The sequence below is a fragment of the Felis catus genome, chromosome A3 (assembly GCF_018350175.1).
Source record: "Felis catus isolate Fca126 chromosome A3, F.catus_Fca126_mat1.0, whole genome shotgun sequence".
Taxonomy (NCBI): domain Eukaryota; kingdom Metazoa; phylum Chordata; class Mammalia; order Carnivora; family Felidae; genus Felis; species Felis catus.
Genome location: NC_058370.1, coordinates 138,430,161 through 138,686,790, shown reverse-complemented (window position 1 = coordinate 138,686,790; position 256,630 = coordinate 138,430,161). Strand labels below are relative to the sequence as shown.

Here is a 256,630-nt window from a genome sequence, read left to right as displayed (position 1 = left end):
CCTCTGCATTGTGGGAGAGCGGACGGCAGGTTCCCAGGACGGCGTCTCTGGGCATGAGACTCACCCCCTGCGGCTTCCTTCCTCCCGACTGCACAGTCAATAACCGCGGTGACAGTGGCCTTCCAGTATCCTCCCATCTCCTTCCTATTTCTGAGTAGCTTGTGAGCACGACAGTCCGGAGCTGACATCAATGAGGGGCTGCCCCTGTGCCCCCCCCCCGGGCCACCCCCTCACCTGCCCGATGGCGCCAGAGAACCTCCAGGCCCCCACGGCCCCAGCAGCGTGGCTGGAACAGGAGACACACAAACGTCACCTGTACCCTAAGGTGGGGCACGGGGGCGATGACCATGATCGGCCAGGACCCTGGGGACCCGACACCCGGGCCCAGACAGCGACCAGGGCCTTCAATCTCTGCCCTGAGCTTCTCTGTCCTACCCCATGAAACCAGGTCGTTAGGGTCCCAGTGTGGCAGGGAAGAGGCCGTGCGTATTCCTCTCCTCTCCTCCTCAAAACCCCCCGCAGCCATAAAGCAACTGCTACAGAAGTATAAATCCACAAGAGAAGGGGAGGGAGGAGAGGGACGGGGGGATTTCCAGAAGATGCTCTCCTGCCTGACAGAGGGGGGAAGGGACACTGAGCCCCCAGACAGACCGGGGTGGGGGGGCCCTGGAGGCAGCAGCAGGGAGGCGTCGGGAGGCAGGGGCAGAGCCCTGCACCTGCTGTGCTCTGGGACTGAGCCGTCCCCGTGACCCTGCTGGGGAGCACGGACAGGTCCTGCCCTCGCCGAGGTCTTATCTATATAACCCAGAGCAAGGACAGCATCGAGGCGCTGATCTGAGTGGGGTTCGAAGAGACGACGAGGCAGGGACAGGGGGACAGGGGTTCAGGGCAGGGGGCCCGGCCCCCCCGGACAGCGTCTCTGTGTTTATTCCAGATGAGCGGTCAAGGAAACCCTGCCGGCGAAGGGGACATTTAGGCGGAGGTCGGCGGCAGGAAGAAGCCAGGGAGGAAGGAGAATTCCAGAACAGGAACAAGAAGCGACGACCCGAGGACACGCAGCAGGAACGTGTTGGGTGTGCTCCAGGGGCCTAAGATAAGGGGGTCTGCCGTCACCTTTGCTCGAGGAATAAATCGCTTCACAGAAGGCGAGTTTGTCTACGAGAGCCAAGGGTGAGGCCGGGCCGGACAGCTTTGTCAACCAGGGGCCGAATGTCACAGCAAAGGGAGAGGAGAAGGGGATCCGACGGCCCCGTGATGTCCTGAGAAGACCCCTCTGGCTGGCGCCCGAGGACGGGGCGCGGGCTCCGGGTTCCCACGGAGAACGGCCCGGAACATCTCCAGCCACCACTCGGGAAAAGTATTTATTGAAAGGTCAGGCTAAGTGACTGGGACAGCAGAAGGAGGTCAAGGAGCCAGCAGTTTGGAGGACGGTCGTCGGGGGTTACTGGACAGCGGCTTAGACTGGGTGGCGGGTGTTCTGGAAGGGGGGGAGGGGGCGGTGCCGGCAGGTGTCTCGGAAAACACGGCGTTCTGGCTCCGGAAGCGGATGGACGGGGTGCGGTTTGCGGAGACGGAGAACAGGCGGCTGGAGGGGGAGAAAAGTTCCGTCCTGGGCACGTGGCCTGTGGCACCCCTGCTGGAGCCCACGTGGACGCCAGGGAGCTGGCGGGCAGTCCGGCGGGGAGATCGGGCCGGAGCCACCGGAGGACAAGCTTCCCGGGAGAGGACGGGGCTCAGGGGCAGCAGTGTCCACGGCTGGGCAGAGGAGAAACCCACAGTGAGGGTTAGGGGTCCCGGCGGGGAGGCGGAAAAGGACCAGCCGGGGAGAAAGAAGGCCGCCGAGGAGCGTCCGCCCCGGGAAGGACACCGCGCCCAGGACACCAGCTTTCCAGAAGGGCATCGGATGGAAGCGACAAGGGCTCCTACCTTACGTGCCTCACAACCCAAGCCGGAAGAGGCCACGGTCCTCACTGTGACAGACACCCTCTGCGCCCGGCAGTGCCGCCCCCGGGGAGCCCGCCGGGGGAAGCGGGAGAGGGAGTGTGTTTCACGCTCCTGGGGTCCCTGTGGAGGGACGTGTCCCGAGCGCACGCTCCGCCTTCTCCCGGACTCCCGGGGGTGTTTGCCAGCAACGATGAGGCAGCCGAACTGGGCTCAGCTCTTCCCTTCCCCTCGTGGGCCCCAGCCGGGCTGCCCCGACTCCGTGAGGCCCACGCGCCCCCTCAGTGGGGCGGGGAAGCCGCCCGATCGGCGGTCTTCCCGGAAGCCCCCTTGACAAATACACCTAATGCCGAATCCTCCCATTTGGCTGCTACCAGTGATAACGGTGCCGTTTGCCTCCAAAATTATTTTCTTACTTGTTATTTCAGTGTGTTTAGAATCTAGTTGGGGGAGAAATGCACTATTTATTGGGAGCCCCCTCAAAATGCCAATAGAAATAAAAGGACCACCACGTAAGGACATATCCGACCATAAGTGTATATCGGATGAACTAACAATGTATAAAGCTTCTCATTAGAGTCGTCTTGACCAAGAATTGGAAGTGAAGTGAATCCACATCGATCTCAGAGAAGCTGGAAACAATGTGTCACATCCGTACCACCGACCGTAGGAACCCTTTAAAAATAATTAGCTGTGCGAAGTAATTTGACGGGATTTCCGCAAATTATTTTTCAACGAGAAAACAAGAGGCCAAAACTACGTACTAATGCTGCTTTGCATAAATAACTCAAGCAAATATGTTGTTTGTGAACATGCGTTACACGGGAGGAAAGCAGGGGAGACAAATCGGGTCCTCGGCCGCCGCTCACCGCCGGGGGAGCGCACACGGATCTCCCCACATGCTCTGTTCTGTGACGGATGGAGAGTCAGAAGTCATCATTCAGGGCGGGCGAATCTAGTAACGGGGACAGACGTATATTTAAAGACACGAAAGTAAACACCAAGAGAAACAAGCAAATAAAAACGCGGCGATGATAACGAGTAGAAGGGAGAGAGGGAAGATATTTTTAAAGTACGCCGTCATCATTCCCGCGCTGACAGCAGGAGCCAGCGCGCTCCCTCGAAGGAACAGAGGACAAGCGCTTTCTGCTGAGATGCATTGAAGACCGGCTCGGAGGAAAGGCCTCAAAAAATACCAGAAACGCAACTGGACGGTAAAACATCTGGTCACTCAGTAAACGGACAAAGGTCTCGAACAGACGGTCTTCCCGGGAGGAGCCACAAACGTCAAGCGAGCAGAAGAGACGCCCTCGGCGACGCCTCACCTGGCTCCTCGGGGCTCGAACCGGCAGTCGGGGGCCAGCACGTGCTGGCGGGAGATCGGAACACACAAGCCTGCGGCCGCTTTTGGAAAACCGCCCGGTGGCTCTTCGGACGGTGACACGTGGGCTTCCCAAACGCCCCAGCAAGTGCGCACGTGGTACGGTGAGCCCTCCTTTAGGATCAGGAGGAGTGGAGTGTGTTGCACGGGCCGTGAGTGCAGCGGGCCCCGCTGATGGAGCCTGGCAGGGCCCCAGACCCTCCCCCGCAGAGCCCTGCCCACCAGGGAGGCTCACCCAGGACACCTGCTGCTTAGCAAGCTGGTTTCAGCCGCGTGTTGAACGTAACTTTCTAAAACTAAAGTGGGGGGCACCTGGGTGGCTCGGTCGGTTAAGCCTCCGACTTCAGCTCAGGGCATGATCTCACGGTTCATGGGTTCGAGCCCCGCGTCGGGCTCTGTGCTGACAGCTCGGAGCCTGGAGCCCGCTTCGGATTCTGTGTCTCCCTCTCTCTCTCTGCCCCTCCCGCACTCACGCTCTGTCTCACTCTCTCAAAAAATAAACATTAAAAAAAAATTTAAAACTAAAGTGGTGCTGCCTCACAACTCACCTGCTGCCAGCCTCGCAGAAGCGACGCGTGCCTTCAGAAACAGTGCAGGGGGCCCTGGGTTCACTGGGAGGGACACAGGGGGCCCGTCCACCCCCGAGCCTCCGCGTCTGTAGACCACCGGGTCTCTGGGCCCCTTTCCCTCAGGAAACTTGTGTTTCATCCCTGGAGGCCACATCCTGCATGGGGGACACTCACGTGTCCTCCAGTGACAACTTTCTGGGTACCCTTAGATCCTGAGGCACGAGGACACTCCAGAAGGTGCCCGGATGTTGGGGCCGGCCAGGTCCGAGGGGCGAGCCGCACACGGCTGTCACCTGCCCTCAGACACGCTGGGGCGCGGAAGGAGACTCACAGGGCGGCCCGGAGACATCTTCCAATATCCGAGCCGCCATCGTAGAAAAGAGGGAAAATCACTTGTGTGTGGAGCCCCGAGGCGTGGAATTAGAAATCTGGGTGGGAAATGCATGAAAGCCTGCCTGGGAATCAGCAGAAGCAGCCCTTGCTGGCGTGAAAGCTGCTGGATCAGGGCGGCCCTCGGTGGGGGGGGGGGCAGGCCGGCTCCCCACAGTGGCTGGTCAGGGGGGGACGGCCAGTCCGGGGCACGCCGGCCGTGGGAGCCAGGGCTGAGGCCACCATCGCTGCCGCCCCGGGGCCCGTTTGCCCAGTCTTTCCTCTTTCAGCCCAACCCCCTCCCCGCAGCCTCGATTCACTACACTGGGAGCGTGTCTAGACGCCCTCTGCAAAGACCAGCGACGAGATGTCTCCGTGGCTCCTTAGAAGTCGTGCTGGAGGCCCCGGAGGAGCTGAGCCGAGCCGCGCCCTCAGGATTCCCGGGTTCCTAAAGGGTGTGTGGCCCCCACGTCTTCCTCAGCATGGGACTGATGCCCCGATCTGCCCTCAGCTTCAGTGAAGCCCCTTGGGGGAGCCAACCGGACTTCAAACCAGGGGTGCTGGACGAACACCTTGGGGTCCCCTGAGGCCCAGGTCCCCCCCCCCTCCCGGAGGCCCTCTGTTTCAGTCCCGAATCCCCGCCCGTCACTCGCTGTGCACCTGCGGGCAAGGTCCCGGGCCTCTCTGTGCCCGCGCCCCCCTGTGCGGGGCACCGGGGGACAGGCTGCGTGCGCTGCCCCGGTGGGCGCCTGTCAAGCGCGGGGCTGGAAGCGGGGCCGCCGATCTCGGGTTTTTCCTCCTAGCCGCGCTGCCTGCCGACGGCAACACCCACGCTCCGCGGAGACCGCCACATCCTGGCCCCCTCTCCCTCGTTGCCATGGCAAGACGAGAGCAGAGAGCCAGGCTGCACACACGGTGTGCCGCTCTCCCTCCCCCGGGGCTCCCTGCCAGCTCCAGGCAGGGGGGCTGTTAGCACGGGGGGCCACGGGCCCGGCCGCCCCCTCCCCCTCACCACAGCCTGGCCCCCGCGGAGCCCGTGGGAAGCCCGGCCTGCAGACCCCGGTGGGCTCACTGCCGAACGTCCCCTTTGTCTGTGTGAGTCTCTCCCGGAAAAGGTCCCGGCCGATCTAAGGTCGGCCCGAGCCTCGGCGACGCAACTCAGGTCACCTCTAAGGATGGCACCGGGGGCCGGGAACACCTGAGCGTCCAGCGTGGAGACGAGGGGCTGAGATCCGTCCGGGCACAGGGCACGTCGGGCGGGCACTCGGTGGAATCACTCACACGTGCGCTCACAAAACCCAGGTGACGAGCCGAGAATAAGAGAACGTATCGTTCCCACTGTGTGGATAAGTAAACTGAGGCGCTGACAAGCAAGAGACAAGCCTGTGGTCAGAGAGGCTTCCATCCGGACCAACGCCATCAGTCCAGGAACGCAACCCCAAAACTGCCTCCCACCTCAAGCTCAAGCTCTGGCTTACAGCTCTGCTTCCCAGGCCTCCAGGCCTCCGTTGATGGGCTGGGCTGAACACTGGTCCCCAAAGACAGCAGGTCCAAGGCCCAGAGCCCACGGAGGTGGCCTCGTAAGGAGAGAGGGCCTCTGCAGGTGTGAGTAAGGACCTCGGCCTGGGGAGGTCGTCCTGGCTCATCAGGGCGGGCCCCGAATCCAATCACAGTGCCCTTTGAAAAGAGAAGCAGAGGGATCCAGCACCAGAGGAAGCCACGTGAGGACGAGGCAGAGACGGGACGGACGGGGCCACGAGCCAAGGAAACCTGGGGCTCTGGGAGGAGCGTGGTGTTGCCGGCAGCTGGATTTGGGACTTCTGGCCTCTGGAGCTCTGAGAGAATAAATTTCTGGCGTTTTCAGCGCCCCCACCCCCGTTTGTGTTGTCACAGCCTCCCCCCCCCCCCACACACAGTGTAGGAATAAAGGTGCAGACTCTGCGGGGGAGGAGCTCTCCCCACGGGACTCTTCTCGCCCCCGTGTGCCCGGTGGACCCGAAGACAGGGATTCCCTTCTCCGGTGTAGACGTTCCTCTGGGCTCCAGACACACGTACCCCCAAACCCACTTAACATTCCCGGTTAGGTGTCCCCATCTCGAGTCCGACACGTCCGAACGGGGTCCTCGTTCCCCAACACGCCTTCCCCGGTTTTCTCATTCGCCGGCGGGGCGGGGGCACGTCTTCTGCTTTCCTCGCACCCGGCAGCCGTCCTAGGGACCAGTGATGGTGACCCCGCCTCCGTGGCCCACGCCTGCCTCCCCATCCCCGGCCTGGTCCAGCCGCAGCCACGCAGGGCATCCCGGCGGCTGCTGGAGAGCAGGCCCAGAGGCGGGCAAGGGTCGACAGACTCCTGCTCCGGCCCACGTTGTGGGGGCAGAGCGTGAGGCCCCAAAGGGACAGGACCACCACCCGCCGGCCGGCTGCTCCGGGAAGGCAGGGAACACGTCAGCCCGAGACCTCAGAGCGAGTGGCTCTCAGGGACCAGACCATCCGCCAGCTCGGCTCCCCGACGGCACCCGTACGACATCTGGCAAACGGTATCTTCCCAGTAAAATCCGCTGACTGTGGGAGTGGGGAGGCCCCAAGGTGGGCCGGGCTCCAGCTACGAGCCACCATTTTCGCCACCGATCCCGAGGCCCCGGAATCTGGACGACTCCGCCTGGGACCACCAGCACGGCCGGCCGCCAGGCTTCCCTGGGGGTCTTTACTTCCTCGCACCTGAACGGGGTGTTTCGGGGGTGACCGGGTGGGCCTGCTGACCAATGTCGACACGTGGTCCGCCCGGGGGAGCACCCGGCCCGGGTGTCACCTCCCTCTCTCAGAGTGGCCCAGACACCCGGGTGCAAGGCAAGAGGCCACAGGCCCCACCCCTGGAAGAGTGTCCAAGAACCGTCCCCTGGCCTCTCAACAGCTGTCGTCAGGAACCCAGGCAGAGGTGGGGTGGACACCTGCGTTCGTGCGGCCGTAGCAAAACAGCACACAGGCCGCTTCAACAGACATCTATTTTCTGGCGCTGGATGCTGGACGTCCAGGACCAGGGGGTCCACAAGCCTGGTTTCTCCTGCAGCTCCTCCCCTCGGCTTGCAGATGGCCGCCCTCACCTGGTCCTCCCCGGTGCATCTTCCCATGGGAGCACCGTCGCATCGATTGGGACCCACCCGGAAGACCTCACTTGACCCTAATTAGCTCTTTAAAGACCCCATCTCCACATCCGGAGGTACGTGGCTTCAGGACTCCGAAATAGGAGTTTTGTTGACGGGGACAGGATTCAGCCCTTCACGGTGCCTGACATGCGCCTCCGGGACTGAGACGAGGCCCTGGTCCTCTCCAGCTGCCCCTCTGTTTTCGGGAGGGTGGGCGCCGATCCCAGGGTGTCTGTCCTCTGACGCCGATGGAGAGGACAGTGCCTGGAACAGGCACAAACAGGCCAGGAGTCAGAGTCCCCGCCCGACTGCGGAGCCACCGTAAAAGGAAACCGTGCCCTCCTTCCAAGTATAAGCTGAGCCTGGTGCAGGCTCTCGCCAGCAGCTTGCCCTGTGGGGTCAGAAACCCTGCTCTGCCCGAGCTGTCAGGGTCCCGGTTCCTGTGCAGGTTCTGGGCAGGAACCTCACGTCCCTCACTCAGCTCTTTGCTCCCCGACGACATGCAGAGGGCAGGTGCAACAGCATCCGCTGTGCACGGACGACCTCAGGGCGGAGTACAGAAGCGGGCCCCGCGTCGCCGTAACCGTCAGAGAAGCGGCCGTGCCCAGGTCCTGTCTCCCAGAGCCAGCACCCTGCTTCCTTTGACTGCTTGTCAGTTACTTGTCCCGTTTCCATAAAAAGACAGACCACAAGTCAGCAGGACGCCCCAGAAAACCTTGGCCTGTGTGTGCGGGATTTTTTTAAATACGCATCGCCATAATCTTAAAATGCAGGCTCCTTCTAACAGACATAAAAGCAGCCTGATCTCCTCTTTTTTAGATCTGCGAGCACATGGCAGAGCCGCATGCCCACATCTGAGACCGGGAACTCTGGGCAGCTGGTCCCCGCAGTGTGCGGGCTGGCAGGGCTGGACGGGAGACAGATGTGTGCCAGGCCCAGCGTGGGACGCCTGTCAAACTGTCCTCGGAGCTCAGACTCACAGAGAGGCGAATGCTGCTCTGTGGCAGGGGAGCGACACACGGCGTCCCTCCTACGTCCTGCCCGAGGGAGTGCAGCTCCGGGCAAGGCCTCGGTGCTCAGCACCCTGCTGTCCTCCCGCTAAGGGTGGGACGTCCCCCCGCTTTGCCGACAGCAGCCCTGTTCCTTAAGATCACCACCATTTGATGGAGTCTGTTAAAGCTTGCCAAAATTAGAGGTCACTCTTAAAACTTTAGCTTCAAGCTCTAAAACTGTCTGCTAAATTTAGACATACTTCTGATGAGCACCTTAATTCTCTCGGAGAACAATATCGGCTTCAGCGGGAAGAAGGAGCAGAGAGCTGGTGCGCCCGCACAGGGAGCGTTCTGGGCGGAGCTCACAGCACCCAGAGCGAGCCTCACCTGCACCCCTCGCACTGGGGCACCTGCCTGGTGTTAGAGGAACTCGCCATCCAGTAACTTGGAGACGATATTTCAGACTTGCTGAAAGGAAATCTGGATAGTTCTGCTTGAGGTGGAGGGGGAGACATTTTCTCGGCTTGGGGGAGGGGGTTGCAGACCAGGGTGCCTGCCTAGTGGCAGGGATGGGTCCTGGGGGCAGGCTGGCCTGTGGAGTCAGCTCAGCACCACATCCCCCACCACCCACAGCATGCCTGGAAGGAGCCTTCACACCAGCCAGGCCCAGCAGAGGTGAGGAGGGGGGAGAGGCCCCGGCGGAGGTGAGGAGGGGGGAGAGGCCCCGGCGGTCTCCCCAACGGAGGTGAGGAGCAAGGAGAGGCTCGGGGACAGGGAGGGGAGGTGGTCTGGCCAGCACTCTGAGGCAGGGGGCTTCGGGGCAGCCTGGGGACTGGGTTCGGCCCAGAGGGGGTCAGTGGGAAGCAAGATCTCAGTAAGCGTGTGAAGGTCAACATGCAGAAAATCGCAGAAGACAGGAAATGCATCCAAGTACACAACAAGGTCGGTATCGGGAGCTCGCTGAGGAAGTAAACGCACATCCAGAAGAGCTGCTCAGCCGCACTCCTCCTCCGCTTCTCCGTCTTGAAATAAGGCAAACACTGAACGTTTCCTGTTCCTGCCACTGCTCAGCCAGCCTCACTCCTGCGGCAGCCCACCCCCATCCCCTCCAGCCGTGCTGCAGGGCCTGGGGCTGGGGTGCCTCCCCTGCACGCCCTCTGCAGGGGTCACCTCTCTCCTTCTGTGCTGGGTGACCCACAGCCTCCCTCAGCCCCTAGCTCCAATGCCCGGGCTCAGGGATGCGGCCGTGCCCTCCACAACCTGCAGAGTCCCCTCCCCGCGCAGCCGTGTGTGACGCGTGATGCTGTCTGCTTCCCACACGGGCTCTTTGTATCCACCATCACACCTGCTGCACCAAAGCGATCCCTGGCCTGAGCCTGAGGCTCAGAGCGTGCTGTTGGCAAAAGGAAGGAAGGAGGGAGAGAGGGAGGGAGAGGAAGGGGAAGGAAAAGGAGGGACAGAGGGAGATGCAGGGAGGACAAAGGAAGGAGGGGGAAGGGAGGAGGGGGAAGAGAGGAGGGGAAAGAGGGGAGGGGAAGAAAGAGAGGGAGGAAGAAAGAGGGCGGAAGGAGAGAGGGAGCAGGAGGAGAGGAAGGAGGGAGAGGAGGGAGGAGAAAGAAGGGAGGAAGGAAGGAGGGAAGGGAAGGAGGGAGGCAGAGGGGGAAGGAAGGAGGGAGGGGGAAGGGAAGGAGGAAGAGAGGGAGGAGGAAGGAGAGAGAGAAGGGAGGGAGGAGGGAAGAGGGAAGGACAGAGAGAAGGAGGAGGGGGGAAGGGAGGGAGGGGCAGGGAGGAGGAGGTGACACATCGTGGACAAGGGGGAAGGGGTCCCATCGCCGCCAGAGATGTTCCTTAAGGACCGACAATTCAGGGGCACCCTGGGACCGTCCAGCTCCCCGCCACCAAGCGTGCTTGTTGGAAATGCAGACCCCCAGGCCCCACCCAAGCCTGCATTTGCACAGGACGCCCAGGGATTCGAATGCACTTAAGTGGTGAGCTGCACAAAGCTAGGTCAAGGTCTGGGTCCGGGCGAGGCACCATGCCAGCTGAAGTGAGGAGAAACTCGAGTTGCTCAGGTGCCCAGCAGAGGGAGAACCCCAGGCTGCCGTCTCCCCGTTCGGTGGGAGAAACTCGGGGGACACACCTGGAGCCCCGTCAAACAGAAGACGAGTCAGACACTATGTGCCTCAAGGCAAGTGACAGGAGACCGTTCAGTCCCATCAGGCGGAAGCTCCAGCAGTCAGGGCCCGTCCCCGGGAGAGGAAGCGCCCGTAGGTGGCTTAGCCTGTCACAGGAGGCATGAGCCATGCGGCAGGACACAGAACAGGGTGGTCTTCTCTTCCAGTCACATGGCAGGGACTGGGGAGACCGGTCATTTCCCCCAATCACAAATCGGGGATCGGGGAGGAACCGGTCATTTCCTCCAATCACAAAGCAGGGACCAGGGAGGGACCGGTCATTTCCTCCAATCACAATGCGGGGGCCGGGGAGGGACCGGTCATTTCCTCCAATCACAACGCGGGGATCGGGGAGGGACCGGTCATTTCCTCCAATCACAAAGCAGGGACCGAGGAGGGACCGGTCACTTCCTCCAATCACAAAGCGGGGACTGGGTTGGGACTACATCGCAGAATAAGAAGGAAGTTCAGGGGAGGCAGTTTGGAGCATGGACTAACGCCGGTGTTAGAGGGACAGGGTAGGGCAAGAGCGGGGCACAGGCTTGAGGCAGAAACAGGGGGTTCGGAAGTGGTCAGGACTGGAGAGGATGTGAGCCCAGCGTGGGAGAAGGCGGGGCTCCCGCAGGACAGTGGGGTGCAGGGCTGGGCCAGCAAGTGGACAGAGGACTTCTGGATCCAGCTCAGTGGATGCTTCCCGGGACGGGATGCAGACGGGGGCGGGTTTGGGGTGAAGCCAAGACGAGCCTGGGTTGGCTGGTGGTTGCCGGCTGGTTCTGAGGCATCTGAGGCTTTTAGGCAGAGGGGCCCAGGGGGGGCTGGAAAGGCAGGTCAGGAGCCCCGCGGGGCAGTCGGATCTGCTCTGCAGGGAAGTCGGGTGCAGGCACCGAATGCGGCCTTTGTGACGCTGTGGCTGCAGCCAGGGGTGGAGCCGAGACCCCCCCCCCCCCCCCCGGACAGTGCCTGGGGCAAGCGGAGGCCAAGCCCGAAAGGGGGGGGGGGGAGCAGAGAGAGAAAGGAGGTCAGGCAGGGAGGGAGGGGTTAACTAGGTAAAAGTGGTAACCGGAAGCCAAAAGAGCTTTCCCCACAAAGACAGAGGGGACACTGGCACCTGACACCACAGAGGTCACTTAAGACGACCTGTCCAGCGACTTCTGAGGCTCCCTGCAGCCTGGCTGTCATCCCCGCACCGCTGGCACCCGTGCCCCTTCTTGCCCTCTGTCTGGCACCTCACAGCCCGGAGGTCGGACCCCAGGGCACACGCTCTCAGGAGTCGTTACTGAGCCAACAGGTGCGTCTAGGCATTGCGGCCCCCCGACGGCCAGGGACCCGCAGCGAGGCTCACGGCCCCAGACCCGGGCTGGCAGGCCCCTCAGCCCCAGCCGTGCACAGACCCGGCTGTGTGGGGAGTCTGAGGCCGGGGTGCGGCTCCCCCGGGGGCCTGGCAGGTGGAAACTCCCCAGAGCAGAGCAGTCGAGGCGGAGGCAGGTGCAGGCACCGCACAAGACCTGCAGGGCCTCCAAGGAGCCGGGGAGCATTTCAATGCCGCCTCATGCTCTTCCCGTGCCACGTCAGGAATGCACGCACACGTGTGTGCATGTGCATGTGTGCACACGAACACACATCTACATATGCACACACAAACGCACACGCATGTGCTTCGTGTACGCGTGCCCGCGTGGACGGGTGTGTGTATGGACGGGTGTGCCGTCACATGTGCACATGCATGTGTGTGTGCGTGCGTGGCTGCATATGTGTGTACACGCCTGTGTGCATGCATGCATGCACACACACACACACACACACACACACCATAGCTCTGTGTGCCCCCCGCCCCGGGGACAGGGGCATCCCACCCCCACACAGCTCCTCAACAGCCTGGGAGAACTTTCCGGTGGCCCTGCCTGCCTTCCCTTGGCACAGCGCCCGTGAGCGCTCACACGCCGGGACTTGCGGCCCTTTCCTGGCTGAGTGCTGCTCTCCTGTCATCTGGTCAAAGAAGCTGACAAGCACGGGCAGGTCGCCAACTTGGCCTCAACTCCACTCGGAGGCTGGACTGGCAGATAAATTGGTCCTGGCGGGGGGAGGAGGAGGGGGGGAGCGAGAGGGGGGCCCAGAGGGAAGAATTCAAATTCATTTTTCTGCTAAACCAAACTCCAGCTCTCCAAGGCTCACAGCTGTAGCTGGGAAGGCTGACGGCGCCAGGCGGGGAGCGGGCAGATGGTACAGGAGGGGAGTGTGTGCCCAACAGGAGGGGCGGGGACCCCAGCAGAATGGGGACGACGAAGCGGGAATCTGGAGGAATGCTCTGGCCCTCCGACCTCGGCGCGTCTCTGGAGGCATTCTGGTCCATTCTGGCTCATTCCAGTTCTGCGAGAGCCAGAGGCAGAGGCAGATCCCGCCCAGAATCCCCGGCCACCTCGTGAGAGAGGACTGGTCCAGGGCGGCAGGCGTCCCCGGGCTGCAGCCCTTGAGAGCTCGCTGGCTGGCGCTGGTGTGGCCCTTTCTAACCTGGGGAAGGAACTGGGACAGCCCGAAGGAACGGGACTTCAGAACTCCTTCTCTGCCGATCGTCTTACAGGCGAAACTGGGGCTTCAGGCTGGATGTCAACAGTGGCTCCCTCGGCACTGAGGCTCCGGGGTCGTAAAGTGCACCTGGCCCGCGTTCCACGAGGCGAGTGTGGCCGTTCCCTGCTCGTTCTGTGGCTATTCGTCTAAGTCCAATATGGCAGACAAAAGCCTTGCAGAAACTGCTGGATCCCGGTACGGTGGGGTGGGGGGGGGTGGGGGGGACATCATGTGACGGTCGCCGGCCGCGGTCCCAGGGCGCCCTGTGATGTTCCTGTTTGTGGCTGTGCCACAGGCGCGTGGACGCACGGGGCTGGCGGAGCACATTGTCCAAAGGCAGGTGTGGGGGTGCCCCGCAGAAGAGGTCCACTCGGGGCAGCGGCCGCTGTGCCCCAGGGTGGCGCGGCCCGGCACGCGGCGTCCTCGCCAGGCCCCAGCCGACACACTGCCGGCTTCCAGGCCTGCTCCCCACACCCTGCTCCTGTTTGCAGCCCCTTTCGTCTCAGCCCAGGAACCTTGTTGCCAGGGGGGCTCAGAGCAAGTTGACATCCAGTTGGGGCGTCAACACAGACACTCCACCAGCAAGAACAACATACAAAGGGATGTGAAACCCCACGTGTGTGTGTGCATGTGTGCGTGCGTACAGAAGAGGTAACATCCATGCGCGTGCACATGTTCGTGTTGGTGCAAAGGATATTGAGAAGCCGCTCCCGGCGTGAGAATATTCACTGATGACAGTTGTGTTTAGGGGCAGAGAATTCCAAGAGCTTCCAGAACCCGGCGATTCCTGGCTCTAACCCCAAACGGACACCGAGAATCCCCCAGGGGAAAGAGGGAGTCTGTACCCCTGTGTAGCTACCAACACAGGTAAAGTTACCTGCCTTGGTTTCAACCAACACTGTCTATTCTGCAATCCCAGTCCGATGTCTTCTGGGCAGGACATTCTGGGGGGAGGAGGCAGGCTTCTAGCCTGCTAGCGGCATTTTGGACACACTCAGTTCTCATAAACAGCAATGTCGTGAGTAAAACCTAGTGAATAAACACGCAGCACTGGACTCCCTGTAATCCCACCCCGTCACGCAGATTTAAGGGGGCCCAGGGTTCACCGGAAGGCATTTCCAGTTTGCTTGAGCAAAACCACTTGAAAACAAGCATGACAACGTGGCAAGCCAGAACCGCCTCACGGCACCTGCTTCCTCCAGCAGCACAGCCCCCACCCCCGGAGAAATGGCCACGTCCCCGAGGCACCAACAACCACAGGTCACGCCGCTGCTGGAAGCAGGGTGGGTGTGAGCGAGACGCTCCTGCTGACGAGCGCACGAAGATGTGTGCCTGCTGGGGAGGGTCGTCGAGGCGGCACCGGCCCCACCCCACCCCAGACCTCCCCAAAGTGGCCCCAGGCGCTCATCTTTGGCCTCCTCTTGACGTTAGAGGCGTCTAGGATATCTGGGCCCTGGGTCCTTTACTCCCAGCATCTCCTTCTAGAAATGAATGTCCCAGGTAGGAAAGGTGTTAGGAGCATAGGTAGTGTCGTGGGTAGAACTACATCCCCACAGCCATGCAGAAGTCCCACCCCCAGGACCATCCCCACAGGAGGGAGAATGCAGCGTGAAGACACAGACGCGTGGGGGAGACGGCCGTGGGAGGACACAGGCAGAGACGCAGTGACGCTGTCACCCGCCCGGGATGGCCCGGGCCACCAGCGGCTGGAAGAGGCAGGGAGGCGCTTTCCCCCAGGGCGAGGGACCCTGGCCAGCCACACCTGGAGGAAGCAGGACCCTGACCAGGTAGCACATGAAAACACAGCGTCTGCAGGTGGGGGCCTCCCCTGCAGACGGGGAAGGCAGGAGCGGCATTACGGGTCCCTTTGGGACACACGTGATCCCAGATACAGCCCACATGCTGAAAGGGGCCTTGGACACAACAGACCCAGCAGCTGACCTCTGTCTCGGGGGACGTCCCCTCCAGCAGAGATTCATCAACACCCACTACACACAGGAGGGGCCGCGGCCACGAGGGAGCCCGTCTCCACCCTCCGTGACGACGAGCGGGGCATCCGATGTCACGAGGCCGCAGACATCACGGGAGCTCCCTCCCCTCCGTGCCGGGAGCCGGCCTCCGAGCCCCTCTAGGGTTTTGGCCCCACACAACTCCTACAGGGTGAGGGTCCATCCAGGACGGGGAGGGGTATCCGAAGGCAGGACTGCCGTGTTGGGGTAGCCCCGACGGGCGCGGCCAGGGCTCAGCCGAAGTCCCAGGCCCCACACCCAGGCAGCGAGGCCTCGAGCACAGCAGGCCCCGCCTGGCCCCGGGCTCGTGCTGCCCCAGCAGCACCTTCCGACCCTCACGGGAAGGCTCTGAAGTATGTGAATTGCTTCTGACGTCATAGAACAGCCTGCACCACTGTTTATCGTCTTTACCTGCGTATCACGCCCATGGTCTTCCCCGAGGGCCCTGAGGTTCAGGGTCCAGCTCGGCAAGTGGGCAAATCACGTGGGCAGGGGAAGAGGCTGGCCAGCAGCTGTCTGGCCCCGTCAGTTGGGGTCAGGCCAGAAGTCACGGGCAGAGGAGGGCGGGTGGAAGGCCGTCCCCGCCCATGGGCTTGTGCCAAGCAGACAACCAGGTCTGGGAGACGTGGCCTCTGTCCTGGAACAACGGACCTTCTCTGCCCCTTTACCTCTCGTAGTCACATAAAATGCGACGCGATGCTCCAGTTTGGAGACGTCAGAAACCCAGGTAGGTGGCCAACCACTGCCCACGTGGGGAGTGAGCCTCCACGGAAACCGGCCCTTCAGGTGGCCCACACACAACGGGTGAGTCCCACACGCGGGTCACGGGAGGCTCACAGCGGCAAAGCAGATGCTTGTGTGGACAAGTCTGTCCCCGGGGACATCTGTCCCCCTGTCCATCAGAGCAACTTCCAGAGGCCCCGCCAGGTAGACCACTGGGGCTCTGCCCACGGACCGTGAGCCAGGGGTCCTGGGAAGTACCTGATCCTCAGGGCTGAGCACATTCCCCTCCTGGCTGAAAGCCCTCACCAGGGGCAGACTTGCATTCTACCCCAGGGCCCAGGCCCCAGTCCCGGCGGGGGGGACTCAGGTGCAGTAGGGGGCCCATCCCCCAGCACGGGAGCCGTGAGGGTGGGGGTGCTGAGGGCAGAGGGGTCTGGGCGGGGGGCGAAGTGGTGGGGCGTGATGGGGAAGAGGCAGCAGGTGCGGGGTGCGGGACTGACGCCACACCAAGCCTTGGACGACCCCAGACTGTGTCCCCAGATGGCAGAGAGGCACATCGGCAGACACTCTCCTGATGCTTCTGTCCGCACAGGTCACGCAGGGCATCGGGAGACAACACAGCCACACCCCAGCCAGAGGCAAGCTCAGTGGCCAGCCAGATCGGAACCGGTCCCTCGTCTGGACAAAAGCCCCTCCGAGCAGCCACAGCACAGCACGGCCAGGTTTCCCTGGAATGGTGGAGCAGACGTCAGATGTTTAGAGGGCGTGGTACAGACCTGTCCACCTGAGGACCACAGGGCGGGGGGCCACGAGCCCCTGTGGGAGGCACGAAAGGGATGACACCCATCAGTGTGACAGCACACCGCCTGTGTGTCCAAGCCACCTGTCGGCTCCCCGTGCAGACGTGCCCTGTGCCCTCAGCGAAGGTCAGATTCCCTCTCTCCCTTCCCCGTCTCTCCCTGTCTCTCTCCATCTTTCTGTCTCTGTGTCTATGTCTGTCACATGCATACACACATGCACACACACAGGTGCACACAAATACACACCACACGTGCACCCATGCACACACACATACATGCATGCACACACATACACAACCCGCATGTACGTGTGTACACACACAGACACACTGTCGTGGATCCCTGATTAATTTGCATTCCACATGACCGCAGGGCGCATGGTGAGAGGAACACTCCCCCAGGACCAGGAAAGCAGGCATCTTCCGGCAGAGCTAAGGAGGGGGACGCATACCTCTTTTCAAAGATTTGGTCCATTTTCCTTATTTTGAGTCAGTTTCAAACAAAACCCTCCAGACACACCCCCTTTTTAAATGTCATCGCCCCTGTCCCCTCTGGGTCCTGGCAGCAAGATGCCAAGGGAAGAAGGCCCAGGGGCAGGACAGGCCAGCACGGGGTCTCCGAACACCCGGCTGGGTCTGGGGGACACGCACGCATCCTTTAGAGGAACCAGCTCTTGAAGGTCTCCCTTGATTTCCATGCCCGGAACCTTCTCCAGAAGGGGACTGTGCGCTCGCTTACTGGGGCATGGCACGCGCCCAGTAAGCCCGGCGTCGCAGAGGCCTGCTCTGTCTCTTCTGTGGGCTCGCAAAGTATGAATCAGGACCTAGAGTCCGGCCTAACCTGTCTGATTCTGACGTGCCCGTCTGGGAATCCTTCGTGTGACACGGGCTGGTGGCCGGCTCCCGCGTAACCACCCCAACCGGTCAGGGAAGGTGAAACGGCACGCGGAGAAGGAGACTGTGTGCGGCTTCCTCGCGGCAGCGTCTGAAGCATCCGGACGGCAGTGTCCCTAGGTGCCTGGGAGTCTCAGCGCTGTCTCGGCCCCCTCGGGTGGGCGGTGTTACCCTGCCCACCCCTGCCCCTCACCGCTGCCACCCTGCCTGTGCACCCGGCCCTCCCGTGCCGCTCCCAGGGGGCTCGCGGGCTCCCGTGTGCCTGGGGCCCTGGAGGCTGCTGGGGAGGCCTCTTCAAGGAGCGCTCAGCCCCAGGGGTGCCGTCCAAGTCGGTGGCTTCACCGTGGAGCTGCTGGGACCGGAGGTGGCCCACACGGGCCTGCCGAGCCAAGATAAAGCTTCGGAGCTGCCGTCACACCCGAGCAGCTGTGTGCCGGGTTCCGACAGGTGACTGACAGGGTGGAGACGGCAGGCCAGGGGCTCCTGCCAGAGACGGTGACGGGCAGCGGGTCACTGGTGGCTGGCCACGGTGCGGTCTCACGCCCACCGGGGCCACCTGACATCATCCAGGACGTCCCCACGCCCTGGAAGGAAGATGTGCAGCCTTGAGGGAAGTGAGTCACTGCAGCAGAGGCCGGGGGTGGCGTCACCTGGCCAGTTATGCCCTCAGTAGGTTGGAGACAGAGCCATGCCCACGGCCCCGGGCCCGGTCTGGTTCTGCGCGCCTGAGCTCCCCAGTAGGGGGGCAGCAGTCTGACCCTCCTGCCCCTGTAAGCGGCAGGAAAGGTGGTCCCGGCACAGATCTGTGCTGTTCACGGCGGGGCCTTCCCTCCGCAAACTCACGGGGATGGCTGGTGTCTCAGTTCTGCACCCCTTCCCTCGGCAGCCTTGGTCCAGCCGGGCCCTCCGGCCTGCCCAGTGTCCATGGGACGAGTCGGGAGGGCCAGGGAGCACAGTGGGAGGTCACCGTGCCCATCAGCAGATCCCTCCCTGCGGCTCAGCCCCGCCCCATCCTTAGGCAAAAGGACGTAAGTCCTGGCAAGTGCCTGGACACAGGCCTGCCAGGGTCCCACACACCACCCTGGGGCGTGGGTGTGAGACCCGGCCCCGCAGCCCCCAGCGCTGGGCCCTCAGCGAGCTGTCCTGGAACACAGCCCATCGCTGCCCTCCGTGCCACCTCGTGTCCTCCTCTGCGTGCTTCTGGAACTCTGTCTGACACATATCTCGTCTCATCCCCTTTCCTCGGGACCGTTTGGACCCCAGGACCCAGATGGGTAAAAGGGTTTGCCCAACGTCACAAAGCAGGACAGTGACAGGGCTGCCCCAGGCTCACCGTGACTTTAGGGCCTTGCTTGTACAAGGGAAATCTGTGCCCACCCTGCACATTGCTGAGTGTCCTGTGTGTACATGTGCTCATGGGTCCCCTGTGTGTGCATGCATGTATGTATGTGAGTGCATACATTTGTGTGTGTGCTCATGCGTTTGTGTGTGCACCTGTGTGTGCATGAGTGTGCATGTGTTTGTGTGCTCACGTGTATGTGTATTGTGGGGCGGCATGTTTTTGTGTGTGCACCTGTGTTTGTGTATGCACTTCTGTGTGTATGTGTGTGTGCGTGGGCATATATTTGTGTGTGCACCTGTGTGTATGCACGTGTTTGTGCATGCACTTGTGTGTGTATGTTTGTGTGTGTGGGCCTGTGTTGTGTGTGCACCTGTGTGTGCATGGGCCTGTGTTGTGTGTGTACCTGTGTGTGCATGGGCCTGTGTTATGTGTGCACCTGTATGTGTATGGGTGTGTGCATGGGCCTGTGTTGTGTGTGCACCTGTGTGTGTGTGTGCGCGCGTGGGCCTGTGTTGTGTGTGCACCTGTGTGTGCATGTGTGCGTGTGTGGGCATTTGTGTGCTCATGTGGATGTGCGAACTGAAGGGGAGACAGGCTTGTCCAGGGTGGGGAATCCCCGGCCCAGAGCAAGGGGTGTGTCGGGGCCAGCACCCCAGGGGGTGAGAAGAGGGAACCAGCCCCCATCACCCCCGCCCCCGTAGGTGCCTTTGTAAGCAAGACAATCCTGTTGTTACCAGCTCACTGGATCCTCAGCAAAACCCATCAAGGGCAGAGAGGAGCCGTGTTCTCTCCATCATTTTAAATCTAATAAACAGGCCCGGAGAGTCTGTGCCTAACCTCACCCAGCCGGTGGAGTCGGGAACGGGGAACAGAACTGTGGCGCTTCCTGCCCGTGCCCTGGGCTGCCCCAGGAGCTGCTGACTTTCCAGGACACGCAGGCCCACGTGACGGGCTCCCTGGGGCCTCAGCTCCCTCGGGCACTCGGTGAGGAGCAGACCCAGTCTCTACCTTCTCTTCTGGGTCAAAGCCGATTGCAGAGCTGACCCGAAGCTATCCGGGGTGACGGGCTAGACACGGAACGGAGGTCCCCAGGGATCCCGCTGGACACGGTTCTCACCACGCACACACAGCAGGCGGTGCTGGGCTCGCACACTCTCCTCCTCCCCCCGCCCCGAGGCCCGGGCAGCGAGTGCAGCCATGTGGCTCACAGGACGGAGCCTCCCCTCAGTGTCACCTCCAACACGGATGTCTCTAAGCACGAGTTTCCCTGGGGTTTCCTCCCCTTCCCTCATGTGGTGAAGCCCGAGCCGCCACACGGAATCTAGCAGACATGAGGGCATTTGGGGAACACTCTCCTGCCTGCCCCCGCCCCGTGCAGGGTTCTGAGGGGGAGAAGGCAGCCAACACCCCAGGGCTGACCCGTCCATCCATAGCCACAGAACTCTGACCGCACCGGGCACACGTCTAACTCACCCCCGGGCTCCGCCCAGCGGCCTCTGGCAGAACCCAGGAGGGAAGAGAAAGAAGCGAAGGAGAGACCGAGGAGGGAAAGTCAAAGTGACTCCCCAAGATGATGCAGAACCACGAAGATAAACCAACAAAAAAACACAGAGTGAGTTAGATGAACATCTTAAATGCAAAGCCTTCTCCAAATGAAGCATCTTTTCTATCATAAGCTGATGTAACAAATTTCACTTCCCAATTTCAAACATTCAAGCGTCTCTTCCAGAAAGGTGTTTACAAGGCCAGGCTCAGAGCACAGGGCCTTGACACGACTGAATGGCCCCGGGGAAGCACCTGACCGCCAGGCCCTGCAGCTCTGCTCCTGAAGCCCCGGGCTGTGCAGCAGCAGGACCTGGGGGTTATGTGGACAGGAGACCTGATCGGGCTGTCATCGCTGGGAGCTCACCCAGGCACGGACCCAGGGACACTTCTGCCTCCGGGCGCAGCCAGCCAGGAGCCTCGCTGTGTAGACGGCCAGGTTCAGCTGGGGCCTCCCAACACGCCTTACCCGGTCCACACCAGGGTCACGGGAGCACACACCCACACCGCACATCCACACCTGCCCCCCACACATACACATACCCACTGCACACACGTGCACACACACACTCGCTCCCCCCACCCCACAGCAGGTGCACTTAGGCTACAGGAGGCTGGCCCTCTGGCGCCCACCTCCCCTGCTGCCCACAGCTGCCAGTCTTATCTTTCTCCTCCCGCCTGCGGCCGAGGCCCAGTGCCTGTGGGAGCCGAGGAGGCAGGGAAGGCAGAAGGAAGGCAGACAAAAGGGCCAGTTGGCCGAGACGACAGGAGCAGTCGCCCATGGACACAGAGCACCCGGAGCTGCTTCTGGCCAGAGCTGGGGTGCAGCCAGGGCCTGGAGGGAAGGAGGGGAAGGGAGAGCTGGGGAAGGGGAGCCAGCCAGGCAGGGCGTGGGGAGGGAGAGCCAACCTGGGAGGGGAATAACGGGGTGCCTGGAGGGGCTGGGGAGCCAGGAGGGGTCCTGGGAACACCACCAACGCACAGCCACGGGCTCATAGAGCCTTGGCCAGGTTGGGGGGCACCAGCCCTCCCCCACAAAGCTGTGTCTGAAGAGCACCAGGCTGGATGTGCTCGGAACAGGCCAGTACCTAGGTTGTCCACATCAGCCCACCAGACTGCCCGGCGGCCGTGGGCCCGGCCCCTCCCCAGGACACTGAGCCCGTGCCCGCTCACACAGGTGCACCCCTCCCCGGGACTCGATCCTGAGCCCGTGCCCGCTCACGGTGCACCCCTCCCGGGGACTCGATCCCGAGCCCGTGCCCGCTCACAGGTGCACGTGGGGTCTGCAGGGCCCTCAAGGTCCCCTCCTCTACCATGCCCTCCACGAGGTTCTTTCTAAAGGATCCCTTGCTTGGTTGCTTGTTTCCTGGTATTTATTTATTTGCCTGCTTTTGCTTTGTATTTTTAGAGCAGTTTTACACTCAAGGAAAATTTAGATTCAAGAAGGTACAGACACCCCACACGCCTGCCGCACAGCCACAGCCTCCCCGCCATCGGCACCCCCAGCAGAGGGACACTTGCTGCAGCCAGTGAACTCACAGCACGTTCTCATCGCCCAGAGCTCATGGTTCATTCTAGAATCACTCTCAGCACCGTCCTCTCCAGGGGTTTGAGCAGATGTGTAATGATGTGTCCACTATCACTCTGTCTCCGTCTCTCTTCTTTCTTTCCTTTTCTTTTAAAGCTGTTAGTCCCCAGCTTTAAACTCCAAGCCGCCCCCCTGCCAGCTCTCAGAGAAACCCCCGGCCCTTCAGGGTCATGCCCCTGGGACCTTCCCAGCCCGCTTTCTCTCCACTCACCCTAAAGAGGTTGACCATTCAATCTATGCCCCAAACTGGGATGCTTGAGAGTGAACAGGACAGGTGCTCTCAGGTGGTTCTGGAACAGCAGACGTAAGTCAGGACTGTCCCAGGAAAGCAGGCCCCGTGTCACCACACACTCACACGTGGCCCACGCCCCCCAGAGCATCAGGGCTCGGGCCTGAACACAGCGTCTGTACCCACCCCGCAGCCCTGCCCTCCCCCTGCCTGCAGAGTGGTGAGGGGCGCTCCCTGGTCACGGGGAGGGAACCCGTCCCAGGCACTAAGGTTCGACCCGGTGCCAGTGCCCCCCGCAGCTCCTCTCCTACCTGCGACCGCGGAGGCGAGTGCAGGGACCCCGTCCTGCAAGGTCCGCACAGGCCCGTGTGCACACCTGCTCCCATGCCTCCCGGCCTCCTGAGACCTCAGGTCCTCGTCAAGAATCCCTGACACGAGTGTTCCTCCTACTCCCCTGCTAGAGATGCTGTGCCAACACGTCTCAGTGTCCCACAGGGCACCTTAAGTAAAGTGCGACTGCGGTCTTGCCTATCAGAGCTGGAAGGCAAGGAGCCCCTTGGCCGGCCTCTCCTGTCACTGGAGGGGGCCCACATGCAGGTGACCTCGAGCCAGCAGCCTGAGACCTGCTAAGTTCCTCTGACACCTCCACACCCCTACCAGGGTCCCCCAGGCTCTCCCCAGCACCCCTGCGCTCTCCTGTAACACCTCCATACCCTTACCAGGGTCCCCAGACTCTCCCCAGCACCCCTGCGCTGTCCTGTAACACCTCCACACCCTTACCAGGGTCCCCAGACTCTCCCCAGCACCCCTGCGCTCTCCTGTAACACCTCACACCCCTACCAGGGTCCCCAGACTCTCCCCAGCACCCCTGTGCTCTCCTGTAACACCTTACATCCCTACCACAGCCCCTCAGACTCTCCCCAGCACCCCTGCACTCTCCTGTAACCTCCACCCCTACCAGGGTCCCCCAGGCTCTCCCCAGCACCCCTGCGCTCTCCTGTAGCACCTCCACACCCCTACCAGGGTCCCCCAGGCTCTCCCCAGCACCCCTGCGCTCTCCTGTAACACCTCACACCCCTACCAGGGTCCCCCAGGCTCTCCCCAGCACTCCTGTGCTCTCCTGTAACACTGCCACACCCCTACCAGAGGTCCCCAGACTCTCCCCAGCACCCCTGTGCTCTCCTGTAACACCTTTACACCCCTACCAGGGTACCCGAGGCTCTCCCCAGCACCCCTGTGCTCTCCTGTAATATCTCCACACCCCTACCAGGCTCTCCCCAGCACCCCTGCGCTCTCCTATAATACCTCCACACCCCTACCACGGTCCCCCAGGCTCTCCCCACCACCCCTGTGCTCTCCAGTAACACCTCCACACCCCTACTAGAGGTCCCCAGAATCTCCCCAGCACCCCTGTGCTCTCCTGTAATATCTCCACACCCCTACCAGGGTCCCCCAGGCTCTACTCAGCACTCCTGCACTCTCCCGGAACACCTCCACACCCCTACCACAGTCCCTCAGACTCTCCCCAGCACCTCTGCACTCTCCTATAACACCTCACACCCCTACTAGAGTCCTTCAGACTCTCCCCAGCACCCCTGTGCTCTCCTGTAACACTTCCACACCCCTATCAGAGTCCTCCAGACTCTCCCTGAAGTCTCTGTCATCGTGCAGGAGGCGACCCAGCCAGTGGGGTGTCTCCTTCTCAGAACAGGTGCTGACCGGCAAGTCCGAGATTCCCAAGACACCTGGTGTCTCCTCTGAGTCCAGTCTCTGGGGGGGAGTCCTCATAATCTTTGTCTACCGCACATGGGAGTGTCTGGGGCCTGACCTTGCCCAGTGCCAGTCGCTGCACCCCCCTTGCAAAGCTTGCTCCTGCCACAGAAAAGCCTCCCGAAGATTTTCTGACTGTATCTACATGTCAGGGCTCTGCACATTTTCCCAGGCCACTCCTGATGCCTGGGCCCTTCCCCCTTTCTAGTAAATTCTGTTCATTCCCCAGCGTTAGGCACAGGCCTGCCCTCTCCCCTTGGAGATTTTTCGGGACGCTGGCCCCCTCCCCACCGAGTGTGAAGAGGGCCCAGTGGCCCCAGCTGCCTGGATGCCTGTGTGCTGTGGGCCTTGCTGGTCTACCTGCGGGGGCCTCCCCGCTCTGCTCGCAGGCCAGGTCGGCACAAGGCTGAAGGCCAGCAGGTGCTCAGGGGCTCCTGGCTAAAGGAGTTCATTATTTCAGGATTTCTGCGACACAACAGCCAGCCTCCTGTTGTTTGGAGGGGGATCTGGAGACGCGGACTTTCTGCACAGAATTCTGAAATCCGTGTAGCTGTGGATGGGGACCGTGCCCCACTCCCCTCCCCCACCCTGCCTGCCCCCAGGGCGTCCTGTCACAGGGCAGCCTAAAAGGCTGCTAACCGCTGTGTGATGCCCGCAGGGGACCTGCATTTTAAAGAGCCAAGCCTTTACTAATCCTGACTTTATTTCTATGAGGGCAAGTTGCCATCATTATCTACGGTGGAAGAATGTTCTAAAGGGGCAGGTTTCTCCGCTAAAATCATACCCCATGAGCTGGCCCCTGTTCTACTAGGAGTGACATTAACTCACTGGGAATGCTTGACCCTCTTTCCTAATGACATTTTTTCATCTTAAACCTGTAATGACCTAACAGGTCTGCTATGGGGATGGGGTGCGTCAGGTCACCGAAGGGGTTCTCAGACCCCTTGACAATGGCCGGCTCACTTGGGGACCCCTCACTCTCAGGTCAATAGAGAGCAGCGTCCCGACTGTTCTCAGTTTTTGCTGACCCACTAAGTTACCAAGAGTCATTTTCAGATGCAGTCCTGTGTATGTCTTTCCTCCACCCCCTGCCTTCCCTGACCCCCCACAGTTGACGGAAAAGAGGTCCTGTCTCCCCCAGGCCGCAGGAGCCGAGCTCTCTGCCGTACCGCGTCCCTGCCTTGCAACAGAGATCCTGGGATGTACCCCAGGAGGACTGAGTGGGGATCCAGGCAGTCGAGGTAGAGAGTCATCCGGGGCAGGGGGGACAAGGGTGGATGGCCCAGGAGGTGGCCGGGGAAGGAGCAGACGAGGGACAGAGGGGAGCTGGGAGGAAGGGTGGCCCTCAGCCTGGGCCCTGAAAACCACAGGCTTCACAGAGAGGTCCCAGGTCCTGGTTCGGGCCCCCCTCCTGCCCGCCGCACGGCTGCCCCTCCCTAAGGCTGAACCGCTGCCCCTCTGTGGCCAGGCCACTCGCACAACCACGTGAGAATGAGGGGGAGTCAGGGACAGTCCGGCACCCAGGTCAGAAACCTCACCGGGAGGGAGAGGCAGGCAGTGCTGCAGGGCCCCGGTGGGGCAGGGGCCATGGTCTGGAACATTCACAGGACTTCCGTGAGGGGAGGATTGGGTAGGAGAAGGGCAGGGCAGGGGACGCTGGATGAACGTGGGGACAGAGGAGGATCTTCCAGTCTTGGCGAGGACACAGGGTAGAGGGACAGCACCGATCTGAGCGGGACGCCCCTGACACATGTGCATCAGCTGGCCACGGTCATAGTGACGCTGCCTAACGAGCATCCCCACCACTACAGCAGCTCACCGGGGCTCGGCCAGCAGGTCTGTGGTCAGCGGGTGGCTCGGCGAACCAGGAGAATAGCCGTTATGGGTTGAATCCTGCCCCTCCCCCCAGAGTAGGTGTCAAAGTCCCAACCCCCCAAGGCCTGGGAATGTCACCTTCCAGGGAAATAAGGTCTTTGCAGGGGCTCATATTCAGGAGAGGTCATCAAGGTGGCCCCCATCCGCCGTGACTGCGGTCCCCACAGGAGGGAGAATGCCGCGTGAAGACACAGACACGTCGGGGAGACGGCCGTGGGAGAACACAGGCAGAGACGCAGTGACGCTGCCACCAGCCCGGGACGGCCCCGGGGCCACCAGTGGCTGGAAGAGGCAGGGAGGCGCTTTCCCCCAGGGTGAGGGAGCACGGCCCTGCCGGCACCTTGACCTTGGACTTCTGGCCTCCAGAAGAGTGAGAGAATAAACGCCTGTTGTCCTAAGCCACCCGTCCTGGGACTTTGTGTGGCAGCCGCCCTGGAAGCAGAACCGCGGGACCCTGAAGGCTCGTGCTCGGGTCCGGAACAATGTTGCTTCATCCAGCAGCCACTGGGCACGGTCGAGGCCGGGCGTACCTCTGCTCACCGTCACGGTGTGTGGACCAATACAGGCCCAGCCACTTTCTCAAGCAAGTCTCCGTGGCTCCCCGTGGCCTGCCGTGTGGCCTGCATTCGAGGCTTTTCTCTTTCTGGCTTCTCTCCACACCCGGTCACATGCTCTGGTGACACAGAACAGGGCGGATGGACGTGGGTTTCGGGACCCCATGTCTCCTCTACGTAAAGGGCGATCTCCCCGCTGTCCGTGTTCCCCCGACCTCCGTGAGGCGTGGCCCTCCCCGCCGCTGAATGGCCCCAAAGGCCGCAACTGGGCTTCCTCACTGCGTTCCCAGCACCTCACACATAACAGGATGTAGCAATAAATGTGAACTGAAGCCACGTTGTAGACAACAGACAGAAGGAACCTTTAGAACATAAGGAATGTTAGGAAGCAGGTCATTTAAAATAAGTGCACGGGGCGCCTAGGTGGCTCAGTCAGTCAAGTCCCCGGCTTCGGCTCAGGTCACGATCTCACGGTTTGTGGGTTCGAGCCCCACGTCAGGCTCTGTGCTGACAGCTCAGAGCCTGGAGCTGCTTCGGATTCTGTGTCTTTTGCTCTCTCTGCCCCTCCCCCATTCACACTGTTGTCTCTTTCTCTCTTTCAAAACTAAATAAACATTAAAAATAAAATAAAATAAAATAAAATAAAATAAAATAAAATAAAATAAAATAGGTGCAGGAATGGGTATTTGCAAACGGGAGGTTTTGCCAAAAAAGGAGGTAACTGAGCTCCAAGAGGAAAATCTCACCCAACAGAAGGGTCTGAAGAGACGAGACCCGGCAGCCATGTGCTGCCTCCGAGGATGATGAGTCGTGGACAGGCCGTAGACGGAGGCCTGGGAGTGCGGCCAGGCCAGTGAGAAAAAGGAAGTGCCCAGGGTTGGTGGCTCGCTCACAGCTGGACGCGTGTGCAGCCCGAGCAAGCCAGCCCTCCCGGCCCTGGGTCACCGGCCCGGGCCACGGCACGTTCACACCCTCCAGAGTTAGGATAAATTCAGCAAAATAGCGACCGAAAGCATCGAGGCCGTGCCTGGCTCAGAGCGGACGCTCAGTGGGGGCTCGTTGCCTCCCGCCAGACCCTCTTCCTCCCCCCACACGCTAGTGTGTCCCCCAGAACCCAGGGGTGGTCTCAGCGGCACGCCCCCACGTCCCCACACCGGCCTAATGGGCAGCAATCACACCCCCACCCCACCCCCGTTCCCTCCTAGGACACGAGCCCCAGACACGGGACGCTGGACCAGAGGAAGCTCCACCCGGGCCTCCAGTCACAGGGCAGATTCCTCGAGATTGTCCTCTCGGAGGTTCCAAAGAGCTTGGTGACCATTTCAACCTGCAGCATCGGCATTTTAGGGCAGGCCGCCAGGTGACGACCGAGAACAGGGGTTGGCGGGCAGGGACTCTGAGGCTCAGACACTGGCTCTCGGTGCGTCTGTAGCACCCCGCCGCGGCCCCGGGGCACGGCCGCCACGACAGAAGGCCACGGGGCTTAGGAAGCCGCTGTGCTTCCTGTGCACGGACACCCTCAGCACTTCCCACCTGCACGTGAAAAAGCCAATCTCGATTATTTAACCTTCTAATCCGTGCTGTTGCTGAAACCGCTGTAACTACCTATTGGCACATTCCATTTCCGCCACGCGGGCATCAATAAAGCTCCGGACGCCTTCATCTTCCACACGGGGAACAATTTCTGTGTTTCCCTCACTGTTTAGGAGCAAACTGCAAAAAAATTCGGGAGGCCTGACACATGTGGTCCACTATAGACCCTGACTGTGGCCAGGAGACCATGGCTCAGTATAAGAAGAAAGAGAGGAACTCTCTCTCTCTCAAAAATAAATAAAAACCATTAAAAACACTTAAAAGGGGGCGCCTGGGTGGCTCAGTGGGTTAAGCGTCCGACTTCAGCTCAGGTCATAATCTCGAGGTCCATGAGTTCAAGCCCCGCATCGGGCTCTGTGCTGACAGCTCGGAGCCTGGAGCCGCTTTGGATTCCGTGTCTCCCTCTCTCTCTGCCCCTCCCCCATTTGCACTCTGTCTGTCCCTCTCAAAAATAAATTTTAAAAAATTTTTAAAAAAAAGAAAGGGGGGCAGAGGGTCCGGGTTTCAGCCCTGCTTCTGTCTGGCCTGACGTCCTCTGGCTCTCAGCTTCCTCACCTACAACTACAGATGAAGTCCTCCCACACGGACGGTGGACAGAGCAGGCCGTAAGCTCTGTGACTGTGCACGTGTGGGAGATGCTGGAGGGCACTCTGAGGTTTGGGCGAGCCGCGCAGTCACCGTGTGCTCAAGCTGGGGGACTCCCATGCATAGCACAGCCCAGCAGACTTGTCTCAGGTCCAGTAGATCCCAAGACGCTAGCCTTACCCAAAGGAAAGCCAAGGCTTCCCCCAAAACTAGAGGTATCTTCTGGAAACCCAGATCTTGCCTCCTCACATCTGTCCGCGTGGTCCCCTCCGCCCCGCGAAGCTTCCGCTCATCCCACAATCTCAGGTCAGACTCCACGCTTCTAGAGACCCTAGGTTACACAAGGCTCTTCTTTGTTCCAGGGCCCCTGTGCACACGTGTCTCCAAGCAGGTGAGTTTTGTTTTGTGCTCCCCGTTGCCTGCGGAGAATGGTTCCGCCTTCCAAGCTTCCCGACTCTTTGATGATCCCGATGTTGGGGAGTATGTATGGGAACAAATTTTACCCGAGTCTCTTTTAGAAAGTTCTGGAAGATCCATGATTTTTACAGCCTTCTGAAAAGCAACGCTGTTGGGCTCATCAAGAGATTTTAAAACATTCATGTCCTTTGATCAAAGGTGAGAACACAAAGTGCACACAGAGGTTTCAGCACAAAGCTGTCTGGCGGGACCATCTCACTGGAGCAGGCGGATTCTCCGACGCAAACAGAAAGCCACTTTATCTTCGACCCACTTTCTTCCAGACCTGCTCTCCTGACTGTCCCCTGCCCGGACTCTCAGGTCCTAAAAAGCCCTGCGGTCAATGGCAGATGATAGAAAATCCAGTCAAACGTCATCTCCAGTCCGGGCTCTTACCCTGTTTACAGCCCTCTCCTCTGGGAGAACGATTCTCAGGAAGGGAGTCGTGGAGGAGAAGTCGGGGTCCTGGGGGCTGAGAGGAGGAGCCGTTGTGTCCCCAAACTGCAAATAAGGACTCTTTCTCTGGAGGCAAAGATGATGTCCAAAATCAGGGGATTATCGCAGTCAATTACTGTTTGGCTATAACTTGATTGAATATTATACCACCATTAAAAATGTCACTCTGGGGGGCACCTGGGGGGTTCAGTTAGTTAAAGCTTCTGACTCTTGATTTTGGCTTAGGTCATGATCTCACGGTTCTTGAGCTGGAGTCCCGCGTCGGGCTCTGTGCTGACAGTGAGGAGCCTGCTTGGGATTTCGTCTCTCTCTCCCTCTCCTTCTGCCTCTCCCCCACTCTCTCTCTCTCTCTCTCTCAAAAAAAAAAAATGAATAAACATTTTTTAAAGTGTTTAATTTCTTGGGGAAAATGCTTATGATAAAATGTGATCAAAGAAAGTGGTACATGAAACTGTATCTGCCATTTCATGTAAAAAAAAAAAATGCCCGTAGGAGAAAAAAACCCGAGTAATCTACAGGAGCTAGTGCTTCTCTCTGTGTAGATGGTGAAGCATGATTATTTTCACATGCCTTTGTATATTTTTCTCCAACATTCAATATTTAAGTGCTCCGACGAGGGTGTGTGATTCGGGTAATCAGAAAGTTAAATTAAGTTTGGAGACCGAGGCTGTGGCACAGCGTGGTCTTCCTGGGCCCACGTGTCCCACAGCCTCGCTACCGGCTGGCTGGCTCTGACGTGTTCCCAAGACGATAAGGTAAGTCTTTCCCACTGAGAGAACGGGGAGCACAGCCAATGCGCAAACGTCTGCACCTGTCAGCAGCTGAGAAGGGGAGTCAGTGCCCCTCGGAGAGCCCCCATTGCCCACAGCGCCTGCTCACGGAAGCTCCTGGCCCCCATGCCGACCGGGGGGGGGGGGGACACGGGACCACAGGTCCAGCCGGAGGCCCCCTCTGGAGACCAGGGCCGGCCACAAGTCCGCAGAGTGGCAGCCGTGGAGCGTCCCACGTGGAGCCCAGCTCCCTGTGCTGCCTGCGGCCCTCCTGTCCTGGGTTCAAACATCCGGCCCCAGGTCCCCGTGTGACGGGCTCCAGTCCTGTGTCACCAGGAGCCCTGCTTCATCTCTGGTGAGCCTCGTCCCCAGCCAGGCCCCACACGCCTCACCCAGCCTCCCTCGCCGGCCGCGCTGTCCCCTCCGTGACGACACCACCCACGTGCTGACACACGCTCCGGCCGCCAGCCTCCACTGCTGAGATGTTCATGCCCCGGCCTCCACCTCTCCACTGAGATACTTCACGGGCATCGAAAAACGAACTTTTTTTTAAGTGAAAGGACTTCGTTTCGTGGGGGTTCACCCTCCGGCCACGCCGTGGCATCCCCATGAGGACCCCCATCTCCGGTCCCGCCACGCACGGGCCCCCAGTGACGATCAGAGGTCCCGCCAGCCTCCTCCTCACTCCCCGACCAGTCTCGTCTACGCAGAGTCACCAGGTCATTTGAATCATACCTCAGGTCATACCCTCCCTCCTGGAGCCCTGATACATTTTCTTATTGAGTTTACAATGAGATCTGAGTCTCCAGACACCTGAGGTCACCCAGTCCCAGCCTCCCTCTCTGACCGGCACCCTGGAGACGCTGGCCTCCTTCCCGTCTCCCAACGCCCCCACTCCTGGCGGGAAGCTGCCAGTCTGAGTGGCGAAGGACCTGGGGCCCCGCTACCAGCCCCACGCGGCTCTGCAGAGCGTCTCCAGGAGCGGCCGCCAGGAAGGACAGGACAGAAACTGAAGGCTCTGTGACGGGTCCACCGTGAGCCCAGAGAGGGCCTCGCCCAGCTCCTCCGGAGGCCGCAGTCCAGCAAGCAGGCCTGGGGCCCGGCAGTGGCCCGACAGGCCCCGGGGACACTTTCCTCCCCTCGTCTGGGGGGGTGGGCCTTTGGGATTCTGGGGCGAATTTCGGGGAAAGCTCTGGGACGGTGTTAGTGGCCTGTGCTGGAGGAAGGCAGCTTCCCTTGCGCTGCAGCGGAGATTCCGGTGAGGCTCAGTCAAGAGGTCAGAGCAGTACCCACCTCTGTCCCATCTGTCCACCGCGACCTTCCTGCTGCCCCACTCCTGTCCCTGGGAGGGGACCTCCTGGTGTTTCGTGTTCTCTCTGCAAATTTCAGCCTCAGGCCATTCGGGGATTTGGTGTCGCAGACCAGAATCCCTGGAAGAGGTAACCGTGTGTGTGTGTGTGTGTGTGTGTGTGTGTGTGTGTGTGTGTTATCTTCCGCATCCCGCCTTTCCTCCAGCCGAGTTATACCGGCCCCCGAGCGAAGATGCTTGGGACGAAGGCCACGCAGAAGTCACGATGGCTATGCCAACAGATCACTGTGTGTCTGGGAGGGACACGAGAGGCCGAGCCGAGCAAACACACGTGCGGCAAGGACACGGGTGTGGGCTGGAGAAGGGCTGCCTTGCGGCCCACTCCCTCCACTCGCTTCCGAGGTTCAGTTGCCACATCCTGAGACCATCAGCTCGGCTCCTCGCCGTGAGCGGGGGACCGACATCTGGAGTCACCCTCCAGCCCTGGCACACGCGGGCACAGGTGGCCAGGACTCAGGACCAGGCCACCCCCGGTCAGCGCAGTGGGAGATGCAGCCCTGGGCGGGACGGTGACGGGCCCCCCCCCCCGGGGGTCCAGGGAGAGCTGGCCCTGCCAGTGAGGTGCCACTGAGGAGAGCGATGTCATGTTTTAAAGAAGAGTGGAGAGATTCCAAACGGCCACTGTGGGAAACCACCGAGGGGTGGATAGGGCGGGTGAGAAGCAGAAGAGAAAGCAAGATTATTAAAACACATGTTTTCTGCACAATATCAGAGCCACACACGCTTCCTGTGGCCCCACACGGTACCGTGCAGAGCTCTGTTCCCGCGAGAGAGGCACAGAGCGGAGCGGGGGAGCCCTGTGCCATCGGGGACACACTCAGTGCACCGTGGACACCACCAGCCCCCAGGCTCCACATTGTCAGGCTCCTTCCTGCATTTTGCAGGTGAGGAAGCTGGGCACAGAGAAGTCCAGTAGCTTGCCCAGGCTCGCACAGGAAGAGGCGGTGTGGGCCAGGCCGCCAGCCTGGTCTGCATGCTTCCGGCCGGGCAGGGCGTGAAGGAAGGGACTTGAGCGTCACAGGGTGTCTGTCCATTCCCAGTGACAAGGAACACAACACCGACATGCTCAGCACGCTACATCAGAGTCAGATGGAAAGAGCGCGTGCCGCACGACCCACTGCCAGAACATTCTGGAAAAGGCACAACCATAGGGAGAGACAAGGGATCCGCAGCTGCCCAGGGGGTCGCCGGGGGGACTGATAGGAAGGTCCCGGGATGGGGATGTTCTCCATCCTGGCGGTGGTGGTGGGACACACCCGCGTGTGTTTCTTGGAATTCACGCTACAGCCCGTAGCTCACGTCTCCACGAGCCTGGCTTTAAAAAGCCCCCATCCAGCCCCGGACGCCGTGGACATCCGGGTTCGGGCCCAGGACACAGCGTGGGAAGAGCAGGAAAGCCGCACAGCGAGCGGCCGAGCTGCCTCAGGTTTGAGGCCCGGGTCCCTCCACGGGCCGCGCACGGGCCCCTGCCCAGACGTCCCTCACCTGTTAACACATCTCACAGGATCCTGGTTTGCGAAACTGCAAACAGGGACCCTCCAGCTCAAACTCAAACGCTGGGTCTGGCGGGTCTGGGCGTCAGTAGCCGATGAGCCCGCACCTCAGCTGGCCTTCCTGCGGCGGACCCAGACGGAAGGGCCTCGCCGGCCTCCCGCACCGTCCCCAGAGCATCCTTATCGGTTCCTCCTCGTGGACCAGTGGGGATCTGGTGGTCCCGGCAGTGGCGGGGGGAGAAACATACCCCCGGTACCCCCGCCGGCCCGCTCGTGTCTGGGGAGGAAGGGCCACCTGCCGTAAGCGGGCTCCGCTCTGCGCCTCCAGAACGCACGGCATCCAGGACCGTGGGTCTGCGGCCGGTTACGCGGCTCCCGCCCCAGTTCCAGCTGGGGTCCGCCCGCGGTGGGGAGGGGGGTGCACACCACGTGCCCCTCTGCGTGGCACGCCAGCCCGTCAACTCCCCGCCTTGGGATCTGGAAAGGGGCACACAGACTTGCTCGTCCTGGAGCAGAGGCTTCCGAGGGGGGCCCACGAGCCCCTGACCGCCAGAGGGGCCGGGGAGGCTCCCGCACTGGTGCCCCCTTTACCGGCAAGAGCGGGACCGTGGGCTGAGCACCTGCGTCGTCTTCTCCATACGTGTCCGCGTGTGAACCCTTAGGGTGAGCCCTGAGCCCAGGCGGCTGCGGGGGGGCTCTGGCACTGAACCCCAGGTCCACATAGCAGCGATGGGGGCGGGGGCAGAGCGTGCGGTTCCTCCCCCCGCCCCCCCATGGTGGCGACCTCGTGCCGCTCAGATGCATTCTGGCCTTTGAGCCTCCCGACGACCCAGTCATCTGCCTTCCAACAGCGAGCGCTCTACCCCGGACGACCGTCGGGGGTACTTCTAGGCCCCACTGTGCCCGCGACGGGTGTCTGGCTAATTCCTGCCAAGGAAGGCGAGGAGAGATGGCCTGAACCTCCAGGCCGGCCTCGGGTGCGGTCTTCTCCACCCCTTTCTCCTTCCCCACCCAGAGGCCCCAGGGACCCTGGGGAGGCACAGCCATCGGACAGGGGCCTTTGTCCTCAAATCACGTGTGACAGGAGGCCATCCCCCACCCAGGACACTCGCAATGGAGTCTGGGTCAGCCAAAAATAAACGTGAGGACTTCAAAGGCTTTTAAATTTTTTTTTTCAACGTTTATTTATTTTTGGGACAGAGAGAGACAGAGCATGAACGGGGGAGGGGCAGAGAGAGAGGGAGACACAGAATCGGAAACAGGCTCCAGGCTCTGAGCCATCAGCCCAGAGCCCGACGCGGGGCTCGAACTCACGGACCGCGAGATCGTGACCTGGCTGAAGTCGGACGCTTAAGCGACTGCACCACCCAGGCACCCCTTTAAAGGCTTTTAAAGCAGCCGTCTGCGCCTATGTCACTGCTTCCATTTGTCCCTTGGGAAAACTGAGGTCGGAAGGGAGTGAGCGGCCTGCCAGTCCCAGGGCTCCCCCGGCCCCTCTGAGACCCCCCCCTCCAGTCCCAGGGCTCCCCCGGCCCCTCCGAGACCCCCCTCCAGTCCCAGGGCTCCTCCGGCCCCTCCGAGACCCCCCTCCAGCCCTGGGTCACCCCCAGCCCTGCCAAGAACCCCTCCAGGCCTGGGCCTCCCCTGGCCTGGCCGAGACCCCCTTCCAGGCCCAGGGCTCCCCCGGCCTCACCGAGACGCCCCTCCAGCCCCGGTCGCCCCCAGCCCTGCCGACAGCACCCCCTCCAGGCCCAGGCACCATCGCCCTGTGCTCTGCCGTTGGGCAGAGGTCAGCTGTCTCCTAGTTCTCACCGGTGCAGAATTGCAGGGTGTGGGCAGTGCGGTAACGGGGTGTCCACAGAAGCACAGCCAGTAGGACACACACGTGAAGGATTTCCTTAGAGAATTGGCGCCCGCGATCATGGGGCTTTCAATCCGCTGGCTCTGTGTTGCCGGGAGGATGACAGCCATCTTTGGCTTTAAGCGAACTGGCTTCGTCAGCTTCTGAACTTGTGGAAGAGGAAGGCAGGATGGACAGAGGTGACCACCATTCTTCCGTCCTGCTGTGCACAGAGGACAGCGCAAACATCACATCAGGGTGTCTCGCTTCCTCGGGCCCGGGGACTGGAAGGGAGGCGCAGGGCGCTGACCTTCCGATCTCCGGGGGCTCAGGGCCCCGAAGCCTCCCCTCACCAGCCTGGGGCTGCCAGAGTCCCTCACGCACACACTGGGCCGCGGGGCCCGGCCAGGGCCTCCCTGGGTGACGCGTGAGCCCATGGCTTCGGAAGGGCGTGGGCCGGTCACTCCCGGCTCCCAGCGGGTGGAGAAGGGGTCAGGCGGGCTCTCGCTCTCTTGGCTCCTGCAGGAACACCCCTTCCCCTGCCCTCGCCGGATGGTCCCAAACACCACAGAGATTCGAACCGCCGGCAGCCTCCCCCACACCCCACAGAGTGACCCGTCATTGATTGTGCCCACGGCGACACCCCCTATTTCTGAGAAAGGACACTGGACGGGTACGCACTCGGAAGACCGTCCTCTGGGTCTGGGAAACCTGAGGAAGGGCAGGGGGAGGCGAGGGCCCAACTGCAGCGCAGGGGATCCCTGCCGGTGTCCCCCACCTCCAGCTCATCCAAGGAGCAGGGACAAGTCCCCACCCGTCCGCTTCAAGGGGCCTGCGGGACACAGGGCGAGGGGCCGGGAGCCACCGGCATCACCTGAAGCCCCTCTTCCTGGTGTCCCCGCGCAGCAGCCGCCCGCGCAGCCTGGGTGGTCCCGAGGCCTCCGCGCTGTACCTCCTGGACCAAGTGGCCCCCGCCTGCCCCACGACTCTCCCTCTGCCACTGCCCGGTCCGGCCACACCCCTCACCTCAGCCCTCCGAGATCAGCCCTGCACCCCCAGATCCCACCCTGCCCACCAGGTCCACGCTCACACCCCCACAACCACCCCCTCCAAAGGGCCCCGGTTTCTGGTTGTGCCCACCGGGCCCTCATGCTTGGAACACACACAAGGTTCCCACGGCTGCAGAGCGGGTGCCCAGCGACATTTCCCCACCGCATCGTCCGCGGCAGCGTGAGGGCTCAGCGTGCCGGGCGCCAGCTGCCTCCCGGGGCGAGCTGCAGGGCTCACCCCCTCACCGCCGCCCGGCTTCCTGGAACGTGGCGTCTACGGTCTCCGCCCGAATCATCTGTTCCATGTAGTTCCCCGGCTGAGTGACCTGTTATTATCAGGCCCTGGCTGGGGCCTCAGCCGTCCAAGGCCAGCATCCTCGGGGCGCCTCTGGGAGGCAGAGGCCATCGCGTCGCTCAGCCCGTCTCTGCTCCTTCCTGAGTGGCCGTGTCCTGGGAGCACCTATGTGCCCTCCCCTGCCCCCAGCAGGTGGAGGCCTCCAGGGCCTCTGGCGGGCGGGTGGAGCCCTGTGAGCCCTGGCCCCCTCCGCTGGGCAGCGGGCCCCAGGCCTGAGGGGGAGGCGTGGACACCAGTGGGAGGAGAGGACTGTCGTGGTGGTGGCAATCCTCCCATCCGAAGATGAGCCCACTCGAGGCTCTCTCTTCCCCGACTCCCACGGCCCGGCCAAGCCCACACCCTGCTCTGTGCTCGGCAGTGCGACTCCGGGAACAGCACTCACTTACAGTTACGTGTTCAGAGAAGACTTTTCCAACCCCCACGACAACGGCGGCCTCTGTCGGGCACCTGTTAGGCTCACTGCTGTCCACTCGACAGCGAGCATAGTGCCTGGCGCACAGTAGGTGCTCAACAAATGTTGGAGGGAGGAAAGGAAGCGATCTGGGTTCAAGCCCCAGGTGAGAGACGAGCCGTCCCTGCTGACCTCCGATTCCCTCGGGCAGTAAGCGGAGAACACGCCGCCATGCAGAGGAGGGTGAAGGAAGGACCCGAGAGCACGACGGAGGACCGAGAGCACAGCAGGCATTCCGTCAGGGCTCACCCCACGATCATGCACCAGCCATTTGGAGTGTAAATGAGATTGAGGAACTGCGTCCTCCCAAACTATCCAGATGCTTTAGATAAGGCAGACTTTACTCAGGACCACGGTGACGGGCACAGGACCACCGCAGCGGGGCTGAACCGCGGGGAAGAGACGTGGCTTAGCCCCAGATGCCATAAGGGAAGGTGGCGACTTACAGACAAGGAGCAGGGTGGGGCCAGGGATGCACAATTGAGTGGGGGGAGTCTTGCTGGCTCACCTGTGGAGGAGGGGTGGGGAATGTGGTCAGATATCTGGGGAGGGGGTTCTGGCTAAATGCACTTGACAGGACTCGTGCCCGAACTGGGCTCTTAAGAATGTGCCCAAGGATGGGGCCTCGTCAGGCTCAAGAGAACCTGTCTGGAGTCTGGTAAAAAAAAAAAAAAAAAAAGGAGGGTCTGCCAACAGTCAGTGGAAAATTTGCGCACAGCCAGGTGAGAGGCCGGAGTGTGAGCGAAAAGGAAAAGGGAGCTTTGCATCCAGCCTGGGCACGCGGGGAACTCTGGGGGAACGTTCTGGGTCGTCAGGTCGAATCGTGGCCAGGCGAGGAAGGGACAGGGGATCCTGGCAACAAGATGCACAGTCCAGGCCAGGAAGGTGTGAGACCCCGTCGTGTATCCGAGCCAGGCAGGCATTCCCGACCCAGCAGCGACTGTGGGTCCGGGCGGGCGGCAGGCACCTTTCAGAGACGTGAGCCAGAGCAGAGAGCCACAAGAGGGACCGGCAGGGCAGCCCAGGGCCAGACACCCACACCCGGCTCGGGGCTTGCTCCGCGGACAGCCAGCGAGTGAGTGAGGTCCCGGGGTCCACCTCCAATGTAGCTATGGATTCAGCAAGGTGACCGGTGTGAGCCCCAGCGGAGGCCTGGTGGGCGGGCCGCCAGTGAAGGGTTCCAGGACACCTCCGGGATCTTTATTGCCCTCCTTCTCCTGGGCGAGCACATGTGGGACCCAGGAACCCAGGCAGGCATCCTCCCGCTGGCACAGGGGCCTCTTCTGACCTTCCTTCCGACCTTGCACCCCTGCCCCTGCTCTATCACCGCGTGATAGGGGTGATATGGGGGCAGAAATGGGGGCGTCATGTCCTGCAAGGGAGCCTACCCCCAAAACTCGAGTCCTGAATAAATACCCTGCGGCAGCTGTCTGCATTCTGGTTATTAAAGATCTTAACAAATCACATAAAAAGTTGTGGCTCTCCTCAGAGAGGGACCACGCTGGGCCATCGCCGTGTCTGTGGGGCTCGGTCACCCGCAAACAGGAGAGGTGTGGCCCCGCGCAGCAGCCCCCCGCTCCCCGGCCCTCCCCCTCCCTCCCCAGGAAGAAATGAAAGCCATCCCTCCACTGGGTCTGGAATTGGCGTCTTTTTGTGTGTTTTTTTTCTTTTCCTACCAAAAGGAGTTCAAAAGTTGAGAGCTGATTAGTATTCCAGGCACCAGGACCACTGCAAACCAGCTCGGGGCCAGCGATTGAAGCTGTGCCCCCCCCCACCCCGGCCCCAGCGGAGCCCCCGCTCCGGAACTGGGAGAGCTTTCTGGCCGCCCTTCCCTCTCTGCCTTCATAATAATCATGTCCCCGCTGCGTGTGCCCCTCTTTGTGATAATCAGTGTCCCCGCGGGGGTGGGGCCCGGGGCTCTGGGAGGAATTTCATTCTGGGCCTTTGCAGACAGCAGCAGGCACGGCATTTGCATGCATTTGTATAAGTTATGCACGGTACACACTTCTCTTTAACATCGCAACCTAATGAAATCACTCAGACAGCGCATTAAAAACACGATTTACTCTGGGAAGTCTGACCCTTTTCACGTTAAGTCATTCGGATGATCGGATGATCGGTGGAACATATTTGCACAAGCAGCACACTAAAATGGCCCTTCCCAGGTTTTTGGAAGTGAGGAAACAACCTGGCTACCTTTGGGGACCGGGAGGGGGCTACGTCAACAGTTTGCATGAAGCCACGGCCAGGCAGGCCGCAGGGCCTCCCCAGGAGACCAGGCGTTTCCAGGCATCAGGAAGTGAGCCCAGAGACCCCACAACAAATCACTTTGCCAGCCGGCAGTGTAGAAACACAACTGTGCCTTTGTAAAGATATGCGGGTGTTGAACAGGAGCCAACCCCCCGAGCTGTAGGGGCTCCTGGCACAAGAGGGTCGCCAGGGCGCAGCACCAGAGCACCCGCCCCCCCCCCCCCAGCCCGCAGGCCCTCCCTCTGCAAGGGTTAAGGCCGGCAGGGGTGCCGGTGCTCGGTGCTCGATGTGCATGACGACTTCAAAGCAGCCTGCGAGCACAGAGCGCTCTCCCTGGATGATTTAGGTGCAGCCTTGCCCGGAGGCTGACAGCTTCTCAAGGTCGCGCGTCTCCGGCTCATCCAGTTCCCGTGGAGATGATGGGATTCAGGACGCTCTGCGAGGGCAGCAGTGCTGAGCCGCTCTTGGCAGGAGGGCCCAGGGCAGAGGCCCCTGAACCCACCTCACTGCTGCATATTTCACAGCGCGTCCTCCACATGCAAATCGGGTTTCACTGGCTCTTCACGAAAGCCTTCCAGCAACAGAGAGAGAAGCTAGTCCACGGCGCACGGGGCTGGCTCGGGGTTGCTCAGCTAATGGGGGCAGCACCCAGACGGGCTCCGTGGCTCTGCCCCAGCCCGCTCTCCCTTCCCGAAGACCCCGCCCTTGGGGACCCCGTCCTCTGCCGAGCATCCCCTCAGGAGCAACCCCTCAGCCGGAAGACCGTCTCCCACCGTATCCTGTCCACAGAGGAGCTGCGGGGTTAGGACCCGGTGAGAATTATTTCTTCCCTCCGAGCATGACCTGGGAGCCCCTAGAGAGACACCCCCGGGACCGCCCGGTCCCTCCATGCAGAGCCGACTTCAATCCCTTCATCTTGGGGCCCCGTGGCTGCCTGCAGCTGCCCAGCTCTTGGACCCCCACAGCCCCAGCGTGGATATCAGGGACCCACAAACCACCCCAGTGTCACCCCGAGTGAGAGTGCGTCTCCCAGGCCTCTGGCTTCCCCACCCTGGGCCCAGATGACCAGATCCCTGCCCTAGTGACTCCCCCAGAACAGACATCTGTCCTTGCCTACCCGCCGGCTTCTCCAGAAGCTTCTCTTCAAGAAGCTCTTGCCATCCAGACCCCAGCACCCGCGCCCCCACCCGCGCCTCTCAGTCCGGCCTGCCCCAACGTCTCTCAGTCCAGCAGAGATGGGTGACGCACGCATCTCGCGGGGCCCCGTCAGACCCCAGGGCAAGCCCCAGCCCGCGGACGAGGAGCAGCCTGTCCTGGGCCGAGGTGGGTGGGTGGGAGTCCTCCCTCCCTCTGCGGCCACCACGGCGGGTGCTCCCAGAAACCGCACCCGTGAGTGTTTCCTCCGGCAAGATTTTGCCGTGGCCACTCCAAAGGCCAGGCAAGGCTGGTGTCAAGGAGGAACATGAAATTGTCCCTTTCCTCTTTGGTTCACCTGCCAACCATCATTCCCTCTCACCTTTCTCTAACACCAAGTGGCAACATGTTTTGGGTTAAAACCACTCATTCTCCTTTAAAGCAGAAGATCTGGGGCGCCTGGGTGGCTCAGTCGGTTGAGCATCCGACTTCGGCTCAGGTCACGATCTCACGGTTCGTGAGTTCGAGCCCCGCATCAGGCTCTGGGCTGATGGCTCGGAGCCTGGAGCCTGCTTCCGATTCTGTGTCTCCCTCTCTCTTTGCCCCTCCCCCATTCACGCTCTGTCTCTCTCTGTCTCAAAACTAAATAAACATTAAAAAAAAAATTTTTTTTTTAAATAAAGCAGAAGATCTAAGTGTGGGGGAGACGAGGGCAGAGGCTGCCCGGAGCGCCTGTCCCTGAGTTTCCCACACAGTCACTGTCCCAGCAACGCATGTTCCAGGCCATTCGCTCGTGCACGTGCTGGACGGACCGAACCCGCGTTACCTGTTGCAGGAGCCGCGGCGGCCCCGGCTGCGGGCGCGCGCCCCTCCCCTGCAGGAACGCAGGCCTGAGGGAAGCAAGCCCCGGTTCCACATGCACTTAAGCGGTTTTATTTACCACGTGGAAACGCACCCGTTCTGCCCATTTTCACGGCTCCGCAGTCATTAACGAACTGTGGAATTGACAAGGCTTTTTGCGGGAGTGGGGTCTCTGAGGGCGGAATCCAAGAAATAGGGCTGGTTGCAAATAAAACCATCTATAACCAATTCTTACCATTGGGAGGGAAGCTGACTTGTTCCGTAGAAACCAAGCTGGGATTCCACACGAGTCCATTCTGTGGCTAAGGCCTTCACCAAACACAGGCTGCTTCTCGCTCCCTCTGAAAGCAGGTGTCCCTTGTGTGGGGTGACAGCCGATATCTCGTAGAACCGCCACCTGACGTGGTGGGGAAAGCTCCAGGTCGCAGCCAGGTGGCCCCGAGTCGTGGAACTCAGAGGTCGGCTCTCCACGTGCCCCACCAGTGGGACCTCCCCCCGCGCCCCCGCCTCCCAGGACCCACCGGGGCCTCACCCTGCCCCTCCCGGCGCGGCTCCACAGCTAACCGCAGGGTATGCGAGAGGATTTCGTTAAAAGTGCCAATTTTAACCTGTTTGGGAAAAACCCCTAAAACAGGTGAGATTTGCGTCTCAGCTCTGACACACGTTTCTCTCCCGTAGAGCACCCTGAATTCTCATTCGGACATTCAGCGTTGGGTTACAGAAACGGAACTTCCGATTACGGGAAGAAAGACGGGCTAAGGAAAGGCAGCCCTCCCCTCCTCCCTCAGACCCCGCCTGGCCATCAGTCCCAAACACGCGCTCCCCAGGCCGCTGCTCCCCTAAAACACAAGGGGTGGTCCCATGGCTTCATGCTCACCGCCGTCCTGGCCCCTGTGGCTGCCCCTTCCCCTGGGCGCCGTGCACTCACTCACGGCTGGGCAAAGTCCTGCCTGGGGCAGGCGTCACGCCGCCTCCTCCGAGCTGCCACCAGGACTCACACTTCCCTCCGCCACCAGGTCCCTTCGTGTGGCGTCTGCCTTATTCCCTGACGCACCTGGTTTAAGTGGGAAAACAACGCATTTTTTTGTCTGCCAGACCCGATTCACACCCCAGCATGCGGTCCAGGGCCAGCCTCTCCCGCTCGCATTCCACACCCGGAACGGCACGCTTACCTAATTTCACCATGTGCCACTCTCTCCCCCAGGGACTTCACGGAAATTCTCCCATTCCCGTGCGCGGCAGCGCTCACAAACCGGGCACAAACACCCTGCCTTTGGGTTTATTTTTTATTTTCCCAGCTCGGTCCCTAAGTCCACCACCGATCCTTTCCCCGCCTCCGCCCCCCTCCACCTTCCTGTCTTTAAATGTGCACGTGCGCACCAAGAATATACATAATGCTTTGCCTACTCAGGATTTTCGCTGACCATATAGCCTTGGGCTAGAGACCTCACTGTTCCTCACATGGCTCACAGAACCATGTTTTGTGTATTGACCACGTGGCTGCGGGCTGCTCTCAGTCGGTCCCTGTGGACTCTGGTGTTTCCTGCACTCACCCACCACTCTGCTGAGTCACGCACCCTTGGGGACCAGCATCGCTTAGGTACCGAGAACCCTGTCCGGTGCTGCACCGAACAGTGTCTTTCACCTCCCACATGCCGAGTGTGGGATTCCTGGCCATCGGATAGATAAATCATCTCCAGGCACCTCCAGGTCCGTCCCAGCCCTACACCTGTGCCTGTAGATTTCTGTTTCCATCCATCCTTTACCAGAAATTGGATTTATAGACGATTTGAATTTTGGAAGTCCACTGGGTATAGAATGCAGCTTCAGCATTTCGCCGGTGACACGTGTGTTCTCAGGTGACACGTGTGTTCTCAGGTGACACGTGTGTTCAGTGTCTTTTCACATTATTTGAGGCATCCAGGTCTCTCCTTTTCTGAGTTGCCTATTCATTTTCTTTGCACATTTTTTAGTTTCCTCTTGTTTTCTTTCTTAATTTGAAGAAGCACACTGCATATCCTGGATGGTGATCCCTTGTTGGCAAATGTTGGGAATGCCTCCCACATGATCAAGCACATCTGTTTGCCACACAGCATCTGATGATGAACAGAAGGGCAATGTTGTGAGGAGTCAAATCGACCCATTTTCATTACGATTTGTGCTTGTGACGTGCTGCTCAGGCGTCCTTCCCCACCCAAGATTATAAAGACACCACGTCCTCAAGGACCTCTGCAGTCCTGTGTGCCCCATGTGGGTCTTCCAGGAGGGCCTCCGTGTGGTCTGAGGCAGCAGCCCTTCTCTCCACACACCGAGCATGTTACCTGAAAGCTCTCTGTCCCCACTGACATGCGGTGCCACCATGGCCACACCACAGCGTCCAACAGGCAGCAACATGTTTCTGAAATCCATTTCCTGTCTCTCTGGCTGATAGGTCGGTTCTTCCACTAGATACAGTTTTCCTTACTACTTCTTTCTAGTGGGTCTCAGTATCTGACAGATTCACCCCCCCGCTTTGTTTCCCCAAGTGTCTTGTTTATTCTGGATATTTGTTATTCCATACGTTTAGAGATACTTTGATTTTTAGAATAGTCACGGTAGAATTTTTATTGAAAGAGCATTGCACTGGTGAATCTTCCAGGGGAAAACAGACTTCTTTGCAATGCCAAGCTGCCTCATTCATGAATATGGTATATATCTTGGCTTTTTCTTTTCGTATCTGATGTCATGCCTTCTGATATATTTTTTAAAATATTTTCGTAAAGGTTTTAAGTATTTGATGTTGTTTGATCATCGGTTGCTGTGGCTGCTGTTGTGAATAGAATTTCACCTTCTGCTTTAATTCCTAGTTGCTCATTACTGGTCGAAATTATTCTTATAGATTTTGCATGAGTTGAGAAGCTCTAATCTCCATAAGACATGACGTGATGGAAAATCCTTCTACTTGCCTGGGCCATGGGACTGAACTATGAACCCTGCAGACTGTGGATAGCAAGCCTGTTCTAGGAGCCCTGCCCTGCTGTGGTGACTCCACTCTACAGCTGACAGCATCACACTGAAGTCCCGTGCCCAGACTTTGTTCTCAGGCTGCCCAAGTGACCCCACGTGTGCCTGTGTCTCCTCGAGAAGGCTCCTCACACTCCAGAGCTCAGTCTCCTCCTTGGAGAACGGGAACACGAGTATAATGGCTCTGAAGGTCGATCTGACGATGGAAGAAAATGGCACATATAAACCACTGAAGAGTGCCTGGCATGTGGTCAGTTCTCAGTACATGTCAGCTGCATCATCGCTGGTCGTGGGTCCACAGAAAATATTCGGTCAGTTTGGGCTTCTCTTTTTTCATCAAAAAATAAAAATCAGGACATGGAGGTTTCTTTTCCCACCTACCTCTGAGTGTTGTCACCAAGATGAAACGGGAGGGCAGGGCAAACACTTTAGAAACTGTAGAGCGCTACAAGCATCAAGGCAGTCACCAGAGCCGTCGATGCCCATTTGCATTCCGTTTTCCTTTCTCTTCAGAACTGTTCTGTCTATTTTGCTTCTGTGCACACCTGTCTGTCAACTGGGTAGATAATAACTTAAAACCACTGAATGTCTGCCATGTGCCCAGCACTGTGATAACTGATTCCAAATTCATACATGTCCCCCTCCTGTTGGCCCCAACACTCTCCCCATGAAGCATTAAGGGCATGACTCACATGGTCTCTTAGGTGGTCCGTGGACCAAGACCCAGTCTGGATGCTTTTCTGAATGGTCACTAAGAAAATGACTCACTCAGAATCATAGAATTTTCTTCTGAAGCCAAACAAATAAAATGCCTTGATTAAGGAGTTATGATGCAGTGGCCCAAAGTTCCCAGGACTGATGTCATGCACCTGCTGGGGGCTGCACATGTTGGGAGAGACCGACGATTCAGGGGAAGGAAAGAGGACACTGGGAAGTGATCCAACATTTACTGGGTGTGAATGTGGGCTGTGTGTGAGTGTGACAGTAGTGCCTTTATTTACATGCTCTTCTTTAATAGTCACGGCAACCCTACACATGCACACACACACGCACGCACACGTGTGCACGTGCACACACACAGACGTGCACACATACACACATGAACACATGTACACATACAGACATGCACACACATTTACACACGTACACACATGCACACACATGCACATATACAGACGTGCACGCACGTATACATATGCACACGCATACGCACATGTACGCACGTGCACACACACACTGTATATATTTATAATGTCGTTTGACAGAGGAGAAAACTCAGGCTCAGACATAGTCATTTTCCTTGGGTCACAGAGCCAGAAATTGATGGCGCTATTTTGCCACAAAGCCCGCAGGATTCCCTAAATTATATGATGGTACTTGGGAATAGAATTTAATTAAATAGCTTGTCTCAGTTCAGAAGGCCTCAGAAGCCACTCTAGCTGTCTGACCCAGAGAGGGGTTTGACAGAGGGAGCTGTTTACAAATGTTTCGGAAGCACAGAAGGAATAAGGGCAGGGGTACCGAGGGATCGGGAGGCCCCCGCAGCCCCGGCACGGAGCCACGTGCCTGGAACCACAGGGCTGCCCGCTGCCACCCCCGGGGCCTGCAGCCCCCACGGCACGGCCACCCCGTCAGTGCTCCCCGGGGCGCAGCACAGACAGAGTGGCGTCTGGGCTCCCGGAACGTCACAGAGGACCGGTTCGGGCTGGGCTGCCACAGAACGTACGGGGCACACGCTCGGCCTTACTGGGAGCATGGCTGCAACTGAAAATTGTCTTCAAGAATTCACGAGACTTAGTTCAGGAACACCAGAAATAAACAAAACGGGGCTTTGCTTCAAATGCCGGTGCCTGCGCAAGTGTGCCTGAAACGTGTCTACCGCCTTGAACCCTCGCTTCAGGAAAAGACACCGAGCACCTCGTACGTTATTCTTCAGCCTCTGAAAAGCACTCGTCACAGCCCACGGGACCGCTTAGTGCCGACCGAACCTCTCTGTCCACGAAACGAGCTGGACAATAGCAGGAAGAAGTCAGATGGGCACTAATCCCCCAGTCGCTGATACCTTACAAGGTGGGGAGTCCTTCCTGCAGTCTCCCTAGGCCACCCTCTTGGCCAGTCTCTATGGCAGCCAGCCTCCTGCTGCCCTCGCTGGACCTCTGGCAGCTCCTCTGCACCCTCTTTTTCACAGCCACAGGCTCCCAATGGCATAAGCCCGTGCTACCGTGGTTTTAGCGTGTGGAAGGAGCACGAGAGGGAGTGGGGGAAAGACTCCATCCCTAAGCACCAGTTAGCTGCCCGATGGAGGTGCCTGGAAGCTGGCACATGAGCCAGGGGAACCGCTGGGCTCATCAACTCCCTTCTGTTCTTCAACTCAACGTGTCAGAGGAATTGATGGATAGTGTTTGGAGAAGGTACTTTTCTGGGATCGGAATGGGGGAATAAAACCAACTGACTTCATTTTCCGTTTTTCTTTACAGAGTTGCCAGAATATTCACCCCCTTTCCAACACACGCAACCCCAGATTCTAGGCACGTGAGAGGTCTTCAGGAAAAGGTCCACGTAGGAGAAGTGAAAGGCACCTATTCCGAAAGGGGCTTTTCAGGAATATTGATGTTTATTTCATGATTTAAACCAGTAATCACAGAAACAATTTTTGCAAATTAAGATTCAGGTAAAGTAGAAATCACGTGTAGTGCGTTCACGGTACACAAAAGTGAATGAGTCCAAAGATGCTGTGGGGTGTGTGCTATGTGTCTCTTACGATGGTGAGGACATGTTTTGACTTGTGTACTTGGACCATGGAACCACGTGCCTGAGAGGCATTGCTAGCCTTGGGAGTCCAGTGGGGAGGTGATAAGCGTACCTCTCTTTCATTTCATTGTATTCCAATAACCTACTCTATCATGGACAACAGATACCGAGCCACGTTTGCTTCATCGCATAGAATTTAAGAAAAAAGTAAGGGTTTGCATTGCAAAGGTTCCTTACCAAATGGTTTCATGTAGGAAAGAGAAAAGCCAGAGGTTACCATGTTGAGGTGTGTTTAGTTGCAAAGAACATTGTAGCGACAGGACCGAAAACAGCGTCCGGTGATCTACTGGTCACAATCCAGGGTTTCATCGACCCTCACAGCAAGCCTGGGAACTGGGGATCACAGTGAGGCCAGGATTCGAACCCAGGTCTCTCGTGCCCACTCATAAAGTCTCTCCCCTACTATTTAGTGCCCGATTCCTCCTTCTTTAATTGGGCATCTATCCACACCCTTCTCAGCATGTTTTGTCTTCACTCACAAAGCATCTGACCAGGATTCCTTTTCCAAAGCAAAACTAAAGCACAGTCTAAGTGACAGAATTCAGTTTTGTAAAGTATATGTACGTTGCCCGTGTGCAGCCAAACAGCCATTTCCCTTCTGAAGCCACGATTTACATGTCGCGTGAGGAGCCAGAGGGCTGCGGCTCAGGGAGAAGCCCTCGGAGCCCCTGAAAACAAACGAGGTCCGAGGCTTCGAGCAGAGTGCCAGCCTAGTGAATAACACGGTCCCCTCTCCTGCTGATTGCCATCAAAGCTAGATGCACAGGTTGGCGGAACATGCTTATCAAAGAGAATTTCCCCAATCTGATCATAATTGATGCGGTGTTCTGTGTGGGATAGCTTCCTGTTTCCTGATTGTGGGTAAGAAAAATGTGGTTTCATCAGAGGCTTTGCAACAGCTCAGAGCCCTCTCAGCCTAAAACAGGTGCGGCCTCCCCCTGCGGCTGTGGCTGAACTACCACGGCCGGTCCGGGCGCCAGCCTGGGGTGCAGGGCTCTCAACTCACCACCATGCACACTGGTTGCAGGGGAAATTAGGAAGGTCTCACAGCAGACACTCAGCTTCGTCCAAAGGCAGCTCATCGACTTACCAGTTTCTAAAAGACATCAGAATATATTCTTGTTGGAGAAGAGAGTCCATGTCGAACTCTAATTTCTACGAAGGGCCTTCTTCTCAACCACCACACAGACTACAATCACGTCCCATCCATGTCTCGATCTCTGTTCGCAAACACTGATTATCGGTCCACACACGTGGAGCTGAAACTGTCAGCTGAGCCAGGCACTCGCACACGGTTTCCTTCACCCCATTTCATACACGGTCGAAACAAGAACCAGAGAGAAGGGATTTGCAAAAAAGGCACACAGCTGCAAGTCTCGGGACTGGCCCAGCTGTCCCCAGGATCGGCCCCTCTCCAGCGCCATCTGACCCTTTTGCTCGAGTCATACAACGGCTTTGGGTCAAGGCAAACACCAGGAAAAGGTCCTCCAACCTACAAACCCTTTCTTCAAACTCCGGTACCCTCTGACCCTTCTGGAAGGCCTGCTGAGCCCCTGATATGTACCAGACTAAAGGTGCAGCGGTTTTTAAGGCGAGCAAGATCCCTGCCCTTAGGCAACTTACATTCCGATGATTAAAAATCGATCATGATAAAACAATAGCTAAGGTCGATAAGATGGGAGGGTGATAGCGGTTACACAGGGAAAGTGATAGAAAGCTCTGGGCGTGGAGAGACCACCGTCAGGACCAGGTGCCCAGCGAGCACCTCCCTGAGGAGAGAGACCCATGAAGGCGTCCAGAAGAGGGGCGTCTGGGCCAATGACCTGTGCGAGGGGCCCTGAGCCAGAGCAGGCACAGCCAGCCAGGGCCAGAGGGGCTGGGGCAGAGGGAGGGAGGGCAGCGCAGGCGACCTTGAAGGGCTTCGGTCTCTCACTGAAACAGGACGGGCACCGCTGAAGCTGCTGAGTGCCCGGGCGGCAGAGGGAACATCTGGGAAGCTACGACCATAACCCGGTGGGAGGTGCCGACGGCTGGACCAGCGTGGGGAGAGGCAGCTAGAATCTGGATGTCGTTGAGGGTAGAGCCTGTGGGGTCTGCCGACGGACTGGAGGTGGCTGTGAGGCAAACCGTCTAGGATGACCCCAGGACTCTGATCTAAGCAGCGGGAAGGATGCAGGGGCCACAAAATAAGACAAGGAAGGAGGTGCGGATGCCTCTTACTCTGCAGACCGTGGCTTTCACTTTCCCTCTATCAAGTCAATGCACATTTGCAGTACTTGAAGCAAACTGGTCAACGTGAGGTACAAAAGGTAACACCCTTTAAAGTCTAAGTTGTTGTTCTCCCCCAAAAAGTGTCCTTTGGCTGAAAATGATCCATAGTTACTATTTAATATTCATATGGTGACTGCTTCCCAATGGAACTCACCATGTAATAACATGAAAACAAAATCTGCATGTGGAAACATCTTGTTTATGAGCCATACAATCTTTGCTCAGTATAATTTAGAAGTAAAAATTACTGAGGCACCTGGGTTGCTCAGTAGGTTGAGCGTCCGAGTCTTGACTTTGGCTCGGGTCACGATCTCAGGGTCGTGGGATCAAGCACCCTGTCAGGCTCCACACTCAATATGGAGCCTGCTTAAGATTCTCTCTCTCCCTCTGCCCCTTCCCCCCTTCTCTAAAATTAAAAAAAAGGAAAAGAAATAAAAATTATTAGTTTTACCAGTAGTCATAAATTCTACTTCTTATTTCTGCTAAACAGGAGAAGGGTTGAAGCCGGCCGTGTAGGTAGAGACGCACGAGTCCATAGAAGCCTCTAGGTGGCCATGGGTGGTAGGTGAGAGAGAGCCCTCACCTTAGAAATGGATGCGATGCTCCCTGCTTCCTTCTCAGTCCCCTGGTCTCACCGGCCACGCACCCGTGGCTCCAACCCAACACTGCAACGGTCTTGGAAACTCCCGTGCTCAGGCTCACTCTCCCCATTTCAACCCAGCCTACGTGCCACCACCGCGTGTCTCTCTGGAATGCAGATTTGCTAACACCTCTTCCCTGATTAGGACGTTTCAGTCATTCTCCATTGCCCACGAAGTAAGGTCCACACTCCCTAAGTGGAATACCAGGCCTATTTTCTTCCCACCTGGCTTGACCTCCTCTCCTCCTGCAAACTCTACAGCTGAGCCTCAACATGCTGTGTTCTATTTCCTAAACACAACCCGTCAGTGCGCGCACGCCTTCACACCCGTCAGCGTAATTCCCCTTTGCCCGGGACACCCTTCCTCCACTCTGTTGTTCTTCCTCATCCCTCGAGACCCACCTCATAGACACAGTTCCTGAGTTTTCCAGGACTTCCCGCCATCAAGTGCGGGGTTCTCTCGCCGACACGCCTCCGCCTCCACACTTACCCTCATCACGGTTACCTGTGTGCTCGCTGCTGGCTCACGGAGAAGGCCCACCTGTCCCAGGCTCCAGCCAGGGGCACCAAGCAGCCATTCATGGCACAGGTCTACTGTAGGGACACTTGAGTGCCTGCAGTCTGTGGCCTCGGTAAAATTCAAAGAACGTGTCGCTCACAGACCTGGAGCCATGATCCGGAATAGGAATGAATATCTGAGACACAGAAAATGTCCATCTCGATTAAAGACTACGATGGAGGCCAAAGGGGCAGGCTGGAGTTTTCAGAAAACAAAACCAATGAATTAGAATCGTGAATAGGGACAAGACAGGGAGAACTAAAATCTAAGAGAAGGCAAGTCTGAGAGCTCTAGATTAGGAATTCCGGAAGCAAACAGAACATACAAACTCAAAGGCTGAACACATCCCAGGGCAAAGGAGAGACTCAAGTCTTAAGCTCAAGAAAGATCATTAAATGTCATGGAAAAAGTTATTAAAAATCTCAGATACGTTGATTTCATATATATATATATATATATATATATATATATATACACATTTATATTCTTATTCTTCTGTATGCTTAAAAACCATGCCAATGTACCAACAAGGTAATAGATTATCTACAAATGAAAAAAATCAGGTCACCATTAAATATGATATATGTGAATAATTTTTAAACTTTCAAAGAATATTACCTACAAAAGTTTATATTCAAATTCAAATGACAAAAGATCCTGCCAGAAAGGCAAAAAAAAAAACCAATACACATACATATATGTATCCTATACATATATATACATATATAGATATGTATACATATCCATGTATATATCCATATACATACATATGTATCCTATATACATATATATACACACATACACACACACACACACACACACACACACACATATATATATATATATGTAGAATTATATACCTGTGTTGAAAAAAATGTTTTTGAAAGCCATCAACTCAGAATAGAATTTAAAGCTGCAAGAACAGTGTGGACAAAGTATAAAAGAAAGGAGATTAAACAACAGAACAAGCACGAAGATTGGCCTCATTCTTAAAAGGTAATGGAAAGAGCATAACCATTAATTACTAACATATGGACCAAAAACACAGTTAATAGCCGGGACCTGAGAAGGTAGCTCACTGGCAAGGGTTTGTTGGAAAGTATGCCGAGTGTCTTATCCTTCTGAGAAAAGGACAGGAAGACATCCTTGGTGCTCACGCACTCCAAAAAAACAAATGACCTTTCTGAGATAATACAAAGGCGCTGTATATATCAAAATGCAAAGAGAAAACTCTAAAGCAATCACAAAAACACGAAAATCAGATGGCACAAGTATGACAAAGTCCTTTCAAGTAACGAGAAATGAGCGTGGAAGAGATACATCTCAACCAGGACGATGGGAGCAGGGCTCAAAGTTAAGAGATCAGCAAAGAAAGTCAAGGAAATACAAACAGCAATGCAAGAGAAGCACCAGCGACAGTAATGAATAGTAAAGAATACAAGATAATTACACTAAAAGGAACCAAGAGGATCCTGCTAATTTTATAAAAGCACAACTGAAGTATGTGTTATCACCTCTACCTACCATCTAGGCCTCAGTGGAACTAAACTAAAAGAGCTTTTGGATAAACCAAAAAGATAAAGGTGAATTTGTAACACAATGAAAACTAACCTTTATGTTGAAGAAATATAGGAAAACTATCACTGCAGACCACTTAGAAATTAACAATGAGAAGACCACACATGAAAATTTAGGGAATGCGATAAGATCTGTGGTCAGAAGAAATTTACAGCCTGAAATACCAGTGTTATTACTCAAAGTTGGAAGTAAAGAAACCCAATTCAAAACAACAACTGTACTATTTTTATTCTAACATGGGTTGAAATTGTTTTATTTTTTAAATTTTTTTAACGTTTATTCATTTTTGAGAGAGAGAGAGAAAGCATGAGCGGGGGAGGGCAGAGAGAGAGAGGGAGACACAGAATCTGAAGAAGGTTCCAGGCTCTAAGCTGTTAGCACAGAGCCCGACATGGGGCTCAAACTCATGAACCGTGAGATCATGACCTGAGACTAAGTCGGATGTTTAACCAGCTTAGCCATCCAGGCACCCTCAAATTATTTTAATAATAATTAAGTTGGGGAGAGTGCAAGGAAATGGCCAGTAGTATATCATGCTGGTGGAAATGAAAATGAGTAAAACTTTTCGGAAGAGAAATTTGTCATCAAGGTTTGAAAGCCTTTAAAATACAAGTTCCCTCTTTGACCCAGCAATTCCACTTTTAAGAATTTATTCTAACAAATAAATCATCACAAAAGTATAAAAAGATTTATCTCCAAGAATGTTCATCACATTGTTGTTTATAATAAAAACTTGCACTGCAAAGAAAACAATCAACAAAACTAAAAGGCAACTGACGGGATGGGAAAAGATATTTGCAAAGGACATATCAGATAAAGGGCTAGTATCCAAAATCTATAAAAAACTCACCAAACTCCATACCCATAAAACAAATAATCCAGTGAAGAAATGGGCAGAAGACATGAATAGACACTTATCCAAAGAAGACATCCAGATGGCCAACCGACACATGAAAAGATGCTCAACATCGCTCCTCATCAGGGAAATACAAATCAAAGCCACACTGAGATACCATCTCACGCCGGTCAGAGTGGCTAAAATGAACAAATCAGGAGACTGTAGGTGCTGGCGAGGATGTGAAGAAACGGGAACCCTCTTGCACTGTTGGTGGGAATGCAAACCGGTGCAGCCGCTCTGGAAAACAACGTAGAGGTTCCTCAAAAAATTAAAAACAGAAATACCCTATGACCCAACAATAGTACTGCTAGGAATTGACCCAAGGGATACAGGAGTGCTGATGCAGAGGGGCACTTGCACCCCAATGTTTACAGCGGCACTTTCAACAATAGCCAAAGTATGGAAAGAGCCTAAATGTCCATCAACTGACGAATGGATAAAGAAGATGTGGTTTATGTATACAATGGAATACTACTTGGCAATGAGAAAGAATGAAATCTGGCCATTTGCAGCAACATGGATGGAACTGGAGGGTCTTATGCTAAGTGAAATAGGTCAGGCAGAGAAAGACAGATATCATATGTTTTCACTCACATGTGGAACTTGAGAAACTTAACAGAAGACCATGGAGGGGAGGGGAAGGGGGAAAAATAGTTACAAACAGAGAGGGAGGGAGGCAAAACATAAGAGACCCTTAAATACAGAGAACAATCTGAGGGTTGATGGGGGGTGGGGGAGAGGGGAAAGTGGGTGATGGGCATGGAAGAGGGCACTTGGGATGAGCACTAGGTGTTGTATGGAAACCAATTTGAAAATAAATTATATTTTTTTTGAAAAAGGAAAAAAAAAGAAAAAAGAAATAAGAAAAACACTGGAAACCCAGTAAGACCCACAGGAGCGTGCAGTGCATTGGGGGAGGGCACATCATTTCACTGCAGAAAGATGCCACGGAAGACGCGTGACGTCCTTCGCACTGCGTCATGCCACATGCACGTAGCAGGTGAACCACAGTGCACATGGGTGTCTCAGTGTGGTGATAAGAAAACACACACACACACACACACCTGTGAAGTAAGTGCCTTCGTGTCCTCGAGCACCTGTTTCTACTGAGTGGAACTGGGGGATGTTTCAGTTTTATTTTGGGGCTTCCCCTCTTTCCTAGCCTTTCATCATAAATATTGGTAAGCGGCAGTCCTACAGGCAAATGTTACTAAACACAGAACACCGTGGGAGAACCCGGGGACTTGGCGAACCGGTCCTGCCGATCTGACACCCTCCTCCGTGTCCACCTTGACCCTGCCCCTTTTGGAGACACAAAGAGACACTTTACTGGCAAGAAAGGGGATCTAGAGAAGGCAGGCCACCTGAGTGGGCTCACATGGGCATCTCCACAGAACTAGCATCAGAGTCTCCACCAGCTGACCCAACCGGATGCTCAAGAGACCCCTGCTCAGGAGATGTACTCCTCCCTGTGAAAGTGGCACGAGGAGAAGACAATTCGGTTTTCGCAAAATGACAGCCCTTCCCGGTCCACTCGGCCATCAGTGATACAGGACATGACGGGGACTGTCCTCCCACCGCCTCTAACCCCCATGTGGGTTCTGAAGTCCTGAGACAAGTCCCTTTGCTGTCCCAGAAGGTGTGCGTGTTTGCATGTTGCCACTCTGTCCAGGGGAGCTGCTGGTTCCGCGCTGTCACCCCCAGGAGCAGACGATTGAAGCCATGACTTCAAATTGTGCTTCACTCCGAGTCGGTTGAAAAGGGCAGTTTATTCTCTGGGGAGGGGGCAGCAGTTAAAATGCCCGTCGAGTGGCAGCAGTGTGTCTGAGCTCCGGGACGCTGTAGAGGTGTCCCCAGCTGCAGCGGAACCATCTCCGCTGCTTGGGCTTGACATTTCCCACTTGTTGGGTTTCGAGAGTGGTTATGAATAAAGGGTCCTTGAAAGGGAAAAGGAAAGTGAAACCTCACGCAATAGCCTTTGTGGGCACAGCTCCGGCAGGATGCGCGTCTCCATGGTGACCAAGGTCGGCTCCCGAAAGCCACAGACACAGCCACCACGCACTCATTATTAGAGGAGGCCCACGCTGCCAGGTGTCACTGCAAAGGGCAACGACGGTGCAAACTTTCTGTGGGCGCCTCGTTCACTCCAGAGCCGTGGCCGAGGTCGGTGCGTGCCCGCCGGGAAAGAATGTGACTCAGCTCACGAAGCACAAGCAGTTCTCGGGGTGAGAAGCCTCAAGCCCCCTCCTCAGGTGGCCAGCGAGGCTCCCGGAAGATCAAGGTTGCAGGAGAGTCTCGCCAAGAGCGGTCAGGGATGGGAAGACCAGAGGCACGTATTCATTCGATATTCACGAAATACACAGGATCAGAAAGCCAGCGAGTTGGCAAAACAGGCCACCACGATCAAAAGGACAGTGCGAGCCAGGTGTCCGGACTCAAGGCGCCCACAGCCAGGAGAGAACAGGCTGGGAGGTGTGCTTGCCCGGGGCCAGGTTCTCCGCGGTGGCGAGGTGCGACGGACGAGGGGAAGGCTGGGCGAGGGCCCCCCTCCTGACAGGCACGCACCACCTCGTGTCCTCGCTCCAGGGAGACAAGCGGAAGTTCAGCCTGGCCCAGGAGACAAAGTGCCAAAGGGCACGGGGAGTGAAAGCTGCCCCCACGCCGGGGAGGGCCCGGATCGGCCCGAGGAGGACACGGAGGCAGAGATGTGTGAGGAGGAAGAGACTCGGGGCCCTGAGTCCCAGGCCAGGGCAGAAGATGCTTCTGGTCCACGGGGCGTGGGCCCTGCTTCCGCCTTGCTTGGCCCCGCTCGGGCTCCACACCTGGTCTTCTGCACCCGCCTGTACGTGAGCCTTAGCCTCAGCTCTGGGGACGGCCCTCTCTGGCCCAGACAGGCCTCCAAGAATTCCTTAGCGGCTGCCACCCCGTCTCTCCCCGCCCCTCCGTGCCTCCGCTTTGTTCAGCCCAACGTGCTGCCCAATCTCCAGCAGCACGCGGGCTCTGACCCGCCGCTCCCTTTGTTCTGAAGGTAATTCCCATCCCTCAACCTCACGCCACCTCCGAGGTCCCGACGAGCCACCCTCTCCTCTCTGAATCTGTCCCCGCTCCCGCCACGTCGGTTGGATGCCTCCGTTCTGTGATCGACGTGACGCTGCACACACATCTTCGAACGTGACCGGCTGGGACTCCTTCGAGGGAGGGGCCCTGCCTTCCCTCTCTGTCCCAAAACCCTACACGCGCCTGCATGCCGTACGTGCTCAGCGGGCCGTGGCCACGCTCTCACCGTGGCCCCCGCTGAGCCACGCCCCACACTCACCGCCCCGCACGAGGACCCTCACCGAAGTAACACAGACAGACCCCCAGCAAGCCTTCAGCCCCGGGCGCTGTGCTTGCTGTTGGTCAGCACGCTGCAGACAGACCTTGGCGAGCGAGACAGGCTTTCCCGGGCAGGCCGCCGCCGAGCGCCTCTGACTCGCTTCGGAGCGATTCGGCCACGAGGTCAGTGCTCGCTCCCTGCGGGTGCCCGGAGTCTGCTGAGTGAAGCGTGAGCCATACACGCGAGCGCACAGACCCCCAACTGGAAGCCGCAACAAACTTCCGCTGCTCGCTCTGTGCTGAGATCTACTCTGAGAACCCGGGGCAACTCGCAAGCGTCTCCAGGCCTCCGTTCCTCATCTAAAACTGGGAACGTTGACGCGAGACCGCCTGCGTGAAAGTCCTTGTAAGCGCTGGAGATCTTCGTTCATTCACTCAGTACGTGTTCGCTGGGGGCTCACAGCATGCCAGGCCCTGTTCTAGACCCCGCAGACACAGTCGCTTGGAAGAAGCGAAGCGTCCTTTCCCCACAAGCTTTCACATCCTGTTCCGCTCCCTATGCTAGTTCCACACTAAGCACATACAAGGGGTTCGTGAAGTATTTGCTGAGAAATCAACGTATGTCTGCGACAAATTCTTTTACAACGAATGCATCCTCTCAGCGAAAATCTGCTTCTCCTCTAAAGTCACAAAGAAGTCGCCTACTTTATTCACCTGTGTGTACAGAGTACCACAATTTGTCAAGAATCTGCTGGCCCGGAGGTAAAACGGAAAGCCCGGAGCTTTCCTGCTTCCCTAGGTCACAGGAACTCTTCAGGCAGACGGACAAGCAGGAAACAGTCCTGAAACGTAAAATTCTACAACTGTCACCAGAAGACCTGGGGTCAAGGGAGCCTTCCAAGAGGCGGTAGTCCTTGAGCCGTGACTCGGAGAACGAGTCTGCCTTTCTCAGAAATAGGGACAGGTAGCAGTCAGTGCAGCATGAGTAGAAGCCTGGGGAAAGGACCACAGTCTGTGTGGCTGAGGTCAGGTGAAGGTCAGGGCATCGGAAGAGACGAGGAGGGGGAAGCCGGGTCCCTGTATCCCACTCTGTCCGGGAGGCAGTGAGGGCACCGAGCAGAGAAGGAAGCACGTCAACTCTACAGATGAGGAACAGATCTCTGGCAGCAACAGAGGACGTCCCTTGGGCGGGCAGGGAGGCACGTCTAGCGGCAAAGAGATCGCAAAGAAAGACTTTGAAAAGAGCCAGATGCTTTCAGGTCCACAAATTCGGAGGAGCTAAACTGAGCTATTCACATTTCCCCACCTCTGTCTTCCAGAGGAGACCCCTACTCCGCCTGCCCGCGGCGTCTTCAACACTCAGCCCTTGTCAAGGGTTCAGAGTGTCTTCAGTTCGACATCAACTTCCATGGGAACGTCTGTGGGGTGCGGGGTCCCCAGCTCCGCTGTCGGTTCACGGGGTCCTCTGCGCCACCGTCGCGGAGAGCTGGCTGGGTTCCGGATCTCCTTCTGACGCTCGGCTCCCAGGCTATTTATCCTTTGCAGTTCGAATGACTCACCAGAGGCAAAGGCAAGTTCGGGAAGGTGTGAGAAGCAGGGACCAACCCAGTCGGCACCAGGGCCTCATCAGCTGGCCCCCGTGTCCTAGAAGACACGGAAGTCACCCCACGGAAATCGGGTCGTGGTCCTCGAACTCTGTGCCCCAGGGTTCTCCTGTGCTCCAGCCTGGGCGGGACCAAGGCAAGGCGGAAAGAGCAGCGGACTTCAGTCATGAAGGGCTGGGTTGCGATCCTGGCTCCACCTCTCCAGGGCAAACCATTCAACCTCTCCGGGCCCCAGATCTCCCATACAGGAAGAAAGAATGAAATGACCTCTCCGAGCTGTTGAGAGGATCAGTTATGAAGACGTAAAGCACTCAGCAAGGTTCCTGGAACATAGCAGATGCTCAAGAAAGTGGATTTAACATCATGTTACTTCTGAACGAAGGCATCGTCTTAAATTTCTCAATGATGCCTTCTATCTAATTAACACAGCATAATATAATAAATGGGAAGTTTCTAATTTTAGGGTTTTTATCCTGCGAATTTTCTTGAGATTTTTACAGCCCGCTGCCACTTTGCCACGTTGGAAGTTGGCACAAGGCAGTGTCTGATTTAACGTAAAGTTACCGATCCTACCAATTTCAGGTTTACCGTGTCCCCGTTTCATGGGGCGCTTCCTACCGGGGGCACCGTGACCTCAACACTCCACTTCCTGGACGAGTGTGAAGGCTCCTTTTAAGTGAGAACAACACAGATCAAGCGAGACTCAGGATGACGCCGCTGAACTCCACTCTGTGCAGCAAATGTGTCCCAGGAAACGGGATCACGTGCGTATCACTGTCAAAGGTGGTGGGAGCTAAGTACTTCCGGCCTCGGCTCCCGTGTCACACTCAACGTGGCTGGGGTCCCACCAGCCAAGGTGCCCCGGGCTGCTCCCTTCCATCCACCGCTAAGCTCAGTCCCCTGAGCTTACCTACGTCACCACAGCGAGTCCCCCAACGTGAGTGCTGTGTGGTTTTTGAGTTGGGCGTGTAGGTTTGCGCCATGTGAAGTCACTGGTAGCGCATGGTCAATACAATACTGGCGTCCATCTGGGTCCAAAACCACCACGTAGATGCCTGGGCCGCAGAGACCAGCTCCGTGGGGCCAATGCCTTGGGAGCCTCCTTGCAGGGACCTGAGAAAGCAAAGCAGGACTCTCAGGGTCCTTCCGAGGTCATCAAGCCCTTCCTGACCCTCCCCACCCTTCCACTGAGAGCTCCTGGCACACTGCCCCTGGCCCCCCGAGACCCCCGTCAGCACTACGGACAGACCAGCAACGCCTGAGCTGGATTCCTACTGGTGCCTCTCAGCGCCTCTGCAGGGACATCAGAGCCTCCGGGAATTTTGCTGGCCCGGCCCGGCCCGGCCCGGCTGGAAGACTGTTCCTGACACAGAACAGTGACCCTCGTGCAGACAGGAGCACACACTGGCCCACACGTTGTGAACCCCCCGAGTGAGCCTCAAGAGGCTTCGTTTACCGTATGCTCTAAAACCGCACACACCAGGAAAACGAGGCCCAGAAACATAAAATCCGTCCCCAAAGCCGGATTCGTATTCAACTGACTTCCACCGCGGGGAGCTCGGCCCGGTGGGGAGAATCGGCCACCGACCAGCCCAGAGACTTCTGGAAGCCACCCTCCCCTTGCAGTCTCCCCCTGCCCCCCAGAGGCATGAGGCTGTCAGCCCTGCCCCTCCCCCTTCCCGTCCTCCCAGGGCTGCAGCCACAGCATGTCTCAGTTCCGGCGTAACCCCCGCAGCAGCCAAGCCTCCTTTTGCTTAAAAGCCGGGGCCTCGCTCATCCGTGTGCCTTGTTTTCTCTCCCCACTGTGGCTGTCTTCCTTTTATGGTGGTCGGTGGGGGGACGGGCCCCACAGGGAGGACAGGTGTCAACGCCCACCCGAGTCTGCCTGACTGATCAGACGTAGGAGGAGGTAGGGGGGACCCCGTGTGCCCAGGTGGGGGAGGAGGCGGGGGAGGACCCCACGTGCCCAGGCAGGCTGCCTGCACAACACCCCCCCACAGCGCAAGTTCCGTGTGGGGCCCCGTCATCGTGTGCTTTACCTTCCGAGGAACAACACTCCCGAGGGCTCGGTCCACCGCCCCACTCTTCCCGTCAGCCATCGTGCCCGCCTGCGTCTAGTGCTTTCCCTGTCTTTTTGTTCCATTCCGTCTCAGAACTTGAGCCCACTGTACCCGAAGCCTCATTTAGGCCCGGCCGCCCAGCGTGACTGCCCCCTCCGATCCGAGGGCGGTGACAGACTCAGAGTTAAAAGTGGGTACATGCTCACAGGGTAGAGTTTTGTCCTTCTTCCACTCAGCACCGTCCCCCGGCCTCGCCTTCCCGGTGACGAGGCCGGCGGGGAGCCACGTGAGCACGTGGACATGCCGCAGGTTCCCAAGGGAGGACTCTGCTGCTCAAATAATCCCCGTGCGGGGACTTTTTAACCCGCAGGGAAAAGGGCCAAAGCCCCACAGAAGGCGGCGTCACCCTCCCCCCGGATGCGGCTCTGCTGGGCGGACGCTCGTCCCCGCGGCTCCAGCCCAGGTGACACGTACCGAGGCCACGCGGCAACAGTAACGTGTTGGGGAAGCCACAGCCTGCATTCTCCCCGTGCGTTTAACGAGCAGGCTCACCGGGGGCTCCGCACAGAGATCTGCACAAAACTCGGGGCGGCCCGTCACGGCAGGGCGGGCGCTCATCCCGGAGCTGGAGAGAGAGGTCCTACAGTCCACTTGATCTGTTTCACTACAATTCACAGGGTTTTCTCGAGCGCGTCTGTCTGAGGGGGAGGAGGGCTGGGGAGAAGGGAGCCACTACAAGCAGGTCTCTGCTCTCCGGATGCTCACGACCAGGGCAGGAGACGCTGGGGCAAAGCTAGCACCGACCACTAACGACACGGAGCACGGGAAGTACGGAGGAGGGTCCGGGCCACCCCTCACGGAGCACAGCCTTCTGGACATCGTCTTACAGAACGGGTAGGGTCTGAGAGGCATCACTCTGGACAAAAGCCCAGAAAGGCGCTGGAGGACATGGGGCCACGACGAGCCAAGAACAAAGGCAGACACGGGCCAGACGTAGACATGCTCGGCTTGTCTGAGCCCACGGACAGAGCAAGACTGCGCCGGGAGGTCCCTCTGCAAAGAGTGTGGCGTCCGGCTTATCACAAATGGCAGCGTTACCTTTATCCACGCAAGTTTCCTGCGGGAGCGTGAAATGACGGAGGCCATTTTCGGGAGTTTCTTCCTCAGATCGAGATCCAGCGTGGAATAGAGAACCATCAGGAGCGTCCCGGGGCTGAAATGCTTCATCCCGGGACCAGGGCGATGCCGCAGAGTGGGCGGAGGAAACCGGAGCAGGGACACCGGGGGCCACGCTGACAGTCGATGTGCCAGCCCCGAAGGAAGTGCTGCCAACCACCACGCGGGTCCCACGTCCCAGAAGCAACAAAGGAGGGAGCTCTCCGTGCAGCGCGCCCGGCGAGGAGGGGTCTGCACGATGTACTGCACGCACGGGGGTCAGAGGTGGGAGGCAAAGTTACTCCTCTGCTCTGCCTCCGCTGCAGTTTGCTCAAAACTAAACTAGAAGGAAAGGACTCGCCATGTGTAAAAACCACGACCATCGCGTATGTATTTGAAGCAGCGCAAAAATGGGGCACTGTGGTCCCGAAGATTCTTACCCGTGAATGTTTAAAGTTGACGTGAGAAAGCACTTTGAGGCTGGAGACGCTGCCTCGGCTGGTTTTGTGCTCCCGGCGCTCCGCACAGCCCTGCGGCACGAAAGGTCGGTGCGCGGAGGGAAGTCTCGTGGATTCCAAGTACGAGGTACTGCTAGCTGTCAGTCATGGAGCACCTACTGTGCGCCAAGGACATAACTTACTGCTAATCCTTACGACAACCTCACAGGCCAACCACCATCCCAGGCTTACAGATGGGGAATGTGCTAGCCCAGCGGTCCACGCGTCGCCCGCGATCACACAGCCAGGAAGTGACTGAGTTTGGGTAGAGGCCCCGTCCACGATTGTCCGCCAGGCAGGCTGGCTCGAACACGCGGAGTCCAGCAGGCCAACGGCGTGACCGTTAACGAACTTCGGGTGTTCAGGCCTGTGTGGTGGTGCGCTTGCCCTCATCCAGAGCAAATCTTTGGTGCCTATTAAGCAGAATGGTTCATCCACAGATAGCATGGCTCAGGGGCCCCGTCCCAACCCCTTCGGTCCCTAACGTCCTGGGGGAGCTCCATTCCGCCAGCAGCTCAGGAGCTGGGGACAAAGATTCTGCCTCCTCGTCAACCTACGACCCTTCAAGTAAAATGTCAAGTGAGAGCTTGGAGTTTAAATGGGCCTGTCTCCATCCATGTATCCTCATTAAATCCTTAAAATCCCCATTTAGGAGCAATCATGAGAGATTAACTGTGGCATTTGCAGGTGACGGGCCAGCCTCCAGCTGTCCTTGGTCCCGAGAGCCGCTCGCGGGTCCTGTAACTCACGGGGCTCCCGCAGGGGAGACCCCAAACACCAGCCTCCCAGAGACGCTCCCTCCAGGCTGGTCTGCGCCTGCCCAGTGCCACTGGCCTGGCCCCAGGGACGCTGGCTGTATTTCTTGCTTCCTGGGAAGAGGCAAGCGTCCACCTGCTCCCGGCCTGAGTGCGTGGGCTCATCGGCACACGGTGGCCAGAGGACACTGCTGGGCACAGATAGGTCCCCCTGGGAACACATGCACAACGGAGGCGGGGGGGGGAGGGGCGGTGACAACAACAGCCTCCTTTTCTTCAGGCACAGCGGCCTCGCGGGGTCTGCGGGCTCTTCTGGAAGCCTCGTGCCTCCCCTGCTCTGCTCCTCCGAGTTCACTTGGACGATTTGCCTTCTGGAGCTCTCCTGGCCCCAGCAGCACCTCCTCCCCGGCCCCGGAGGGAATGCGCAGCTCCACGGAACTTAAAGTAACTAGTGTGTGCAGGTAAATGCGCTTAAAACACACTCTATCACCCCAGCACTTGACGGCTCGAGAATCCAGAGGCTTCAAGAAGACAGCTTACGTTCCGTTACCATGGGCTGGAATGTCACACTGTGCAGTGGCAGCTGTTCCCACTCGGCGGCCACAGACCTGGGCTGCCGGATCCTGCGTCCGGGCCTCCCCAGCCTTGGCTCCAGGAGCCATCTCGAGCAGGGGCACTCCGCTCAGCAGCTACACACGGGGCAGGGCGGGCCACCATGCCGGGTCACAGAACTGCTGGGGGGGGGCGTGTCCTCCAGGGGGCGCTGTGCACCCACGGCCACCGTGGTCTGGCGTCTCCATCACGGTGGGCTCGGCCTCCACGGGTGCCCCTCGAGCCGTCCACGCCCCCGGGAGGAAGTACGCTTCTCTGCTGTTGGTCCAGAGGGGAGAAACCGTAGCCAACATGTGCAAATGCTGAACCGATGTTCTAAATGGCAAGTTTCACCTGTTGGCATGTCTCGTATGCCAGCAAGAGGATTCACCCGCAGTCATTGTGTCAGAGGCAGAGCCTGGCCGACACTCCGAGACGAGAGAGTAACTAGCAAATTATCTTCTAACAGCTAGTTATACAACCCAGTGATTTTCTTCAGGACTGCCCTCAGTAAATTAAACATACAAACATTCTGAATGTGTTGGGAGGCTGTGTGTTCTATACTTCTGTACGAGAAAGTTATTGAGATGATAAAAACGATGAAATGAGGCACAGGACCTTTATTTTCGTATGTTCATTTACTCAGAGAGAGAGGGAGAGCTCGCACTCAAGTGGGAGAGGAGCAGAGAGAGGGTCCCACGCTGTCAGCGCAGAGCCCGATGGAGGGCTCAAACTCACGAACTGTGAGATCATCACCTGGGCCGAAATCAAGCAGACGCTCAATGGACTGAGCCACCCAGGAGCCCCTAAACTTTCCGCACATCCACGCACAGGTCGCAGCGCTGGTCCCAGCCACCGCGTCCCCTCCCGCAGGCCTGTCCCGTGGCGCCCTCCAGGCAGGGTCAGCACCGCGGCCTCTCTCCCCCAGGGCAGCCGCACCCGGCCCCCCCAGATGACGACCTGTCCGCACCGCACTCTTAGCCAGCGTCCTGGCCGTGAGACCAGCTGGATGCCGCCTCTGCGGTGGCTGTTCCCCGTCGTCCTGCCCAGAGCCAGCGGCCTCATCCACTCATTCCTTCACTCAAGGATGCGTCCTGAGCCCCACTGGGTGTCTGACTCCGGGAAGCCAATCCTTGCATCCAATGCATCCAATCCTTATTGCTGCCTTGTCAGAGCCACTGGTGCGGCAGACGGGGGGAGCGTTCGAGGACATGCGCGGCGGAAATAGGGTGCAGCGCAAGCAGCCATGTGATCACAGGTCGACAATCAACTTAGTAACGGCCCACGGGGATCAACCCTGTGTTAGCTCTGGACAGGTCTCACTTTATCTCCCTCCTAAACCAGAGCTTCTGGAGGGCAGGAAGTGTCTCTCGAAGTGCATGTGATGGTTTCCAGGTCCTGGCCTGGTGATTTACACCTGGAGGCTTGGCAAGTGCCAGGATACACCTGCTGACTCACCCCGGCAGCTGGACCAGGGGACACGGCCGATCCAGAACAGACACGAGTAAGACGTGACTGATAGGAGTAAAGGGAGAAGATATTCACCTAACTGCTCACCCAGCGTGTGTCTGACCTGCACAACACAGGGCAGACAGAGCCCCGGCACCCAGGCACCCCCCCCCCGGAACAGTGCGCCCTGTCAGGAGCAGGGATGCCAGCCAGAGGACCGAGACGGGGGCGCGAGCCCAGCCGGAGAGGCAGGTGACCAGCAACACGGCCCGGGAGCGGTAGCACCTCGACAGAAACCGCTCCCCCGGCTCCCAGGGTCGAGCCTTCCTTGGCACAGATCTTAAACGCCCACGACTTCGGGCGCCCTGTCCCCTTTGTCCCTGCAGATGAGCACGCTGGCTGTTTCTGCCTCAATGACCTTGCTCGAGGGAGACACTGGCAGGAGAAAACCAAGACAGAAGCCCCGGCTTCATTCGTTCACTCCCTGTGAAGCTTCACACGGAAGCTTCTGGTTCGTCCTGCCTCCGGGACTGGACGGAGTGCAAGCGTGTGCCGGTGTTCCGACCTGGGCCCCTGAGGACCTGCGATCAGCCTGCCCATGCCTGCGCTGGGCACGGTCCTTGGTTCGCACCACGGGTCTCCTTCTGCCCCCAGGGTCTTTCCCACAGAGGTTTCCTGGTGTCCTCGCTCCAAGTCTGGTCCAGAAGAACGGGTTTTTTTCTTCTCATCTCCACTATTCCCTGTCATCCTACAGCACAACGCTGCAGGTCACAGCACACACACACCCGTCCGGGGGACAACCGGGGCACCCTGTGTGGGGCCGGGACCCGCGGCCCCCGCGGCTTGAGGACAGCAGGCACAGGTGGCCACGTGCACCGTGGCTCTCGGCACAGCATCATTTCCACCCACGCGTTCTTTCAGAGTAGGCTCACTGACATTCACAGACACATCCCAGGTTCCTTCACCGTAACGACCTCCGCGACTTATAAATAAAGGGAGATGCTTCCTTCCTCTCCTTCACAAAGAGAAGGCACGCTTTAAAATACTTTATTATCATTGTACCATTAGGATGAGGGATAGTCAGGGAATACTCTGCCGTGGACGCTGGGACCCCAGGCTCCAGGGAGCAGGTGCCCACGAAGACAGAGATGCTTACAGGAGGGAAAAGTCCCCCTTTGTCACCCGTTGGGTATACATTATTATAAAAGCATACTAAAGCACCTCGTGGAGGACAGGGACCTTACAGCGACCAGCAGGAGAGGGGCGCGACATGGGAAAAGTCTCAGAGGCACGACGGGACGAGCCTTACCTGGGAACAAGTGGGTTCTGTTGGTGAGAACAACGCACGTTTATTACGCCCTTACTGCACGCCAAGCCAGAACCAATAAGCCAGGAACCAGTAAATGAAAGAGACATACTTTTGCTTCATACTTCCATACTCTGATTTCATCGCCAGTGGAGGCGATGCACAGATAAACCAGGAGAGCTCCTCAGTGGAGAGGACACACACGGACTTTTGGAGCACTCTTCTTTTCTTGCAATAAACACAACTTACTACCAGGCGCTGGGTCGGGGGTGGGGACCCAGAGCTGAGCTGGGTATGCTGGGGCGGGGGGCGTCCTGGGAGACAAGGTCTGGTGTTTCCATCAGGGCCTCCAGGGGAGGTCTGTGAGGCCCAAGGCTCTGAGGGACAAGAGGAGGGAACAGAAGATTTCTGAGGCAGAGTATCACACAGGCCCCGTCGTCAGCCGCTGACCTGACAGTCCCAGTGGCGGGGGTGTGGTGCGGGGGGACACGGGCCATCGTTCCGAGGAGGAGAGGTGGGGGAGCGAAGGAGATCGTGGCGGGTGGACACCAGCATTTCCTCTGGGAGTAAAGGAGAGATTCTTGCTCGCAGGGCCCAGAGCGTCACCGGGGACGTGGCGACCGCTGCTGGGCTCGCAGAGGTCCCTGCCCGCCCTCTGGCTCTGTGGTGGCCTGGGGCGCTTGTAGGTGCTTCCTCAAATCTAACGGTTTCGGGGAAGCTGATGTTGTCCCAACATCCCTGGACGTCGCATTTTGATATTTGACATTAGATCTGGCAGTTCATTTTTTTCCCTTAAAGCACAATAAATCGTGATTTCAAGCGCTCCGAGAACACAACAAATGTGTAGAAGCCGGCCACGGTAAGCCAAGGGGGAAGGGACAAAGCGGGAAGAAGCAGTCTTTTTCTTCCTTTTGGTATCTGTCTGTTTCCAGATGGGAGCCCTGAGCAACCAACTTTTGAAAGTCTCAGCCCCTGCCTGAAATGCCGGCAGCGTGGCCCCGTCTCCTGGACCAGAATGCAGGCCACACACGGCCAAGTAGCATGTGCGTGTGCCGTGCTCACGCCTGTCAAAACAGGGCCGTCAGCCGCACGACACGGGGCCTGCATTAACGCGATGCCCTTAAAACTCTCAAGCCGAGGTGCTTCCTCGAAATGCTTACGTGGCAATTAGTACGTCGATGCCATTAATTTTCTCCCATTAAGGAAAAGGGAACCATCCATTTTAGGGGGGAAAACCTAAAAACTCTATGTTCCCCCCCTTTAAAAGGCATTGTCCTTTTCCCTTTCATAAATAACAAGCTTCATCAATTATCTTTCCCTTCTCTGCAAGCCAAGTGTCCCTTTCAGGGCGAATGTTGTCATATTTTTAAGTGTTTGCTTTTAAGTTGTCAGCTAGCTAGACATCTTTCATACGGATCCTCCAGCGGTAGATTTGTGGTCCCAAAAGTCCTCCTGCAGAAACCCAAAACTGGTAAGGTGAGGTGGGGGATGCGGGGCGGTGCCCGGATGTGGTGAACGGGGGCTGGTCGGGCCAACTTGCTCTCGACAGAGATGACAGCATAAGGACCTTCTGCACACCCGTCTGGTCCCGTGACTGAACAGGGAGCAGAAAACGATTCTCTGACAGGAACCAGAAAACAGTCTGAAATCAACAAATAAGGGGATAGAATGAGGAAACTGTACAGAGTTTTGGTGAGGTTTCTTAGAACGTTCCTCAGCCAAAGTGTATGAGATGGAATTCATTAAGCCGGTCAGGAAGCGAGCCATTACGTTGGTGACGCCACTGGGAGAGAATTACCATATTTCCTTGATTCTCAGACGCCATCAATTACAAGATGTACCGTCTATTTATTAACAGCTTTTCAAGAAAAAAAAAGACCCGTTAAAAGCAACCATCAATTACAAGCTACATTCAGATTTCAGAAACGCTCACAGGTGAAAAATATCCATCTTGGAATCAAGAAATATGGTATTTTAATTCAAAGGTCATCATCAATTAATCATTTTAAAGGACTTAAGCAAAATGGACCCACTGGAATAGAGGTCATCCTGCACGAACAATGACATCCTTGGAAAAGGAAACCATAAATATTGTCAGGGAAGTCCAGGAAAATGAACGATTCTGGAGAAGGAAGCTGGGGACATTTTTTATTCTGATTCTAAAAAACATTAAGATTTATCTCTAGCATATAACTTGCTGTTAACAACCACGATTATAAACCACGAGAGCACATAGCAGATACACCAAGATGAAAAGAACAATATCTATTCACCTGCAGTGACTCATAGAGCGGCGATGGGTTGAGTGCGCGTTGAATGAAGGTTTATTTGTCACGATGATGGCGGCACCAAGCGTTAGAGTAGGCACCAGCTGGTGACTTTACATCCTATGGGTTTAGAGTTACTTCCTTCCCACCCTAATAGGAGCCCGGGCAGCTTCCCAGCTCCGTGGTGGCCCCTGCCACCGCCGGCCGGGCCCCGCCCTGTCCCTCCTGTGCACCCACAAGTCATTGGGTGTTGGGTGGTTTCTGAACCTCCCGAAAATCTCCACAAAAAGGAGCTATTTGCACAGCCAAACGGGAAGCCTTCTGACTGCAGCTCCAACAAAGCAGCTTCAACAAAGCCGGGCACCAAGTGGCCTCCGTGAACCCCGACATGTGATCGATGGGGTGACGCAAAGCCATGGACGGCTGCCACCGCCAGGCACAGTGAGCAGGTGGCCAGGAGAAGACGCGGGGACGGCTGACAGCCAGGCGCTCACTCTGATGGGAAAGGTGACACAGGTGAGCCATCTGAGGACAGCGGCCCCCTCTGCGGACACAGTGCCCGAGGTCTGGGGTGTGGCAGGTGGTCTGGGCATCTGGGCCCGGCAGGGAAGGCTGGAAGCTGCACCCGCAAGACCGAGGAGGGAGACACTAGGAGAGGAAAAGTGTTTGGGTCCACGTGGAGGGGAAAAACCAAGGCAGAGATCTGAACCTCCTTTGCAACCTGCCCCAAAACCTACCAGTTGTTAAATGTGTGTGTGTGTGTGTGTGTGTGTGTGTGTCTGTGTGTGTGTGTGCATGTGTGTGTGCGGGCATGCGTGCGTGCACACATGCGTGCACATGTGTGTGTGCATGCGTGTGTGTGTCCAGAAATGGACAGATGGTACTATGAAGACATTATCGTCCATCAGTTCAGGCATGGTCATGATACTACGGTCTTGTTTTTTCTTGTTTAAAAGCCTCCTTCTCTGACAGTCTCACTAAAACAGTTAAGGATGAAACGATATGATAGCTGATCCGTGGGGAGAGGGGGTAGGACGCGGTGTAAATGCAGTGAGATTAGTCGTGCTGATCATTTTGAAGCTGATTGTTGGTTGTGCACTTGGGACTTCAATTCTCTATTCTTCCATGTATGCTTAGAATTTTCCAAACAAAAAGTTTCAAAAACTCAAATCACGATTTGAGCCCTATTATGCATCTACCAAAACCAGTTTGTTAACTGCCCGCGGTCTCCCAGTTACCTTGCATGCCACACGAAGCTTCGCCCTTCTCGTGTCCCCAGCCCCACCTCTGGCCATTGCTGCCATGCCCTTCACCCCCAGTGACACTCTCACTACACCAGACCAACGTCCGGTGTGATGCTGATGTCTGCGCCGCTGGGCGTGCCACCGGCGTGAGTCCTTCCTTCTACACCCGCTGGGACTACCCCGCCTTCCGGGAGCCCTCCCCGTGCCCTGGGCTGCCTGTCCCGCCGTGCCCGCCGCACACCCTGTCTCCCCGATGCCGCGGCCAGCACGCCCAGCGACCCAGGGACACGAGCCCCTCTACTCGTTTCCACATCTCGGCGCCGTGGAGAGTTGCCACTGCTCGATTCCTGTGCAGTGGGCGGAGACAGGCGTCCGCGGGAGTCTTTTCCAACAAGAACGTCAAACTGACTCCACCCTTTCGGATGCTGACACTTTTGAGAGGAGTGTGGATCGGTAAAAGCCGAAGGCAAAACGGCACCAAAAAGCCCCACAAGCGTGTTTCTCGCTTTTTCTGCGATAATTCCACATCTCAGAGTTTATTCAAAGAGAATTATTGGAAATTCCCAAAAAGACTTCTGCAAAGAGAATGTTGAGTAGCAGAAAGCAACCTCCACGTCCATCTGTGAGAACCGCTCCCATGACGGAATGTCAGACAGCCACGCGCAGCTCTGTCTTAATGGAATATTTAGTGACGTGGGCAAATCCTGAAGATGTATTATAAAGATTTATTATTAAGCAAAAAGATTAGGTTGTTCAATGCCAACACAACTGAGCTAAATACCCAGAAAAATGCTGGAAGAAAATATACCTAAACATTCAGTTTTATCCCAGAGGATTTTATAAATCAATAAACTATATTTATTTAGAGCAGTTTTAAGATTTACAGAAACATTGAGCTGAAATTACAGTGAATTCCCATGGACCCTCTGTCCCCTGCCCACGGTCCTTCACACACAACAGGTCCCAACGGATGACCCAATACAACGGATGACCCAATATCAATACGTTAATACTAACAAAAATCCATAGATGACGGTAGGGTCACTCTCTGCGTTGTACGTTCTGTGGACTTTGCCAAACACATCGCGTCATGCATCCACCATCACGGTGTCCTAAAACCAGGCTTGCTGCCCCACACATCCCCTGGGCTCCACCTGCTCCTTCTTTCCCCCAGCACTGAACCCCTTGACTTGATCACCACTGACCTGTCCACCATCTGCATAGTTCTATCTACTCCGCAAGGTCATACAGTTGGGATCTTACACTGCGTGACCCGTTCAGATTGGCTGCTCTCAGGAAGCAACGTGGGTTTAATGGTCCCCCGTGTATTTTTGCGGCTGGACAACTCACTTCTTTCTCCTGTTGAGTAATATGACATTGTATGGATTTTTATCACACTTGGTTTATTCATTCACCTATTGAAAGACATTTATTCCCTCAATTTCTGCCGCTAATTTTTGGCAGTTCCAAATAAAGCTGCTACAAACATCCACGTGTAGGTTTTTGTGTAGACATTAGCTTTCATCTCCGTTGGGTAAATGTTAAGGAGTGTGAAGGGATTGCTGGATCGTCCGGTGAGAGTGTGTTTAGCTTTGCACAAAATCATCTTCCAGAGCAGCTGTGCTGTTTTGCATTCCCACCAGCAATGATGAGAATGCCAGGTGCCCCACACACTCACCGGCGTTTGGTGCTGTCGGTGTTCTGGATTTGGGCCGTTCTGCTAGGTGTGTGAACCACGGGATCGGTGCTTTGATGTCTGCCATTATTTTTTTAGTTGTCAGCCATTATTGCTTCAAATATTTCTTCTGTTCCTTCCCCTCCTTTCCCTCCTTCTGTTCTCCCAATTATGGATATGTCATACCTTTTTTTTTTCATTTTTAGAGAGACAGGACACACCCACACACAAACAGGGGAATGGAGAGGGAGAGGGAGAGAGAGAATCTCAAGCGGGCTCCACGATGTCAGTGCACAGACCCACGCAGGGCTCAGCCCCACAAACCACGTGATCATGACCCGAGCCGAACCAGGAGTCAGATGCTCAACCCGACGGAGCCACCCAGGCACCCTGTCATACTTTTTGTAATTGTCCCATAGGACTCTCCTATCTTTTACCTTTTCTCTCTTTGCATTTCAGTCTGCGAAGTTCTATTGACATATATCTTCCACCTCACTCATTCTTTCCTCAGCTGTGTCCACTGCACCAACGAGCCCATCAAAGGCATTCTTACTTCTGTTACAGTGTTTCTTCATTTTTTTTTAATGTTTACCTATTTTGAGAGACTGAGAGCACAAGCAGGGGAGGAGCAGACAGAGAGAGGGAGAGGGAGAGGGAGAAACCCAAGCAGGTTACACGCTGTCAGTGCAGAGCCCAAAGTGGGGCTCAGTCCCACCTGTGAGATCATGACCTGAGCCAAAACCAAGAGTCGGACACTTAACTGACTGAGCCCCCCAAGCGCCCCCCAGCGTTTTCTATTTCTAATATTTCCTTCCGGTTCCTTCTTAGACCATCCACCCCTGTTCGCATTACCTACCGTGATGGCATGCTGTCGACTTCATCCGTAAGTGCCCTTAGCATGTTAATGAGAGTTATTTTAAATTTCTGGTCCAATAATTCCAAAATCTCCACCATATCTGAGTCTGGGTCTGATGGCTGACTTGCCTCTTCAAGCTGGGACTTTTCCCTTGTAGCACGCCTTGTAATTTTTCTTGAAAGTGGACATGATGCATTGGGTAAAAGGAACTGAGGTTAGATAGGCCTTTGGTGTGAGGTTCTTTGTTGATCTGGCCAGGAATTAGGCTGTGTTTACCACGTGCTGGAGCTGTGGCCTCAGAGGCTAAATGCTCCCCCAGTGTCCTAGCTCTTGTCTTCCCTGTGGTCATTTGGTTTCCCTAGAGATGCCCTCTTAAATAGGGCCTGAGACTTGGGGTTCCTTGAGACATCATCTTTTATTTTTATGTAGGAGTCCTACTGATGTGGTGGCAAGCTATTAGAAATGGGAAAGAATTCTGTAATCCTGAAATTAGGTCTCAGTCTTGTGTTGAGTTTATGCCCCTGGGCTGTGACCTTCTAAGTGCTTCTGAGTCTTTCCTTTGCCCCTTTGGTGAGACAGGAAGGCCAGCATGGCCTGGAGTTTTCAACCAACTCAGATAATTCTGTGAGTTCTGAAAACAACCTTGCCATCATTAAAATGTTTTCTTAGACTATTAAATCCAAAAAATTCTTCACAGAATTCTTCTCTCCTTCCTTCTTCTCAATACCCATCAGGCATTAAGGTCCAACAATGCCCCGTCTGGTGACGGCACATTTCCCTGGGTCTTCCCGTATGCCGAAGGAAGCCAAGAGTTTCCAGGAACAAGGAAAGCTCGTCCAGCAGAAACTCCAGACTGCCGTCTACTCATGTTCATGGAGAGCCCCACTCTCTCACCTAGGGGCTATGGTTCTTCTCGGTGCAGGGAGGACAGAAGGCAGCACACAGATTTGCCACGAATTCTCCCCAACTGATTCGAAGGAGGCACCATGAAGTGCACGCCAGGATAGAACATGCTTCCCCTTTCAATTAAATTCTTAACGCGTCTGCCATTTAATTGTAGTCGATCCATTTCAATGGTCTTTGTCTTCATCAGTTTGGGCTCTTATAACAAAGCCCCATAGACTGGGTGGCAGATAAACCGCAGAGCTCTCTTTCTCACAGTTCTGGAGTCTGGAAGTCTGAGATGAGAAGTCAGCAGGTCGGGTTCTGGTGAGACACCCCCCCCCCCCCCGCCGTCCCCCGCCGGGCTGCAGACTGATGGCGTCGTGTCCTCGCACTGCAGAGAGAGAGGGAGTTCTGGGTCTCTTCTGTAAGGGCACTAATCCATTCCTGGGGCTCCACCCGCATCACCCAGCCGCGCCTCCTAACAGCATCATGGTGGGGGTTAGGCTTCCACATACAAACCCGGGGGGACACAGACACCCCGTCCATTGCGTTCTCCATTCCCACGTTGCTGTGAACTGTCCTGGGAGAGCCAAAGGCCTAGAAGAGTTACCTATTAGATCTCTACCAAATTATCACATGATAATAAGATCCCAATATACTCCACTCTTGGCAAAGCGCTCGCTGGAGTCTTGTGTCTGGTGAGCTTCCCAGCTCTGCAGCCCTGAGTCAAGACGAGCGTCCACACCACAGACTCCTAAGACGCCGGGCCTGAGGGCGAGGGATCTGCCTAAGGTCACCGGGCAGTAATTGGTGGACTGACGTTGAGAACCCTTGATTCCAAATCCCCACTTTATAAACTATCACATGAACCACACTAACAATGCCTACAGTAAATTTGGTTCGCTTTGGGCTTCATCCAAGGAAATTTACTACTGAAAACACCAGGTGGGCCTCAGCCCCACACTTTTATCTCGCTAAAATGACCCAATTTTTTGGAACCCAATAGATAATCAGGGCAGTCTGTTTCTCCCACTGTGATACATTTTTTTTTTGGGTCAGGGAAGGAGAGAAGTCATTTAGTGTTGTTAAATATCCAGATGGCACCATATAACTAATCTCCAACCATTTCTATTTTAAACTTGGGGAAAATATCTTGGCAAAGAAACCATCAGTCCTGGTGGCAGACAAAGTGATTGATGCCTTAGTATGTCAAAACTCTTCTTTTGACATGACATTATTATTTTTATTCTGGGGAATGGACACATTATTTAAAGTCACTTGTCTGTTTCCTGTGCCCTCAGCCCGCACGTCTCCTGGGGACCCAACAGGAGGGCTTTATCACCACACACAGTAGGTACGAGACGTGCACCAACAACACTTCTTTGTTAACATTTTTATTTTATTTTTTATTTCATTTTTCATTTTTAAAATTAAAAAATGTTTTAAATATAATTTATTGCCAAGTTAGCTAACGTACAGTAATACTTTTAAAATCAGAAGATAAATGAACTTTCAGACTGAAGAACATGTCTTAGCATATACTATTAATATATTCATGGTTGTGCCAACGGCGTCACAAACACAACGTTGTTGGATTTTATTTCAGTCGAAGTCGCGCTCCATTCTGGAGGACAGCACCTCTCTGGTCTGCGACGTTTTCCTGGAACAAGCAGAGGGCTGCCCCCATCACACGCCCCTGTTCCCCCGCGAGCGACAGGGACGCACGCCCTTCTCAGCCCAGCTCCCGGGAAGCCGGGTTCTCCTGGCGGTGAACGTCCTGCCATTGCCCGGCACGTCTGCACGCGAACCCCGACGCGCAAGCGCTCCCCTCTGTGCCACACAGGCCCCCCGGAAGGCTCACTCTGCCATCCTGCCGTCGTGTTTCCGCAGGTTGAACAGGGCAGGAGCGGGAGGAGGGTGGGTGGCTATCTGGGAAGAGGAATCCTGACGCGACGAGACGATCAACTCCGAGTTGCTGTGGAGTTTGCTGTGGAGACCTTCCCTGCCGGGCACCCCGGAGATGCAAAAACCCAGACAACACCCAACTCAGAATCGGAAGGAAAATGACGATGACGTGTGGTCGGTGAACAGCGGCACCGAGATTCAGTCCTGGCTCCGGGGACAAGCGCCTGACTTCTGTGACTGTGGTCGCCCGTCTCCAACGCAGGGGCAAAACTTCCCCTCTGCTAGAGCCGCTTTGCGTGGCTTCTGGCACGGGGCCACTAAACTGTAAGTCTTGAAGCCACAAACGGCACCACGTTTGTCCAAGAATCCCTCAGATTTACCACAACACACAGAAAGTCGGGGGCACTGGTCAGCGTGCCAGTGCGGAAAGGTGGTTAGTGCTGCGGACAGTGGGCCGAGGAAGAAACGCAAAACGCCGTTCTTATTTTTGTCTCGGCAAAGCCACGGACAACCCTGCAGGGACGATCCCTCATTTGCTGTAGACAAACCCATCCCATTCTCAGGAGCCGGCCGCCCCCACCATTGCACAGGCTCCGGGTCACCCAAGCCCAGTTACAGACGGCTCCGCGCAAAATGGTATCGGAGAAGCATGATCCACACACATATGCACATAGGGAAGGATCGTGTGTGTGTGTGTGTGTGTGTGTGTGTGTGTGTGTGTTTGCACGCGCGTGCACACGCCTCCAAACTGTCAGTGTTGTCAAAAAGCGACGTCCGGCAGAGCCCCGGTCACAGCTGGGCCCGTCGCCAGCCACAGGGATCACATGCCAACCACGGGGCTGGTCACTGGCTCCGGCCCTGGGCCACATTCGCTTTGTCAGCCCCTCCTTCCACAAAAATAAGATGTAAATTTTGATTTCTAACTTGAGTGGTATAACGACAAATATATTAAACATTATCAGTGTAAACACTTCCTTCAATGTAAACGTTCATTTCTGAACTTTTGCCCATGGAAACAAGCGTGTTACAGAAAGCATATCATCAACTGAAAACACACAAAAACCTTACATACTAGAGCTTGAAACTGAACCAGCAATGCAACTGGAAAGAGTTAAACTTCCGGACACGGACGGGACGCCGCGTAGCCCCGAGCCTCCCAGCTCACAGCCGCGCTCAGCCCTGTCCACCTCTGCCGGGTTCCCCTCCGCTGCCACCACGCGAGCCCCACGTCCCCACGGTACTTTCTGCCCTGTGACGGCACCCCCAGGCGGATCCTCCGGGGGGGAGGCCGTCCCCTCCTGTCCCTCTGGCCGCCTTCCACTGGGCTGTGACTGACAGAACCAAGGAGACGTGCCCGAGTCTGCCCTCCGCAGCCTGGGGCCGCGACTCCAGTGTCCGTCCTCCGGCCTCAAGGAAGGGACCTGCGGCGGAGCATGTGGCCCCGAGGTCGCCATCCCTGGCCCGGGGCAGAGCAGGTCCTCACGCCAGCTGGCCCGGGCGGGCCCACTTCCCTTCTCCGTGGCTAAGGGCTCAGCCAGGCCGGAGCACCGGTTTGTACCGTTGACTGACTGCATCCTGAGCCTCGGACCCCCAGCCACACGGTGTTTCTGCGGCCTTGCGGGGGGCATGCGGCCGACGCCAGGGGTGAGGCTCTGATCGCCGGCTCCCCGCAACCCTCACACCTGGCTGCCAGATCACACGCCTGGCAGGCAGGGGATCCACTCCTGGCTTCTTCCGTTTGGCCCGCGCTCTGCAGCCAGGAGACTCCCAGTGGACGAGCGCTACTCAACGGCGGCTCCTCAGAGACCCAGGTCCCGGGACGCGGGGTCCCCCGGCCGACGGGAGGCACAGACTTCTGGTTCTATCCCGTCCAGGGGTGCTGCGCCATGTCCCTGTGCCGAGTCCCCACGTCGAGGCCCCGCATCGAGTCCCTGAGCCATGTCCTTGAGCCGTGTCCCCGCGCCGTGTCCCCGCATCGTGTTCCCGTACCATGTTCCCACACCCAGTCCCCGTGTCGTGTCCCTGTGTCAAGTCCCTGTGCTATGTCCCCACACTGAGTCCCTGAGCCGTGTCCCCACGTCGAGTCCCTGCGTAGTGTCCCTGCGTCATGTTGTTGTGTCCCTGCGCCGTGTCCCTGAGTCGAGTCCCCACGTTGAGTCCCTGCATTGTGTTCCTGCGCCGTGTCCCTGATTTGAGTCCCTGAGCCATGTCCCTGTGCCGTGTCCCGGTCCCCGTCAGATCCATTCCCACCTCCACCTGTGCCCCTCCCTCCTCTTTCCTGCTGCGACCCCGTGAGACCCTGTGCCCCTTCCCCAGGCCCCTCCGCTGTCGGGAACGCAGGGAGATCCCACCACTCCCCATCCCGAGCGACCCGGTGCTACCCCCGCGCTGCTCCCGCGGGCACCTCTCCGCTGTGCTCAGGGCAGGGGGAGCAGGCGCTCGTGCACCTTCCCCCCCCACCCCCCACTCCCAGCTCAGCCACCCGGGGCCCTCGCCCTGCCCACCCCCGGCTTTCTGAGTTTTATTCCTGGGCTCATGGGCAGTTTCCAGCCCGACCTGCACGGGATGCCCCTCCTTTCTCCTGCACCCACGAAATCGGCGCCCACCCCCACCCCAGCTGCCGGCACAGAACAGGTGCCAGCAGGAAGCTGTGGCTGAAGGAGCGTCATCCCTTGGGTTTCTCTGGGCCGTGTCACCGAACAAGTGTGTGCTGAGCAGACGGTGACGCCTGTCGCTGTCCAGGAGTTTGGGGGATGACTTCTACCTCTCACGCCGGCACCCCGGGACTCCGAGGTCGGCCCTGACTGGTGCTCTCACAGGCACAGCGGGTCCTCTGGACGGGGGCCCCAGACTGTCTGATGGCGTTCCTGCTGTCCTGCTCGTGCGGATCCCCCGGCCCCCTCCCCCGCTAAACTGAGAGCTGGAGACCGTCCCCGCCGGGCGGTGAGGGAGCAGAGGCCCTCGGTGAGTGGGCACCGGGGCTCCGGCGGGGTGCGTGGGGACCTGGCACCGGGACCGCATCCTCGAGGAGGGTCTCTGCGCCACCCGTCCCCCACAGAAGCTTCCACCAAAGGTTGTGGCTGGGAGGGCCACACCCCCGAGGACACGGGCCAAGGCAGGAGGTGGGGTCGTGGACAGGAGTGGTGCCCTGGGTGACGTGTGTCCTATTGACTCTGGCCAAGGTGATCGTCTTGTACAAGTTCACTTAGTCACTTTTCTCCTCCGTGAGGACGCTGCTGTGCATGAGGACCTTGGTCAGAAGTAAAACCCCTCGGGGCACCTGGAGGCTCAGTCGGTTAAGCAGCCAACTCTTGATGTCAGCTCAGGTCTTGATCTCACGGTCTGCGAGTTCAAGTCCCGTGTGGGGCCCTGTGCTGAGAGTAAGGAGAGTGCTTGGGATTCTCTCTCTCTCTCTGCCCCTCCCCTGCTCTCTCTCTCTCTCTCCCCCTCCCCCACGCGCTCTCTCTCTCTGCCTTCTCCTGCTCTCTCTCTCTGCCCCTCCCCTGCTCTCTCTCTGTCTTTCTACCCCTCCCCCCCCCTCTCTCTCTCTCTCTCTCTCTCTCCCTCTGCCTTCCCCTGCTCTGTCTCTCTGCCCCTCCCCCTGCTCTCTTTCTCTCTGTCTCAAATAAATAAATAAAATAAACTTAAAAAGAATAAAAACTTCTCAGGGTCGATGCCAGGCCTGGTCACACCCCTAATACATGTAAATCGTAAATCGACCCGAGCTGCCGGCCTCTGTTCATGCCCACGCCTACAGCCTGCTTCCTCGGGTGTGGGCAGGGGGCAGGCAGGGGGCAGGCAGGGGGGCAGGAAGGTCCGGGCTGGTGGCAGGGGCGGTGGATGTGAGTGTGTGAGGCTCCGGCAGGAGGTAGAACAAAATGCTTGTTCAGGAAAAAACAAGAAAGAAGGAAGTTCGTGGGCAGGGAGCTGATTCTCATCTCACGTTGAGTGTTTACTTCTATTTGCAAAAAGAAAAACCCCCAAATCCCTCCTTATCCACAGAAAACATAGCAGGGTTCTCAGCAGGAACGTGATAAGAAACCCCTTCTTTGCTCACCTGGAACAGGGCCACGTGCTCAGCTGTCACGGTCACAGGGGTACGTGCAATTGTGCTGGCCTGTCCCTCCACCGGGTGCCCTCTGAGCAGTAAGGAGGACTTCCTGGGGCTGCTTCCCATCCCCTCGCGCCCGGCCTGTGTGCTCCCACCCCATTGCCATGCAGACGGCTGGTCCTTGCCCCCCGCCCCCACAAGTGGACAATGTATCCCCACAAGCCGGTGTAGACCGTCCACACATCAGGAGCAGTGAACGTAGGCGTGGACCCCAGGCCAGGGCCCCAAGAGCCACCAACCTCCTAGAAGTCATTACAAATAATGAAACAAAACCAGCACCCAGATGGCGGGGCACCAACAGACATTCTGAACAGCTTCCCCTCGATGGGGGGTGGGGACAGGCGCAGGTGGCCCAGGGCCCCTCTGGGCCGCGGTCGCCGCAGGCGGAACGAGGGGCGGGGCCGGGGCCTGGTCAGCACAGCAGCAGCAGCAGCGGGAGCCGCTGACCCGCGGGCTCCATTCCCTCTCCACGTTACTTCACAGAAGCTCCTGGCCCCTAGTGACTTACTCCCGCGGTGCAGCGGCCCCCTCCCCGCTCTAGCGCAGGGGGCAGAGTCAGCGCCCTGTGTCGCCAGTCCCTCCCCAGTCCCTCCCCAGCCCATGGGTGCCGGACCCCACCTGCCGCCCCCCCCCCCGCCCCCGGCTGCTGCCTGGGGACTCAGGTCTGCCCTGCCCTCTGCAGGGTCTCCCTCTCTCAGGGTCACACGGCCCCCAGGTCCTCTCCACACTCGTTCTTGGGGAGCACCGGGTCCCACCGCCCCGGCTCCTGGGGCCGGGCACTGTGGCCTCTTGGATTCCTTTCATTAAAGCTTGGCGTGGGGCCGTGGGCTCTACCCAGCGGTGACACGGGGGAACACGGCAAACCGGAGCTCGGAGGAGGAAGGCCACTTCCCCCTGGAGGGGACGAGGGGAACAGGATGAAGGGACCCCTGATGAAGGGGACCCCTGATGAAGGGACCCCGACAGCCACGCTCCTACCGGCCTCCAGGGCGGGCCCTGCCTTCAGGGTCCTGCCTTCCGTCGGGAAAAGCAGACCCCTCCTCCCTCCGATCCTATGGTCTACACCTGTCATCGCTGTGCGTCACCCGGCACCCCCCCAACGTCTGCACCAGGAGCCCCTCGTGAAATCGTCCCTCCCTCTCCTCCTGCCCCCTTCTGGACCCCAACGCCCTGGCTGGGCCCCCAGAAACTGAAATGTAGGACTTGATGTCCTTTCCGCCTACTTGTGCTCCTGGCCTCTGTCCGACACAGCACCTCGGCCGCCCCCCCAGGACTGGAGGCGAGAGCCCTGTGCCCACCTTCAGGCGCGGGCTCTGTGCAAACACTTTCTCACTCCTCTACCCAAGGACTGGGTCCTGAGGGTGGGGTCCCCGGGAATGAGGGTCCTGCCCTCACACAGGGGACGCCCGAGCCCCTGCTCCCCACCCCTGCCCCCAGGAGGGGCCTCACGGATACCCCCCCAGCACCCCAATCCTGGCCCTCCAGCCTCAGAATGGGGACAAGTGCATGCGTGCAGTGCCTGGGCCTCCAGCGGGGGGCACTTCCCCGCAGCCACCCGGTGACCTGGGACCCCAGCCCCGTGTCCTGACTCGGAGACCCTCACCTGGGCTGCCGGCTGCTGCCCTGAATCTCAAGTTGTCCCGAGACCTCAGAAGAGGAAAGGGGCAGGGAGACACCGTCTTCAATTCCTGACATCATCCAGGAACTTGTGTTTTGCGTGTGACGTGGGTTGAGAGGAAGGAGGCACGGAGACCCCGCTCACCTGTGCAGCTGCCTCACATTGCTGCCTCCGTGGGACGAGTTCTCAGCCACCAGCTCCCGGCCCAAGAGTCCTGGGCCTCACTGCCCCTGCCCCACCCCCCCACCCGCCGGTGACCGCCGTCACTCTGTCCCCTGCAGGGGACTCTGCACAGGTGCACGATCATCTCAGGGCACACCGCCTGGGTATGTAGCATTGGCCGGGGCAGTGATATCCCCTGCCCTTGCTGACGGTGCCTGATGGTGCCATGGGCAGCCCGGTCTCATCACCCCCAACCCAGGTCCCGAGCACGTCCCTAAGTCGAAGTTTAAAGACGCTGAGGGGGGACGCCTGGGTGGCGCAGTCGGTTAAGCGTACGACTTCAGCCAGGTCACGATCTCGCGGTCCGTGAGTTCGAACCCCGCGTCGGGCTCTGGGCTGATGGCTCAGAGCCTGGAACCTGTTTCCGATTCTGTGTCTCCCTCTCTCTCTGCCCCTCCCCCGTTCATGCTCTGTCTCTCTCTGTCCCAAAAATAAATAAACATTGGAAAAAAAAAATTAAAAAAAAAAAAAAAGACGCTGAGGGTCACCCGTCTGCAGTGGGCTGGGGAGGTGGGCCACAGAAGGGAAAATGCCACGCTCGGCATCTTGAGAGCCCGCAGCCACCCGGGGTGCAGATGTTGGTGTCGGCCTCGGTTCGCAAATACTCCTGAGCCTGGGCGACACCCGCCAGGCGGCTCTGCTCCTGGGGGCACCCTCATGAGCCCCCAGCCTTCCTGAGTCGGCTGCATTGATCAGTTCTGCCTGGCTGGAGGCATCCACCAGGGATGAGCCACAAAGATGAATCGTGTGATTTCACGATTCTGCATGTGAGTTAAATTCCTTGGCGTTTGCGTTTAAAACTAGTATTGCACAATATAAAGACAAAAGGTAAAATTCACGCTGATAATTCAAAGTCGCAATTTTTCTTTATTTAAAACCGCATTATCAAATAAAAGCAACGTGGCAAGACAGCAACATGGAAGAAAAGAAAAAGATTTACATTTTACTGACTTTACCGGCACTCGGTCTGGCCTTTTGAACAAGGAGGGGGGGCCACAATCCCATCGTGCGCTGAGCCTGGCGAGTTCGGAAGCCAGCCCCGGTCCTCGGACCCCGAGAGGAACACCAGAACGAACCACCGAAATCTACGTGTTCCCCTCCCTAAGCTGAACAGCAGGTACCTGCCGGCTTCCCTCACTTGCCAAATGCACGGTTTTCTCGGAACCCGTGAATGCCGGCAGGACGTTCCTGCCTCTGAACTGCAGACTGTCTGCTTCACCCCTGCCGGGGCCCGAGGCGCCCCGAGCTCCCCAGGGGAGAGAGCAGCGCCCCAGAGCCACCTCCCGACCGCGAGGGCGCAGCGGCCCCCGGACAGATGGGGTGGGCCCAGCCTGATTAGATGGGCCCAAGCGCTTTCAACATCAAACGAACTGACCCTGACGCGAGACAGGCTGATTTATTATCCTGTGGGCTCGCCTTCTGCGAGCTGGGCTGCGTCTGGTCATTTTTCAAGCTCCCTGCACACGAGTGGCACCTATATCCTCGAACACATTACCGCAGACAGCCCTGCCGGAATACTAAGCGGCTCCTATCGAGATTTTTCTTAAGAGGCTCGAATGAGGAGTCTAATCGAGGGCAACCAAGAAGGCCTGCTGTGCGTGCCTGGAGACAAACACACGTCGCACTGTTGAAGAGCAGGCAGTGCTGGCACGGGGACCTCCGCGCGGAGCCCCCGGGCGGTCACGAGGCTCCACGACCCCCGGGGGGCGGCGGGGGCGCCTGCCGAGGTCACCCTGCCTGGCGGTGGGGGGGGGGGGCGCTGCCCTTCGCAGCCTGAAGGGTCACATCGAATACCACGCACAGCCTCCAACGTGCCGGCCGATTCCGCCTGACCTGTGCTGCCCGTAAGCCTACGCGTGTGACACTGCGAATTTAGAATTTAGGTCCACGCAGAGGAGAGTGAGAGCAAGGAGTTGGTAGCACAGAGGACCCCGCAGAAGACAAACGACGTGCTCGGGACCCAGGGGCGCCCCGCTCGCGGAGAGCCAGGGATTCCCGGGGAACTCAGCAACGTGCCGGTCGCGTCACCCGTGCGCATATGAAACCAGGGCCCCAAGGGCCTCTCGTGAATTCTACGTTAACCCGGTGCGAGTTTCCACAGGCCCCTGAACGGTGGGGAAACCGCGCTGCAACAGCTCAGGTGGGCCCTAACCAAGGACAGGGTGCCAAGGCCCCCAGGGCGTCGGGTCTCCACGTGTGTAGAAGTTCTCTTCCTTATGTCCCTCAGCCTCGTGGTGGGCCTCCAAGTGCCTGACGGTTACATGGGGGTCATAAAGTGCATTGTTCCCGGCTCACAAGACAAACAGATGATTCGCAAGATGGTGGAGGTCGAAGGGCTTGGCAAGACGCAGGTCCCGTGCGTCTGCAGAGGACGGTGACGGAGATGACGGAGCCCGGGCCACCACCTGTGCCTCCTCAGGGCCGGGCACCTGTCCCCTTGATGCCCTTGCTGCCACATGATGTGAGTACAGAAGAGCACCCACATCCTGTGCGTGGAAACCCCTGCGTCCGCAGGGCAGGCTGAATCCTGAGGGGGGGAGGGGGGCACCACGCCAGACACCGAAGCAACGGGAGATTCTCACTCGCCGCGCAGGAGACCAGAGCGCGGCTTCCGCCCATTGACCTCTTCGTGACTTTTATTCCTTAATCAGCGTGGAGCAGTTGCGAGCCGGCTCCCGGTCTCAGGGCTTAAAAGGAGCAGCGTACGAAAGGCTTTTGCCCTGAGAGTGGACGTCTTCCCACCGGGAAGTCGACGGGAAAGTCTGAACGAGGCCACACAGCACAGCTTCGCTAAACTTTTAAGTCTGCTTGGGCATGTCAAAGAAGTACCAACTTCCCAACTTTGGGAAGGAAGTAATAAAGAGAGAGAGAGCAATAGTATCCTAGAAACTCATTCATTAAAGCCTCCTTAGAATTTAAACAGAATTCTCCGGAACAGGACTACTCAGCAGCCTGGGCAGCCAGACCTGGTTTCTCCAAACAGAACACTCAAAGAGCCTCTTCTAGGGGATCAGAGTCACCAAACTGGGAAGAACCATCAGACTGACATCGGGGGTTCCGCCAAAGCCCCCCAGTCACTCCCCAGGGAAGCCGGCGCGTGACCGCCTCTGCCCGCGCTTTCGGAGCGGCCAAACAGCATCAGCCTGCCACTCTCGATCACGAGCGGCGGTCAGGGATACCAGACATCTGCGGAATGCCTCTAACGAGGAAGCCGGCGACCAGAACAATCAAGCAGGAACAAAGCAATTTGCAGGAAGCAGACGATGTAGGAAGCAGGAAACAAGAAGTGACTCCATCATTAATGTCCACAGAGGGACGGGAGATTACCGCGTCCATATCGCAAGACAGGAGGCTCGGAAAGGAGAATGATTAGAGAACCAAAAGCAATTAAATAGCAGTAGCAATTAAAAACATGACAGCAGACTTCTGGCTTCCACTTAAAACGTAGAAGCTGGCTAGAGCGTCGTTCTTACATCTACAACAAAAAACAAGACACATAATCCACAAAACACCTTTACTGGATTCAGTGCAGGGCTGAAGTCACAGTGAAACCAACTCACCCAGACGCCCAGAAAAACACAGCCTTCCAGGAGACATGACAGTCCAACCCTGGAGACCATGGGCACCGGTAAGAATTCAGCTGCCGTTCTGAACAAGCCGCTACAGGACAGGTGTGGGCAGCGTGCAAGTACGGAAACCAAGGGGTGTTTGTGCACACTCAGGGGCTCTTCTTCCGGTCCGCACCCGGTGGCCTGAGGGGAGCAGCCGCCACTGTGAGCAAGACCCGGAGTGCACCCAGAACAGAGCCGGGCTGCTGGGAGAGGGCAGGCAGCTGGCACTCGGGGCACGAGAGGACACCCATCGCCCTGGGAGAAGAGAGGAAGGTAACCGCACCCTCACCACTAGAGACACTGCTGTAGGCGAGGGACGGGGTGACTTTGAAGCACCTCCCCACCCCCGAGATTCAGGGGCTCGGCCTCTCAGAGGCCAGCAGCCCAGGATGGGAGAGCACACCTCCCCCACCCAGCACTGAGCTGGGCACACGGAGTCACCAAGTGGCACCTTAAGCTGGGAAAGATGCGGCAGTGGAGAAAGGTCCTCTGAGGTGCAGGCACCAAGAGGGACCTAAAGCAGACGATGCACACCCTGAGGAAACCCCAGGAAACAAGCCGCCCTCCTTAACAAAGGGGACGACCGAAGCCCGAGTTGCCCGGCGGGTGGCCATATAACAAAAGCCAAACAAGTGCCACTACTGTCCAGAGTAACCGAACCCTCCCACCCAACCGCACGCAAACTCGCAGTCAGGGGACAGAACATTCAAGAGAACCAGGCTCAGGCAGGGCCCGGTGCTGGAACCATCATACGGGGATTTAAAAGACCTACAATCATTGTAGGAAGCACCCTAGAGGGAAAAGTGGATGAGGAGCTTCAGTAGACAGATGAAAACTGTAAGACAGAAAGAATGGAAACCAACTGGGAAGCCACCCCACCGGTGGCTGTACCCTCCCGGTGTCCAGGTGGAGCCACGGCACCGAGTTCTGGCCAGTGAAGGGGGTGGAAGGGGTCTCTTCCACTTCTAGGCCGAGTCCAGGGAAACTGCCCGTGGAACTGGCCCCTCTTGGCCCCTCCTCTGCAGGTGTGTGCAGTTGCCCGGGGTGGCAGAGCCACATGCTGACGTTGGTGGGCCCTCTGTCCTCTGGGTTCTGGAGTGACCAGAAGCATACGGGCAGGACAGTGTCAGGCAGAGTCCTGCCCCTTCTCTACTTCCCACACCACAAACACAGCACTGCCTGTACTGCAAGCGAATCATCAACAACCTCTAGAGTGTCCAGCATTGAATTTCAGGGCTTCCCTGTTGGGTCAGATCGTGTTACCGTAATGAACACGCAAACCGGTAGCTTGAAATGGGGTGCTGTCATAACAATTTAAAATATGTGTCACTGGCTTCGTGGTGAATGTCTGGAGACGAGGGAACTGATGTCAGAGGCTGCAGAGCTGGAGGTTTATGTCATGTAGTAGCAAGCATTTGGTTAACCTGTCACACACGGTCTCGTGGAAGGCAGGCCAGGTGCCCATTGAACACTCAGGCATAACGTAAATTTAGGAGAGGATGCTGGGTGGTATGGTTGTGCTTGCAACATCGTTAGGAAACACTGATGAGCCCAGACGAATAATGGCTGGTTGGAACGCAACAATAAAAGCAGTTACAAAGGGTCCAGAGACGTGAGACTTCTCTGAGTTAGGAAACTGAACTTCCTCCAGACCCTAAGTGGATGAGAGGAGAATGGGTTAAGCAACAAAGGCTAGGAAGACTCGGCCCCGTGGCCAAGATCAGATCATGGAAATGGCCCACTCATGGAAGCCTGGTGGGCTTACCATAGTCGTCACTAAACTGAAACCTGGAAGCGTGGAGTCAGGCTCGAGAGCCGTGCACAGGAAGGAACTTTGGGTGCAGCTCCCGGCAAACGAAACAAACTGGAAGCAAATAAAGAGATACGTATTTGGCATCAGGCTTTCTTCTCTCCGTCTAGTATTTGAGCCCACCGCCACGTGAAAGCTGGGAGGGGAGGGGACGCCTCCTGTATCTCCGGAGAATAAACGCCAGGTACCGACCTGCCTCAGCCCTGGCAGTGCAGCACGTGACCTAACATGGTTCAGCAGACGCTTTGTCCTGTCTGGGGGTGTGGATCGCAGAGAACGGGTTAGAGTGCGTTCTGGCAGGTTGCAGGCATGCCTGATGGCAGGCGAGCTGGAAGTCCTCCCCGTCGGGCACGTCAAAGCAGGCTGGGCTTCTGGACGGTCAGCTTTCCTGGTTCCTACCCATTTACCGAGCCTCCTCCTTTTGCCCTCCATCGACTGTGTGAACTAGAAAATATTCTTCCAACGTGTTTTTCTTCTCCTTCAGTTAGCTAGAGTCAAATTCCATTGCTTGGCACCAAGAATCTTCGTAGCAGGTAAGTGGGAGATTAGCCTCCCATAGCAGCCATGGCCAAGCATCAGAGTCTCGCTGAAGGAGAAGCCAACGGGGACTGCTCCGCCTGGAAAAGCACCCGGTACTTGGGTCTTCACGCGCGTAGGGCAAACTGCCATCGACAGAGGGCTGACATTAGGCTTTACTCCCAGGCACTGTGGGTTGACGCAAGGAAAGCCTGAAGTCAGACACGATACCATGCCCAAGAAGGAGGGCAGGCCAACTGGAGAAGCCATGTTCCGGGGAGTGTGTGCACACTGGGGACTGGCAACGAAGCGAAACATCAGAAGCCATCTGGACTCTGACGCACCAAGAAGCTGGGATCAAATGAGAAAAGGAGGTGGCAGGAGGTAAGACTGACTTCCTGAGCAGGTATGGACACACAGCTGCTGCGGGCTGGCAACTTGGCTCCTGGATGAGTTGATGAGCCAGTTCTGTAAAGACCAGGTCAGGGCAAATAGAAAATCACGGCCTATAAAAGAATGGAGGAAGCCTCTGTGTGGATTACATACCTTTGTGGCACAGAATGTAAGCTAAGAAAGTAGACGGTGAGGATGATGGCGGTGATGGTGATGATGGAGACGGGGATGATGATGTGATCGTGGTGATAGTGACGGTGATATGGGTAATGATAGAAGAAAATGGTAAGTAGATAAATCTTAGAGACATAGACACATGGTAAGATACATAGTAAGAAGAGATAAACAAGTAGGAATCAGTGTGGAATTTAGGACCAAAAAGATGGATTTGGGATTAAAAATAGCCACGTGATCTGAAAGGAAACATTTCTCCTCCTAGAGACTGAGCTTCCTCACCTTAATGTCAGATGCCAAGTTTGGGTTATAATTTTTTAAATCATCCATCAGGGCCACTTGGGATCAGAGGGGAGCATGATATGAAAGTTGAAGACTCTCACAGAATTCCAACCCAACTGGCTTAGTATTTTCACTTTTTTATACAGTTCCATGTAGGATACCACTTATTAAAAATATAAACCAGAAAATCCAAAGGCCCTTAAAAGACTAAGTGTTTAAGAATTGACTCTTTGGCCGGTTCTGGACCCCCCAGTCCCCACACCTGAGAGGCGCCTGAGACGGAGACTCCAAAAAACAGGGATGCTTCCCTAACTACGGCCAGGAGCCTCCAGAGCATCACTCTGTCATCGCTATAACCCGCCGCTTGCGAGGTCAGGTAACCCAGCGGTTGGCATCTGACGCGTAGCCGTTGCCCCATAAATGTCTGGTGAAGGACGACAGGAAACTCCACAAAGTGGCACTCACTCCCTCCAAGTTACTGAGAACCTCCCGTGCGCCAGACGGTATGCTGGAGTTAAGGAAAGCCGCGAGTCCTGTGCAGACGGCATCCACTGGGCACTTGCAATGCAGCGGGATGAGTCACAGATAAGAGACGCTGCAAAAGCAAGCAGGAGGGCGCCCAAGCCTGCACGGCTGGGGAGGGCAGCCACGGAGGCATCCGGGAGGGGGCCAAGTCTTCTCCAGGACCCGGACGGAGCCCACGTGGAGAGGCAGGTGGGACTAGAGGTGCCTCGCTCGGGAGGGGGCGGTGCGCACAGACCAGGCGCCGCGGGAGCGGGGCTCCCCGCCGTAAACAGTCCCACGCGGGGGGAGAGTAGGAACAAGCAAGCTGGAGAGGGAGGCTGCACCTGACCACCGGTGAGTGGTTGGTCTGGACGTGACTACCCCGTGACGCCGGGGAGCCGTCGGACGGTCAGACAGACGGGAACGGCGGTCAACAGGTGCTTCCCGAAGCCCACCGCAGGCTCATGGGGGAGTCTGGGTCAGAGACATGAGCGGGGAGACCCGGGCAGTCCGGCGAGAGAGGCTGGGGCCCGGGCTGGGGTGATGGCCTTGACGCTGGAAAAAAATGAGTATGCTCGAGAGATGTTAAGATATTAATTAGTAATTAACCAAATCCTTTATTTTGAGATAAAAATTCTGAGACCGGCTGTGTGTTTGAGAAGCCCTCCGCAGCTATTCTGTCCTCAAGCCTAAGTTAGTATCTCTTTAAATCAGGCGAATACACCTTTATTTCTCCCCCCCAGGTAAATGAAAACAGCAATTGCCAGTTGGCCCCTGTCTTTTAATGCTGCTGCTGCTCTTTCTTTTAGGCCAAAGATCTATTCTGACGCGGCTGGTTGAAGACCTGGGCCCTGTGATCCACACGAACAATAAATGGGGAAGGGGAGGAATGTTGCTGGATCCCACGGACATTTGTGGCCCAATGCGGCATTCTTAAAAACAGAGAACGAACTGAGGGCGGATGGGGGGGGAGGGCAAGGAAATGCGTGATGGGATTGAGGAGGGCACTTGTTGGGATGAACACCGAGTGTTGTATGTAAGCGATGAATCCTGGGAATCTACCCCCAGAACCAAGAGCACACTGTGCATACTGTCTGTTAGCCAACTGGACAATAAATTATATTTTTAAAAAATTGTACTTTGAAGCAAGTCCTGTGTAACTGATCAAAAAAACCATATGGAATTACTGCTGCTTAAAACCAAAGACCGGTCGAAGGGACACATGCACCCCCATGTTTATAGCAGCACTATCGACAATAGCCAAAGTATGGACAGAGCCCAAATGTCCCTCGACGGATGCATGGATAAAGAAGATGTGGTCTACAGATACAAGGGAGTATTACTCGGCAATCAAAAAGAATGAACTCTTGCCATTTGCAAGTACGTGGATGGAACTGGAGGGTATTATGCTAAGTGAAATTAGTCAGAGAAAGACAAAAATCCTATGACTTCACTCATAGGAGGACTTTAAGGCACAGAACAGATGAACACAAGGGAAGGGAAGCAAAAATAATATAAAAACAGGGAGGGGGACGAAACAGAAGAGACTCATAAATATGGAGAACAGACTGAGGGTTGCTGGAGGGGTGGTGGGAGAGGGGATGGGCTCAATGGGTAAGGGACTTAAGGAATCGACTCCTGAAATCATTGTTGCACTAGATGCTAACTGATTTGGATGTAAATTTAAAAAAATAAAAAATAAAACAAGTTAAGTTAAAAAAAAAAAAAAAAAAACCAAAGACCGGCACCCACATCAGCCCCACGTTACAGCGGGTCAAACTAGCCGGCGAGACACGTGAAATAAAGACACTCTTGGTCCCCACAAAAGGCAGTGTCCTGGCGGGAGGGTCGAGGGTCTACAGGTGGAAGACAGGGTGAAGCGCCCCCAGCTCTGTGCCTGCCTCAGCACCCTCCTCTGGACAATGGACGGCACGCGACTCGCGGCATCGTTTTCAAAAATAAAGCCAGTGAGGCCGCAAGTCTAAGCGCATGCCAGACAGAGAGGCTCACGGATGGTGTGACCATCACCCACTCTTTGTTCTCTGCCAAGCGGGCTCTGAAGTATCTCAGACGCACATCACACGTGTGCCTTCTGAAGCAATCCTCCTGTCTAGAGAAAAAAGCGGCACGAGACCCAGACCTAAATCGGTTTCATCCTTTGTTCGGCCGACAAGGACAGCTTTCCATTCCGAAGCAGAGAAGGAATATAACCCAGGCAGGATTGGATTCCTGAACCTCACAGACTCACTTTGGACTGACCCACCAGCCATGGAATCGCAGCCGGCGGAGTGCCGCGTGGTCCGGCTGATGCCCTGAGCGACGAGGTCTGACGGGGCCCTCCGGGATGACGGCGGGGCCGCCTGGCCAGTGACACCGACGGTCCTGGCGACGAGCACCTTGGGAGACACAACACAAAGCCTTCATCCCACCCGCCTCCTAAAGCCACTGCGAAGAGCGCCACGCTCCCGGAGGCCACCAAAGGCGATGACCTCTCAGCGTGCAGCTGTGCTCCGGGTCACCTCCGTTCCGTTTCCCCTAGGGCCGCGCGGGCCTTTAAGATCTCGAAGGTCAGCTTAGCTCCGATTCCTGTGGCGCTCCGCCTCCAAAGACAGCAGGAAACAGCTGCCTCAGCGGGATACTTCTCCCCGTTCAGTTCAGCTCAGCAAACACTCCCTGAGCACCTGCAACGTCGCGTACCAGGTCACTCCTGGGGACACAAAGACTAGTGAACCCACCTGCACGAGCAAAATTACGCACGGTAGTGTTTTCACACCTTGCTTACGCTGCACCTCAACCCTACCGCGTACGTGTGATTTCCCTAGAACACAGGAAGAAATGGAAGTCCTGGGCGGTTAAGTTGTCAGGAGCCACACAGCTGGCCCACAGCAGCCACGGTCGAACCTGCCTGCCTGGCTCCCCAGTTACAGCCACGTTCCCCACCAAGACGGCCTTGTCTTTCCGGTGGGGGGCGGGTTGCAGTTATCAACCTGCCCATCCCCAGAGAGCCTGCTCATCACTCCTCTGTATCTGACTATGGCGCCGGGTCACCATCCAGAGGGGCCGGTGAGGTGTCACGCTCGCGGGGGGATTGGGAATCACAGCACTCACCACCCGGGGGACCGGCGGAGGGGGAGGGGGGCCGGGAGCGTCGGGTCTTCTGCAAGTCATTGCTCACCCCTCCCTGCATCCCTGTTGATCACAAGAGGCCAGAGATGGGGGAGGGAACCCGTCAGCTTCTCCGATTCTGCTACTATTAACACAGCGAGAAGGGAAACTAATAACGTTGTGGGGGGCAGGGGACAAGCAAGGAAAGAGCTGGGCCCACGGCTCTTGTCCCAAGACACGAGGGCAGTGGGCGCAGGCTAGCCCTCCAGAGACACGTGCACTCTCCTCGTGCCCCCGGCTCGGTAGGCACCGGGAGACGCTGGGACCTAGGGCACAGACGGGGTGAGGACACTGAGCCCCACACCCAGCACGGCCCTGCCACCCTTCACCACATCCTGCGTGCGGTCTCTCGGCCGAGGTGAAATCCAAGGGATTGTGGGTAAGGCAACCCGCGCTAACTTTTCAGGGAAAACTGCGCGGAGGCTTTGCCAGCAGCTCTCCCGGAGCCCTGAACCCTCCCCACCCACTCATTTTGTGCACTCCCCGAAGATAAAGAGGGTCACAGGGGACCGCGGGGAAATCGGTTGGAGCCAGCTTGACCTCTGTCCCAAGCCCCCAGGTTGCTCCCTAGCTCGTTATTCCACGGGCCCCAAACATGGTGCGTTTCCTCACATCGGACGTCTCTGACGTTATGTGATCAAGTCAGACGCAAGTCAGACGGCAGCATGATAAGCTGGGGATCGCACTGGTTTTCTACAGAAAAACACCCAGTGCCACAGTCTCTCATAACACACGCACGCACACACCCCTCTGTTCAAGACTAACAGTGAGCACTTACACTTTGCTAAAACTGCAGATTTGGATGCTTTGCAGGAGCCTGTCTTTGGATTCATTAAGTTCTTCACCCCCTCTGAGCCCCTTCCCTCCTGCTGGGACACATCATCCCAGTGAGACCTCTCTCCTTTCCCAACCGCCTGCCTCTCCCCCCATCCTAGACCCCACATGAATGTCCTCCGGCCCCTCCCTGGCTCCACAGACGTTTGCACGAAATGACTCACACTGGCCTGTGTCTGGCTTAGCCAGGCCTCAGAATCTCCGCCCTGAATCCGCACATCGTAATCATCGCCTCGTACGGGGGGCCCCCGCAGACCTGCCCCCCGTATGCCACGGAAGTCTCAGCCCCCAGTGGTCCCATAACTGCCTCGCTGCAGTGGTCCCATAACTGCCTCTCCACGGACGGATGCTCCTTCCGACGCCACTTCTGTTTGCCAGAAACCGCTGTCCCCGCCTTTGCTTCCAGAACCAGGCTGACCCTCCTGGCCGGTGGGGATAATGAACGCCGCCCAGGCTGCACTCGGAAAAAAGGCCGGTGGACTCATTGGGACGTCAGTGGCCTTGGTTCCCACAGCACACACCGCACAGCCATCCCCGTCGAGACCAACCTTCCCCCCGCACGCACATGCCACCCGGACCGAGAGAGAGGTTACTGAAGCCTGACAGACATAAGAGAGAAGTGACAGAATGGTGCCCGCAAGTCAGCATGAAAAGGTACGGCTGAACGGAAGACTGAGCAGAGGGCACCCCGTGCTGATGGTGTGCACGTGCCAGGCTGCCGACGGTGACACCAGGCCTCACCGTCACAACAACCTTCATCTCACAAAGTGGGAAACCGAGACGGAGAATCCGAGTGAGCTGTCCAGTACGGAACGTGGGCGGACAAACTGGGATTCTAATCTCTTCTCGGGCGACCCCCAAGGTCGTGTGTCTGAACTACGCCTCCTCCGTGGGATTCTTGCCAAAGCTGGACTGGATGCCCGCGCACAAGCGAGAGGGCTGAGCCAGGCAGAGCTGCAGAGTTCCCAAAGGCGCACGGAGCTCCAAGGTGCAGGAAACGCAAGAGGGTTCCGCGTGACATTTATTCCCCAGGGTCAAGTGGCCTAGGGGTTCGGCCCTGCCCTGAAGCTCTGCCTCACCCTGGTGCTGGCTTTAATCTTCCTCCTGCTAGTTATTTCAGGCATTTCCGCTTCCGGTCTGTTTACGAACGTACTGAACTTTGGACATGTTTCAACCACAGATCACGGACATGCTTCCCATTAACCGTGAGCATGTTTCCTCCAGGTCTCACTGATGCCATTTGTTCCTTCTCAAGCAGCAGTCGGTGCATGTTTGGCAATGCTTCCTTGATCAACGGAAATTCACTTAAAGAATGCCTACTCACATTGTTTTCACTGCCCGTGTGGTCTTTCTACTAGCTGGGATCTCATAGCTGGTGTTAGAAGAATCACCCCATGGAAAGCCACCTCAAAAGCTGGTAATGATTTCTGAGAGCATTGGAAGGACCAGAGATCGAGGAAGGCCACCAGAGTTTAGAGAGGCAAAGAGGGGCTTATACAAAGGTGAGAGTCACTGGGGAATCATATGAGAAGTCCACCTACCACAACTATTCGCAGACTAAACTACTGTTCAGAGTAAACCGCTAAAAACCAAAGTAAAAAAAAACTCTTAAAAAACAGTCAGTGGAACATAAGAAACCTGTCCTTCAGAAGAGCGGCAAATAAGACTGACAAAACAAGAGAAGACAGAAGATAATAAAATGACAGTTTTAAAATGCTGAAAGAAAATAATTTCCAAACTAGAATTAAATACATAGCAAAAGTAGTCTTAAATATTAAATAAATGGTCGTATTTTTTAGACAAACAAGAATTTAGAATTCATCATGAAGAGAACAATACTAACAGAAATAGAGAAATCAAAAGGAGTTTTTCAGCAGAAGGAAATGATCCCAGAAAAAAAACACAGAAATTTAGGGAGGGATGAAAACACTAGGAAGGGTAAATATATGTTTAATTCTAATTAAATATGAAATATTATTAACACAAAGATTAAAAATTCTTCTGGACTTAAATTATTTGAGGAATCGAAAGATATGACAACAATCACACAAAAAGCTGGAGTCAAACTACAGCAATGTCCTCAAAAATTCACTAGGTACTAAAAATGATATTTTAATTTAAATGCAAATTAATCAAAGCTGTATATTATAATTTCTACTGTCATCACTAAAAGATCAATAAAAGCATGTATAACTAATGAATTAACAAAAGGTAACCATAAAGCTAAAAATATATACAATTAGTTAAAAACTAAGATAGAAAGGAGAAAAACATAACAAGTATACAAACAGAAAAACAAACAGTAACATGCTAGACTTAAATACAAGATTATAAGTAATTATGTTTCATGAAAATATAAACAACATAAATAAAAAACAAAGTCTTTACAACTTGATTTTAAAATCCAAGTATATGTCACTTTTAAGGAACATGTTTTGAATATAAGAATATAGAACATTGGAGGGGCGCCTGGGTGGCGCAGTCGGTTAAGCGTCCGACTTCAGCCAGGTCACGATCTCGCGGTCCGTGAGTTCGAGCCCCGCGTCAGGCTCTGGGCTGATGGCTCAGAGCCTGGAGGCTGTTTCCGATTCTGTGTCTCCCTCTCTCTCTGCCCCTCCCCCGTTCATGCTCTGTCTCTCTCTGTCCCAAAAATAAATAAACGTTGAAAAAAAAAAAAAAGAATATAGAACATTGGAAGTAAAAGAATTGAAAAAGAGATCTACATTGAAAACACTAACCAAAAAACAGCTGGCATAGTGCAACTTATATAAGATAAAGTAGACTTTAAGGCCATGAGTATTTTTAGAAATAGAGACATTTAAAAATAAAAAAGGTATAATTTAACAGGAAGATTAGATCCTAAAGTTATATGCACCTAGTAACACAATTTCAAAATATATAAAGCAAAAGCTAAAAATTGACTAAAAAGACATAGAAATATTAAAACCATTCTCTTAATAAAAGTTAAAATGAGCAAACAAAAAATCAGTAACAATATAGGAAATATGAAAAACACAATGAACAAAATGGACCTAATTTTCCAAATTTTTATGGAATGCTTAAAAAATTGTTTATATTATGAGCCAAAAAGCAATTATAGATTCATTTTAAGTGATTTAATATATTCTCTAACCAGAATAGGATCAGGCAAGAAATAACATAACTAAAAATTTTCCAGAGTTTACAAATTAAGCAATATATTTCTAAATAAATGAGAAGAGAAAAAATTACAAAGGAAGTGAGAATATATCTTTAACCAAATGGTAATGAAAACACAACATATCCAAGTGTCTGATGTACAGCTGATATTGTGCTTTAGAGGAAAATTTAAAGGTATAAATACATATATTAGAAAAGAAGTATTGTTGAAAATCAAGGAGCTAGATATCCATTCCAAGAAGCTATTTAAAAAAAAAAAACCTGTAAATCATACCAAAAAAAGTAGACAAGAATAAAAAAATAGAAAATTATAATAGAGAAATCAAACAGCCAAAAGTTAATTCATTAAAAAGCATATAAGACTGATAAATTCTTAGCAAGATTGATAGTGCAAAAAAGAGCAGACATACACCAGCAACACGAGAAATAAAGACTCAGACATCACATAGGTGTCAATCTTTGGGACCTCAGATTAAGCAGCAGTTTCTTAACTATGACACCATAAGCAACATAAGAAACACTGATAGTTGGACTTCACCAAAATTAAAAACTTTGTGCATCGAATGACACTATCAGAACCTAAAACAACAATGCACAGAATGTGAGACATAAGTCTGACAACGTTCTGTGCTCCAAATATACAAAGGACTCATACCAAGCAACAAAATAAAAAAGAAACAACCTCAGTAGGCAAAGGACTTGAACAGGCAATTCTCCAAAGCAGAGATACAAATGGCCGATAAGCACATGAAAGATCATCAAAACCCTAGAGTAGAGAAGTACAAGTTGAAACCACAATGACATACCCTTTCATACCCAATAGGAAGGCTATAATTAAAATTAAAAAAAAAACATTAAACAACAACAACAACAACACAAAGTAACAGTGGTTGGCAAGGATGTATAGACATTATAACCCTCATACATTGCTGATGGGAATGCATAATCGTGCATCCCCTGTGGAAATCACGTGGGCAGTTGCTCCAAAAGTTAAATATAGAGTTACCATATGATTCAGCCATTCCGCTCCTAGGCATATACCCAGGAGAAATGAAAAAGTAAAAACGCGTACACAAATGTTCACCGCAGCACAGCACAGCAATCAAAAAGCGGAGACAACTCAAATGCCCATCGCTTGACGAAAAGATAAACAAATGATGGTACATGCACCCAGTGGAATGTTACTCAGTTAGGAAAAAGATGAGGTCCTGCTATATGAAGTGGATGAACCTTGAAAATTTTACGCTGAACGAAAGAAGCCAAACACCAAAGTTGACGTACTGTAGGACTCTGTTGACATGCGACGTCCCAAACAGACGAATCCTTAGAGACAGAAAGATTAGGGTTTGCAACTGCTGGCGGAAGGGTGAGTGGTACAGCACCTCGTAAAGTTCTTTGGCAGCATCTACAGAAGCAGAAAGCGTGCATACCCTACCAGACGCCAGTTCCCGTCCAGATATGTATCCAATACAGACACGTTCACTGGTGCACTGATACACGTACTCCCGACCTTAACGGCAGCATAACTTTTAACATCCAAACACTGAAGAGCCCATCAACAGTAGAATAAACAAATACGTCGCACCACATTCAAATATTGCAATAGTTCGTAGCAGTGACAAGAGCAAGTCACCGCGACACTCCATGTATGGATGAATCTCATAGACAATGATTTTGAGTGTAGGACAGACATCTAAGAATATACACTGCAAAATTTCATTCATATAATTTAAAAACAGGAAAACTATGATAGTAGAAACCCAAAGAATGAATACCTTTAGTGGGGAGAAATAATGACCAGAAGGAACATAAGAAAGGCTTCTAGGGTGCTGGGAACATTTTAGATGTTGACCTGGGCTAAGTAACCTGGGTGTGGTCACTTTGCAAGAAATTAATAATAATTAATAATAATAATCATGGGGCTATATATCCAAAGTTTGTGCGATTTACCCTGTGCATGTTGTATTTTATTTATTTATTTTTTAATGGTTTTATTTATTCTTGAGAGAAAGAGAGACAGAGCATGAGTGAGGGAGGGGCACAGCGAGAGAGGGACACAGAATTGGAAGCAGACTCCAGGCTCTGAGCTGTCAGCACAGAGCCCGACGTGGGGCCCGAACTCACGAGCCGTGAGATCATGACCTGAGCCGAAGCCGGATGCTCAACCAACGGAGCCACCCAGGCGCCCCTGTATTTTATTTTTTTTAAAAAGCTTTCACATGTAAGTATTTTGAGAGAAGGAATCTAATTTTCCCTGCGGAAAAATAAATACCTGCTTCAAAAATACCCCTCTTTTGTCCAACAAATGAAATAGCCCATAGGTCCGTGGGCTGTTTATTTAATAGCTAATCTCTTTAATTTTGTGCTTATTTGAATTTTTCATGACACAAGAGTTTTTAAAAGTTGCCTCAATTGTTTTAAAAGTAAAAAAAAAAAAAAAAACTCCTTGATAATTAAAATTTTTAAAGTTCCCAGTGATTAGCATCTGTGACATCAACCTTTAATACCTTCATTTGAGACTTCATGGAGGAAAATAAATACGAAAACCTGCCGAAGCCAAATCCACTTATGGACCATCCGATCCCCCCAAGTCCAGAGTCAGCGTGTCTGGAGAGGCGCTGCTGGGAACACGGGACTGTCTCTTCCCACCCAGCCTCTCACGGCACCGCTGCCGGTTGCCGAGCTTGGACGGCTAGACACACAATAGCATGAGATTCAGAAATGGAGTGACACGGTCCCAGGAAAGCACTGCGACCCATCAGCACAGCTGGGCAGAGATCCCCGGGCTCTTGAGGCTGACTTCCAGGGTCTTCTAGAGTCAGCCAAGTCCTGTGAATAAAGACTTCCCTCGAGGGGGATCGCTGAGCACTCTGTCGAACGCCGTTTCTGCCCGTGCAAATTTCCGATGGCTTGACAATGAAGAAAGAGCAGAAACGTGTGTTCATTCATCAGGCTCAGGTGAAGGCCATTACTGTTTTATTCAGCGGAGAGGAAAATCATCCCAAAGCTGAAATGCGAAAAATGTACAAATGGAACTAGACAGAACAAAACGATGACGAGCCAGCCCCTGACCTCCGCGCGTTGGCTGTTTTCCTGCCGATGGCAGGCAGCAGGTGGGTGGTTCGTGCAGGACAGAGGAGTGACATGACAGCTAGCAAAGCCCCCCAGCCCCTCCCGGCAGGAAGGGCGAGGAGTTTCCTGGGTGTTACCGTGTGGCAGGAACGGAACCCTGCAGCACCGGCGGCTGGTTCCGGGCTCCTGGTCTGAAAGAGGACGTGGGCACTCCAGTCACCGATTGCGTCCACTTGAAATCACGATGGTCGGCCATCTGGCCCAACTTGTCCCGCTCTGGTCGCTATGAGCTGTCAGAGAGGACCATCCTGCAAAGACACCGTCCCTCCTGGTAATTACGGGGTGTATCGCACTGTCACCATTGCCGTTTACAGCGCGCTAGGCACGGCCCTCATTTTGAATAATTTGCTTCCCTGTTTTGCTCAGGGATTTTATCTCCCTTCACGGCTCCAGACCGGAAGAGATCACGGTGTGCTCGTGCACCTTCAGACATAACAAGATGAGACCTGGTCTGTGGTCTCCTCTTGCCATTTGACTCAAAGGCGGACCCAAGTGCCTGAAGGTTAAATGTGATTTGTTATTGATGCCTGTCTCAACTGAGTTGTTTTTAGTTTTTTGGGGTTTTTTTTGGAGAAATTCTGTTGATTTTGTAGACTGTGGCTTTGACTTAGAAAATGCCGCGAGGGTACCAAACCTCATTAGCACATTTTCCACACGTGGCATCCACTAAGCCCTACTGCGTGCCAGCGATGGTGGTTAAGGGGGCAATCCTGATGGTCACAAGGGGCTCGGGCTGCAGCAGAAGAGGAACACGTGTGTGTATAGATCGGTTCAACGTGTGCACCGTCTCAAAGGGACTGAGAAGGGACAAATCTTGAAATTCCGTGTCTTCTTCCTTGCAAATTAGCTCGGTCTTTTACCATGTTCCACTGGGAAAGCTGGTTTCGAGGACAAACTATCGCTTTGTTTTTACCAGGGAAAATCACTGCTAAGGCATAAAATGTGAGTCTCCGAGCTGCACAGTCTGAATCTTTAGGGGTTTTTTGTGTGCTGCCTCTGATGTTAGTAACATTCTGACTATTGTGATCCCAAGCATAACAGGACAGACTAGCAAAAACGAGTGATACTGAGCATCTCAGTTAATCCCTTCACTGGGCATAGGACTTGGTGGCCATCGGATGCCCCCCTCACACACACCAAACCACGCACGTACACATAACACACGCATGCACCTCTCCCCGACCTCAGTGCATAATAACACTGGGAACCCAACACAGGCTCAACCCCAGGAGTAGAGGTTTTCAAATTAAGATAGAACCGTAAAAAATGTGTCAATTTATGTCGGCAAAAGCTTGGCAGTATTCGTGGACTCACATACAGAGGGCGCTAAATGAAAGGCAGGCACATGCTCTCCTGTCTGGCCAAGCTCTTAGCTCTGGGTCGGCCAGCAGAGGCTCTGGGTTCGGGAGACTCACCCAGAGTTCACTGGCTCTCACCGTGTGCTCAGTGGTTAATCCCAACAGGAGCATGATGATGATCCCCTCTAAAGAATAAAATTGAAGTCTCAGATGTCTTGGAATAAGCAGACTACTTAAGAATGAGGTGATCAAATGGAGATCTATCATGACCAAGGAGGTCCCTGCCTTGCACACACTGCTTTTCTCCTTTTGTTGGCTCCACAGATGCGTTGGCTGTGGTTGACGTTACGATTTCATCCTGAGTTGAAGATATCGCGGGGCTTTGACTCTGCATTAGGACGTGAGATATCGCCAGATCACGCACATAGTGCCGATGCCACAATGGGTGGGGACGAGAGTGTGTGTGGTTGTAAGTATGGTCAACACAGGGAAAGGGTTCCTGCACACCCAAAAGGGCAAACTTTCGTGGACATTTGCTATTCCTCTTTGGTTTTGCTTTCCAACATCCAGTCTTCCTTCCCTTTGGGCAATATTCCTATATTTAATGTATTAATGCCCAATTAATATACATTAATTATGCAATTGTATGACTATGCACAACTATAGAATTGTGTAATAATTACATAAACACAGAGCCGGGCATTCACATCTGCACCCTGCCCCCTCCCGGGCAGCCAGGTCTCCAGCAGTGACCTCGGTTCACAGATTGGACATCACTTCGTGGCACTTTGAACCTGAGACAAGGGATATTTGGGATTTATTCCACGCAGTATTAATATCTCAGTCCACTTGGTGCAGCCACACAATGTGATGATGTCCCTTGGGGTTGATTTATATTTCTTCAAATCAAGAAACTGTAACAGACAAAGAGTCGCTTACATCCCCTGCTTACTGTGTATCCTTGGATGAGCCGCCTCACCTCTCTGGGCCTCAGTGTCCTGGCTGTACCATAATGAACAATGAATTTATATCTCTGGTTGCCTGCTGTCTTTAAAATTATGTTAGCCTATGGTCCTTTAAAGGAACCTTTAAAGACGTCCTTTAAAGGAAAAACACCAAACAATGACTCGTGACAGAACCTTCCCTGGGCTACTCTTTAGCCCTGAATTCAGTATAAACGCTGTCCACACCATCAAATTCTACAGGACTCGCCACAAGTCGCGAGATGCTCTAGATTACTGGAAAATGCATCTGGGGCTCATAAAGGGGGCACATGGGACGATGCTGTCGCAGACGTGGGTCTGGTTTTAAAAACACAACAGTGATAAAAACAACAGTACTCCCTTACAGTTGCACAGTGATTTCAGTCTTTGGAACCACTTCCCATCCAGCCATTGTCTCACTGGATCGCCACCAGCACCCTGTGATTTGTTACCCCCACCTCACAGCCCAGAAATCAAAACTCCACAAGGTGAACTCACGGGTTCAGCTGACGAGGAACCAGCAGACCTGTGGCCGGGACCTAAATCTTCTGACTCCAAATGCGGCTCCCTTTCGACACAAGCTGCCCTTTGGTGGAGGGTCTTCTGCCGCAGGACCCTAGGGGTCTACCTCCTCTGGGCGGGGGCGGGGGAGCTGTGGCCGAGGCACAGCATCCCCGCACATGTGCTCTGTCCTCATTCTGACAGCACAGACTCTTAGGGGCCTCTGGCCTTCCTTTCAAAACAGGGTCCGGTCCTCTTCCGACAATGCTTCCTGCAATCTACCCGAATTACAAAAGGAACCAAAACTAATATTTCCTTTTTGGTTTAGTGCAATCCATTTTATCCATTTTTAAAGAGAGATTATTTTGTAGAAATGGCATGTAAATCCACAAAATAAACAAAGTCACCTTCCTTTGGACTCTAGACAAATAACCTGAAAATAATCCTGACAAGACTGTGTTTGCAGAGCCAAAAAGCTCTGAGGAGAATAAATAAATAAACGACCCACAGTGCCCGTGGCTCTGTGTCTGTCTCCCGTGCATGTATGTGAATTTATGCCTTTCCTTCCCAGGTCAGAGTTAAATGAATTCACCAGTGGAACCTATAATTAGTATGAGTGGTTAATTCTCAGGGCTTCACTGCACATTCTCGATGGCATTTCGCAGCACTAAGGGTGGCCATTATGAGGAAGCGCGTTCGCCAGTGAGTGAATACTGGAATTAGCAATAAAACGCTTGTCTCTCCATTTCACATGCGATTTGGCTTTGGGGAGGAAGACAGATCTTCCGTGGCAGGGCAGACACTGCAAGTTCTTTCACAGCACAAGAGCATCTGGGCTTTGCGGAAGATACATGGTTCACACCTCTTTCAGGAAATGCGGTACATGGCTTATCCCCAAACACAGAGATTAAGGACACGTTGTTCGTGTGACAAAGAATTTCATTGTAACAATATTCCCGCAACAATAAATTAGGAACAAATATCTGATTTGTGTATGTCTGTTATGGAATGCAGATTCTGTACGAAGGATACTCCTAGATTTCCTTTTTTTATATTAAATATAATTTATTGTCATGAGTAGGATCAAAATATAGATTATACCATGGATATATATTCCTTTACTTTTTAGCTGAACTGTATACAGTGACACAACTTATGTTTGAAGGACTGTATACTTAGCCAACCCAAGTTAGACCTGAATGCATATTTAAAAATTGTTCTGAATAAGAAATCCAAAATATTCTCTGATCCGACCCCAAAATGCCATCAGAGTCTTGGAGCCATTAACTGAATCAATGTCCAGAGGTGACTCATATTTTTCTGTACGTAAACACAAGCTGGAGCAAATAACTGTTTCGTCCACGTATCCGGTCGCCCATCACACGTGGCCGGGCATCGGGAATGGCGTGTGGCCCAGCCTGGCGAGGTGCTCAGGAAACAGCTTCGCCCGGAGAAGAATTCTGTGCTCAGAACTGTGACACAGTTTGGTCAAGAGCTTCAGTCACAAATATCGCCCTGGAGGCGGCAAGACAGACGGACCGGAAAGTAGAAGCCAGGGCGTCTCCGGGAGGGTGACGACAACCCATGGGACAGACGCGTACTGGGGCCCTCACTGAAGCAGCCTCCATGGGCTTAGGGAGAAGCGGGAGGGCTCGTGAGATAATAAACGTCTGTAATTGACCGGGCCTGTGGTTGTACTTTGGAACTGAAGGAAGCGAAGGGCGATCGGCTTGTTGTGGCTGAAAATGACCCGCGAGTGATGGGATGGCTTGTGTTTTGCCAACCTGACTGGACCACAGGGTGCCCAGGTATGTGGTTTAGCAGTGGGTTGGGGTGTGCCTGTGAGGGTGTTTCTGGAAGAGGTGAGCGGATCTGTGGACTGAGGAAGGAAGGGCTGCCCGCACCAACATGGTGGTCCCCATCCAGTGCGTTGATGGCCCGAACAGAACAAGAAAGGAAAGAGGGGTGGTTTCTTTCCCCCCTCTCCGACGGCTTGAGCTGAGTTATTAGCCTTCTCCGACCCCTGGATTCGGATTTACGCCATCGGTGCCCCCGGGTCGCCAGCCTGCAGACGGCACATCGTGGGACTTCTCAGCCTCTATGACCTCATGAGCCCATTGTTGATAGGAAGTCTCATTTCTAGATAAATGCATATATTAAGCATAACGGGTACACACAGGTACATACATCCTCTTGGCCCCGTCTCTCTGGAGAACCCTGACTCGTGCGCCATGTGGCACAGACACGGATGCGTGGGTGGTGCCCTTGCTTCGCGCGGGCTGGGCTGCCCGGGGAGCGGGAGACGCTCTGTGTGACCAGGACCGCCTCCCCGGCAGGCCCAGCCCGGCTCGGAGATCGGTGATCATCAGGACATCCAGCTGTGACTCTCCCCCGAGGAAGACGGTGCCCTCCCTCCCCAGGGAGCCCAGGGTCTCGAGACGCGTGGCCCGGCGGGTCACCCGCTGCAATCCCACATCCCGGCCCACGGCACCTCCTCCTGTCTGAGCAAACAGTCAGATCGGAAAACTCTTGTCTGACTGTGAACTCGTCTGCCACTACCGAACCCAGGAGCCCAGCGCGTGAGGGGACCGGGGACGTGGCCCCCCAGGGAAGAGGCCTGCCTGTGCGGGTGAACCTCCCCCCTCGGCATCCTCTAGAGGACCTGCCAATGCTGGACTGCACAGCACTTCCTTGGGTGCTCCCGCCTGGAAGCTCGGGGCCACACAAGCTCCTCGGAGCCGGGAGGTAGGGGTTGAAATGAGGCAAATCTGGCATGAATGACAAGCTCTGCAATGTTCTTGCCCTGTGACCTGGGGGGAGTTACTCACCCCTTTGAGCTTGGGATTGCCTGTCTGAGTCCCTTCATCTTGACAAAGAGCTACTATGTTACGATGTCCGGAAGGGCAGCTGCCAGACGGAGACCGTGAGGCGGCAAGTGTGAGAATAAAGGAAACATAAAGATCCAGGGAGCACGGCCCGACAGCGACAGCCACACAGTGCCCACCTTCAACTTCCTGCCGCGTTGGAAAAACACTCGTTTCTCTACGCCGCGGCTACTGGGGCGTTGCTTGCGGCCAGACGCTTTTCTCACCAGCACAAGATTGTTACGGGAATCGTGAACAACCTGCTTAAATCATCTTACACCCTTGACAAGAGCTTTATCATAAATTTTAGTATTTTTGTTAAAAATAACAAAATTCCATTTGTGACCTTTGATGACGCCCAGTAAAAATAGCAGTTTTGTTACTCCAAATACAGCCAAAGTTCTCATTTGCTTATGTTATTTCCCACACCCCCCCCCATAACTATACAGCCTCAAAAAACGTGCGTGGATGTGCTTACCGTGGGCACTGTATGCTCCAAGAGACGGGAAATGTGGGAAAGTTGGTGACCTCACTAAACGACCTACAGAAGTCACACGGGACCCTGAGGAGAGGAGACTGCTGTCTGTGTATGTGTGTAATACTCACCAAACCACACAGACCTGTGTTCATCAATCAGGTATTGAATGGGTTTCTTAGTTCACAGGCGTATCTTGCCCCTGAAACTCAGTCACAAGTGGTAAACTCGCTTCAAACTAAAAGTAAAATGTATAGGGCACCTGGGCGGCTCAGTCGGTTAACCGTGGGACTTCGGCTCAGGTCATGACCTCCTGGTTCGTGAGTTCAAGCCCCGCATCGGGCTCTGTGCTGACGGCTCGGAGCCTGGAGCCTGCTTCGGATTCTGTGTCTCCCTCGCTCTCTGCCCCTCCCCTGCTCAAGCTCTGTCTGTCTCTCCCAAAAATAAATAAACGTTGGGGCGCCTCGGTGGCTCAGTCGGTTAAGCGTCCAACTTCGGCTCAGGCCATGATCTCACAGTTCATGGGTTCGAGCCCCACGTCAGGCTCTGTGCTGACAGCTCAGAGCCTGGAGTCCGCTTCGGATTCTGTGTCTCCCTCACTCTTTGCCCCTCCCCTGCTCACACTCTGTCTGTCTCTCTCTTAAAAATAAATAAACGTTAAAAAAAAAAGTAAAATGCAAACAAAAAAATGACTACCCTGAAGACGACAGTACTTCCATACAATCCTTGAAAAGCTCCTAAGAGACTATTGGTTTGTACCCCTGACCTCGTCACGCCTACTAACGTGATGCGTCACAACTCTCAAGGTTCTGCAAAGGGGAGGAACCCCAACCATGTTACAACAGTAGCATCACAAACACAAGAGCGGGAGGGAGAGGAGGGCACTTGGCAACAACTGTAGCCTTGCGGATTCTCTCGTGGTTCATAGCCAGAAGTTGCTAACATCTAAAATGAAAACATGGAGTTAAAAATACAATAATTCCAATCTCTTATTGCATGTTTCATAATATTTTTCTTAGTCTTAGAATAATATTTTAGGATATTAAGCCATGTTTTTGGCTCCGGTTTCTGTTCTCATCTATGTGACTTGATTGTTTTTATAATGTGTATTATTATTTATGTAAAAACAGTAAAGTCATTAACATTTTTAAATAGGAAATTAACACTCCTGTTTTGGTCTGGGTTCCCCAGACAGACGCAACCACAGGAGACACATATATCACGAGATTTACCATATGGAAGAGCCTCACGTGATTACGGAGGCTGAAGCGTCCAAGGCCTGCGGCCAGCAAGCCGGAGACCCCCGGAGGGGCGATGGTGGGGTTCCAGTCTGAGCTGAGCCCAGAGGCAGGAGAAGCCAATGTCCCAATTCGCTCAGTCAGCGGAGAGAACAAATGGTCCCCTCCTCCTCCTCATTCTCTTCAGGACCTCAATGGCTTGGGACGAGGCTCACCCACATCAAGAGGGCCACCTGCTGTACCTGGTCCACAGATTCCACTGCTGACCTCATCCGGAAACGTCCTTGCAGACACGCCCAGAATCGTGCTGGACCAGACATCCCGGGACCCAGGCAGACGGACACGGAATTCGCTACCACCGCTTTAGAAACAACGATTCGCTTCACCGTGCGTTGTACTGGGTCACGGTGCGCGCAGCCCGGACGTGGTCAGACCCCGAGAGGAGCGTCAGGAGAAGCCCCCAGCTCCTCGGGAAACGCTAAGCACCCCGCTAACTTCCAGAACTAGAACTTGTTCCCGTCCTTCACCTTCCTCCTCAAGGTTTTCTTGGCGTGGTCCGGAACTCCGCTTGGTGAGGACCAGAGCTCTAAGTGTCTTTGACTTTAATTGAGTTGAGGAGCTGGAAGGCAGGGCCAGCCTGAGTCGTCTCCTGCCGCCCGCGTCCACCTGGCCGGTCGCTCCACTCACCCCGACCTGGAGGCAAATGGAACTAACGACCTCACTAGACTCTCAGAGCCTCTCCTGAGGACAACTGCTGCAGCCTCGTGACCGGTTCTCTCACCTCCAGTCTCTCCCACTCTGCCACGGGGACAAGAGTCTCCGCCCACAACACCGAGCTCGCTGGCTTCCCTACCGCACACCCACCGCCAGCAAAAACTACAGTAAAGTTCCAAAGCCACGGCCTTCCAGGCCCCACGCGATGACCTCATTCCACCTCCCTCACGGCACCTTCTCCGGAGCACTGGCCACACGGCGGTCACCCGGGCAGCCCACGCAGGCTCTTCCCACCGCGCCTCTCTCGGCCTGAAGGCCCCTCACCTCGATCCTTCCGGCACTGATCTAATTTCTCGCATCAGAGACCGACCAGCTCACTGGCTCCTCCCCTCGGGATCCCCACTTTCCCCGTGGGAATGAACCACCTCTCCCCACTACCAAATCTCGTACCCAGACTCCACACTGGCGCCCGGCTTCCTCACCCGCGCACCTGCCTGACTCTGAGGGTGCGAGGCAGCGTCAGTTCCTGGCACAGACTGGGTAATCCACGGGCTCTGAGTCCCTGAACTCAGTTCTCAAGGGAAGACTTTCTATTCTACGGGAGCAGCATCCACAGAAAGCATCTGAAGGTCCGGATCGGACCTTCTTCCCGTCACTTTAATCACGTGACTTCAGACACTGCGTTTCCCGGTTAATTCGGAGGGCGAACATAAATCGGGACGTTCCTGCCACTACGTTCCATACGTGCGGGAACCAGGCCCTTGGAGTCGGCGTAAGTTGGCATCACGGCCACCAAGCCACGAAAACCCCTCAAGGAAGCGGCATCTGCCAGATCAAAGGGTGAAGCGCCTCCCTCTCAGCCTAACAGAGGACTGGCTGCATTTCCGGATCCGCGGGTGTGGGCGAGGCTGGGGTCGGACACCCAGGCACCCGACTACGGGCGCGACCAAAGCTCTCCTGCACCAGAGGAGACGCCTGCCCAGCGCGGCGCTCGGGCCATGCGTCCCGCCCGAGCCTCTTCCGCTGGGGCGGGCTGAGCTCGCTCTAATTGCAGCTGCATCAGTCAAAGGGACCTCAAACCGCAGCACGGGCTTCTCGGGCTGGAGTTAATTAGAACGCTGACATTCCCAGACTGTCAGCTAAATGAACGCTCGGGAAGACGTGCACATACATCCGATGGGTAAATACAGGCTGTCAGGCTCCACCGCGAAAAGCAACGTCAAGGGAAGAAAAGCAGCTTCCCGGGTTCTGTCACCGCGTACTACCCCTAGTGACTCCCAACCCCCAGGGAGGCAAGCACGGGCCCCGGGTGTCCCGAGCAGCAGCCAGAACGCCCTCTGAGATGGGGTCGCCAGGCAGGCTCGTCTGCATCACAGCAAACCGTGCTCTCAGACGCTCATATTCTTGGCAATCCAACGAAAGGTGGCATATTTTTCACCAACGTGCACGCTTGAAACACAACAACCGCAACGCGTGAATCGCCAAGTTACGAAACGAACATCCCTCCCTTTCCGCGGGAGTCCCGTCGCTGCGAGTTACGGGGCGGTGTGGCTTCAGCTGGGCCGTGACAAGACAGGAAAAGACCTTCCACAGAGACACCCTGATGTTGACATCGCAGCCACCGCTTGCGTGCCAGAAACGAGGACCCGACTGCGGACCTCGCGTGTTTCAACCTCTCGGAGCAAAGCCCTTGAAAGGGACATTTTCATAACAAACGAGAACCGGTCAACGAAACAAGTGCGTGCCTTACACTGTACAAGAAAAGAGCTACAACCGGCTTAAGGCCACAAAGTCACTAAAAGGGCGTAGATATCCCAACACGTTTTGCTGCAAATAAGAAACATCGCTCAAAGTTCAAAAGTGACCATTAAGACACGTGAACAATTGCAACGGAAACAAGGTGTGTCCGCAGCCCACGGTCCCCTGTGACCACGCTGGGAGGCACGGCAGCAGGATCCACAGCCACTGCGTGTGTGCCCCACGCCTGGACGGGGCTCGGGCGCCTCGGGGCTGGCTGGCTTCACAGGAGGCCACGAGGGGTGGTGCAGCCGGGAGGAGGCGGGGACATGCCCATAGGCGCCTCAGGACCAGTAAGAGGTGTTCAGAATGCAGGTGGGGTCGGGGAAGGAGGGGGAAAGAACATTCTGAACACAGAGAAAAAAGGCACCTGGGTCAAGACGGCACGCACCTGGAGAGCCAGGGACCCACTGGTGCTGGCGAGGGGGTGGTTGGGGGAAGAAATGAGGCCACAGAGGTGAGTGGAGGGGGGGCCTGTGGATTTAAGGGGTATATGAACATGCCTACAAACAAACAAAGCATCGTTGCTGCCCTAGATTCCCTCTTTCTTTTCTTTAAGATCAAATTTACTTAAGGGGCACCTGGGGGGCTCAGTCGGTTGAGCGTCCGGCTTCGGTTCAGGACATGATCTCACAGTCCGTGAGTTCGAGCCCCACGTCGGGCTCTGTGATGGCAGCTCAGAGCCTGGAGCCTGCTTCGGAGTCTGTGTCTCCCTCTCTCTCTGCCCCTCCTCTGCTCGTGCTCTGTCTCTCTCTGTCTCAAAAATAAATAAAAACATTAAAAAAACAATTTAAATATCAAATTTACTTAAGATGAAAGACACACCCCCTGCCAGGTCCATCTGTATTTTCATTTACTGATTAAACACACAGGAAGGCGGGGCGGGAAGGAGACAGCGCAGCGGCACCCACGCCCCACCTCTGAGTCTGCGACCCCCCCCAAGCTGGTGCGTGGCCGTCAGCCCCGAACACAGAGAGAGAAGCAGAGACCCAGCCATCCGCTGACCCCATTCCCCAGCGCTGCCCAGCACTGTCCCTCCCCCGGATGTCAACCAGAGTTTCTCTAAAGAGAGGCCGATATTCAAATCAGTGTCCAAGTGTTGAATTAAAATCCAACAGAATTTACTGAAGAACTTCCTCCTCATAGACACTGGGAATAACAAGGAGGGAGACGGGCCGTGCCGCATCCCCAAGTCTGCCATTGTTGCGGGACGCTTCCTGGTACGCGTGCTCCTGGGCCACTTTACAGAACCCCGGTCCCCGGTCAATGATTGTGCAGCGGCACACCCACCTTGTGGCGTTCGCCGCGTTTTCTCAGAGTCTAGAACCGCTAACCAACTCCAGAGCGAGTGCCCGAGACCATCCCTCACACCTTCGCACGTCCCGGCACCTGGCCAAGCCCTGCCGTCCGAGCGCTGACTCCATACGAGGCTGAGAAGCTGTGCCCGACAAAACCAAACGGCGGCGAGGGGCCAGGCTGCCCTCTGTCCTCCAAAACTGCCCATCTTCCTCCCAGATGGGGGGTGACTTCATCTGGCCTCAATGGCAGTGACATGTCCCAGTGGTCGTTAGTCACCTGAGCCCCTGCAGATGTGAGGAAGTCTCCCTTTGCTCATGACTCGGACTCTGACCACACATGGACGTTAGAGGAGGAATCCAAGCTGTCGGGGAAATCGGAACGTATACCCACCCAGTGTGGTCTTAATGTGACTTCCGGCTCATCTAAACATCTCGCATCTGAGACAAGACAGTTGAACAAGAACTCACATCATGGTGACTCAATCATTTGATGTTCCCAAGAGGATCACTTGGAGAGCCTTCCCATTGCCCAAGACCATCCCTGTTTCTGCAAAGGCAAGTTGGCTCGATGTTCACTTGGATGAGCCTAATTCCAGCCACAGGCTCTCTCTCTACGTCAGACACAGTCCCACGTGTGCCTCCACTCACCCCGCCCTCACCACCTTCCCTCGTGACTCCAAACACGTCCACCGTGCAGACCCTTCTGTGACAAAACAGAAGAGAGAAGGGACACCCCTTCACCAACGTTGTGTGCAAGAACGTGAAAGAACCCTGAGAGACATCTGTTTGACAGCCAGTGCACTTTGACCTCCGCCCGCTGCTGCCGACGTGAACTCTGCAGTCTGACCCGCTTCGAGTCATTCCTCTAGAAACCCAGCCGTCTAAGTCCAGTTGCCAACAGAACTTCCCGGTCTTTGCCCATCTTCCAACCACCTCCACTGACGGCAAGAGTGACAGAGAAGTATGGTGTCCATCGTGCGGGTTAACTTGACCCATTGGGAAAACCGTTCCTGTTCTCAGTCCTGATCTTACTTCTGGGGGTGAGCTGGCTTCTCCTTGCCTGAATCCGTAGGCCAGTGCCAATGCGTTTGTATCTAATTAAGGATGGGATTGACTTTTCCATCAGAGACGCAAGTTTAAGTCTCCACACCTCACACCTGCAGGTGCTCTGTCCTCGATCTCCCAAGGCTCTTTCGGCCGAGCCCATCGTTCAACAACCTCTCGGCAAAAAGAAGTCTTTTGGTCCCCTGTGAAATTTAAAGGGCGGGAGCATAAATTCATATCTTCTCCCTCCTGTGACCTCACCTCCAAAAAGTCGAAGAAATAAAGGGGTGTATAAATGTCCAGAGGCAAATGGGAAAGGGGAGTATTAGCAGACAGGCAATTTCAAGTGACGCACGACAGGCAGGAAGCATGACGAAGAGTGGTGGGGCACGGGGGACAGCCTTGCCGAGCAGGACACCGGTAAGAAGAGCCCTGCTCGCCCAACAGACACTTAGAGAGACTCGGTACTCCAAGGGGACACTCACACACCAAAGCTAGGTGACAGCCAGGGGCTTGGTGGGAAATCCAAACCCCACCACCTTCTCCATCCCAGGGGAGCAAGTGGATATTGGCCACTGAGCAGGAGCCTCGATCCTCCTTTCCTGAAGACTTTGGCGGAGCATGGCTGGCCTAAAGCGGGTGTGGTGCGTGCAAGGTGGGGGTGCCATGGGGAGGGGCTGACGTTGCAGGATTGAGGGTCTCAGACGGAAGCGCCGGATACCTGGACCCCCCTTACCTTACCCCCAGGGAGATGACCACACATTCCCCTCGGGAGAAGATGAACAGGCTGAGAAGAAAAGAAAATCTCCACCTATGGATATTGAGCAGTCTCCTACTAGAATTACCAGCCAGAACATCCAGTCTCCCATGATGTGACCACCCCCATGCTCACGCAGAGAGTGAGTAGGTAGGTGGGCAGGTAGGCAGGTGGACAGATAACGTAAATGATGGATACGCAGATGGTGGACAGAGAGCCTGGTAGATGGGTAGGTGGAGACACGGCATGCCAGATTCTAAGAAAATCTCTAGCAGAAAAGAGAGAAAACATAAAAAGCCTATGGAAGGAAGAGGGGTATAAAGAACAGAAGAAAACCTCAAAAGCACCTCGATTACGGTCTTCAGTATTATAACTCAATATTTCACATTTTAAGGTTAGGGACACTCGAGAGCAGGAAAAAAATCTTAGAAGTTAGAAACTGATAGAAACTTAATGAACGGTTGAAAGATAAAATTCAAGAAATCTCTCGGGAAGATGGACAAAAAGACAAAAAACGATGGAATTAAGTGAGAATGTATCAGAGACTAAGCAACCGATGCAGGAAGTCTGACATCTGACCGGCCAGAAGACCTCGGAGAGTGGAAGGAGACAAAGCCGTAGAGGTCATCGCGGAAAAAGTAATTCAAGGGAAGTTCCCATATTTAAAAAACATAAATCTCGAGACGGAACGGGCCGGCTGAATGTCCAGCAAGAGGTTTGGAAAAGAGTCTACAATGGAATTCATTAATTAAATAAATTAACTCAGGGGGCGCATGGGTGGCTCAGTCGGTGAAGCGTCCGACTTTGGCTTAGGTCATGATCTCACGGTTCGTGGGTTCGAGCCCCATGTTGGGCTCTGTGCTGACAGCTCAAAGCCTGGAGCCTGCTTCGGAGTCTGGGTCTCCCTCTCTCTCTGTTCCTCCCCTACTCACGCTCTGTGTCTCTCTCTGTCTTTCAATAATAAATAAACGTTAAAGTTTTTTAAATTAATTAACTAAAAATTAATATCAGAACATCAGAGGCAAAAGAAAACAGTTTTAAAGTACTCCAGAGAAAATGGGGGAGGTGGAGGGAACGTCCTTCTCCTACCCATAAGAATAAGGATCAGAATAAGGTGGGGTGTTTTTTTTTTAACAACAAACCTGGACGAAAAATTCAAAATGAGATCATGCTTTTTCAGAGCAGACGCTTCATGAAAAACTCTCAAGGAATTCTCTACTGACCCAGGCTACCCACCCGGGCACAGATGATCCGAGGTGTCGAAGAAGCAAAAGGCTGGCCTGTGATGGACTGCTTCTCTGGAAGCCGCCAGAAGGTGTGATCCAGTCCAACAAGGGAAGAAATCCAGGAAGAGCTCCAGGAAACAGGTGGGGTCTGGGACACGGAGAAGAGAATCTTAGGAAGACAGAAAATGTCACCAAAGACAGAGGGCTCTGAGAGGGCAGCCGGCGGGGAGACGGGAGGCTGCGGGTGTCACGGGCAGGCTCTTCTGGAAAGGAGGAAGGGGCGTTTGCTCAGAACACTACACAAAAGGAGGCGAGGCGATCAGGGAACCAAGGAAAAACAAAAACCTGCAACTGTGGCGTGCCACCGGGTTCTACGGAGAGCCACAGTTACACGGTTAAATAATGTGATGAACTATATGACAAATCACCTGGAAGGAATAAGGACATTCTCTCGAAAAATTAGGAGTGGAAAAGTGATCTATTAACTCAAGAGAAGAGAACAGGATGTAATCATCACGCACATCTTGGTTCTAGAAGGACAGTATTTATACAGCTTCATGATACGAACACTAATTACTGATTTAACTAAAAATAGTGACTTAACAGTATTGGAAGGAAGGGAGCTGGGGAGGGTGGTAAACCAGAGCTAACCCCACACACAGGAGGAAAGGTCAGAAACCGTACGGGAACTTGCCGAAAGTCTGTGGCAGCACAGGACGTAGTTGAGGAACCAGAGTCCCAAGTAGCTGGTTCCGGGAGTAGAGCGGGAGGGGTGTTGGGACCAGCGCCCTCGGCGCTGTTTGCTGCTTCAAGCTGTGTGTGTTTACTAAACACTCAGTGTAGGGGCGCCTGGAGGCTCAGGCGGTTCAGCATCCCACTTGGGCTCAGGTCATGATCTCCCAGTTCGTGCGTTCGAGCCCCGCGTCCGGCTCTGGGCTGACAGCTCGGAGCCCGGAGCCTGCTTCGGATTCTGTGTCTCCCTCTCTCTCTGCCCCTTCCCTCACTCTTGCTCTGTCCCTCTCAGTCTCTCAAAAATAAATACAGGTTGAAGAAAAAAAATTTTAATGAATAAATAAGCACTCGGTGTAAAGAGAGAGAAGCCAGAGAGGGCTGGGAGGGCCCTGGGGCCATCCTGTGCGAGTGCCACATCTGTTTACGCTTTCCCAGGTACTGTGCTGGTTAAGTCACGGTCATCCCATAAGGCAGATTTGTTTTCCTATTTACAGAAAAGGCAACTGAGGCCGGGATGCAGGACAGACACGCCTGGGGTTATGTGAGAAGCTAGATTTTATCTCCGGTCTCCAGACCCACTGCTTCGTTCCTCAGGCGCAAACACTATAACCTGCTCCGCCAGAGCCAAGGTGATGGGCTGGGAAACGTCCTACTTTGCCGAAGCATGGGTGCTAACGTAATCTGTCACATTGTGACCACTCAGACTGGCCACACGTCACAGCGCCGGACCCGTGTCCCCAGAAATAGGGCACTTCGCACTTACTCTCTGAAGTGCCCTCTCGGTGACAGCACGGGCAGACCACGGCCGACGGGGAGGGGACGCTTCTCCCCTGCGCCACAGCTGGTCCAGGTGCCAACTCTGGGCGACGAGTCTCGCCCTCTCTTCTCATTCTCTGCGAATTCCTCTTCTCTGCCCGTGTTTGCGCCGTCGCCCCCTCCCCCCACCTCCAGCTGCCTCTCCGGCATTCCAGGGCTTCACACAGCTGAAGGTACATCCTGTGCCCCAAACTGCCTCTGTCTACCCCCCAGCATTGCCAAACCGAAGCCCTCGCTCGGATACCGAGGGAGGATACCTTCACTTCCAGGTCGTGGCCGTTTCGTGCCCAGGAAATCCTGCCTCGGCTTCACTGTGCTTAGAAGGCATTGTTCCCGATTTGATGAAAAAGCAAACACAGACTGGCACTCAGCGTCAGCAGGGACTTGGTGTCCTCTGTGGGGAGACACGGCCTAATAAAAACCACAGCAAGCAATTAATGGCAGCCAGGGTCTTTAGAAATTTTTTACAGCTCGAGTACACTTGAGTGACTGCGTTGGAAAACTGGTCATTCCGTGGGGATTAATGAGCAATTTCTGTCAGAGCGCGAGGTGCACTCTTGAAGGAAAGAATGACAAAAGAAACCCAATTCCCAATGGATTTGACTTAACAAGCCTTTTCTTTCTTCATATTGAGAAGGAAATTTGGGGATACCGTCACCTGCCAAGAACAGTCTGATTTATCTTCTCCCAAAATATGAAAAGCCAACCCAAGACCCTGCGGAACAGACTGGCTACCTGGGCTCCAGACGACCGAGCACAGAAGGCCAGGCGCCCCTGCACGCGGTGTCCTGGAGGGGCTGCGCGGGACGAGCCCGTTGGGGTCTGTTAGCCAGATGAGCACCAGCAACACAGGCGACGAGGTTCCCTGTAAGTCAGTCACAACCGAGCACTCGGAGCGTTTCACTGTCTTTGCTTAAATGTCTCCGGGCGGGTATTCCATTAAGAAGCGTACAGATTCAGGACTGTCAGTGGTGAGAAATCTAATTGTGGGCACCAGGAATACGTCACAGCAGAAAACCAAAATGAAGCTTCCGCCGTGTAAAATCGTTCACGACAAAGGGAACCCGTCGTCGTCGTGGTTATAATTAAGGGTACTATTCCTCGACACCGTCACCCTAAATTTTTTTCTTCATTTTTCCCAACACCCATATATTTGCCAGAGAAATAAAGTAGAATGTACCAAAATCAATAGTTTAATTTTGATTTTGTTAAACAGCAAGCTGGCCCAGATCCCAAGGGGGTTCGACTAGGACTTGAGTTCACCCTGCAAGAACATTTAAAACTCCTGCTTAAGAGTCATTTTCTGTCTGAACGGTAGTTTTTTAATGCAAGTATTTATCCGAAGACACACCCACGAACGTGGAGAAGTGGATAAGCACGGGCCAAGAGAGGAATCCAACCCGAAAGAAAAAGGGCAAGAGGTCTAAGCCCGCGATTCGGGAAACAGAAGCAGCTGACCCGCGTGACCATACAGACGACGGCCAACCTCTCCAGACGCTGGGAAAGAAGGAAGGCATACGTTTATCATCGGCGGAACCCCATTTTGGAGGTTCCGGTGAGGTCAGGCAGATGGGCAGAGTCAGGCTTGCAGAGGATGGCCTGGGAGCAACCCCACAGCACCCATCACCCTGGAGTGGCACACACCCTGTGGTCTGGCGGCCTCGCCCGTGGGGTCTACGGCCCCCAGCCCCCAGCGTGAGCGGTACCCGTGTACAGAGATGCACACGTGTGTGCACATACACCACATGCGAAGTTGTGTATCAGAACAAGTACAAACAAAACCCTACCGCTGTGAGTGCTGAACAGCAGCATCAGACCCACGGCGTATTCGAGAGTGTGTTTCCGTTCAAACCCCAAACAGCTTAGGAACGTGCTGTCCCACAGAACAAGCGTCATGGCGCGACGGGGCCAGAGGCTCAGCGGGATCCTGAGGAGGCAGCCTCTCTCCGTCACTGAGTCCCAGCCTCCCCAGCAAAATCGTCTTCTTTCCCAGGCTCCTGTGGCAGTGGTACAAGAAGCTGGAGCTGCAAGGACCCCAGCCCCCCTGAACAACGCCCGAAGGCCAGTCCCCACACACCTGGTTCCTGTCCCACCTTAAGAACAAGATAGGGGCGCCGGGGTGGCCCAGTCGGTTGAGCGTCCAACTTCGGCTCAGGTCACGATCTCACAGCTCGTGAGTTCGAGCCCCACGTCGGGCTCTGTGCTGACGGCTCAGAGCCTGGAGCCTGCTTCGGATTCTGTGTCTCCCTCTGTCTCTGCCCCTAACCCACTTACATTCTGTCTCTGTCTCTCTCAAAAATAAACATTTTTAAAATTTTTTTTAAAAAGAATATAAATGTCCCTAGAAATGCAGGCACCCTGCCCTCACATCTCCTTGGTCATAAGCATATCACAGCCCATTCCTGAGCAGGTGGCCGTCAAGGGCGTTGGCATGAGCCTCGGTCTGTAAGTAATCAACATTCGCGTCCTGGTCGGGGAGGATGGGATCCCGGTAACCACAGGACTGGCAGCCACTGAGCTTGCCACGTTCACCAGGAAGGGATATCCAGCAGCGTTTATGGCTTAAATGGTGCCCCCCCCAGATTCACCTGTTGAAGCCCTACCTGCCAGTAAGTACCTCGAACAGTGACCTTATTTGGAAATAGGGTCTTTAGTTAGGATGAAGTCATACGTGTAATATGACTGGCATCCTTATAAAAGGGGGGCAGACACGCAGGGAGGACGCCACGTAATCACGGGAGTGATAAAGCCCCGGAGCCACCAGGAGCTGGGAGAAAGGCCTGGAAAGGACCCTTCCAGGACCTTCAGAGACAGCGTGGGCCCCCCACCCTGGCCTGGGCCTTGTGGCCTCCAGTCTGGCAGACAACACACTTCCGTTGTGTACGCTGCTTGGCGTGTGGCACTTTGCAAGGGCTGTTCTAGCAAACGGATACGGCAACTGAGACGAAAACCTTAGTTGTGCGTATCTCCTGGAAACCTACAGGATACGCTCCAGCTCCAGCTGTAAGGGGGGAAAAGCTGGAACACAATGGGTTAATGATAGCTCATTTTTCTAAGAAAAAAATGCATATGCATATGTGTTGTGTACGTGAACTGTGTTTTTGTGTGATGATAGTGTGTGCAGTGAATCGTCTTTCTGTGAGGGTGCAGAAAGTTCGGGCGTCCTTATGCATCTTCAGAGGATGGGAGGGAGGTCAGACTGTGAGACTTCCTTCATGCACCTGTGCTGTTTTTATGCGGTGCCATGGGCACGTGGTACTTTAAGTGTTTTAATCTTGGGGATATGTTTTAAAAGCGCAGCGACTCCACTCCCGAACCCCACGGGCCCACCAGGACTCCACTCCCGAACCCCACGGGCCCACACGGTCTGGATCCCACCAACCACAACCACAGGCATCCCGAACTTCATCACTCCTGCACCCCACGCACCGTTCCCGGGGACCCCGTGACCCCATCTTACTGGAAAACATCAACACCGGTCCCCATGGACCCACATCAGAGGCAGAACCGGGCCACCCTCCCAGCCTGTGCTGACTCGGGCAGCTCACAGAGCCCTGCCTTCTTCTCCTTTGGCCGTAAAGCCCCACGAAGCCACACGTGGGACCTCTGCCACATGTACTTTAATGCCAACTCAGCCTCAGTCTGGGGTCCCTGAGAAACAGGCCGTCCCAGCAAGGCTGGGACTTGGTTGACCGCCAAAGCCTCAACGTCAGCCCCCCTTGCTTCCTCTTGGACTGGCTCGTCGGGCTTTCTTGTTTGTCTATTCTCATGAACCACGCTTGTCATAATAGTCCATGGGGTCGGAGATATCAGACTTGGTCCCTTGAAGAGAATGGAGAAGAGGTATTTGTCGATGGGCATTTACCATCTTTGTGAACATTTTTTCAATGACTCCTCGAGACCACCGGAAAGGTGCGTGTTATCTCCCGCTGCAAAAGAGAAAGCTAACTCAGCAAGGCTGGCTGGCTGGTCCCAAGTCACCCAGGAAAGTCTCAGATGTAAGGACGCCCTCTCTTCCAGGCAGCCCACCGGCCGTGGTGCCGCTCGGTCCGCAAATGACGGCTGTCTGCCATCATCCTGCTTCCCTCCTAATTCAGTGCATCCTGAAAGGAAAGCAACTCACAGACGGGGCAAATGCCTCACACCCTGTTTAAGAAAACACAGAGCCACGGGGCGCCTGGGGGGCTCAGTGGGTTAAGCGTCGACTTCAGCTCAGGTCGTGATCTCGCAGTGCATGGGTTCAAGCCCTGCACTGGGCTCTGTGCTGACAGCTCGGGGCCTGGAGCCTGCTTCTGATTCTGTGTCTCCCCCCTCTCTGCCCCTCCCCTGCTCACGCTCTCTCTCTGTCTCAAAAATAAACAAATGCTAAAAATTAACAAACACACACACACACACACACACACACACACACACAAAGTCTCACAAATAAATCCTGCACCCAGTTCTCAGTCTGACCTAGACAAATTTCACAAGCAGGACCCAAGGCAGCCGTGCCTCAATACCCCGTTCTGTTGTTATAATAAAAATAACAACAACCACCCTAAATGCTTCCCAAAAGCCTCAACTCATTCATTCTTGTACAACAAATCCCATTACACCCATTTTCCAGAGAAGGAGATTGAGTAACTTTCCCAATTTCATAAAGGGGCGGAGCCAAGCTTGAGAACTCAGGTTCTCCCTGTGGGGGGCTCTCACGTGTGGTCTCGCCCGTGTGGGCACCGGCCCCCTGAGCCGGCCCTGCCCACCGTGAGGAGGAAGATGCCGTCGAGGCCACAGAGACGCCCAGTGAGGCGCTGACCCGCGTGCTTGGCGGCCTCACTTTGCGAACACACTCGGTCACGCTCAATCAGTGCATCCCGCTGTGCTTTACTGTAAGGCATTAATATAAACAAGGTGCCCAGCAGGTCTCCCAATCAGCTGGTACATTCCAGCCTGGAACAGGGGCCGTGCCCACAGGACCCCCACGTGCCGTGACAGCCGGGGACCGTCGAGCCTCGTCGTGAGAGATGCTCTCTTCCCAGAGAACTCTCTGGAGAGAGCATGTTTCCCTGTCCTCCCCAGCTAGTAGGCCGCGAGAGTGACCTCCCAGAGCCTGGCCGTGCTCCAGATTCAGAATCCACATCGTCCTCACGTAGACAACGCGATCTGTCGATCACTTTTCTTAAAACGGTACCACAGGGAGTGAAATTTCCTATTCACACAGGAACTCACGATCCAGTAACATAACCTCTTCCCTTTTCCCAACAGATTCTCGTTGTAGCAATGGTGGTGGGCTAAGTGTGCACAGCAGTGACCGTGGGAGCCCCCCACCCAGGACCCTGCAGCCAATCAGGATTCATGAGTCACCAGGGCTGGCGATGCGCTCGGGCCTGAGTCGCACAGAACCCAGTCCCCCCCCCCGCCCCCCCCCGCTGGAATGAGGGAGATGTGGGATCTGTTTGAGGATAGTTTTCATTCCTAGAAGACGAGAAAGTGAAATTCCTTTCGGATAGCAGCAAGGAACCCCCAGTCTGTCCCCCTCTTCTTAATGTGATCTCAAATAAAGGAAAAGCGAGGAGAAAAGCCACTCAAGAGGCCCCAGCCTGTGTGCTGAGCGCAGGGGACGGTCGGCCGGGCAGAACCTCTCGCTGCCCTGGACGCCAAAGGTCATCACGAGCGTTTGCAAAACCTTCCGAGAGGACAGCAGCCGTTTTCTTCCTAAAAGTACCAGCAACAGCAGTTAGTAAGTCCCACACGCTGCAAAGGCATTAACAGTGTTAAAATCCTTCCTACATGGTGTTTCTTTGCAGCCCTCTCTGTTAACAATTCTTCAGAGCCTCAGCAACGTGGATGAGTGCAGAAAATCACGTGGGGGAACGCGGTTTTCCATTTCCTCCCCCAAATCACAGGAGATAGCCAAAGCACTTTGCACATGAGAGCACTCTGGATCCTGGCAGCAATCTGTAGACAGCCCCTGGAGAAAGGAGGCGGGTGTTTCCTGGACTCAGCTACACGCTCAGCCCCCCCAAAAGCGCTTTCCACCACGGAGATCGCGGGTCCTCACCGCCGCAGCCATCACCCCTGTGTTCGTTCAGATGAGAAGAGCTGACATTCAGAGGGCTTTGCTTACAAACTGTCTCAGGAGCAGGAGAAGATTCGAGTTCCCTCAGGAAGGGCGTTCGTGGGGACGGGGGAAGGCACACCGGGAAGGGAAGGCGGCCACGAGGGGTGCCCCGGGAGGGCACGGCTGGCCTCATCCTGCGGAACATCCTGGCTCTCGGTGCAGGCACGTGCCTCAGAGCCCCCCAGCTGATGGTGAGGGCGCTGGGGAGGGGGCTCCAGCCCCCCAGCATCGTTATCTGCCCCCCAGGTTTCACTGAGGACAAAGACCCCCAAGAAGAGACACAGACTATGCGGCCAGAAACACCGGATGAGTCCGGTCTGAAGGGGGACCGCCAGACCCTGACAGCAACCCCCTAGGCCCACGCAGTGACCCGGTCAGGCAGGTAGGAAGCGGGAGAGCCGGTTGTAGAGGCCGGTTGGCCCCAAGCCCTGTCCTCCAGGCAGCCTCCTCTTTGTAAAAACCACTGCTATTGAGGGAAGGCACAGACTCGTGTTGACAACTCAATGGCGACAAATGCCAAAATGGTCACCGTTTCCCCTTCGGCGGACAGGAATCATTGTCCCTCTCCCATCCGACAGAAACCAGAGGTGTTTTCTCCCCAGCAAAAGCGGCTTTCAGTCCCATTCTGAGGCTGTGCGGGGGGTGTGGGCGCCCAGAACCTCCTCGGCCCCCGTTCTGCTTCCCCGGACGCTTTGTCTCCCAGACGCTTCGTGGGGTCCCGCTGAGCGCCCTGCCTCACAGGCGCACCAGCCCTGAGGGACCAGGCCGCCCTGGAGGAAGAAACCCCACAGCCTCGGTCAGTGCTGCCCCCCAAAGGACCCGCGATGCCGTGACCACTCAGAAAAACCACATGAGCGGAGGAGGGAGCGCCCGACCGGGGAGGAGGGGACCAGGCTGCAGGAGACGGCGGGCGTATTGAAAGACCAGGGCTCTGAGGTTCCGGCACTGGGACCTCTTGTCCACCAAGCCAGCTGTCTCCTGTGTGACATGGGGACAAGTCACTTCCTTCTCTGGGCTCCCGTAAGTGTAAGAAGGCATAAGGGAAGCGGGGGCCCAGAGAAGCAGGTACTGGTTTTTCCCCACTGACTGCGGGGCACAGGGGGAGGTGCTTAGGGTTTCTATAACGGTGAGCCTTAACAGAAACAGGTTAGTATAGTACATTAAACACAAAATGTGCAATCCAAGAGGCCCTGCCTTGTCTTCAAGCAGTTGGGTAAATGCATCAGTTTTCTATCACCATGTAACAAATAGCACAGCGTAGCGGCTGATGTGAACACCTGTCATCATTTCAGTTTCGTGGTCAGGAGTCCAGCCCATTTGAGCCGAGTCCCCTGCTCAGGGTCTTAGCAGGTGGAAATCAAGGTGTCCGATGGCTATGTCCTCATCTGAAGGCTCAACGGGGGAATGTCTGGCGAGGCCCCATCCCCTTGGTCGTGCACCGGGGACCACACTCGGCTCCGAGAGGGGCTCTCGGGTCCTGGCTCATGGTTCCCTGCAGGGGCAGCTCACACATGGCTGGTTGTTCAAGGCCAGCAGGAGAGTCTCTGCGAAGAAGGAGTCTTACTTAACGTAAGAATGTTACGGGAGTCGTCACCGCCTCACCCACGTCTTCGGACACAACCTAGTCCGGGCAGTGACTGTCTCACTGTAGTTACAGGTGTCTCCCACATCTAAAGGGAGGGGATTATGCAGGTGTATAGACCTGGGGGCGGGGATCTGGGAGCCCTCTTAGAATTCTGTCCCCCCGAGCTGCTCATCATTTGGTTTAGAAAATGTCTTCCTACTTGGCAGCTTCCTCTTCCAGGGCCCGACTTTCTTCACCTTTATAGGGAAAAATATATATTTCCTAGTTGCCTCTCTCGAGTCACAGTTTGGAGGGTCAAGCTTTCACATTTATAAGCTATGCTTCAATGCACATGGAAGTTGTTATTTGTGCAAACATATTTTTGTTTCTTTAACTGGGGATGTGATACCATTTTTTCAAAGGAGATACTTTCCTTCAAGAGGACACAGGATTTTTCTTTTTTTTTTTTTTAATGTTTATTTATTCTCGAGAGAGAGACAGACAGAGACAGAGTGTGAGCGGGGAACAGTCAGAGAGAGAGGGAGACACAGAATCTGAAGCAGGCTCCGGGCTCCGAGCTGTCAGCACAGAGCCCGACGCGAGGCTCGAACTCACGAACGGTGAGATTGTGACCTGAGCCAAAGTCAGACGCTCAACCGACTGAGCCACCCAGGTGCCCCAAAAGGACACAGGATTCTTTTTTTTTTTTTAATTTTTTTTCAACGTTTTTTATTTATTTTTGGGACAGAGAGAGACAGAGCATGAACGGGGGAGGGGCAGAGAGAGAGGGAGACACAGAATCGGAAACAGGCTCCAGGCTCCGAGCCATCAGCCCAGAGCCTGACGCGGGGCTCGAACTCACGGACCGCGAGATCGTGACTTGGCTGAAGTCGGACGCTTAACTGACTGCGCCACCCAGGCGCCCCGAAAAGGACACAGGATTCTTTGCTAAACTCCTACCTGGGTCTGGGGACTGCTGTCACAAAAGCCATTCCTTGTCTGAAAAAAGAAAAACAGTAGGAGTGTTTGGGAATGGGGCAACTATTAGTCAAACAGAATTTTTGTTACTATTGATGTTTAAAAAAATGATGGGGCGCCTGGGTGGCGCAGTCGGTTAAGCGTCCGACTTCGGCCAGGTCACAATCTCGCGGTCCGTGAGTTCGAGCCCCGCGTCGGGCTCTGGGCTGATGGCTCGGAGCCTGGAGCCTGTTTCCGATTCTGTGTCTCCCTCTCTCTCTGCCCCTCCCCCGTTCATGCTCTGTCTCTCTCTGTCCCAAAAATAAATAAACGTTGAAAAAAAAAATTTAAAAAAATGAGAAAGTGGGGCACCTGGGTGGTGCAGTGGGCTAAGCGTCCAACTTCAACTCAGGTCATGATCTCATGACTCGTGAGTTCCAGCCCCACATTGGGCTCTGTGCTGACAGCTCGGAGCCTGGAGCCTGCTTCGGATTCTGTGTCTCCTCTCTCTCTGCCCCTCACCGACTCGTGCTCTGTTTCTCTCTCTCTCTCAAAAATAAATAAACATTTTTTTTTAATGATAAAGTAACTTAAGAAAAAGTAGTATAAACCGAAGAGCAACGAAAGAAATCAAATTCACCTGCCTGCTGATGTGAACTTCTCCTCTGGCGTTCTAACTCTGCAGAGCCCACGAAACCCACCCTGTGTTCAGACATAGAACTTGGAGCATTAGGGGGAGCATTAGGATAAAAGCCCGTTTTAAAAAGCTAATTAGGTTTGTAAAACAAGCTGATAGAAATTGGTTACTCACACTCGGCTTGACTATGGCCAGCCCTTTGCGTAATTCAGACTTTTTGTGTATACACGAGTCGTCGCATCATCTTTGGCAAAGAAAAGAACTTTCCCTGTCTCAAAACCTTGCACGTGAGCCCACCTTCCCAAAGAATGGGGCCAGAAGGCACGAGCTGCCCTCGCGCTTTCTTCCTGCCGGTAGGTGGTGAGGTCTTCCTTCCGACCATGAACTCACGGTGCCCTACCTCTCTGCTCGAAGACGCTGGTTTGCTCCCAATTCCTTATGTTTTTGCATCAAATTAAATTAACCGGTTGGATACTGACAGGCCACAAATCAATAGCAGACCGAAACGCTTAAAATATTCATGTGCTAGTTACCTCCTGGGACTCGCATTCATGAGGATAGATTAGATTGCCTGCCAGGTTATTGGAAGATAAGTCTGCTCCAGCATCTGGGTTTTTCCTCTCCTTCCCGCCTCATGACTCCTTCGCACATTAGTTGTGCTCACTAATCCCTGCTCAGAAGACAATCGGGCTAAGACCTGGAGAGCTGGGAATGCAGTTATTTGATTTACAAATGGAGACGATGAAGAAAGGGGCCGAGCACCAATCCCGGGCTTTGCTCTAAGCAAATATCCAAATTCAAACTAATAATGCAGCGATAATCGCCCAGCAAACTGTTTCTCAGGCCGTGGCTGTGGGGGTTCATCCTGCGTCCTCCTAAATGTCACTATGACAGGTGTACAGGGGCCAGCCAGCGAACTAATGTGGGGTGGCCTACACAGGCAGCGGATAAACGCCACGGTCTCCATGCTCTGTCAGGGTCAACCAGCCTGCCTTGCGCCGGCGTGGACGGCGGGACTGGGATCCCAGCAAGCTCCAAGAGCCTGTGTTCTCTTTCTTCTTAACCTCCGTGGAATTTGTGGTTATACCCCCACGTGTCTGCGTGTTTCTAATATTGCTTTATACAGATTGTCTCTGTTTTTATTTAAATTAATATTTTCATTTTAATTTTTGGAGGAACTACTATTTTTTAACCCATCTTTAGTGGTCCTGGTAGTTTCTTTTATTTTTGTATTCTTTTTCCCCAAAGTTTATTTATTTTTGAGAGAGAGAGATAGAGAGCGTGAGCGGGGGAGGGTCAGAGAGAGAGGGAGACACAGAATCCAAAACAGGCTCCAGGCTCTGAGCTGTCAGCACAGAGCCCGACGCGGGGCTCGAACTCACGGACCGCGAGATCATGACCTGAGCCGAAGTCAGACGCTTAACCGACTGAGCCACCCAGGCGTCCCCCCTTACACTTTATTTGGAACTGTTCAACCGTTCTTTTTCTATTTTCTTTAATTAACAGTTTATTAATCAATCATTTTTCAATACGTGTGCTTAAGGCTATAAGCTTCCCTTCGCTCTTTTGTTCCGCAGGGTGTTCACTGTTGTTCAATACACAATAATTCACACTTCAACTTTATTTTAAAAACATAAATATTTAGAATCATTTTCACAATAAAAATTCTATAAAGAAACATATTCAATGGAAACACAGGACTAAAGAAAAAATAATAAGGAATGTAAACAAATGTTTTTCAGCACTCTGAAATGACCATCTACTGTTGATAATTATCCTTCGTGGATGCCCTTCACGTGTCCTTACGCATGCATCCACACACGTGTAATTCTATGTGCGACAGCTTGGAGCTAGCGAGAATAATGCTGAGCGAAATCAGAGAAAGACAAATACCACGTGATCTCACTCCTGTGGAATTTAAGAAACAAAACAAATGAACAAAAGAAAAAAAAAGAGGGGGGGGAGAGAGAGAGAGAGAGAGAGACAAAACAAGACACAGACTCAGACTACAGAGAACAAATTGATGGTCACCAGAGGGCAGGTGGGTGGGGGGTGGGGAAAGGTGACGGGGATGAAGGGAACACGTCTCAGGATGAGCACTGAGTAAGGTACAGAAGTGTTGACTCACTATATTGTACGCCTGAAACTAATACAGCATTGTATATTAACTACGCTGGAATTAAAATTAAAAACCTAATTAAAAAATAAAATAATAAGTGTATGTAAATGGGATATCACAACTACTATGATTTTTTAACAAATGCAAGTTTGCAAATGTACAGTTTGGGGAGTATACAAATGTATACTTTTTCTGCTATAATTTTATTGTACTATTATCATCAAAGATGGTCTTTATTCATGAATTTATTGACAATGCCTTGGTGGCCCCCTTATAAATAGTTTTTCTTAAATCTTCTATTCATCAGTAAAAATGTACATGCTGTATTTATTGCTGGCATATCTATGTGTATACAATCAAGATTAATTTTACTATTTAAATAACCCGTAACTTTACTTTTTGTCAACTTCATCTATCAGTTTCTGAGACACCTGCTAGTAGTCCCCACTCATTATGGATTTTTCAATTTCTACTTGTAATTCTGTTGAATTTTGTCATATGTTTTGTAAGGCTGTAAGCTGGGCGCACACAAGTTTGTAACTGCAGTGAGTTACTGATAGATTATTTCTTTTGTGATCCATGTTATCCAGAACTTCCCCTAAAAATGTATTTCTTTCCATATTAAAATGGCTATATTAATTTCTAGGTAATATTTTTCTGGTATACATTTTCCTATCACATGATATTTAATCAGTGTTTTAAGCAGGTCTTATAAATTGCATCCAGCAACCTGTTTTCAGCATCAGGCCTCTGTCTCATAGACGAAACATAAGCGATTTTATATTTTCACTTACTATGATTACTGATACATTTCTACTGCCTTCTTGTGTATTTTCCATTGGCTATTTTTAATTTTTCATTTGATTTCTCCTTCTCTGTCTTCTGTTTGATGAGTCATTGTTTTTCAGTCCCTCGTTTTCCTCTACTTGCCTGGAACTCTTGTATTCCATCCTACCGTTTTAGTGGTTACCTTTCTATTTTCTAACTTGCCAATCCTTTGCATTTTCTAACGAGTATAAGGTTGGTCAATTTCTGTACCCTCCCCCCAAACGAGAGGAACACTTACGAACCCATCCTTTCCCTGCAGACCCCCTCGACCAGACTCCGCGGTATTCTCGCCCAGTACTTTCAACCCACCGCGCTTTGAGGTTATGAAAAACCACCTACAACACCTCCACACCAACACAATTTACTTCTGTCTTTCGTCACCATCGCTCGTCTCTGCCAGTTCCCCCCCACCAGGTTTGGTTTCCTTCTTGCTGAAGTACATCCTTCAGTAGCTCTCTTAGCAAGAACTACCTGCGTACCTGAAAATTTATAGGAAGCTCGTTAGCAAGTGCAACATTTGAAGTCAACTATTACGTGAAATGCATCCACCATCACCCCTGACTCCTCTGTGGCTCGGAACCGGTACTCCCACCAGTCCACCTGAACACACTGGCTATTCACACCCACAGCTGACTTTGCCTCTGAATTGGGGATGTGGTGAGATTCCAAGAGCGCATGAGTCACCCGTTTTTCCTTGCACTGCTTCAGGGTGGGTACAGTGGGGTTCGGACACATGGTAGGATGAGCTCTGTCAGAGTTCTGTTCCTGTACGTGGCTGCTCATTTAAAAAAATTATGAGTGAGAGGGGCGCCTGGGTGGCTGAGTATCTGACCCTTGGTGTCAGCTCAGGTCATGATCTCAGGATTCGTAGGTTTGAGTCCTGCAACAGGCTCTGTGCTGATGGTGTAGAGCCTGCTTGGGACTCTCTCTCTACCTCTCTCTCTGCCCTTCCTGCTTGCTTGCTCGCTCTCTCTCTCTCTCTTTCCCTCTCAACATAAATAAATTAAAAAAATGTATGAGTTAGAGTGAATATTTAATTGTTGCCAATGAATATTTGTGCAATTTTTTGTTTTTGCTTTTATTTATTTCACTTGGTATTGGGACAGGGAACGACTTAGTTTCCCTCCAATTGTCTTCAACTTGAGTTCTCCTGTGTTACTTTTATAGTTTGACAAAAAGTTTATATTTTCTTTCTCTAACTTCTCCGGTAAGATCCTTGTGGGGAGAGATGCCATAACGTGTTATCTCTGAATCTTTCCCTACCAACCCTATTACAGAACCCTAACTCAATCAGACTCTTGGGGAACGTCATTACCCCCCAGGAGCGCATCTTAGAGCGGGGAGTATCTGGATTCCTACAAGAGGTAGTGATGCACGAGGTGAAGGACAAAGGCAGCTACCGGGCCACCATGTGTACCTGACCTCGTAGAGTAAACACTGCTCCAAGAGAGGGGCCTGGAATCCCCTGGACCCTTTCCCTTCAAGATCTTTCTGTTGAGAATCCAGATCCATTCTCCACGTCATACAAACCCCTTTCCTGTAGGACACAAAAAGAGGTCAGGCTGATTCCTGCCACTGAGTAACCAACCCAACAATGACTGCTGGCTCTTCATCTGGCAGTGCAGCGTGTCCGTGCAGCACAAACCGTGAGGACTGCTCTAGGGTGTGACTGCTGCCGTTAAAAATGGAGGGCGGGGGCGCCTGGGTGCCTCGGTCGATTGGGCGTCCGACTTCGGCTCAGATCACGATCTCGCGGTCCGTGGGTTCGAGCCCCGCGTCGGGCTCTGGGCTGACGGCTCGGAGCCTGGAGCCTGCTTCCGATTCTGTGTCTCCCTCTCTCTCTGTCCCTCCCCTGTTCATGCTCTGTCTCTCTCTGTCTCAAAAATAAATAAACGCTAAAAAAAAATTAAAAAAAAAATGGAGGGCAGATGACTCAGAACCCCAAAATTATACGTTGAAAAATGAGAGCTCACAACCATGGCAGTTTTTTATGAAGCCAATGTATAAACACACACGTGCATGCACACACATACATACCTATGCACACATACACACATGCACACATACCGGTGCACACATATACACATACACACACATACCTGTGCACACATGCACACACATACCTGTGCACACACACATGCACACACATACATACCTGTGTGCACATACATACATGCACACACATACCGGTGCACACATGTGCACACATACATACACACCTGTGTACACATGCACACACACCTGTGCGCGCACACACATGCACACACATACCTGTGCACACGTGCACACACACATACCTGTGCACACATATACATGTGCACACAGATGCAGGCAAATACACACACACGCGCCACACTCTCTAGGACTAGAATATAGCCAAGAGTTCCACGATTCAGAAATTAATTGTAATAATTTGTGCTGTAAGTCCTGTGAATTATACTTTAAGAAGTGCTCCCTGCCTCTCAGTCTTCTGTACATTCTACCTATAAAAGGGCTTCCCAATCAATATCTCTTCAGGTCATTTGCCCACACTGAACAACACTGCAGTGACTCAGCATTACACCCCATCGACATGATCCATTACATTAGACCACAACTAAATTTATCTTCTTATGAGCAGGAAATGTGCTTATCCAGGAGCCAGAAGGTCTGGGTTCTTCGTCCCATCTCCGGGGTAGAGTTTCCTTATCAGAAAATGGGGTCTGGAGATTTCTCTGATCTCTCCATCCTGGCATGAATACTCCATCTGTGGGCATCAAGGGGTCGGGAAGTTCCCATTTCCGTGGTCCGAGGCGTCGAAATAGAGAACACTATGCCCGCACTGCTTGGGAGCGTCTCGTGTGTCTGTAACAGTTACAACAATTGCAGCAACGCCACGTTACCCTCGTGGGTGCGGACGACACATCACGGATCACGAAAGCACACGCTAAAAGCACACTCTCCCGCTTATGGAAACATACCCCTCCTTTCACGTACCCAACAAATATGTTTACAATTCACTTTCAATTCACAACATTCCAAGCAGGGTTCCGAGGACTGCAGGCAGAGCAGAGATGATGTGGGCACGTCCTTCCCCTTAACTAGGGTGTCCCCACGCCATGCCCCACGTGAGAATGATTCTGATGCCAGGTCTCAGGCACCAAAGTCCGTATGAGAAGCGACACATGGTGCTGAGCACAGATAGAAGGCAGGACCTTCTCCAGCCAGGTGTGAAGGAAGATCTGGGGGTGTGCGGGGGGGTGGGAACCGAAAACACCCAGAAAGATCATCACCCGGCAGAGACAGGAGCTTTCAAGTAAAAGCTGTACTTGAAGACTCATGAGTCCCAAGGTTTGGGGTGGCTTAAGTCACACAAACAAGTGCAAAGTGGCCCGTGGCAGTGGGGGGTGGGGGGGGTGCCTGGACGCTCTTGTCCAGTTAGGGTCGGGACCCAGCTGGGGGACCCCAAGCCGGCAGTGCATCCTGGGGGGTCACGTAACCCCGCTGACTTCCCTTTCGCCACCAACAACTTGGGAACAGCAAAGGTCTCTCAGAGACGTCTTACCAGGAATTGAAAAAAACAAAGTGGTGAGGGGAACGGCTGTGATCTCGGACGCTTCCCAGGGCCCCGGTGCTAGAGCGCTGGTGGGCGAGCTGGTGAGGACGCCGATCCCGTCCCCTGAGACAGGAAGATGCCTCCACAACTTCAGGTGTTGTACTCACTGCCCACAGAATGAATGCCTCCCTCCAGGTACTAAATAAGTCTAAACGCGACTGAATCCAATCATCATAATATGCAAATCTACACCTCGAATTCCGACGAGCCGAGACCAGACCGGACCTAGCAAGGTGGCTGCTGTTCCGTGAGGCCCCGCGAGCACAAAGTCACACTGTTTCAGGGGCGTTCTGTCTTCAGAGAAGGGGAGCCCAGGCACTCTGTCGGTCTTCCCAGAGTTCTGACAGTCACGTTTTTACAACAGTAATCTGAGACTCCGAGTGTGGCATTCGATACGTGCGTGATCACCACGAACTGCAATTAATTTTGTTTTGAACATACCCAGCGGCCCCGGGGAGGATTCCAGGCACGGCCGGGTCCGGCAGCCACTTCCCAAGCCCCTCCACGAACTCCCCCACCAGAAGACAGAGCTGCGTGGGGCGTGTCAGAAGCCACGTCCCTGCCCACACCTGGGGGCGCTGCTCGGATGCCCCCGTGCACCTGCCCCCCCACCCCCAGCAGAAGGGGCTGGGACGGCACAGCAGCCCACGTGAGAGCAGCCAGGAGGAGGCAGCAAGACGGGCAGTGAGAGGGGACGGGACTATTTCAGCCTCGAGGCGGAAGGCAGCAAAGCCCCGTTTCTCCCCGGATTGCGTCACTTACCCCTGAACTGAACAATGTCACTAAACACACAAGTAAGGAGGAGCAGTTCATACCCAATTTCATGAATAATTATCGAGCACCTTCGACGTGCCAGACGCTGCCTGAGGTACCGGGTCGGAGAGAGTTACAGGGGAGTGTGAAGATAAATAAGTCATAATCCTGGTCCTAGAGGAGCCCTCGCTGCGCACATGTATAATTCAAGGCAGCCGCGCCAAGTCTTAGAAGAGGAAGCACGGTTTATCCCCAGCTGGGATACATCAGGGACAACAGCGCACTTCATCTGCATCTGGAAGACGGAGGAGGATCTCGGCTCGCAGAGGAGAGGGGCGAGCAGGGCCTGCAGACACAAAGAACAGCTCAGCCAAGGCAGGGATCGGGGCGCCAGGGCGGGCTCCCAGGATGGCAAGCAACCCGGCTGGCGGGGCGGGAGCTGCGGAGGGCAGGCGAGGGCCCACGGGGACAGGCACGGCTCGCCTCCGACTCCCCGCCTCTGCTCCACGCACACGCGTGTGCACACACACGTGCTCTCTCACACGTGCACACACGAATGTACGCGTTCAAACACACAACACTCACGCGCGCCCACTGATCCACATGCACGCCCACACACAAGTCTCACACGCACACATGCGTGCACACTCTCATTCACACGCATGCACACACAACCGATTACACTCATACGCTGATGACGGTGCACACACACCCACGTGCAGATACACACACACGCATGCACTCAGCACACTGCCGCTCACACACACTTGCTCACGCTGGCAACACACCAGTCTCACGCACATGCGCACACTCGCGCGCACACTCACAAAGACTCACACTTGTGCGCATGCACACAGGCTGGCCCTCGCTCACACACTGACCACTCCTGCAGCTGGGGTGTGCCCGGCACTCAGGGGCCAGGCTCCCAGCCCTCCCCCCCTTTGGCTCTGTGGACACAATCAAGGAACTCTCTTGTTAGAAGGCACTAGGATGAAAATCTTACGTCTTGGGCAAGTGCGGGACACGCCTGTCTCTGTTGGTACCCGGGAAGAAAACAAACAGCAGAGAGCATGACAAATCCCTCCCGCAGACGGTGTTTCTCCTCCAGTCAGCATCCTTAGAGCTCCCCTCCCCCTCCGGTAGGATCTTTAGAACGCCCCTCCCCCCTCACAGCCGAGCCCTGGATGCGGGGAGCTCAGCGCAGACAGCAGAGACCCCCAGACACTCGAGGGAAGGTGTGGCATGACGGCACCCGGGTCCAAAGGCGCACTCCTGAGCTAGGCCACCCTGAGAGGCTGGCTGACCCCCGGCGGGAGGCTGGGCCACACTGAGGGGCTAGGCAACCCCCTGGTGCTAGGTGACCCCAAAGGGATACGCTGCTCCCAGGGGCTCGGTGACCCCCAGGGGCAAGACTTGACCTCCCGTGATGCAGCCTCCCTCACTCACCTCGGCTCTGTGAGGTCTGGACCTGCCGCTGGAGGGTCTCTCGGTGCCACGGCGACCCACGTCAGACTCATGTGTCTGACAAAGTCCCAGACATGTGAATGGAGACGCACTGTGGAGCAGGGGCTCCCCATGACACACGGCGCCCAAAACAGGCCCAGGTTACACAAGCCTGCTCTCCATACATTCGAGAGCAGATGCACACACTACTGAAACACAAAGAGCTCAGACAACTAGACAATGAAAAACAGAGAAATACCGCACGGGAATAACAGAAGCCGATCTCAGTGCCAAGAGGCTAACCAAAATGTTGCTAAACTGAGTGTAGGGTGTATTTAAAATACCGAATAAGGTTTATGCCAATAATGTAGGAAAGATTCTCATGCAAATGATACTATTGTGATTTACCACATTCATATATTAAAAGGGAAAAAAAACTTAAAATCACCTTCACAAATGCAGAACAAACTTTTTGGTAAAACTCAAATGCTATTAGGGATTTAAAAAAACACCTCAGTGATTAAGAAGAGAGACCTTCTTTAATAGAAGAAAAGACAGCAACTAATAATCCACAACAAACATCATATTTAATGTTGAAACTTCAAAATTAGGAAGGAGATAATATAGTGCTTTTTGTAATGTAATGTTTTCTTATATAGGATTAGCCTTGTCTAGAAAGTTCTAGCCAGCTCAATAACAAAAGAATAAAAAGATATTTGGAAAAAATGAAATGAAACTGTCATTATGCATAGAGGTATGATTAAAACCAAGTGAAGAGTTAAGCAAGGTTGCTGGAAGCAAGATCAGTATAGCAAAATCAGGTACGTAAGCAAAAAGCAAATAGACGAAATTTTTACCAGATACTACTCGTTTCTCAAACAGTGATTGGGACCCGACAGAGGACCCAGGTGCCAGCTTGAAGAGGGTCCCATTGGCTGAAGTTGCAATGATTTGAACAGCAAAATAAATCATGACAGAATGGACTATAAGTCTTCAAAGTGAATCATTTGGATACGAAAATTATTAAAGAATGGGGAAGAAGGCCCTTAGGATAGAAAAATACAACTGATGAATAAGGAATAAATTACGAAAACAGAAAATCACTATTTTGGCTCTGGCACAGTAATGATTCAAATGAAATTCATCAATGGCTGCCCCAACCTTAGGTGAAAGACTCTGGGGGGAACAGGATACTCGCAGCCCTTCAAAGAATCACCTCAAAAATCACTTATTAGAAAGTGAGGGAAGACACACGTATAATGTAGAAATCAGGAAAATGTAATGGCCAAGTGGTCAAGCTTCACATCCCAGTAATGCGACAAACCACACGGTTCCCAATGTGATGCAAAGGGAAGAGACATATCCCTCCAGGCAGGGCCCTTGTCAAATGAATCTGATAGCGGACCGGCAATTCAACAGCCTCAGGAACAGCCAGGTTAAGGAAGACCAAGGTTCTGTGGCAGTGCGGTGCAGTGTGTGACCCTTAATAGGCTCCTAAATCAGACAAAGGGGGACGACAACAAATATTATTAGATAATCAGTGACATTTGAATTTGGATTACATATAGGAAAAGGAATACTATTATATCAATGTTAAATTTCATGAGTGTGATAATCATGTTGTGTTTATATATTTTTTGTTCTTAGCTGATACAACTTGAAATGAAGTGACATGATATATGCACCTACATATGTGGAGGGAGGGAGGGAGGGAGGGAGAGAGAGAGAGAGGGGGGAAGCAAATGTGAAAGATGCTGACAAGTAGTGAGACCAGGTGAAGGGCATGTGAGTGTCCATTGTGTTATTCTAAAGAAATATTGGCTGAAAACTTCCCTAATCTGGGAAAGGAAACAGATATCTAGATCCAGGAGGCACAGGGAACTCTCATCAGAATCAACAAAACCAGACTCACACCAAGACATGTTGTAATTAAATTTGCAAACTGTAGTGATAAAGAAAACAATCTTAAAAGAGGCGAGATAAAATAAGTCAGTAACTTATAAGGGAAAACCCATAAGACTAGCAGGAGATTCTTCAACAGAAACTTGGTAAGCCACAAGGGGGTAGCATGTATTCAAAGTGCTGAATTGGAAAAATCTTCAGCCAAGAATACTCTATCCATTAGGGCTTGTATTCAGAATGGAAGGAGACATGAAGAGTTTTCCAAACAAACAAAAACTAAAGGAGTTTATGACCACCAAGCAAGCCCTGCAAGAAATATGCAAGGGGACTCTTTGGGTAGAAAGGAGAGACCAAAAGGGACAGTATATAGGTGAGAAACACAAAAGCTGTAAAAATGAATATTTCTGTAAAACATCCATCAAGGAACTCACAAAATAAAAGGATGTAAAATACGACACCATACCTAAAACATGGGGAGGAAAGGAATAAAGAATGGATCCAAACTTAAATGAGCATCAACTTAATACAGACTTCTCTGTGAGAAAGAGGTTATAGACAAACCTAATGGCAGCCATAAATCAAAAACCACTAATAAATATACAAAGAATAAAGAGATATACAAATATATCACTAAAGAAACCCATCAAACCATGGAAGAAAGACAAGATCGGAGAAAATACTCAGAAACAACCACAAAACAAGAGATAAAATGGCAATAAATATATATCTATCAATAATTACTTCAAATGTAAATGGACTAAACACTCCAATCAAAAGACACAAGGTGACAGAATGGACAAAAAAAACAAGATCCATGTATGTATTGCCTACAGGAGACTCATTTTAGACCTAAAGACACCTGAAGCTTGAAAGTGAGGGGATGGAGACACATCTACCATGCAAAACGATGTCAAAAGAAAGCCAGAGAAGCAATACTTATATTGGACAAAATAGATTTTAAAACAAAGACTGCAATAAGAGACAAAGAAGTATACTATAGGACAATAAAGGGGACAATCCAACAAGAAGATATAATAACTGTAAATATTTACACACCCAACATACGAACATCCAAATATGTAAAACAGTTAATAACAAACATAAAGGAACTAACCAATAATAATACAATAATAGCAGGGGACTTCAATACCCTACTGACATCAACAGACAGATCATCCAAACAGAAATCAATAAGGAAACAATGCCTTTGAATGACACATGGGAACAGATATATTCTGAACATTCTATTCTTAAAACAACAGAATACACATTCTTTTTAAGTTCACAAGAAACAGATCACATATCAGCCCACAAAACCAGATGCAATGAATTCAAGATCAAAGTCACACCACGCATCCTTTCTGACCACAACACTATGAAACTAGAAATCAACCACAAGAAAAAAATCTGGAAAGACCATAAATACATGGAGGTTAAATAACATGTTACTAAACAATGAATGGGTCAACCAGGAAATAAAAGAAGAAATTTTAAAAGTACATGGAAACAAATGAAAATGAAAACCCAACGGTCCAAACCTCTGGGACGCATCAAAAGTGGTCCTAAGAGGGAAGGGTAGAGCAATACAGGCCTATCTCAAGAAGCAAGAAAACTACACAACCTAACTTTATGCCTAAAAGAGGTGTAAAAAGAACAACAAACAGAACCTAAAAGCAGCAGAAGGAAGGAAATAGAAGAAATAAATGTTATAGATGTTAGATAAGTAAATAAATGTTAGAGCAGAAATAAATGCTACAGAAACTAAAAGCAAAAGCAAAAACAAAAAACACAATAGAACGGATCAATGAAACCAGAAGCTGGTTTTTTGAAAAAAATCAATAAAATTGATGAATCTTTAGCCAGATTTACCAAGAAAAAAAAAGAGAGAAAGGACTCAAACAGAATCACAAATGAGAGAGGAGAAATCACCACCACCACCACAGAAATATAAACAATTATGAAAATATTATGAAAAACTACATGCCAACAAACTTGACAAGTGAGAAGAAATGAATAAATTCCTAGAAACATATAAACTATCAAATCTGAAACAGTAAAGAGAAAATTTGAGGAGACCAATAACCAGAAAAAAAATGGAATCAGTAATCAAAAAACTCCCAACAAGCAAAAGTCCAGGGCCAGATGGCTTCACAGGAGAATTCTACTAAACATTTAAAGGAGAGTTAATACCTGTTGTTCTCAAACTATCCCAGAAAATTCATTCAATGAAGACAGCATCACCCTGATACCAAAACTGGATAAAGACACCACTAAAAAAGAAAACTGTTGCTGGGAATGCAAACTGGTACAGCCAGTGTGGAAAACAGCATGGAGGTTCCTCAAAAAATGAAAATACAATTACTGTAGGATACCGTAATCACACTACTGGCTATTTACCCAAATCATACAGAAATATTAATTCAAAGGGATACATGCACCCTATGTTTCTAGCAGCAGCATCTACAATAGCCAAGATATGGAAACAGCCCAAGGGTTCATCGATAGATGAATGGATAAAGAAGATGGCATACACGCGCGCGCGCGCGCACACACACACACACACACACACACACACACACACACACACACTGCAATATTACTCAGCCATCTAAAAGAATGAAATCTTGCCATTTGCAATGACGTGGATGGAGCTAGAGAGTACGATGTGAAGTGAAATAAGTCAGAGACAAGGATCCTATGACTTCACTCATATGTGGAATTTAAGAAACAAAACAAATGAGCACAGGGGGAAAAAGAGAGAGGGAGAGAGGCACACCAAGAAATAGACTCTTAACTCTAGAGAACTGGTGATTACCACAGGGAGGTGGGTGGGGCGGAGGGAAACGGGTGAGGGGGATGAAGGAGTGCACCTGTCGTGATGAGCACGGAGTAATGCACGGACGTGTTCAATCGCTGCACTGTATGCCTGAAACTAATGTAACACCATATGTTAACTAACTGGAAGTAAAACAAAGACTTTAAAAAATAAAATGAAAAAAAGCAAAGAAAGTCAACACACCACAAAAAATTAATTCATTAATTAAGTTAAATTCCCAAGCCCCTGGAAGTCAAGGTTACTTCATGCCGGACTCTTTCCCTTTTGTGGTAGTGTGTTACTGATTAAAATCTGTCTTGTCCACTCTAATTAGTGTCCAGCTTTGTTTGTCTCCGATGGCATGCACGTACATAATGTCATGTTTAAGGAGGGTCAGGGTCAGAGACACTGCAGTAATTCTAAATTAATGCAGAAGTTCCTATTAAATTCCTATTAAAATCCTATGGAACCTTTATAGAACCTGATACGCTAATTCTAAAATTCACATAGAGAACTAAAGAGCCAAGATTTGCCAAGAAAACGTCCAATCCACAAAAGGAGGTAAAAGCAGGAGATGGGGGGCAGGGGAGAAGGGCCCCTGCTGGTGGCAGAGCACATCATCCATTAAACTGTGGTGCAGGGGCCGGAGCTGACCCATGGACCCTGGCCACACCTGTGTGACACACTCAGAAGAGCTCGAGAAGGGACAGAAACCCCATCAGAAGTGAGCAGGGAAACAACGGGCCATTCAACAAACAGAGGTAAGATGACTGCTTGCATACGTACAAGAAAAGGTAAATTCCGGTCCGTTCCACATCCCCAATCAGTAATCAAAAGGAAATGCCAGATCCATCACGACCTCTAAGCGAAAAGGGAAAATGTATACACAGTTGAAGAAAATACAGAAGATTCCACCATGGCCTTAGGGTAAGAAAGGGTTTCTCATAAACAGATGTAAAAAACACAATCCAGGGAGAAAAACTGATCGATTTAACTTTAAAATTAAGAATTTAAAAATAAGAATTTCTGCTGTCTGAAGACACCATAACGAGGGTGAAGAGACAACGTGTGAAATGGGGACAGGTGTCTGTAACACATCCAACTGACGAGCAGGGTCTAGACTCCCTAAGATTCCGGAAGTCAGAAAATAAATAGGAATAGCACAGTGGAGAATGGAGCAGGAGGCATGACCAGGCCACGGAAGCAAAACCATGAGCCGTCAGAAACAGAACAAAACAAAAGGAAAGAAAACCTCAACTCCATTACTGATTTGGGAGAGCTAATGACAGCCTCCACGGGATACTCCAGAATCTGGCAAAATCCACGTTGACACAGACGTGGTGTCCATCAGGCCATGTTGTAGTAGGGACAGTCCCCGGGTCTCAGGTGCAGGGACACTCACTCCGTGTTCATTCTACACAGCAGGCTGCGGGCTGGCTTCCCATGAGGAGACCCAGGCCAGAGGAGGGTCTCAGGGGACAGGCAGGTCTCACCGCTGATGGGAACTTGATCCTCCCGAAGCCAGACCAGGCGACCATTCCAGTCATTTCCATGAGACAAGCGAGCCTCGGGCCCAGCCTGACGTCCAGCAGGAGAGGCATGAGGTCACATGAAGGGGTGGGACGCCTCCTCCCTGAGACAGGAGGCACAGAGTTGGAAACACTCCTGCACACACACAGGACAATCGACCTTGTCCACTGCTGGCGTGTCAGCGGGCACAAGCACTTTGGAAACCACGGCCAGGCGTTACTTACGTAGGTTCGGCTGACTCTCCCCGCCGCCCAGCCGTGGCACCCCCAGATGCACACCCTCGGAGGCTCTGGCTCACGGCCCGGAACAACACACCCAGGAACGCTCAGGGCGACATCGTGCCCAGAACCGCCAGTGCCCTGAGCAGGTCAGACCAGTGCGCCTTGGTGTCTACACCACGGGACAGAGTTCCACAGTGACACCCACACTGGAAGCCATGAGGCACAGCCACTCTCAGCGGCACGCGTGCACCCCCACGCCAGAACAGTAAGCAGAAGGCAGGTCAGCAAGGAACTTGTTCAGTGGTACTCACTTCATCCTCAGATCGAAAGCAACAAGACTAAACAAATGGAAATTTCCAGAGTAGGGACCCCTTAAAGAAAAGGCAGGAACTGTGGGACACATCTAGAAGGTAGAGGGCCAGTCCCTGTGACGGAGAGGGGTGCAGGGTACAGAGACCGAAGAATCGGTCCCGTGACATCCCATTTTGTAAACGAGGCTGGGCACTGTTCTGTCCACTGGATGTGTAGGTTACATGCTCTTTTGTACGGAAAGTATATTTCATAATAATTCCTTTTTTTAAAGTGTATTTATTTTTATTTTTGATAGAGAGAAAGAGAATGCAGGGGAGGGGCAGAGAGAGAGGGGAGGGAGGGAGGGAGAGAGGGAGAGGGAGAGAGAGAGAATCCCAAGCAGGCTCCACACGGTCAGCACAGAGCCCAATGCGGGGCTTGAACTCACCAACTGCAGGATTATGGCGGAGCCGAAACCAGGAGTCGGGCACTCAACCGACTGAGCCCCCAGGCGCCCTATTTCGTAACAATTCTTACGGCTGCAGGGGCCGCAGGCGAGGCGTGGAGGCCGCAGCCTGGAAGGAGAGGCCCTCCTCTGGCGAGGAAGCCGCGGCCAGGCACTCGCCGCACAGGCGGCCGGCCTCACGGAGCAGGCGCTGCGCTGTGTGCCTCCGGAGGGACACTTTCCACCTGGGCTGCAATCCTCGCGTGTATCCGCGCCACAACCCGGGAGGGCGTTACTACCACGATCTCTGCCTTAGAAATGCAGAGGGCACAGCCACCACCCGCCCCGCCCGGGAGTCGCCCAGCCCCGCCTCTCCTGGTGGGTTTCCCCCGTGGGCCAAGACGGGGCCGGGAGGCATAAAGCAAAAGCACCGGGAAGGGCCTTCAGGCCCCGCAGCAGAGTCCGAATCCCTCCTCGCAGGCCCAAAGACTTTTCCCGGCCTTTCTGATCCCCGCCAACCCCACGCCCCGACCTCGGAGAAGGTGCGGTGGGCTCAGTAACATCAGGGCATCGGGAGAGCAGCTCCTGGTCCCCGGGACCTGCCGAGGAGGAGAGAGGGCCTCTGCAGGTGTGGTCAAGGCGCGGGTCTGGAGAGGGGAGGACGGCCCGGTGGTCCGGGTGGGCAGTAAACGGAGTGGTGGGAAAGAGGCAGAGGGAGGTCGGACATGCACACAGAGGAGGCCGCGTGAGGACAGAGCAGAGAGAGGTCCGAAGACACTGGCCGCGAAGACTGGAGGGAGGAGGCTATGTGCCAGGAGCTGGGAGAGGCCGGAAGGGTCCTCCCACAGCCTCGGGGGGAGCACGGCCCTGCCAGCGCCTACGCTCCAGGCTCGTGGCCCCAAAACCGTCAGACGATAAACTCCTGCTGTTCCACCCAGGACACTGACGCAGAAGGTAACGCGGAAGGACAGAGAGGCCCGTCTCCCTCCGCGCGCACGACCCCGCGTGCATAACACGTCCATCCGCAGCACGGGGTTCGAGTGCTCCCCTTGGCAAACGGACATTTTCATCACACAGACGGGACTCTGTGCCCTCAACAGGCTGAAGGCTCCTCGTCACGGAGCAGCGACCAGACCGCTAAGGCCAGGACGGATTCTCCCAGCGAGGAGGTGGGTGGCGGGCCGGGCGGGGACGCACCAGCCACGGGAGGACGGAGGGCAGGGGTGTCATCAGGCGGACACGAGGGCCTGCAGACCCCCTCCCCCCACCCCCGGACGGCAGGGAGGGCAGACGGGCCACACGGCTGCAGCCCCATGTGCGTACTTTCTAATTAACGGGCTTTATGCGTTAGATCGGTTTTGGTGACAGTGGCAGCGCTCATGACTCAGTGACCACTCGCCTGCTGCCAAACAGCTCGGGTTCCGTGTGGGAGTCGTGGGCGCCGTGCCGACACGTCCCCGAGCACCGGGCTGGCGGTGACGGCCACGACTGAGCCTTTGGGAAGGGAAGACCCTGGGCACCCCGCAACAGTGCGGTTGTGGGGGGGCCCTTTCCCTCCAGGCCCAGGCATGCCCCCCCGAGACAGAGTGACTCGGCAGGTGCGCGGTGGGCTCTCGGAGTCGAGTACAAAACGCACCGTGTCTGCAGCCCCTGGAACCCGAGTCAGGACGCACCTCCACCCCAGCCGTGTAGACACAGAGCCGTGCTGTCTCGAGAAACACACTGTCCCTCTCAGAGTCCAGCCAGGGGAATGGCCACGGGGCTTCCTGCCCTCTCTAAAGACACAGCCACCCCACTCCGGCTTTGTTCCACTGCGTCCGAGGGGAACCTCCTTCCCTCTCGGGATGAAGCCTCACCTCCCCGCTCCGGGGTTGGGCCATCAGGGAGGAACAAGCCACGAAGACCCACGAACTATCTGCCTTCCGCCTGGGACGCCCCTCCCTGAAACAGCGAGCTCTGTGCTAGGTGACCACTGAACAGGAGGGCGGGGGGACCACACCGAAAGTGCAAGGTGAAACCCTTCTCCCCGACCTGGGCGCGCCAATGGGGACCTGTGCCAGGGGGGTTCAGGTCTGGTCTCCTCATCACAAGCTTGAGCATGTGGGACGCAGTCTTGGGCCATCTCCCACCCTGCACGGGGTGTCGAGGAGCAGAGTTGCGTGGGAACTCTCTCAGATGCGCAGGTGCTGGCCCTGAGTGATGGAGAGTGACACCCGGGCCCCCAGGGGGCACGGGGAGGGCCGTCACAGGCGGTCACATGCCAGGAAACCGGAAGACAGAGGCTGAGCTGCCCGAGATTGGAAACCCGGGGGGCAGAGGGGTTGCCAGAGCAAAGTGCTCTTTAAATTTTTTTTTTTTTAAGTTTATTTTTGGGAGAGAGAGAGAGAGACAGAGCGTGAGCAGGGGAGGGGCAGTGAGAGAGGGAGACACAGAATCTGAAGCAGGCTCCAGGCTCTGAGCTGTCAGCACGGAGCCCGAAGCGGGTCTCGAACTCCCAAACTGCGAGATCGTGACCTGAGCCGAAGTCGGACGCCCAACCGACTGAGCCACCCAGGCACTCCGCAAAGTGCTCTTTAAAGAAAACTCAGGTTGAAAAGCAGGAACGTCACCTTGAAGACAGAGACAGGCCCAGAGTGCTTGTCCCCAACAGGCACCCCGGGTGGATTTTATGGCCACGGGAAAGGACGGGGCAGCGAGGAAGGATAAACAGCACAAGGGGATGACCGAAGGAGGAAGGGAGAACGTCGGCAGGAAGACCAGCAGGTCCCCCGAACCAGGGCACGCGGTGACAAGGACACTTGCACAGGACCCTCCGAACGTCGCGTCCAAGCTGAGTGCTTGGTCAAAAGCTGTGTGCTTTACTCCTAGATGCCTCTCACCTCTCTGCGGTGACCTTGGCCTGCCCCTGCCCACCGGCCTTCCCGCTGTCCCCTCGACGCAGAGCCACAGGGATGCTCGGGGCTGGGCACGGCGTGGAGATGCGTGGGCACGCATGGAGATGGCCTGTGTTGGCACGATGCTGACCAAAGTGTGTGCTGTTGTGGTTTCTCTCTGGCACCCACCATTGCATCCCAGAGAGAGGGAACGGGATCGAGGGAGCACAGGGAAGACTCTTCAGGGCAGGAGCAAAGGACACGGGAAGGCGCAGGGGACAGAGGCAGGGCCCACCCTCCTTCTGGAGGCGGCCGCTCAGCGGGGCTTGAGGGTTTGGGAAGAAGGTGGCAGAGCGGCTCAGGGAGTCATGGCGTTGGGCATCCGGGCTGTCAGTGTCTCCGTGGAGAGACCACGGGGCCTCTATCCACGGGGTCCTGTTCTCCCACCCCCATCGCCCGCTCTTTCCCGATGCAAAGCCAAGGTCGGTAAATACTTGCTAAAAGAACCAATACTGAGGCGCCTGGGGGGCTCTGTCCATTAAGCGTCCAACTTCGGCCCAGGTCATGATCTCGCGGTTCTGAGTTCGAGCCCCACATCGGGCTCTGTGCTGACAGCTCGGGGCCTGGAGCCTGTTTCTGATTCTGTGACTCCCTCTCTCTGCCTCTCCCCCACTTGTTCTGTCTCTCTCTCTCTCTCTTTCTCTCTCTCTCTCTCTCCCCAAAATAAATAAACATAAAAGAAATTTTAAAAAAGAACAAATACTTGCACCAGGGTCTTCTGCCCCCTTAAAAGCCCTTTTCAACTTTCACACGTTTACACATTTAATTAAACCCATTGTACTGGTGACTGACCATATCTTCTCCCTGGCCATCTACCTCGCACACGAGACTTGGAGAGACTCCCTTGTACTCGGAATAGAATCTGTACGGATATAATTGCCTACAAACCCATCACTGCTGCTGCGTGTTTGCTGTGCTGCAGTCGGGCTCAAGAATAATTATAAAGGAAGGAAACATATACTAGCATAACACAATATATTTAAAGGAATCTTTCAAAAGCTAAATAAAGCCGTGGAGACGAGTGAGGAAGCCGGGGTTTGACAGGCCTGCCCCAGGTGGGAACAGGGTGTTTCCCCGAGAAGCGCTGAGGAAGGGGAGCGGCTTGGGGAGGACTCACTCGGTGCGCGGAGATGTTTGCCTCACGTATTATCCCAAAGGCCTACATCTCAGCAATAAAGGCTTCTCTTTCCCGCCCCTGGCTCAGAACTAAAGCCCCAAGGCAGTCATTGGAAAGACTAAAATGAAACAAAATTTACATAAGCAAACTCGGCTCCCGCCAGCCCAGATGCACGGCTGCTGGGCCTGGGCCCTGGGCGCTGAGATAAGCCTGGCCCCGGGCAGAGGAAAGAACACAGGAAGCACACACCTGGAGCTGGGGGGGGGGGGGGGGGGCGGCAGGGGGGAGACATTCCAAACAGCTTCGGATTTGGGGCACAAAATTTTAAAGAGACAAAGTGATCTATCCCAGACCTTAGTCGTCGGTTCAGAACTTGGTCTCTTTCTGGGACAATTTTCATAGTGTCTCTACCCATATTCCTGTGCCCAGGACCCTTCCCCACCCCCAAATTCTCCGCATTCCGCTGCTGGAGTGAGATTCTGACTCGGCAGAAGTCCCAGCTTGGGACATCACTGCTACCCCTTGTTGTGGATCGAACTGGGTGCCCCCGAAAAGCTATGACAAAGTCCTAAGTCCAGGCACCTGTGAATGAGGTCTTTGCACATGTCCTGGAGTCGTGCGGCCCTTAATCCACCTTAATGGGTGTCCATATGAGAAGAAGGGCATTTGGATGCAGAGACGCACAGGAGGGGACAATGAGGGCAGAGCCTGCAGTGACACCGTGATGCCTCCAGAAGTGGAGGAACTCTGCGGGTTGCCAGCAAACCCCCAGAGGCTGGAGAGGCTGGAGAACACTCCCCTCGCGGCCTCAGAAGGAGCCAACCCTGCCGACACTTGACCTCAGAGCTCCAGCCTCCGGAGCTGTGAGGATGTGCCCTTCTGTTGTTTTAAACAACCCCCCCCCTCGCCCCCACCCCCCCAGTTTGTGATCACTTGCTCAGCAGCCCCGGAATCTCACACAGACCTGAACTCCTGTGGACGGGACACTTCCAGAGCCCTGGCGGGGTGAAACCCCATCTTCGGAGGCAGGAGGAAGGACACGGAAAAGTGTAGGCGACAGAAGATGATGTGATCGCTTCTAGGAGACCTCACTCCCGTGTGAACCGCTGAAGCTTCTCCTTCTGGAGGCAGAAGCTGACTTGGAGACTGGGGACTGCGGACGGCTGTTGGAAGAACGTGGGAGACAGAACCGTCCCCACGTGGGACAGAGCGTGCTCCCGCAGACAGGCAGACGCGGTCGGGTTTGCCTGGGCGGAGGAGCAGAGCACGGGCGGGGGTCCACCCAGGAGTGCACGGGGACATCCTCGGGGTCGCACGGCTGTCGGCTGCCCTGAGAACCACCGTCCGCACGTCTGGAGACGGTCCTCGTCCACACGTCAGATCCTCAGCCTGACGCGTCCCGGCCACCACGGCGGGGCACCGGCAGCCTTCACGCTGGCCGTGAGGGGCCAGGTGACCACAGAGAGCCCAGGGTAGGAGGCTCAGACGGCCGTGTCGCAGGTCACCTAACGGGATGGCACCGATAGCAGCAGTAACAGCCAACACCCACGCACCACATTCTACGCGCCAGGTGCCCTTCTAGGCAGTATGCGCACTATTAGCCCCTGTGAGTCCCCCAAAACCTTATTACCACCCCGCCTTACAGAACAAGTAACCGAAGCATTGAGGTTTGGTAATGTGCTCGAGACCCCCCTGCCAAGAATGGCAGAGATGGGATTTGAACCCAGGCACCGACTGCCAGAGTCCACGCTTGCCACAGCGCACAGACCCGAGATGCTTGCTGATAGGCCGACTTCACTGGGGACGTGCCCACGGGTGTTTACGGCACGGTCCCCTGGGTCTTCCAAAGCTATTTGCAGAAAATCCTACGGATCCTGAGACGGATGCGGGCCGAACAGGACAAAGGCCACTCTGTGGTTGCTATGGGGACTCCCGTCGGGACACTCACCATCGCCCAACCATGGTGTCGGTGGAGGCCACTGGAGAGCAGCCCTGTCATTCCCAGACCACAGGTATCAACGGGGCCACTGCGAGTCACACTCCCACCTCTGCTCAGCAGCACGGCAGGGCTCCCCCACTTGGTGTCATGGAGGCCAAGCCGAGACCTGTACTCACACCCTACTCGGCAGTAAGGAGGTGCACCTCCCTTTCCTGCCACAGCAAACAGAAACAGAGCCATCAGTATACACGAGTATATACCAGAGATCCCGTATATACCAGAGAGAGATCCCGTATGCACCAGAGATCCAGGATATACCATCGTACCCCAGTTGTCCAGGTTCTAATCAAAAGCCACTTGTCACACTAAACACCAAGAGTATCTCAGACAAACTGAATGAAGAAAGACAACAAGTAGACCCAAAACCAAGAGGACCAACATATTAGAATTATCTAACAAGGATTTTAAAACAGCCATGATAAAAATGTATCCACAAGTGCAGATACATCAGAAACACACAAATAGAAAGCCTGAGCAAAGGGACAGAGTTCAGCACAATAGGCAAAAAATTAGATAACATGACCAACTACAATTTATTCCCAGAATGCAAAGCTGGTTCAATATTCAAAAATCAGTCAGTGGTGGCCATCTGTATGTCTTTCCTGGAGAAATGTCTGTTCATGTCTTCTTCCCATTACCGGGGGGGGGGGGGGGGAATGGTGAGACCAGTGATGGGGATGAGAGCACACTTCTCATGATGAGCACTGACTGAGCGATGTATATAGGATTACTAACTCACTATATTGCACACCTAAAACTAACACAACACTGTATGTTAAGTATACTGGAATTAAAATTTAAAACTTAATAAAAAACAAGAATACCTGTGTACCCAAAACAAGACAGAATTCAAAACTCAATAATAGAGATGAAAAAAGCCTGTCAGTTACAGAAAACAAAACAAAACAAAAAAGTCAATCAATGTCATCCACCATATCATCATGCTGGAGAATAAAAAATCCCATGGTCACATCAATCAGTGTGGAGTAAGCATTTGAAAAAAATCACACCCATTCATGATGAAAACTCTCAGAAAAGTAAGAATAGAAGGAAACCCCCTCAACTTGATTAAGAACATCTACCAACAACCTAAGCTAATTTTATACTCAGTGGTGAAGGGCTGAATGCCTCACGCATAACTTTGGGAACAAGGCAAAAATGTCTGTTCTCACCATTCTTATTCAGATTAGTGCTGGAAAATCAAGCCAATGCAATGAGGCAAGAAAAGGGAAACAAAACAAAGCCTACGGATCAGAAAGAAAAGAATAAAATAGTTTCTGTGTGTAGATGGCATGACCATCTGTGGACAGATCCCAGGAAATCTACAAACAGCGCCTAGAACTAATAAGTGAATTCGGGCAGATCACAGGAGACACGATCAACAGAAATCCCCTACATTTCTATACACCAGCAACGGACACACGGACACTGAGGTTAAAATACAGCACGATGTATAATCACGTTCAGGATGAAATACTTAGGTGGAAATTTAACAAAACGTGTACAGGACTTGCGTGTTGACAACTACAAAATGCTGAAGAAATCCGTTGGAGATTATAAAAATCAAGGGGGAGACGTGCCATGATCGCGGATTGCCAGATTCGACAGAGCAGATGTCAGTTGCCCCCAGACTGACATAGAGATTGAGGCAATGCCCACCAAAACCCCAGCGAGATTTGTATTTGCACATACAGACAAGATTATCCTAAACTTGACATGAAGAGCAGAGGACTCTGGAAGGAAGAAGGGCAGTGGGGTGACCGCTCAGGGAAGAGGGACGGGAACGCGGGTCGAGGGTGGCACATTGGCTAATGTGGCACCGATGGGCCTAGAACACAAAAGCTGCATTTCGAGCTAAAAGGCAGACAACTTCACACAAGTCCATGTCCCTGAGACAAATGTCAAGGAAATCCTGTCTTTAATTACATCACAGGAAGATCCACTAGAATAGTTTAAATACACAAGGGCCATACTGGTAGCACAACTTATTGATAAAACACGTAAACAGGGGTTTTATTATCTTAAAAGAGCGACTGACGTCCAAACTAGAGCAGTATAACAACTACAACAATGGGAATTTGTAGCGGACACAGGGCTAGCCGTAGCCTTCCAGTGAACCCTAAGGAAAAACCCACACCCGGCCACGTGAGGCTTGACAGATCGGGGTAAGGATTTCAGACTTGATTCTAAGTGTGCGAGAAGACCGTTAAGAGGGTTTTAAGAGGGGCAGTGATGGGAAGTGATTTACATCTTAAAGAGATAATTGTGGTTCCCGAGTGGAGCTCGGGCTGTGAGTACAGAGGGAGAGCCCTCAGGAGCTACTCGGGACCCAGGGCTCCAGCACACGCTCGTCAGGAGCCAGACCGGGGGTGGGGTCGGGCCAGCAGGACCGGTGACACCCGGAGCCTAGAGAAAAGGGGGAAACAGGATAATTCTCACGTTTCTGCCCTGCGATCTGCCGGACGGCGGTGCCCCCAACCAGGACGCAGAAGGCTGTGGGGGAGCATCTGCGCTGGGTTTTCAGACGCGTTCTAGAGCCTCCGGGCTCTGCCGCTGCGGGGTGCCCATTGGTGGGCACGGCTGTGTGCCCATAAAACCTTATTTACAGTAGGCACCGGTGTGGGGCTGGAGTTGGCCCTGGGTCGTCGTTGGCCACGCCCCAACCTGGGGGGTGAGGTTTCGTCTCTAGCGCAGTCGCACGGCTCCTGTACCCTAACACTGTCACCCAACAGAACATAAAATGGAATCGGAATGACATTTCCCAGGCCCTTTGCATGATGTTCCGGCTTGAAGGTCCCTCTTCTTCCTCACCTCGCGTCTTCCTCTGTGCCTCCCTACACTTCCAGTCCATCTGAGAAACACCACTGATCCTAGAAAACCGAACTTGGGCATCACTTGGACTTCGCCGGACTCACCAAGCAACGTCTGAGAGGAAACCGGGTGCGGGTGGCTCACGCGGGAGGCGGTCCTGGGCGTGGGGACACGAGAGCGCCATTTAAGGGCCTGGTGCTGATGTCGCCATGGGGGTAGTCAGACAGGGTTCCCCGGGACCCCAGAGGAGGGTCACAATTGTGTGTCACGAGGACAAGGGGCAGAGCCCATCTGATAGCCACCACCCCGAGCGAGGCGGGCTTCCCACGCAGGTTCCAGCGGCCCCATGAGTGTGCCGGGACCCAGGCTGCGGGACACCGCCGGGGGCATGAGGCCAGTACCCGCCATCTCCCTGCACTGCCCCACTCCCACACTGGGCCCACACCCGCCCCGTGGTGCTCCTGCCTGTTGTGCCCCTGCCACCCCCGGGACTTCACGCAGGGGTTGGGGGGGAGGTCCGGCCTTCGCGGAGCTTGGGCTGACTCGCCTCCACTGCCAGGCACTAATGCAGGTGGATGCCCGAGTACACACATATTCTTCCTCACCCCTGCCCGCCGTGGCTTCAGCCTCCCCCCTCCACTCCTCACCCCTGCCTGCCGTGGCTGCAGCCTCCCCCTCCACTCCTCACCCCTGCCTGCCGTGGCTGCAGCCTCCCCCTCCACTCCTCGCCCCTGCCTGCCATGGCTGCAGCCTCCCCCTCCACTCCTCGCCCCTGCCTGCCATGGCTTCAGCCTCCCCCCTCTGCTCCTCACCCCTGCCTGCCGTGGCTGCAGCCTCCTCCCTCCGCACAGTCAGGCCAGTAGAGTATCTCTGTCCTTTGCCTGTTGTTGGTGGGCGGCAGGAATGACGTCAGGCGGTGCTGAGGCCCTTGGGGCCGCGAGTCCGGGTGAGGGTGGGCCGGCCGTCCTGGGGAGTTGGCATAGAACGTGGCGAGCGGGCCACTCAATGGTCTGCCTGGCAGACGGTGGTGGGGAGGCCCCCGGTCTATGGCGAGAAGGTCGTGCGAAGAGCAGGCAGAGCCTGGCCCCCCTGCTCCTGCCCAGGCTGGTATCGAGGCCAGTCCTGCCTCAAGGTGTGAGGCCCAGGGAGGGGTGCCACCCAGAGCCACGCCCCCCAGCAGCCTCGTCAATCCCATTAACCCACACGAGGATCCCACGAGGTCAGTAAACGGAGCCATGTTTTATACATAGGGAAACTGAGGCTCAGCAAAGTTGTAAGTGGCAGGAATGTGATGCAAACCTGGGTTTTGACTCCGAAGCGTGTCCTCCCCCTGAGGCCCTTGGCGGCTAAGACAAAGAAGTCCAGAAGCCAAGCTTCCGCTCGGAATAACTGCCTGGACGGCTCCTGATTAAGGCAAAAGCACACGGTCCCTCCAGTATCTTCTCGAGCAATTTATTCTTCCCCAAAGACAAGCGCTACCAAGGACCAACCCTAAATTATCGGGAGGAGAGCTTAGTCTTCCTGGCAGAGGCCAAAACCCTGCAGAATCCAAGGAAAATGAAGCCCATTATGAAAATGAACTTGAATCAAAAAAATACGAGTAATCCCCCATGTTCGTACCTGAGAGTTTTTTTAATGCTTTGACACCCTCCCGTGGGGATTTTCCTTGCTGACCGCTGGTGCTCTCTCATTGTCGCAAAAGCAGATGAGCCAGTGTGATTTTCCGCCCGCCTCCAGGAGCACCTCCGAGAGAGGCTAAGCGTTTCTGAGTTGTGAACAAAGAACGTTTGGTTCTACAGAGAAGGGACAGGTCTTTATTCGACTAAGAAAGATTTGTGAAAGAGGAGATTATATTTCTTAAGTCGTGACAACGTGAGGATTTTTTTTAAATCTAAGGAATTAGCTGTATTCTTACTTCCCCGAGATATTTTCAAAGAAATTTGGAGTCTGAGACACCCAGTGGTCAGAACAAAGATAGGCCCAGTTGTGGCATGGCTGGCGCATGGCTGGGGCCTGAGTGAGGGCTCTCCACACGAGCCCGCCCTGAATCCCCGTGCCCGCCGCGTCCTCTCCCAGCCAGGGCTCCGGGACAAAACGCAGCGTGCACAGCACGACTGGGGCGGACGGCGCGGGCCGGTGCTGCGGGCGCAGGGGGGAAGTTGAGCCGCGACACACACACCAGGGAGCCTCGGGGCACCAGGCATTAGGCCCCCACCCTGCTGAGAAGGTCGGGCTGCGGTGGGCACCGCGAGAGCAATGTTTGGGGCACAGCAAAGCCAATCAGGGGAAAAACACAAAGGCTGGGGGCTGTCTGCTCCCAGGTCCGGCCCCGCTCCCCTCTCGCTATGCCAACACAGCCTGTAAAACGCCGTGTGGACAGGAGGAGAGACGGCGTGTCGATGCTCTGTTTAAAGGCCTAGATCTTTTGTTATTAATGATTCAGAAAAATATCCACTTCTCCTCTTTGCCGGCCTTGGTTTTTAATGTACATCCACCCCCAGATCATGGAACAGAGCTCTGGAGAGAGGTGATGATTAGATTAACATGTACACTGTGAAAGGGCCCCCACCATCGAGGCAGTTGACACGTCCGTCCCTCCCACGGTGACCTCCGGTGCCATCAACTCAGTGACACGTCAGACCTTATTCATCTTACAACTGCTCATACCCTTTTACCAGTCTCTTCCTATTCCCCCCCCACACACACACACCCCAGCCCCTGGCAACCACTTTCCTACTCTCTGTTCCTATGAATTCAACTTTTTCTTTTTAGCTTCCACGTACGAGTGATACCGCACAGTATTTGCCTTTTTTGTGTCTGGCTTATTTCCCTCAGAATAACGCCCTCCGGTTTCGTCCATGTTGCGGCAAATGACAGGAGTCCCTTCGGTTTTAAGGCTGAAAAGCAGACGGTCTCCTTGTGATAATGGTTTCGTTTCCTTTGGATAAATACCCCAGAGTGGGGTCCCCGGATCATAGTGGCCAGACCACTTTATGTTGCACTCACAGGGCGTGCGGGTTTCCTTCCCCCCTCCTTTTTTTAAAAAATTTTTTCAGGTTATTTATTGATTTTGAGAGAGAGAGAAACAGAGCACCGAGTGGGGAAGGGGCAGACAGAGAGGGAGAGACAGACGATCCCAGGCAGGCTTTGCACGCCGTCAGTGCAGGGCCTGACAGGGGACTCGAGCTCACGAACTGCGAGCCGAAGTCAAGCCAGGCGCTTGACCGACTGAGCCACCGGGTGCCCCTCCCCCCTCCTCGCCAACACAGGTTAGCTCTTGTCTCCTCGATAATGGCCATTCTCACAGGGGTCACCCGGAGTCTCCTCGTGGGTCCGACCAGCATCTCCCGACCAAGACGCGGAGTGTCTTCTCATGAGCGCGTTGACCGTCTGGATGTCTTCTTTGGAGAAATGTCTGTTCAGGTCCTTTGCTCGTTCTTTGATTTTTGTTTGCGTTTTGGTTTCTGTTTCTCATGTCACTGAGTTGTATGTGTTTCTCGTCTACTTCGGATGCGCACCTCTTAGCGGACAGACGGTTTGCAGACATCGTCTTCCATTCTGCGGGTTGCCTTTCATGGTCGTTGGCAGTTTCTTTCGCTGAGAGGAAGCTTTTTAGTGCGACAGAGTCCTGCTTGTTTGTTCTTGCTTTTGGTGCCTTTGCTTTTGGTGTCGGATTCAAAAGCTCATCTCCAAGACCAACATCAAGGAGCTCGCCCCCACGTCTGGTCCTACGTTCAAGCATCTAACCCGGGGGTGTGAAACGGCACTTTGGTTCTGAGGGACAGGAGGCACCAGATGACCAGCCCTTTGAGGGCGGGAGCCCGTCCGCTCGTGTTCCGCACAGACACCCGCGGCGAGCAGCTGGCCGGGCGCAGGCAAGAGCGGGGAGGAGCCCCTCGCCTTGCGCCTGGAAGGGAGTGCTGGCCTCCGAGCTGGGCCCCAGGGTGACAGCTCCCTCATTTACTCACCAGCACATCACCAAGGGGGCGAAATTCTGGGCTCACGTTGCCTTCTTTCTATCGGCTACTCAAGAGCTCACACCCCCGTCGGCAGCAGGAAGTCGGAGACGCTCTCCCGAAGGACACCGAGGCCTCGTGGGAGAACAAGGTGTGCTGCTGAGCACCAGGTGCCCCCTCGACACCATCCGGTCCCAACCCCGCCAGGTCCCAGTTCCGGCCTCACTTGGACTACTTGGGTTCCAGTTCTCCAACTAAAAACCCCAGAAGATCGGCTGGTGTGAAAGAACGTCCTGAATCCCCGGGGGCCCGCAGCCCTGGCAGCGAGCAGAGGGGCTGGTCTGGACCCCCGGTCCTCACCACCGTCCCGCCGGTGCACCGCGGCCACCTCGGGGCCAGCACAGCGCTTCCCAGAGGACGCGGCAGAGCTGAAGCCAAGTCGGGGCCCCTGCCCTTCGAGGGGTCAGGCTGAACTGTCCACCGGGCATCAGCTCTACCCCCCGGGGGGCACTGTGACCAGCAGGCCACCACAGGCCCACGCGTGCCCAGCATCCGGGAGATGCCCTAGACGGCCCAAACACCCCAGAGCAGGTCCCTCAGAATCACTGAAGACGCTCTGTGCCCACAGACTGGACGGCTCCCGGGCGGTGTCAGGGCAGAAATAACTACGTGTTTCCAGTTTTCCAATCACAGTAAAGGGAACAGGCCACAGGAGGTGACTCTGTTGATGTTTCTGGAAACCTCACCTTAGAAGCTCCCCTAACGGCCCTGTTCTTGGGAAACAGGAACGCATTGTGGGGCTCTCCCCGCTGCACTGCCTCCGGAGTTTTATCAGTTTAGAACAAAACCACAGCAGGTCCCAAGGCCCTCGGGGGCTCCTCAATACATCACCAGACATTCCCTGAGTGCCTAGGGTGTGCCGGGCCCTCACCAGGCTCTGAAGACGCAGGGCAGACACGACAATGTCCCTGACCACAAGGAGCTTCTGGTCCAGAAACAGAGACATGCTCAAAGCACAGTCATGCGGGCCCCACGGAGGGTCCAGTGAAAGGGGCGGGGGGGGGGGGGAGGAGTGAGGGAGAGAAGAGACAGACAGAGAGAAGGACACAGAGACAGAGAGAGAAACACACAGAGACACAGACAGACTGAGAGAGAGGGCCGTTCTGCCTAGGAAGGGCTCCAGAAAGGTATCCGAGAGGAGGTGACACGGGGTCTAGGGGAAGCAACTGCTGTTTCCCTGCAGGGAAGAGGGATTTCTGGGCCCCGTTGTGGGGTCATCAAGCAGGGTCATCGACCTTGAATACAAGGAGGGGCCCTGCAGTCCTGTTTGTCCAGGAGATGTGCTCCTCTGAAAACCATGGGCAGAATCCTTGCACCTTGAAGGAAAAGTGAATAATGAGGACACAGAGAGGAGTCTGGAAGCAGGAGCGATGAGCCACGTGCCCCAGGTGCGAGACTCCCCAGGACCCAGTTTGGAGCAGCGCCCCCTGAAGCTCCAGCCTCAGGACCCCAAAGGCCGGGACTGGGGGGGGGGGGGGTAAACACAGTCCCAGGGGACGCTCTGCACCTGGGGACCTGGGAAGCCTCCCTGTCACAGAGCCTCTGCCATGGCCACCTTATTTGGGAGAAATCCCCAGTTCACTTTATTCAAATCTTGCAGAGGCCGACCCAGCAGCCGGGAGTTAGGATGGTGACCACCCCCCCCCCCTCACCTCAGGGCAAAGAGCCATGTTAAATATTTTCTTGGATAAAATGCTAAGTGTGAAACTTAAGAGCCAGAACTGTAAAATTATTTTGAATGTTTATTTATTTTTGAGGGATTGAGAGATAGTTAGTGCACATGAGAGCGAGGGAGGGGCACAGGGAGAGAGAGAGAGAAAGGGAGAGAGAGAGAATTCCAAGCTGACTGCACTATCAGCACAGAGCCCGACGAGGGGCTTGAACCCACGAACAGTGAGATTGTGACCTGAGCTGAAACCAAGAGTCAAACGCTTAACCGACTGAGCCACTCAGGCGCCCCCAGAACTGTAAATTCTTGTAAGAAAACAGAGGGGTAAATCCCCATGACCGTGGATTTGGCAACGGTCCTTGGCTGGGACACCAAAAGTGTAAGCAACAAAAGGGAAAATAGATACATTGGACTCCACCAAAATTAAAATTTTTTGTGCTTCAAAGGATGCTTGAGACTGTGGAAGGATAAGCTGCGGGATGGGAGGGGATATTTGCGAATCGTACGTCTAGAATATGTAAAGAGCACCCTCAATTCAACAACCAAAAAAACCCACGAAGAACACAATTAAAAGAGATGGGCAAAGGTTTTGAATATACGTGTCTCTACATAAGAGACACAGCCCATGAGCACACAAAAACACAGTGGCTACGGCCACCGTCCCTGGAGGTCAGAGCCGCGCCGTGGGAGGCCGGCCAACAACACCCCCCCTTCCACCACCTTGGGGGTGCTCGTGCATCCCGGCGTGGGGCACGTCAGGTGGAGAGAAGCCAGCTTGGACTCAGACGGCTCTGAAGGGGGCAGGGGGCGCTGAGCCTGGGCGTGACGCGTAGCAGCGTTTGGCGCCGATTCACCGGAGAGCGCTGGATCCGGAGTCAGCCCGGCTTCCGCCATCCACTCAGCAGCCCCGTGACCTTGAGGGAGTACATTTCCTGGAGCCCCAGCCGCGCGTGTGCACAAGGGAATAAGGAGACGTGCGCCGCGAGGTGGTAAGATCCTCGGAGAGCGTGTGCGGAAGCCCCCGGACCGGCGGCCGAGTGGGCAAGGAGGACGCCGCGCAGGCAGCCCACAGGCCCTCCTCCTCACCCCTCCTCCTGCCCTCCGGCACCGCGGGCGGCCTGGCCCCCAGTCCAGCGCGAAGGCCCTAGTCCTTCGCTGAAAGCCAACTAGGGCTGGCCAAGCAGGATGAGTAAACCAGCTTACAACCTGGAGTGTCGTCCCCCAGGGCAAGGGCGGGGTGCCTTTCCCCCGCGGGGTCCTCAGTGCTCAGAACGGTGTCACATGATGGGTGTTCGATAAACATTTAGTGAATAAGGGCATTGAATTGAATATGAGCCTGTGTGTGTGCGTGTGTGTCTGTGTATATGGCGTGTGCATGGTGTGTGTGGGTACGTGTTGGGGGGGGGGGTGGTCCACAGAGGCCAAGAGAGACCCCGCTTCGCAGACTCCTGGCAGAAGTCTGCCGTCTGCACCGTGGGGACCGCCACTCCGGAGGGCTCTGGGCAGGGTGGGCTGCGGTGCGCGTGGGACACACACAGGCCACCTGCAAAGACGCCACCGCGCGCTCAGGCCGCAGGACAGGTGAGCGCCCTATCACCGCCACCGTGGCCACCGCGGGAAGCGCCCAAGCCGGGGACGCTGCGCATGCTTGCACACGCGGTGTGTCCGGCCCCCCGCGCCCACGCCCCACCCCGGCACCGCCCAGGCCCGCGCTCACGCCTGGCGCGTCCTTGGCCCACCGGCGCACGCTCCCGCCTCCTCCGCACGTCGTGGGGCCTGGGGACGGGGTCTCTCGGGGCCGAGACGGCGCTCTCACCGGGCAGCGCCTGCGGCCGCTCTGACGACCACCTCCGCCAGCTCGTGGCCCGGCACCGGGACCGGGGCGGACCGGCAGGGCTGGGGCACCACGCACGCCCTCGGGGGCGGCCGGCCTCAGAGCTGGCCCCCAGCGAGCACCCCGCCGGGCTCTGAGGCTGCGAGGCGCCGGGCAGCCCCTGCTCCTTTCTCCTCACCTCCGGGCCTCACAGCCATCCCTCTGGGGCTCTGGGTCACATCCTCTTCCGCCAATGACCCTCCTGAAGGGGAAGGAAAAGAAGGCATGCACGCCTCTTAGACAATAGATGCCCATAACGTGGAAGACTGAAGATGCCCCTTATTACTCGCTTGAGGTGTGCCTTCCACATTTTATTTGTGAGCCCGTGGGCTTCCTTTCTCCCGTTGCCATGGCGATGCTTCAGTCAGGGCTGGCAGATACCGGAATAGATCAGGAGACGCGGCTGCTGAGCCGTCTTCTCCAGGGCGCCCCCCCCCCAAAACGGCGGGTGGCCGAGGCCTCTGATTCAAACCCTGCCCAAGTCTGCAGGCACCAGTCAGCTCAGGACTCCAACTGCGCTCTCGGCAGGTGTACCTGCAGCTGGCAATGGAACTTCTGTGGGGACCTCCCCGCCCGCCCGGCTCCCGGTGGTGGCTCTCCAACTGCAGAGAATCACCGACCCCACCTCCCCAAGTAGCAGAGACACAGCCTGGTTCCTCTGTCCTCAGGCAAGCACATCATGCTTCTCGCATTAAAAATCAGGTAACGGTGGGGCGCCTGGGTGGCGCAGTCGGTTAAGCGTCCGACTTCAGCCAGGTCACGATCTCGCGGTCCGTGAGTTCGAGCCCCGCATCGGGCTCTGGGCTGATGGCTCAGAGCCTGGAGGCTGTTTCCGATTCTGTGTCTCCCTCTCTCTCTGCCCCTCCCCCGTTCGTGCTCTGTCTCTCTCTGTCCCAAAAATAAATAAAAAACGTTGAAAAAAAAAATTTAAAATCAGGTAACGGAGGCCCAGAAACTCAACGGGTTAGCCAAAGCCAGCTGGCGATGGAGCAGGGGGTGGGGGCCGCGTCACATACCTCCTGACCTGGCTTTTATCCCCACACTGGCCTGGCCCCCGCCTGCACACCCTCTTCTAAGCTTACGTGTCTTCAAAAATACGGAATTCTAGCAAATTACCCCCAAGGGAGAGCCAGGGTGGGTGACGTCACATAGCTATGCTTGAAAAAATCCTCCTCTTTTAAAGATACTTAGTGAAGAACTTACAGGTGAAATGGTGTATCTGGGACTGGCAGAGAAATAGTCTCGCCGAAGAAAATAAGCGGTCGGGAGACGGCATAAGTTGGTGAAATGTCAATACTGATTGGAGGCAGGTGACAGGCGATGGATACGGGGGGTGATTAGGCTGCTCTCTCTTCTTCTGAGCATCTCTGACATTTTCATCGCCTCAAGTGAGAAAAGTAGGCGGTGCCTAAGCTAAAAGGACCGCCAGGGCGCCTCCAACAGTGTCTCAACGCGGGTGCCCCTCACACTTGCTGAGCGTGAACCGTGTGCACGCTCTGTGCCGGTGCCGGGGAGCGCAGACGGGCGAGGAGTGGTCCCCGACTCCACATCCTGCACCGGGCAGCCCGGAGGGGACCATCAAAGCAAGAGTGCTCTTTGCATCAGATGGAATGTTTGATGGAACGTGGCGCACAGTAGCTCGTCTGCTGCCTTTTATTTCACTGCTTTGGTCAGAATTTAGAAAAGAGGGGGGGGCCTCTGACGGGAAGAGAGTCTGAGGAGGAAGAGGCGGGAGCCCACTTTCGAGAAGGTGCCCGAGGAGGAGGGGGGTGGGGGCAGGGCCCTGCAGGTGCGCGGCCAGGAGCGCAGCTGAGGCCCTGGGGGACCGCAGGTAGGGAGGAAGCCAGCGAGCGCCAGCCAGTGAGGCACGTGCATTCCGCTTAAGAAGGTTCTGGAAGAAACTTTGTCTTCCAAGGAGATGAAAATCAGTCCTCGGGTGACCAGGACTACTGACCCCTCAGGACTGACTCCTAGCCTGGCTTTACGATGCCTCATCACACCCCCAAAACTCCCAAGACGTGAAAGTGCAGAATGAACAAAATGAAATGTAATACTCCGTATAAGACATTATCACAGAAGACGTAGAAGGGCGCCTGGGTGGCCCAGTCAGTTGAGCCACTGACTTCGGCTCAGGTCACGAACTCACGGTTTGTGGGTTCGAGCTCCGTGTCGGGCTCTGTGCTGCCAGCTCAGAGCCTGGAGCCTGCTTCGGATTCTGTGTCTCCCTCTCTCTCTGCCCCTCCCCCACCTGTATTCAGTTTCTCTCTCTCAAAAAAAAGAGAGAACGTGCAGAAAGTATAGACCTACCACAAGAACGTTAAGTAAGCAGCCCCATATGTCACCAGTGGGTATGTTTTTACAAAGATGGCTTTGTGGTAGGCATACATTACGTGCTTTTTTCACCTGAAGTTAAGCGTGACTGTATTTCCACAGCACGTGTGCATTTTGCACATCCTCTCAGGTAAGGAAGAAGGACCACAAGTCCGTATTCACCTCTCGTGGACGAAGGAAGTCGAGTGGGCACAGAGCAGGTGGGTTGGACAGCATCTGCGAGCGCCCAGTGTGGGGGGGGAGGAAACGGTCCCGGCGGGCCGGTGGCTGCTGAAGCCACAGGGCCCTGTCAGGAGAGCCCCGTCCCTGTTGGCGGGAGGCCCCTCAGCTCAGGGGCGAGATGAGTATGCCCGTCTTTGTTTCAGGAACAGCCGGAAGAAGAGTGCTGAGCAAATGTGGTGCCGGTGTGTTTCACCCCGAGAACTTCGTATGTTTCAGAAAGTCGTTCTCCTCCAGCTGGGGACAGGGGACAGCACCTGTGGTCTCCCGGGGAAGGACGCTACGGGCCTGAGTAGTGCACATGCTTAGATGTTAATAGGATGGAACCAGACTCCCCCGACGAGGCTCAGATCGTGAACACACGGGGTCTCAGGGCAGGAGGATCTGGTACGACCTCTAATTTTGGAGGCGCGGACAGGTTTGTGAACTTGCCCGCGTCACACGGTCGGTATCAGGAGGGAACCAAGAACCCAGGCCGCCAAAGCCCAAGCTCCTATCACCACCCCCATGACCAGGAACCCTGCCCCTGCACATGCTTCCCTCCCGCCAGGAAGACAGCAAACTGAGGTCCTGACTCTGTCTCTTCAAACAGCTTCCAGCCACCTGTGCCCATCTCACCAGCCTGCTGGCGCGTCACAGCAGCAGCCGCCGGTCATCGCGGTCTGTGACAACATGGCCTTCCCGCTGGAAGCCCTTTCTCCACACAAATGCCGTTCGGGCCCTCATGCTGGTTCACCGCTCAGAGGAATCAGCCAGAAACTTTGCTGGAGGAAACGATACCACATAACAAGTGTCGGACTCGTGTCCTGAAGCTCGCATGGGACACCTTCGTCCCCACCCTCTCCCGACGAGGACCCAGTCCCTGATCAGTACTGTCTCGGCAATGGTGCTCACAGAAGCAAGTCTGCTGGTGTGGACACTGTCACCACGTCACACGACTCTGGACACAGCGTCATGCTGAGCACAGCACGAAATACCATAGCCCAGATCTGGGCACAATGACACCTCAGACCTCACCGAGAGAAAGCCATTGTCCAGGCCGGGGACACAGGCCCGTCCCACGGGCAGCCCCGCGGACAGGGGGTCACCAGCAGGCCAGCACTCACCTCTCTCCCCACCCAGCCCCGTGCCCCCACCCTTGGGCTCAGGCTCAGGGACGTTTCGCTTGCGTCGTTATTTACGAGGCTTTCAGGAACGGACCACATCCTGTGCTCTGGCCAGCCACGTGTCCCCAGACCCAGCTCCGGGCGTCCTGCACACCTACCGATTGGTAGACCTCTGTCACCGAACAATGATGATTCGTGACTGTGAAAATCCTTTACTCCAAACCAAATGAGACTCCTTCGCCTCCTCTTACAAAATCCTTACTGTCACACGCATGCCCCAATTTGCAAATTTGGGGCCTTCTCCTCAGACTCCTTCTCTCTTCCTGAATTCCTTATTGTAAAAAGTTGACCCCTTTTGAAATAACGAGTGTGGGTGTCTGTCCAGATTGTCCCCTTTGGGGAAAGCGCCCTCCCCCAGTCTGGAATGATCCCGCCCCATTCATTTTGCACAAGTGTAGCCCATAACCTCCCGTGACCCACCCTATGAACCCCCGCACCCACCCCTGGCCACATGTGACCCAAATCAGGCCAAGAAGAGCCTCCTTCAGACTCTGGCCAGAACTGAGGTGAAATGTTGCCTCCCGTCCCTGAGTGACGTTCGCCAGCCTGTGGGTGTCTTGCTGCCATGAGGCGAATCCCGATTGAGAAGGAAGTTCAGCAGAGGTGAGCAGAGCCTGGGGGAGCTTGGAGGAGGCCAAGGGCAGTGCCGGGTGTGGCCCGAGCCTGTCACCCTCAGACTTCCTGGTTTTTCTGACACTGAGGTGAGATGCGGACTGTCAACTGGCATAGGGTTGTGACAAACTCAGGTGCTCAATGGTGCAGATAATCCACCCCTGAGATTATCGGAAAGCGCCGGGTCCTCCAGGATGCCAACACCTGGGAAATCAGCCGCTTGCACCAACAACATCCCTTAATATACCCCAAATATCAGCAGGGTGACAATTTCTGGGAGACGAAACAGTGTGATGCCCTCAGGTAGGGTTTTGATACGCTTTACCTGGAGGGTTTCACAACAGCCCCTTCTTCGAGTTAAACTTGAAGTAGTCACACAAAGGTCATTTCAGCGAGGACGGCTCTGCCTTTTTCTGTCACCCCGTCTAATAGGTTCTGTCGTTGACAGTCTTGCGTGCTAGGAATTTACAACCAGGACAGTGGAGACGAACGAGCCATCTTGGAGAGGGTGAGGGGGGCGGAGCGCAGGGGGTTCCTCTCTGTCCCAGCCAAGTGGACTGGCATCTTGCTTCTCCAGATTCCTATAACTTCCCACCTTTCATAAGGTACTCATATCGTCAACCTTGCGTTTTTACTGTTTGTGTAGGACAGGTGTCCGACTGGCCCCCACAGTAGCTAACAGGGTGCCAGGCACGTAATAAACACTGGTGAGGGAGGGACATACGCAAAGAGCGTTGGTATTTACGTAAATAAAAATGTATTTGCAACAGAACTGATGGTTTTACAAAGGCCAATATTCCTACTCCCAGTACCAACATGCGCCCCTGTGATTCTAGAGAGAAAAAGCTAACCCTCCAGAAAACAGTTGGTGCGTCCTATTTTACTAGGTAATGCTTGGTACCCCAGCGTAGATACCATTTTAGAAGCATCACCGCTACGGCGTCACCTAGAACACCCACTCAAAGGACTGCGCCTCCCTGGACGCCCTGAGGAACAAGAACAGAACCAGGCCTGGCTTCATGGCTGCGGGCCTGAGCAGTCATGGGTTTAAGGCTCTCCCGTGGGGACCTGGAATTCTTCACGGGCTCTCAACAAAGGGCCTCATATTCTCATTTTGCACTGGGCCCCACAAATCGTGTAGCCGGTGCTCAAGAGGGGCAGTTAGGGGATAAGCAGGGGCAGCCATAAATTTAATTCAGGAAACGATCCCCTTAGAGCCAGAGGAAGTGGTTACGAGCCTCGGGCTGCAAAGCGCAGGCGGACGCGGGTCTAAACGGCCCAGGGAGCGGAGGAACAGGGCTGGCGTGGACACTGCTGCCCTTCCCTGACCAGAGGCCATCAGGCGGGGGCCGTACCCGGGTCCTCTCTGCGGATCACAAACCCTCGTTAGTCGTGTCAATGTCTTTGGTGAAAAAGAGAGGAACAAATCATTTCCTGGTACGTGGTCTTATTCAGCTAATGCGTTTCTTCTACACATGAGATCTGAGGGAGACACAGAGGGAGAAGGGCTAAAAGTCATCCTAATAAAAATTGTCTCTTGTGCTCAAAGGGCAGGAACCACGGATGGAGTTTCTTTCCCCAGGTTCGCAGACGCGGCCCCGAGAGCAGGAGCCTCACCGCAGCATCACGGGCGAGCCGAGAACAGAACGAGCGACTTGCCATTGAAATGTTCAAAAATAAGAACCACAGTCTCTACTGTTTACATATGAGGGAGGTGCCTCTAGGTCTGTGCTCATCACGCGACACCCATGGGCCCTGTGGTGTCCCAAGCGCTGTCCCAGCATGGGGTGGGAGCTGTCACACGCACCAAGTCTCTGTGGTGCAGGAGCAGATGCCACCGCTGGAGGCGGACGGACAGCAGGGACGTGGACACCATCCACTAGATGACGTCCAGCACTCTGGTGGAAATGAGAGGGGAAAGAGAGGCAGAGTGCTGGTGACATAGGACGGTCTGGCATCTGCGGCTGGAAGGACAGGTCACTTGTCCCATGCTCAGAGCTGCATAGACAACTCGACCCCAAGGCCGCATTTCTGCAGGCTGAGTCGAGGGGAAGCATTGTCCTGCACACAAGCAGCCAGGCTTCCCACAGCTCCTGTCAGCCCCCGGGCAAGGGAGCGTGGGCACCCGGCCTCCTGCAGGGACAGGGGTCACTCCTCTGGCCACGCCGCTCTCGGTCTCTCCATACCTGGTGTTTGTGGCTCACTGCAAACTGAACCACCGCCTGGGTATCAGGTTGAAGAGGAAGCACCATGCCGAGGAAGAGGAAGAAGGTCCTTCCAAGGGCAGGAAGGGCAAAACCTGCCACAGAAGCAGCCCAACCTCACAGGAGCGGGCCTCTGAGGAGGCAGAGAGGGGCTCTGCACGCACACCCATCCACCGCACACGCGCCCACCCGAGGAGGCCGGGCAGAGCCCCTGTAGGCACAACTGAGTCCCCACAAAGGGTTCTATGCGTGAGCTGCTTGCCTTCCGTCATGGTAAGGCTTTGGCTACAGATGTGCCATATTGGTCATCTACTGCCTCGACAAGGCTACATAAGAAACCACCCAAACTTGTGGTCTACACAACAACCACTGATTACTGCTGGCAGTCTCTGTGTCTGTGGGGCAGTTTGCGGGTCTCAGCTGAGATCCCCGCCTGGGCCCAGCTGGTGTCGGACGGCCCAGCCCAGAGGACCCCTGCTCCCCACAGCAGGCTGTCCAGGCATGTTCACTAGGCAGCGACAGAGGTCCAGAGGAAGAGGCAGACGTATGCACCTGTCCACGCACCAGCAGAGCAAGCCAGGTGGTGACTAGGCCTGTGTCAGAGTCAGAGCAGGACGAGATCACCAGAGGGCATGGCTGCAGGCAGGTCAGGGAGGTGGAGGCCGGCCACGCGATGTTCGCGGGTCACGGAGGCAACAACCACGCCAGGGCGACAGGCTCACAGAGCTGGCACAAACGATGATCCTTTATGCCGTTCCTGTGCAAGCCATCAGGCACCTGCTGTGTGGGAAAGGGGCCCGGGGGACCAGACATCTCTGAAGGAGGCAGGAGGGAAAGGGGTGTCCAAGGAGGGCAGTTTCACAGAGAGGACGGCAAATCGTGGGTGCTCCTAAGTGTCTAAGGCTCGGTGTGCTCACTGTGGCAGAGAGCCTCTTCACACCTGGCCAGCCTGCCTTCCCGTGCAGTGCCACACAAATGAAATCCCCGTGTGTGCACACACTCACACTGCACACTTGCATATACTTAACTGATAACACATGCTCTGGAGTCAGGCTGCTGGGCTGGCCAATCAACGTGGCCAATTGATTTAAACTTCCCTGCACTTCACATTCCTCATCTGTAAAGTGGGGATAAGAATCTATCTGCCTCAAAAAGTTACAACAAAGCCAATCTATCACATAAAACATACTGGACACGACACCTGCTGCAGAGTAGAGAGTCAGCAAATGTTGAGTGTTATTATTACTTTGATCATGATGATGACGGTGATGGTGGAGATGGTGCTGACGATTATGTGATGGTGATGATGGTGGTGACAGTGGTGATGGTGGTGATGGTGACAATGATGGTGGTGATGGTGACAATGGTGATGGTGATGGTGGAGACGGCAATGATGGTGATGATTATGTGATGGTGACAATGATGGTGATGGTGACAATGATGGTCATGGTGGTGACGATGGTGATGGTGACAATGATGGTCATGGTGGTGATGGTGGTGATGGTGATGGTGACTGATGGTCATGGTGGTGATGGTGACAATGATGGTCATGGTGGTGATGGTGACAATGATGGTCATGGTGGTGACGGTGATGGTGACAATGATGGTGGTGGTAGTAATGGTGATGATGATGCTGATGATGTGCTCATGGTCACCGTGGTGATAAAGTTACCATGTGGTTCTTCACTCCCCAATTCCCTTACCCCTCGCCTCCACTCTTTTCAGTTCTCTTTGCTCTACTCCAGCTCTTACGATGCTGGCACTTGCTAAATGGGAACGTATGCACACCTTTCTTTTCTCCACAGGAGTGAAATACCACTAATTAATGAGCAAGAGGCTCAAAAATGCTCATCATTTCGTCCAATGAAAACGATATTAAAAGTTAAAATATCATCTCAGCAGAGCAGTTCACCCAGCAATCCCAAATTAGAGGTATGGGACTTGCAAGATATGAGCTGCCAGGCTTTTTGATTTTGAACATAGTGAATCATTTTAGGGGTAATCATATATAGCTCTGAGGTATCTAAGCTGGAAAAGATAAATCGCATTACCCGTAATCACAAACAATGGGAGAGCTTTATAAGTATTTACACAGCTGCTTTCCTTAGATTGGAACAGGCCCATCTCAACACGCGGCTTGACGAATATGACACACTCGGAAGCACTTCGCGTTTTTGACAACCTTCCGCTGTGAACAGTTTAGTTTCTACGGAATGTTTAAGGTGGTAACTAGTATTTTGCTTTGTTACCTCTGTGTATTGCAGTTTATGCCGGGAACTGGTTTCAGAGAGTAAACTTACACCCTGTCATTTCTGAACCAGGCAGACCGTACAGAGTCCGCTAAACTCTGTGGTTCCAGCCACGTGAATCGCAGGACTACGGTAGCATCTAAGTGTCATATGTGGGGCCTGTCCGGTCTCTGGAAGAAGTCAAATTTGGTGTCGGTATCTCTTGGCTTCGCATCAACAAGCATTTCCTGAATGCAGATTCAGAAGCCAGGCTCTCCAGTACCTACTGGCAGAGCGAAAAGGAATTAAACCCAACTCTGCGTGCAAGAGGCTCCCAATCTAGACAGGAAGGCAGGCGTGGCCAGTTGATAATGGCCGGAGGATCCAGTGAGGGTGCGGAATGCTCAGACTTCTGCTCTGCCCTGGGCCATCAGCCCCTCTGAGGCAACAACCCTGCCTGACTCCCTGTGTCACCGACAGTGGCCAGCTCATCCCCAGAACACAAAGCAGAGGCCCCAGGACCACCCGCTTTTGGGTTTCAAACACGGAAGGAACTGGCTGCTTTATCTGACAAATCTGGCCACCCAGTAGAGAACGCAATTGCCTCACTGACCTTCTAGATCTATACTCTCAAAGGAGCAAACATAAGCATCGTCTTCAAAAACAAAGACAAAAAACAAAAAAAGGCAAACACGCCAGCCAGAACGGTCTTAATTGTATCGGTCGGGATCCCAGCCAGAAAGGACTGGCACATCCCAAAGGGATTAAAAGCAGATTTCCAAAGGCACTGCTCATAACGGGGCGGGGTACAGGTGTGTGGGGCTACAGGGAACAGAATAGACGAGGAAGCACTGAGGGCCTAGCAACAGTGTCACCAGGTCCAGGGCAAGCGGAGGGGGCTGTTGCCAGGTTGCAGGCTGCCTGGTGAGAGATGTGGCCCTCGGTGGCCCAGCCTGGCTGGGAAGCAGCAGGGAGACGTGTGTCCACCTCTCTCCTCCCACTCGGCGCCACCCCGTCCCTGCAGGGTAGGAGAGGAGCCAGACGGGCGCAGCCCTTCCGGCCCACCCTGGCACAGAGCCAGGCGAGCACAACGCAGAGCCAAGTAAGACAGACATTTCTGCCCACGAATAAAGTACGAAGTGTTGAAAAGTCTGGTCTCTCCACTATGTCCAGGGCTTGTGAAAGGTAACAGGAGACGATTCCTCAGCCTCAAGGAGCCTACGGCCCGGTAGCGGAGGGAATGAGCTGGCCACCGGTGACGGCGGTGGTCACCAGGTTCCCTCCATCAACTCACTGCTGCCCTTGATGGGGATGCGTGTGAGGGGGGCGCACAGGTGACTGAGCCAGCCGCCATCAGTCACCTCCCTCCAGACCCGCCAGCTTGAAGCCACTATTCATCTTCCGTGACTTTCAGAGATGGGGTGACCCAGGGCGCGTCTTCTGTGTGCGTGTGTGCACGCGTGTGTGTGCTTCGTGCAGGATATCAGAGAGAATATCAAGACCGTGTAATTATTTTCTACAAATAATTACAAGCATCCTCAGACCAGACCGATAGCTCTATTGACTTGACATTTATTTGCTAAAATACTTAAATGGGGCAAAAAGACAGATGAGCCGTTGAAAGTCAACAGTTAGATCTATGGCTTTGATCTCTTGCATTCTCTCTTACCACCTGTCTGGGGAAAAATAAATTCTTTTCTTCATTTCTCCTTTTAGGAAGGAGCGTGATGAATGAAAAGTAGCAGTGGGGAGGGGAGAGGCAAAGTGGGGGCAGGGGCGTGTGGGAGGCGAGGGTCCACCCCCAGAGCCTTTGGGAAGGACAAGCCAGATTTGGGTTAAATCAACTTGAGGGTGAAAATCATCTCTGAAGTGGCTTTCATCTTTCCCTAAAGTCCTCCGGAGGGACAATCTTTACGCCAAACGGTTTTCTGTGCTGCTGGGCTGCTGGGTCCGACCTGCCTGTGTCTCTGGGTTCACGTCTGCTCTCTGTGGGCAATGACACCATCCCAGAAGAGAAGAGGGCAGAGAGCCACACGGAGTTGGTGAGAAAGTAAGACACTATGTCCCACGCGGTGCCACCTACTAATGTAATATGAGAGAGGAGAGAATAATTGGTTTAGAGAAAAACACATTTTCCCAAGACTTTTTTATATGGACCCAAACTCTCACATTAGTTAACTATAAGGACAATTGGATCCCAAGACAAGCAAACCATTCGTCACTGCAGAGATGATTTCTCTTGAGGACACCGAAAGCAATCTTAGAAAGTAGCAAAGTATTTAAAGGGGAACTGCCTGGGCAGAAATTAGACTTTTCAGCAAATGCATCCCATCTTTGCTTCTGTAGCTTAGAGTGCGAAGTGAATCCACACAAATCCACTTGCTTGCCAACACTGCTGCTTCAGAAACTTCTGCACTTGTGCAGCTGTGGTCAGGGACCAAAACCCTTGGGAAGGGGCCAGACGCGGGCACGGCCGTCGGGTCCCGTGCTGCTGGCACGGCAGAAAGAGGGCAGCCGACCCACCTGAGGCCCTTGATCAAAGCCGCGCCAGGACGGCCACCCTGGAAGACCTGGCCCCTGACCGGTGCCTGTGGGACGTCCTGTGGGGAACAAAGTGCCTGCATCACAGGCGCCTGGGGGCCGGCAGAAACACAAACTGAACTGGCAAGTGAGAGAGAAACAACCAAGCTTCCTGGGAGAATCAAACTGAAAACACACGGAGCTGTTCTGTAAACGATACAGTGCTGCGGAGCACAGAAGATTATTTCACGTGATTCGTGCACGGTGATCAGCTATTCTCATGAACACAAGTCCTTGGCAAGGACGGCAGATGCATCAGAAATGTACTCGTAAGGGGTGACACAGAGACAGACGTGGCAGCAAGCAGGCCTCCCGGGCCTGGCCGTGCAGCGTTCCCGCTATGAACCTGGGCGGGTTGTGACCTTCTCCGTGCCCGATTCCCCCTCAGTGACACGGGGATGACAGTACCTGCCCCGCAGGGCTGCTGGGAGAGAGGGCCGAGCGGCTGTGCGTCAGGTGCTGCCTGACACGGTCACTGCCAGGCACTTCGGGCTCGCTTGGACTCAGTTCTGTGGTTCTAAGGAAATGCCTCGGCCCTCTGCTCTTCCGCAAAACACGGCTTGTGTGAGCTAGCACGTGCCCTTGCTAACCCGGGGCAGGCTCTCGTCAAAGGCTGACCTCCCCCATCCCCGGAGAGCCACGCTTTTAAGTCTGTCTGTGCCGCTGTGAAGTGTAGGGGATCAAACACCTAGAGGTCCCGGTGTGCGGCTAGCTCTGCTGTCCCCAGCCAGCAAAGCATCTCAAGGACGTCGCTGGTGACCCCCGAGTCTCAGCCTCAGCCTATCCCGAACGATGGGGCTGGAGGCTATGATCTCCGCAGAATCTTCTGACACCACAGATCCTCTGACTGCGTAATTAGGTGGGAAATCTGAGATTGTGCGCAATTACTCAGGAAATCTGAGATCGTGCACAATTAGTTAGGAAATCTGAGATTGTGCACAATTACTCAGGAAATCTCAGATTGTGCACAATTAGGAAATCCAAGATTGTGCACAACTAGGAAAGGGAGATTATGCGCAATTACTCAGGAAATCTCAGATTGTGCTCAGTTAGGAAATCTCAGATTGTGCACCCTTAGGAAATCTGAGATTGTGCACAATTAGTTAGGAAATCTGAGATGGTGCGCAATTAGTTAGGAAATCTGAGATTGTGCACAATTACTCAGGAAATCTCAGATTGTGCACAATTAGGAAATCCGAGATTGTGCACAACTAGGAAATGGGAGATTATGCGCAATTACTCAAGAATCTCAGATTGTGCTCAGGAGATCTGAGATTGTGCACAATTACTTAGGAAATCTGAGATTGTGCACAATTACTCAGGAAATCTCAGATTGTGCACAATTAGGAAATCCGAGATTGTGCACAACTAGGAAATGGGAGATTATGCGCAATTACTCAGGAAATCTCAGATTGTGCTCAGTTAGGAAATCTCAGATTGTGCACCCTTAGGAAATCTGAGATTGTGCACAATTACTCAGGAAATCTGAGACTGTGCACAATTACTTAGGATATCTGAGATTGTGCACAATTAGTTAGGAAATCTGAGACTGTGCACAATTAGGAGATGTGAGATTGTGCTCATTTAGTTGGGAAATCTCAGATTGTGCACAATTACTCAGGAAATCTGTGATTGTGCAATCAGTTAGGAACCTGTGATTCCATGCAATCAGTTAGGAACCTCACACTGTGTGCGATCCATTAGGAATTTTGTGTGCAATCAGGAACCTCACATCATGTGCAATCAGTCAGGAACCTCTTGCTGTGTGCAATCAGTTAGGAATCGGATTGTGTGTAATCATACAGGAAAGGCGTGGGAGCAAACACACCTCGTTTCTCCACCTTTGGTACTCCTGGGCCGGATCAGACGCTACCTGTGAAATCCAGTCACCTTTCCTACAGCCTCACGATGCAGGCATCTGTGCCCAGATGTGGCACTGAAGTCAGTTTACGAGAGCAAAAATGGCTGAGCTCCGCCCAAGGCCCAGCCCCACAAACATCTCACTCGTGCTTTCAGAACAGGAACGAGAGATTCTGCTGCAAAACCCAAGCCACCGTCTGGCCGCTTCCAGCCCTAAGTCGTAGAACAGCCGACCAGCAAGGAATCCATTCAAACCCACATAAGGTAACCGATGCAAAGTTGGGGTCTCGAGTCCCCGGAAGCCAAACCTTCCAAGAAGGTTCCCATGGCAGGTCCAAGAAATCCCCGCAGATCTCAAGGACAGGGCAGGGCTGGGCAGGAGGCTGGCTTACTCAGGCCCGGCCGAATCTGATGGCAGCGGAGAGGCCAGGACAGTGGCCGACACCTGGAGGGGTGGGCGATACCCAGAGGCTGGGCAGGCACTCAGTCCAAAACTCAACCCTAGCCAACACCATCTAACAGAGAAAGAGCCTTCGGGAAGGGAACAGACTTTAAGGACGAACTGTGAGGTGAGAGGCACTGAGAGAGTTCTTTCTACCTGTGATATCATTTGACGCTTACATTACGGCCAGGGTAAACATTAACACCACCATTTGACAGATGAGGAAACTGAGACGCCATTAAGTGACTTCCCTGGGGTCACAAGTGAGCAAAGAGTGGAACTCACTCCACCATCCACGTCCCATCAGGTCATTCTCTGCTCAGCCACCAGCCGGCAGAACCCGGTGTGTGGTCCCAACCCCGCCTCCCAGGTGCCTACTTTTCTATCATGGATTCCTGAAAGCTTCAAAAGAGCGTGTGGACACCCCCAGCATCTGGCATCCCACCAGGAAACACCAGGCACCAAGCACCATCCCCACAGAGAGGACGGGGCTTTCGCCAGGCACCGTGCATTTTGGAACACAGGGTGACACAAAATGTCACGTAGCTAAAGGGAGGAGGTGGGTCACCAAGATGAGCGGTCCTGGAGACGCGGGTGAGTCACTGGACTGCTCCCTTGCGTTCGGGTCCAGCTGTGTCCAGGGCAACGGTGGGTGTCTCCCGGGAGCTGTGCAGGGGTGTGGCCACTCTGTATGAAACCAGTTGTTCATGACATGCTTTTTTGATAATAAAATGTAACTGCAAATTTAATCACTCTGGTCATGAACACATGTAGTTCCATCTCGTGGAACCAAGTGGCAAGACAGTCAGCCCGGCTGCCCACGACCACGTTGAGTTAAGGTTGATGTTGAACCAGAAGAGTCCAGAAGTCCTCAGTGTAGAGGTCAAGGTGTCCTCTGATTCTGGGCTTGTGGACAGTGTGTCTGTGTCCCCCCCCGCCCCCCCTCCCGCCAGGTGCTGGTGTTAGAGCTGCAGCCTTTGGGAGGTGACTGGGTATAGATGGGGCCACAAGGGTGGCACCCAGGGTGGGACCAGCACCCCATAAGAGGAGGAAGACAGAGCTCCCTCTCTGCCAGGTGAGGACACGAGGAGAAGGCGGTCGAGTCTCCACCTGTATCTTGCACTTCCTGCCTCTGGAACTGTGAGAAATTAATACGTGCTGTTTACACCCAGTATGGTCTGTTATGGCAGCCAAGTGAAGACAAGGCCCAACCCGGCCTTGGCCCGAGCCTTCCCCGGGGCTGCACTTGGACCCGTCTACTCAGTGCCCCCAGCCACGCTGGACCTCAGCCCCCCCGGGCCTGCCTCCCATCTGGACCGCCCACCCCAAGACAGACATCCCACCGTGAGATACCCAGAGACCTGCCACACGGTGCCTTTGGTGCCTGAAACCCCCCTCCCCCAGCACAGGACAGCTTTCCAGCAAACTCCTGACAGAGTGAAGAAGTACCAGGAAAGGGCAAGACCCTGGATGTGCATGTTCAGGTCAAGTGAGGATTTCTGACGGCCGGCGCTCTGGCTAGCCGATGTAGCACAGCGGTCAAAATGTGCCCAAAGCACAGAAAATTGTGAAAATCAGATTATGGGACACCAAGGAAACGACTTTTAAAAATATATGAGTTGGGGCACCTGGGTGGCTCAGTCATTTGAGTGTCTGGCTCTTGATTTCAGCACAGGTCATGATCTCGGTGTTGTGGGATCAAGCCCTGCATAGGGCTCCACACAGAGCATGGAGCCTGCTTAGGATTCTCTCTCTCTCTCCCTCTGCCCCCTACTCTCTAAAATAAAAAAATAAAAAATAAATAAAATAAAATAAAAATCTTGAATGATGATAACACTTGGAAAGAATACCTTTTTCCCTACTTCTGTTTATTGCGATTGTGTTTACCTGTGTGCGTGTGTGTGTGCAGGAGATGTACACACACATAAATGCACACAAGAGAAATGCACACAACACCACCAAAATGTTGACAGCGGTCCCTGCTGACTGCTGGGTCATAGTACTAAAGTTTATTTCTATTTTCGTCTGACGATTTGCCTGTGTTTTCTAAATACACAGTAAAGATATGTACTGCTTTCATAATTAAACCTTTAAAGAGATTATTCTATTCATTTGTGTTCTGGCTTAAAGGAAGGTAGAAGGAATCAGGGAGAAGGAGGCAGTACGTGACCTGAGTCATCACTCCCGACCACTCACCATTTCTGGGCACCGTGCCAAGCCAGAGAACTTCCAGACCTCCGGTACCTGACACGTGCTCCCTGGGGCCCAACCTGTGGGCGTCAGCCAGGGCCCATCCCCCAGCGGGCCGGGGTCATTGGCACCTGCCAGCCTCTCTCCACTGTGTTCCTACGCGGAGCTGAAAAGGAAACTGTAGGACACGCGGTGCTGATTTAACCATAGCACTGCCATCACTGTGGGACTTGAAAGCTTTCACAGGCCCATCAATACCCCTAATTTCTCATACCTGAAAGCTTCAAATGTGCACGCATTTTCTTCCCATTTCCTCCAAAAAGGCCTCTCTGAGTTTAGTACCACCCACACTGAAAAAGAACATAAATAATAAAAGCCAACCATTTCCCCCAGTGTGGTGTCATTCACGGCAATAGAGCGGGGAGCGGTTAAAAGCAGGAGCCTCGGAGTCAGGCAGACCTGGGCTCCCCACTGACCAGCTGTACTGGACGAGAGACAGCTGGCTTTGTCCCGGACACCCCAGTTTCTGCATCTGTCCCATGCAAGATGATTCCTGCCTCGAGGGGTGGCCGAAATTCAACGAGATGACGCGAGACCACCTATAGTGTGGTGCCCGGCACAGGAAAACCATCCAGCCCTTGCTAACTATCCGCCGTGGCTTCCTTCCAAAGCACCTGGCTTTGTTCTCCTGATCTGTCTAAGACGGATGCTTCATGAGCTTCCTGTTTTGAGAGGGGCTTCAAAGGTACTTCCAAATCGTACAGGTCTCGGGTCCGTCAGTGAATGAGATCCTGCGTTGGTGGGGGTTTTTCCCCACGGTAAATATTTAAATGAATAACCACATTCTAGCCGCTCGGGAAGGAAACAATTTTAAGAAAAGTCTTCAAGGAATTTTCTCTAAATGAAAAGGAGCTTTTCCCTGGCCACATATCCCTGTGAGTGTTGACAAGGAGCAAAGTCTTGGCACCAGGCTAGGATTCAGTTCAAGCCACACGGAGCTCCCCGTGCCGGGGGACCCACCTGCACTGGGAGACCACCACGCACGTGCCCGACAAGACACATGGGACCCGTGTTTTCAGTGCCCACAAAAAAATAATTTAACATGTTTGCAGTTTCCAGACTGAAAGCCATGCTGAGGAATTTGCAATTTTTAGGGGCTGCTCTCCATATGTGGACCAGCAGGTATGAAGAATGTAATAGAATTTCTGTGTATTGTGATCATTACCGGATTTCCAGAGTCCATGGAATAATTGGATTTTTTTTTAAACTGTAGAAGAGGCTCTCAGAAGAGAGTAATGACCATTAATGATGCCCACTGTGCCCAGGGCTGCTCGGGGGCCTCCTGCATCACCCTCGGAGCTGTGGTCACTGTCTCCATCTCCAAGACAGGATGCTGGCACTCAGAGGGTTCGGGGATCGTTCAAGACTTCAAGGGGGAGCCCCAGACTCACCCGCACCTCAGTCCCCATAAGTCTGAGTGGGGTTAGCTGAAAACTGCATTATCTGTCTCAGAGGAGCCCAAGGGCTCAAACCTAGGCCCCCGTGGCCTCAAGCCTGCTGCTGTCCCTATCACATAGCTCTGCTCCCTTCCCAGCCAAGCCCAAGGGGATGTGGACAGGGCACTTTTTACTGTCCCTACATCCCATGCCAGCTGTTTGCTAGTGTGGACCATCAGCTCCCCAAGTGGAGGAGCTCGTGTGGACTGACTGAATTTGAAATGGTGTAGACACCCAGCATAGACCCAGGAGGACTTTTCAAGATATGTTATTTTTTATTTGATGGCAGATGACAGAAAGTGACCACATGAGAGAATAAATAGGAAAGCACCTTCCAGACTGTGTAGTCCGACCCCCCACAGCACAGGTGAGCAGAGACCCCCAGGGGGCAGGTGGCTTGCTTTAAGCAGGTGACTCAACCTTGGCACTTTTGCCGTACTGGGCCTGACAGTACTTTGTTGTGGGGCTTTCCTGTGCATTGTAGGATGTCCAATAGCACTCCTACCAGTTGTGGCAACCAGAGATGTCTTTAGACATTGCCAAATTCCCATGGGCACAAAATCACCCACAGGTGAGACCCCTGAATGAAGGTAACACAGCTGGACAATGATAACAAATAGGACCTCCAGCACCAGCCCAGAATGTTGTATTCAAAACAGGGCTGGTCTAGCATATATAAAAAATCCCTACAAATCAACAATAGCAAAACCCAATTAAAAACAGGCAGAAGAACAGACATCTCTCCAAAGAAGACATCCTTATGGACAATAAGGTCATGAAAAGATGCTCAACATCACTAATCATTAGGCATTGCAAATCAAAGTTTTGGTGAGACATCACCTCACACACATTAAGATGGCTACTATCAAAAAAAAAAAAAGAAGGAAGGAAAGAAGAGGGAAGGAAGGAAGGAAGGAAGGAAGGAAGGAAGGAAGGAAGGAAGGAAGGAAGGAAGGAAGAAAGAAAAGGAAGGGAGGGAAGAGAATTGTGGGCCAGAATCTGGAGAAGGTGCACTATCGCTAACAAGGTAAAATGGTGCAGGCATTGTAACAAACAATATGTCAGTTCCTCAAAATATTAAAAATAGAAGAACTAGATGACCCAGCAGTCCCAACTCTGGGTATGTATCCAAAAGAATTGAAAGTGGGATCTCAAGAGACTTGTACACCCATGTTCATAGCAGCGTTACTCACAACAAGCAGAAGGTAGATACCACAGCAGTGTCCACCAGCAAGTAAATGGATGATGAAAACGTGGTCAATCCATACAATGGAACGGTATTCAGCCCTCAAAAGTAATGCTATGGGGCACCCGGGTGGCTCAGTCGGTTGAGCATCAGACTTCAGCTCAGTCATGATCTCATGGTTCATGAGTTCGAGCCCCGCGTCAGGCTCTGTGCTCACAGCTCAGAGCCTGGAGCCTGCTTCGGATTCTGTGTGTGTGTGTGTGTGTGTGTGTGTGTGTGTGTGTGTGTGTGTCTCTGCCCCTCCCCTGTTCATGCTTGGTCTCTCTGTCTCTGTCTCTTTCTCAAAAACATTAAAAAAAATGTTTTTTTTTCAAAAGTAATGCTACAACATGGCTGAACATTGGGATATGATACCAAGTGAGATAAGCTGTTCATAAAAAGACACTTATGTATGATTCCACTCTTATGAGGTCCCTAGGTTGTCAGGTCCACAGGGACACAATGTAGAATGGAGGTTGCCAGGGTCTGGGGGAGGGGAATGGGAGCTGCTGCATCATGGGGACACAGTCTCAGTTCTGCAGGAGGAAAAGTTTTTCGAGATGGTTGCACGACAATGCGAACGTGCTCAGTAACACTGTCCGCTCTTCTCTCCATTGTGAAAATGACAGGGAGAAGCAGAAGATATTTTAACACTTTTGTTCACAGTATCTTTTGGAAATTTTCCTTGAGTTAGGTTTGGCCTAGAATACTAGCTGATTCCCAGGGAATGATCAGCTGATGTCTCTGAAGGGGTGAGCCCTGGCCAGCCCATCAGCACCCCCCAGGGACCTGTTAGAGATGCAAATTCTCAAGCACAACCCCCCCCCCCCCCCCGACCTACCAAACCTGAATCTCTAGGCATGGGGCCCAGAGTCTCTGCTTCAATAAGGCCTCTAGGTGATCTTAAATTTTGAGCACCATTAAACTGCCAATTATAAAATCTCCTAACATTCTTCCAACCAAATAGGTTGTTCCCGTGCTCTAGGTGGATGCAAAGGGCCACCAAACCTAAAAAACAGAGGCAACATAAAACACCGGCAGTCATAATAAATACCGTAGGTAATCATTACCCCAGACGTTGACTCACACCCTTCAACACTCGTTTGCAAAGGCAGGCTTCTCCTGTGCTCTAGGAAAACTGTGTTTGCTTATTCCTCCTCTGAATGTGTAGATAGCTGTGACCAGACCCGCTTTACATCAACTAAGGTTTATTTCATTTCCAAGGCTATTTGGAAGAATGCTGCTGCTTCCAGCCAACGTGCAGATGTGGAACACCTACAACAGGTGCCTGACAAGCAGGTGGCGTGTATAGTCCCTGGGTCCCCATTACTCCTGCCTGTGTCTATCTCTTCCGGTGATCTCTACCAATTTGGTGCAAGCACGCACGGAAATAAAAATGCAGACGGCTAGTATGGAAGTACAGATCCAGGAGCGCTGCACTCTGGCAGTGGGGTGTGGGAAAGGGACCGTCGTCAGCTTTCTCGGGCTGTAGTAAACTCCATTCAGGAAATGTCTAGATTCGTGTAGCAGATATTTTAGTTGCCTGCTCAGAAGCACCCTCCCCCTTTCTAACCAGACTTGTGCTCCGTCTAGATTTCCACCCTGCCCGCGAGGCGTTGGGCTTGGGGAATACCGACTCCTCTTAGCTCGGGGTAGTCAAAGCCAGGCGGGGTCATCGGGCCTGAAGATGATCCAGGACCGGGCCAGCGAACACGTGGGGCAGCTGCCTCTCACGTGCCCACGGAGGGAAGCCCGAGTCCTCTCCCGTTAAATCGGGGCGGGTTCTAAACGGTAAGGAGCTGGCGCGGGAGCCGGCTCGCGGTGGTCTTCTGGGGGAGGGCAGGGGTAAATTACTCGGCCTCTCTTTACTTTCGTTCCTCTTCCCTGAAAGCGGGCATGCTCTTGGCACCGTGGTTAAAATCCGTGAGGATTAAATAAAGTCGTGTGTATAAGCCCGCGGCATCGTGCCCGGCACAGGGTTTAGACGAGGCTGGCTACTGAGAACACGACAGCACACGGTGAACGAGCCGGAGCCGCTGACCGTGCGCACGTGGTGAGACCCGACTCGGGAGGAGGGGGTGCGGCACGGATGGAAAGAGGGAGCCAGAGAAGAGAAGGAAAGAGGCGGAGAGGGAAGCCCTGGGCCGGACGTGCCGACCTCAGGGCGGGTGACCCTGGAGCCAAGGGGCAGCGGGAGAGGTACCCAGGCACGAGCCCGGGCACAAGATGGGCCTGCCTGGTCTGTCTGTCTTGCCCTCTGTGTCCTCACCAGGCGCTGGTCTTGTCTCTCCCCAGACCCTGCTGCTCCCAGCATGACTGGAAATGGTCTCTCTTCTATTGGCCTGTGTCCGCACTCAAGGAGCCACACTCCTGGGACCAAGTGCCTCAAATAGCTCTTCCTAAAGGTAAGCACACCCCTGGCAGACAGCCCGAGGGCTCTCTCTCTCTCTCTCTCTCTGTCTCTCTCTCTATTCCCCCTCCTATCTCCCTTTCTCTCTCTCTCTCTTTCCTTCTTTCTCCTGCCCTCTCTCCCTCCTCTCTGTCTCCCTCCCTCTCTCCCTCTCCTGTCTTCTCTGTCTCCCTCCTTGCCTCTCTCACTTCCCCCCTCTCTCCCTCCCTCCTCTCTCTCCCTCTCCCTCTCTCTCTCCCTCCTCTCTCTCTCCCTCTCCCTCTCTCTCTCCCTCCTGTCTCCTTCTCCCTCTCTCTCCCTCCTCTCTCTCTCCCTCAGCAACTTAGATGCTTCTGTAAGCCATTTTCCCCCCTTTCTCCCTCACCGAGCCTCTCCCTTTCCATCCTTCTCATCTGTTGAAAAGTTGACAGCAAATTTTATCTTTCAATTTTAGCAACTAACTCTCAAATCCTGAAAGATATTTTTATTCCTCCTTTCTGTGATTATTAGTTTGCTATTTATTTAATAATATTATGATTGCTATTTCAAATATGATTTAATACAGTAAGCTAACGTGAATCCTTTATGGAGTCTGGAAAGCATAAAGAAACACGAGCTCAGAATTGAATGCCAGACATCCCCCCGAACCTATTTAGACACGGAGAGGGAGAGAAGGAAGGAGGGAGGAAGGGAGGCAGGCGTGATGCGAATGCCTCATGATTTTTATTCTTTCCGTAAAACTTCCAGCTTTGGAAATATTGCTGGTAAACTGGGGGTTCCACTTACAAATGTCCTCAGGTCTCTCTCGATTAAGAGATTCTATGACCTTCTTGAAACTGAAGGTTTTGAAACACAGAAACATAAAAGCCAAGGGAACGCATTATGTGTGATGGTGGCGAGCGCGGGTCAAATATAACAGAGCGCGAATCCCACAGGGAGGGGCTGGCTGGCCAGGAGCCACAGGGCACAGAGCGAATCGGGGGGTATCGACTGCAGACCATTCGAGAACCACAGACATTCTGCCATCCGCACCAGGGCCAGACCGCTGGAAATCGATGACAGGTCCTGGGGCCAAGAAGCGGCAGGGACGGGGGCTGGCTCTATTTTGTGTTTTTACTTATTGTTTAACTCAGACGGGGAAGTAGGTTACTTTGACCGTGTTCGCAAAGAAAAGGAAAATCGAATCTATACAAACGGCCAGATGGTCACACGGGGAGCAGCCCGAAATACCCCCTCGCTCACACAGCATCCGGGGAGACGGCAGGGCCCCCCGGCCCACACCACGACGCCCGTCTCGGGGTCTGGTGCCCGTGGCCGGGAAGCTTCCAGCTTTGAGTCTTGTCAAAGCACCACAGCATTCGTTTCTTCCCGGACCACACGGGCATCGTCAATTTTGCAGAGGCATAAAACAAACCTCCAGCAAAATGAGGTTCTCTGTACCTTTAACTTCTTGTTAAACACATGGGTTTTACCCAGAGCAGGAGGGAGGAGGGCAGGGGAAGCCGGCACGCGGGAGAAGGAACCATACTCGTGTGACCACGCTTGCGGCCTCCGGAGAAGCGGCCAGTGGTTTCTGTCTGCCCCTGCCCACCCGACAGTCCCCGGGGCCGCTGATCCTCCCACAACCCCCTCCCCGGCATGGGCAGAACAACCCAGGGGCCCCGTCCACGTGGTCTGCGTGCACTCACCTCCGGAGTCCTGCATGGCTCTGCCCGACGCCACCAGCCCCGAAAACAACTCGCACGTACATGGGGTCACGTCACCAGGCATGGCCGGTGCTGAGGGAAGAGTAGCCCCCACGGGGATGGGTTTCTGGCCACAAATGCAAAGCCACGGGGCCAAGTACAGATAATCGTGTCCGCAGGTGAGAGAGACCAGAAGGACGAGCGGGTCAGACCCGAGCAGGGCAGGGAGAGCAGCAGGCCGGGGCCGTGCCAGGGCCGACCTCGATGCACCAGGTCTGACCGCGGGCCGCAGCCAGAGCAGGCGGGCGGTTCTCAGCTCAAGGTCGTCCGTCTGCGAGACCAGAGGGTGCAGAGTGCGGGGCTTACCGGGAGCTGGAAGGAGAGAGGAGCCCGCGTCCGGGCAGGTGCGCAGCGCCACCCTCGGTGCCCGCCTGTGAATGGTCACTGAACACCTCCTGCCATCCTGTGGGGTTGGGTCCACCCAGTGACCCTCACCTTGACGGTCAAGCAGGACTCAGACATGTCAGCCAGCGGAAGGGGCACCTCGGGGCGGGGGGGGGGGGCAGGGAGGGGCAGGAAGCAGCACAGGTCGCAGGTTGAGGGCAAGTGACAACAGGGACTCAGGTTACAGAGGGAGGCTGGCTGCCACACGAACTCTGGAGGCGGAAGGAAGGTGGGCGCCTGCCCCCCAGAAGAGTCCCCTCGGCCGCAGAGAGAGCCACAAGGCCGAGCAGAGTGCTGTCACCTGTCCTGGCCCAGGTGTCCGGGGTCACAGAGCCCCTCATGCGGGGTGTCCCTCGGTGGCACTCCGGCCACAAAGCCAGAGGATGCTGTGCCTGCCAGGGAAAGGGACTCACGGCCCACAAAACTCTGAACCGTGTTCACTTCAAGCCATTGTCCTTGAGACGACGTGCCCTTCCTGGGAAGGGAGGCGGTCCACACGGAACCTCGCCCTGGGGCTGCAGAAGGGCAGTGCCCACCCCCAAGCTGCTGCGCACGGCCACCGCGACGGAGCCAGTGCCCCGCGGAGAGGCCCCGGCACGCCCGGCCCCTTGCCACACCCCTTAGTTCCAGTCCCGCCGCAAAGCCAGGAGATGGGCTCCTTTTTTTTTTTGCTGTTCTGTGTTGAGAAATCCACGGGGTCCCTGCCCCAGGGGGGAAGTGGTCACTTGGAGTTCCTACGACAGATTTACCTTGGTCTCATCTGTCCCCACGCACCTAACTTCCAAACCGATGTCAGCCCTCGGTGCAGACCTGAGACCCTGGCCCCGCAGTCTGTAGGATTCTCCGGGACCTCGGTTTTGGAAGGGACGCTGCCGACTGCCAGCGAGAATGCAGGTGTGTGCAGGGCCCGGAAAGCGCCAGGGCCACCGACGACTGAGGAGCCGGTGAGGTTCCGCTGCCGCGTAGCACCAGTTGCTGGCACTTCCTTTCTTTCTCGTCTTTTCTTCACTCTTTGCTAGTTTCACCCGGGTCTACGCCCAATCCCGCGCCGTCCGAGTCTGATTTCACAGGACGCAGGGCGGTGCACTCTCGGGCAGTGACCCCATCGCTGGCTCCACCCAGGGCCCCCACTTCCCGCCGACAGGCAGAGTGAGGTGGCGGAGGTCGCAGTACCGAGGGACGGAACCAGACCGCTACTCCTCCTGCCGACTTCACCGCCAAGCTCTGTCGCGCCCTGAGGCCGCGCTGGCTGGCGGGTCTGCTACTGCTCAAGTCGCTCACGACACGGTCCACGGAGGGCTCACCGCCGGCCCCTTGCTTCCCACTTCATTCTCCCCTTTTCCTTGGGGGTGAATCCAGGACAAATCCTTGCGTCTAGACCGGTCTCTTACTTGAAAAAGCCAATGAAGCCAGGAAATCATAGAAATGTACGTACCTTCAACAATTTTGCTTTGTTTCTTTCCCTTTCTTTGCTTGGCTCAGAATGCTGATCTTACTTTTTTTATTTATTTTATTTACTGCCTTTTTTTTTTCTCTTTACCTTTTGAGCCCTTTACCTATTTCTTATTTTCTGGTGAATTTATAGGCTTGAGTATTTCTTGTTGACTCCCTGCGTGGCTGGCCGGCTCCGAGAAGATAGGGAATGAATGTCATTTGCTGCTGTAGCCCCAGGAGTGAAAGCACCTGGTCTATGATAGATGCTCAGTAAACACTGGCGGGAGGGGTAGTTTGGCCACTGATGATTTCTAGAAGCATCGGCTCCTCAGAGCATTTCACTCCCAATCCGCCCCGTCTTCGCCCAACCCCTCGGTTTGTAAGATACACGATTCATCCCCATCAGATCAGTCCATGGACTCGACCCGCCCCCGGAAGAGCTTGGCTGAGAAAGCAGTTCCTGAACAGTTGCAGACCACCGGCCCCAGGGCCACCAGTCTGGTCCCCACTGCACATCCGGAGGGTGGAGACTGTGGGAGCAGCCCTTCCATCTAGGTACCTCCACGAGACCCGGGTCATCCATCTGTGGTTAGGAACTATGACTTGGGGTCAGCGCCGGGCCCGCAGCCACCAGCCGTGTAATGTGGGGTGAATCACTCACTCGGGCTTTCCGTGTGCTCGCTCAGGACCCGGGAATCAATTCCTTCCCTCATCTCATAAAGGAGGAAAGTAAGGCAGAACACACACGAGAGAAACGGCATTCTGACTTCGTGATTTGTTAGATTTAGACCACGAGTCAATTCTCCCACCCCCGCCCACCCCCCAGAAGGTGCAAACAACACAACGGGGGTCGGGTCAGGCTGAGCTCTGTCGCCACTCTCGGGCTCTGAGGGCCTGGGGTGGCGGGGACAGGGGCTCAAGTGGGTCAAGAGCAGTCAGGCAGCTCCCCCACGTCCCCCAGATCAAGTGCCCGTGACACCACCTCCTTCTGCGAGGCGCATTTCCGGAACGAGCGTTTGCTCACACTTAAAGGGAAGGCTGGATTCCCCGGCAAAGCCGAATCACAGCACCGCGGGGGTTTCCATCGTGGGCCCGTCCGTGATCCTGCTCCTTTCTGCGACAGAACAGAATCAGGACTTGTCCCTCGTCTCAGCACACGTTACCCCAAAGTCACGGATAATGGGCAGATCAAGTGCTAATTCCGAGCAATTAAAGGCTGAGTCACAACTAAACTGCAGCTAATTTGAAATTTTATTTTTTATTTAGGGCAAAATGGCAAAGGCCTCGTGTCAGGCAGAGACACGAAGACCAAGGATGTTCGTCTTGTCACTCCAGACAGACCGAGCGCTCGGTGTGGCGGCGCCTTCCGGTCAGCCAGCAAGTCACTCTGTGTCCCGCGTCCAGCAGCACAGCGGTGGCAGAGGAGGACCTGAGGAGGGGCCGCGTGGCCAACGACACGCAGGCCGGGTCCTTACCGCCGAGGGGACGGGATGGGGGGGCGGGGCTTCCCCAAATCCCGAACAAGACGACCTGCCAGGAAGGAGCCTCTCGGGAGGGAGGGACCTCCTCCTGGCGACCTCAGTCGCCCTGCCCTCTTTGCATCCTTTCTAAGCCTGCGAATAGAGACAGTGGGTTCCAGGAGCAGAGCAAATAGGACCCCAGCCCCTCCGTGTGCCCACCAGACAACACGCAGGTGCACCCCACTCCGTGGCCAGAAGCCCTGCAAAGGGCCAGGAGAGAGAGACGTGGGACCCTGGGAGGCCTCGCTGGGAGAGCCACTGCCTTCTGTCCAGGCTACTTTTTAAAGTCCCAGTGCTTTTTATGCTTCCTCTTAACTGCGGGTGGAAATGAGCACGGAGGTCAATGTCACACGCACACACACAAAAGCTTCAGAGGACAAAGACCTCAATGTCATTCTCGGCGCGGGAATGGAAAGACAGATGGCCCTTCTGTGACAGGCCGCGGGTAATTTGAGCCCAAGATTCAGGCCGCGAGGAGAGGCTATCACCAAAGAATAAATCTGAGTCAGCGGCAAAGTAATCACTTTGGATTAAGGGCACTTTTCCAGGGCCAGGAGGAACAAAGGCTATTTCCCAAAGCCCACAGAATAAATACCCGTTGTTCTTCAAGATGTGAGAGGCTTGCAGACGGACCGTGTACACGCTGACCGGGGGCAGGCCAGCTCGCCCCCGCCCCACCATCCACTGTGACCTTGGCGATCCATGCTGCCCCCCCCCCACCCCACCAGCCTTCAGCGCTCTGGACTCTGCATGCGTTCCCGCCTGCGGGAGGGAGGGAGAGCTTCCCCAGGCTGGAGCCCCAGGGAGAGCCACCTTCCCCAGAGCCGTCTGAGCAGGGGTAGGGGAGGGAAAGCAGCGAATGACCCCCAGCACAACACCCCGGCTCCCTGGCACCAATGGGGCCCATCCTGAAGTTTGGTATCTTTTGGTTTCCCCAGAGTACCTTCTTCCAAACAAGCACGGACTCAGCTCAGTGCACGAGCTGCCCTGGACCGCTCGCCTGGGGGCAGGACCCAGCCTCCAGGGAGGGGACATCCCACTGCAACCCCAGGCCGGCCCCACCCCACCTCTGTGTGCTCTCAGCCCAACCCAAACCTCCCTCAGCGCACCCCAAACTGGAAGAAGCCCCTCTCTCCAAAGTCATTATAATGCAGCCTGGGTTTGCCTTCAGTGTGGGCGGCTCCTGGTGCTTCCACCCAGGAAGGAGCGCCTCTCCCTGCGGACAGTCTGGGGAGGACCAAACCCTTCGTGCAGAGCCGTCGTTCTGGAGACCTCTTTGCCTTAGCGGCGTTCCCTCTGCCTTCCTACACGGCACCCCGAGGGTGATTTCGTCGGCTCTGGCTGTCTTGGGCGGTCTTTGCAACAAGCTGGGCCTGACCTGCGTTCATCCCCCCACGTCCTCCTTTTCTGCCCGTAAGCGCAGTCACACCCGCCCCACAGAGAGGCCCTCGCCATTAAAAACCGAACACGATGCGTGTGCCACGCATACTCCGGGCCCTCCAGCTCCCTTTTCGCGGCCTGCTCCCTGCTCCCACCGGCCCCCACGCCCAGGGATGCAGGGGCTACAAATAGGGCAAGGCTTCACTCTGAAAGCTAACTGACTTCAAGTCCGTATGCCTTTGACGGCTCTCCCAGCTTCCTCCTCGAGGTCAGGCTGTCAGAAACCCTTCCTTGCTGCAATAAACCCCCCCACGCTGAGCCCGGACCTCACGCCTTCCCACGAACAGGACCTCAGTGCCTCCCCAGTCTCCTTCACAAGCCGCAGGATGGTCAGGAACCCCGCCACGAGACTGTCACGGCCTCCAACGCTCTGGTCCGTGAGCGTTGGGAACGAGGGCTTGGTCCGCATCTCACCTGGGCTGCGGGGGCCCGAGGGCCCCACCTGGAAGGCAGCACAGCCCAGGAGCAACAGACAAGCCTCGCTGCTTCACGTCCCCTCCGCAGAAGCCCCTGACGTTTCTGCGTGGCCCGGATGCGGGGTGAAGGCTCTCCTCGCGGGCGTTTTTTTTGCTCACTCCTTTGCACCCGTGACATCTTCCTATCCAACCAACCGAGAGTCATTTATCAAGTACAATGTATTCAGCACATGACCACATTCTGAGTAATTACAGGTAAAAAAAAAAAAAAAATTTACAGGAAAGGTGTAGGAAGAGAAGTAAAACCCTTTTTTTTTCTCTTTGAAGGTAGACCTGAGTTTTTAAAATTTTGAGCACGATTTACTCTTCATTTAAAAACACTCTGCGTGCCCTCTGGCCCGACTGTTCACTGCAGGCCACCCTCCCTGAGAACACTTGCCCGGGAATCTGCAGGCCCGGCCACCGGCAACGTGCGGATCCTGGGCCGACGGGCCGTGCCCCTGCCACCTGGGGACACGTGTAAACAAAGACGGGCGTCTGCCCCTCTGCTGCTGATCCTGGAGGTGGCCGTCCTGCGGGAGCATCCCAGACACGTGCCTGCAGCGCTCAGAGCTCCTGGCCGACAGGCCACGCCAGAACTGCCACGCGGATGCAACGTCCCGCTGTTTGCTTCCCGGCCACCTTTGTCAGGCACTGCGAAGCCCGTCTCCGGCCACGTGTCCTGACGCACACCTGCCAACGGGGACCAGAGGCTCCCAGCACCAACGGCCAGTTCTCCGGGAGCCCTGTCTTCTCCAAGGTCCGGGCCACCTCACTTCTGTGCGTTCTGCTTCTCATAAAGTGGAGTCCCAACCACTCAGAGGGCCCTTCCCACCCTGTGCTTCAGGTCGACCGTTGTGGAACTGACTTAACCTCTGGTAACCAAGCGTCTGCTGTGGACCCCTGCCTATCTAAGCATTTTGACAACATTCATTTTATGTTATTAAACGTATCGTTGAAGCTTTATGATTTTGTTTTATTAAATTTATTAATTAAATTTCATTCCTTAAGTTAATTTGTGTATTTCTTTTCCTGGTCCCTCTGCTGATGACTCGGGCATTTACTTAACAAATGTTGACTTAGTGCTAATGCTAATGTAGGCACTGTCCTCGTCACTAAGAGGACAGACAGAAATGACAGAGCCCCTGCCAACGTGGGGCCTACGATTTAGTGGGGAACTAGGCAAGAGCAAGCAAATAAATAAACAATGTAATTCCAAGTGGTGATAATACAGAATAAAGGAGTGTAAGAGTTGAGAGAGTTACAGAGATTTCTAGATGGAAAATCCCCCAAAAGAGACGGCATTCAGAGAGTGAGATGAGCTGTGCCCGGACAGGAGAGAACTTTCCAGCAGCAGCCACACCAAGAGGGAAGAGCCTCTGGCCGGACGGTGTCAGTGTCGCAGCGTCCTCAGGTAACAGCATCGTCCGTTCAGCCAGGACGACAGCCCGGGAGGAAGCAGGGGGGGTCTTGCAAACCATGTACAGCCTCTCGTTCCCTCGAGGTGTGACGGGGGCCGCCATACGTTATGAACAATACAGATGTGAGCAAAAATATGATTTGAAAGGTTATCCTGCTCTTCAGAGAACAGACTGGAAAAGGGGCCCAGACGGAGGCCATCTGGGGCCACGGCCGTGTCCAGACAGAGACAGTGATGGCAGACGGGAGGGGTGGCCATGGGGCTGTGCGGGTTGGTGGGGTCTGGAACATACTGTGAAGGTCGCTCTGACAGGACCCGTCAGCGGAGTCACTGGATCTCTGCCTCCTTTCTGGAGTTGTCGGTGTTCTAGAATGACTGACTTCCAGAGAACGATGGATCCTGAGAAGCCTCCGGTCTACACACGCGATGCTCCTCCCCAGAATCTTCAGTAGCTTCCTCTGTGACCGAGAGTTCCTGCTTCGTGGAGCACAGACCATCGAAGAGCTCCCGCCATACATGACTCTGCCTCCTGGAAGCTCCTGCTGTTTTCCTAGTCCCGCCGGGGCCCACGACCAGCCTGAGCGCGGTGCCCAGAACAGCGTCCCTTCCCCAGGGGCTGCCCTCCGCTCCACCTCCAAGTGCTGCCGGCCTCACACCTCCCGGACCCTCGGTCCCCCTCCTTCCCTCCTCCTGCCAAGCAGGCCCCACACTCAGCACGGCTGTCTGTCCAATCTTCAGAACCTTCTGGCCGATGATCAATATGGAAGTCCCTCTGGTTTCAGCCAATGATCAATATGGTCTGGAATCGATAGCCTCATTCACAGGAAGGGATAAGAGGTTAATAAGAACCTCCACGTGACCCCCTCCTGGGCTGTTTTCACATTTACAGTCTTTGAAACAAGACCAAGGTGCGGGTGCTTGGCTGATAGAGACGCATCTTTCCACATCCCATAAACCAGGAGAGGGAAATCAATGTCTTCTTGTACGACCTGCCCTGGCTGCGTGGGGTAAAGCCCTGAAAGTCCGCCAGCTCCGGGCCCAGGAGGGACCACGCAGCTCCCAACCACACGGCGGCATCTCCGTCAGGAGTCTGTGCACAACTCCGACCCAGTCGGCTACACCGGCACTGCACCCGGAACCACACCACTTGCCCCCCAAGTTTTTCCAGCTAGGTCATCGGCAAACGTAGAAACCTGAAGCAAAGACACTGGACAGGAAGTCCAGAGTTCTGGGCTTCGCACGGGAATTCCTCGGCTGCGGCATTAGTGACAGGTAGACCTGGTGACCACCCCCCCCCAGCAGCATCCCCGGCCTCTCCTATTGTCTCCAGCAGCACCTGCCTGAAGCCATGACAATTGAAAACGTCTGCAGATGTCGCCGAGGGGGCTGAGTCATCCCGCTGGAGGGGGCTGAGTCATCCCGCTGAGAACCACTGATCCGGAGAATCGCTGTTGTCTTGAGTCGTCACTTTCCCTTTGGGTCCCGTTAGCCTAGAGCGTCCCCCGGCCGGCCCGACCCCATCGGTCCAGGACCCCATCTCCCCTCACAGCCACTGTCTCTTCCAAGCCACAGAAGCCTCCCCTCATTGCCCCAAACGTCTGTTCCCCCAGCGTGGCCTGGAGGCCCCCTGCACCAGATCAGGGGGCCAGGCAGGAACGCGGGCCCCCCAGGGACGTGCTGTGCTTGTGCGGGCTCGGGCACACTTCGTCCTTCCAAAGCGTCCTGGCCTGCAGCTCCCACACAGGAAGCTTATTTTCAGCAGAAACCCAGCAGTCTACACACATGTTATTAGGCCCTCCGAGGAGACTCCCCAGAGCTGCGAGTGTGGTATTATTTCTATTCTGCGTTTCCAAGTGCTTTCTAATTAAAGGATTTCATTTTACTCTGAACAGTCCTCACTCCTTTTTGAAAACTGTGCACACAAAATGCACAATTGTATAAACATAATCCTGTTCGTTAAAAAACTACGGTTCTCTGACAAAAGCCCATTCCATCTCAAGGGCTGTTTTTCTTAACCTTCACGGAGAATAAACATCATTTTCACCATAAGGAATCTAGTTCCTGTGGCAAATTCTGTAACAAAGAGAAAGCTATCAGGATAACTTGGTGAGCAACCGAGAGGCCACCATGTGGCCCGCGTCTCCCCGGACGGGGACAGAACAGTCTCTCGAGCCCTGTCTGGGGGCTCTCCCTCCACTTCCCCCACCCCTCACCATGGTGAGCCCCCACTGCACCCCCAGGCTGACCACCCGGTCCGGGTGGAGGGAGAGACCCCTCCCGGTGGCTGGGATGAGGTGGGACTGATGCATCATGGGAAAGCACCCTTGGCTTATGCTCTTGGGGGCTCAGAGTCTGGGAGGGATTGTGTGCACGCATGCATGACCCCAGCAGCACCCCGGGCCTCTTGTGATCATCACCCTCCACGCTGCGTGCGGGCACCTAACTTCCTCTGGTCCGCAGGGAACCAGCTGAAGCCAGAATTGGCTGAGGGTGGCCCGTGTGTTGGGCACCGGGCAAGCGTTTTCCTCACTGTTGGTCACCTTGAGTCCACACAAGGGCGTTGGGACAATGGATGCCATCTTTGGCCAGTCTGGGTGGACCCCAAAGCTGAGGACGTGGGCTCCACTGTGACCAGGGTCACGGTCCAGGCATCTTGTCCCTGTGGCCCTGTCTGCCCAGGGAAAGTGCTCCCTAGGATTTAGGTCTTGAATGGCTAAGCACCTGATCTTGAGGTGGGTGGGGGACACGCTCACTCCACTAAGATGGCTCCAGGCCGATGACTGCAGACCATTGGCCTGACCCGGGGTGCCCACCACACTCCTGCTTGATGGCTCCAGGCCCGATGACTGTAGACCATTGGCCCAGCACGGGGTGCCCACCACACGCCTGCCCGTCTCTAGGCGGGACCTAAGGAGGCTCCCCAGTAAGACACAGAATATAACCGTGCAATTTAAACATCAAGGCTTCCATCTGGCCCTAACCCATGAAAAACCGTGTAGGAACTAAAACGTATAAACACACAAGACCAGAAAAACAGACGCAGAGGGTGAGTAGATACAAGACAGCCCACAGATGACGTAAGAACCGGAAGTGGGCGGGGGAGGACACGAGACTTCTCGAAGCCAAGGCCGCTGCACCAGCCGCTCCTGCCTCGGGCACCCAGGGAACCCGGGAGAACACTCCGGGCGAGCTGGGAGCCGGTGGTCGCGGGCATGAGGAGTGAGGTCAGAGACGGGGGTGCCGAGATTCGTGGATGGAACAGGAGGATGACCAGCAGGGCCTGCAGATTCACGGATGAGCCCCCCCTCCCCGACCGCACGCCAGGGACTCGCTCCCCAGAGCAATCTAACACGTGGGGCCCAGACAGGGGGCATGAGGGACCCTCAGAGGTGGGGCGAGGCCAGGTCCTCATGAGCGTTGAACAGCACGGCACACGGGAGGCTGGGTCTCTCAGGCCACCCCTCACTTCTGTCCCCACCCCACCAAGCCCCTGCGGTGCCAGGTTGAGCCCCGGCAGGCAGAGGCCTGTGCTGGCGATCACCGGGCCCCGGGGAGAGCGTCTCTGTACACGAATGCCCCCCGCCCCCCACAGCCGCACTGTAGTCGGCCCGCGGGCACACCCCAGCCACGCCAGGCGCCTCTGGCCCCCCAGCCCGTCGCTGCGAGCTCGGGCAGACAGCCAAGCACAAGATAGAGGGCAGAAGAAACAAAGGCGGAAAAGGAATCTGAAGGAAACAGATAATAACACAGAAAAAAAAAAACAGGAAAAAAATGACACAGAAGAAATACTCTCAGGTTAATGAATTCATTAAACAAAAAAATGCTAGAATTCTAGAAAACAAGGAAGAGAGAGGTCTCTTTAAAATTAAAATTAAGAGAGGTGAAATTAAAAATCCGAAGGACAAACTAGGAAATGAAGGACTGAAATCTGCAAGAGATGAGAGACAGCAGGGAAGACGTTAACAATTTGGAAGGACAGGACGTCCTGTGTCCGACTCCCAGGACACGGGCGCCTGGGGGGCTCGGCCGGTCGAGCATCCGAATTCAGCTCAGGTCACGATCTCCTGGTTCGTGAGTTCGAGCCCCGTGTCGGGCTTGCTGCTACAGCCCTCGGCACAGAGCCCACAGACCATCCTCGTACCCCCTCTCTGCCCCTCCCCCACTTGTGCTCGCCCACAAGCAAATAAATATTTTTAGAAAGAAGAAAGAAAGAAAAGAGTTAGGACAACCGGAAAGTCTACCTTCAGATAGCCACAGAAGTAAGACAAGAAATGTCCCCTATGCCCCCAGAGGTCCACGAAGTGCCCATGGCCGTGATGAGGGGCCCACTAAAGGCCTCCAGACAGGAAAAATGGATCACATACAGAGAACGAGCACGGGACTGTCTGGGTGTCCCCAGCACTGGTTCTGGACAATGACAGAACACTGCCTCTGGTGTGATTTCTTCAACCAGCAAAACCAGCGCCGTGGAAATAAAGGCATTTCCGGACACGCAGCAACGAAGACCACCGAGCTCTGCCATGAAAAGGTGGGTAGACAAAACCACAAATGAATGAAGCGGGGGGAGATGCAGGTTCGGGGTGCAGGGGACCCAGCTTCCGGGGCAGGGGGCAGCCCAGGACCACAGTGACGGCCAGAGTGGCAGCAGGGGGCCAGACGCCGTCTGCAGGGGATGGGGAGGCAGAGGCTGGAGGAGGGGGTCCACACTGCACGAGGCGGCGAGTGAACCGAATCTGAGGCCATGGTGGCAGTGACGGCAGAGTTTTGCAGCTTCTTCCTCAAATGTCCCTATAAAAGGCAGGTGTGGGACCTCGATGGCGGAACCAAAACCGCAGCTAACACTCTAAATCAGACCAGGTGCTTTAGACTGGATGTTGTGTCCCCATAGACGTCACAAGTCGGAACCCAACACCCAGGGTGATGGTTTTAGGAGGCAGGATGTGGGGGCGATCAGGTCAAGAGGGTGGAGCCCCCGTGAAGGGGATCGGTCCCCTTCTGAGGATCAGTCCTTAGAAAAGACCCCAAGAGCTCCCACCCCCAACCCACATGAGGGGACAGCGAGAAAGGGCCCTTGTCCCCAGACACCAGGTCTGCCGGTACCTGATCCCGCACTTCCAGCCTCCAGAGCCTGGAGACACAGCTGCCTGCCTGATGGGAGATCGATGAGCCTCAAGCTCTGGGGGACCCAGGGAGAGCCACCCCGACAAGACGTCTGTGAACCACGGGGTGTGGGGCACCCGGTGAGAGCTGCCCCAACAGGCAGCAGCCACTGACACACTAGTTTCCTGGCACCACCAACTTAGCAGCTAAAACCACAGAAACTCATCCCCCACCTTCCCCCCAGTCCTAGAGGCCAGAAGGCAGGGATGGGCAGGGCCGAGTCTTTCCAGGGCATCCAGGGGAGAACCCGCCCCATGCCTTTGCCAGCGTCCTTGGTGTGGCCTGGCTGGCAGTGGTCACTCCAACCTCGGTCTCCTGTCCAATCTCCTTCTCTTCTCTTGGGACTGAGGGATAATCTCATCTTGAGGCCCCCAAGCGAATGACATCCGCAAAGACCCTGTTCTAAATCGGGTCACAGACACAGGGACTGGCACTTAGACTTGAACATGTTTTCTGGGGACACATTTCAACCCACCCTAGAAGGTCTTCCCACAGACCCCACAATCCAAGTCCCACCCACTGCATCCACCACATGTGGTGACCATAGCACCATGAGGAAAAAGCAGAGACGGGAGACGTGTCCGACAGGCCTCGTCCGACAGGCCCCGGCAGGGCAGCTGGGACTGGATGCACTTCCTCCCGCCCCACGGCACTGGGCGGGGTCTGCTCGAGGACAGACCGGCCGGCCAGAGGCTCACACCCATCATCTAGGACTCTCTGGACAAGGCCTCGCCAAGAAGGAACTTCTGGAATTTGGAACAAAACAAAGCAGGACAGGGACAACAGAGAAAAAGCAAAAGAAGGCCCAGAAAAAGGGGCCACGGGTCAGCTGGCACAGCGAGTAGGAAGGAAATGAGATGTGGCCGAGCCCAAGAATGAGCCGGACCCTCTACAGGGCACCTGGAGCCACGGGGATGGCAGGCGAGTGCACAGACACACCGACACGTGTCCCTCGCGGCCACCAGGAGCAGCAGCCGGGCCACCAAGAAACCGTCACCCTGTGCGGGAGCTCGAATCCCATCCAGGGTGTGGAGCAGGGGCCAACACAGTGCTTCTGCACACGGCCATGCGAGCGAGCCCGGGGCCCTGGGGTCCAACCTCTGGGCCTCCCCCACCCTCAGCAAGGACCATCTTCCAGGTTTTGACACCTACCCAAAAACCACCTGGTTTGCTCACTCTTCACAGCATTCGTGTAGTTATTTTTCCCTCCAGAAATTTTAGTCTATTGCAGGTTTAGTTTCCGCAGGTTAGGCTTCTACTCCCCAGTGGGAACCCACACTGGTGGATTTTCTTATGTTGAACCCACACCTGCATTCCAGAGACAGACCCCACTTAATAACCCTGTGATTTACTTTTTATATACTACTAGATTGAACGTCAGAATATTCCTGATATTTTTTGTTCATTTTCATGACGACATAGGTCTGTACTTTTCTTAGACAATCTTTAACTGGGTATTGATATCAGATTAATACTGGCCTCACCAAATGTGTCAGAAAATTTTCAGGCTTCCTCTGCTTTCCGAAAGAGTTTGTGTAAGATTGTTGAGATTTCATTTTCTGTAAGAATTTGATGTAATTAATAAAGCCATCTGGGTCCAGTGTTTTCTCCATAGAAAGATGTTGGTTATTCCAATCTTTATTAACTATAGGGCTATTCAGACTGTTAATTTCTTCTTGAGTCAGTTTTGTTAAGTTCTGCTTTTCAGAAATGTTTCCATTTTACCTAAGTCACAAAATTTATCTTCATAAAGTAGGCTGTCATAGTTTCCTACTTAAAATCATCTGTAGAATATGTAGTGATATTCCAGTGTTCCTTTCTAATATTTGTAATGTGTGTTCTCATTGTCTTTATTTTCCTTCCTAGAGATTTAACAATTTTGTTAATATTTCCAAAGAACCTGTGTTTGACTCTCTTTACTTAGTCTATTGTCTGCTATAGTTCTATTGTACTGATTTTGCACAGATATTTATTATTGTTACACTCGGATTATTTGGATTTAACTTGCTTTTCTGTTTCTAGCATCTAATGGAGAAAACTTAGATCACTGATTTTAACCTTTCTTCTCATAAAATATGCATTTAAAATTTTTTTTAATGTTTATTTATTTTTGAGAGAGACAGAGACAGAATGTGAGTGGGTTAGGGGCAGAGAGAGAGGGAGACACAGAATCTGAAGCAGGGTCCAGGCTCTGAGCTGTCAGCACAGAGCCCGACGCGGGGCTCCAACTCACGAGCTGTGAGATCATGACCCGAGCCGAAGTCGGACGCTCAGCCGACTGAGCCACCCAGGCGCCCCATAAAATATGCATTTAAAGCCGTAAGTACCCCCTCTGGCCCCCTTCAGCCATTTCACACAAATTTTGGTTGTCATTTTTATTAGTAAGCTTTCTAGTTTCCAAGTGGTTTCTTCTTTGACCCAGGCGCTACTTAGAAGCCTACTTTATTGCCAGCAGTTTTGAGACTTTCTAGATATTCTATTGGGTTTTTTTTTTCTTCAAACTGAGATCTGTTTTAGCCAGAAGACATTCTCTGTTACATATTAATTTTTAAACAAATTATTGACACTTTCTGTAGACCAGTGTGTCTCAGTGAACACTTAGTGTCGTGTAGAGTGTGGTGTTCTGTGAATGCCAAGGACATGGAATTGGCGGATAATGTCCAGACACAAAAGTGTTACAAAGTTAACGGCCTCTGATGGCGATGGTGGATGTATCAGAATTGGTGCTTTTTTGCATCATGAATTTTGAAGGTGGTGCCCAGGCCCCTGCACACCTGGCTTGCTCTGTGCCCCGCGTGCCCTGACCGCTTACCAGTACAAAGCAGGCCTCCAACCTCCTAGAACACTCTCTGTCTGCAAGTCCGCTTTGTCTGGTGCTGACAGAGCAGTGACAGCTTCTCTATGCTTCCTGTTCACAGTGTGACTTACTCTTTTACATCAAACTATTTGTGTCTTTAACTTTGAAGTGCATCTTTTGTAAATAGCACGTAACTGGAGGTTGCTTTTTTAATCCAACCTGACAACTTCTGCCTTTTAATTAGAATTAATTGGGTCCAACTAAATTTAAAGTAATTCTCTACGTGGTTGGGTTTCATGTGGCCCTTCCTACGTCTTTGTCCCTCCTTTTGCTTCTTTCCTGCCTTCGTTTGCGTTAATCGAATGTTTCTCAGGATTTCATTTTGTAGCCTCTATTATTAGCTTCTTTCCTTTCTTTTCCAATTACTTTTCATTGTTGCTCTAGAACAATGTCCATCCTTAAATGACCACAGTCCATTTAGAGTCGATGCTGTAACATCTTGTGCCTTCTGCTTCCCGCCTGACTCTTCACGGCCCCACTTCAGACCCCACTCTTGTCCTACCGCGTCGCGGCACTGACCCTCCCACTCAACCGCCCGTGGTCTTCAGCCTTCGTGCCGTGTACCTTAGAAACTTCCCCTTACGCTGCCATTATTTTCTCTTGAGCAGTCAGTTGTCCTCCAAGGAAATTATGAGGAGAGAAAACAATTTATGTTTACTTACTTCTAGTTCTGACGCTCTCCTTTGTGAGAATTCCTGTAAATTCGTATTTTTTTTTCACCTTCAATCTGAGGGATTTCCTTTAAAATTTCCTGTAGTGCAGGTACAAATTCTCTCAGTTTTCTGTTTTTCTGTAGATGACTTTATTTCACTTACATGTTTGAGAGATATTTCATTCAATGGAAAATTCTGGACACAGAGCATTTTTTTTCTTCCAACACGTAAAACGTGTTCTTCTAAGGTTTTCCAGACTTCTTAATATTTCATAAGAAGATGAGCATCATTTTTATCATTGCCCCCACCCCACATCTTTTTGCTTGTTTTCTGGGTTTTCGGCTGCTTACAGGATTTTCCCCTTACCTTTGGTTTTCAGAAATTTGGTAATGATATGCAGAGTTGTGGTTTTCTTTGTATTTAACCTGCTTGGGGTTGGCTGAGCTTTCTAAATCTCTAATTTTAAGTTAGCCACCAAATTTGGAATTCTTCAGCTAAATTACTTCTTTAAATATTGTTTTCTGCCTTATATCACATATTTTTAAGAGACTCTCCCTGTATACGAGATGATTTTTCTTCAGCCATTTTTTTTCTCTCTCACCTTCAAATTGGATAAATTCTATTGATTTGTCTTCAAGCTTAGACTTGAACTTTAGACAGACATTTTCTCCCGAACTCTTCTATTTGATGTGGAGCCCATGCATTTTTTATTTCAGGCATTGTACTCTTCAGTTCTAGAGAATCTCCATTTGGTTTTTCTCTAGTTTTATTTCTCTGCTGGGATTCCCTATCTAGGAACTCATGGAGATGATATTTTCCCTTAATTCCTTACATATGTTTTACTTTGGAATCTTAAACACATTTGTAAGGGCTGCTTTATCATCTTTTTCCAATGAATCCAACACTTGGCTATGCTGTCTGCTTCCTTTAATGGCTCTTTTCTTGACTCGGGTCACATTTCCTGTTGTCTGTATACTGGCCCTTGTTGAAGAGACATTATATGCTTTCTGTGTTCTGTTATCTTCTTCCAAAAAGTGCTCATTTTTATTCTATTAGGTAGTTCATTCATTGGCTACTCACCTTGAATGAATGCACACTTTTGTTGTTTTCTTTCATTTTCATGTTTACTTTTCCCAAACTCTGTAATTTGACAAGACTCAGCCTCCAAATTCCACGTCCGCCAGTCTTGCCAGGGCTTGGATTTACACTTAAGGAAGATCTAGGATAGGCCTGACTCCAGGGAATGCTTTTTATCTCTTCGCTCCTGTGGGCTGAATGCAGAGGGTGCTACTGAGGTGCTGACAGTGTCTGTCTACTCTGTTGGGGCCCGGATGTCACCAGCCCTATGTGGCCTCTACTATCTCTGTCGGCCCTTAACCCCACAGCAGCCACTCGCCGGTGGGCCCCATACAGCCCAGCCTGGGCACACACAGCCCAGACGCGGCCCGCGTGCTCCCGGAGAGCCCACATGTGGACCCCAGGCTCCCTGTGCACAGCCCCCTCCCCCGTGCCGGCTCTGCCCCCCCCCCGCCCCCCCCCCCCCCCCCCCCCGTTCTGACCTTTGCTTCTTCCGCTCAGCGGGGTTGCCAAACTCCTCGGACTTCTGTTTTCTGTGCCCAGGTGGGGAATTCTAACCAGGCCAAGAGCTACAGCAATCATGGCGCAGAGCTCGCCAGTTTCCCCTCCCATGGGGCCACGGTCTTGCACTGAATGTTGTCTGTGCCTGAGCTCCGTCGCTCCGTCGTCCCATAAACGCTGCCCAAATTGATGGTTGTTTCATGTGGGGGTGGGGTTGTTTAATAAGCTCCTTTCCACCCAGTTCAGCCAGGATAGGCTACTATTGCTGGCAACCCGCAACCCCGCCCCTAGCCACGCAACCACAGCACCTCGACAGCTTCCTACGGCACACAGGCTCAGAAGCACCGTCTCCCGTGGTGCCCCTCAGGCCAGGGACGGCAGCGTGGAGTACGGCTCAGCACGGGAAGCTTGCTGGGGGAAGCAGGAGAAACAAACCGAAATCCACACGCAAGGCTCCCTGTTAGTTTAGGGAGAGCCCCCAGACTCCAGAGCCACAGACCCCAACCCACAGGTTTCAGAGACATCACACCCTCGGGGACCTCGAGCTTCCGGGGGAGGGGTGGGGGGGGCTCCGCTAATCGGTGCGATGCCAGGAGTTGGCTTGAGGCTAAATCACAGACTGCTTTCAGATGTGCCCAGACGCCACTATATTTCATAAAACACGAATCCGTTTAAAAACTGTAAATACACGCACAGTAGTTTTAATTATGCTTTTTTCTCAATTGACAAGCATTAAAAGAAAACCAGTGATATTGGGGGGGAACCAGGGGACTCTGAACGTTTTTAAGATTATAAAGGAGGCTTCATTTTTAAAGCATCGGAAAGCACGGGTCTAGGTGACCAGGCAGTCGGCATCCCTGGAACCTTCCTCCAACACTGTATCTATTAGCCTTCAGTGCACACGGGTCAGGCTGCACTGCACTGGAGACCACACTCCCCGAGAGAAGCCGGTGCGGGTTTTCCGGGTGGCTCACTGAAACAGCAACTCTATGCCTTTATTAGCACGCAAGCCTTTATTAGCACGCAAGCCGCAAGCCAGGGTTAGGGCAAACATCCCTCACGGAAATTAGAGAACTTATTCAGAATGTCTGGCCACAAAGAGGCTACCCCACATCTCCCAAGAGGCTACCAAACAAAGTAATAAGCCAGCCCCACACCGAAAACCCAGCTGTAAATGCCAGTCGATGCACCACGTTCCATCAAAGTCAGCACAGCCCACGACAGGCAGAGGCTGGAAATTCATGCAATAAAAGGAAAACGAGGGCCTTTCTTGTGAAGTCGCTCGCTCGGCGGCTTCATTCTGCTTGGCCAGAGCCATTCGGCTCAGCACCCCCGGGCCAGGGCCAGGGCCAGGGCGCCCACAGGCCTGCTGGGCAGAGGCAACCTGGTGGGGGGCCGGAGGCCAGAGAGGCTGGAAGGAAAGGGGGTGGGGCAGGGCTGCCCTGGGACTTCAGAGCCGGCCTCTCCATTGCCTCAGGCCACAGCAGCAGCCCTGTCTTCCTCTAAGGCAGGGAAGGGGAAAAGGCCGGAACAGACCACAAGCGGAGCAGGAAGAGGGGACAGAGGAAGGGGGATGAGAAAGCAGAAGCAGGGGGGCAGGGCCGGAGGAAGGGGAAGGATAGGAGGGCGCACCAGCCTTCTCAGCCCGCTCGGAGCGCCCTTCGGGGCCCCCAGATCTGGTCCCAGGTCTGCCCGCTGCCCGGCCACACAGGAGCTCGGGCCCTGCACCGCATCCCGTGTGACTGTCCCAGAAAGCCCAGCCCCAGGGTGAGCCCCAGCCAGATGGCGGAGGAGGCCGGAGGGACAGACGTGGCATCTGTACCCGCCTGGGTCCCACTGTCCCTGAAGCAGCGAGTGGGGTGGGGCCCGCCGTCCCAGAGCAGCGCCCCCCCCACCCCACGGCTGTGGCCTCAGGGCACCTTCCTCTTTGCTGTTCATACACGTTTTATTCACACGTGTTGGTCCTCTCCAGGCAGCCTCACGGGATGCTTCCATCCCCTTTCCTACTGCCGTAAAAATGGGTTTTCATGCATTATTCAGGACTGATCGATTCCCAGAAACATCCGATGCACTTGGCGGGAGGGGAGCGCCGGCCCCCCTTTGCGGCCCTCGGCACGACCGCAGCAGCCTGTCCCCCGCCTGTTCAGGCACCAGCACTGCCATACCAAACGGTGCTGCCGGAGCCCCCCAGTGTCGCCCCTCCTCACCGGGGCCACCGGAGTCCCCGGGGGGCTCTGGGACAAGCCTTGCTTTTGTCCCACCAACCGTCAGGCTCTGTCCCAAACAGCCCGCCCGGGGCCCCACACCTCCCGTGTGGTTTGCTGCCGGGTCACCCCTGCACCACACCTCCAGTCCCACAGGGCCACAGGAACGTCAGCCGGCTGGCATCTCCCGGCCGCGGCCCTGCTGCGTGGCCGCTCTCGCAGGCCCCACGCCCAGCTGGCGGGTGAAGCTCACTCCCTCCCCGCCTGTCAGGGGTCACACATGCCCAATGCCCACGCGCCCTCCTCTCCGGCCAGCGAATCCTGCACCTCCTGCAGTGACGCCCACCCCTTCCCTGGCCTCTCGGGACTTGCCTGGGCTCACAGGGCTGAGGCTGGGCGGGCGGTCCCGTGTCATCTCTCATCCCCCAGAGCCTGGAGCTCCACCCCTGCTGCTCCCCTGCCCTGAGCACTCACCCCCCCCCCCCGCTCAAACACCCTTCTCCTTCTCCTTCAGGACAGTCCAGCTGCCACCACGTGGGGCCCTGCTCCTCCCTCCAGCCCCGGCAGGGTCCCCCTCCTCCGCGGGACCCCCACACCCCACCTCCAGGGGACCTCACCCCACCACCTCCTCCGGGGGACCCCACCCCACTCCCTGGTGCACTCACCTTCCCTCTCCACCTGAAAGCCCGATGCCTGCCCAGCAGACAGAAGGCACCAGATGACCGCTGGAGGAATCCATTAGCTGAGGCAGAACGGAGGCACCCCCCCCCCCCCACCGAGTGCGGTCAGGCACCTGCAGACCCCCTTCCCGCACTTCACTTCCAGGGTGTAACCTCAAGCATTACAACCTCGGTGAAGACTAGAGAGTTTCTCTCCGGGGAAAGCAACGAGCCTGGAGGAAAAAACCTGCCGAGCCTGCCAACATCCCCGGCTCCCCACCCAGAATCCTGAAGCCAAGCCCCTCGCTCATCAAGCTCCTTGCCCAGGCACACAAAGCCTCCATCAAGTCTCATAAGTATGAGCAGAACAGTCAACTATGGCCAAATGTTTGAGGGAAGCTTCTAACATAAAAAGAAATAAGCAAACAAAACCAGACAAATCCAGAGCAAGCAAACGAAATAAAAGCAAAGCGGTAAGGAAAAATAGGAACATAAGAAAAACATAAGAATAAATTATAATTAATTTGCTCATAAAAGAACAGGGGCGCCTGGGTGGTTCAGTTGGTCAAGTGTCCAACTCTTTTTTTTTTAATTTATTATTTTTTATTTTTTAAAATTTACATCCAAATTAGCATGTTGTGCAACAATGATTTCAGGAGTAGATTCCTTAGTGCCCCTGACCCATTTAGCCCATCCCCCCTCCCACAACCCCTCCCGTAACCCTCAGTTTGTTCTCCATATTTATGAGTCTCTTCTGTTTTGTCCCCCCCCCCGTTTTTATATTATTTTTTCCCTTCCCTTGTGTTCATCGGTTTTGTGTCTTAAAGTCCTCCTATGAGTGAAGTCATATGATTTTTGTCTTTCTCTGACTAATTTCACTTAGCATAATACCCTCCAAGTCCATCCACGTAGTTGCAAATGGCAAGACTTCATTCTTTTTGATTGCCGAGTAATACTCCCTCGTATATATAGACCACATCTTCTTTATCCATGCATCCATCGAGGGACATTTGGGCTCTTTCCATACTTTGGCTCTTGTCGATAGTGCTGCTATAAACATAGGGGTACATGTGTGCCTTTGAAACAGCACACCTGTATCCCTTGGATAAATGCCTAGTAGTGCAATTGCTGGGTCATAGGGTGGTTCTATTTTTAATTTTTTGAGGAACCTCCATACCGTTTTCCCAAGTGGCTGCACCAGCTTGCGTTCCCACCAACAATGCAAAAGAGATCCTCTTTCTCCGCATCCTCGCCAACATCTGTTGTTGCCTGAGTTGTTAATGTTAGCCATTCTGACAGGTGTGAGGTGGTATCTCACTGTGGTTTTGATTTGTGTTTCCCTGATGATGAGTGATGTGGAGCCTTTTTTCATGTGTCAGTTGGCCATATGGATGTCTTCTTTGGAGAAGTGTCTATTCATGTCTTTTGCTCATTTCTTCACTGGATTATTTGGTTTTTGGGTGTTGAGTTTGAGAAGTTCTTTATAGATTTCAGATACTAACCTTTATCTAATATGTCATTTGCGAATATCTTCTCCCATTCTGTCGGCTGCTTTTAGTTTTGCTGATTGTTTCCTTCACTGTACGGAAGCTTTTTATTTTGATGAGGTCCCTCAAGTGTCCAACTCTTGACTTCAGCTCAGGTCATGACTTCACAGTTTGCAAGGTCAAGCCCTGTGTCAGACTCTGTACTGACAGTGCAGAGCCGGCTTGGGATTCTGTGACTCCCTCTCTCTGCCCCTCTCCTTCTCTCACTCTCTCAACATAAACTTTAAAAAAGGAGAAAAGAAAAAAATGAATTTCTAAAATTAGACCAGTATGCTATTAAAAAATTCAAAGAAAAGGAAAAAAAAAACTCTTGAAAATTGAAAAATAGAGTAGCAAACACTGAAAATACTGTAAGTTTAGACTACAAAGTAGAACAAAACAAGAAGGTGAAAATTTGGAATGAAAATACAAGAAAATTAGAGTATCAGCCCAGGAGATCCAATATAAAAAAAAAAAAAAAAAATGTACCACCAGAGGGACGCCTAGGTGGCTCCGTTGGTTAAGCGTCCAACTTCATCTCAGGTCATGATCTGCAGTTTGTGAGTTCAAGCCCCACATCAGGCTCTGTGCTGACAGCTCAGAGCCTGGAGCCTGCTTTATATTCTGTGTCTCCCCATCTCTTGGCCCCTCCCCTGTTCATGCTCTGTCTCTCTCTGTCTCTCAATAATAAATAAATGTTAAAAAAAATTTTTTTAATGTAGCACCAAAAAGAAAGAAAAGAGTGGAGAGAAGAAATTATCAAAGAAATAACACAAGAAAATTACCAATAGCTGACAGGTATGTATTTCCAGATGGACAGCAGCAATGCTCCCTCCAGCTAGGAGGGCTTCCAGAGTCAAGTTGAAGACAGGGTACCAGCAGCTATTGAAGGGATGGGCCTGGCAATCATTCTGCCTGGTTTTAGTTCCCAGCTCTGCTCCCTACCACCTGGGCAAACTTGGGCAAGTGAGGCCCCTCTGTCCCATAGCACATGTCACACCCTATTACAATGACTCATTCAGTTACCTGCTTCCCTTTATTCGCTGGGTACTGGTAGGGTAACGACTCTGCCTTCTGAAACAATGGGTCCTAAGCCTCTGGAATGTTCCTGAAAGTACTTGATGGATGGATGGCATGGATGAGTGGGTGGGAGGGAGGCAGGGAGGGAGGAAGGAAGGAAGGAAGGAAGGAAGGAAGGAAGGAAGGAAGGAAGGATGGAAGGAAGGAAGGTGGGATAGATGGATGAGTGGGTGGAGGGAAGGAAGGAAGGAAGGAAGGAAGGAAGGAAGGAAGGAAGGAAGGAAGGAGGGAGGGAAGGAAGGAAGGTAAGTAGGATAGATGGATGGGTGGGTGGATGGATGGAAGGAAGGAAGGTGGGATGGATGGATGGATGAGTGGGTGGGTGGGTGGAAGGAGGGAAGGAAGGAAGGTGGGATGGATGGATGGATGGATGGATGGATAGATGGATGAGTGAGTGGAAGGAAGGAAGGAGGGAAGGAAGGAAGGAGGGAAGGAAGGAAGGAGGGAAGGAAGGAAGAAAGGAAGGAAGGATAGATGGATGGATGGATGGGTGGATGGGTGGATGGAAGGAAGGAAAGAAGGTGGGAAGGATGGATGGATGGATAGATGAGTGGGTGGAAGGAAGGAAGGAAGGAAGGAAGGAAGGAAGGAAGGAAGGAAGGTAGGATGGATGGATAGATGAATGGAAGGAAGGAAGGAAGGTGGGATCAATGGTGAGTGGGTGGAAGGAAGGAAGGAAGGAAGGAAGGAGGGAAAGAGGGAAGGAAGGAAGGGTAGATAGATGGGTAGATGGATGGAAGGAAGGTGGGACGGATGGATGGATGAGTAGGTGGGTGGAAGGAAGGAGGGAAGGAAGGAGAGAAGGAAGGAAAGAAGGAAGGAAAGTAGGATAGATGGAAGGAAGGATGGATGTAAGGAAGGAAGGTGGGATGGATGGATGAGTCAGTGGAGGGAAGGAGGGAGGGAGGGAAGGAGGGATGAGTAGGGCGTGAGGGCAAGCCAACAACTGGTAGGCCAACAAAGGTAGCACAGCTGCAACCAATATGCTGATTAGCTGACGGATCACGAGGAACGTTTTTATCACTCACCTAACATTTGTCAAGCACCTACTATGGGGCATGCGGTAGGGACACGAATGGGAATGGGACACAGTCCCAGAGACAGAGGGGCTCACGGGCCCGTGTTTACAGCCAACACACATTAAATTCAGCAGCTTCTCATACAATAACCGTCATTTCTGGAATGCTCAGACGACCTGCAGTGAATCTCGCAGGGTCGAGCCTCTCAAGTCAACTTGAGCAGAGCCGCACGCCCAAGACAGGTGGGGGCCACACACACTTCCTAGAGCCTAAGTAATCCTCGGATCACAAGACGGTTTTCCCCGAGAGCAATACCGGGTGAGGGCCTGCCCAAGCCCGCACCCGCAGCGCACCTGGGGTTGCTATCTCGGAAGCCGCTGATCCAGACGCTCCCCACAGGCAGAAACCCGCCCGGCCCGGGGATGCGATGAGCTCGCAGCTGGAGAAGCTTGCCTTCGGCAGCCTTAACTGATAAGCCTCGAAGAGCTCGCTTCTCTTTCCTACCTCATTACCGTGCAGTCCCGCCGCTGCCGGGCTGCTGGCATAAATATGAGCTCTTTCTCCTTCACTTAGGATAACCTCCTTCCACTTCCTTCTTCCCGAAGCAGTTACAGTGTAATGATGTCATGTATTTAAGCTTGATAAACATAATTACTATCAACATTTAATTGATTCTTGATTACGATCAATTATATTTCTGAAACAATCAAGCATCCTACAATTAAAAATAATTGATTCATTAGCACACCCCCTTACTTGACAATTACACAAATGCATTATTTATGTAATTAGACACATTTACAGTTCATTATTCCACATTTTATGCTATTGTTACAAAGCTACCAAACTCTCCAGCTTACTTTTTAATCTTCCTTTGGCTAATCTGAGATAGAACACTAAGTTTATTCAAATGGATCCGGTTAAAAATTGGAAGTCACCTAGAGCAGTACAATTAAGTTATAAATCAAAAGCCTGAATAGCATGTCAATTCAAAAACAATAATTAACTAATTTACTTGCCATATTTTCAGAGGAAGATGTCAGGGCCCACATCCATCTGCATCCAGTAATGTAGTTTACCAGTTAAGCAGAATAATGGCTTCATCGAGGCAAAAACCTTCCTAGCGTGGAGTTGGGTAAGAGAGAGCAAAGACACGAGAAACCAGGCTATCCCTGGATGGCAATGCTCTGGTTCGGGGCAGGGGCAGGATCTGTGCTGGACCCGCCCCACCCCTCCCTGCAGGGCCCTCTGGTTCCCTCCCCTCAGTGGAATGAGTCACTCTGACATCACTGACATCACAGCCTTCGCTGACATCAAAGTCTGAGTCTCTCCCTGCTCCCCAAACGCCTCTTTGTCTCTGCCTCTCCCAGTAGCCCTCGGCCCCCGCGCCCGATTCTCAAGATGGTAAAACTGGGAGGTGCATTGTCCTCAATCACTCCCCAAATTCTTCCCCATGATAATAAGAATCCAGCAAAGACCCCGAATCCCCTCTAGAGCTAAGAAATGGTCACTGGAGCCACAGCCGCTCACAGATTTGAGTGGCTTCCTGGAAGACCAAGTCAATGGGACCGCATCGGTAGACGAGCTGGAGCAGGGGCAGGACAGCTCCAACCACCCGAGAGATGGCTCGAAGGTGTACCCCGCCTCCCACCAGCTCCGCAGCACCTAAGACAGAAACCGCAGCAGAGTCAACGCCAGACCTTCCTAACAGACACCTGAGGGCCCAGGTGTGGGGGAAGGAGTCGCGTCCTGGGCACACGGGGATCTGGCCTTCATTCAGACCACACGTTCCCCCTCCCACGGCCTCCCTGTGGGTTTACCCCGTCTTCTTCATAGAGGCCGGGGTCACCCCCACCACGGGAAGGCCTGTCAGGGTGACAGACATTAAAACACGGAGGAGAAACCCAGGAGAGCTCCTGCATCAGTCAAGCTGTTCTCCACTTTAAGGAGAAAAACACCACCAGGTCATCAGGTGTCTGAAGAAAATCAACAGCAAGAAAGACGAAAACCCAAATAAGCCAATGTCCCCAAGGGGAAGAACAGGATCATTCAGAAAACGAAAGAGAGATTGGACGTGCTATCGCAGCCCTTTAATGAAAGCGGGCCGCTGTGAAGAAGGAGAAGCAGCAGGGCGAGAATATTTAAATGTCAAAGTAAAGAAGTTCAGCGGCTGTGATGCTCAGAACACTGAATGTTGTGTACCTGAAGGCTGGATTGACTTTCTAGAAGACACAGACAGGAAAAACTCAAAGCCTAAAGCAAAAGGAGAAAGGCACAGAAAATAAGTGAGGACATGAAAACTCAACCCAGAGTATTTTGCAACAGGAAGTACATAAGAGAAAACAGACACGGAGTGAACGATTCCCTCGTACATAGCGGGACGACATTTCCTAGAGCTGAAGAAAAGCACAAAACTTTCGATGGAGAGAGTCTGCAAAGTGCCTGAATGAATGAAAAACAAAGGCTCCATACTTACTCTTACTCTGTGCCGGGATTTCAATATTTCAAGGATGACATTTACATAAATAAATTACGTTACGGCCATAAATGGAATACTACATAGCTGTAGAATAGATGAAAACTCTTCGTACATAAAGATCTCCAAGATACATTAAAATTAAAAAGTCATATGCAAACAATAACCACAAGGGGGCCGGAGTGGCTATACTTACCCCAGACAAAAGAGACTATAAAAATTGCTACTAGCGGCAAACCAGGACATCTTACGACAGCATGAGAACAGGCGTACAGACCAATGGAATAGAACTGAGAGTTCAGATGTAAACCTGTATGTGACTGAACAGGGAGAGAGCAGCCTTTTCAAACAGTAGTTGCAGGACCACTGGACATCTGCATACGAGAAAATGAATGTGGACCCCTACCTCACATCATATCCTAAACTCAACTCAAAATGTGTCACAGGTCGAAATATAAGACCAGACTAGAAGATCCCTGGTAAAAATCATAGGAATAGGTCATTATGACCTTGTATTGGGTAATGGTTTCTTAACATGATACCAAAAGTGTGATTTTAAAAAATTGGTAAGTTGGATTTCATTAAAAACTTTTATGCCTCAGAGGCCACTATCACTATCAAAAACAGTGGAAACATATTCTGTGGAATTGGAGAAGGTATTTGCAAATCATAGATCTGACAGAGGTCTAGTATGTAGAGTATATAGAGAACTCTTACAACTCAAAAATAAAAAAATGACACAAACAAACAAACAAACAAACAAACAAAAAACGAGCAAAGGAACAGGTACACTTTTCTCCAAAGACACCCAAAGGGCCAATGAGTATAGAAAAAAGATGCTCGACATCATTGGACCTCAAAGGAATGCAAATCCAAAGCACTGTGAGATTTCACTTCGCACCCACTGGGATGCCTAAAAGTTAAACAGACAGACAGTAACAAGGGTTGGCGAGGATGTGGAGGAACTGAACCCTCGCACACCACCGGTGGGAATGTGAAATGGTGCGTTCCTTTTGGAAAGTACTTCCGCAGTCCCTCAAAATGTTACACATTAAGTTCCCATGAACCCAGCCATCTCCCCTTGGAGGTATCTACCCAAGAACACTGTAGACATTTATCTACAGAGCACACACGGCGCACGCAAACATTAAACGAAGCATTATTTACAGCGGCCAGAAAGTGAAAACGGCATCTCCATCACTAAAGGACAGATAAACAAGTCGTGGGCTGTCCACACAATGGTGAACTGGTCAGCACAAACAGGGGATGGGCACAGCGTGAGGACGTTGACAAGACAAAGTCGGTCGCAAACACCACAGAGTGGATGATTCCATTCACGCAAAACACCCAGAGCAGGTGGATCCATAGACACCGACTGGCGGTCGCCAGGGGCTGGGGGCTGGGGGCAGGGGTGGCGGTGCTGCCGCGGGTACACGGTTGCTCTGGGGGGATGACACCAATGTCCTGAAATCTGCAGTGACAGTTGTGCAACTCGGTGAGTATACAGAGGGGCACACTGGACTGTACACCCTAAAGAGCGAATTTTATGATAATGACCATGATATGATGAATTTAATGTGAATTACATCTCAATAAAGCTGTTATTTAAATAAAAGAAGGCATGGACTCGGGGGAGGAGCCAAGATGGCAGAACAGCATGGAAGCTTTTTGTGTGTCTCGCGTCCACAAAATACAGCCAGACCAACACTGAACCATCCTACACACCTAGAACACTGATTGGAGGATGAACACAACAATCTGCACAACCTGAACCACAGAATTCAGCAGGTACGCGGCACAGACGAGTGAACTTGGGGAGCGAGAAGCCGCGGGAAGGGAGGTGCTTTTGCCGGCGGAGAGAGGACGGAGACTGGGGGAGGGGGCGGGGAGAATACGGAAAAGCACCCCTCCCCCTCCCCCAAAGGAGCTGGAGAGAAAGTGGAAAATGGGAACCGGCCGCAGGGACTAAAGCAGAAAGGAGAGGGTTTAAATCCCATTAAGACCGCAAACGAGGGGAGCGCAAGGCCGCACCTCCGCAGCTCCCTACCTGGCGGGGCTCTGGTGGGAAGGGCGAATCCCCAGGAACAGAGCGGGGTCCGGGAGGTGCTCGGGCCACAGGGGAAAGGCGGCTCCGCTGCCGGAAGGACATTTGGTGGAGGCTGTTGAAGCCACCTGGTCCCGGCAGACCCCGGAAGGCGGCCACGTTCGCCGGTGCTGGAACAAGGTCGTGGAGGGTGAAGCCTGGGGCCAGACGGGTGTTGCCATTTTCCACCATCCCCGAAACGCTGCTGCTGGACTGTCTCGCCAACTTTTTCTGGGGCGGGCTGGCCTCGGGCCGCAGTCTCGGGGCACCGGCAGCAGCAGGGTCCAGCGGGCGTTCCTGGCTGCAGCCGACATTCGGCCGTTGCCCAGTGAGACCCTCCCGCGGAGGGGCGGAGCGGGTCAGGGCCGCCGTCCTTCGGGAGTAAGGGGCCGGGGAAAACAGCCGCGTCTGAGGCAAAACTCGGGAGCGAGGTACGGCCTGGGGCCTGGTCACGGAGAGTGGAAAAGCGGGGAGCGGAGGAGAGCTGAAGACGGAGGACGGGTGCGCCATTGCTGATCCGGGAGAACAGACCGGGTAGCTGGTGACGCCATTTTGACCGCTCCCGCGCAGGCGCAGACGCACCTTCGAGGCCATAACACTCCACCCCAGGAGGCTAGCAGCGCCATCTAGTGGAGAGCGGAGCCGTTGCACTGGGCTCCCGCCAACTGGGCCAACCTCGCTCTTCAAGAACACAAGTCTCACCGCCGGCTTAGTTTATGGACTATAAGGCGCTACGTAGACTGACTTCTAGAGAAAACGAAGTAATTTCAGTCCTTCTTCAATCTGTTAGCGGGTCCATCTATTCAATTTTCTTTATTTTTCTCTTTTACACTTCTTTCCTTTTTCTTGAATACAGAAAGAGAAAAAATTCATTTTTATTTTTGATTTTTATTAAAAATATTTTTCTTTCATTTTTTACTGTATTTTTTGCTTTTATGTAATTTTTTTCAAATTCTATTTTACTTCCATCATTTTATTTTAATCTACTACAGTGTATTCACTTTTTCAAATTTTCAAACGATTTCCTTTTTTTTTCTTTTTTTATCTTTTTTCTCTTTTTCGTTTCTTTTCTTTTTCTGGAATACAGAAAAAGGAAAAATTCATTTTTACTTTCAATTTCTATGAATATTTTTATTTAATTTTTATTACTATATTTTTTGCTTTTATATAAATTTTTTCAAATTCTATTTTACTTCCATCATTTTAGTCTACTTCAGTGCATTCATTTTTTCAAACTCTCAAAGTATTTCCTTCCCCCCCACTCTTTTTTTTCTCTAATCTGTCAAACCACGTTCAATACCCAGACCAAAACACACCTAGGATCTAGCATCATCTATTTGATTTGTGTGTGTGTGTTTAATTTTTAATTTTAATATTTTTTTAATTTTAATTTTTTAAATTTTTCTACCTCATTAATTCCTCTTCTCCCTTCAAAATGACAAAACGAAGGAATTCACCCCAAAAGAGAGAGCACGAAGAAACGACAGCCAGGGATTTAACCAACACAGATACAAGCAAGATGTCTGAATCAGAATTTAGAATCACGATAATAAGAATACTAGCTGGAGTCAAAAATAGATTAGAATCCCTTTCTGTGGAGATAAAAGAAGTAAAAACTAGTCCGGATGAAATAAAAAATGCTGTAACAGAGCTGCAATCACAGATGGATGCCGCGGCAGCAAGGATGGATGAGGCAGAAGAGAGAATCAGCGATACAGAGGACAAACTTATAGAGAATAATGAAGCAGAAAAAAAGAGGGAGATTAAGGCAAAGAGCACAATTTAAGAATTAGAGAAATCAGTGACTCATTAAAAAGGAATAACATCAGAATCATAGGGGTCCCAGAAGAGGAAGAGAGAGAAATAGGGGTAGAAGGGTTATGTGAGCAAATCACAGCAGAAAACTTTCCTAACCTGGGGAAAGACTCAGACATCAAAATTCAGGAAGCACAGAGGACCCCTTTTAGATTCAACAAAAAACGACAATCGACAAGGCATATCATAGTCAAATTCACAAAACACTCAGGCAAGGAAAGAATCATGAAAGTAGCAAGGGGAAAAAAATCCCTAACCCACAAGGAAAGACAGATCAGGTTTCCAGCAGACCTATGGACAGAAACTTGGCAGCCCAGAAAGGAGTGGCAGGATATATTCAGTGTGCTGAATCACAAAAATATGCAGCCAAGAATTCTTTACCCAGCAAGGCTGTCATTCAAAATAGAAGGAGAGATAAAAAGTTTCCCAAACAAAAATTAAAGAAGTTTGTGACCACTAAACCAGCCCTGCAAGAAATTTAAAGGGGGACTTTCTGAGGGGAGAAAAGATGAAAAAAAAAAAAATATATATATATATACCAAAAGCAACAAAAGATTCGAAAGGACCAGAGAACACCACCAGAAACTCCAACTCTACAAGCATCATAATAGTAATAAATTCATATCTTTCAGTACTCACCCTAAACATCAATGCTCTAATCAAGAGACATAGAGTAACAGAATGGATAAGAAAACAAGATCCATTTATATGCTGTTTATAAGAGACCCACTTTAGACCTAAAGACACCTTCAGATTGAAAATAAGGGGATGGAGAACCATCTATCATGCTAATGGTCAACAAAAGAAAGCCGGAGTAGCCATACTTATATCAGACAATCTAGACTTTAAAATAAAGACTGGGGGCGCCTGGGTGGCGTAGTTGGTTAAGCGTCCGACTTCAGCCAGGTCACGATCTCGCGGTCCGTGAGTTCGAGCCCCGCGTCAGGCTCTGGGCTGATGGCTCGGAGCCTGGAGCCTGTTTCTGATTCTGTGTCTCCCTCTCTCTCTGCCCCTCCCCCATTCATGCTCTGTCTCTCTCTGTCCCAAAAATAAATAAACGTTGAAAAAAAAATTTTTTTTAAATAAAGACTGCATCAAGAGATGCAGAAGGGCATTAGATCATAATGAAGGGGTCTATGGACTAAGAAGACCTAACAATTGTAAACATTTATGCGCCAAATGTGAGAGCACCCAAATATATAAATCAATTAATCACAAACATAAAGAAACTCATTGATAAGAATACCATAATAGGTGGAGATTTCAACACCCCACTCACAGCAATGAATAGATCATCAAATCAAAAAATCAACAAGGAAACAATGGCTTTGAATGACACACTGGACCAGATGGACTTAACAGATATATACAGAACATTTCATCCTACAGTAGCGGAATATACATGCTTCTCCAGTGCACATGGAATGTTCTCCAGAATAGATCACTTACTGGGACACAAATCAGCCCTAAGTAAGTACAAAAAGATCAAGATCGGGGCGCCTGGGTGGCTCAGTCGGTTAAGCAGCCAACTTCGGCTCAGGTCATGATCTCGCAGTCCGTGAATTCGAGCCCCGCGTCAGGCTCTGTGCTGACAGCTCAGAGCCTGGAGCCTGTTTCAGATTCTGTGTCTCCCTCTCTCTGCCCCTCCCCCGTTCATGCTCTGTCTCTCTCTGTCCCAAAAATAAATAAAAACGTGAAAAAAAATTTAAATAAATAAATAAATAAATAAATAAATAAATAAAAGTTAAAAAAAATTTAAAAAAAAAACAAAAAGATCAAGATCATACCATGCATATTTTCAGACGAAAATGCTATGAAACTCAAAATCAACCACAAGAAAAAATTTGGAAAGGTAACAAATACTTGGGAGACTGAAGAACATCCTACTAAAGAATGAATGGGCCAACCAAGAAGCTAAAGAGGAAATCAAAAAGTATATGGAAGTCAATGAAAATGATAACACCACAACCCCAAACCTCTGGGACACAGCAAAGGCGGTCATAAGAGGGAAGTATATAGCAATCCAGGCCTTCCTAAAGAAGGAAGAAAGATTTCAGATACACAACCTAACCTTATGCCTTAAGGAGCTGGAAAAAGAACAGCAAATAAAACCCAAAACCAGCAGAACACAGGAATAACAAAGACAAGAGCAGAAATTAATGCTATCGAAACCAAAATAACAGTAGAACAGATCACTGAAACCAGAAGCTGATTCTTTGAAAGAACTAACAAAATTGATAAACCACTAGCCAGTCTGACCAAAAAGAAAAAGGGAAGGACCCAAATAAATAAAATCAAGAATGAAAGAGGAGAGATCACAACCAACACAGCAGAAATAAAAACAATAATAATAGAATATTGTGAGCAATTATATGCCAATAAAATGGGTAATCTGGAAGAAATGGACAAATTCCTAGAAACATACACTACCAACACTGAAATAGGAAGAAATAAAAAATTTGAACAGACCCATAACCAGTAAGGAAATCGAATTAGTAATCAAAAATCTGCCAAAAAACAAGAGTCCAGGGCCAGATGGCTTTCCAGGGGAATTCTACCAAACATTTAAGGAAGAGTTAACACCTATTCTCTTGAAACTGTTCCAAAAAATAGAAATGGAAAGAAAACTTCCAAACTCTTTCTATGAAGTCTGAATTACCTTGATTCCAAAACCAGACAGAGACCCCACTAAAAAGAACTATAGACCAATTTCCCTGATGAACATGGGTGTAAAAATCCTCAACAAGATATTAACCAACCGGCTCCAACAATACATTAAAAAAATTATTCACCACAACCAAGCTGGATTTATACCTGGGATGCAGGGCTGGTTCAATATCTGCAAAACAATTAACGTGATTCATCACATCAATAAAACAAAGGACAAGAACCATATGATCCTCTCAATAGATACAGAGAAAGCATTTGACAAAATACAGCATCCTTTCTTGATAAAAACCCTCGAGGAAGTAGGGATAGAAGGAGCATACCTCGAGATCATAAAAGCCATATAAGAAAGACCCAACGCTAATATCATCCTCAGTGGGGAAAAACTGAGAGCTTTCCCCCTAAGGTCAGGAACAACACAGGGATGTCCACTCTCACCACTGTTATTCAACCTAGTATTGGAAGCCTTAGCCTCTGCAATCAGACAACACAAAGAAACAAAAGGCATCCAAATTGGCCAGGAGGAGGTCAAACTTTCACTCTTCGCAGATGACATGATACTCTATATGAAAAACCCAAAAGATTCCACCAAAAAACTGCTAGAATTGATTCCTGAATTCAGCAAAGTTGCAGGATAAAAAATCAATGCACAGAAATCGGTCGCATTCCTATAAACCAACAATGAAGCGACAGAAAGAGAAATCAAGGAATCAATCCCATTTACAGTTGCACAAAACCCATAAGATACCTATGAATAAATCTAACCAAAGAGGTGAAAAATCTATACACTGAAAACTATAGAAAGCTTATGAAAGAAATTGAAGAAGACACAAAAAAATGGAAAAAAATTTCCATGCTCCAGGATAGGAAGAATAAATATTGTTACAATGTCGATACTACCCAAAGCAATCTACATATTCAATTCAATCCCTATCAAAATAACACCAGCATTCTTCACAGAGCTAGAACAAATAATCCTAAAATTTGTATGGAACCAGAAAAGACCCCAAATAGCCAAAGCGATCTTGAAAAAGAAAACCAAAGCAGGAGGCATCACAATCCCAGACTTCAAGCTGTATTACAACGCTGTCATCAAGACAGTATGGTATGGGCACAAGAAAAAGACACTCCGATCAATGGAACAAAATAGAGAACCCAGAAATGGACCCACAAACATATGGCCAACTCATCTTTGACAAAGCGGGAAAGAACATCCAATGGAATAAAAATAGTCTCTTCAGCAAGTGGTGCTGGGAAAACTGGACAGCGACATGCAGAAGAACGAACCTGGACCGCTTTCTTACACCATCCACAAAAATAAACTCAAAATGGATGAAAGACCTCCATGTAAGACAGGAAGCCATCAAAATCCTTGAGGAGAAAGCAGGTAAAAACCTCTTTGACCTTGGCCACAGCAACTTCTTAACACGTCTCTGGAGGCAAGGGAAACAAAAGCAAAAATGAATTACTGGGACCTCATCAAAATAAAAAGCTTCCGTACAGTGAAGGAAACAATCAGCAAAACTAAAAGGCAACCGACAGAATGGGAGAAGATATTTGCAAACGACATATCAGATAAAGGGTTAGTATCCAAAATCTATGAAGAACTTCTCAACACCCAAAAAACAAATAATTCAGTGAAGAAATGGGCAAAAGATATGAAAACATCCAGGGAAGACATCCAGATGGCCAACTGACACATGAAAAAATGCTCCACATCACTCATCATCAGGGAAACACAAATCAAAACCATACCTTACCTCACACCTGTCAGAATGGCTAACATTAACAATTCAGGCAACAACAGATGTTGGTGAGGATGCGGAGAAAGAGGATCTCTTTTGCATTGTTGGTGGGAACGCAAGCTGGTGCAGCCACTCGGGAAAACGGTATGGAGGTTCCTCAAAAAACTAAAAATAGAACTACCCTGCGACCCAGCAATTGCACTACTAGGCATTTATCCAAGGGATACAGGTGTGCTGTTTCGAAGGGACACACGCACACCCATGATTATAGCAGCACTATCGACAAGAGCCAAAGTATGGAAAGAGCCCAAATGTCCCTCGATGGATGCATGGATAAGGAAGACGTGGTCTATATATACGATGGAGTATTACTCAGCAATCAAAAAGAATGAAATTCTTGCCATTTGCAAGTACATGGATGGAACTGGAGAGTATTATGCTAAGTGAAATTAATCAGTTAGAGAAAGACAAATACCATCTGACTTCACTCATATGAGAACTTTAAGACACAGAACAGATGAACATAAGGGAAGGGAAACAAAAATAATACAAAAACAGGGAGGGGGACAAAACAGAAGACACTGTTACGGGAGGGGTTGTGGGAAGGGGGATGGGCTAAATGGGTCAGGGGCACTAAGGAATCTACTCCTGAAATCACTGCTGCACTATATGCTAACTAATTTGGATGTAAATTTTAAAAAATAAAAAATAAAATTAAAAAAAAAAAGAAGGCACGGGCTCTAGAAAATAGGAACTGAAATATGAGCTAATAAGATACCAAACTGATAGAGGACAGGAGCAGGCTTAGTTAAGGCAATCATTTACAGCAGTGACTAACGCATCAAAAATACTTAATAAATGAGTCCAGAAGTAGGACCAGACACAAATTACTCTGCAGAAAAACCAAACCATCTACTCTGCAGATGCCATGGGACAAAGGCTTGGGAGGCCAGCCCATGATGCAGCGGCGCAGGGCAAAGCAGCAAGGGCAGTGAGGGCAGACACACACACAGGACCCACGCGGTAGAGATCACAACACAGAAGCGCCACGGGGAAGCCACACGGGAAGAAAGTGTCCTTGAGCAGACAGACAATCGGGCTGCTCAGCAGACACCGCGTGTACCAGTTAAAGTTGACGGTAAGATTCCAACACCTGAGTCAAACCGGGCAATTGTTTTTAATTTTGCGGATGAAGCTCCTTTAAGGAGCCAGCAGGAAAAACACGTTTCTTTTACAAATAAGGGTCGGTCAGGTCTTATCAGGCCTCACCTTTCCTTTCGCAACCACAAATGCTAGACAACAATGAGGCAGAGGCATCGGCTTAAAAGAACACTTGTGACCCCAATTCGATCCCTAGCTAAGGCTTCAGAAGCCACAGCCACTCGCATTTACCCAGGAATGAAGTCTAGGTCATCAGCAAAGAAACAGAGGAAAAGTCCCTCAAAACTCGGAAGTCATGGCATAAAAGACTGGCAAGCAGTATTAAAACCACATCATCACACAAATTTGAATAACTGTTCAAATTAGATGCACCTGTCATGTGTAATTCTTGACCGAGAGAGCACTGAATATACACAAATATCAGCCTAGCGACCACGTAAGGAGAAAACACGCAGAAGACGGACGGAGAGGTAAAAGAATATAACTGTGCCAGTTTCCTCGATTTATCTAGGGAAGATCAATAAATACATTTCATTCTTGATGCTGATATTTAGGCAATATATGCTCTTCTCTTCGCTAGGAAAACCGGTCCCATAATTAAATCAATAAGCGATAGACAAAAAGCTGTGTATGACATTGAAAATGTTATTCAAGAATTGTCTCCCACAGGGTCCCAGGCCCAGAGAGTTCACAGGCCAGGCTTCCAGATGGTCATGGAGCAGATCACTTCCATGCCAGATAAACGTTCCCAGAGAGCACACGAAGCCGCATCCCAGGAATTCATTTCACAGAACACGCATATCCTGGAGACCCGAGCAAGGACAGGTTGGAAAGGAAGCTCCGGGCAGGTGTCCTTTATGAATACAGATGCAGAAATGACCCATGAGTGCCGTGGCGGCGCATTAGAGACCGGGCACGTGCACGCACGCCGAAACCCAGGCAGGAGTCTGCAACACGGCAAACGTCGTGTCTGCTCACCGCCAGCGGAAACCAACAGAGGAGAGCCCTATATGCACGTGGATAAATGCTGGAAAGACATTTGCAAAACCTTCTTAATAAACAAGACTGATTAAACATGATTAAAAAGATCTACTCAAGGGGCGCCCGGGCGGCTCAGTTGGTTACGCATCCGACTCTTGGTTTCAGCTCAGGTCTTGATCTCACGGTGTGTGAGTTTGAGCCCAAGTCGGGCTCGGTGCTGACAGCGTGGAGCTTGTTGGATTTCTCTCTCTCTCTCTCTCTCTCTCTCTCTCTCTCTCTCTCTCTCTCCCTCCCTCTCTCTGTCTCAAAATAAATAAATAAACTTCAGAAAAATATCCACTCAAACCACAAGCTGATAGGGAATAAATACCCAGCAGTATGTCAGGGGTGGCACTCCCCGACCCCCACAGCAAAAGAAGAAAAAGGGCTAGGGATCTATCTAGCAGGAAGGGAGGGGCAAGGTGACACAATTCAAACATGCCTACCCAAAAGAAAAAAGAATCTGAGAATACAAGAATTTATAAAATTCCATTAACACAAACCTAAAACGCAATACTTTTCCTACATGCCAGTGTTAACAGAGCCCCCGTGAAAAAGGAATCCTATTCCGAACAGTAAAATTGAATATGAAGAAGTTAACCTTACAAAACCTATGCCAGCCTCCAACGATTAAAGCCACAGGCCAAGGGGGTGCTGTAAGAACAGATCTGAACCCATGAATGAAGGCAGCATGTTCCGTATCGGAAGATCGACACTAGGAAGAGGTGCACGTCTCACCAAGCCGACGTGTAAAGTTAGTGCAAATCATGCAAAATTGCAGATTTACGTACCATAATGAAAAGCAAGAAAAGACAAGGAAATCTTTTAACAGAATAACAATTTGGATGCACAGAGGACACTTCGTGTTGAAATAAAGCGGCTAGAATGGACAGAGACCCAGAAATTGCCCAAAAAGGTGTGAGCAGTTAGCACAGGCCATGTGGTGGCACGCAGACTGGGGGAGCAGCCCGCAGAGGTCACGAGCCCAGCGCTGCCTGGGCCCCCAGCCCCGATCCTGCTCCCCCCGGGCAGCCGTGCGACGCGGCACAAGTCACTTAAGTCGTCTTGGCTTTAATTTCATCAGTGAAATGAGGATAATAGTACCTACCTAACAGGTGTTTTGTGAGGGTTAAATAAGGTAAGGTATTTCAAGCCCTTCCCGGAGGACTGAGGACGTAAGCTCCACGTGAGAATTTAGCAGGTAAAAGAAAGAAAAGGTGAGGGAAGTCAGGTAACTGGGGGGACTGTGAATGAGGCACAGGTTCACACCACACGCCCATTGAAGGGGTGGAGGCGACACAAAGTTAAGCTGCAAAATATAGTCACCAAGTGACTGGTGCAAAGTGTAGATAGATCTGTGGTCACGGGGCAGTAAAGTGTTTCTAACCCGGCAGAGATGGGGGGGTGGGGGTGGAAAGAGAGACAGAGGGCAGGGAGGGAGATGGAGGGAGGGGAGAGCGAGACAGACAGAGGGGAGGGAGACAGAAGGGGGGAGAGAGACAGAGGGAGGGGAGGGAGACGGGGGGGGGGGGGGCGTTGACAGAGACAGAGAGAGGGGAGGGAGACAGAAGGGGGGAGAGACAGACGGAGGGGAGAGAGGGGGAGGGGAAGACAGAGAGGGGGGAGGGAGACGGAGAGAGGGGAGGGAGACGGCGGGGGGGGGGGGTTGAAAGAGACAGAGAGGGGAGGGAGACAGAAGGGGGGAGAGACAGACGGAGGGGAGAGAGGGGGAGGGGGAGACAGAGAGGGGGAAGGGAGATGGGGTGAGAGAGAGACAGGGGGTTGGGAGGAAGAGTGGGACAGAAGCTGTAGGATGAGACATTCAAAGCTCTGGGAACCAGGAGAGGCAGCAATTTTCACTGCGACAAGCCCCGGACCCGGCAGGGGAGCTCAGCCACCGGGAACACAAGCAGGTCGAGGCGACCGTCGCGTCCGGCAGCAGATCAGGAATTCGGACACTCTCGGTCTTTACAGGCACCTTCAGAAAACAAAATGTGTCCAATAAACGTCATTTTTTTTTTCACATTAAGGAACATTTTCGAAGGAACAGCGTGTCCTCATCACGGCTACAAAATCCGCACCGACGGCGAAGCGCACGCCTCCGTCCACGCGGAGCACCTGCCCGACACCGCGTGGCTCGGGAGGAACGGCCGGCTCCACCCGAGCGCGGTCGGTCCCTCCGAGGAGTCGGCCCGCCGCCGCCACCCCATCTGGCGCTTCTGTGGTTTCTCTCGCGAGAGGCTGACCCCCGAGTCACGCAGACACGCGAGCGGCCGAGAGCGCGCCGTGCGGACGCCGTCGGGCCCGGGAGCGCTCAGCGGGCCTTGCCCTGGGGCGGGACTCGCGGGAGTCTTTAAAAATCACTAGACCGTAGCGATCGTCAACGGTCCGTCCCTCGCAAAACGCGCGAGTGGACACGGTGTGCTTCCGGTGCCTCCTCCCCCGCGCCCAGCCCCCACCCTTCCGCGCCTCCCCCCTGCGTTTCCCCGGGCGCCCTGGCCCGGAGACGTGAGCGTACAACCAGCTGAGCCCGCGACAGAGGCTCCCGGGCGCTAGCTGATCACAGCGGTCCCGAAGACACACGTGCTGGAAGGCAGGCCGAGCACGCGGTCCGGCGGGGGGGCGGGAGGAAGCCACGCTCCAGAGCCCCGGCGCCCCCAGCCCCGCCCAAACACACCGCCCTCCCGCACCCCTGCCGGACCCATCAGGGGCCTCTCCGTCTCCATCGGGGCCTGTGTCCGTGGGAGGTCCCGGGACCGTGGGAGTGGAGGCAGCCCTCGTGGATGACGGACGCCTTCACTCCGGCCACCGGCTGGGACCAGGCGGGCCGGGCGCTGTCCCGAGGCCAAACAGAGGTGTACAGGGTGCACCCCAGGGGGCGGTGGGACAGAGGGAGGACGGGCGTGCGTCCTGGGGTCAAAGGGCTGGGACAAGAAGGCCAAGCTTCCTTTCTTCCTCTTCCACCGGCATCCGAAGGTCCAGGCTTGGCCAAATTCCGTGTATTTATTGAACCTCTTCACCTGTAAAATCCACCAGTGCCCCCACGCAGTGCTCCTGCCGACTCTCCTGAGTGAGGAGGGCATGCGGGTTGGAGAGGCCGTACGTGGGAGGGGGGTTGCACAGGTGAGCGGGGTTTGCAGGTCAGACAGGGAGGGCGTGAGGTCAGGGAGAGAGTGTACAGGTGAGCGAGGGAGGGCACGCGGATCAGAGGGCAGGCTGTGCAGGGAGAGAGGGAGGGCGTGCGGTCCGAGAAAGGTGGTGCGGGTGGGCGAGGGAGGGTGTGCGGGTTGTGCACAGGGCTCGAGAGGCTCACCCCTGAATTACAGGAGCAGGGACGTACAAACAGGCAGAGGGGAGCTGAAGGGCTCTCCCGGGTTTCGGGACGACCAGAAGCATAAAACGCTCGGTCGTGCTGGAGACGCGGGTTGAGCGAGATTACAATATTATTTGCCTCGAGACATGACTCTTTTAATTTCGCTGGAGAACCCAGCTTTGGACAGGAAATCAATTGTCTGTTGTTATCAGCGGTGGAGAAGAAATAAGGGCCCACATCCGTGGGCTGCTGTCCGGGGTGTGATTTATTGGAAAGCAGGCTGAGTCCCCAGTGATGAAGATAAGTGAGGGCCGGAGCTCCGCGCAGCGGTCAGGCCAGCGCCAGGGCTCCGCTCCAAAGAAAGCCGGCATCCTTAACCCGTCCTCACCGGGTGGAAAGCCTTCGGGCCGTAAGGTCTTAGACACGGGTTCAAACGCCCTGCCACCCGCGTGCGGCCTCGAGGAGACGCCAGCCCCAGACAGAGGCTCGCGGACAGCTGCTGTTCTCCGTGGAGCTTCGTGGCAGACGCCGAGACGTCTGCAAGCAAAATGGGCGCTTTTGGGCCTGACACCTGCCACCGTGCCCGTAATTACCTTCACATATACACTCTCGCGATGCAGAACACACATAAAACATACACAGCGTGCAGAGTCATTTTATTTGGGTTTCTCCTCAGAGCGCACATTGTTTCTTAGCTTTTGTAATTTCATCTTTTGGAAGGCAAAAATCATCCCCCTGCAGAATTGGTTTTTGATTTGCTGGTGTTTACCTGACAGGAAGCATTTCCCAGGAAGAAATAGCGCTCTGTTCGGCACACGGCATCGAACTGTCTCTCCTAAATCCCAACCCATCTGCTTGCTCCAGTCCCGTGGAGACCATCCAGAGAGCAGACATCACTCCGTCCCTGAGATGATCCCGCGGCGGCTCAGACGGCAGGAAGAGAGAACCCAGGGGGCTGCGGAGAAACGTGGGCGAGGCCCGCGGGCCTGGGGGGCCGGGGAGGGCTCCCAGGAGGCGGCCACATGCCCCGGCCATGCCGCCGCCCCAGCAGGCCCGCAGCCCCCAGTCCGGGGAGGCCACGTCCCCCTGCTGGAGCTGCATCCGGCTGCCGGCAGCCTGCCCGGCCGGCAGGTACTGGTCCCCAGGGAGGAAGGAAAGAGATCAGACGACCAAGACCCAGTCGGGGCCCCGGGACCGGGGCCTGCACGAGATGAGCACGGGACGAGGTGTCCTGGGCACAGCGGTCAGCGGGGCACCTGCCCGCCAGGGGTGAAAGGGCTGGTCCGTGGGCACGCAGGGACGGGCCAGGCTACAGAGTCCAGTCCCCCTCCCTGTACACGGGGCAGCGCACAGAGTGGCCCCCGGATGAGGGGTGGCATCTCTGAAAGGATCAACGACAAAACCACAGATGCTTTTTGTGATTTCGTTTATTGGGGATGGCCTAAAGAGGTTTTACAAACCATACACATTTATTCATGAGCAAATCACTTTTATTACAAAGAGAAAATACTGTGAAATCAGTGTGTGCTCCTCCACAGCACCTGCAGATCCCCCCTGACCCCTCCCCGCTGCACCTTCTGCTCCCCCCTGCCCCCCTCCCCCCACACCTGCTGCTCCCCCTGCCCCCTTGTCCCCTGCACCTTCTGCTTCCCCACCAGCCCCCCCCACCTGCTGCTCCCCCCAGCCCCCCTCCCCCTGTACCTTCTGCTCCCCGCCACCCCCTCCCCCTATACCTTCTGCTCCCCCCGACCCCTCCCCCCTGCACCTTCTGCTCCCCCCTGCCCCCCTCCCCCCACACCTGCTGCTCCCCCTGCCCCCTTGCCCCCTGCACCTTCTGCTTTCCCCCCAGCCCCCCCACCTGCTGCTCCCCAGTCCCCCTCCCCCCACACCTGCTGCTCCCCACCCACATCTCCCCTCCCCCTGCACCTGCTACTCCCCCCAGCCCCCCCTCCCCCTGCACCTGCTGCTCCCCACCACGCCTCTGCTCCCCCCACACCTGCTGCTTCCACCCCTGGCCCCCACACCGGCTGTCCCCCAGCCCCCCCACACCTGATGCTTCCCCCCCACCCCCGTGCACCTGCTGCCTCCCCCCCCAGGCCTCCCCTCTCCCCTGCACCTGCTGCTCCTTCCCCATGCCTCCCCTCCCCCTGCACCTGCTGCCCCCTCCGGCCCTCCTCCCCCTCCACCCCTGCTGCCCTCCCACCCCTGCTACTCACCCCCCCCCCGCCCACCTGTGCCCACAGGGTGAGTAGGGGGGCATGCCTGCCAAGTTCACAGGTCAGCTGGGGGTGTAGGCTCTGAAGACAGACAAGGGACAGGACAAAATGACTGCACTTCAGAGGGCAAGAGCCTCAGAGAAAACAGAATTGCGTGGCGTGGTCAGGGATGAACAGGTCCCTCCTGGTTTTCTGTCGCTGCCCTAATCAATTACCACAAGTGGAGCAGCTTCACCACAGAATGTGTCACCTTGGAGTGAATGGGTCAGGAAGGTGAGGAGGCCCCAGGCTCAGCCCCACTGCGGGCCAGCTGCTGCCCTGGGACCACCGTCCCCCACCAGAGGGTTGCAGGGCCGAGGGCCGCGCCCAGCTCCTGGGGCCACCTGCGTCCCTGGCAGGCGGCCCCTCCCCTGTGACATCCTGCAAGGCAGCAAGGCAGGGTGAGCCCTTCCCACGGCCTCTCTGACCCACCTGCCCCCTCCCACTTTCCGGAACACACGATTCCCTTGGGGGCAGCCGCCTCACGCTCTCACCGCCTGCACCGTCCATTGCCTCTGCGAGGCCCCTGGGGCCACACGTCACCTCCACAGGTGGGGACCGGGGCCGCTGCGTGCACGCCGCAGCAGCTACCCTGCGTGGGCACTCAGGGCCAGGGTCCCCCAGGTTCCGTGTACTTGGACAAGGACCTGGCTGCGACACAGGCCAGGCAGAAGCCGGGAAGACGTTCCTGGCGAAGGGCACCAAGGGTCCAGCCCCCCAGTCTGTACGAGCCAGGCCTGGCCTGGGGGCTGGAGGCAGCCAGCACACTGGGCACCCAAACGGGGGCTGTGGGCCTGGTGCAGGGTGCCCTCCGGCTGTGTGGAAAGGGCAGTCGGAACCATTAAAGATTTTAAACACGAGAACGACATGATCTGATTTATATTTTTTAAAGATCACTCTGTTATTTGACATTTGAAATGATATTTGAGATGTGTCTTGAGAGTACAGGTAGGATTTAGACAGATGGGGGGGTGAGACGTGTGCTTCAGGTACGGAGAGCTGGGACGCAGGCCTGCCAGCGGGACACGAGAGAGACACAGCATGTGAGGGAGGGAGGGGGCAGGGCCGGAGGGACTGGGGTGGGGCGGGGACCGGGCCAAGGGAGCAGGGCCGGGGGATCCCCAGGACAGAGGGAGCAGGGACAGAAGGACTAGGGGGCCCGGGCGGAGGGGGCAGGGCCAGAGGGACTGGGGGGATCCCGGGCAGAGGGGGCAGGGCTGGGAAGACTGGTCGGGGGGAGGAGGGAGCAGTCCCGGGGGACCCCCCCCCCCGGACAGAGGGAGCAGGGACAGAAGGACTAGGGGGGCCCGGGCGGAGGGGGCAGGGCCAGGAAGACTGGGGGGGGCGGGCGGAGGGGGCAGGGCGGACGGGGTGGAGGGGTCCTGGGGCAGCGCAGGATCCTCTAGGGATGTCGGGTCGGGGGTACGCAGATGGGCGTGCCTCTCTGATCCTTAACAAGTGATCGATGGCACTGAAGGGCCCGGCCGGCAGCCTCCTTACATCATCATTAGATGCCATTAAAGAATCGATAATGGGAAGAAGGGGGTCTCTGCGGAAGGTCAGAGCTGGGTTGCACTTGAGGGGCCTGCTCAGGGCGCACTGATCTGCTCACCGGGTCTCTGCGTAACCAGAGGATTCTGGGGGAAACGCCTTCACTCAGAAATCTTGACGATAAATGCAACCCCCTTCTTCCCCCCGCCCCCCCACCGCTTACATTTTTTATTCTTCCTGTTTCCAACACGGGAAATCCTAGCTCAGCAAGTCGGCTGCTGGCAGGTGGCCGCAGGGGTCCCAGGGAGGCAGCAGGGCGCGTGCAGGGCACCCGGGGCTGCCGGGCCCGCAGGCCCCAGGCGGGTGCAGGAGGAGGAGGGCCCGTGAGAAGGACCACCCCGTGTGTCTCTGCCTGTCGGTGTGAAACGCTGGGGCACGCGCATGTTCTGAGCCTCATCAGCAATCCAAAATGTAAGCCCGGGTTGGAGCCGAGGATCTTGGGGACTCGTTAAACCAGTAAAGTAGAAACTAGAGAGAAAAACAGTCAAATGACAATTGGACATCCGCCTCTTTAAGCCGCGCCCTCTCTGCACACGGTGTCAAGGGCACGCACAGCCTCGTGTGGTCCCCCAGAATGACTCCAGCTCGCTGCGGGTGTCAGCCAGCAGGCCCTGCGACACCCACCTCCGATCAAGTCCTCCGCGGTGATGCACAGGCTTCTACGTATTTCTTGGAGCTGTTTAAGCCTTAAATTAAACGAGCAATCCAGCGTGTCGCAGCGTCTCAGGGAGTTCTGCACCTGCCTGGCCTGGGAACGTACTGGCTGGCCCAGGGCCCGTCTCTCTTACTAAACGGAAGGAAGGAAAAATGAGTCACGACGGACCCGGTCCTCAGTAGACAAAGAGGTATTTTAACCCTCCTTTCCTTCCAAATACACAGATAACACAGCGTCCTTGGCGAGGGGCGTCGGGCCCCGGCCCCGCGGGGCGGCTCTAACTGGCCTCCTTCCCAGGAAGGGGGGACGCACTCGCTCTGCCCTGGGCTGCCGGCTCCCCGTCCTGGGCGGCGAACGAGTGTCCAGAGCAGACTCTGCGATTCTAGTTTCGGCCGCACTAATCCACCCTCCGCACCTGGGGGCCCTTTGTCCTCCCTGCCCCCCCAGCGCCTCCCCCAGCACCCGGGGCCAGTAAACACATCTCTGGCCCTAAGTGTGAACAAAAGCGCAGCGGTGTTAGGATGCAAAAAGGGGGAGGCAGACACGGGGCAGGCGTCTACAGGATCGGCCACGTGTGGACTAAACTGTGCTCTACACGGTGACCAGATCAGAGGTGGCTGGGCATAGAATTCTGCACGACCCTGCCAGGCCACGCCAGGAACACAGGGATCGACCAACGGCAGGGAGCCCCCGAGCTCCTGGCTGACGTCAGGCTCGGGATCCTGCCACCTGAACTCCCAGGATGTGGCCTGTCTCCACTCTGGTGCGGTGGCTTTCACAGAGTGGACGCACAGGGTCATATTAGTTTCAGGCGGACGTACGGGGATCGCACAACTGCACACAATCCCCAGCATCCCGCACGGTGAGCCTAGCTGCCATCCGTCATTACACGACGTTATCACAACATGACTGCCTGTGTTTCCTATGCTGTTCTTTTTTATCCCCATGACTTCTTGATTTTGTAACTGGAAATTTAGACCTCCTTAATTCCACTCTTAAAAAGGATGCCAGGTCTGTTTCCCCTGTGCACTGCAGGTGGGCACATAGGTGGTGCAGCCTCTGTGGAACAGTATGGAAGTTCCTGGAGAAAATAAACACAGAGACGCCACCATCCACGCAGCAAGCGTACTTCAGAGAACTGAAGGCGGGGTCTTGAAGAGACATTGGCACACCAGCGTTCACACCGGCATTATTAACAATAGCGAGGGGCGCCTGGGTGGCTCAGTCGGTTGAGCTTCCGACTTCAGCTCAGGTCATGATCTAGCGGCCCGTGAGTTCAAGCCCCGCATCAGGCTCAGAGCCTGGAGCCTGCTTCCGATTCTGTGTCTCCCTCTCTCCCTGCCCCTCCCCCACTCACGCTCTGTCTCTCTCTCAAAAATAAATAAGCATTAAAAAAAATTTTTTTAAATAGCGAAACTAGAGGCAACCCAAGTGCCCGTTGTGGAAGTAAAGGAATAAAGGAAATGTGGCCCGTCCGTACGATGGAGTATTACTCAGCCTTAAAAAGGAAGGAAATTCTGACACCTGCTCCAATATGGATGAACCTTCCAGACAGCATGTAAGGGAGACACACCTTTCGCGAGAAGGCAAATGCGGTATAATTCTCCTCACAGGAGGTACCCAGAGCGGTCAGCGAGGCACAAAGTAGATGGTGGTGGCCGGGGCTGGGGGAGGGGCTCCGGGGGGGTCATGCTTGGTGGGGACCAAGCTTCAGTTCTGCAGCACGAAGGGTCAGGCGGAAGTCGGTGACGTCGGCTGCACAGCAGTGTGAACGTGCTCGCTCCGCCAAACCGTGCGTCCAAAAATGGGTAGAGCGGGGAGTTCTGTGGTGTGTACTCTACTGTGATGAACAGACTCGCAGAAAGGAAAAGGACAAGAAGGCCGGGTCTCACGGCAGAACCTCGCGCTCTCTGAATCCTGCTCTTACGGGGCCTCCGGACACACGCCGTGACAGAGCGGAGGCCCGAGGTCAGGCCCCGGGCCCGCCACCGGTTCGGAGCAATCTCGGACCGGCTTCGGTTTCCTCCTGCACAAAACCGGTGAGAACCCCAGCTACCGTGCTGGCCTACGAGTGAGGGCCGCCTCGTGTGAGAACGACCGCTGTGCGCCCAGGCTGGAGGGACACGCACGGCCAAGCCCACCGCTGCCTTCTCTCACGTTAAAGGACGGTGAAGCGTCCCGGCTGTCACACCACCCGCTCCAGCTGCCAGATGGAGCCCCACGTGGGGACGGCAGCCTGCCAGCGGCCGCCGCGGAGCCACGCGCAAAGGAGGAGCCAGCTCTTCATCGGCTCACCGTCGGGAAACCTCACCACGGCGCGTCTGTGAAGGGCCTTTTCGTGCAAGTTCCCAGGACTATAAAAAAAGAAATCTGACCCAGGAAGCCTGGCGAATGGCCGATGAGCACCCGAAGGGATCGTCACCGTCACCAGCCAGCAGAGAAATGTGAACCAACCCACGGTGAGAAACCACGGCTCGCCCCCCGGGATAGCTGTTACTCAAAACAGGGAAGATAACAAGTTGTCGAGGGCGCGGGACAATTGGACAGTCACATAGGGCTGGCGGGAACACGGATGGTGCAGCCGCTTCAGGACACATTCCGGCAGCTTCTGAAACTATTAAGCATATAGTGACTGTACGGCCAGCAACTGCACACCTAAGTCTTTACCCTGGGGCGCCTGGGGGGGCTCAGTCAGTTAAGCATCCGACTTTGGCTTCTTTCATGATCTCGAAGTCTGTGAGTTCGAGCCCCGCGTCGGGCTCTGTGCTGAAAGCTGGGAGCCTGGAGCCCAGAGCCCGCTTCGGATTCTGTGCCTCCCTCTCTCTCTGCCCCTCCCCTGCTCGCACTCCGTGGACGGGAGGAGTGGTGGGGGCAATGCTGAGCCCAGGGGCCGGGGCAGCACATCTCCAAGAGGTAGCAGTGACATCTGGGGGTCTGGAGGGATGACGGGCAGTCGTTGACAGGCGTTAGAGGCGAGGCACGAAGAGAGAGTGGCCCGCTTCCCTGTCACCTGTGTCATCTCCTTGGATCTTCTGCTCCAGATGACCTGAGCGCGAGCTCCTTCCAGCTCTGTGTCCAGCTGTGCGCCCAGCCGCGAGGCGGAGGTGGCTTTGCGCCGCGGGAAGCGTGTCTGGGACGGGCGGACGCAGTCCCGTAAGTTACAGAGGGAGGAGCTCTGTCCACATGGAGGTTGTGTGTAGGCTGGAAGAGCCTGGGTGTGGGACTCACAGGGGCGCCGAACAGAGGAGGACGACCCGATCTGGGAGCTCACGGTGCTCCCGGGAGCCTGGGACCGCGAACGGCACGTCACACAGCCTCTAACCCGGTGGAGCCAGGGCCGGGCCCAACCGCATGTCCTTCCAGCGACACGAAGCACCGGAGAGGGAACCGGGTCCTCTCCACCTTGCTCCCCCGGCCGCTGCCTGGATGCGAGTGCACACGCTGGCCCACGGCTCCCGGGCCGTGTCGGTCTCTGGGCCCAGGGCACTGGGTGTTCGCCAGTGTTCATTCGCTCACGGGTACTCTCCCGCCACCGCCTGGAGCCACCCGCCCCACGATGAACAGCACCTCGAAGCCTGACTCTTTTCTGTCTTTTTAAATGTTTTCAATGTTTATTTATTTTTGAGAGAGAGAAAGAGGCAGAGCATGAGCGGGGGAGGGGCAGAGAGGGAGACACAGAATCCAAAGCGGGCTCCAGGCTCCGAGCCGTTGGCACAGAGCCCGACGTGGGGCTGGAACTCACGGAGTGTGAGATCAGGACCTGAGCCGAAGTCAAACGCTCAACCGACTGAGCCACCCAGGCGCCCCCTGCCTCTCCTCTTGCCCCGTGGTGACTCTTTGGTGTCAGCAGGACGGATGCGTCCCGTTCCCCTCCCAGGATCCCAGATGCCTGTTAACCTGCCCGCACCTCTGAAACCACAACAGGCCGCGCACAGACTCAGACACGGCTGTGTACCGCTCGCCTCGGCCACGGCCCCGGACGCTGTGCCTGCGGCCCTCGAGATCCCGCCCCGACGGCCGCCCGCCATCTGCGCTTTCGGCCCCAGGCGGGTGGGCCGAGCCGTCCGTCACACACCACAGCAACACACAGCGGCCGGACACAGGAGCCGAGGCCGCCCTGAGACCCTGGGGGTGGGGACTCCAGGCAGGGCTCACAGGACAGACCTCCAGCACGCGGGGGTCTGGGCAGCAGGTCGGGGACGGCTCCCCCCATGTGTGCGGTGCTGACAGCAGCCGTCCCGCTCCCGACGCCAGCACTTCACCGCCCGCGTGGGGCCGTTCCCTGGGTCTTCCTCCAGACGGACGTGATGGGCCTGTGACACGGCAGCCAGGCCCCTCAGGACGGAGACCCGGACCGGCACAGCGCCACGGCCACGCTTTCTGCTGGTCTGGGAGCCCCAAGGCCTGGGCTAGGTTCTCTACGTGGAGAAGGGAGGGGGGCCTGGGCACCGGGAACAGGACAGACCCTCCCCCCCCAGCAGACCAGCCTCCACGCCGCCGCCTTCCCACGGGGTCCTCGTCTCCCGCTGACGTGCACCTGAAGACAGCTGAGGACAGGCTCCTTCACGCGGACTCAGCCCTGGAATGGCTCCCGCGAGGACAGAGGTCAGAGCCCCGTGGGCTCCATTCCCAGCTCCACCAGCGGCGCGACCTGGAACGTGCTGACAATCCCCCGCGAGCCCGGGGGGCCCCACACCTCACAGGGCCACTGGGGCACCAACGGGCCAGGGGCCACCGATGAACGGAGGCTGCTGTCGGTAAAGATATCCTCGGGATGACGTGGGCTCACTCATTCATTCAGACGTTTCTGGACGCTTCCCTGTGGCCACTCAGCTGGACAGGGGAGGACACGGTGACCAAGACGCGTGACCTGCCCCCGGGGAGCTTAGAGGGGAGGCGGTAGAGACTCTGGGGTCCGCTGCCGCGCGGAGGCCGGACAACACCGTTCTCGTGCGTGGCCGCGGGCACCTGCGCAAGCCTCTCTGAGCCCCCAGCCAAGGTGGGAACGACGGTAACCCCCTCGGTTTCACGAGGGGCCAGCAGCACCAGGCACGGGAAGCGCTGCTCCCTGCGGACACAGGCGCCTAATCGGCGCTTCCCCGTCAAACAAGGAACCCGGGGAGGTGTCTCAGCCTCTCTGCCCTGACCTCTGCCCCCGGGTCTCCCTCCCTCCCCTGCCCGGCCCAGCACCCCATCACCTGTTCACGCCACCCGGCCCTGCCTCCACGAGACAACACGTGGCACGAAGTGAACACACACGAGGAGCTCGGGGCGCACGGACCCTCCCCGGCTCCCGCCCCGCCAGGACCCTCGGCCATCGGCCTCGACCTCGGCCCCCTCTGAGGGCAGCCCCGTCAGCAGCTTCCCTCCGCGAGCAACCTGCTGTGCTAGACGCTGGCTTCCTCTTCCTGAGGAGACAGACCCGCACTCGGTTTCCATCTGGAAAAATGTCATCCGTTCCGCTGATTTGCTTCGCCCCGGGCTGTCAAGGTGCCCGTAACCTTGTGCCCCGGGGACTTCCATTCTCTCAGAGCCTGACTTGGATTTATTGCGAAAAATGTCCCTGGAATAGGAATTGCCTCGTCGCCCTGTGGAGGGAAGGTCAGAGCCCCAGAGCCCTCAGCCCGCCTTGGTGGGGGGAGGGGGGGCGCCAGCGTCTCTGAGCCGCAGGGGTCGCCCCTCCTGAGCCCGTGGGGTACCCTGAACCTCAGGACGACAGGACTGCAGAGCTGGAGTGAGACAAGTTCGCCCTGTTCCCTCTGCAGCTGACAAACCCCAGCTTTCTCCGGGGGCGTCGTCTCCTGCCGGTGTCGTGGAGGAAGAGGAGTGGCTGTCCCACCCCCGGCCACAGCGCCGTGCTCGAGCAAAGGCCCACCGCCCACCGGCCGGGCCCACGGGACCCCCGGCCACCGGGATGAATCCAGGCCCCGTCCACACAGCGGTGTGTGCCGTCGGGCCCCTCCTGCCTCCCCAGGACACACGCCTTCCTGCACCCGACAGACGGCCTTGTGTCCCTGGCACCCGTAACCCAGACAGACGGAAGGACACACAGCTGGTGGGCATTTCAAGCTGGATCAAGAAGGCAATAAGCAATAATCCCAGATGATGTGCTACCTGGCACGGTGCCTCCTCCCTGTGCTTAATGTTGGTGCCGTTCTCACTGGCAGAGCCGAGGACCCGTGGACTGACCGCTGAGCGGGACCGCAGCGACTCCAGCGCCGGAGGGCACCCCCCAGGGTCCCCGATCCTGCCCAGCCCCCGGCCAGGGCCCCAGGCAGCCCCAGAGCCGTCCGCGGTCGGCGGCAGCAGCTCCCATGTCCTGCGGTTACCGTGAGAAATACACAAGAGCATCCAGGAGAAGCACGCAAGGTGATGCAGAGGAGTCCAGCACACCAGTGTGGCCCCGTCTGCCCCATCCTCAGCCCTGGGGTCCCAGCCCAGCGGCCCCTCCTCTGCGGAGCAAGGAAGACGGCCAGCCAGTGAAACCGGGCTTGGTTTTGTGGTACAAGCTTTGAGGGCCACACAGCAGAGTCCGGCCCACGAGACGCTAGAGAGATACACCGCACGGATGATCCGAGGGAGGCCCCAGAGGAGGCCGGTGGCCCAGACGCGTCAGGGTCCCTCCTGAATCCCACTCTAGGGGCAGGCGAAGTCCCAGGCACCCCAGAGTCCATGCGGCACCTTTGAGACCAGCCCCAGCGCTGCGGCCCCAGGTTGGCTCCAAGGTCCTGATATCTCGACCAGAACAGGGCTTTTCCGGAGTTAGTTTCTACCTCTTCAATTTTCAAAGACTAAATACATCAGGGGCGCCTGGGGGGCTCAGTCGGTTGAGCATCCGACTTCGGCTCAGGTCATGATCTCGGGGCTTGTGAGATCCAGCCCGGCATCAGGCTCTGCACTGACCGTGTGGAACCTGCTTGGGATTCTCTCCTTCTCTCTCTACCCGTCCCCTGCTCATGCTCTCTCTCTTTCTCTTTCTCTCAAAATAAATAAACTTAGGGCGCTGGGGGGCCCAGTCGGTTGAGCCTCCGACTTCAGCTCGGGTCATGATCTCACAGCTGGTGAGTTGGAGCCCCGCGTCGGGCTCTGTGCTGATGGCTCGGAGCCTGGAGCCTCCTTCCGATTCTGTGTGTGTGTCTTTCTCTGCCCCTCCCCCACTGGTGCACTTTCAGTCTCTCAAAAATGAAGAAATGTTAAAAAAAAATTTTTAAGACTAAAGACATCTTCTCTGCCATTAAAACAACGACCATGCGACTCCACCTGCCCCCGCGCAGCACTCTCGCTCAGGGAACGGTGAGCAGGGAGGACAGGGCTTTACGGCGTCCACGCCGCCCGCACCGCACGAGGCTCGGCAGGTTCCCCGCGCACGTTCCTAGCCTGGACTTTCTTACCCACAGTCACACGTGCACGGTCGCAGCTCAGCCAATAGGAACGGGCTTTCCTGGAAACGCGTCCTCCTCCCTCCCGCGCCTGGTTTGACTCTGCACGGAGCCTGCAGGTGGCGTCCGACTGCGGGACTCGCCCTCCCAGCCACCCCCTTTGCAGACAAACCTGCGGGTGCGGGTCTCTGTGCTCCCCCTGCCCCCACTTGTCCCCGGTGAGGCCAGCCTGTCTTTCGGTGACAGTCTCAGATGTCCCCTCTTCTTGAAGACTTCCTGGCTCCGGCCCCGGAGCCCCACCCCCCACGGCCTGCTGCCACCTAGCGATTCCGGGAACGTGCCTTTCTTCCCTCCCTCCGAGGGGCCCAGGGCGGGGTTTCATTTTAAGCTGTTCAAGCCGTGTGCCCGACTCGGCCCTCCTGTCCAGAAACACGCTCACCGCTCGCAGCACTCCACACGATGCACCTCATCGCTTCGTTTATGTTGCTAATGCAACAAAAACAGCTCCACTTAAACTCTACAAAATCAGACTCGTTGCTGGGGCCCGGAGGGGAACAGCAGCCACCAGCGTGAAGATGAAAAGCCTGAACTGGGGGCTCCTCTCAAGGGACCGCACCTGTTAGCGCCTCCACGGGTGGCCAGTGGCCGTCACTGTCTGACTCAAGTCAGAGCGCCTGCGGCCCGCACACGGCGGCCGATTTAACAAGTCGGCAAGAACTGGGCGGGAGGTGGTACCAATCGTTAATGACTGAGTGCCCCTCAAGTACTCAAAACTCTTGTTCTCTCAAGTAACCCAGTTGCTAATGTTTACTTACTTAGCAAACCTTTAAATGTTTTAAATTCCAATATAAGTGACAAGTGCACATGTTTAATATAAAATAGTACAGGAAGGCTGATGAGAGAGAAATGGAGGAAGGGTGGGGAGGGGAGGGGGAGGAGGGAGAGGAAGGGGAGGAGGGGAGGAGGGGGGAGGAGGGGGGAGGAGGGGAGGAGGGAAGGGAGGAGGAGGATGAGGTGGAAGAGGGAGGGGAGGGGGAGGAGGGAAGGGAGGAGGAGGGAGAGAGGAGAGAAGGAGGGGGAGGGGGGAGAGGAGGGAGGGGAGGAGGAGGGAGAGAGGAGGAGGGGGAGGAGGGAAGGGAGGAGGGAGACGAGCAGGAAGAGGGAGGGGAGGGGAGGAGGGAGAAAAGTGAGGAGGGGGAGGACGGGGTGGGAGAGGAGGGGAAGCAAGGAGAGTAGGGAGGGGGAGGAGGGGAAGGGGGACAAGAGAGGGGGCAGAGAGACCCCTGCCCCCCCTCCCCGCCCCTAGACGTGCTCCTTGGCGGTAGCCCCCTTGCATGCGACTCCGGCTCCTCCGTGGCCACCCCCACGCTTTGGTAAGGGAAAGCCACTACATCTTGGTGGACTTGGGGGTCCTCCGTACTGTGGCGGGCGGCCCCAGCCCGGTGCCAGGGCCCCTCCCAGGGCGGGTGTGGCGGCGCTCTGGCTCCGTTCTCCCTCGCATCTGACCCCACTGCGGCGCCGCTCCCCCACCCCCCACCCCCGCACTCGCGGAGGCGTCGGTTGGCGTGGCACTTGCGCGCCCCCGGCCGCTCCCTCACCTCTGGCGTCCTCTGGCGCTGACGTGACACTTCACCTTGTTAAGGTTGATAACATTCCATTCTATTTTTACTCAATATAATTGAGTCTCCTGTGCTTTGTCTCCAGTCTACGAAGTTGAAAACCAATTAACCTGAATTAGTTAGCATCGCTAATCAGTGTAACACGCGAGCCCCGTGTAAAATGGCGCAATCACAATCTTTTGTTTCCTGTGCGCCTGCAGGGGAAGGTGAACAGGTGCGTGAGCGGCCGCTCGGGACCCCCCGGTGCCATCCTGACCGTGGGCCGTCCGGGGGGCGGCCAGCGCGAGGGATAGAGCCCAGAGGGGCCCGTCACCGGCTCACAGGAACGTGGGGTCAGACTCCGTCCTCTCATGGGCCGAGGTCCCTAGGGCCACACTCGCATGAAGTTTCTCTCTTACTCCTCACCAAACGTTCCCAGGCGGCCCTGTTGCTGCTGACCTGTCTGCGGGCCAGGCGGTTCACACGGTGCTCGGGGCGCTCAGGTGCCGCGGGGGCCCAGCTGCACAAGCCTTGGGCCATCACCTGAGTCCTGCTGGGCGGGGTCCGCTGGGTCTTTTCCTTCCTTCCCTGCCCTTCGTGGACTCACATTCTCCCCCCCCCCCCCCCCCCGGAAGCTCACTGCCCAATTTCCGGGTACCTTCCCTCCCCAGGAGCGCCTCTCCCGGACCCTCGACGGGCCTGCTCCCGTGTGGGCAGGTGCAGGCGCGCCCCTACTCCGTGGCATCAGCCCAGGGTCCCCAGGGCCCTGTCGCTCCCTCGCTCTTTGCTCCCCTATTTCACACCCCCAGTGACGCCTGAAGGAACGGTGCTTAGTGGATACATTTGGGTAACTGGTGTCAGCAGAGAGGCCACCCGGGGTCAGCGCCTGGGAGGCAGGTGATGGGCGGGTCTCTCCACACACACGCTTCCGTGGTCTGCTCCCTTCCTGCACTTTCCCGAGTGTACGTGCCCCGCGATGGGGAAGTTCACTACAGAGGGGGCCCCTCCCGGGGCGCTGACGATTCCCGCTGGTCTGAAACCACACCTCCGCTGCCCTCCGGAACGCGATCGATCGCGCAGCTTTTCGAGACCCAGTGCAGTCTGATTTTAACATCCTCGCAGCTGAATACGGTTTTTCTTTAGGTAATTCTTCAGTGTCTTTAAACCTGGCGTTTCGCGTTTTTACACTAGCGCCTCGGGTCCTGCATTCGGCAGGAGGCAGCGTCTCTGCCGCGAGTCCCCCTTCCAACTCGGGGCCTTTGCTCCTTCTGTTTCTGCAGAAGCCTACTCTGTTTTCCCTGTTCCCTCTTTCTGAGACTTCTGTTCACTGGATGTCGATCTCCTGTGTTGATCCTTTAAGTTCCTTTCCCTTTTCTTTTATAGTTCCTCCCTTTTGTTCTACTTTCTAGAAATTTTCCCCAACTATATCCTTTTTTATTGATTTCTTTTTTTTTTTTTTTTTTTTTTTTTTGGCAAGTGCATTTCAGGTTTCCGGGAGCCGGCTGGAGGTATAACGGTTCCTTTCTTACAGCAAACTGTTCATGTTTTATGACTGCGTTCTCCTCTTAAATCTCTCGAAGATACTTACTGGGGTTTTTCAGTTTTTTTCCTAAACTGTTTCCTCTTATGTCATTTTTATCTTGTGTACTTTGGATTTTCTTAGACGCTTCCATTTAAGAACGAGGCTTAACGGCTCAGAGTTCTGTGGGTTGGCAACGGGCAAATGTTGCTTTAGGGCGATGAGCAGAGAGGGGCCGAAAGCCCAGGGTGCCCAAATCGCACACCTGCCCGGGGCCCTCCCGGCGAAGGCTGGCCTGGCAGTCGGGCACAGGCTGCCCTCACGGGCAGGACCAACCAGGCCCAATGGCTTCAAATACACACAACTGAACCGTCTTCAACCCAGTCTGTGGTGGCTGTGCCCTGAGAGCTGGAGCAACGCCCGGCCCCTCCCAGTACGGGTGCCCAGGCACCCCGGATACAGCTCCTCCCTGCACCCACGGACCCTCCCTGGGCTGTTGAAACTCATCTTCTGACTTCTGCTGCTTCCTGACTCCGCTGTGTTGTTTAAGGAGACCCCGCCGGGGGAGGACAGAGGTCTGAGCCGCTCCGTCCGGGAACCAGAAGTCCAGCCGCTGTTTAAACGGGTTGGACTGGCGACGGGCCACACCAGCAGGGTCCGAGGGCCGTCCAGGTACAGGCAGGTGGGGAGGCTCGTGTCAGAGGCTGCACAGAAACTGCGGTGGTAACTGTTCCCAGGAAAGGGGCGGGGGGGGGGGGGGGTCCTGCACCATGAACGCTGACCCTCTGGGCAGCTACTCCAGTCCTAGGGCCTGTCCAGTCTTCTGATGGAGAAAACCGAAAAACCGCGTTATGCAATAACCGGTCTGTGGAAACGTCTCAGCCCCCCAGCCGGCGCCTCCACGGCGAGACCGGAGCGTTGTGTCTGCAGCAGGGGCGTGAGGCGCTTGCAGGCGGGTGGGCGTGCCCGCGGCAGCCCGCGCCCCACAGCGTGTGGACCCGAGACGCCTACCACCCGTGGGGACCCCGCGCCATCCCTCGGGCCTACATCACAAGGATCCCGAGTCCTCACCGCAAGGCACCAAGGCCTGTTGGTTTCCGCTGGTGCGGGGTCAAACACTGGAACGCTTCCGACGGGAATGCAAGCACGTGCCGGCATGTTCGGAGACCCGCGGTTAGCGCCCCTCGGGGAGGAGGGCACATCACTGCCGAAACGGGAGGGTCGTCCACATCGGGATGAGCGACGTGACCCGGGTTCGAACCCGCGTCTGTCTGGCTCCGGGTCACGGCTCTCTCAAGCACGGGGCAGCTGTCTCCAAATACCACGATGCCGCCACGCGGCCGCGGGCAGCCGTGATGCCCTCACCAGTGAGCACAACGCAACGACCTCGCAGCTCCCACGCCGCCACCCACGCCCGCCACGCGACATCCGCGGACCACCACGCAGCTCCCAGCTGCGACCGTATGACGGCCGTGCAATGGCCACGCCACCGGGCAGCTGCCACGTAACCACCACCACACCAGCACCGTGCAGCTCGGCCGCAGAGCGGAGGGGTCCGCTGAGCCTGGGAGTGCCGAGGGAAGCTTGGAGGGCTGCGGGCCTGTGTCCACATGCGGCTCCACAGGACCTCGGTCTTCCAAAGCAGCAGGAAGCCGGGCGACCACACCACCTCCCGTACGTGTCCCACGGTGTGGCAGTCGAGGGTCTCAAACATCCCACCAGCGCCCCTCGTCGCAGGGAGGCTGGTGACGGCACAGGGGGGGACCCCTGAAGACGCTCTGCACACTCGGGCCGTGACGATTCCACGGCAGACCCGCGCGAGTCCGTGTCACCCAGACAGACTGGCTCCGGCCGAGAGTCACCGCCGCCACACTGTAACGCACGCTCTGTTCCAAGCCCTCGTCTGCCTGGATCTCTCCGGTGCCTCATCTATTCTGACAAATGCCCATCGCTTCTCCGATTCGGCACGGAAGCTCTACGATCTCTTCCGTGGGGGGCTGGATGGTTCTTCAGCAAAGATTTATGGAGTCCCTGCCACACCCCTGCCTCACTGCAAGTATGGGGACACAGTGAGGCCACTGCTCGGGATCAGGACTGCGAGGCGGAGGCACAGAGAGCGACACGCACACAGAATCACGCACAAAGAGGACCGGGTGAGCCCAAACCAGCCCGGTGTCTGTGCCGCCGCCCACACCCTGGTCTCCAGACCGGCCGCTGTTGTGCAGGATGCCCCTGACGAGGGGGATGGATGAAGGAAAGCACCATCTCCCGCACCACTTCTCAGAGCCAAGGGGAATCTACAATGACATCGACATAGAAAGTTGAAAATAGCAATGAGGGGGGCGACGCAGACTTCTCTGCCTTCCCCAAGATTCCACCCCGTGGGCCTTGGGGCCTGGAGGTGGGCGCGTGGGAACCCCCCAGGGGACCAAGGGGCTGGCTGGACTGGGAGCCAGCGCTCGGGCACAGCCGCGGGCGGCCCTCCACACCCAGCACGAAAGGTCACGAGTCCCCGGGTCCCGGGAACGCCCTCCACGAGGCACGGTGTATCTCGGCTGGTTCTAACGTAACCGCTCAGGTGAACGACCCCCCTCATGTTTACCACCTGGTCTCTTGAAGGAGCTTCCAAACGTTTTAAGCAGCTCGCAAATCAAATCCCGGGCAGACCGGTCTTCCCCACGGTGACCCTCCTTGCTTAATTAAACCGCATCTAACAAGTGACAGAGACAGGCCGTGTGCTGCTTCCTGGGACACCGTGCCAGCAAGTCCTGCCGGCGGCGCAGGCCCTCCCCGAGCAGATTCGCCTCTCAGGCTCCTCGGCTGGGTCCTGGCGGCTGTCGCAGGCACAACGCCCGAGAACGACGCGTTCAAGGGCACCGTGATAATCAGGCGGGAAGGCGGCCGTCGGTAGGCTGACACAGCGTGCTTTTTAATTATCTGCAGATCTCAATCGCGAAGATGATACTTATGTTATGTCAAAGTTAAGGGATGATTAATAATTTCTCCGTGTACTTGGCAGAGTGGTGCTCCAGACTATGACGATGCGATGCCCTGTCTCTATGCAGCCTCTCTCCTCCGGAGAGTTCAGTCTTCCAAAGACCGCTCCCATGTATGTTTCAGCATCGCTGGGGGAAGAATAAAGTAACACCCGTGGGTCAAATTAACACAGACCATCGGGCAGGGGGCAGAGCCAGGATCAGAGATGGAAAGAAATTCATCAAAAGCCCAACATTTAGGGGCGCCCTGGTGGCTCAGTTGGTTGAGCATCCGACTTAGGCTCAGGTCACGATCTTGCGGTCCATGAGTTCGAGCCTCACATTGGGCGCTGTGCTGACAGCTCGGAGCCTGGAGCCTGCTTCGGATGCGGATTCCCTCTCTCTCTGCCCCTCCCCCTCTCATGCTCTGTCTCTCTCAAAATAAATTAAAGACATTAAAAATAAAAATTAGGGGCGCCTGGGTGGCTCAGTCGGTTAATCGTCCAACTTTGGCTCAGGTCATGATCTCACGGTCCGTGAGTTCGAGCCCCGTGTCGGGCTCTCTGCTGACAGCTCAGAGCCTGGAGCCTGTTTCCGATTCTGTGTCTCCCTCTCTCTCTGACCCTCCCCCGTTCATGCTCTCTCTCTGTCTCAAAAATAAATAAACGTTAAAAAAATAAATAAAAATTAAAATTAAAAGAAGCCCACCATTTTGCTCAGAGGTCGAGCCAGGGAGAGATTGCAGTCGTCCACTCAAGACTGTATCTGCTGGGGTAATGGACTCTCTCTGCCGTAAGAGACGTGTGGTGTCTTCAGCCAGTGAAATCCTACAGTCTGATGTGGGCCAGGCAGCCACCACGGGCGCGTCCCCTCCACACGGCAACGGTGGGGCCCAGGGTTCTCGAGCCTGTGCCTCTTCCAGAGCCGCCTTGGAGGCCTTGCTGACGCTCCGCATCCAGCCGCAGTGAACACAGATGCGCAGCTGCGGACACCCCGGGAGGGTTTCAGGCAAGGTCTGGACGTTACACAACGCACAGCCGCACGCGCCTTGGGCCGGGGCTGCGCGTGGCCACAGCTGATGCGGAGGATGTGCCGGCGCACGGAGTCTCTGAACCTGTGAGGGCACTCGCCGTCCTCTGCCCGCGACCCCGGGAGGGCGCCCGCCGTCCTCTGCCCGCGACCCCGGGAGGGCGCCCGCCGTCCTCTGCCCGTGCCTGCACTTCCGCTCTACCCGCCCTCTTCCGAAAAACGTCTGAAGAGAACCACATAAAAATGCCTCATGCCAACCAAGACAGCACTTCAAAGGATTATGTGAAATTACACCGTCCGCTGATTTCTAAAGAAAATCCACTTACCGCCCAGGCTCACCTTTTCCCTTCCCTCTCTCCTTCTGAAAAGAGAAAACAAATCGGCTCTGGTGCCAGCAAGACGGGGGGGGGCCCGCAGGTCGCCCCTCCGCGGACGGCAGCGAAGAGCTCTGGGCAGAATGCAGAGAGCGCACCTGAGGACTCTGAACAGCCCGCGACAGCGGGAGGACGGGGAAGGGGCACAGAGCCTGACGGATGGCGGCAGCTGCCGGGATGAATGGCTTTCCTCCTCCGTCTTTCGTCCTGGCTTCCAGGCCGCATCTCAGAGCCGCGCAGTGAGCAGGACAGAAATGACTCCGGGAGAACCCCTCTTTCTTGAAAAGGGGCCCCCGAGAGCCAGAGGGTGCGGGGAGGCACCGGGGGATCCTCTCCTCTCCCCTCCCCACCCCTGCCTTGCCGCGAAGCCCCCGCCGGGCACGAAGCTGCGGCCGCGGCGGTACCACAGGCTCCTGAGACGCCCAGGAGAAGCCACTTCTCTGGCGGGGAACCCGGAAAGCGGGCACCTGCGTTCCAAAGAATTTGGGGGACTCCTGCTTTGTTTTCTCTTCCCACGTTGCCCCCGAAAACCACAGCACGCTGTGTGGGCGGGGGGCACGAATCTGAGACTCGGAGAAGCCAGGGCCGTCGAGGCTGGGGAAGGGCCCCTGTGATGCAGAGGGCACTGGACCCAGTAGCCCACACGAGCCCTGGGCTTCTCCCTGGCCGGGCGCCCGTGGAGCCAAGTCAGGGGAGCGTGGCAAAGGCTCCGAGCACTGAGCCGATCCTGCGGTCACTTCCGACAGGTGCTGGGACAGACCTGTGCTCTGAACCTAAGGTTTGAACAAGAGTTAAACAAGGCTTCTCAACCTACGCACCTACGTTGGTGTTTTGGCCCAAATAACGGATGGGGGCGCGATGGGGGGCGGGGGGCCGTCCGTGCCCCGCAGGACGCGTACAGCCGCCCTGGCCTGTGTCCACCAGATGCCAGTAGCACCGCACATGTCACCTAGTGTCCTCGGTGGGCAAAACGCCATCAGGCTGACAAACCCTGATTTCAGCAGAACTCAGCACCTCGCAACAGAATCCTCAATATATCCAGGAGACGATTCAAAATTATTCCGTGCAGTAAAAAACCAGGAAAATACGAGCAATTTTCAAGAGTAAAGAAAATCAGCACACGCCAACTTGAGGAGGGCGCGGAGATTTGAATTACAAGACCAAGACTTGGGAGCCACGGCCATGACCGTGCTCTGTGAGAGCAGGGTGAATGCTTTGGAGACGAAGGGGAAGACAGACGTCGCAGCAGAGGAGAAACTCTACGAAAAAAAAACAAAGAAAAAGAACCAGATGGAAGTTTTAGAACTGAAAAAAAATAAATATTTGATGTGAAATTAAAGATCACCGGGAAGGTTCAAGAGTAGAGTGCAGACAGGAAAGTGACCGAGCGCGCCCGGGGCGGGTCCGTGTAAACTACTCCATGTGCAGAACAGAGGAAACTGGGCGCAGGAGAGAAGGACGGCCTCCAAGCGGACGGGGCGGGTTCGGCCTCCCAACACGGAAAAGTCCGGCGCGCTTCCCGGCAAATTCTAGCACGCCTTGCGCCACATCAGTTCTGCACAACCGCCTCCGGGACACAAGAAGCAGGCACGCCCGCCCACACGTTCTCAGACGCTGGCAGGATCCCGGCGCCAGCCCAGCGATCTCACCGGAAGAGAAAACAGGCCCATCCGCCTCGTGAACGCAGATGTGAAAATCCTGCACAAAACCTCAGTAAAGAAAACTTAGCAGTAACTTTTTATTATTATTATATTTGTATTTTGTATTTTGTATTTTTTTTAATATGAAATTTATTGTCAAATCGGTTTCCATACAACACCCAGGGCTCATCCCAACAGGTGCCCTCCTCGGTGCCCATCCCCCACCCTCCCCTCCCTTCCACCCCCCATCAACCCTCAGTTTGTTCAGTTCTTAAGAGTCTCTTATGTTTTGGCTCCCCCGGCCTCTAATCTTTTTTTTTTCTCCTTCCCCTCCCCAGTGGTCTTCAGTAGTATTTTTTTAAAGATCGCTAATCATGACCAGGGCACCCAGGTGACTCGGTCATTGAGCGTCCAACTCTTGGTTTGGGCTCAGGTCATGACCTCACTGCTCGTGGGATCGGGCCCGTGTCGGGCTCTGTGCTGACAGCGAGAATCCTGCTTAGGATTCTCTCTTTCTCTCCCTCTGCCCCTCCTCCCCCTCAAAATAAATAAATAAACATTTTTTTAAACTGTAAAAAAAAAAAAAAAAAAGGTTAATCATGACAAAGAAGCTTAATCCCAGAGTGTAAGGCTGGTCATCGTCTGAAAATCAATCAACGTGACTCCCCACATTGACAGACCATAGAAGGAACACTCCAGAATCGTACCTATGGACACAGAAAAAGCATTTGACAGAATGCAATATCCAGTCGTGATAAAAACTCTCCGATACACAGGAAGAGAAGGGAGCTTCCTCAACTTGGTATGTGTCACGTGCACTTAATGGCAGAGATTGGATGACTCAACCCCTGGGATCAGGAACAAAGCAAGACGTCACCGCCCCCCCACGCCCGGCCCTTCTTTCCAGCACTGAACTGGGGTTCCTGGCCTCCAGCGCAACGAGGTGAGACACAGAAATAAAAGGCGCAGAGAATGGAAAGGAAGAAATAACACGGTCTGCATTTGGCATAGAATAGGATTGTCTACCTGGAAAACCCCAGAACCCTTTGGAAAGGATTCCACAAAACAAAGAATCTCCAAGAACCAGTGAGCGAGTCAGGCGTGGGCAGTACCAGTACCAGGACAAGTACACAGACCAGTGCAGCAGCACAGCGAGTCCAGGACCCCCACGCAAACACACTCAAGTGACTCTTCAAAGAGTTGAGAAGGCAGTGGAAAGGGTCACCTTTTCAACAAATGATGCTTGTTTGTGCAGATACACGTGTAACAAAAGGAGACTCGCTATCTTTCCTGCAGCACACGAAAATTAACTCTGGTGAGTCTCAGGCATGAATGGAGGAGGCAGACCTATAAAGGCTTTAAGTTAAAAATAGGAGAAAACCTTTCAGACTCTGGGGTTAGGCAGTCGGGTTTTAGATAGGACATCAAAAGCATGATCCGTTAAAAAATTAATAAATTAGACATCAGCAAAATTAAAATTTTTTTGCTCTGTGGAAGACACTGTTGAGGAAAAAAAAAAAAAAAAAAAAGGAAGCCAGAGACTGGGAACAAATATCTGCAAACCAAATATCTGACAAAGAACTCACATCCGGAAGATACAAAGAACTCTCAAAACTCAAAAGTAAGAAAACACACAACCTGATTTTTTTTAATGGACAAAAGTGTGAACAGATGCTTCAGCAGAGAAGATTTATGGGTGGAAAACACGGACATGAAAAGCCAGCCAACATCATTAGTCATCGGGGAGATGCAACACAAAACCACATTTGGAAGGCCTGTGCACAGACCACAGTGGCTGGATTTCAATGACAGATCACACGCGTGTTGCCAAGGACGGAGGTCACCGGGGACTCGGGGACTCTGCTGGCGGGATGCGCCATGGTCAAGCCACCTTCGGAAGGGGTTTAGCGGTCCCTCGTAAAGCGAAGCATACATTTACCCCACGGCCTAGAATCTTCTTTCAAGGCGAGCGAGTAACGCCAATTGTGATCACACAGGGCCCGTGGGAGACGCTTGTCGCGGGTGTGCTCATACTCCCCCAAATCAGGAAAACCCAGGCATCCATCAGTGGTGCCGTCCATGCACCCACGGGGCACTTCTCAGCGGTGACAAGCGGTGAGGTATTCATACCTGCATGCACATGGCTACGGCTTAGACACATCACGCTAAGTTGAAGGCGCCGGAAAGAGGGGCCACAGACCGACGCAGTCACGTGACCTTCCGGAAGGGCGTAGGGGTGCAGATCCGACGAGAAGCTGTCTGGGGCAGGGTGGGAGAGGATAGGCTCCGGGGCGAAGCTCAAGGACGTTAGGGGGTGATGGCTGCGGTGGGGGCCACACCGCCATGCACTTGTCAAAAGCTGATGGGTTGTACACTAAAAAAGCATACACAAATATAAAAACCAGATTTAAGAAAACTAATCTTGGGGCGCCTGGGTGGCCCAGTCAGTTAAGCATCCGACTTCGGCTCAGGTCATGATCTCACGGTTCGTGGGTTCGAGCCCCTCATTGGGCTCTGTGCTGACAGCTCAGAGCCTGGAGCCTGCTTCGGATTCTGTGTCTCCCTCTCTCCCTGACCCTCCCCCATTCATGCTCTGTCTCTCTCTGTCTCAAAAATAAATAAACATTAAAAAAAAATTTAAACAGCTAATTTAAAAAAAAAAAGAAAGAAAACTAATTTTAAGATGTCCACATGTAAGCGACACCATGGTGGCTAAGAACGTCCAGAGGAGAAATCCTAGGCACTCTCATGGTCACGGAAGGGCTCACACCTGGGGACGCTTTGGAAGCCACAGAAACGGGGTAAGTGGAGGGGAGAGGTGTGCACGTGGGTAGGGCAGCAGGACGGGGCCGGGGGTGCGGCCGCGGCTGGGCGGACCGGGCAGGGCCAGAGTGCGGGGTGGGAAGTGGCCCCGGGGACACGTGGAGGTAAGGCTGGCCGTGGAGGGCCTTCGGCGGGGGGCTCTGGACCCGGCATCTTCACCTTGCCTCTCAGCCTCTCCGAACTCTTTGGTCTTTGCCATCAAAACTTCGATGGCAGTCAGCGATGTGCCTCCCTTACTGATGGAATGACATCGTCTGTCTTCACGACTGAAAGTTTTCACATCTGCAGAAAGCTTTAGCAGCACTTACGACATAACACCAGGAAAATGACCCTTTACCAAAGTATCACCCCGCTGCGCATTTAGAACATTGCCTGCCTCCAGGGAAGCAGAACTTTGGGAACCCCACCCAGGACTTGCCCCCGGACACCCCTCCACCGCGTTGTGACAGAGGTACGGCCACAGCCCTCCACGAGCATCGATATGAGAACCATCCAGCCGCCCCGAGTCTCTCCTCCTCGGGAAACGGGTCGAAGGGAAGGTCCTCCAAGCCGCCCAAAGACCGTTTCGGAAGAGCTTAGCTCTAAGAACTGGAATTCAGTTCCGAGAAGAAGTTCATTTCTGCAAATGGGTCTGTTTTTGTGTTTTCGTGTCTGTCCTATACTGCAGTCTACTGAAAGACTACGCTTCTTGCCTGAAAAGCAAAAATAAACACACGTCATCATCCCTCTGAACAAGCAGGCCCTTAACCAGAGGACAAAGGGTGACAACGCCGAACGCCGACCCCAGGCACTTGCAGGCCCAGGAGGAGGCCCTGCTACTCGGCCTGTAGCAGGTGGACCATGAGTGAGCATCGACCCCAGCCCTCCTCGGGGCTGGCGGGGAGAGTTGCTCGAGCCCCATGGAGAGGCCACAGCCCAGGCTGAGCGTCTGCCCGCCAGCTCAGAGCGCCCCTGAGCTGGCTGGCCATGGGAGGGCATGCGGGGCCGTTCCTTGAGGGGCTGGCTGGCCACGGGCAGGGGCGTGGGGCCGGCTGGCCCGTGTGTGGCCGGCTGGCCGCGGACGGGTATGCGGGGCTGGCCCACGCGCACCAGGAGTCCCCCGTCCTCTCAATACAAAGGGCCACGTGCAGAGACTCGGCCCCCGTGACCAACTCAAGCCTCTGTGATAAAATCGAGCATAGCACCCTGCTGTTGGGTCCCTTCTCTTATCAAACATCCTTGATGACTAACGGGAGAGACTGGGTTACAGGTGTCACAGGGGTCAGGGGGCAGGTATGGGTAACAGGTCACGAAAGGGAATTGTCTCCAGAAGCCCCCAAACGCCTCCCCTCTCAGGAGGCGTGAAGACAGGCCCACCGCCTGCTGGGGACCGGGGCTCTTACGCTCCTTCTGCCCTTACCCCCAGCTACCCTGCTGTGGACACTTAGTTCATAAGCCCCCGGACATGTCCACATGGGGCACAGGGATGACGGACTGACGAGAGAGCAGAGGAAGAAAAAGAAAGAGAAGTGGGAGGAGAGTCTTGGGCTTCTCTGTAAGCACAGACGACCTGGTCACGCGCTGGGGAAGGACCAGCGTTCTCGCAACGACTTCAGCCTACTTGAGGCATCTGGGAGTTAACCATCCGAGCCCCACGCAGGTCTGGGTCGCCTCGCAGCACGGTTTCCGTTCTGTGCGCCTCGTCGTCGTGTGTGCGAGCCCATTCCTGCCCCGTGTGGACACAGGGTCCCAGATAAGATGGCCTCGAACCACAGGGAAAATAATCTCAACCCTCATGAAGCTGCCTTGCAATTTAGCCCACCTCTTGCTGTACGCAGGCCTTCCGTTAGGAAACCTCAAGGTTATTTCTTAAAAGGCAACCCCCCCCCCACTGACCTTATCGCCCTCGCCCCCATCCCACCACACCCCCCGTCACACGACCGGAGAAATATGAGCTGTCAGCACCTCGGGGCACCTTCCTGGTGGCCAGGGTGCTGGAGTGGAGGCCCGAACGTGACAGGCTGCAGGGCAGAGCCGGCCACGGGTCCCCTTGCCCAGGACGGGCAACAGCAGCCATGAACTAAGTGGTTTTCTCGTGACGGACCCTTCGGTCCTGCCCGGGGCCATTCCAAATGTGCTTCCGGCACAATAGCTTAATTTATCGTTGCTGGCAGTTTGAGTGGACGGCAGCTTAATTTGTGGCCCGAGGTCAGCTGACCCTCACTCTGTAATCTCCAGAGTTTGTTCTATATATTTAGGCTCCATTCTTCGGCGGCTTCCAAGGCAGCAAATTAGAACTCCCTTTCTTTTATAACAAGAGAAAAATTAGTTTATCCACAGAAGGAAACAGAAATAAATTAGAATTCTCTGTCTTCCTCATGGAAGGGAGGAGAGGGGGGAGGCACTGATTTATGCGTGAGAACAGGGCACATTACTCAGGATCTCGCTCGGCGCTCGTGATCCCGAAAGGGGGCTTAGCAAACTCTGGTGTCGGGGACGGCGAGGCCGAGGGGCCCGGTCCACCGGATGGCCCGAAGGAGGCTAACCCAGCTGCCGTGCGTGAGGCCCCGACTTCAGTGAATCACGGAGCAGACGAGCAGACGTAAAGCTGACGTTCTATCGAACCTAATTTATGTGCTTCTTCCCAGTCTTGGCCACACTCACCAGCATCAATTACTACCAGTGTGAGGCAGATGGGAGGGGAGGTAGGAGGAAATTCTCACTAATGGAGACCGGGCGAGTGTCCTTCTGGAGGGAAGCCCCAAGGGCTGGCTGGACAGGTCCGCGCCGGATGCGCGGGTCTCCGCCCGCCACACGCACCTCCGTTTCACACGCCCTCCCCTAGGAGGGGTGCTTTTCCCCTTTAATTCCACACATCGGCCCGCGTAGACTAAAGCAGTTACCCGTAACTGCCGCATCAGACCCCCGGAGAGTCCTGCTTGTTCCGGGGAACCCTAAGCAGCTGCCGAGCTCATGGGCCTCAACCTCGTGCCCAGGGCCGGGCGCGCACACACACACGAGCCCCGCTCATCCCCCGCCGGCGGCCACAGACGCCTCCCGTCCCGCGCCCCGTGTCGAGAGCCCGGCCGCACCCTCCGGACCGCTGGCCGCATCTCGGGGTACCGCAGGGGAGCCCCTGCTCGCGCCCCGTGTCTTCCCCAGGCCTCCCCGGATGACGTCACCTGCCTCTCTGACAGCCAGCATCTTCGCCTCTTCCGACACGCTTGATAGTTTCCGCTCCTTCAATTCTACTTGGGATTCCACGCCGTCCACCGGTCCGTGTCTCTCACCCAGCGTCGAGGAAAAACCAGAGCTGGACGGTAAAGCTCCAGGTTTACCGCAGATTTCGCTCAGGAGTAAAACTGGAGAACAGGGGCATCAGTGTGAAAGTGGGCTCGAGCCCAAACGCAGCGGGGCAAGCGGGAACCCACAGCCAAGGAGCACGGCGGGGTCCATGGACAGGAGCCCACCGGGAGGAAGTGGGGGGGGCGCGGGGGACCGACCGGCCCGGCTGGAGCCGCGCGGGTCAGACAGAGGATGGGGACCTCCAGCCAGACCAGCCCAGCCAGACTGTCGAGAAGACGGGACGATGAAGACACGAACGCAGAAGCCGGGAAGCCCAGGCTTGGGCGACGAGTCCGGGGAATCCCACCCAGAGTCTGGTGGAGAGAACCTGTCAGCAGTGCGTGAGCTCCCAGGGACCGGGACGAGGTCGTGTTCCTTCGTGCCCGACCCGCGTCTGGGCAGGCACGCCAGCGAGCGGCGGGCAGAGCTGAGAGCGTGTGGCCCTGTGGCTTCATGGCTGTGTCTTCAGGCCCCCTGAAGTAGGGCCAGGTGCACGCTGTGCGCCAGGCCCTGAGACCCGGCTGTTCCCGGGGTGGGCGGCCTGCTGGCTGGTGTCCCCGCGCAACGGGTAGGAACCCCCTCCAGCGCACAGAAGCCCCGCCCCAGGCAGCCTCCACCCGCCCCCTCCCGCAGGCCCCAGGGTGGTGGGGGGCAGCGGGTGTGAGAGCCCCAGCGGTCTCGTTGCCGTAACAACGGACAGGGTAGCTGTCATCTCTTCCGGTTCCGCAGGGATCAGGCACCATGGTCTCTTAAACCTCAGTGGCCTAGGGACACGGGGTAGACACCAGCATCCCGAGTTTACACGCGGGAAGACAGAAGCACAGAAGCTGAATCGCTCGTCACAGGGACGCCGACAGTGAGGGACAGACGTGAATCGCAGCCCAGGTCGGGCTCCAGAGCCCCAGCTCCGTATGGGTGCTCGGAACAGGCAGTGTCCACAGCGGGTGGACCCGTGCCCCCGGGGTGGGCCTGCTGTCCCTGTCCCGCCAACGCCAACCGACAGACACGCTCAGGGTCGTCACACAGCAAGGAAATGGGAATCTGCCTGAAAGAGAAAAGGCCCACAAACAACAACGGCCATCCCCTGGTCCGGTCCCCTCCCTCCTCCGTGACCACCCGTCTGCCACAGCGGGTCCCTGCACGGATCCCCGAGAACTGAGTCCTGATGAACTGCTGTGTCTCACGTGGGAGGAGGAAGGTTTAAAGATCACGATTTTGCAAAACGGCCAACGAGTGTCGAGTGGGACATCTCCCTTTAAGGGCTGGTCCGTCGGGCACTTCAGCCACTGGCCGCAGACACAGTCCGCAGGGGAAGAGGCTCAGAGAGCCGACAGACGGGTGGCCCAGCCGTGGAGCCTTCCCCGCCAGCCACACCTTCCCTGTGTGGCTCGGAGCGCTCGGGGGGCATCTTTCTTTAGGGGTGACTTAATGGTCCAGGCTCCTGTCCAGATCTCGACAGGATGACTGCTTTATGGGACCCTATAATGGATTCCACCCCACGCTGCAATCCATCATCGCCGGCGCCACAGCGTGCCCTGCGCCCAGGAGGGCGATCACGCACGTTCAGTCCCCTCAGCCACCACGACTACCCCCACCAACCACAGTTTAAATAAAGCAGTAACTCACCTCAACCTCTTCGGCTTAATCACACCCATCATCTTGCATATTTCCAAAGGAGTGCGCATTAACGGTTCTTAAACAGGGCTGAGCGAAGGTCACATGGATTTGCCCCCTCCACGCGGTGCAGGAGGTGGGCTGACGATCACGAAGCCAGAGTGCTCCGTGTGGCACCTGCCCCCCGAGGCTCCGGCTCCTTCCGGTCCCCACTGCTCCCCTGACCCCTGACATGAGGTCTGCACTGACTTCAAGGGTACACACGTCTGTAGACCCTCCACTCCTGCCAGGGTTCTGCACAGCAGTGAATCTTGTCTTAATCACCGGGACACGGGCGCTCCACGCATGGGCCCTGGAACCTTCCTGACGCTCCAGGGAATCGCCTGTGCTGCAGGCGGCCCCAGGGCAGCTGGAGGAGCAGAGAGCCCTGGGGCTCCACTCCCCGCTCCCTCCCTCGCCACCCCTGCACCCAGATTCTGCACCCTGGATGTGAACACCCTTCACCGACATCTCCCCTCTGCAGTTCTGAACGTGCGGACTGAACTGTGAGCTCTTCCAGGGCAGGACAATGTTTTATTTGCTTTATACGCCCAGCACTTGGCATAGCACCTAAAGCCCAACATATGTTTGGTAAAAGAACGGACTCAAATGTCACCTGGCCACGACCCGGGGTGACGGATCATACACTACTCTGCCCAGAGCACCTGCGATAGATCAAGCTTTAAGAATAAATTGAATTGTCATTCCACTGGTGAACGGTGTCCTCTTAAAATTTCGTCTAGTTTTGTAAAGATACAGACCATTCTTGGAATTAAGTCGATCTATTGTTTTGCTTGGTAACAACGTGCATCAGAGGTTACGTGCTGCACTGGGCTCCGTGCAGGGACAAACATAAAACGCCTACATAAGAAGGAAGAAACATCTCACATAGGCAACTGAACTTTCCACCTCAAAGTATTAGAAAAAGAACAGACCAAGCTCAAAGTTAGCAAAAGGAAGGAAATAATAAAGATTAGAGGAAAATTTGTGAAATAGACACCAGAAAAACAACAAAAAAAGATCCATGTAACTAAGAGCTGCATGGGGTTTTTTTCTGAAAAGATACACAAAACTGACCAACTTGTATCTAGACCAGCAAAGAAACAAGGGGAAACTCAAATAAATAAAATTACAAATGAAAGGGGACATTACGACTGATGTCACAAAATGTAAAAGCTCGTAAGAGACTGGTATCGACAATTACATGCCAACAAATCTGACAACTAGAAGAGATGGAAAATTCTTAGAAATGCAAGCTACCAAGGCTGACTCACGAAGAACCAGACATGGAGACTGAATTAGTAATTAAAACCCACTCACAAAGAAAAACCCAGGACCAAATGGCTTCTCCGGTGAATTCGACCAAACATTTAAAGAATTAACTGCAATCCTCCTCAAACTCGTCCAAACAGGAATTCCCAAACTCACTTTTTGAAGCCAGCATTACCCTGACACCAAAGCCACATAATAGACGCCACAAGGAAAGGAAATTATAGACCAATATCCCTGATGAATATAGATGCAAAAATTCTCAACAAGATACCAGCAGATCAAATTCTACAGCACACTAAGAGGATCATACGCCACAATCAAGTGGATTTATCCCCGGGATACAAGGGTGGTTCAACACACACAAATCAACAAATCTGATACACTGCATTAACGGAGTAAAAGGTAAAAATCATAGGCTCGTGTCAACATATGCAGAAAAAAACCATTTGACAAAATTCCACATCCTTTCATGACAAAACTCAACAAATTAGGTACAAAAGGAACATATGTGAACACAATACAAGCTGTAGATGATGAGCCCACAGCTCCTATTGTCCTCAGCGGGAGCACAAAGGGTTTTCCTCTAAGGTCAGGAACAAGACCAGGGTGCCCCACTCTCGCTTGCTCCCGTGCAACGTGGTACTGAAGTCCTATCACGGCAATCAGGCCAGAGAAAGAAACAAAAGGCATCTGCACTGGAAAAGGAGAGGCAAACTTGTCTGGTCTGCAGATGACACGACATTGTACACAGAAACCCCTCAGGACTCCACCTAACACCTGTTAGAACTGATGAGTGCAGTCGAGTCGCAGAATACAAAATCAACAGACAAAAATCAGCAGCATTTCTTTCTCTACATTGAAACTATCTGAAAAAGAAACTGGGAAAACAATCATCTAGGTGATAAGAGCACAGGACACACAAAACGTAGACATTTTATACATCAGTGTATAAAACATCGATGAAAGAAACCGAAGAAGACACAAACAAATGGGAAGATGCGCTGTGTTCCTGAACGGAAACGATTGCTATTGTGAAAACGTCTCTACTACTCAAGACAATCTACAGATTCGGTGGATTCCCTCTAAAAAACCACAGTGGCAGTTCTCACAAAAATAGAAAAGACCATCCTAAAATTCGTATGCAACCTCAAAGTCCTTGAATAGCCAAAGCAATACTGAGCAAAAGGGACAGAGCCGGAGACATCACACTTCCTAGCGTCCAATTACATTACAAAGCTACAGTGATCAAAACAGTATGATCCTGGCATTGAAAGAAAAAAGACACACAGAACATTGGGACAGAAATAAACCCAAATGCATGTGATCAATTAATCTTTGACCAAGTCTCCCAAAATGCACAATGGGTAAAAGATAGTCTCTTCAACAAATGGTGTTGGGAAAACTGGGTATTCACATGCAAAAGAATGAAATTAAAATCAGACTCTTACACCAGTCACAAAAATTAACTCGAAATGAATCGAACATTTACACCTAAGACCTGAAATTGTAAAAATCCTAGGAGAAAACATAGCAAAGATCTTTGATGTTGGTTTTGGCAACAATTTTTTTTTTTTTTGCATGACCCCAAACGCATTGGCAACAAAGGCAAAAATAAACAAATGTTATTACATCACACTATAAAGCTTCTGCACAGCAAAGGAGACCATCAACAAAATGGGAAGGCAACCTACAGAATAGGAGAGTATATGTGAAACCAGAGATCTGCTAAGGGACTAACATTCAAAATACATAAGCAACTCACACAGCTCAATAGCAAACAAACCACCAAACAAGCAAATAATACAAAACTAAACAAAAACCAGAGGCACCTGAGTGGCTCAGTCAGTTAAGCATCCGACTCTTGGTTTCAACTCAGGTCATGGTCTCATGGTTTGTGAGTTCAAGATGCACGGGTCCATGCGGCTCTGCGTGGACAGCTCAGGGCCCGCTTAGGATTCTCCCTCTCCCTCTCAAAATAAATATTAAGAAAAAGCAAACAAACCCATAACCTGACTTAAAAATCAAACAAGTATCTGGATATGGATTTCCCAGAAGACACACAAATGTTCAAGAGGCATGTGAACAGGTGCTCAACGTCACTCATCACCAGGGATAAGCCACTGATGTCACCTCACAACTCAGAATGGCCATCATCAAAAAGACAAAAAAGGCAACAGGTGCTGGCGAAGATGTGGAGAAAGGGGGACCCTTGTGCACTGTTGGTGGGAATGCAAACTGGTGCAGCTGCTCTGGAAAAGCACATGGGGGTCCTCAAAATGTTATTGCCTCAAAATGTAGGGAAACACCCTCCAATCCAGCAACCCCAGCTCTGGGCATCTCTTCAAACAAAGGAACTGAGGTCAGGCCCTTGAAGGCGTCTGCTCTCCTGTACTCAAAGCAACACTGTTCACAATGTGATGGACGAACGGACAAAGACGTGGTACGCGCTGTGCTGGATCATCATCCAGCCCTGAGAAAAGGGACAGAATCCCACCCCCGTGACCACATGGATGGACCTGGAGGGCGTTCTGCTAAATGAGATAAGCCAGACACCAAAAGACAAATACCGTATGATCTCACGTACCTGTGGAGTCTGAAATACTCAAACTCACAGTCACAGGGCGCAGCGTGGGCACCGAGGACTTGGGGGAGAGGGACACACAAGTGTGGTCTGAGGGTGCAGACTGGGCGAGGAGCACAGTCTGGAGGTCGCCACTGCCACACGGCGCCCGGAGCTAAGAACACTGAATGGTATACTTAAAACGTGCTGAGTGCAGATGTTTGGTTAAGTGTTCTTATCACACACACATAATAATCATAATAGCAGTGGGAGGAAACTGGGGAGGTGGGAAATGTGGCTGTGGCCTTGAAGGGAGGGCGTGGCTTCAAGGGCGTACACTTGTCCCCACACTCATCCCGCTGTATACGTTAAGAATGCACAGCCTTCACAGGCCGCGCTTCAATAAAGGGTTTTAACAAAACAAAGGTGAACATCAATCAGGCTGTCTTCCTTCCATATTTTGGTCTCAAACCTCCGAGTATCAGCCAAGAAATGAGATAACCGTTTTAACTTGAACTTATTAAAACTGAAGTTGAAGCCTAAATCCAAGCTGATCTCAGGCACAGCCGCACAGTCCTGAACGGCGGGGACCGCGGCGTCCCTTCCCCTCCTGGTGCCGGGAGCGGGGCCCGGGCTTCCAGTTCCGGCCTGCCCCTGCGCAGGGCACGCAGCCACCTCCCCGTGTGACGTGAGAGGGCTGGGCCCACGGGCTCTGAGCCCCTGCTCGCACGTGGCCGGAAGTCAGCCTGCGTGTCCCGGTTACCGACAGTCCGCTCCCGGAGGCTCGGTGCCCACGCACAGGGAAACCAGGCCGCCGGGCCTGCCTCCGGTCCCACCCGGAAGCCCGCGGCCCGGTGCACACGCAACGGGGCGGGCACGCGCTTGCACGCAGCCTGATTCTCGGGACCAGTGTTCGTCTTCCCAAGAAAGTAAAATCTGCCTCCCTTCGACTTTGCACATTGGTGTCCTCTGCGTCTTGGGCAAAACTAAATTTACATCCACTTGCACAAGGGACCCCCACGCGACAGGGCCCCCGGCCTGTTCCGGGTCCCTCTCCTCCCAGCTCCCCTTACTGTGCCACTTCCTGTGCTCCGGACGTGCAGCCACCGCGAGGAGCAGTCGGGCGACACCCGCGTGGGCAGGTGTGCTCCCCAGCCAGGCCGCTCAGAACCAGCGTGCCCGGGGGCGGGGCGTACAGGCCAGGGGCGGGGCGTGCTGCTGGGGGCGGGGCGAACGGGCCCGGGGCGGGGCGTGTTGCCGGGGGGCGGGGTATACGGCCAGGCCGCGGGACTAGACTCCCGACCTCACAACCGGACGACTCTGGCAAACCCTGTGAGGGCCCGGCCCCACCTGCTTAGCTACAAGGTGGGAACACGGTCCCGGCCCCACGGGCCACTGGGAGCTTTAAGTGAGATGCTGCGTGCCTCAGTGCCCAGCGCGGTGCCACCACCCCGCAACCCCCAGTTTGGACCGGGGACTAGCAAGCCGAGGCTGTCCTCATCACTTGGAGTCACTGTGACACGTCTGTGTACTTCTCAGGAAGCAAGAGGCTCCTTTCAGGAGCCCTCGAGATGAAGCTCCTCTAGACGGGCACGTCCTGCATCATCAAGGACGTGGGACGAGACGCCCTTCCTGCTTGAAGCAAAGCGCCTCGGCCCGGAGCTCCTCTGGCTGGTTTCCCTGCGCTCGTCTGTCCGCCCAGCGTTCTGACACAGCTGTGTCTGCCCCCAGAGCACCCGACCCCCTGCCCACGCTCGCCCCGCCCCGTGCAGGGAGGCATCACGGGGACCACGTGGCCACGCAGCACGGGCCACCGGCAGCGGCCCTTTCCTGAGAATGGCTTCCGTGGGTGATGGGAGCGGTCGGTGGGCAGCAGCAGAAGGGAGACGTGTGCAGGGCCCAGCCCGCGCCACCAGCCCCCAACCCTGCCGGGGCTCTTCCTCTGACAGCTCCTTCCCCGTCCGGACCCAAAGTCCCGCGTGTTTCGTGTAATACCTTCCCCCGGGCACCAGGCCTGGTGAGGACCCTCCTGTGGTGCACGGTGGCAGCCTGCCCAGGAAACAAGACGGTGACAGGTACTGCCGGCCAGTGGCAATCTGGATCTTCCCCTGTGGGCCTCGGTCCACGGGACAGCACACTGTCTGCTACTTAACGGTCACAGTGGTCGACAAACCGTTTCACTTAACTTACCCATTTCACGGATGAGAAGGCTGAGGCTGAGAAGCTCACTGACTGTCCGAGTCCTGGAGCCTGGCAGGTGGCAGAGCCAGGTCTAAGCCAGGTCACACATCACAGTCCTGCTCTGTGCCCCCTGGTTGCGTGCTGGCCGGGCAGGCCAGCCAGGAGGGCCGGGTCAGGTGGGTGGGCCAGGATGCCCCCCACACCCCCAAGCACCTGCACAGGGGCGCCTGAGCTCGTGCCTTTCACTCCATGGTGTCTGAGCCCCGCCGCCCTCCGGTCGCCACGTCCCGTACCGGGTCTGTCGCGTGTCCACAGAGGGCGGGGCTAGCTCCTCCAGGCCAGCAGGGAGCACCGCCCCCCACAGCCGGCCGCTGAGCTCATGACAATGCCCAGTGCGGACCCCCACCCGGCCGGCATCACTCCGTCACCCTGCCCCTCGACAGGACACAGCACGGACGTCCCTGGGTGGCCGCGGGGCGCAGCAGTGAGTGACAGCCCACGTCACAGAGCCTGGCCCGCCTCCGTGGGGTCAGTGCCCTCTGGGGCCGTTCACCCACCCGGCTGGCAGGTCCGCGTCTGCTTCCCGTCATGTGCAGAAGTGCCCGGAGCAGGACACCTGCCAAGGGGGCCTGAGTCTGGCGCTCTGGGCGGGCGGGCAAAGAAGCCGCCCCGGGCAGCCCGCAGAGCAGCTGACACACGGGTGCTTTTGGGAATAGGAAAGATGAGATTACTGAACCGGTACTCCTTCGAGCACCGTCCACACCTCAGACAACGTGACCTGCGCCTTCAGGAGGCGGGCCCTACTCTCTGTTCACGAGGAAGCTATCAGCCAGAACGAGGACATTGCCCAAAGTGTCCCGGTTCATAAAGGGGCCCAGTCGTGACCCAAACTCGGCCCTCTGGCTGCAAAACCGCAAACCCCACTCCAGGCACCAAACGACGCTAAAGGAGGAGGGGGCGGCAGGTGACGGCCACCGAGGCTGACGTGCTCCCGGCTGCGTGTGATGTGCTCCCAGGCTGCACTGCAAGGTCACCTGAGGTCATCCTGGGGTCTGGCCTGACCCGGGTGAGCCGGGGGGAACGCCCCCCGCTCCTGCCAGATGCACTGTGGGTGAGCAGCGCTGGGGACCCTCAGGACCCACGGGGCCCACGCCGCGTGCTGTCCTCGGCACTCGCGTGTGCCGTCGGTCTCCGTCTGTCTGATTAAAAGCAAAACGATGAATTCTCCCCCACGGCCCGCTGCAGCGTCTCTGCACACAGACAGGCACACAAGCCTGTGTACCCACGAGCCCGACCCCACCCAACCGTCCTCCGCGACAGCCGTGCCACAGCCACCGCTCCGGAGGGGCCGGGAGTATTTGGCCACGAGCCCCCCGGCCCCCGAGCCTGGTTCCGTGGGGGACCACCGAGCCCCGTGTTCAACGGGCCGTGGGCCACTCTGCTCACGCGACCGGGAGCACGGATTTGATGCCCGAGGGCAGCGGACATGGCACCGGCCCCAGAGTCAGGCGTCTGCCTCCCACGACTCAGGAGACGTCTCGTGTGAGTTCCTCAGGATAGAGTGAAGCCGTGACACCCCCACGTGACACTGCGGCCACACACCGCCTCCCTCGTACCTGCCACATGTTCCTGCCCACGGCGACAGGCCCGGAGTCCACGAGTGCACTGGCTGCAAACACTGAGGTCTGTCCAGTGGCCTCTGTCCTCAAGGAACCCATGCCGCATAGGAGGATGGGACACGTCCCGAGGATGGAAGGGAGGGACGGCGTCAGAACTGAGGGCCACCGGGGACACCAGGAGAGCGGGCCGGCGGGAAGCGCTTTCTCAGGTCTTGGCCGGTGCAGGCTGTGGCTCGTGAGCCTGTCCTGAGGCACGGGCCCCGCTCAGCCGAGACCCCAGGAGCCACGCTGGGCGTGGAGGGAGCAGGGGTGAGATCTGCCAAGCTCACGGGAACGGCCGCGGTCACCTACATGCGATGTGGCCCGGGCCACGTCTGACGAACGCTCCCTGCGGGCCGATTCCGGGAGAGGAGCCCGTCCTCTGGCGGGAGAAGGCTGTGCCCACAGAGCTATTCCTGCCGGCCTGGGGAGCGGCGGGCCTGTGACCGGCCCCCCGCGGGCACCCGGGCAGCTCCCCCACAGCGGCCGGGCGCCCCCTGGGCCGCCTCGCACGCGCAGCGTGAGCCGCACCGCCGACGAGGCAGCGGCGATCCCGACAACAGTCCTCCGCACGCTCATTAGGCAGGAAGACACAACAGGGCACGAATTATTAGGCAATAACTCATGCCTGGAAGCAATTTTAGACACAAAACTTGAAGGATTCATCATTACCATATATTCAATTCTATTTTTCTTTTTCACGCTGTAAAAATCACGTCTAAATCTCCTAATGCCATCGCAGCTACATCGAAAAGTGGACCGGGCCATCAACTTGGACGGTTTAAAATAAACCAGCTGCTGAGCAGAAAAGCTGTCTAGCTCCTTTCCCGGGTTTGGTTCTGCGGCTTGGGGGTGACGGTAAATACCATTCGCCGATCGCTGCCTCAAAGCAACAGCAGCGGGGGAAAGCGGCCCAGGAAACAGGCCCCTTAGTGCCGAGTGCTCCTCCAGCCAAAGCCGTCCTCCGGGGGCCACGGGGCCGAGTGCCGGGCGGGGGCACAGGGGGCCCGAGGTCACGGCGGCGGAGGGCACTGGCCCCGACACCGACACGGCCGCGGCCCTGGGAAGCCACCTGCTTTCCTGCCCGAGGCCACAGCGGGGACTCTGGGGGCCGCGTCAGGCTCCCTCCGGTGGCTGCGATTTTCCGTGGTCCTACCTACCGCACGCCGCAGACTCCGCTAAGCCCCGAGGCTTCCCCGTGCACACAATGTCCCCATCTCCTTCGTGGCCCTGCCGTTCCAGACAAGGGGCATCAGCCAGGAGGGGTGCATCTCAACGCCACTGGAAGGCAGGTGACAGTACCAGAAGTGCTGACACCCTGGTACCCCCCCCTCCAGCTGCCCGGGAAGTGGGGCGGGGGAGGGGGCTTCAGTCATTAACTTCCTGGAACCTGGGTCCTCGGCTGTGGGACCGGGACTCACCCCTGCACCTCGGCTGCTCCCTCTGGACCACCGGCCACATAAACGTCGTGGGTCATAGCTCACTCACGCGCAACGGCTCGTGGCAACGGAATCAAGGTGGCGCCTTCTCCTCCCCTCCCACCCAAGGCTCTGCTCGTCTCACCCCAACCCTGCACCACAGACACCGCCACGCACGACAAGCCCACCGCCAGGCCCCACGTGGCCTTTGCTACTTCCCCAAAGTGGGGCCACCAAGGACACTTTTCCTTGTACGTGGGCTTCTGTGTGAGCCGCCGCAACTTGGGGCCTTAACAGTGGTGTTGGGGGGTCTGAGGGTTCGGTCCTGCTCCCCATTTCTCTGGTGCGGATTTGCATATGGCACCTCCCCTCCCCCAAAGGAGAAGCTCGGTGACAGCAGTGACGGCCACGGTGTCCTCACGGGGAGCCCACTGCAGTGCAGGATTCTGTGGCCCCTGTCAGGCCCCCGGCTCGTGGCCTCTCCCCCCAGACCCATGCCTGGGAAGGGAACAGCGGTCGTGGGCCAAAGGCAAGTGGGGGGCTCCTTATCACAGAGGAGCCAGGGGTCCCTCGGCTGGGCACACGGCAGCGATGCCGCAGAAGCGGACCTCGCGCAGAGGGCGCCGCCCCCCGTTAACCCAGCCTGGGGACCCCAAGACGCAAAGAACCATCGCTCCAATGCAGCGTCACAGGGACATTGCCCACCTGACGCTCTGGAGCCCCTTCGGGTGGGAGAGCCTGGTCCTCTTTGGCAAAGTCACAGCCATCCCCACCCCGGTAAGACCCCAGCGCCCGCCCCCACGCCTGCCCAGTGCCTGCCCCACTGCCCCCCCACGCTGGCCCCCCCACCTGCCTCCAGTGCCTGCCTCACTGGCCCCCGCCAGGCCAGCCCCAGTACCTGCCCCACACACAAGCCCCTCCCTTCCCTGTAATTAGTCAGCAGGTACCAACACCCACTGCTGACATTTATTAAACAACGTGCATCACATCAGGAGGGTCAGAACCTAGAAACACCCAGAACACGCTGTTCTAACAGCCAGGGAGGCAGACGTCCACCTGGCCTTGAGGAG

General features: G+C 54.7%; 2 protein-coding genes and 3 long non-coding RNA genes across 9 annotated transcripts; 1 reads left to right on the top strand and 4 right to left on the bottom strand.

The window, feature by feature from the left end:
• Window positions 1-12,686: 12,686 nt before the first annotated feature.
• LOC123384652 lies at window positions 12,687-15,639 on the bottom strand. The gene is made up of 2 exons (XR_006596097.1): window positions 15,555-15,639; window positions 12,687-14,615 (listed from the first exon to the last, which is right to left on the bottom strand). It is a non-coding gene; the product is annotated as an uncharacterized LOC123384652 (long non-coding RNA).
• A 23,737-nt stretch (window positions 15,640-39,376) lies between these two features.
• LOC123384651 lies at window positions 39,377-45,277 on the bottom strand. The gene is made up of 3 exons (XR_006596096.1): window positions 41,654-45,277; window positions 41,357-41,518; window positions 39,377-39,697 (listed from the first exon to the last, which is right to left on the bottom strand). It is a non-coding gene; the product is annotated as an uncharacterized LOC123384651 (long non-coding RNA).
• Window positions 45,278-113,227: 67,950 nt separating this feature from the next.
• LOC123384650 lies at window positions 113,228-215,862 on the bottom strand. 3 transcript variants are annotated; one of them, XM_045055032.1, is made up of 3 exons: window positions 215,492-215,862; window positions 205,940-206,820; window positions 113,228-114,130 (listed from the first exon to the last, which is right to left on the bottom strand). In XM_045055032.1, the coding sequence occupies exons 2-3, from the start codon at window positions 206,567-206,569 to the stop codon at window positions 113,879-113,881; spliced, it is 882 nt and encodes a 293-aa protein (XP_044910967.1). In that variant the 5' UTR covers window positions 206,570-206,820; window positions 215,492-215,862; the 3' UTR covers window positions 113,228-113,878. The 3 variants fall into 3 exon arrangements, with proteins under 3 accessions (XP_044910967.1, XP_044910969.1, XP_044910968.1); XM_045055034.1 differs by lacking the exon at window positions 113,228-114,130 and adding an exon at window positions 165,657-166,182 and having other exon boundaries at window positions 215,492-215,856; XM_045055033.1 differs by lacking the exon at window positions 113,228-114,130 and adding an exon at window positions 201,197-202,536 and having other exon boundaries at window positions 215,492-215,858.
• Window positions 139,063-160,438, top strand: LOC109498470. The gene is made up of 3 exons (XR_002741363.2): window positions 139,063-140,091; window positions 157,774-157,871; window positions 158,037-160,438. It is a non-coding gene; the product is annotated as an uncharacterized LOC109498470 (long non-coding RNA).
• A 4,051-nt stretch (window positions 215,863-219,913) lies between the features above and the next one.
• LOC109498468 (basic proline-rich protein-like) lies at window positions 219,914-251,492 on the bottom strand. Of its 3 annotated transcripts, XM_045055029.1 has the most exons (5): window positions 231,594-233,425; window positions 231,135-231,241; window positions 222,127-222,289; window positions 221,666-221,970; window positions 219,914-221,588 (listed from the first exon to the last, which is right to left on the bottom strand). In XM_045055029.1, the coding sequence occupies exon 5, from the start codon at window positions 221,467-221,469 to the stop codon at window positions 220,159-220,161; it is 1,311 nt and encodes a 436-aa protein (XP_044910964.1). In that variant the 5' UTR covers window positions 221,470-221,588; window positions 221,666-221,970; window positions 222,127-222,289; window positions 231,135-231,241; window positions 231,594-233,425; the 3' UTR covers window positions 219,914-220,158. The 3 variants fall into 3 exon arrangements, with proteins under 3 accessions (XP_044910964.1, XP_044910966.1, XP_044910965.1); XM_045055031.1 differs by lacking the exons at window positions 231,135-231,241; window positions 231,594-233,425 and adding an exon at window positions 251,377-251,492; XM_045055030.1 differs by lacking the exons at window positions 231,135-231,241; window positions 231,594-233,425 and adding an exon at window positions 229,709-230,450.
• Window positions 251,493-256,630: the final 5,138 nt, after the last annotated feature.

Coding starts and splice junctions, on each gene's coding strand:
- LOC109498468 (XM_045055031.1), bottom strand. CDS start 221,469: ATGGCATCTAATGATGATGTAAGGAGGCTGCCGGCCGGGCCCTTCAGT.
- LOC123384650 (XM_045055032.1), bottom strand. CDS start 206,569: ATGGCCTCGAAGGTGCGTCTGCGCCTGCGCGGGAGCGGTCAAAATGGC. Junction 114,131..205,939: donor TCCCACCAGAGCCCCGCCAG/GTAGGGAGCTGC, acceptor GGTTTTTATTAG/GCCGTGTCTCCCCACAGAGG.